General features: G+C 40.8%; 8 protein-coding genes across 21 annotated transcripts in view; 3 read left to right on the top strand and 5 right to left on the bottom strand.

Moving 5' to 3' along the window:
- LOC138196427 (nucleolar and coiled-body phosphoprotein 1) overlaps nt 1-10,111 on the bottom strand; it is a 15,490-nt gene extending 5,379 nt beyond the window's left edge. Inside the window, exons 1-7 of one of the 3 annotated variants that reach the window (XM_069146446.1) lie at nt 10,024-10,111; nt 8,659-9,197; nt 5,657-5,801; nt 4,888-4,990; nt 3,945-3,983; nt 3,805-3,846; nt 2,090-2,381 (exon numbers count right to left, since the gene is read on the bottom strand). In XM_069146446.1, coding sequence (XP_069002547.1) covers nt 2,090-2,381; nt 3,805-3,846; nt 3,945-3,983; nt 4,888-4,990; nt 5,657-5,801; nt 8,659-8,845 — 808 coding nt within the window. In that variant the 5' untranslated portion in view covers nt 8,846-9,197; nt 10,024-10,111. The remainder of the gene's footprint in view (nt 1-2,089; nt 2,382-3,804; nt 3,847-3,944; nt 3,984-4,887; nt 4,991-5,656; nt 5,802-8,658; nt 9,198-10,023) is intronic. The other 2 variants (XM_069146448.1, XM_069146449.1) reach the window with 2 other exon arrangements.
- Nucleotides 10,112-13,020: 2,909 nt separating this feature from the next.
- puraa (purine-rich element binding protein Aa) lies at nt 13,021-21,902 on the bottom strand. 2 transcript variants are annotated; one of them, XM_069146444.1, is made up of 2 exons: nt 21,721-21,902; nt 13,021-16,559 (listed from the first exon to the last, which is right to left on the bottom strand). In XM_069146444.1, the coding sequence occupies exon 2, from the start codon at nt 16,472-16,474 to the stop codon at nt 15,617-15,619; it is 858 nt and encodes a 285-aa protein (XP_069002545.1). In that variant the 5' UTR covers nt 16,475-16,559; nt 21,721-21,902; the 3' UTR covers nt 13,021-15,616. The 2 variants fall into 2 exon arrangements, with proteins under 2 accessions (XP_069002545.1, XP_069002546.1); XM_069146445.1 differs by having other exon boundaries at nt 21,716-21,814.
- Nucleotides 21,903-23,839: 1,937 nt separating this feature from the next.
- Nucleotides 23,840-94,103, top strand: nrg2a (neuregulin 2a). Of its 3 annotated transcripts, none has more exons than XM_069146443.1 (11): nt 23,840-24,494; nt 54,106-54,271; nt 55,911-56,029; nt 75,794-75,914; nt 79,192-79,268; nt 82,939-82,962; nt 84,679-84,781; nt 85,008-85,131; nt 85,269-85,396; nt 86,360-86,581; nt 90,886-94,103. In XM_069146443.1, exons 1-11 carry the CDS (start codon nt 24,086-24,088, stop codon nt 91,538-91,540), a joined length of 2,148 nt encoding a protein of 715 aa, XP_069002544.1. In that variant the 5' UTR covers nt 23,840-24,085; the 3' UTR covers nt 91,541-94,103. The 3 variants fall into 3 exon arrangements, with proteins under 3 accessions (XP_069002544.1, XP_069002542.1, XP_069002543.1); XM_069146441.1 differs by lacking the exon at nt 79,192-79,268 and adding an exon at nt 79,740-79,798 and having other exon boundaries at nt 23,991-24,494; XM_069146442.1 differs by lacking the exons at nt 23,840-24,494; nt 79,192-79,268 and adding exons at nt 45,435-45,607; nt 79,740-79,798.
- Nucleotides 94,104-96,670: 2,567 nt separating this feature from the next.
- slc22a6l (solute carrier family 22 member 6, like) lies at nt 96,671-101,847 on the bottom strand. Of its 2 annotated transcripts, XM_069145591.1 has the most exons (11): nt 101,449-101,847; nt 100,858-101,348; nt 100,639-100,742; nt 99,954-100,108; nt 99,657-99,825; nt 99,434-99,557; nt 99,222-99,337; nt 98,910-99,124; nt 98,725-98,833; nt 97,363-97,566; nt 96,671-97,137 (listed from the first exon to the last, which is right to left on the bottom strand). In XM_069145591.1, exons 2-11 carry the CDS (start codon nt 101,260-101,262, stop codon nt 97,050-97,052), a joined length of 1,689 nt encoding a protein of 562 aa, XP_069001692.1. In that variant the 5' UTR covers nt 101,263-101,348; nt 101,449-101,847; the 3' UTR covers nt 96,671-97,049. The 2 variants fall into 2 exon arrangements, with proteins under 2 accessions (XP_069001692.1, XP_069001693.1); XM_069145592.1 differs by lacking the exon at nt 100,858-101,348.
- Nucleotides 101,848-109,300: 7,453 nt separating this feature from the next.
- Nucleotides 109,301-120,394, bottom strand: pygma (phosphorylase, glycogen, muscle A). Its single transcript, XM_069146440.1, has 20 exons — nt 120,055-120,394; nt 117,594-117,695; nt 117,398-117,476; nt 117,149-117,252; nt 116,797-116,928; nt 116,592-116,703; nt 116,416-116,498; nt 115,155-115,298; nt 114,838-114,930; nt 114,387-114,533; nt 113,447-113,610; nt 113,161-113,275; nt 112,940-113,041; nt 111,730-111,877; nt 111,535-111,593; nt 111,315-111,456; nt 111,021-111,228; nt 110,261-110,395; nt 109,954-110,020; nt 109,301-109,827 (listed from the first exon to the last, which is right to left on the bottom strand). The coding sequence occupies exons 1-20, from the start codon at nt 120,295-120,297 to the stop codon at nt 109,681-109,683; spliced, it is 2,526 nt and encodes an 841-aa protein (XP_069002541.1). The 5' UTR covers nt 120,298-120,394; the 3' UTR covers nt 109,301-109,680.
- A 10,001-nt stretch (nt 120,395-130,395) lies between these two features.
- nrxn2a (neurexin 2a) lies at nt 130,396-246,709 on the top strand. Of its 7 annotated transcripts, none has more exons than XM_069146432.1 (22): nt 130,396-130,702; nt 153,026-154,169; nt 156,029-156,049; nt 161,624-161,653; nt 161,893-161,904; nt 166,270-166,571; nt 170,859-171,020; nt 175,984-176,413; nt 177,020-177,403; nt 178,216-178,419; nt 181,237-181,263; nt 186,695-186,814; nt 186,901-187,282; nt 188,206-188,396; nt 189,332-189,505; nt 190,109-190,228; nt 230,353-230,534; nt 236,750-236,921; nt 239,600-239,689; nt 240,974-241,302; nt 242,892-242,976; nt 244,164-246,709. In XM_069146432.1, exons 2-22 carry the CDS (start codon nt 153,467-153,469, stop codon nt 244,964-244,966), a joined length of 4,923 nt encoding a protein of 1,640 aa, XP_069002533.1. In that variant the 5' UTR covers nt 130,396-130,702; nt 153,026-153,466; the 3' UTR covers nt 244,967-246,709. The 7 variants fall into 7 exon arrangements, with proteins under 7 accessions (XP_069002533.1, XP_069002536.1, XP_069002538.1 ...); XM_069146434.1 differs by lacking the exon at nt 130,396-130,702 and adding an exon at nt 143,305-143,325; XM_069146435.1 differs by lacking the exon at nt 181,237-181,263.
- A 3,572-nt stretch (nt 246,710-250,281) lies between these two features.
- LOC138196421 (pecanex-like protein 3) lies at nt 250,282-274,440 on the top strand. 2 transcript variants are annotated; one of them, XM_069146430.1, is made up of 36 exons: nt 250,282-250,699; nt 251,931-252,418; nt 253,091-253,299; nt 253,390-253,495; nt 253,712-253,751; nt 253,904-253,999; nt 254,196-255,944; nt 258,437-258,566; nt 258,844-259,013; nt 259,436-259,493; nt 259,628-259,769; nt 259,901-260,058; nt 260,289-260,442; nt 262,172-262,204; nt 262,303-262,474; nt 262,597-262,707; nt 263,186-263,277; nt 263,393-263,502; nt 264,051-264,156; nt 264,252-264,344; nt 264,442-264,592; nt 265,176-265,320; nt 266,124-266,301; nt 266,472-266,580; nt 266,821-266,950; nt 267,057-267,115; nt 267,213-267,428; nt 267,945-268,198; nt 268,485-268,715; nt 269,170-269,273; nt 269,367-269,514; nt 269,600-269,830; nt 270,043-270,317; nt 270,402-270,571; nt 270,824-271,230; nt 271,366-274,440. In XM_069146430.1, exons 2-36 carry the CDS (start codon nt 252,266-252,268, stop codon nt 271,516-271,518), a joined length of 6,843 nt encoding a protein of 2,280 aa, XP_069002531.1. In that variant the 5' UTR covers nt 250,282-250,699; nt 251,931-252,265; the 3' UTR covers nt 271,519-274,440. The 2 variants fall into 2 exon arrangements, with proteins under 2 accessions (XP_069002531.1, XP_069002532.1); XM_069146431.1 differs by having other exon boundaries at nt 250,282-250,757.
- Nucleotides 274,441-276,457: 2,017 nt separating this feature from the next.
- On the bottom strand, nt 276,458-280,037 carry LOC138195939 (immunoglobulin superfamily member 11). Its single transcript, XM_069145589.1, has 7 exons — nt 279,708-280,037; nt 278,644-278,798; nt 278,416-278,482; nt 278,154-278,285; nt 277,639-277,794; nt 276,904-277,026; nt 276,458-276,773 (listed from the first exon to the last, which is right to left on the bottom strand). The coding sequence occupies exons 1-7, from the start codon at nt 279,778-279,780 to the stop codon at nt 276,571-276,573; spliced, it is 909 nt and encodes a 302-aa protein (XP_069001690.1). The 5' UTR covers nt 279,781-280,037; the 3' UTR covers nt 276,458-276,570.
- Nucleotides 280,038-281,318: the final 1,281 nt, after the last annotated feature.

Raw genomic sequence — 281,318 nt, 5'->3', positions numbered from 1 at the left:
CCTCTTTTAACTCATCATTTTATTTAAAACTACACAAGACAAACTTGGAACAGGCAACCTATCAAAATCAGTGTTCAAAGGAGAGGGGGAAAAAAATTAAATACATTTTCTTTATTCATATTTAAGCTTCTTTGATGCTTCCTAACTGTGACAACCTGAGCAAAGTAACCTCCAGGAACTGTTGCAGCATGTTTGTAGTGACGATGTGTTGTAGGATGAGTGTTTTTCCAGCAGAGGGACCTTTTTGAGATGAGATTTTCCGTCCCAACTGGACTTTTTTTTTCTACTGTATCATTGGTTTCCACTGGATGGTGCTAACTTCACCCCTTACACAACCCATTTTTATGGATAACTGGGTCATTGTGTGGGGATTGAGCATTTGGTCAATTAATGAAATTGGTTGTTGGGTTTAAAGTCTGGGAATTGCAAGTTTAATTAGAACAAAATTGCATATGGTAAGACCTTGTGACAACAGGGAAGAAAAAAATTCAAATCCTGAAAAACTTCCCAATATCTACTCAATAAATATCTGCACAGGAATAAGTACAGATCCACAAATACATAACTCATAACAGACACTAAGAGAGACATAGCATCTCACTTTTTGGGGAATATTGAGATACATGTGAAAACTAGTTTCAATGCTTGTAAGGGATGCAGTGATTGGCTTGTGGTGCCGCCACTCTCCTCTCCTTATTGCCTTTTAGTTTACGAAGTTACCTGTTTGTTCTGGTTTAATGACTGCAAAAACAGCCATAATAACAAACATATAACATTATTTTGTATTACTTCTGAATGCCAGTTTTTTAAGGATGAAGTGGTGTTACTGCAAAATTTCGGTTCAATTATCGGCTGAACAGCCATTTACTACTGTGTGAATTTGGAATATGGTGCATAGTAATTAACTGATAGAAAAGTTACATTTTTTTCATTCACTAAAATATACTGACTGCTGGAAATACTGAAATTTTGGTTGCTGTCATCTCTCATTAAATCAAAATTCATCTACTACTGCTCTGAATAACCAGGGATTTGTATGTCAGTCTGTCCTCTCACATCAAATTCAATCTGATTAAATGACCAGTCATCTCAACATATCCGGACTACATATCAATAATTTCACTGTTGACACCAAAGACAATGGAGAAGCTCCATAATGAGCAGGTGTGCAGGAGCGATGTGGTACGACGGGACAAATCCTAGTCACATAAGCTTTTTTTTTCCCCTCTAGGCCTCTTTTACTCTGCCAGTCCATAAAGATTCCAGGCGGCTGAGGCACTATTTGGCGAGCGCATTGGGTTCGGGGGAAATAAATCCTTCTTTCTTGCCGCAGCGCTGAGAAACCTATCTAGTGTGAACTTCGTTCAGACGGGTTCTGCTCAGCTCTCCACAGCCATTATTGCTCTGCAGTGGAAGGGGGATTCTCTTGTTGGCTCAGCGACTGGTGGTGATTGGCATGTAAGCTAGTTGCAATACTGTGAACTCAATTTTCGATCCACAGCAGCGTCCAGTCTGTCTCCGAGATGAGACATCTAGGGCTGGTCACCGAACTGAGATACGTTTATGGCACGGACTCAGTTGCTTTGGTACTATCTAGTAGGAAAAGTGCTTTGTCATTCAGTACCAAATTTCGATATGGCTCCATCGAGACTTTTTCGTTGTGAAACGCTTAACTTTTTGCTATGTTATTGCGGGAGTAATATTCATCAGCTTTGGTGAGCCAATGCAGCGTTTAGCGTAAATAGGCTGTACGTGGGCGGCCCGCCCACTCGGTTTCAACCGAGGTCAATTTTACATTAGAATGGCTCATTTGAATCTTTTCAAACTAATTTTTGGCAACACACCTGTCTGAGTAACGTTCGGCTCATCTGTTTCTACTGATAGCATGTAAAGCATTAGGGTGCCCTAAGGCTTCCACGTGAGACCTTTAGGGGAACGCCAGTAAATTGTGCCGTCTAGCGAGAGCTTAGGTGACGTCTATAAAGTAGCTCCAAAAGAACCTGGAACGGGACTAGCTTTTTTTTTTAATTTATTTATTTTGACATCAGACCCAACATGTACCCTTGTCCTTGACGGTATGCTCACTCACCTTTCCCTCCCTGTGGATCCTGGGGCTTCTGAGGCTCTTGTGAGCGTGGGCTACCTTTGGCCGGTGACGTCGTCCCAGAGTCTATTTTGACAGTGCTGCCGGGGGATGAGGACGGCGCGGCGGTCGCCAGCCTCAGATTTGTGAGGCCGGGTCTCGTGTTGACATAGCCCGGTGCCGCATTTGCAGAAGCTGGTCTCACGTTGACAGGGCTGACTCTCGTGGGAGGCCTGGAGCAGATGGAGGGCTGGGGAACCGACTTCTCCTCAGTTGCACTGGCTGACTTCAACTCGGGCTGCAGAGCGAAGAGTGACAAAAGAGGACGGAAGAGCGCGATCAGTGTTGACAGCTAATTCACATACAGTGGAATTACTGTCGTGTTTGATTAAATCACTGGATAAATGATTCACCAAATTGCAGTTCTCAAATGACAACACTGCGCCGTGATGGAACACACAAGAGCTATGACCACTGATTAAGAGTTCAAGGATGTGTGGAGAGAAAATTATAAGGTGACTTGAAAATCAAGCTGCTGCGCTAATCTTCCTTCCTGATCTTACGCCTTCTTAATCAACAATCTCCCTCTCCCCTCCTCTCACAGGATGACTCCTTCCCTCTCTATCAACTGGAGAAAACCTGCAGCAGCGTTAGCAACAGCCACAGCACCAATCCAACCGTGTCCTGTTTCCAGGAAGAAAAAAAAAAAAAAAAATCACTCCATCTACAAACAAGACATTCAACAAAATAATGAATCTTGCGAGGGGAGACTTTAAGCTTTGAATTCTTGGCTGTCAGACTGGCCAAACCTCCTAAGGTGTGGATGCTCATCGCCACAGCAGCACGGGTGGGCCAGAGATGTGTTGGGGCCTGTAATACGGGAAGGCTGGTATAGATAGAAGATGCGAGGGAGAGACATTTCCTTCTGTGGCGAAGAGGAGGGGAAAAACAGAGAACAGAGGACAGCTCACGCGCCCAAACCTCAGGAGACGGTCCCACAATCCCATCCATCTGCGACTGACGCATTCTCTATCTCTGGCGTTTTAATTCCCTGATCAAGTTCATCAACCATCTGTTCTAGGGCAGTCCAGAAATCCTGCCTTGCCTTTGTGATTCAGCTGTTCTTGCAGAGTGTGTCACCTGCACGCACGCACGCACACGCACACGCACACACACACACACACACATTTGCATGCACATAAACACTGAAAGAAAGCAAGGGGAGCTGGAGAACACACTCCCCAGATAACGTAAGGCTGGAGCGATGATGGAGCCAGTGGGAGGACAGTTCGGTTCAGCTGTTCCCCGGAGAGAGCTGAGAGGGGTGCGGCAGCTCAGACAAGCCGGAGCGCAAGAAACGGAGAATGCTGGGGAAAGATGATCTGCAGAGAGGCTGGGAGCGAGGGGACAGCTGGCCCTAACCACCATTTCCCGTTACTCACAGAGGGTGGGACCGCCACGAAAAGACACACAGCCACTCTGAGGCCCCATTGTAAAGAGCTGAAGACTGGATCACTCTATTGTTAATCCCACCTTGCCCGAATATGTGAGGCTGTGATTTAAAATGGGCTGTTTAGTCCAAACGACGCTCGTAACGTAACTGTTCTTTTCTTTGAAAAAAAAAAAAAACCATCTAGAACGACAGCAAAATATTGTAAAAGTTGAAATGGGATTGCAAAAAGAAAAAAAAAAACAGACAGTTTGCTTTAATTCATAGATACCTTCTCTGCTGCTGGATGTGGTGAATGCTCACTCACTGACACCTGTGGGTTTAACAAAGACATTACATGAGTGGTCCAGGCCATGATGCAACCTGAGAGCTCGCACAGCTCAGTCACAGCATGCAGTTGCTTGAACTCACCGGCAGAGGGAGTAAAGTGCTCGTCTCCTCGCATTTCCCCTGTTGGGAGAGACAGTGCCATGTTAGTTGATACTGGAGGCGACACGTCAGCCTCCTTAACTTTGACTCAGTTCAGTACTTGGAATGAACAGGGGGGGGAAGAAAAGGCAAGAGTTTATGAGTTAGTTTAAGAGGTGGAATAGTTAATCCTATAAATGTATTGCAAATGATACGTATTTTAAAAAAATAATAATAAATAAAAAAAAATAATAATAAAAAAAATAAAAATATATATATATATCTGCAGTGAGTCTGGGGGTAACGTGTCTAAAGGAAAGACGGCGAGCAGCTGAGTGAGCAGCGCGCAGCTTTAGCTCAGATAGCCGTCGTGGTTCAGCCCAGATGAGACCATCCGCCCCGGCTCGCTCCTGCTTAGTGCGTGCAGGGTTGCCATGACAACACAGCAAATCTCTTTTTGAGATAGCGTGAAAAAAAAAAAAAAAAAAAAAGGAGGCACCCCCTCACACACGCACGCACACACGCGCGCGCGCACACACACACACACACACGCACGCACACACGCTCTAAAACCAGCACGCTTGTGCACACGAATGCACAGCCCAGAAATCATCTGCACTTTATTTTGACACAAAAGAGATACCCCGATTTGATAGTTTTTAACAAACTGCTCCAGTGATGGAAACGTTGGGTTTGAAATGGAAATATTGATTTGATAAAAGGGATATTATGGGATGTGGTCAGCAATCCAGTGATTCTTAATCTCAATCTTGTTATGTCACATTTTAACCTTTCGATATGAAAAAAAAAACAGAAACTAAACCGTGAAATCTGATTTTTTTTTTTTTTTTTCCCCCCCATATCCCCTGAATTATCTTTGTTCTCCAGCTTGAGAATCACCAAAACTGATTTGATTTCTGAGGGCCACAAACAAACAGCTACACACCTTTAAATTCAGTGAGATGCCAGGTTGTGCTTTAGGAGGGAGGTTCTCTCTCTCACTTCTGACAGGCTCTGTGATTTTTCTGCTCTTCAGGATTGTTTGATGGCTGCAAAACATAATTAGACCATGTTAGCAGAATCATAATTGGATTTATTGACAAGTAAGTTTTTACATATGAATTTATCTCTGTCTAGTGGTGCGTAACAGTCAAAATTGAAAAAAAAAAGAAAGAAATAGGAAGAAAAAAACAAGCTTTTATATAATAATATTTTACAATACACAATAAGTACAAGAATATGCACTAGAGTAAACATGCACAGGAAACAGTATGTGTAATGGGCAAGTGTAATAATACAAAGAATACTAATAATTCTGTAAATGTAACGCACCATGTTGGATGTGATGAGTTTACAGATGTGCAAAATAAGATTATAGCCCTCATGTTATCCTATGTGAGGTGTATAGATAGATAGATAGCTAGATAGCTAGATAGATAGCTAGATAGATAGATAGATAGATAGATAGATAGATAGATAGATAGATAGATAGATAGATACTTTATTAATCCCACAAGGGAAGATTTTTGCACTACAGCAGCATTATAGGTACAAACGTGTATGATGTGACCTTGTCGATACGGCCAGCTTCATCTTCCTTTATACAACAGAAACCCACTTTAATCCCCTCGAATTACAGTCTGTAAGCAACATTAATGGATTTCTCAATGTTACATGTTGTTTACTGTCTGTTTTATATTCCAAATGTTTATTACCATGTGTTGTTCTGAAGACTCGGCACCTTCTTTTCTCCAAATCCTGAGCAGATGAACTTTGCGCTCAGCTCATCCACCTCCCCGATGACAATGACCGCCACGTCTCCATCTCGGCCGAGCAGCCAGCTCACACTCTTACTATTTGCTGTTAAAAACACAAGCACGCACACAACATAAACTAACTTGAAACACCATGTCAAAGTTTGGAAGTGATTGTGAATTACCAAAGAGTCTATAATCAGAGAAATGCGGAAGAAACAAAACTAGAATACGGCAAAATATTTTATAGAAAGATATCAAACTCATTAATAATAACAAAATAATGTTTTCAGATATTTTGATGTAAAATGTGTTCTTTACAATCCTTTTCAAGTTGCTGACTTGTAAAGTTTATATCTAAACTTTTCAGGATTTTGAAACCCCAATCAAACAACTCATTTGAAATGCTGTATTGATAACTGTCCTAATCTCTGAGATAACGACTTGTTACTTCGGTCATTCTGAAATAAAACCGTCAACTTATCAGCAGTGTGTCTGACAAGTTCGGTCTGCTCTTTTGGCTTCTTTGACAGGATGAACAGCTGGTGGGGCCCAAGAAGTGCGACTCAAATGTACGAGAGAAGTGCGCTCGTGCTCCTTTGGACAACATAAACAGAGCTGAAAGTTACGAAAATCCCTAGTTGTGTTGCTCCAGCCCCCCTCTCCCCACCCCTGATTGTGACGCGACAGCGTTGCTTAATTCCCACCCAAAACCCAATGCCAATTTCTAACCCCAAAAATATCAGTAAATGCGATCTCGTGTTCAACGCTCACTTGGCTGTGGCTTCTCCTTATTTGTCTTTGTCTTTGCGAGGACGCTGCGTCATCGTGAGTTTACAGGCAAAAGCGGCGCACGCACTCTCGCGGGTTTAGTCTCTGCCCTCCGACAGCGTTTGGGAGCACAGAGAAGTTACTTTATAGAGATAACCCGGCTGACGCAGGCTTCGGAGAGGAGGGCTCCTCGCTTGAAAACATACTTTCTGGTTTTGAACTGGTTTTGCCAGCCTGCCCTGTGGATCGCATTCCAGCGGGACATGCCACGGGTGCTATGAAAACACAGCAGTCAGAACAAGCTCAGGAAACAAGCGAACAGCCCCAAACTGACAGCAGCTGCAACCACAACACGGTTGTCAGGTGCACAGAAGGTGAATCCGGTCAATTTAGCCCGTGACCCTGCTTTAGTAGATAGACAAGTTCCAATGCAGTCTACAATAATGCAGTGCGCATCAAAGGGGACATAATGTTTGTAAAATGATAGAAGATCAATTTCTACATGTGAGGATCAAAATCAAAGTTACTAATCTGTGAAAAAGTTCAGTCAAAGCTGCTGTTTTTCTGCCTTCGTTACTGTCACCAGTCTGCCTCCAACATAAACACACGCATACAGTTCCAGTCAGCACTTAAACACTGATTACCATAAAGTCATCTTAACCACAGAAAAAGTCCCCATGATCTGAGAGGGCTAACGGCTAAATGTGAACTCTTTAACCACAGCCGTGTGGGACGACGGCTTCGTTCCGTGCTCATGAAACAAACTTCTCTTTCCCGCGAGGCCATCTAGATAAAAATCTCAAGTTTCTCTTTGTTTTTCGAACACATACATTTCCTGCAAACTTCCTGTTTCTACCCCTGCCAATTGTTCAACAGATTGAGCCGTGACTCACTTCCTATTTTTACACGGAAACACCAACACTATTTCCTCTGCACAAATGGCAGAAAAAGAAGGAGCCTGTGTAGAGAAGAGTTGTGATGTCGGCCTGCAGCCGCCATGCAGCCCGCTCAGGACAACTGCGTTGGTCATTGGGAGATAGACGGAGCACTGTTCTCTCACTCTGCACCGCAGTTGATAGTCAGCACTTTGTGATCAGCTAAGACAAGACAGATCCTGTTAGGATGTCAATCAGAGTTAATGCAGTGAGCTGCTAACTGGCTTTAAGTCATACTGTGATATTATGAAGCTGCAGCATCCTTCCAAACCTCTGCGGTTCGCTTCGCCATGTAGGAGTGCTTCTTCAGAATGTATAAATAGTGCAGTTTGTTATGTCAGAGTCATTACGCAACGCGTTTCTCGTACTGGTACTCCCTACTAAACCGTATGAGGGAAAATGCGGACAGGCGAGATTTCTTCGTGTGCGTCAGACCAGTTTCAGGATCGACTTCCTGACTTTCTGGTTGTCATTTTTTTTGTTTGTTCGTTTGTTTCACGCATGCTGTTAACTCCAACTGTTGCCTTTTTTTTTTTTTTAAACCGGAGCCGGCACCTGATAAACAAATTTACTATTCACGTTGCACGAAAGCAAAATATGTGCATGTGAAGACTATTATGTCAGGATGTATCACAATAGCACCTCTCAACACACTGTTATTACTTTGCCCTCGTAAAACGTTAACTACAGGGTGAATATTATTTTACCGTGACATCTAATTTACTTTGCTTTTGTGAATGTTAACATTCTCTGAGTGTGATGTCAACATGAGTTCATCAGCATCGTCACTCAGCTGTAATTGTTTAAGACTTGAGATCTAAATCAATGCTAGTGAAGGATAAATAGCCTTTACTTTCTGTCTCTAAATCTTACAGCATGTTCCCATTGGTTCTCCCCCCCGCCCCCCAAGTCTCAGTTTTTTCAGGAGACTTCAAACCAGCCGAATGGACTCGAGGTAAAATTCTCTGTACGGGCTTGCAGACAGCTGTTGGGATGGCGGGGAACCTCAGCGACAGCAGCTTAGGATGTCTGTCCCAACTGATGAACACCTGCTTCGAGCAGTCCAGTTCTCTACGCTTCTCTATCAGGTAATTCGCAGGTCAGTCAATGCACAAATGTTCACTGAGAGGAGTCAGAGTGTCAGAATCTTTGTTGAAATTGTGACTGTGAGTAGGCTTGAAAAACTTGAAGCTGCACTCCGTCCCTCCAGATAAACAGGAAGTCAAGTTAACAGAGGTGATAGGTCGGCATGGTTACCTTTTCTTGGCTTTGTTCGCTTGGACTCGGCGTCCCCCCCTTCTCGCTCCAGTTTCTCCTCCCGCTCCTTCCAGCGCCGCACCTGTTCCTGGCGCATTTTCAGGAACAGAGTCTTTTTCTGGTCCTCGTTAAGGGCGTCCAGCACATCAGGGTCGATGTACATGTCCTTTAAAATCTGCTGCAGCATGTTGGCAGCTGAGCGGCGGGTTAACTTGGTACCACCTGGCCAGGGAGTCGGAGGGAAGGAGGTGCTGTCCTTTGGCCAGCAACTTCTTGAGGTGGACGGTTTGTAGAGGTGGTTTATAGTCTCATGTTGTCAGGAGAAGACCTTCACAGCTTCTTTTATCATCAAATCACTCTTAAACTCTCTTCATGAGTCAAGGAGCAAGCCCATTCTCACACTGCCCTTGTACATACTGCACAATCTCACGCACACTCACTCAAACACACACTCAAAATCCGGTTTCCTCTCTGTTGTGCTCCCCACCCTTGCTTAGATGTCAGTTTTCCTTGACTTTGGAGGTCATCCTCGGGAAAATCTACAAGAAAACCACACGGAGAACGTTTGGAGGATTATGTTTTGACCTTTTCAAAGCTGCAGTGACACATATGTGTGTGTGTATATATATATATATATTTATTTATGTGTGTATATATACATATACATATACATATATATATATATGTATATATACACATATACATATACATACATATACATATGTGTATATGTCTTGATCCCACTTTTTCTCAGAAACATCTTTTTTTTTGGAATAATTCCTTGGGAGATTCTGTTTCAGCCGGGTATCTTGTCCCTCCCTTCATGAATACGGAAGAGCCCAAAGACAGTTTCTCCACTGACAGAGGGACTGTAGCCTAGAATGGGAGGAGATTCCACAGGAATGGGACTGTTTCTGTCATCAGTGGCCCACCTCGCTCCTTCCCCTCCCCTCCACACATCCCTTCCCAAACCCATGTTCCTTTCTCTCCCCCCCCCAAAAAAAACCTCCCACAAGATAGCGGCTCCATTTTAACATGGTCACTGCCTGGTTGTAAAAAAAACACCAAAATAACTGGGTCACAGCAGAGGATAGCGTGAACCGGGTTCTTTAAGAAGGGGACTGAAATGGACCCCCTCCAATCACAGTGGGTAGTTAAACAATGGTTACCACCCTACTGCAGCACTTGGAGGGAAAGAAAGCTTGTCTGAGACTGAGAACTATCAGACTGGTAGAACACAGATTGGTGTGTGCTAAACACACTGTAGGGTGCACTGACGGAAACCCCAGAGAAGAGGGGGGAAAGTGAGTGACACAAAACAAAAGGGAGTTGTAAGAGAAGGGTAGAATTTGGTGAAGTACTCACAGTGGGATGTAGGCAGCCGCTCCACAGCAGAGTATGCTAACTAAGCTGAGAGAGTCAGAGTGCCTGTGGGTCCTCCTCGTCTTTGTGTATGACTGGGCTGATGACATCACAGCATTCCATAATCTCTTTCCCTCCCTCTCTCTCTCGCTCTCTGAGACACTCTCGCCCGCTTTCACACACACATTTTGATTTAAAAAAAAAATTAAAAAATGGGAAGAGAACAATTCAATAGGTCGACACCTCACACATTCAATCATTCAATAAGTTGTAAAAGGACTGAAAATCCTAAACCTAAACTTTCGAGTTCCTTTCCCACATGCAAACCTGAATACACTGAATACACACAACACATTTAAATACAAATACAAAAAATGTTTACATCAACATGGTAATAACAACTAATTTGAGACATAACTCACAGATGTTCTTTTTATTTCGTAAAAAAACGTACATGTAAGTTTATACATGCTGTGCTTAATTGAATTATACTTTGAATGTCATGTCTTATTTTCTTCCTATAAACAAGGACTTTTTGCCTTTGAAATGTGAATCACAGATGTCTAGATATAATGACAGGCACTGTGACTAAAAACATGAGCTTTACAGTTTAGCACCGTGGTGGGAATGTTTGTTCTATTACTTTTTAGTTTAACATAAAAACCTCATTTAAAACAATAAAACCTAAACAGACCCATTAATATACAGAGGCTCTTATAGCATTAAGTGGCTGATTACTTTACCTTGTCTGTTGTTAGCTCAGATTTTGAAGGGAAAACCAAATTTCTCAGTTGGTACTCTTTTCCTTTCTCCTCAGTTTCTGAGGCATTTGTTGGTAAAGAGCAGCCTCTAGTGGCTAAAATCAGAGAAACCTGCAATGAATTACGTCACCACCGAAGCCAGTGCCCAACTGCTCAGGACTGGAGCACAATATTAAAGTTGAATAAAAATTGGAAGCAATATTAAATCGAATAGAGCATTTTCAAGCATATGCTGCCACCATATGGCTCTTATAGAGCTAAGCACCAGTTAAACACGCATGCAGGCACTTGTACACAAAGGGTAAAAAGAAAAAAAAAAAAAACAGCAGGATGTTGTGCGTTGTAGCGAGCCATTTGTAATATTTAGTGCAGTCAGAGAGATTTCAGGTGATGATGTTTCAGCAGAAATCGGGTATGAATTTGACACATTTTCTTAGATTACACTGTGGCAGCAAGACCCCATTAGACATGTTGAATGGCATTAAAATATATTTTGCTTTCACAAGGATAGACCTTGGTTTGAGTAAATACAATTCATCACTCGTTCTGATGCCCTGTTCGTGCCTCTGCAGCTGTGATGACCTCAACCAATCTGGGTTCTTGGATGCGGAGCAAAGTCGGAGTCAGAGTCGGCATCTGGGCTGAGGTCCATCTCAATTTAGCACATCCCCTTCAGTTTTTTTCACCCTCCTTCTTAGCCAGCAGACGGACACCATCAATTTAATAGCAGAGCCTAAACATACAAATGTCCAGCAGAAAATGTCTTTCTGAGCATGTCCAGAGCACTGTGACATCTGCACCCTGACCTCCCTGAGGAAAAATTAGACAAACTCATATTTCTCTACTGTGCTTTTTTGTGGTTGAAGAGAAGGGAAAGGATTGCTTAAAGTCGTAAAACATCCTCTAAATGTTGACAGTCCCGGCAACATAACTCTACGTCGGCTAATGACTTTAATAATAATAAGCATCTTCTATATCGTACCATTTTATTAACGGGCAATAAACCAGAAATTTAACTTGTGACAAGAAATCCATCGCATAAATAGCCATAAACTTAAAACAAATTATTAAGAAGTAACCCCAAAACATGTGGAAGCTGTTTTTTTCTTTGGCTGTGCCTTGTTTGTGTTAATCACTGCATGGCAAACCCCAAAACTCACGTCGGGAAAAAAAAAAAGAAAAAAAGAAAAATACTTACAACTTAAAAGACAAACAGGTTCTGTTGGGTCATGATCAATAAGCTCTCCTTTCCTTTTGTCGTATATGAACAGTAAACACTCATAAGTGTTATCTTTGCATACAGATAACCACAAATTGCATAGTCGAGATGATTAGAGAACAGAGTAGTGCTTTATTTTACAGCCCGGTACTACACATACAGTACTTGCGCAGAAACCTCTAAGAAGACATGAGTCGTCGGGTACTCGTCATTGCGAAGTTTGCATTTTGGAGGCTGTAAAATGAAGCTTTGACAAGAACATTGCAAATGTCGAGTCAGACATTGTGGACAACACAACATCAAAGTTAAACATACTTCTCATCAGTGAATTGTAGACATTTTCTTTTCTTCTTTCACCCCCTCCCCCTCCCGCCCTCCCGCCCTCCCACCCAACAAGAAATGAAACAGGAAAAACACGTACATTTTGATTTGTAGATTTTCCCTTATTGGGTAAATTAAATTTATTTTTTAAAATTTGTCAAATGTACATAAATTATATTTAATGCATCAAAACCAAATGAGAAAATCAAATACCCTCTTTAAAAAAAAGAGGCAACATAATAGAGAACAACATTCTTTGTTGAGATCATTTTAAACAAGTATTGGTCAGGCAATTCATTAACCTGGGAAAAGCAAAGTGCTACACACAACAACCACTGAAGACAGTTCACCATACACTTTAATGAGGATTGGACTGAAGCACCTTTTCTTAGCTTAAAGCTAAAATGGAGATTTCACTGGTTTTTTTTGTTTTGTTTTTAAGTTTTTCTTTTCACAAAAACTCCATTGTATGTTTAGTCAACCTTCAACAAACCATGAGCCAAGTCTACCCTTTTCCTTGAGAGGGGCACACTTGCAGTGACAATGTTCTGTTTCAAGTTAAAGTACATATGTGAACTGCTTGACCCAACAGGCTGCTAAGACCTTGGTTTTCTATATTTTCCTGCAGGGTGGAGCTTTGAGTGCAAATAAAGGCGTACAACTCTCCTTCATGAGAAATAAACATGGAATTCAGCCACATGCTTTCAAATAGTAATCATATATTTAATTGATATACATATATTGCCACCATTGGCACATACGATATTGCACACAGTGATGAAATGTTGCACAGAAAAAAATAGATATATTTTTTGTGGGCGAAAACATTCCAAAATTACAAATAATGTGGAATAACGCTGAAAAGGTAAAACTACATAAAACAAAACAAGACATGCTTGCTACTCCCCATTAATTGAGCGACTTACAACTTACACATATACCCAAGCCTTAGAACAAGCATTTCAAGGGGGGGAGGGGGGGGCCTTGCCCACAACATGTTCTATCATTTCAGGCCACTTCCTGATGTTCCCAATCAGCCCCTGCTCTCCCTGCTAATGCGCTTGGCTAGCGAAGAGCCAACTCTTCTGCATCATCTTGCATCTAGGTGACCACCCCCTTCCATGTTTACATGTAGGCCGATACCTGGATGGCTGGGGGAATGGGGATGGCAATGAGGTTAAGGGAAGAAGGAAGGCAGCAGAAAAAAGTTAAGAATTCTGCTCCTATTGTTGTTTTTTTTAATTATTATTATTATTTTTTTAAAGGGTTTGTAACAAACCCTTTTAGCACCACGAGTCGTGCGCTAGCACACAAGGGGGCTGAGACACAAAAATGGAAGAAAAGAAAGAGGAAACGATAACAAAAAAAAAAGAAGAAGCCAAACTGCGATCCAAAGCACCAGGCCAGCGTGTAAGCATGCGGAGTGTGTAAGGCACCAGGTTGTTTTATATGCTGAAGAGGATGCTCCCAATCAGGTATCATTTAGGCTATACCAGAGGCTCCAAAAATAGGTGGTCAAGGACAGTCTAGTTTGCTGGTTTCCAGTCAATCTAAACATGGGAGCAATCATTTAATTCAATGCTGAGGTAAATCTGGCACGATCTGATTGTTGCCAGTTTCTCTGGAGTTTACTGACAGAGTTTATAAAACTGCTATCACACATCTATGAGATGCGACTGAACTGGATTAGAACCAGTTGTTTTCCGTGTGGCAGCCCAAATATTTACAATTCGACCGGAACAGAATCTCATCACCCCCAGGTAGATGTTTGGGTCTACAAATCTAAAGTAGAGCTACGAGTACGTACCCAAAGTAGCCCCGCTGTAGTTCACACCCTCAGATCTTAAACTAGGGCACATCTGTCGACACGCCAGAGATTCACCAGCAGCTGGACGCTCTTCACCTCAGCTAAGCCGGGCGTGCTCCTCAGTGGCCCTCCTCATAGTGTGACGGTGATATTTTTGATTACTGTTCACAAGTTCGCTCCTTTTACAATCACGCTTTGAAACAACTTCCACTATAACTACACCAAGCTTTTGGATGGAAATCACTCAGTACTCAAACTTGAGATCCGTACAATATCGGCAGATAAAGATACATATGGAAGGGTCCTTGAGCCAATATTTTGGGAGACCAACGAAATCTATCTTAGTGCAGGTTAACATGCAGCAACAGCACTCCTTGGCACCATTTAGACTTTTAGGACTAAACGAGATCACAGAATGTTTCTGCAACCAACAATGCTCTTCTGAATTTCACGATGCCAATCAACACAGTACGTGTAGGGTGTTTGTCTCGTTAATTAATCTGCGATTCAGGCCATTTGCTACATGTTGTCACTGCATTTCCTCTATCAAATACACATTTAGTACCTTTAAAATGAACACATTGCATTAACAACGAGACACAAAGGTAGTTTATAATATATCCATCTGCATGGCAACAATTTCAACTGAAACAAAAATTACAATATTAATATTTCTTTGAATGCCTCTGGCAAATGTCATCATGTCAAGATCCATTGACCAGTTCAATATATTTGAAATTTCTTTTTTTTTTTTTTTATATGCAATGCATATTGCACAACAAATAGAGCACTTATTTCATTTCATGAAAATGCCTATATGTTTCCTTTTTTTATATACTGCATGACATCTAACCAGTTTTCCAAAGCAGGCCTAGCCCTCATATGATTTATGTGTAAACACATCTCTACTCACAGGTAAAGGTAAATAGGATGGCAAGTACATGTGACAACCTTTTACAAAGTTTTTGAGTTTTGGTTTAAAAATTAAAATATCTGATTTGTGCTGAAGTCATTAGCTCACATGAAAAGGAAAACCTTGTGTTTCCTCTGAAATGCAATAATTCCATTTGAACATTGCAAACACTTTTTTTTTTTTCTTTTTTTACAATAGCTTTAACTGGTACAAAAGTTTTCTGTTAATAAGGGAAATAAACACTCAGTTCAATATTGTTTGTCAAGTAGGAAACAATGTTCAAATATAATGTTATTACTTTGTTTAGCAGCCTGTTACTGTATTAATGGTGGATAAGTGGGGCAACATCCAGCGATGAGTGACAACATGTCATAACTGTCAGGTTGTGGAGGTTTCTTATATTGTGGGTGATGCTCCCTTGGAGTTAAACCATTACAGTTAAATCTTTAGATTTCTTTCTTTATACAGTAGAGTTTTTAATTATAATTCTCTTGTTATTTTCATTACTCTTGCATGTTTTTTTTTGCTCTCTCTCTCTCTATATATATATTTATGTATATATATATTTATATATATCAATCCTCGTCTCCATCGTCCGCCTGCATCTCCTCTTGTTGCTGCAGCTCGCATGCCCTTTTCTCCCGCTGTTTCTCCTGGATCTTCTTCATCTCCTCGGCATATTTACAGAACGTATTCCCAAATTTGGACCACACTTTGTAGGGCACCGTAATTGAGTTGCGGTACGTTGGCTTCACCTCGCTTACCCTCATAAACACACCGTACTTATTGGATCCGACGTCGAAGAAGAACCGCTTGTTGTCCACAGTCAATGAGGACCCTTCGGGTAACTCTGCAGGTTCGTCCTCTACACCATAATCGTCAATAAGTTTAGCCAAAGCGTCACGAAACTCAATAAGTCCCTGGGCAGGCAGAGCAATCGTCTGGCCTTGCGTGGATCCCAACCCGGGTCCCCGGTTGACGGTCTGTCGGATCCTCAGAAACCGTCCCCTCTGGTTCTCTTTCAGATCCATGTAGTATTTCCGATTCTCTCGGACCAAGAACTCGCTTTTGAGTGCTCGCCTGGGCTCATCCTGTACCAGCCCCGGGTTGCTCGGACCCAGCTGGGCATAATGTTCGATGAAGTCCCCCAAGTAGTCACGGAACTCGACCGCCACGGACATGGAGAGCGTGAGGCGGCTCTTGTTTCCACCGGCCCCGACTTCTGCTATCTTTAAGAAGCGGCCTTTGGCGTTCTGCTTAACGTCCAAATAGAAGCGTTTGTTTTGGATGTCAACCCTCTTGGACGCCAGCTCTTGCGTCTCATGCTGTAGCCCGGAAGCCGAGCCCGCCCCTCCGGCCGCTTGGTGCATGGAACCGAAGCCTGGGCCCGTGGCTGCTCCTCCCTGCTCACTTCCACTGTCTCTGTCCGCCATGATGCTGCCTGCCTGCCTGCCTTCTCCCTCTGTCTGCTGCAAAGCCACTGCCAGCCACAAGCGAACGCCGGAGCTCTCGCGAGATCTACACAGAGAGGTATAAAACAGCGAGGGGGGGGGGGGGGGGGGGACGTTAATGCAGAACATTGCGCTGCTTTGCTCTCTCCCACACAGTGCATCGTTAAACTCATGAGCTGTCATTTCACACGGAAATATAACCTACTGCTGTTTCTTAAGAAATGTATCACCTGCATTTTGTCTAAGTTTCGATTTGTCACCACAGCCTGTGAGCACTGCAGTGCTTCTGCTCCCTGGAAAAAAAAAAAAAATCCTGCTTGCCCTCAGTCTTTAAGAGCGGGAAATACTCATTCCCTAAATTATCACAGGTGCACACAGATTTTACAACCAATTAACTGCTTGCGGTAAGGAGACCTTAACATCACACCCTGATGGATTAAAAATTGGGACAAATGATTTGCAGTCATGAGAAAATCCTGCCATGGCAATCAGTCCCTTTAGTCTAATTCTTCTTTTCTTTTTATAAATTTTTTTGTGGTTTTTAATTCAAGCCCAAAGAAAGTCATTAGGCCTCTATCACCAAATTATATAGGCCCTGTATTTTGTTATTTTTTAACAGAGCTTTATTCCTTATTAGGCTACTTATTATTACTATTACTAAGTAAGAAAATCATTTTCAGACTGATAAACCTAATTGTATTTTTTGAACACTACCAGCCCTGTACAGTCAGTCCCACAGAATCCATGACACAAACAACTTTATAACCTACATTAATCTTTATAAATAACTATTATGAATCAACCCTTATAAAGCTATAACCATGGGCTAACTTACATCGAAATGACACATCATTATAATTCATCCATTTATTTTAAAACGTACTTGTCATGAGAATTAGGGAACATGTCCTATTTTTTTTTTTTTATTATTTTTATTTATTTATTTTTTTTACTATAACATGAGAATTAGTTCTCTGGCAATTCAAACTGAAATGTTGTTTCCTGGCTTGGCAATTAAATGCAGTATTATTAAAGCACGTGTTAAAAGGGGCAGAGAGAGACCATTCAGCCAATATTAATAAACCGTACAACAATCTGATCACAAGTGGTCACTCTTGAAACATTTGGAGACACATCAAATGCCAGGTGGGAACAGACGGCTTAAAGCTGGCCACTCGTGATCCGATCACGCAGGACGCATGAGGCCGGATTGATCATGCCAGGTGAAAACAGCCTCAATGAGGCTTTGGGTCAGCTGGTGTGATGTAAGGTTTACCTATTCAGTGGGCTTGATTAACAGCCATCTTGTTAACCCTCTCATACCTGGGTCCTTCCTTAGGGAACCGTGACCAGCCTTAAGTCATTTTAGAGCCAAACATCTTCTCAAAGGTAAAAATGTATGAAAATAGCAGGACAGGAAGGTCGAAAATAACTATCAATATTCTCAGTATGCGTGGTGCAAACGCACAGTTCCGCCTATAACACTAAAACTATTGCATTGTGGAGCCCACAGTAGGACAAGCCTAACCATATCCTACAAACACCTTTATGAAATAATGGCATTATTTCCCGTCTTTGACCACGAGGGGAGAGTGAAGTTATGTTTCTTCGACTATTATCTCTAAAGTCGTCTTAATTATGACTCGTTCACACTTTTGTTCGGCTAAACGTATCCTTATATAGCACATAGGCCTGACTCCTCTTTGGCCACTGTCCATCAAGCCAACTGTTAATGGTCTCAAAGCTCTTTTTTTTTCTACTGAAGGTTATAGGCTATAATAGAATAGTAGCCTAAATATTGTATAAATGTGCGTTGGGTATAGGCTTACAGATACCGCTAAGGTGCTGTCCTTTTTTTTTTTTTTAAATGCCGTCACTGAATGAAAATACCAGGGTTACCCCAAGTTTAAATGTATAGGCCTACACGTATAGGCTATTGGCTTTGGCCTACTCATTCAGAGGTTCTTAGAGCAGCTCAAATTCAAATAAATGTATAACATCTCATTCGGAATTCTGAGAAATTAACAATTTTCTAATTGGTTTTAGATTCATTTTTACTCGGAAAATCCCCCCCCCCAAAAAACAACAGCCTATCTGTAATTGGTCTAAAAAAACTGTTTACATGCTGACCACTATATCTCCCCGGTCATTAGTCTTCCTCCTGGTTCACCTGGAAACAAATTTGATTGCGCAGACTTTCCACCCCGTGCATCGTCAGCCTGCATAGGCTTAGGTTATTTTATTCATTCATTTAGCCTAAATTCGCGTCGGAATACGCAATTTCTGAGCATTTTAATATGTCCCTCAAGCAACTTTGGCATTAAATCATATACTACATGAACAGGGTCAAGAAGGTCATTGTTCTTTTTTGAAAATTACCGAAATAATGATTACAGCTGTTCCGTGAGTCGTTTAATGCATGTGAATGCTGAGACTATTTTTCTCTGCCAATATGTCGAATTAAAATAAATTTTAGAGAATTAAAATGAATGTAAAATGCTTACCAGCATTGTGAAATGTTCTGTGTGTTTCAGGTCACACCCTTATGGTTATCCGCACAGCCTGGATGCCTTATCTTTATTTCGCAATTTTTAGGTCGTTATAGCTCGTATTTTCGTGCGTAAATGCTGCACTGCGCTCTCCTCCTCAAATTCTAAATAAAAGAGATGGTCGGGAGCCTCACTGTTTATATTTGCAGTCAATATTCGTTATGCAATTCACAAATATTTATCTGAAAAGGATGAAAATGTATCCTGGAGCTTTTATTTAGTTTTAAAAACAAGTCTATTATTCGAATAGTCCCAAATGGTTCTGCGAGGCTCTCAACCAGGTCAAGTAGAATGACTCACATCACCCGCATTGTATTCTCCTTTTCACTTCCAGTTCAGAATCCTTGTTGTTACTTATAGAGCCCTCCATGGTCAGGCCCCGCAATATATAATTGACCTGCTCCAACATTATACCACCAATAGGTCACTTGAGTCTTCTGATCAGGTTTTACTGGCTGTCCCGCGCACCCGTTTGAAAATTTAAGTGATCGCGCTTTTTGAAACGGTTGCTCCAACTCTGTGGTCCGCTCTTCCCCTCGATGCAGGTTAGGCAGTGTCTGTTGACGCCTTCAAAAGACGTTTTCGGTCTTATCTTCAGATTGGCTTTTGTCTCACCTCTTGATATCGAGTGCTTTTATTTCAGTGGTCTGTTGTTGTGTACTGTGATTGCAGGTTGCTTTTAATATTGTTGTATTCTGCTGTTAATTTCTGTTGTAAAGCACTTTGTGACTTCGTCTGTGAAAGGTGCGATAAACGTACGTACTTACCTACTTACTCATGAGATGGGCCATTTTGGTCTGTGATATATTTTCAGGTTGTGTGATCATGTTGCGCATTCTTTCGTTCTTTTTCTTTTTTTTTTCATAAAAAATAAAAAATATTTGGACATTGTTGTAAAGAAACCTTTCAACACGAACTGTTCTTCACTGCAAGTTTCCAAAAGTCGGTTTGAAGGCCCGATTTCAGTCAAACAAAGTGGATCCAAACCAGAAACTTAAAATATGTTTACATCAATGGATGTCTTATTATTTTACATAAAGATATTTATAATTCTTGATTTTTGTCACACAATGGAACATGACACTTATATTAGTTAAAAGGTTTTACATCTCAAATGTTGCATTGCTTTGCAAATGTTTAAATACTGCAGGAACTTCCACTTAATGCTGGTAATTATTAGGCCAAAGAAATAAAAAATCACAGGCTATTAAAAGGATAAAATATGAATTTATAATAAGCCAATCGAGGCTATAAATGGTGTAATGTCCTGAAATGCTAAGAGATAAGTGGAGTTCATGGAGCCTACTGAAAATCAGTAGTTTAAAATAACGTCTGGCTCCACTTATTTAGAATAAAACAAAATGTAGCTTCTCTTTTCCTCCATGTGAGGCGAGATGAAGATGGCGGCCTAACGAGGTTCGAATAGTTTGGCTAATTTTTCTCTTTTTTTTTCAATTTTATTTTTTTTACTTTAAATGTTTAGATTTGTATATACACGGATTAAAATGGTCCCTGTACTCTTCTTGTCTTAAAGTTGATCAGTTTTTGTTTCACAAAATCAAATTATGTTTGGGGAAGTAAAATGTAAATTGTTGGTCTTAATGATAAAAAAAAAACAAACAACCAAAAAACAATATTCATTGTGTAAAAATGAAAAAAAAAAAAAAAAAAAAAGAATTAAAATAAGAATGTAAACAGACCCATTTGAGGTTCAGCCTGATGTAGATTTACATTTACAGAGACTTGCCGTTTAGGTTTCATTCTTAAAATAGTGAAACTTGCACTCAATGGCATGTCTCGTCAAAGTAATTTGAGTCCAAGCCTTTAATTCTTTACATTCATTCATGTCTATACTGTCTATTACTGTCTATACTACTGCTACTGTGTCGCTCTTTGTGATTTTCTTTCTTTTTTTCCTTCCTCAACCAGATAGATGATTGTGATCAGCGCAAGGCCGGATGCATGCAAAATGTCAAATAAAAGGCAAGTCATTTCTATAGAACTTAATATACTGAATCCACGTGGGGTTTGTGGATATTGTGTCAAATTCCCTTTTGCGCCTCCAATGTCCATAAAAATATTCCAGTTTAGAATTGTATTCGAATTTTTAATCGAAAATGTTCCCATACGACATGTTGCATTTTTTTTTTTTTTTTTTTTTTTCAAATTTACTTCAGGCTTAACAGGCTCTACAGACTCTCTGAAGGTATCTGCTGCTCCGACAGACAAAAATCAACCTTTGAATTTAATTAATCTGTCATCAGGCAGTCGCCTGCTTGGCCTATTTTTTTTTTTTTCAGACCATTTTTTTTTTCACCATGACTATGAATTAATAAATGCGGTTCTGTTTGGATCCCGAGGCCACGTCCAACGCCGATTTCAGCGTTAAAAGGTGCTGTCGCAGTTTGCAAAAGGCAGCAGCTGTGATCACCTCACAAAGTTTTGCCCTACATCCCAACACAGGAATGCTGTGGCGTCGCTCCGAATGCAGCTCCATTATTATTACAGATCAGACGCACGGCCGTGTGTTGTCGTATAGGCTATCATGCTTCTGCAAACTCTGCGAAGCAATGTCACATGCTTGGCTGCACGTCAGGACACTTACAGCACAGTGACAATCCGAATGACATGTAAATAAAGCGTCCCTCCACCGAGCGAGATCCCCATAACCTACCTTACCCCGCTCAGTCTGCAGCCGGAGCGCCCTACAGCCTCGACGGCGTGTCGCAGAAGATGAGGTGCGGCAAAAGACACATGAGAATACGGTCGAGGCCTTTATGAAAAGCACGGCGGATTGCTTCTGCTTGCTTCACAAGATGGACAAGAAACGGCGAGTCGTGGCAAAAGGAACAACACGCACAAGTTCAGCGCCGCACGTTTCAGCTCTGATGTCAACACGCAAAAGTGGGAACTCAGTGAAGGCGCGCCTCCCCTTGGTCGTATTGAGGAATTGCAGCTTTGCCTTCAGATGGTAACAGGTAGGGCAACATTTGGGCAACTGTAATGGAAGGTGTTGTCTGAAAGAGTCAGTGATCCGGGCACGTTTTTGAGTTGATTTTATGACCTTTGTCGTACTTTGCATCATTTTCAGAGAATGACAGTTGCACTCATATACATATCATGAACCTCTGCCCTGCTGAGCTGGTGTGAAGAGTGTTGCTTAAACAGCACATTGACACTCCATGTCGCAGACAAGAGGACTTAAGTTCACAGACAGCCTGTGCTCTGATTGTGTCTGATCTCAGCACCCTCTCTAATTGACAGGGTTTGCTGAATTTCAGCACCACGGAGAGCAGCCAGGTCGGTGTCAGGGCTGCAGAACATGCACGTAAATTAAAACATCAGTAAATGTCTGCGTTTAGGTGTATCTGATCAATTTACAATATAAAGGCGTTTCTTCTGAGGCTCTCTGACGATCTGAAGTGGAATATAATATAAACATGTATGGCCCATATACACTTTGTGTATGATGGCCACTTATAGTGCAATTATTTCAGTCCATGTTGTGCATAATTTATTGAATAGAATCCAAATTTGTTACCCTGCTTTATAAGTTAGTAGCGTCCGTTTCATTAACAAAGGTATTTACATTAAGTCCGTGTTGCTCAGCTACACACTCTGGTCAGCAGATGTCGCTCTTCGTGAATACTGTCACTCCAACATTCTGTATCCGCATTCTATTTGGCATAAACCAAACCATTACAGTTATAACTTGAGCTGCATTGTCAATGATGATAATCAAATATATGCATGTGTTAATTTGAGCTTTTTTTTTTTAAATATATATACAGGGTTGTTCTTTGCCAAAGTGCTCAGTGCTGCATGTGAACACATTAAATTATAATTGTAAAAACAGAACGAGGCATACTTTTTCTGAATTTTCTCCTTCCTAAGTGATATAAAATAGTTTTTTCTTTGCTTTGGACCCCTAATGTTGCAGCTATAGCTGTATAGATTTAATGCGGTTCTTCAACATCAGTTTTTTTTAGAGGCAGAGCAGCGAATGTGACCTGAATGCAGGGCATGACTTAATGGGATGAGACGCAAAACTCATTCAAAACAGTCTCTTGAAGACTCTGAAATGCTTTCGCAGCCTTAGTCATCGCAGCCATATGATTTCTCTGGGCTCATCGGACTATATGCGGCTGAATTTTCAATGTGAACCCCTTTCATTTTTTTTTCTTCTTTGGAGTAATGCCTTGGCTACAGTAGGATGCGATTTTGAGGAGGGACAGTCATGGATTTAGGATTTCGTTTGTTTCATTATAACGTGAGATCACCGCCGACAAAACACCATGGAGTGATTGACATACAGTAACTCGGTTTCGGGAGTGAGGAGATCGACCCTTTGGTCCGTCGGTTGCCTGTATCCGAGCGCTCCAATCCTGCGTTTTTGTAGACGGAGCCCCTTGGCAATCGGCATTATTTTCTCGCGGTCTGTGGCTCGTAGGGGAGGCGGAGAGAGAGCCGCGGTGGAAGGCGGCGTATTAGCGTTGTAGCTGCCGACCAGAAATAATTGTTTTATTTTTTGGAATGAAACGTGGATTTTTGTTTTGCGAGGGGACTACCAAACTTGTGGTTCACTGCAGCATTTTGCGTCTTTTTCCTCCGCTGCAGATGATACAGAGAACCATCATCGCGGTACCCCACCACTGCAATTTTTGGGCAAAGATAAGAGTGGCGTCGTCTTGCAGTTAAGGCTACTATGGCAGCATAGGGGGCATCTTCTGGAGAGGAGAATCCGCCAATTCCTTGCTTAACCTATCTACGATGCCTTATTATTAGCCGAAAGCAGTGACTGGATTTGAAACCCGGCGTCACCCCGCGGTTTCCCCGTTTCAAAGCTGCTGTTTACCCATTGAAAATCACTCGAAAAAGCAGCGGATCCCGATGGCATGGACACTTATGCAAGGTCTGCCGCGCTGCCGTGCTACTGGAGCCTACTTGCTGTCTCTTCATTCAACCCAGCTCCATCGCCATCGCCCCGCAGCCGAGAGAGCCCTGCCGCAACGCGACCAGCGACCACCGAGCCAAAGCAGGCGGCATGAGGCTTGATTCAGTACATTTATCCATGCTGGTCATCGGGGTCTCATTCGCCTGCTACTCCCCGAGTTTGAATTCCCTGCAGGACCAGGCTTACAAATCCGCCGTGGTGATCGAGGGCAAGGTGCAGTCTACGCCTGTGAACGTCTCTGCGGAGCCGTACCGTGTGAATGTCAAAGTGCTGGATGTTTGGCCCCTAAACAGCGGGGGTCTGGAGCGAGAACAGCTCGTCACCGTGGGGGAATTTGGATCTGAGGCTCCGTGCACCAAAGTGAAGAAGAACCACAAGTACATTTTTTTCATGGACCCCACTGACGAGCCCTTGGTTTTCAAGGCATCGTTTGCGCCTCTTGACACGAGTGGAAAGAACCTAAAAAAGGATGTTGGGAAGATCTTGTGTGAGGACTGCGGTAAGTTAATGTAGCCTATTGTGGATTACCGGTGAAGTCCAACCCGGAAGAATGCACGGTCTGATAACAGCCCCTGTATTGAGGCTTTTGGTAACAGGCATCCTGGTGAATTGTGGTTATTGTGGCCACAGCATGGCTTGGAGTCACTGGGTATCAGATAGGTGCCTAAGGGGCGTCTATGCAGCAATTTTCGACAACTCTCGCAGGCTCCCATAGCCCACATGATCAATCAAACTCTCTTTCTCTCTCATTCTCTCTCCCTGAACTGCATTAGACATGCGCCTCGCACTGTTGCTTGTGAGGAATTGCAGTTTATGTGTATCGAACTATCTGCATACAGCCAGCCTGCAATACGATTTAAACATTTTAGGCACCTTACAATGAACCTTTTACTTCCTACAGGATTCATTAATGATTTCTGTTGTCCAGAATCATTGTTGCTTGTTCTATAAACACCAAATATAACATTTAATGGACCGGGTACAATTTCAGGACCAGGGACAGCGGCCTGTATCACCGGTATCACGTGTAGAAAACCACGCTGCCCTAAGCAAATTGGTTCCGAGGCTATATTTAGGCTCACGCCCTGCTTTAATGCTTTAATACTTCGGCATAATATATTTAAATCTAAGTCCTTATTGCCCACATCTTCAAATACAGGGGGCTTGTATTTCTAACCTGGAATTGATGGAGTTGTGGCTGATAATATAAAATTATCAACTTTACATTCCTTACTCGAGAGTTTTCTCTTGTAATCATGCTGAAGTAGTTCAGGCATGGACTTTGATCAGTAGATGTCTCCCTTAGGGAGTCCTTTTAAAACCCTGTTACAAATAATCTGTTTTTAAATAAGGCATGTGTTTATTTGTTTGTATATTCATAATCACTGATGATATTCACATGCATTTGTATTGTTTCAATGCAAAGTGATCTCATTATCCCCCCCTCTCCCCACACACACACACATGGATTGTAGAAAGATTTCACAACTGAAATTCAAGCCTGATCGCTTTGTTTATGGAAGTTACTGATTAGGAACAATGCAGTATTGTGCACTGGTGTTGATGCAGCAGGCTCCACTCAGATCCATTCATTAGTGTGGATTGTTTCACAGGCACACATTTTTGTTTCATATTTCTGCATTGTTTCCTGACAGAATTCATGGAGCATTCTGTAACTATTTTTTCATGAACCTTGCACTTCTCAGTGCTCGTCACTGAGCCAGCCCCTTCCTTGTGTCTCTAACTAATGTCCCATGCAACACAACTTCAAAATGTGATGCAACTCGTCTTTGATGCTTTTTTTGAGTCAATCAGAGCGCATACACAAAAATCTCCATTGTATAAAATGCACACATTTGCACTTCCACCAAAGTGTTGTGGCTTAGAACATGATGTGTGCCCTGTACTTTACCCCTGTACCTTCTTAAATCCTCTTAGCCTGTACTCATGTGACATAAATTCTCCCCTCTCCTCTTGATTTTGCCACACTCACTCCGGCTTTTAAACTCATCATCCCATTAGAGAAATTACGCAAAATGGACCTTATTTTTGGGTCCCTTCAAAAACCCAAACATCCCCTGTCAAACTTTTTGACACTTAACAAAGCTTGTCAGTGATTTGATCAAACTGGCATGGTCACTGAGAGTCGCCACACCCGGCTCCTGGGCCTTTTATTTAGTTCAAAGTAACCAGCGAAGTAGCTGATGTTGCACTGGTGGGTCGTTGTAGATGGGTTGATTCTTATTCAGAGTAATATCCAGTATCTAATCACAGTTTATTTTTGTAACCCCCGTCCTTCTCAGTCAGACCATTCGTACAGACACACAGTAACAACGTCCTGTTGACCCTTTGAGCTCCTTCCTTCACTCAGATCAACAATGTTCTGTCGACCGCTTATTTCACTCATATTAACAACATATTAATGCTTGATGATATTATGTCTGTGCCCAGACATTGATTCCAGGCCCACCTAACACACATCCCAAACTTACCTTGAATCCCTCTCACGCAGAGGCTTACATTGGGACTGTACAAACATACTGTACAACTCTCAGAATTGTACAGTATTTAACTGCACATTTTGTCCAGCTATTGTCTTCCGCTTCCTAAGCTCTGCCTGAAACTCAGGCCTCCTACAGCGCTTACCACCTGCACCACTTCCTCTGGACTCAGTCAGCTGGGAGCTCTGGGTATCTGCCAGACAAGAAAAGAAAACTACAACAAATACTGTTCTTCTGATACAGATTACAGCGAACACACAGGTTCATGTTAGGCCATCAAATCTGGCCCGCACACTGGCTGCCTGTGGCTCAAGCAGGTCATACGGGTTCTGACTGAAACAGCAACCCTGTGTCTGACATAAGTGTACTGTAAAAAACAGAGCAGACTGTAAACATCTCAATCAGCTACTGTATCGTAGCGTTAATGAATGACAGTGAGAATGTCTTTGAAGGCCGGTGCTGTTTGCGACAAGTAACTGATGATGACAAAACGCTGTCACCTTTAAGAGGAAGTTTGCGTACAGTGGGCCACATTCAATTAAACTGCAGACACCTGAAATGAGATAAGAACCTGTGACCTGCTCCTCAGTTCCCTTTGTCCGTTGTTTACTCCTCTTTTTAGCTTGTTGAGTATGTGTCAGTAGGCCTGGCATGGAAGTACTGAACCACGAGGCCAAGACCTCCACACACATATTTTCATGTCATAAGTGGAATCTAGTTTCTTCAGCCACTAAACTTTTTCTATGATAGACAAAGACCATCAAAGATAGCAGATCATGAGTATAGCCAAGCGTTGTTGATCATTTGTTATTTACTATGTATACTCCTTTTTTAATCAACTGAATATGCAACAACAGAAAATAAAAATGCCATCCACCTTTGTGAGTGTGGCTCTTTTTCAATTGTAATGGAGTGTGACATTGCTGTACTTGTAACTGTAATTTCAATTGTGTCACATCTGCCTTTTTTTTATATTGTTATTTAGCACAACAATAGTGTTTTTATCTCTCATGGCTCAGCCTAAATCAAAAGCCTGTGTAATGAAACAATTGTGGTAGGTGAGGCCAGGCCCCTAGCTTTTTGTCTATCCATAGACTCCATGGAGGAGACCTACATAATTGCATTTTGTGCGTGCATGTGTGTGGGTGTATTCAGACTGGTGGGAGCACTGTATCAGCAAAAGACAGTACAAATCGGTGCAACACTTCTGCACAGAAAAAGGCACTCTGAGTTGAGGAGTAACACGTTGTCCTACAGCCGCCTTCATGCTTGTAATTCTCACTTATTCATTGCTCATTTAGCCCATTTATTTCCCAATGTAATGATGTTGTCGTGGATGCACTCTCTGTCACTAATCTGTCACCATGAAGTCCCACTGCATGCAGGTCGCAGCTGTTGCATTGAGGTGGTAGACAGGCAGAATTTTGCCTCGAGCTGTAACGCATGTTTCTGTGAATTGAGTTCCTTAGAAGAGCCAGACATAGAACATGAACAGCAGCTGATGGTTCACGGTTTCTGATCTGCCTCCACATGTTGGTCTGACGGCGGTATCAGTGAACATGCACCTACTGGTTGGCCATTATACCCTAGTAGCACACTTAAGGGCCATTTAGCAAACAGTTGTGACACGCGCGCTTGTTTACTGTATTTCACCACCAAATTTATTGTCATGTGCAGAATGATCGGAGTCTCTTCAGCGGTCACTGCGGGAGTGTTTCCAGCTGGAAGCATAGGTTTGTTTCAGCTGAAGTTGTATGTTTTGGGGGATTGTTGTCCATGTTCGCTGGGTCATTTATTTTCTATTTTTGCCCTGCTGAATCTATGCTGACAGGAAAGCTTGATGTATATGTGTGAAAAAAGGGCATGGCTGCATTCAGTAATTGGCTGCTCATTTTCCCGTCCATTAGGCACTTTCTCACTATCAGAGTTGTACTCCACATTTCTCAATACACATGACAGTGGAAGTGTGTTGGGTCTCTATTGGTTGTGTCTGCAAAAGTTACAGTCGAGCAGACACAGCCCAGCTGTCATGGTAGAGTTGGTGTTTACTGATTCAGGTCATGGTTGGTACCTGTTTGCACAGCACAGCTGTTACAGAGTGAATGTGAGGTGAGAGTAAGTTGTGTGTTTAAAACCCTCCATTCACTGGACTTTAATTCCCCTAAAAAATATAAAATCAGGGGGATTTCATCAGGTAGTGTTTGTGATTGTTACTGCCTGGTGTTATGTCCAGTCCACCTTTTCACAGTCTTGAGCTGAGTGTGTTGAATGGCAACAAATATGCAAAATATCAGCTGTCTTTACCTGAGATAGAAGAAATTTCATAGCAGAATTAATTTGTTCTTTCCTGAGACATAGTTTACTGAATGAATGAATCAACTGACACTGAAGTGAACGAGACAAAGTACTTTCTTCCACAATATACTACTAAACACACAGTGTGAAGCTCTTAAGAATGATACATGCTTGTCGAGGTTATATGACTAATGCAGGAGTGAAGAATTTAAATTCCTGCTCTGCTCCAACTTTAGTCCCCTCAGCATTTATTTTGAACTGCTTTACATTCAGCAGCCTTCTCAAATTGCATCAGTCTGGGCTTCATAATCAATAACCATAAAAAATATCCCATTGTTTTTATCATATTTTATTATATGGACTTAAGGCCCGTCAGTAAAATTGATTATCTTCACATTTCATCATCAAAGTTTTGGTGTTATAGTGTTCTAATATTACACTAAAGTATTAGAAGGGTATTTTATATATTATGAGTGTGATTTTGTGTGTATATGTTAGCAGATACATAGACAAGTACAGATGCTGCGTTTAGGTGTGCAGCATGCATGCTGTATAGCTGAAACTAATATGCATTAATCAGGTTAAGGACACGTGTGTACTGTTAAGGAGAAAGTTTACTGTATAGAGCTGTACAGTTAAACTGACAAAATATACTAAACTGAAATTAATTTCTAGGCTCTCATGCAAAAATACCATTGATAGTTGAGAACTTTGCTTTAGATAACATATTTTGTAAGCATAGCATTAACCATTTTAGTTTAAGTTTTTGTTTTGGTAGCTATTGGGATGTATGTTCCTCCACGCTTTTCCTAATTTCCTAATACTACATGATGTCCGATTAACTTCACTCCTTCGTTTCAATTCATAGAACTTTGGAATGTGGTTAAACACGAGTATTAACGCTTTGGCATATACAAGTCTTCATAAAATCGGATAAATTTACACCTAAATTATTTTTAAACAGTTGTAAATGCAGTAAGTATTAGATTTGCAAAAACATTAATTTGGACGGGGTAGCCTACAATACAATGTCTTGCTAGATGATTTAAATTCAAATAATTTGGATCCATTGTTGCAGAAGAACATCACAACAAGCTGCAACACACAGACCTGGCATATTCTCTGCTACAAAATAGTTTTTAGCTTATATGTTAGCAAACAGTATGTGTGTTGAAGATTCTGAGTCATCCAGGTCACCAGTTAGTCAGACCAGAAGAGGCCCTATTGGATGACAAAATGTCTTAACATCCATCTTACAGAAAGCAAAATTAGAAGTCATTTAATTTAAAGTGGTGTTTCTGGCCTCTGTATGCTCACCATTCTCTTTTCTTGTATGTTTGTTTTGATTTCCACCAACTACTGCAAAACGTTGAGCTTTTGGATTCTTTCTGGTATGACAGCTAACGTAGAGTAATGTCATGTGGAATTAAGACATTATTAACGTTTTTAGTTACACAAAATGTCTGCCTTGAGAGAGGTCTAAGGAGCTTATGTTGCACGTGAGCAGACGCCTGACAAAAATACCCAGAATGTGATAATGTCACAGATGATGTCACACCTGTGGGTGTCAAGCTCCCGTAATAATTCTTCCAGTGGCCATCTGAAAGACAATGTCGTGAAAAGTAAGTAAAAATGTAAATTTATCAATGTTTTCTCCTAATAGGTTTGGAAAAGGGACTGAAATTTGAATGTTTTCTTTTTATGTTTTGATTCATTCTCATTTTGAAATTAGTTGCAATGCTCCCCACTTCATATTGTGGTTAAGGAATTCCAAGAATGGGGATTGTGTGCATGGAGATTTTGAGGATTACACTCCTAAAAGACTTACAAAATACAGAAAGTGAAAAAAAAAGTTGTGTTTTGATGGAGTACACTGGGTCGAAAACCTTGGGGTTAACTGTACATATAAAAACATTAAAAATTTCCCACTGATGAAAAAAGACACTGCATTTGTTGAGCTAAAGCGATCTTTGGGGTACAAGTCCCCAAACAAATCACAACATTTTTTGGGAATCACCTCCTAATTCGGGTCTAATCTGCTGCACCACAGAACTAAAATGCCACCAGTTTAGCTCTACGTGAGCGGTCCAACCACTCCACTGTGACAGATATTTTCCAGAGTTTTGAATGTCGGTTTAACATACCCTTTGATTTCACACACACCAAAGCAATGCTTTGGATGATTATAAATTTCCATGCTGTAATACAGAATTATGTCTGGGCTCATGAAGAATAATGGGCTTACTCTAAGTTCAGCTAGATAAGAACTAGGAGAACAAGTCTGCAATACCACGCAGTTTAAGGCTTGTAATTTTATATCAAAATAATTGTATGCTCCTCATAACTGCAAAGTGCGACAGTGAAATTGTCAAAGAATTTAAAAAGATTTGTTAGATGTTGAGACTTGGGTGTTAGAGGAAAAAACAATGTGCAAAACAGTCTGCCAGCAGACGTGAATAAAGTATCAGATTGTGCGCTTGTTTGTTTTCTTAATTAAAAGCAGATTAGTGAAATTATGCACGAGATATAAGTATAAAAATACTGTAAGCATTGTGCATTTAAAACAAATATTAAAAAAAAAAAAAAATCTCCTGACAGTATTGACGTATTGTATAAATAAACAATAAAAACAATTTTGGTATCTAGGTCTTGTTAGTAATGTTTAAAAAAAAAAAAAAAAAAAAAAAAAATCTTAAAGGTAAAGTTGTTTCTGAAACCATTGATCACTACTGTTACACTGCAGCTTTTGAACAGCTGGCTGAAATCTGCCATCAGACAGGGAGGCAGGATTGGGTCGGCTGGTGGTGTGAATGCAGATTAGTTTCACAGTTGGTACCTAATCTCACAACAAATAATCTCCATTAATCTCTGGTTTGGTTGAATTTAAATACTGGGATAAAAGCTGCCCTTGAAACAGCAAAACTATTTCCAGTAGAATTTTGCTATTTCCATACTATTGTCTTCTGCTGTCAGTATACAGCCATGAGATCAGAATTTAGCGTGATTCCACCGTCCACAACAGGTCTGAATAAAGAAGATGCCTTATATCAAAGTAATGAATAGGCGGCCCATAATTAGTGAGCAGTCAGTGGCTATTTTTATGAGGACTTTGAGAGATAATGTGATATGATTACAAAAGCACTTTGATGAAGTCATTGGAAATGTAAACATTTTAAAGTAATTATATTACCATGTTGCTAAGATTGTAGTTATTAGTGAGTTATATTGAGAGTGTCTCTTTGGATAGGCTACAGTTACTGTCCAGCAGTTCAGTAACAACATACTGTACTGCTTATGCCACTTTTATACTTACTATTACTGTAATCTCACATTTACAAAAAAATATACTAATTGTAGAAAATAGAACAGCAGTCTTACAAAAAAAAAAAAGAAAAAAAAAAGAGTATTTTAGCTGTAGCCTCTGGGAATACAGTTTACACTCTTCCTCTGTGCTTTTTTACTTCAGGACTCCAACCTATTGAAGAATGTTGCCTTCACCACAATGAGGCAGTATATGATCAGGATCAGGAAGCAGGAGAAACACAGAAAAGTTGAAAGGGATGAGTCCGTTGGGAATGTCACAGCAGTTGTTAGACTCCCTGCCCCTGCAGCTGGAGCAGTGTCAAAAACACTCAAAAGCCCACAGTGACAGCACAGTCCGGAAGATATGTACAGGGTAACAACTGTGAAAGTCACTGCCATTTGGATGTCACTTTGATCACACAAGGAAGCTATCTCTCTAGTGTTGGACCTGCGCTGTTAACTCTGCAGTCAGCTATAAGCAGATGCGCTCTTTTGACTAAACTAATCATAATGGTGTCCCTTGGGTGAGAGTCAGTTATGAACAGTGTTCGACTATGGACAAAAACATTTAGTAGTAACTCTGTGCTAACAGTTGTACAGACAAACACATCCATTGCTGACACCAGTGAAGGATATTCCCTAAACACAAAGAATCAGTCACTTTTAAATACAACAGGAATTCTTTATGGTTAGCATTGAAAAATAAAATGCAAATGGAAAGATTATAATAGCACTAAAACACAAAATCTCTAATGAAATGAGAAACACAAAACACAGGATATGCATCAGCTTTGTAAAACCTTTTCATGTTTCTCTGACCTGATCCCACTATTTAATGTGTTTATACTGGTATTTATGACTCATATCCCACTGCTTTGTGAAGACAGTTTAAGTTTACCCAGCCTTTTGAATCATTCAGTAATTTGCAGCTATCTTGGGCTGCAATACTCTTCCTTCACAGGCTGCAGCCAGTGCATGTAATTAAATATTTAAAACTTTTTCTCTGTGCACAGCATGAAAGGTTGTTGACAAAATTAACCCGTTAGAGTAAAATAAACCCCACACATATCCATAATAGGCAATGGGGAAATCTTAACCATTTACTGTACAACACATACATGTCAGGAAAATGTGTCTCTTTGTCTTTTAGCATCAGAAAGATTAGACCATGGACAGAAAACAAATCAACTATTCACCGCCATTACTAAAACACTGTTGTCTGTCTGTCTTAGCATGGTGTGGAATGTCTTAATGTTAAAAGAATAATGTAGTTTTGTGCCCTAAATGTATATACAGATTAAATACCAGATTGACTAATATTTGAGAGAAAGGAACTCCCAATTTATATCTGAGCTATTAACCTTATTTTATATGCTTTTGGCATTGTTTATAGTAATCAGTAACTACAAGATTAATCCTGTTGAGTGAGGGAGCTAGGTAATTAACTCTGGATCAATGCATGTAAATATCATAACTGAAAACCCTGGCAAAGTTTTTTTTTCTGTAATCTAAAACTTTGTTAAGCTGCTTGGCTTGCGTCAATATTAAAGTGGTTACTATGGCATGTAAAAGACGAGTCAACTCATCATGGAAATACGCTACCATTAAGAAGTTCAGCAAGACAGAAAGACCATTGAAGGATAACTCACACAGCCAGTCCACTACAACATACTGTGTCTGTCTCAAGTATTGCCTCGCCTAAGATTGAAAAACCTTGTGATTCGATTTTGGAAAACAAAACCACATGGTTAGGTTTAGGTACAAAAGGACTTAGTTAGGGTTAGGAAAATATTTCTTCCACGTTGCTTTCACAGAGACTGGAACCGTAGTCTCATGGGTGAAAGTCCTGGTTTTATCCACTCCCCCCTACCCCCCACATGGCATAGAGAATGTTTGTGCTTCATCAAATAACCTCCGTCACGACCCTGGTCATACGTGCGTGCACTTTTCATGCTGAGGCAAAAGATGACACGGACAGAGTATCCTCCAGAGGACTGACGGGCCTTTCACATGCTTTGGCGTGATACTGGGCTGCTCACAAATGCCTTTTAAGTGCAAACAGGAGTGGGACAAGGATGTTAGCTTTGCCTGTACTGCTTTTGTTGGCTTATTGAGTCATGAAGACATCCACAGCCCCAAAGAGAAACAGGATCTCTTGGACACCTTGGTCATAGCCGGAGGATTTGGACTTTGCAGACGATCTTGCCCTTCTGTCCCACACACAGTAACAGATACAGGACAAGATCTGTAATGTTGCATAAATCTCAGCACGCCTAGGTCTAAACATCTACAAGGACCAAAACAAGATCTGTAACTCAATGCCACTATCAACAAAAGCCCCAACACACTGAAGGACAAAAAGCTAGAGAAAGAAGAGAACTTTGGTATCATCGTCAATAAAAAAAAGAAGATATAACTAAGATTTATGGAACAACAAGGCCAGGGTAGCTTTCCTTCCCCTGAAGAATGTCTGAACATCATGATAGTGTTGAAGATATTGAGCTTAGTGTTGATGTTCAGACATTCTTCAGGGGAAGGAAGAGCCTGGCTTACTTCATGCTGCGAGGACCTGGAAAACCACTGGCACAAGCATGAAGAGAATCCAGACTTTCATCAACAGCAGCCTCAAAAAGGATTCTCCGGATTTGCTGGCCCAAGATCATTAGCAAATAAGACATACCGCAGCCAGTGGAAGACGAAATACGCTAAAGACGTTGGAGGTGGATCGGCCACACCCTCCGCAAACCTGCTTTCAGCATCACACTGCAAGCCCTCACCTGGAACCCACAAAGGAAGATAAATCGAGGGAGACCAAAAAGCAGCTGGTGCCGTGACCTGGAGGCAGACATGAAGAGGACGGGTTACACCTGGGGACAGCTAGAGAAACTGGCCCAGGACAGCAATGCCTGGAAACAGCCAATGTCCCAGGCAAGGCCAAAGGCAAGAAATGAACTGAACTGAACTGTGGCATGTAAAATCTTTTTTTTTTTTTTTTTTTTTACCTTCTTGTGGTTCTTGTTGTCTCTGCAGACTGACACAGGGTCAGATTAACATTTGATAAATATTTTTTTGGAACATTATAATTGACTGTAACCCGAGGCTTGTGGTTGGGATCACACAAATTCATGTTGAGATCAATATTGTTTTGGCATGCTGTTGAAATAATCTTGTATTGCTTTGTCTGAGGAGGGAAAGTAAAGCTGGCAGGGACATATTTCCATGTTCTTTCGACTGTAGATCTTGTAAGCTGAGGGCATACCCAGACCCAGCCTGTGGCATAGGCAGTACAGGAAAATGCTAGGGACCCCATCCATTCATTGTTTGCTCCAAATAAGGTAAAGAACCGACACTATTTTAATACTATGATTTCAGAATATAAAAAAAAAATCTACACCACCCATTATTAAGGCCCTATTTTCTGAGTGTCCTGTAGCATTATCCCGGTGAATCAGGTGGTTTCAGGGTTCCTCAATCACAAGGTATCAAAGGTAGGTGTCAGTAGTTTAAGGTCATCAATGCCACTTGGTGCAATGGTGAACAGTCTGTTTTAAAGAGCATATCAATAAAAATGTTGAATATACAGCGTGGAGAATAGATTTTTTTTTTTTTTTTTTTACAGCATTTTGTAACTGAAAGCTGCTTGTCAGCTCTCCATTTGTAGCTCTGGGTGCTTCTTCATTGCAGCGTCTCCTCACTGAGGTGTCAGGTAGATTCACAGGAAGCAACATGACACTGAAGGACAGTGCAGGAGATAACCTTTTACTGCAGGCTCTCTCTGGCATTCATTTACGATAGGCCCCAGGCCACTGCTTTGCCCTCATCAAGCACCGGTTTCTCATCCTCTCCCGGCTTTATCTGTTGATTTGAGCACGTTATGTTACATCATGATTTGACGGCAGGGACAACAGTGTTTTGGAAAGTTTTTAAGATTATTTCATGATAATAAAATGTGTTGCTCTAACACCGGAAACTGAACGGTTCCTGGTATATATATATATATTCAATTATGAGACTATGTTTACTCAAATTCTCTCAAAGTAGTGCCTTTACTACCTTCTGAAGACATAAATTATACATACACAAATCAAGTTGAGTCTTTTCCAAATTTAGTCGTCTCCGTCAACTTGACTAAGTTTATCTCCGGATAGTGTCAAAAGGAATGCAAGCAATTTAACGACATTATTTCCCGGGTCTGTGTGGATGCTTGCCAGTGCCTGTGCATGTTATTCTTTGGATAATTGTCAGAATTTCTGTAAAATGCATTTGCTATAATTCTGTGTGCAAGCATATGCATGTTTTCCTCTGTCGGTTGGTTGTTAAATGGCTAGTGTCAGAAGCTTGCCTACATTTGTGGAGTTATTCAAGCATGATCAGTGCCATGTATTTCTGATAAAATATCATACATTGAAGCGTGCGTTTGTCCAAAAGTGTAATATAGCTGTCAGTTATAAATGTCCACAGAGCTGACAGTGGCCATGACAGGAACTTCAACAAAACGATAGGGAACAAAAGGACCATGGGAAGGGCAACTGTGTTTGTGTGCAACGTGCCAAAGTGTTGAAAAGAGGGGCTGCCGGCACTCCTGCTGGGCGCCTCCCGGTGTGTTTAAGGGACGTGTCCGGCCATGTTCACCCCACACACACAGTACATATCCAGAGAGAAGGTTTGTTTCCTCAGGTATGTTGTAGGTGTGGATTGATGTGTGTCTTAACATGAAAAGACTTTACACAGAATGGAATGGCTTGTTAGCAGTGTTTGGAAGTGGACCAAGCGAAAATCATGGCTCCCTCAAACAGGGGTCTCCTGCTCCGAGATGAGAGGTTTACTTCAACAGAGTTAGAGAAAACATACATTCACAGAAGAGCGGAGATGAATTGCCTAATTCTGTGGTCTGTGATTGAACGTAGCACAGAGGAGGAGCTGATAAAAGATTATGACACTGCTGACTCACAGAAGAATAACTTGTCAACAACTCAGCATACGCATTCCTCAGTATTTACAGGATGTATGTGGATATTTAGATACATTTAAGTTCACCATCATCCCACTATGAGATGACTGGATACTTGACACCCACACTTCCACTCATCCGGGCTGTCTGTGTTTCTACAAACTGTGACGCCATCATATCGTAAATCCTGGAGCCTCTCCAGAGTGAATAATTTGGGAAAGATAGCAAATGATTGGAAATCCTCACAGGGGTTTTCATCCATATTTAGAAAGGACATACTTGAACTCGACAAATAACACACGCATAGTTAAATTGATGTGCAAAATAAGTACAAGGTACAAAATATTGTTGTAAATTTAGATGATTATCAAGCAGTAAATTCTGTAGTTGGAAAGATTAAAGCGTGCACGCATGTCTGTCTGTGATTACTCCCACACGTATGATGTGCGCAGGGGTGTGTGTTTTGGTTGTAGGCTGTTCCTCTGTCCTTTACCCTTGCTTTCTTCTGACCTTCCACTGGTGCTCCTGCTCATTATTGTGTTGCTCTAATCTGGAGGGGACAGGACTGGGTGCAGAAGTGTATTTATCTTCCTGCACAAATAGGACCTCTTTCCGTCTGGTCCCTGCTCAGCTTGTTGTTGAAAGATAGTGAGCAGCGTAGAGCAAGCCTCAGTGTGTGCGCGCGTTCGTGTTTGTGTGTGGGTGCGTGCGTGCGTGTGTGCGCGTGTGTGTGTGTGTGTGTGTGTGTGTGTGTGTGAATGTGAACTAAGATGTGTCCCAGCTGGCCCACAGACCAGCACACTAACCATCCCCTCACTGCAGCAAATTCAGACAAAAGAGGAATATATCTCCCTGGTGATATTGATACCCCTTAACTCCGGGGGTGTTTTACCCTAAATGAGAAAGCAACATTCCTCACAGAGGTCTGTTGTACTTGTAAAAGTCAGTAAGATCAGTGTTACAGAAAAGTCCCTGTAGTGTGAGCTCTTCAGCTACGTTTCCGCTTTTCTCCATCACATCTGTTGGGATGTGTACTTTTGCGACGCATTGTCTAGGCATGTTTCCTTTCATTCTCTTGTTGTCTCCATGACATTAGGCCTAGAAGCAGGCAGTCATCATACTGCAAATGGCCATGAGCCAGGATACCACTGTAGGCAAGCCAGCATTACAAAACAACACAAAATGTACCATGAAAAAAAAAAAAGACTGCCTTTCTTTTTGCCCTGTTAAAACTTATTAATGTCACTTTATGCTGGTCAACCGTTTGACCTCGATTTTTTGCTTTCGTCAACAAGATACCAACCCATGCTCCTATGCCTTAGTACTTTGTCTTTATCCATACAAACATGCTTTGGTATGATATTATTTCTGTCTTTTTGAGCAACAATTAATACTGTCTTGGCTTAAACTCAACTATTAGATTTTAGGCTAAAGCTTAGGCACAGGACCTCCATCACTAAGCTGCTCAAACTGGTGGTGGCTGCCTATTTAGAACTATTACAGCTTTAGCTAGCTTTGACCTCCTTCTTAGTATTGGGCTTGTCAGTTACCGGTGCGCTTGGCGATGGATTTAACAGCCTCTACGAGGTTGGAGAAGGGTTTTGTCTGCCTGTGCAGTCGTCTTGTCACTCTGAGATGACCCAAACGCAGCCCTGGCTTCCTGTCAGCTACGTCTGGCGTGCCAGAGCACAGTGTGAGGCCACCCTGGCACTGTCAACCGGAGCCACTCTCTTTGCCCACTTATCAAGCTCACTCAATTTGAGACCGCCTTGATCTGGGTTTATGCCACCAAGGCATGATCTAAACCTACACATGCGTAGTAGCCTGTTTTCCAGGAAAAGCCTACATTGGTGAAAAACAAACAAAGAGATAAGAAAGACCCTTGATAAGCCCGAGCTCAGCCATGAGAGGCAACAGCAGAAATGCAAATGATTTGACCACGAAGCTGGTTTCAGTCTGTGTGAAACACAGTGTCCTCATTGTGACATGTTTGTGCTGCCCTAAAAACACATTCTGGAGATAAAGGACATGTGCTGAGCGCAAAAGGAATTTGATTTCATGCGAAGAATGCAAAGCAGAGAGCGGATGCGTGTGTTTTTGAAGGGGGGTTGCTGCTGATAAGAGTACAACCATCCCATGTTTTTCCTCATTTAAATTTAAATTTCTGTCGTTTAAACCATGTCTGAAAACTTAGTTGATAGATTCAGATACACCGAAGTGACATTTATTATTGATTTATTTAATTCACAGTTTTAATGCTTATTTAGTATTACAGACACAAGTTTGCTCCAAAAAAACTTTAAAGGTTAGAGAATATTTTTGAGGTCAGTATTGTGAATAATGACCTAATGTGCATTTATTACTAACTTTTTATGTCGAACAGTTTTGTCAGTTGGTTTGATTGTGTGAAAATGTGTGCGCAATAGGAAAAAAAAAACTTGCAACAGCCCTGGTGTTATCCGGTGAGTCAGATGTGGTGTCGTAAATGAAGTTTGCTTTTATACAGGCAAATAGTTTGTATTTGCCTCACTATGAGTGGAAAAAAAAAAAAAAAAATCCCATTTTGAACGCATCAACGACCCATGTGCGTCTTCTATTTACATGTGGATGCACCTGTGTGTTTGTATGCGTATGCGTATGTGCGTGTTTGAGGGGGTATGTTTGTATTTGAGTGTGACAGTGTATACTTTGTTAGCCTGAGGACACTTAGATTGAGTGTGTGTTGTTCTCTCGGGTGAGAGCGCACATATGTGTTTGCGTGAAGACCTGGTTCTATGTGGGTGTGTGTTTGATAAACTGTGAGAGCATGTGGGAGACTGTTTGTCTATTCATCTGGGTGAGAGCAGGAGAGAAAGAGCAGAATGAGGAGGTGGAAGAGATCTGCTTCCAGCCTCTATCTCCAAGTCAATCTGCTCACAGTCACACAAACCTCTTTATCTCTCCCGGAGACAGAAGGGGAGGGAGACAGGCCGAGAGAGACAGACAGAAAGACAGAGACTCAGGGAATAAGTACGTTTAAAAGGAGAGAAAAGTACATAAGGAAGGACAGATAGAGGGATTCAATCAGGCAGTCTTAAGAAGATAGAGCGGATTGTTGTTTAAGAGGATCAAAGTCATGCTCAGACAGCATCTGTCATTCAAAATATTTGTGCTATTTCAATATCATAGCATTGAGCTATTATTGTCCAATCAAGAGGCCCCTTGTTGTCAGTGAAGGGAAAAAAATTAAAATACATATATATAAATATATATAAACACACACAAACACAATAGAGAGTGAACATGAGATGTAATACATCGACTTTGATACAGACTTTTTTTTTTTTTTTTTATCACCAGTGTTATCAGTGAGCAGAAAGTTGTTTTATAGTGTTTGCCACTTTAGCCACAGTGGAAGTTGAGTGGTAATTGACATCCTCTTCTGCTTCTTTTGCACTTCGCTGTTTACTCTCCTGCATGCACAATACAATTACCGCAACGTGTGTGTGTGTGTGTGTGTGTGTGTGTTTATGTGTATGTCTGCCTGCAGAACACAAAAGTGCCAAAAAATTAAATAAGATAAATCAACATCGGCTTAATTGTAAGTCACACTCTCATAGCTGTCGTTCGTCGTTCAGCTCAAGCAACTGTCCAGATAAGGAAGACGGTCAGTCAGAGTTTGGAGGCACAGAGATCACATCTGGTAGCAGGACTGTGTGTGTGTATGTGTGTGTGTGTGTGTGTGTGTGTGTGTGTGTGTGTGTGTGTGCGTGTGTGAGAGAGGCTGCCGTGGTGCGGGCCTGTTATTGCAGTATCATGCCCCATTGGTTGATGAGTTGCTATGCTCAACTCTTGTTCCTCTCAGCCCCAATCAAACCTGTCACAATCTGAGTCAGCGTGGCCATAAGTGGGGGATAGATGCCTCCTACCATTAGACCGATCGGTTATCAGGCACATCAATCAAATTTGATCCGGTGTGGAACCACGTCTGAAGCAGAGGGAGGCACTGGTGGTGTCATGTGCTTATCAAAGCTAGCTCGTGACAGATGGAGAGTGGAATAGAGCTGGAGAACTAAATGAACTGAGAGGCTAAAGAGCTGAAATCTCCTTTTCCTGGTGGCCTTGAGAGTGGAGCATGCTCAGTGCTGATGTTTGTCATCTCTCCCTCTCTGAGATGCTACTGCAGTGTTTCCCAGCAGGCTTGGCACAGGCTTACTCATGGACATCTCTCTTATGGCGCGATACAGTGGCCAGGCTGCAGCTGCTCAGTAGATACCGCTCTCTGCGTTTCTTTGTTTCTCTCTCTCGTCTCGCTCACCTTTCTTCTTATTCCTGCCTCTCCCGCTCATCCTCGCATTGTGTTTATTGCACGTTATCTCCTACTTTCTCGCTTGCATCCTCTCTTGTTTCTCTCATCCTCACTCCGCCCTTCCACATCTCTCTCTCTCTCTCTCTCACATACTCTAGTTGCTACCCTTAAGACTGTGGTTACCATGGTGACAGCTATGTGCTGCGGAAACGTCAAAGAGATGAATCCACACAGGATCACTTCCTTGTTTAACACTTAAATTATTTCTTGCTGTTTCTCTTTGATTTCCAGCAGCTCCCTGTAAATAACAAATAACCCTGCTTGACATGAATTCATCCATCTATTTGCTATGTTGTAAATGAGGCAGTGAATGTAATTTCTGCTCTCAGCCTGGGATCCTGATCCCAGCTGTTGCTGAGCAGAGTCATTAGTAACACTCAGATTTGGAAGCTCAGTTGACCTTCGCACAGCTGACCTTGAGAAAATAGCCCCTTCCTCAGGCCTCCACATGTCACTGACATTGATTTGTGTCATGTCTCTCCTTCAGGGGGCTTCATCAGCCCGCCCAGTGACAAAAGTCTTCGGCATCTCGTCACATGATTTTCATCTTTTCATTCATGCACTTCCACTTAAACACTCACACAACATGCATTTAAACACACATGGAAAGCAGCCAGACTGTCAGCTTCAACCAGATTATAGCTAATCCGGTGTCCTTGGTCACTACTACGACAGACACTACGGCCAGATGAGCAGGGTAGACCGCCTGCGTTGTTCCGACAACTTACCTCAGTGCGTGGTCAGCTGAGGAAGCAAATGCCTCGTTAGAGGGGAATATCAAGCAGGTAGGGCTGTTTTCTGTCATCTGATGAAAGGGACATTATTTTCACTCCTTAATCCATATTCTTTTAACCTCTGTCCTCTCTTTCTCTCCCCCCCCCATTCCTCCTCTCTTTTTTCAATATATTTTCTATTAATCCTCTTCTTCATTTCTGTCCCACCCCCCCCTGCCCTCGCCTCACCTCTGAGAATCAAAACTTCAGATGTGTGTTAAAAGCAGGCACTATACTATACCCTCTACTTTAACCCCCCCCCCCCACACACACACACACCTCACACACACCCATATACACTTTGTTGGCCAAAAAAGCAGACAGATGTAAACAACATAACCTAATGGCTGTTTAAAGCCATTATGTCTGAAAAGATAAATCCCCGTGCCTGTAAAAGTGCAGGAGTGCTGTTGAGCAGTGTGATGATGTGCAGGTATGCTGTTGTCAGGAGGGAGCTGCTCAGCTCCATCACACAGGGAAGCTGTCTCCCCTTTTCTGGGAGCAGCAAGGAGGAATTAGGAGGCAGGCAGAGATGGGGTCTGTGAAGCATTTATGAGCAGGACATACAAAAGATCCATGTAAGAATTTTAGGGGTTGGCTCCTCTTTTTTTCTTGGATCTGCTCTTAGAGTATGCTCCTCCCACACTGCCCCGTTGTGCCCCTCCACCTCCAGACCCTGATCCAAGCACGGCCCACGCCTGTTGAAAAACAGCAGATGCTTTCAAGTAGTGTAGAAATAAAAAAAATGAGAAAGAGATTTAGATGCACATGTTCATGACCATATTTGTGTCTGGGTGTGAAAAATAGAGTTCATTTCAGACTCTTGCTGTACACCACAAGCTCATATACAAAAGGGCCACCTCGTTCAGAACTCATCCCACAGTCTTGCGGATAAAACAATTCCAGTATGATTTTCTTACAGTATGCAGTCTAATTTGAGTCTTTTTCTTTCGTCCTTTCTTGTGTATCTTCTGCAGTTTTTGCATGTTTTTTGTAATTGTGGGACAAGTGGCACACAGTTGTGGCGAGCAGTGATCGTTAAACTTGTATATTTTTACATCCATGCTGCTATACGCTGCACATTTTAGAGTTTGTTTGCAGTTCAGGTCAGTTTAGCAAGTTTGCAGAAAACCTGACACAAGAGCCAAATATTGCTGCCCAAGGTTAATGTTCTCCAAATGCTCCTACAATTATGTACAGTACACCCTCATAATTCATGTCAGCTAATGTTACTCTCCCCTAATTTGCATGTTGTGTGACTCCGCTTGGAGATAGTTGTGGGATCTGAAAGCAGCAGGATCTGGAAATGTTGTAAGAGGCAAAACTTGTTCCAATTCTACATCCCATCAAAGTCACATTTCTTTTGTCTTGACGTCACTAATACTCCCATTTCTGACACATCCATAAACTGCATGCCCACCCACAGAAACACACTGAGGCCTGGGAACGAGTCTCATCTTGTTGAATAGTGGTGGAAGAAGTGAATGTTGAGATTGGGGGGAGATAGGATGACAGGGGCAGCTCTCTGTCACACTGAAACTCCTGCCAGTCCTCAGTTACCTCTGCTGACAGATTAGATCATCGAGAGCAACTGCTGAGAGGAGAGGAGCGAAGAGGAAAGAGGAAAGAGCAATTTTTTTTTTGAAGTAGTAAAAGCAGCACATCGGACCCGGTTAGCGCGTCAAACCTCGGCCTCGATCTGACCTCTCCAGGTTTCTAGCCCTCAGATGAGGGACGCTTATGCTATTGAACGTACTGACCTGTCAAGACATGACCCTTCTGCTGCCCCTTTCAATTCCTGCTGCTGCCGCCTACTCCCAGGATACGTCAAGAATCCTCCGAGGGCTTGACTGAAACAAACCCCAGGATGGCCCCACAGATGACTCATCTACAGATTTTTTTTTTTTTTAAACAAGAGTTTCATTGAGAGTTACTCTGCTGTTGTTTCAATGTCTTTTTTTTTTTTTTCATTTGTTTGTTTTTGCCACTTAGCAGTTCAGTCACCATGAAATTAGAAAACCTTGCTCTGATATACGAGCTTAAAATGAGACTGTGATGATCATGTAGCCACATTTTGGGCTTTGTCAAATGAAGATGAACAGGTTCGTTGCAGCGTTGTTGTTGAAGTTATGTTTGGATTACATATCGTTTCAAAAATATATTTTTGTCATATTAAAGTCAGGAAGGAAGTTGATTTTTCTCTGCCACCTCTGGAGCCACATTGGCCTTCAACTTGGTATTGTCCTACATTTATCTAATGTGTCTCCCCTTGCTCAATATTCCTTTATACTGTTTATATACATCAAAAATATTGAAGGTGAAAGGCCGACTAACCATTCAGAATAGATTTTATTGACAGAAATATCACAGAGTCCGTATAAAGCTTGCTTAATGGCTCTAAATCCTGATTGCTGCGTGGACATCGATGGCACCTGGCAAACAGCGAATGTGAAAGAGTGATCTACAACCATAGGCGTGCCGAAACTCGCGTGTAGTACAGAGAGAGGCACTGACAAACAGGAGAGGTGAGGAAGGGGAGCAGCCCGGTAGAGCCAAAGATGACTTTGTGTAATTTTGAAAGAAGCAGTCTAATCACAGATTGTGATCTAACATTCGGCACCTCACACAGCGTTCCTCTCCTCGCACATATCCGCGGAATCTGTTCGGCAAATGTGAACCAGATGTGAAAGTGATTTGGGACTCCGGCATCAACCTGGCAAAGGCAGGTCTCCGCCTGAATTATCTGGGTGCGGTCAGCAGTGCAAAGGGGGCAGCTGAACTGGTCTCACTTCACTTTTGCACGGGTCATTACAAAGGAGAAGATGCCGCCGGGGTGGGTGAAACAGAGTTGGTCACAAGCCAGGATCATTGTAGCTTGAACAGGCCAGCTTCAGATTTTTTGTGTGGACTCCTTAGGACTGGTATCTCTCTGTCCTCAGTTGTGGCTGCAAGTCTGGAAGAGCCACTGCTTATCTGATAGATCAAGTAAGGAGCAGTTGATTGCCTTAAAGCAATAAAGCAATGGGAAATGCCTTGCTTGCTCCCTCCCTCGTCCCTCACTCCCTCCATATTCTCTCCCTTTTCCCCTCTTTCCTCCTCTCTCTACCTTTCTGTCTTTGCTCCCTCCCTCTCCTTCCCTCCCTCCCTCCTTCCCTCCCTCTCCCTCCTTCTGCCCTGCTGTGAGTAGGTGGTTCCTTGCTGTACTTGATTGGTGTGAGTCTATATAGGAGGAGAGACACTCTAACAGGCTCACAGTCTGGTGGTGCACACTTGCCACACGTTCCCCAAAAAGGACTACCTGTGTTTTTTTTCCCCGTGTCTTTTCCTGAGAGGATTTACTTTCTTCTGACAGCATGACGGAGACCAAGAAGAAAGATAAGAAAGGGAGAAAGAAGGGGGGTAAGAAAGGGCAAAAGGAGAAAGAGGGCGATCCCACTAAAGGTAAAATTAAATCAGAGGTGGTTTCTGTGTAACATGTGTTTACTTGTGTGTGTTTGTGTGTGTGTGTGTGTGTGTGTGTGTGTGTGTGTGTGTGTGTGTGTGTGTGTGTGTGTGTGTGAGCGAGAGAGAGAGAGAGAGAAAGAGGGAGAAAGCGTGACAGCAGAGTGAGACAGACTGAGATTAACTTTGTGTTACTGTACCACGGAAGTGTGGGACAAAGTAAATATCCCCTTGGATTATCAAAGCTTGCCGCCGGGTTGTCACATGGACTGTTCTCCTAATGTGGTCAGCGTGAAAGAGGCACATCTGTTTTTTGGCAGCACTTTGAAATTGGATGGAAGTCAAATGATAGAATTTGTGTACTAAATCAGATAAACTTTTAAAGCAAGCTCCGGACCTCTCAGAGCTAAAGCACAGCTGTATTAAGAGCTCCCTGAAAACTAGTGATCGGCTCTAACTATGATTCACAGGGGTTTTCTGTTAATTCTCTGTCACATATCACAAGCTTGAAAAACCATGTTCATTATGAAAGTGATGTTTCCATAGCAGAAAGCCATATTACACCACATACTCGTTAACAGGGTTAATAATTCAAGGGCTGCTTCAGTGTTTTCAGTGCTCATCTTAATTCTGAGTCTGCGGTGAGTCACCCAGCATAAAAGTCTGTCTGTATTTTTGATAGGAGATACTTTGACATTTGAATAGCATGGCAGCTGTTTGTCTATCGGAGTTACAAAGGTAATAATGTGCTTCCTCAGTAGTACATCCTACAAGCCGCAGCATGTCACCGTAGTTTGACCTCAGGTCATGGGGAAGCCCAACCCCCATTTCAGTGACACTTTTAAGGACAATACTAGTATTATTACTGTAGTTACAATGTGTCCTTCTGTGTTTGATCTAATATTGTATCTTAGGCAGCATCTTGTCTCATCCTATACCTGCTGATGTCACTCCTGTCAGTTTCCACCAGATTTCTCTCAAGATTGCGTTCAGGATTTTCAATAAATGTGATTTTTCTTTAGTTCTTTTAGATTTTTAGCTCCTAAATACGCTACTGTAGTTGTTTCCAGCATCTGTAGTTAATATTATTGTTTTATTACACATGCAAAGTTGACTACATAAATAATTATTGGTCCTCATTCCAAGTTTGATTGTGATCTATAAACATGTAAGATATACAACTCCCAGAAGAACACTGAATGCAGAGTACTTGCAGAATATTTGTTTGGCGTCTTTGTTAATCAGCAGCACAGCTGCCATACACAGAGAACAGCTGCGTGGAATGTGCATATTCTGGTTTATTTTCTCTACTTTCCCCCAAAAGTGAAAATAAACTGTGCCCGCCTATTGTTGTATATTAGTGATGTGCATTTAATGTTGTTCCTGTAAATGTATTTGCAGTTGTCATCCATTGATACATGTCAGTTTTAAATGGATCCTCCAGAGCTGGATAATTAGATTTGGAATCATGATTTTCTTTGCAAAAATTAGATTAACTGGGTAAACGGGTAACCTGTGAGGAACTATGTGCTCTAAAATGGAGCTGTTAAAGTAGGTCAAAATGAAGACATGCTTGTGGGTGATGCTTGTTGTGTCTGCAGTACGGGTGCACCCACCACATCAGGTGTGTTTTAGGCCTAAGGCACCAAAATGGGTCATCCAAAATGAAAAAGCAGGAAACAGGCACCCTTTTTAGAGATGAATGTGCTATGCAGTCTGATTTGGATCTTTAACACATGTTGACATCTTTTAATTACCAATCAGTGACATCATTTTGTCAAGGATGTGGTTTATCAATGATACAAATGAGTAGTAATGTATAAAGCATCAGAACAGTACGAAAGCTTCCTGTTTACCTTTGTTGTCTATCTTAAAAGATGATCCCGGATCTTTGAGCTATAGCTAATTTCTTTTGCTGGTGTTGAAACTGAGCAGCATATTTGTAATGTATTGAAATGTGCTCAAACAGACAAACCTCAAACCTATCCATTCACCAAAATATGGGTTTGTAATAGTTTATTTGTACCGACTATTTTTCCATCATGCAACAGTTTGGTGGGAATCCGCAGTTGTTCTCAGAACAACTTCTACGATATGTTATTTCAACTTAACGTTTTGCGTCGACACAACTGTATAACGCGATACAATGTACCGTGTGTGCTTGCATGTGTACACGTGCTTGCGTGTATGAGGTGTGTCAAACTATAATTTAGTGTAATCCAATATGAGCGTTTCGGTCAACCATCACAGAAATCAACGGAGAACAAAACAGTGTTGTCTTGTGTTCCTCGGGTTGCCTGAAAATTCAGTTTTGCTCATTTATTTAAGGAGATTATCTCACAGCAGGTAGTTCTCAGCCCTAATTGCCCTTTCGCTGGCTATGATGTGTTCAGCCTTTGGACCAGAGAGTTGTTTCAAAGTGTCAATTCAGGGCATGCTGCTGCTGCTATGTTACATGATGATTTCCTTTCACGTGTTTTTTCTCTTGGAGCTGTGTGTATTGTGGCTGTAAATTGACACTCTTTAGAGAAAGTTGAATGGTTTTTCTAATGAAACAGCCCAAGGGTTAGAGAGGGAAAACGTCCACAGACCGTAGCAAAGACATTTCTGCAAGTATTGGTGCTCATTGGAAAAAAAAGTCACCCAAGGAAAGGAGAAACTGTGCAACAACTTTCTAATCAATTTAATGCAACTTGACTATATATGTGTATATCTATATATATATTGTTTAAGTAGTAATTACATATCTGTGTACAGTCTACCTGACCTAGATACAGTATGTTTTGATGATGTTATAACGCTTAACCTCTACCTTATTCCTACCTAATGCCAAGACAAAACACAACAAGTTCCTTTCTGTGCGGCTGGGTTTGCGTGCGTACCCAAGGTGGTAATAATTAGTTATGGAAGTGAAGAGTTGGCTCCTTCATTTTGTGCCAGATGCTTTTTTTTTAATCATGTACTAACATCTACCACACCTTCATAATTGAAACAGAGCTGCTTGAATTATTCAGCAACAAAATGTTACCTGGAGACCAGGAGTCAGAGGAGGCAGTGGCGAAGCCTCAGACAGCCTCAACTCCCAATTCAGGTGTGATCTGCTTTTTTTTTTTTTTTATAATTGCTGTTACAAAATAGCCTTTTGATGTGCTGGTGCAAACAGCTGCTGGAAACAGGGAAATTGATCAGAAAGGCGGTTTTGCTCTTCATTCAGCTTATATATAAGTACAGCTTTATAAAAACTATACAAATTTACACATAGAAATGCCTGTGTTAGCTGCAGAGTGAGTGATAGTCTCAAAACATGACTAATCAAAATCAAAAATTGGTAATCAAACAAAAGTCTTTTCTTGGATGGTTCTCAAAGAAAATTCCAAGAGACAAATTAAAATAAACTTTAATTTGAAATCTTCAGATGAAACATTTGAAATTGTGAAAGTAGCTAAAAAAAACTTATAGAGGTAGATATTGGGGTGATTCTCAATGGAATCAGTAGTATTAACACTTTCATTCACTGTTAATATGGTGATACTACTCGGTAGAACAAACTAATCTCAATATTTTATTGCAAAAATTTACAGTTTGTACCATAATCTTTTCCTCTGTCCATCATGTGTCTTCCACTGAGAGGTAACTGTCAAGGAAATGATGATATTTAGACAGTATACATGCAGCCTTTTGTAGCACAGTTTGGACACTCAGTGACTACAAGTTTCTACTGTGTGGGTTTCACATAAGGAATCTTTGGGGAAGTGAAATACTTGGATGTTAAAATGATGATGATTTTAAGGAAGGGATTTAAAGCGAAGTCTGCTTAATGTCTGATAATTTATGAAGAGATGGCTCTGGACTGGCTCAGCATGTTGATGGTTTTAGCAATACCATATGGACATGGTGGTCACAGACTGACGTTTATGAGCAAAGATGTTGATCTAGTCAAGAAGTCTAGTTACCTTTCACATGAACCACAGAAGTTTGCGTAGACTACTACCAACAGAAAAAATATCTTACTTCAGAGCTGTTGCAAATAGTTTGCAATTAATTCTGCAACACCGGATCGCTTAACATCGAAACAAATGTAGACACAGTTTTGCAATAACTCACTGTGTATTAAAACTAAAATGCCAGCAGGGGTGGAGAGAAATATGGGGAAACATGGATTGGTAAAGTTTTGGCTTCACTGTGCTAATCAAACTGTAACTGGAGGCCAGTTCTGCTACTTTTATGCAAATATAAATGATTGGTCTTTTGATGTACTTTATTTGATGTAAAAAAAAATTCCCCTCGGGGATTAATAAAGTAACTACCTAACCTAACCTAACCTAATAGCAGTTATGATGGATTTTTGGCTTTTTATTTGGTTCTCAGGTGATTGTTAATCATCTCTTTTGGAGACAGTAATTGTTTACGGTCCGCTATTTACTCGTGTCCCTTGATCTTTTCTAGAAATTACATAATTGAATCTATTGAAACAAAGGTTCTGCTGTGATTTCGTACCTTTGACTGTGCAACCAAACAAAGTCTAAATACAAATGGAGTTAGATAACATTTTATCCATTCACAATTGTATTTACTTTGTTTATTCTACTTAAGTGCCTGAAGACTAAAGAAACCCTAACTACTAAATTTACATAAAGTGTCAGTGATTGATTATTAGGACAATTACTAGAAACGAAGTGATAAAACTAAAAATTCTGTTATTAATTCTGTAGTATTGATTGCCATTTAATCATGGACTTGCTTTTGATTTGTGTCAATAAAAGTAGAACAAAACTATTTGGTTATCTGGATGCTAGGTAAAATCACAAACAATACAATTTGACATGCAGTGTCTTGAGTCACATATAAGCAATGTGCCAGCTAATTATTTGGTGAAAGTGTATTGGTTGTGGTGGGAGGCTGTTGAAATGATCTCTTTGAACAGATGTTGTGTTACAGTGACTAGTGTGTAGTGTCTGATGACCATTCCCACATGCAAAACCCATTTCTCTGGCTGCCTCACCATGTAATTTGCCTTTTGAAGACATGCAGTGAAGTGACATAACACCGGAGTAATCAGGGATACTTTGTCTAGAAGGGGAAACACAAAGGCATGCCTCGGATTCCTTCTCTAAGCTCCTGGAAGTAAAACAGAAATGTTAACTCAATGATATGAGCAATGCATTGTTAATTCATCAAGTAACTTTGTTTTTGAACAACCTTCTGGGCTGAAGTCTCCAACTGTTGCCCAAAGCATGAGCTGTTGACACGCTGGATAGGCTTCTATTCTCAAATTTGTTTTTTATAGTCCATGTCTGCAGCTGCCCCTGCACTTCAAAAAGAGAGAATCAGGCTGTTGTTGAGGCAGGGGTTTATCACTGCTGCCTGACTGCTGGAATGGAAAATGAGACAACCATTTGTCTCCAGGAAATTATTTTGTTTTCAATGATATTCACTGTTTGCTTTCTAGTTGGAAAATATTATTTGCAATTTTTGAAATTACCATTCTTTATGTCAAGTATGCTCAACTTGATTGTATTGTACTTAAGTTCTTCCAATCAAACTATCTACTGTATAATTCTGTTTTTCACATGTTATTCCAAAGGTGACTGACAAAGTTTATGAATTTTAGAAGTGTTCATTTTGTTCATATATTCTGTGTTTGGGGGATCAAAGAGCTGGACAGACAGACATTATTTATTATGGACATAAAGCCTTATCTATACATGATTTATTATGTACATCTCAGAGTCTGATGGATCCCTGTGTCTTCATTAGGACTGCATGTCGCAGATGGAACAGAGCCTCTCACACATCTGGCTCACCGGCTGATGAGAAGTGCAGCCCTGTGTTTCTGTAACTTCTCCAGTCAAGGACAAAGCTTGTTTAATTTGCTTGGCAAGGACAGACTTGTGTCCAGACGAAGCACTAAACATTTTTCTATATGGTGCAGCCTCATTCCTCCTGCTCTCCGATTATGACTGACAAGCCTTTCCCCGGGCAGTTTACTGAGCAGAGTCTGCCAGAGTTGAGTTTGTATATGGAAATAATGTACAGTGGTGCAATTATACAGTGTTGGGACCGTGGGCTCAATGAAGCTCTTGTAAGTTTTGTACTGCTCTGGAAGTTTTGTAAGTCATTAGAAATGTAGAAGACATCAAATTCATGACAATGTGTGAGGAAGCTGCTTATCAAATATGACACGTGTTCTTCTATTTATCAATATGCCATGTAGATTACTTACAGTACAACTGATACAGTGCTTCTTGTAGCTAGTGTCATGTGAAAATGAAGATGAATACAGGACATCATACAGTCTGATCTTCATTTAACATCAAGCCCTATATACGTTGTACATGTAGTACATTACATTTGTTAAATAACAGTACATGTCTAATAAAGCACATCTGGAGCTCAGTATATGGTGCTGCTGCAGACCACCGAACAATTACTTGCAGAGTTGATTATAAATGACAATAAACAGTAAATGTTCAGCCTATATAATTTTATGACTTTCAGCAAAACAGCATTCATGCCTCACAGCATAATAAATGAGGGCTTTATTGTCCTAAACTCTCGGGACCTTGAAGTCTTAAACTAAGATCCATCCCGAGACAATTCGCTCATTAAAGTTACTAAGCAGCACGTTACAGCGACACATCTGCCTTTCCCTGCCATGTTAGAATCTTTCTAGTCTTTACTTTCCAAATGTCGTGAATATCATCAATCACAATTTCCAACAGGATTCTCTCTTCAGATAAAAGTCCTCTGTTTTACATATACACAGTAATTTTAGTAACAAATTACTGCTATTGAACTAAAATAGTTGCCTTTTCATTGATCTGTGTTGGTTGACCCATTTTTAATTTGGCATATCTCTGATTCCACAGGAAATAAATGAGTTCGCCAGACAGACAGATAGAAAGTGTAGGTGTTACATGTGCAGTGCAAAACTTTGGTATAATCATGCTTGCCTTTGTTAAAAATTGAAAAAGTGAAAAGCGGCCGAAAATGTCAAAGGTCTTCAGCACTGCAGATGATCACTCATAGATTACTGTACAAATTGAAGTAATTACATGAATAGAAAATATTTCTAAAATATGTGTAATAGTTGATTTTATCTACCCTGCGCAATTTTCACTAACTTGCAGTACCCGATACCAAAGCGGTCCATGGCTGGCACTGAGAGCTGTGACCTCTGGCTCCTATCAGGAGTACCAGTGCCATGTGACCAGAGGAGGCAGAGTAGAGCTTCGGAGTCAGGAGGTAGACTGTAGGATTCACTGCCAGACATTGGACATACTCACAAAACTTGGTTGCCAATGGCATGGCCCCTTTATAACCACATTTTATAGTTGCAAACCAACTACCTCATATCTATCCCAACTGTGCACTTAAATTTACAAAGAGAATGAAAACTGCAGCATCATTAGGGTTTCTCTTTCTGTGCAGACATGTCGCCTATATCAGGTCAATGAAGTAGGACAGTCTCTCAAAAAAGAGGACCATGGGGGATAATTCTGGTGCACCGCTATTTCAGTGTTTAATTGAAGTCATTACCTGTATGTTCTTCATTTTGCTTGTCATGCTTTTGTTTGTCTTCATTCAGCTGTCGTCCCTCGGAGGTGATGCACAGCAAACAGCTGTAATTTGTAGGACGACTCAGTTCAGCCTATGCATGAAATTGTAAATGTTACACATGGATAAAGAGAGTGTGTGTATGTGTGTATGTGTGTGTGTGTGTGTGTGTGTTTGGGGGGGGTTATCTTGGCCAGCCTCTGGCTGACCCTTGTTCACCCCTTCTCTCTCGCTCCGCCCTGGATGAGTCTTCTCCTAAACATGTGTGCAGCTGTCAGCTGGCAAGTGTTTGGGTGAGTGTGTGTTGTGTTTGCATGTATGTGTGTATTTGGATACGGTTCCTTTTCATATTCAAATTAGTTTTTTTCTTCTGGGAAAAAGAAAGTTGAAAAAAATGAAAGAACATACTGAAACCGAATCTGAAAGATGCAAAAAGTCACTGAATATTTAGACTTTGCGATTGAATTTAACAGGTCTGTGCTTTTGCAAAGTGTTGTAGCAAACAAAAGACTTGTGATGAAATCTTTTTCTTTTTGTTCTCATCATAACAACAAGCTAGTTGTCATGATATTATAATGGTGTTGGCTTTTTTTTTGTTTACAGTTTGCTTTTAATTGCGCATGAGATTATGGTTACAGATTTTCTTCATTGGCTGCTGCATGTTTGCTAAATACCGCTTCAGGTGTTTTTATAGCAGCAGAGCCAGAGTGAAAATCAGCCTGTTTATTAGTCTGAGGCAAAGTTGATAATGTCTCTAGTGACAACATCTGGAGGTCACATGAGAGAGCTGTTGGCTGAGTCCATAGAGATAATGATTGGCTCTGCTGCTGTCTCTCTGTTCTTCATTGTCTTCTCCTAAAACACAGTTACACATAAACAAAACCAGAATCAAGTCTATGTCTCTGTATTAATGCTGAGTTTCTCTCTTTTTCTCTTCTTAGCTGCAGCTCCAAAGCTAAAACCGATGAAGAATCCAATAATAGTGGACGAGGGAAGCAAGCTCACAGTTAAGTGTGAGGCCACGGGAAACCCTGTACCCACCTACAAATGGTTCAAAGATGGCAACGAGCTGAAGAAAAGCAAAAAAGTCAAGATACGGAACAGCCAGTGAGTACGATTCACACATGACCTGTCAGTCTAACGCAAGCAGTCCAAACTGAAAGAGATACACTGAAGGTGAAGCCTTGTTGTTATTATCTGCAGACTGGGCTAATGCAGTTTTTATCTTTTTACATTTAGTAATTGAAATCTATAATAAAGGATTATTCCTTAATTGAAATGTAGAGTAATGTTTCATTGATCAAGTCAGTTTATCGCCCCACTTTACGTCTATGTAACTTTGTCATCCAAATAAAAAGTTACATTTAGAAGCAATACATCATCCACATCAGCATTCAGTTCAGTGACCCGGTTTGACTGTTATCAGACTATTGAACAGGTGTTCACAACCAAATGACTACCTAAATATATACTAAATATATGGGCTATAAGGTCCTGTGAAGTAGGGCCATTAGGTCATTATCAATATGAAAGTTGGAGACTAAGAGCGACAGGCTTACTGGACCTCTGTCGTCTTGGCAAAAATGCTAAATACATGGTTAATGTTGTAAAACATTCACAGTTTTTAGGTTAAAATAAGTATGTCGCTTACATAAGTTACATTCGGTGACGTTTGTAACTTAAATTAAAAGCTTTAAGTTAACTTATGTACATAACTTAGAATATGTCCAAGTTGACTTTTGTTTTAATGGGATACAAGCAGCCATTTCCTGCGTGAAAGACATATCCTTTATACTCCGTCACCCAACTTCCTCCTTTCGCTCCTCTCATAATTACTACAGTAATTACAGGTCACAATAATTGTAACCCTCTGGCCTACTAGTTAGCTGTAGTTTGTCCATTCTGAGTATTGAATCAATAAAATGATTTGGTAACAACAGCTTCCCCAACCAACGAGTAAGTTTAGTAGACCCTGTACCAGGCTATGCGTTTGGGACAGGTGTGTGATGATAACCACCTATTCAAGTCTGGTTACAGTCAAATCGGATGATTCAGCACAATTGCAAGTCACCACTGGTCAAGTTTATTTATTTGAATACAACCTGTGACTAATCATTATTGTATATCACCTTACATTGGGATTTTCTCCCTCTCAGCGTGCTACTGTTGCATTACATTTTAGCATGTTGTACTCAGAGATTTCAGTGATTACATCGCAGGAGGAACACTAGACAAACACTAGGAAACTAATTATTACATAATTAAGGCAGCTGATTCCTACAAATATCTGAAACATAAAAAATTTAAAAAGAAAGAAAGAAAACTTTTCAGCATGCTTCCATCCTGTTCCATCCATTTGTGGCCACAGTGGCTGCTGTTGAGCAAAAGTTACATAGGCTTGCTTTTGAGGACAAAATATCCAAAATTATATTACAGTTTTAGCAGACAATATATACACTAAAACCTCCTATTGATATAAAGACATCAAAAAAGTGGAGCTGGAAAACAATACACAAGGTAGTTGTAAGTTGTAACACCTTGTCCCATGTTTTCTAATCATAAGCAGTCCCCCCAGCCTGCAGAGTAAGTGATCATGTATCCCTATCAGAGCACAGTTTGTGCCATTCTGCTGCTCGCCCTGTTGTGTACCTCTCTGTCCCCCATGCTTCCACTTGTTGCGTTTCCATGCTGTTTCCTCCCTGCCCCGATTCCCCTGACTCAGCTTTGCAAGTGTTGTCACCCACAGGAAAAACTCCAGAGTCCAGATCAACAGAGCGAAACTGGAGGATTCTGGGAATTACACATGTGTGGTGGAGAACCTGCTGGGAAAGGACAACTCCACTGGCACTGTTAACGTCCAAAGCAGTGAGTACTGACTCCTAAGCAACAAGCGAGGTGGCACAGATGTACCGGCATTGTTGTTGTTATGACTGTTCTCTTGCCAATTGAGAGATCCAAAGGAGCCATCGCAAACAGGCATGTAACTATGGTAACATGCATGAAGATCAACTATCTGCACATGTGGCTCTGACCCGTTAATCAGTGGAACAGTGCATTGTACTTGGAGGTGAATGGAATTTAAATGCAATGTATGGTGTGTTATCTCCGTTTATCATTCAGTTTGCTGGAAATCCCACAAGGCTACGCTGCGCAGCGCCTTTGACCGTCAGCAGCAGACTATAGATCTGAATCTAAAACATAGCTTGACAGAGTATGAAAGTTGTAAAAAGTGTCTTCAGAGTGTGCGATAGAATCTAACACACTTGTTCAGTAGTGGTGTGTGCATTGCAGATTTTTTTTTGCAAAGCACTGTAGCAGATGAAAGAGTTTTGATAACAGCTGCTTCCATTTGGTGGGGTGGTGAGTTTGTGTTTGTTCCAAGCAGTGCGGGTATAGTGAGTCTGTGGCTGCTGTTGTTTTGAGTGGATGGAGCGGGTGTAAAAAAAAAAAAAAAAAAAAAAAAAAAAAAGTTTTAAGGACCTTACAGAGCTGATAGAATTTATGTAGCTTTGCTTCTGCCTTTTTTTCAAGAAAGGACTCGATGGTATCTGGTAGTGGACTGTCAAAGAACTGTACAGCAGGATGTCTGGCACGCAAGAGTCACAAACTGCTTGATGTGCTGGAGGAAATGCAACTTCCTGCTGCTGCATTGAGTTCACCTGGCTGCTCTGTCTGTAGACCGTTGAATAAATGTTCAAGACTTTGATACTGTGCAGACAAGGGGACGTGATGTTAAAAAGAAAAGCTTTTTAATTAGACTTTTTGTGCATGATGATATATTTGTGTTCACGCTTTTGCAGTTTGCCAAGATTCATATATTCACTCACTTTTTTTGGAGAATGAGTGAGTTAAAATAAATGTAACACCAAGGAGATATTCTCTTTCTTAATGCTGACCTTGACAGCCGGGTGATTTCTGCAGGCATCCCACACTGGAAGAGGTGTAGCCTGTGAGGAAAAGGGAGGCACCGGAGTTTACCCATCACTCAGTGTCCTTGTGTTCACATTCAGGCACAAGAATCACTCCCCCTTCTCTCTTTACATTTGTCAAGGCCACCTTTTAGAGCTATTGTTTACAGTTAGCAAACTTAAGCTGAGCTACATTGTTAGAGTAGCAGCTCTTTCAGATAAAGAAAGGGCCCATTGTGTTTGGAAACACAGAGATTCTCAGGGGTTCCAACATGCAAGTTTGATTTCCAGCAAACAATAGAGCAGAAAAGAAGTCATCCATCTTGTATTTAAATGGTGCTCCACATTGGCACTTTTATTTTTTGACATCTAAAAAGCTCCAGTTGAGTTTTATAGCTGGATCGTGTGACTCTTACTGTATGCTTGTTATGACACTTGGCTGTATTCCAGTGCAATGACATATTTCTTTTTTACTCTAGAGCATGCAATATTTAAAGACTTAGTGAAGCAGGAGCCAAAGACAAACTGTGCTAACATTTATGAAAAATGTATCTGTGAAACGGTAATCACTAAGTAACAATCATGTTTAATGGCAATTAAATAAAACAGGTTAAATCGGGCGAGACACCCCGCAGAGGTCGGGGGAATCCTTGGTGGTAGCACCTGTTTGCCTGAGTGTTTAATGAAAGCTTATGAACATGTGACCGGTGGCCCATGAAACTGTATATGATGATCTCAGCAGGCCAAAGTGCTGGTAATTCAACAATATCAAAGAAAATATAATGTTACAAAGCAATGGACAAGTGGACTGAGACGCACAGTAGCCATAATGAATAAAACATGAATGAGCAATGATACGGTAGTGTTTTCACTTTGATTATTTAAAACAAGTAAAACATTATACTTCTACATCTGGTGCAAAATATGGGGTATATTTGATGAAAACTGTACCAACTGTTGAAGCTTATGTTGAAGAACATTTATGCATGTTCGTGCCCACTGCCTCGAATCTGTATGTTTTTGTGTAGATGCACCTCTGTATGTTCTTTGTGTTGTTGTCTGTCAGCGCCGACATTTCCTTAAATCACCCCTGGATATTTTCACAATGGTATCACTGTATGTCCTTTCATGTGCCACGATCACTAGATGTCTGTCTCTGTGTGTTTGTATTTGTGTGTGTGTGTGTGTGTGTGTGGATGTGTTTGTTTGCCGTTTCAATGAAAAAGTCCCATTGTGTTACAGCAGCACGCCTAGTTCTGTCATGCTTCAGGGGAGAAGGCAAGACAGGGCGAATCAGGGGTGATATGTCCATAGGCAGGGGGAGTGCTTCTCTGAAAATACATACGTCATTAAAAAGATTTGGCAGCACACAGTGCATGTTGCTGTGGTTATCGTGTGCTGGTGAAAGGCTGAAATCAGCAGATGTTGAGAAAAAAGATATATTGCATTCGCAGGGGATGTGGCAATAATGGGCTTCCTCTGTCTATGAAACATATTTTACTTATAAAACATCTGTTTGAACCAAACGTACTATTTGCTTGATTCAGATGCAGAGGACGTATAATTCATTGAGACCAAGAGCTGCCTTTAATCTTAAGGTCATAAGAGAAATGGCTATTGTGTTAAAAGGCTGCAGTGGAGTATGCTTGCCTGCTGCAGTATGTTGCCGAAGCAGCATGTAGCCGCAGTATTATCTGTGTATGTGTGCCTTCTAGGGAGGGAAAGCGAGGGGAGGGGTGCAGATGTAGATGGACAGAGGGAGCAAAAGAAGAAGAGAGCGTGGATAAAGGGGAGGTGGCGGGTCGGGGGGGGGGGGATAAAAAAAATGAGGGAATGCATAACAGAAAGCAGACAAAGACATCATGGGGGAGCGAGAGGAAGATACAGCGAGTGGAAAGAGAGACAGACAGTGAGGGAGGGAGAAAAGTATGAAGAGGAGGAAGACATGAGCCCACTGTGTTGCAGAGGAGAGTTTCACACCCATTTTAGAATGCAGTTAGTGCTTGCTGGCTTTGTCCGAGGCACTACTGTATCTGATGACTACATTCAGGTGGCTTCTTCTGCCCGAGTCGTGCCATTGACAGCATCTGGAATGCGAGCATGCTAACACTGCTTGAACCGGCTCGATCAAGGTGAAATCTCTGAGGAAAAGGCAATCATTAGAAATCAGCTTACATGCTGACATGCACAGACACAAAGTGAAATCCTGGAAGATCACAAATGATAAAGTAAAATACCACAGAAGCATCGTTGCCTGCCTGCTGCTTTGGTGAACACAAGACTTTGGGAAACCGGCGCTCAGCTCCACCACATGGTGAATGCAGGCCACCACAACCCCAGCTCAAAAGCTCACACAGCCCCCTGCACTGTGCAAGGCAATGATTTGAATCACTATTGTGCTTGTGTGAGGTGGAGGGTTGGGGTAGCCCTTAAATAATATATATATTTTTTTTAATTATTTATTCATTTGTTTATTTTGTTTATGATGGGTGAGAAGTGGGGTCTTGCTGCATGACTTTTAAAAAAAAAGAAGCAGAAAACTTGTGGTTTTGTTACAAAGCTGTGCTGTACCAAACATAGCAAAACATTTAATCAACAAGTCTGTGGAGATAAATTGAGTTGATATGCATAGCATCAATTACACAAGGAGTGCCAGACATAGCTGACACGTAGCCCCTGAGGTGTGATTAAAAAGGAGTTGCCTAAACAGTCCTTAAATTAAAACTGATAGCTCAATTTCGTGCAAATTGATTGTGGGAAGAATCGCCAGGGCTTTGCCACAAAAAACATATAAAGCCCTTCTTATTGATACTACACACAGCAGCTGGTCATTACTCAGTCCTAACCTGCATCAATATTTGTGTAGCAAGACAAATGCAACAGCCATGTAACTGTGAGTGGAGATGTTGACTACAGCAGGAAAAAATAGACAAGAGTGAATACCCTTTATACATTCGAAAACATGCAGTACATCATGGCTTCATGCCAGCCATGCAAGTTTGCCAATAATATTGATTGATTGGACTTGTGTGGAGATTCTACTCATGTCTTTTATTTGGACCAGTGGAAGAGAAACACACACTGATTAAGTGCCAGTTACTGTATAATTATGCAGCACAGATGGTTGGATGTTCTGCTGAGTTGAATGTTTAAGTTGCTTGTTATCAAAGTTTCGGCCCGAGGACCCATTTAATACCCTCTCTCCTCTTTTTGGCTGCCTTGGCTCTATTTTAGCTGCTTGGGAGTTTTGAAACATGAGATCAATCAGTGGAGCGACTTTTTACATTAGTCTCCGAGTCCACAAGACTTTCCCTCATGTTTTACTGTTTGTTTATTGCCAAACTTCGGCATTGGGACAAAATGCATAACAGGATACAACATGTGTGTGACTGTGTGTTTCCTTGTGATTTGAAATATCATATGTCCCTTAAGCAGTCTCTGTAACAATTGCTCCCTTTTCGAGAGTGGTGTTTTCAGCTTCGTGCCCAACCCCCAGTGTAGAGGGCCGGGGACCATTTGTTGTCCATGTGGTCTGACCCCTACCCTGTAATCAGTCTGGCATGGTGAGACCTGCTGGCCTTCTGCAGAATGGTGTAGTATATCATCGACTGTTTTCTATAAGGCCAGCGTGCAGGAGCAACACTAGTCAAAGTTTGCTTGGCTCCACGTGGCTTCAGATTAAGGCCTCCCATTATCCTACAGGCTGCTGTGTTGTGATAAGCGCTTGCGAGGCAGCCATGTGTCTGCAGGCTGCAGGTCACATCCTTGGGGGGTGCTGTGCACAGTTCCACTGAGAGAGTGTGTGAGCGTCCAGGAATGTGTTGATGGAAATCACAGCTGAACATATGATTGCTCCAACCTCAGCAGTCATGCTGAGGCCCACCAGCAACAATTTCGCACATGCACGCACGCACGCCACCCCTCTCCTACCCCAACCCTGCATGCACACATACACACGCATAAATGTGCCTATACCTTTACATGTTTTCACTGCCTGTCCTGAAGTCAAACACAGTCCTGCTGTCAAAAAACTAGTGCTTAAGAACTACTCATAACTTTTACAATTGAGTGGACAAAAAAAGCAGCATCCTCTCAATGACATGGTAGCTCAATTTGTTGAGTCATTACAAGGTGCTGCATCCTTGTCACTGTTGACCCATATTCCTTGAAGTAGTCTGTTCATCCCATACATCCTGAATCTGACTTCAGGCCCCTGCATGAAGATGAACGTCATGTTCAATGTATTGTACATCCTTCAGCTGGAGGAAATATATGAATCTGTTGATGCACATCTTCAAAAAAACTGAAGGATGGTGCTGATTAGTTGTGACTTACATCAGACAGCAAGACCAACAGCAGGAAAACATCTGAAACTAATAAGTAATCCGAATTTGTTTTTAGTTTTACCAAACAGTGAACTCAACAGTTGATTATCACCCAAATTGCTTTAAACAAAAAGTCCATAATCCTCTGTTTTCTGCTTCTGTATTAAGTCATTTTGAATGCCTCATACTTGCTGATGATAGCTACGCACATACAAGTGCAACATTTCATTTCCCAGCTTTTAAATTATGTTAACTGTTACTGCAAGCACGATTTTCACAAATAAATAAACACCAGACCAAAAAACTCCTCAGAATTTTCTTTTTTCTTCCAGTAACTCTTCATATCTTTGCTACGTAAGTGGAACATGACAGTAAGTGCTACTTTGCACAAGATAAACAACAACTTCCTTCGCTCCTTCTATGTCTCTCTTTAGTGCGCATAGTAAAAACAAAACGTACTCACTCCTACTACGCAAGCGACAAGATAAACTTGTCTCTAATGATGCTAAAGGATGTTAGTTGTGGCCTCGGCTTAATGTGGAGTATGTGTAAGCCGGTCAATTCTATTGATTGCTGTGGGTAAGCAGCAGCAGCCATGTCTGAGAGGAACAGGCCTTCACATCTGCCAAGCGTTCTGTATTTACAGGCCACTGGAGAGCAGCTTGTCAGGTTCTGTGGATCGAGCCGCTGTGCTATTAGTCATGCCCACTTTTTTTTTTTAAATTATCCCGCAGTCCTGGGGTCTGGACAGGCATTCCTCTGAGGTGGCCATCTGATTGTGCCAGAATCCCAGGTCTCGTCAGTCAGTGAGTTTGACTGCAGAATCAGGATCAAGTCCAGATTCTGTACCGCAAATAGGATGTTGTAACACAGCTACAAACAAAGGTGTGGTTTTGAAATGCCGCTGACTCTGTGCCTTTTCAAATCGTGTCTCAAAATGTAAGGAAGTGATCCTGGTCTTGGCTTTTGAAAGCAAAACAGCCAACTTTCTAAACTTGCGGTTGCCTTAAAAGTCTTTGGTTCTCCCTGGTATTCATAATAGCCTGCAGGCAAATTTTAAAAGATGGTATCTCAGACATATAAAAGAGATATAAAGATCACGATTGCCTCTCTTGGAAAAGCTAAACAAATCTATTTATCAGCTAAAGTGAGATTGTTTCTCAGTCCGACATGATGTCTTGACCTGTGACATGGTCTGAGCTTGTCAGCGTTTGGACCTTGTTTTCTTGAGACAGTCTTAAAATCGTCATTTAACCCACGCTGCAGCTTGTTTTTGTTTATTGTCCAGGCCTTTCTGTATTTGTGGGCAGCATCCGGTACTGTGGGAAGATCCAAAGTAAATGGAGGAGTTTATGTGATGAGCGGATGAACATCCACAGCAGTGTAAGCACACATCACATACAGGTGCAGCATCACAGAGCCATCAGGACACGGCATGCTATAAATTGAGTCAGTGTATACATAGAGTGGAGCACTTATGTTTCAAATTTCATCCAAAGGAATTTCAAATCAAAGAATATAATAAAATACTAATTAATGATAAATGTCAATGAACTTGGGATGCTGCAACAATATTTTCTTCAATAAATTCCTGAGAAATTCTAGCAAAGACAGCCACCAGGTCCCTGTAAGTAAAAGAAAACCCTCTGTGTCATGGCTGCTCTTTTGGCATCAAGCTGTACATATTTTCATAAGCATTTAAACATGGGCATGTGTGTTTTGATTGTACATGTCATAATCATATTTATTAACACTTTATATGAATATTTGAATGACACCACTCTGCAACCCCTACGAGACATATTAGCAATCGCTTACTCAAATCTTAGAAATGATAAATTTGCAGTTGTTTATGCGCTTTTTCCTTCAACTCCAGCAACCTCGAGTTAAATTGACAGAAGACATGCAATGTTTGTCTCGTAAAACGTAAATCATCTCGCTAATATGTCAGTAATTCATTGCTTTTTGACAAGACCACGCATGATACGAGCTATTGGATTTTGTACATACTGTATGTGCTAATGTGTTAGAGAAGAGGCAGCTGTTGAATCGCATCACTGTCAGAATCAGATAAAAAACAGTAAAAGATTTTAAATAAAACAACTTCTGAAATCTTTCTCCATGGATCATTTGCTCTCTTAATTCATTTTAATCCCGCCGATCCAGTGCGATAAGTGGGCGTCCTGAATCAAAAACAGCAAAGTTATTAAGAATCAAAACACATCTCACTTCTATCCAGTAATCTGACTGTGTTATGCAGGACAGTTAAGCCGTCAGTGTGAATGAGTGAGGATATTGCTATGTGTGAGGAAGGAAGCAGCTGTTACACTTGAAAAGCTGAGTGATGTGAGCAGGAGGTGACATGAGGTTCTGCTGTGTGCAGGGCTTTGTTAACTCTTCCATTACCCCGGGACAAAAAAAAAAAATCTAAAAAATCTGAGATTCATTTAATAGCATAATAAAAGAATCCCTCTCTCGCCCCCCTCAGCTGTCCCGGTGGTCTTTCCCCGATGGCGACCCAAACTACGGGTGACTGTGCAGGGTTCTGTTTGAACTGGCCAAACAACTCTGCTGTGTTTGTGAACACTTCCAAAGAGGAAAGTTTCCTAAAAAGTATTCATTGAATCATGAAAGCTTGCTTGCACTGAGTCAGTAATAATTTTCAGTTGCTTAGAAGTCTAGCAAGCAGAGTCAGAACTCTGAAAAGGGCATCTGTGAGTAAACCATTATTCACTCACATCAAACAGAATCCCTGCTCCTCCTCTAACCTTGCATTTTTCAGAAGAGGGCATGACTAATTCTGGGTGTTTTCCTCCTTTTTTGTTTTTTTTTGTTTTCTTTGAGCACAAGAGGAACATGTACTTACCATTCCATTGCTTAAAGCTCAGGAGCACAGTACTGTAGTTTGGTTGCCACAGCTGTCTCTCATCCCAAACCCTCCCATTACTCCATCACGCTGCTTCCTTTTGTTGGCAATGAGGCAACTGTATTCATCACATCATGTCTGTTGGGCGAGAGTAAGTTCTTTCCCGGATGAGTAGTGGGTACAAAGTGGCTGTCAGCAGCGTTGGAGCCATTTCCTTTTGAGTGTGTAGGTGTGAACTGTGGATGGAAAAGGCCTCCCTTTTAGTCAACGATACACTCAGTGAACTCATCTTTTAGTATACAGAGGGCCGGTAAGTCCAACAAAACACCCTTACTCCGTTGCCCGTTTTCAGGACACACAGTGAGCGTGGGTGGTGTGTTTATGAGTGAAAGAGTGCTGCAGCACACATAGAAGGCTGTGTGCTTTCTGGCTTTCACAGATTGGCGGGGGGGGGGGGGGGGGGGGGGTGTTAGTCCGAGCAGCTGGCCACTACTGTAGCTGTGTGAGCACAAGATCCAAATATGGAGCTGTGGTATATGTCTTCTGTATCTGGTACAAGGTTGTAAAGTCTACCCTTCCTCAGAAATGAGGGCCAGCTGCTGAAGATGAAGGGCGAGGAGCACATGTGGATACCTCACATTTTGTCCTTTTTATTACATTACATTTCATTTAGCTGACGCTTTTATCCAAAGCGACTTATAATAAGTACATTTCAACCATGAGGGTACAAATTCAGAACAACAACAATCAAGAAAGTACAATTTTCTTCACGATAGCCAAACTTCAAAGTGCTATCAGTAAGTGCCATTTTAAGTGCTACTATTCAAGGTAAAGTCTGAAGAGGTGTGTTTTTGGTTTGCGGTGGAAGATGTATAGACTTCCTGCTGTCCTAATGTCGTTGGGGAGCTCATTCCACCATTTTGGAGCCAGGACAGCAAACAGCCGTGATTTTGTAGAGTGTTTAGCTCAGTGAGGGAGCGACCAGCCGATTGGCAGATGCAGAGCGGAGTGAACGGGCTGGGATGTAAGGCTGGACCATGTCCTGGATGTAGACTGGACCCGATCTGTTCACAGCACGGTACGCAAGTACCAATGTTTTGAAACGGATGCGGGTGGCTACTGGTAACCAGTGAAGGGAGCGGAGGAGCGGAGTAGTGTGAGTGAATTTAAGAGGTTAAAGACCAGTCGAGCTGCGGCATTCTGGATGAGCTGCAGAGGTCAGATGGTACTAACAGGTAGACCTGCCAGGAGGGAGTTACAGTAGTCTAGATGTGAGATGACCAGAGCCTGTGCCGCCTTCTGAGTGAGAAGAGGACGTATTCTCCTGATGTTGTGCAGCATGTATCTACAGGAACGTGTTGTTGCAGTGATGTTGGCAGTAAGGGAGAGTTGACTGTCGAGTGTCTCTGAGGTTCTTAGCAGTCAGGGTCGGGGATAACAGAGTTGTTGAAGGTAATAGTCAGGTCGAGGGTGGGAGAGTCTTTCCCTGGAAGGAAGAGCAGTTCAGTCTTGTCGAGGTTGATTTTCAGGTGGTGTGAGGACATCCACTGAGAGATGTCAGTCAGACAGGCAGAGATTCGTGCTGCTACCTGTGTTTCAGATCGGGGAGTCATCAGCATAGCTATGGTAGGAAAAGCCATGTGAGTGAATGACAGAGCCGAGAAAGTTGGTGTACAGAGAGAAGAGGAGGGGACTCAAGATGGAGCCTTGAGGGACACCAGTAGTGAGAGGACAAGGTTCAGACACAGATCCTCTCCAAGTTACCCGGTAAGTGTGGTCGTTGAGGTAGGATGAGAACAGGGAGAGAGCAGAGCCTGAGACACCGAGGTCCTGAAGGGAGGAAAGAAGGATCTGGTGGTTCACTGTGTCAAATGCAGCAGAACAGAGGAGAGAGAGGCTGCTCTCGCAGTGTGAAGTTGCTCAGAGACAGCAAGGAGGACCGTCTCTGTTGAGTGGCCTGCCTTGAAGCCAGAATGATGAGGGTCAAGAAGGTTATTATGGTGAAGATAGGAGGAGAGTTGATTAAAGGTAGCTCGCTCCAGAGTTTTGGAAAGAAAGGGAAGAAGAGAGACAGGTCTGTAGTTAAAGTGATGAAATGATCTACATTATTACTGTCTGATAGATTGTTTACATTTAGGCCAGATAGTCATTGACTAACCTTTTGCGTTGTTTGTATGGGCATGTATGGGACATTTTACAAACTTTATGGTGTTCATTTGTGTTATTGTAAATAGTTTGATGCTTTCTCTTTTATATACTGTAGATAACATTTTGCACCATACCACTTGTTATTACTAAAAATTTCTCCACATGGCATTTTCTTTGGAAACGCCTGGACTTTTGGACAATAAATTATCTGTGGCAATGTTATCAAATTTGAATCTGGACTAGATCAGACTTTCTACCGTGGTTTCATTCTGGTTCCCAGCTAATAGGTCCCAGCTACAGTCATCGACAGGTATTTGTTCGCAAAACAAATTCATGTGGGAATTAAATAAAAAAAACTTCTACTTTAGTGTGTTAAAACTTGTATAACTCAGTGCCAGTAGCACTTACAGGGATTTTGTGGATTTAAGATAAACCTTCAGTGTTGCCTTTCAAAAGAGACCAAACTCAGGCTTGTACAACAAATGGTTTGAGAACATCTTTCAGTTTACTTTAGGCATGTCTTAATGAGGCGTTTCAGGCCAATTTAAATTTTTTTTTTTTTTTTTAATCTCTCCCTGGTGTCACTCACTGGTCACTAAAACTTTTCCAAACTGGCTACTCAATTCGTATGTTGTCCTAATTTTTATATCCCATAATAAACAGTTTCTCGTGATGCTATATATTTAATGAAGTTGATGTGACTGATCAGGTTTTTTTTTAAGTAACTTTGATTTTTTTGTGTGGATTGTTGTCGTTAAATCAGTCCAGCTTCATGAAAATAAAATAATGTATCTATTTTTATATCGGTCAATAAAAGGAAGTTGTCAGACAGGTGTGAAACATCTTCTGCTGTTAGTCACCATGCTGCTGTTTAAATATCTCGCTGAATGGTAATTCATTGGCTGATGAGATTTACAGATCGTGCCACTTTGCCCTCCAGGTTCAAATGTGTCACCTTCAAAGTCACAGATATGCTACTCTGACCTTCACATAACTATCAGAGCTGCTGCCTGTCACATGGGTTTAGACCAGAGATGTCACCATGCAGGTTTAGTGGCTCCAAAGTGGATGACCATATGTTCCCGGCCCGTGGTGCATTTTCATTTTTCACCAGTGATTCAGTTGAATGTTGTGAGTCCCAGTCGGACTAAATTGACAGTGACAGTGAGAGTTTTCTGAGGGAGGTGTCCTCTTGTTTCTCATCACCCTCTGCGGCTCATCTGTGACGGTATGGGGCTACCAGCCTGAAAAGACTCAAACTCAAGGATGTAGTGAACAAAAGTTTACTTAGTCAGAGCGGGAAAAGGAAAGCAACAGGCGTCCTCACGATAAATACGTGGAGGCCACGCAGAGATGGAGCTGCTTCTGAAAATACGGCCGCAGAGAACAGCCCTGTCTGGAACAGCGCCACAGAAAAACACCATGTGTCGCTTTGTTGCCAACTGCACACGCACTGGTCCTGCCAGCGGGCACACCAGCACTCGCCACTACACCCGCACTGTACCCTGCGCCTTCTAAGCGCCCTTTGCTTCTGTGCATCGCACGAACAGCTGTTGTGCAATCACATACTAGGTTGCTCTTTGATTTCACTTCAGTGCGGAGACGATTGAAGCAGGCAAGACCAGGCATATCAGCTATGTGACTGAAAAATGGTAATAAGAGACAAGAATATAAAAGAAGCCACACTGGTTGTGGTGGTGGCAGTCTGACTGAAGAGTGGGTGGTAGATTAATGTTCCTGGCAGGCTCCATTTTGTTCATTTCTAAACATTCCTGTTTCATACTGAAGGTGTTTGAATTGTGGATAATTTTCTATTGAAGAAAAGCTTTAAGTGCACTCTCATTCATAATGGGGTTTTGTGCATCATACCTACAGCAAATAGTAATTAATTCCTCTTTGGCTATTTGACATGAAATCTCCCATGCTCATTTTAAACTCTATACAAAATGCTTGCAGGCACAGATGCTGTATATTGCCATTGATTGGGTGTGGCTATACTGTATGTGTGAAAGTAGCAGGCTTGGGTTTTTGTTGGCTTTGGCAAGCAGAAGTATTTTCCAAGTTATAATCCTGTCAACAAACCCTCTTTTCTTTGCCCTCCTCTTCCCTGCATTACTCTTGGATCCATCCTTTTTTTTTTTTTTTTTTTTTTTTTTTAAAGCCTCTGTTCCCATTTGTTTCTGTTTCTTTCTTTCTTTCTTTCTTTCTTTCTTTCTTTCTTTCTTTCTTTCTTTCTTTCTTTCTTTCTTTCTTTCTTTCTTTCTTTCTTTCTTCTTTCTTTTATTGCCGCTGAATTTGTCTGGACTTGAGCTCTTGTCAAAATATGCTGTGGGTCTAAATCTGAAAATGAAAACAGGGATCATATGACTTTTATTATTTAATTAGCAAAGTTAAAAAAATGAAGTATCAATCTTTCATAAAAATAACAGCTAATGTGTACATGTTGATCCCCCTTGTAGCATTTGTCCAGACATTTCTATTGCTTTGTAACTTGTGTAATTTGTCTCTGGTGACACTCTTTATTGAATTGTAATACCACTATTCAATAGCTCCTGCAATATATATAGCTAAACCCCTCGCATAAAGTCTTTTTTTCACTTTTATGTCATGACTGCATTATCTTAAACCTTACTTCACAATTTTCACCACATCAGAACCGTCTATCAACAACTTTGTATTGAACCAAAACCACACTTCACAATTTGGTCTTTTGTTCTTGTACTTATCTGTTTATCTTATTTATTCATTCCATCTCAAATAGATTTCTGAAAAACAGAGAGGACCATAATGCAGTGCACACAAGTGTTGCAACGCTTGCAACATGTACTGGCCATTCATTTTGAGATAAAAGATCTCGGTCCCAGCTGTAACAGGAGATATGTCAGACATTCCCTACCAAGAGTCGGAAGGTGAGGGGGGGAGTAGGAGGAGGAGGAGGAGGGCACTTAGAGCTTTTTCTTTCTGGTACATAAAACTGACTTGTGGAAAAGCATGTCTGGGTGGCAGAGCTATTACAGATACCACTACATCTTTATGTGTCTGCTGAAGAGTCTCTACTTAAGACGTTAATCACTTTCCCATCGGATTTTTATGGCCTGACCAGAAATATTTCTCCTTGTTTGAATTGTGATAAAGATTTACATGATGTGATAAAACAGAGTTGCTTCTGTGTTGTTATGCAGTAGGATGCCACGTAAATAAAGGAGGGAGGGGGAATTTACACACCATTGTAAATTTGTTAGTGTATGACAGAATATCTAAACATAATGTAATACATTTACATGTTTATTTTTGGGTGAGAATTTTAGTTTTTCGAACCGTCTTTGCTTCACTGCAGAGATGTCTGACTGTCAGAGATGAATGTCTCAGTGTAGGTCTGCACACTGTTCTCACTCAGTGACATGCTCCCAAAGAGGCTGCATAATTTATACTTTTTATCCTGATAACATTGCTTTTAAGAGTGAAAACAAAAAAAAAAAGCCATAACAAAGTCCAGATGGATCTGCTCCACCACTGGTTGAATAACTGCCTTGGCTTCCTCCCTGCACAGAATCTGACTCTGCCTCGTGTTTTCAGATGCCTTTCTGTTCAATTACAAGTGCAGAAGTGAAAAAGATCAAGCCAGGCTGAAGTAAATTATCAACATTTGTCATAAATTAGAGCGACATGTATTTGGACTGGCCATTTGAAAATGTATTTCATTTCACAATTCAGTGTTCGGGGCTGGGCTGTGAGGTGCAGGGCTAAGATTCAGTACGAGCACTTTTCTGTTTGCTGCATATGCACGGGGTGCCTCAAGAGGAAAAAACTGTGCAAAAGGGACCTCTCTTTTCATTTTTACGATTTTCCTAGAATCCTTTGGAGAGCGTGGAAAGACAGGCATGTTTATGAAGGTTTCCAGATGGTCCTGCTTGCACCCCCAGCTTTTTTCAGTTCTTGGGCCATGAAGGATTAATCAAAGTCAGTGGCAAGGGCTGATGGCTAAACACTGTGGCTTTCACTAACCCAGAGGAAACCTCTCCTCAACTTCCTTCAACTCAGATTCAGCCCCTGGGCTACAGTACCGAGGAAAGTCGAAACCTGAGGTTAAAAAACCAAGCAAACTTAACGAAACCTCGCCTTATAAGTGCACACAAACAAACTCGGCCCCCTCCAACTCTGTTTAGCAGAGCAGCTGATCTCCTCCGTAGATGAAAGGAATTTGTTTCCAACATCCAGCCAGGAGTTAACAAATGCACCTGAACTCTGGTCCCCTTTGTGATGTGGGCGGCGTGACCAGAGACAGACAGCACCTCATGGCAAAACAATGCACTAGAGCAAATTAATGGAAGTTGAGTCATTTAGATTTAGGTATTCATGGATTCTCTGTTACAGTTTTGCAATTTCTTTTTTGAGTCCTTCTGTCTGAAATATGCTCTTAGAGATTAAATTACATCTGTAATGCAAGAGGAGTTGAAAAGATTTCAGATTGCTATGATCAGGCAAAAGTCTCTCTTTTAGAAACCATTTTTAGCCGCACTATTACTGTCCTTCCTCTTGGGGATAGATGCAGGTGAAAGCGCTGTCTCCGGAAAGAAGATGACAAGTAATAAAAAAGCACAACAGAGGAGTTTGAACAAAACTGTTAATTTCTAAAAAAGACAAAGCTATTTTGGTTAATAGCGCTGCCCACTGTTGTCCTTCCCTTAATTATCACTTCAGACACGATATAGAGGAAACAAGCCTTCAGCTGACAGGTCTAACTTGAGCAGGTGGAACAGAGGAGCTCTCACTGAACGAATGTGGTTCGTGAAACAGATTGTTTGAATAACACTGTGGTTTTCTGGAGGTTTGCTATGCGCCCCAAAATCAACACGACTTACTGTTACAAATTTTCTTTATTTGACACATGCAAAAATGCTGCCACTCGAACTCGGCCGAGCAGCTGCTCTACATGGCAATGATGAACACGTACAGCATTCACGACACATGTTATTGTACCAACTGTCAGCAAGAACGACTGTGGTCTGTTCACAGCAGCCTCACTGGATAATTAGATACGAGCACCTCAGATCAGTTTTTCTCATTTAGTCATACAATAACGTGCTCGGATGAATTAGTAACATACAGAATACATCTCATCACCTCATTCATCTTCCCATTGCTGTACATGTTTGTAAGGAGAATTTAGTCCATGCAGAAAGAAATGAATCCTCCTCAGGCAACTGGTGTCCATTACACATTAAACTCTTAAAAAATAAAACCACCAGACACTGAGATTCATAAAGCATCTTAGTCAATTTAAACCTCATGCAGACAAATGCAGACTGAAATAAACATCTGCTATATTCCAATTGGTGTACTTACGTACTAACACTCACTATTTTGAATGGACAAGTGCATTCACACTGTCAAGTATGGACACTACAAGTACCCAAGTGGTGCACTCAAAGTAATCCAAAAATTGAGTGTGAAACGCTGGACAATTTCCACACTCAGTGGTCGCCATCATGGCTACATAGTGAAAAAAGAAGGGACCACCGATGTGAAGTATTTTCAAAGTCAGGCGTCTGAAGAAGCTGCAGCTGTTGCAGAACACTGCACAAAAGTGTTTATTTTTCACTCAGTACTACCATACTGCTGTTGGACGAAAAAGCCATCAGTATGTTTATTGTGTGCATTAAACAGAGGACACGAAAACACGATCATTTTCTGGAACAATAATAAAAGCCAGCAGATATGTTGGCAGATGATCCATTTAAATGCGACAGTTATTTCCAGTCAGTGCAGAACGGCAGTGGGCGATTTGAGACAACACTACCCTGTCGAAATTATCCTAACATGTAAGAGTACTATTTGTTAGTGTACTAAGGGAAGTATATCATTTGGAACACAGCCATACAGTATACATTGTCATCGTATCGCAGTCAGTTGTTATGTGTGTAGCCCAATTAATTAATTGTTTCCTCAGTATGTAAATGTGAACTTTTACACAGGTGCATCACATTTCTTTCAAAAACGTATATCATGTTAGAAGAAGGCCAGCCAACACTGAAAAATAATGATAAAAAGCATCGTTATCTAATGATGTAACTGATCAGTTCATTTTTGTAACACGTTGTCAATTACAGTATTTAGCCTGACACTAGCGCAGCTGCAGATGTCCACTCCATGAGAAGCAGTAACAGACTCCAGCGTTCAAAAGCCAGCGGCAACATGGGGCCCTGCACCAATATTTTACTGATGCGCAGCAGGTTCTTACATACTTTTTGTCAACTTTTACAAGTTTATTGTAAAACCTAAAGTGGGTGCACATGTATGATTTATAGGTGCTGCGTGCATCAGTTTCGGTGCAGTTCCCTTGTGTTGGCCCCTAGCTGTTTGAATCGAAGAAGACTTTAAATTTGACCTAATAATCTGAAATGCTGGATCTCTTTTAATCCACAGTTACTGAATATTTGATATAGATATGGAATTACAGATTTATGTAGTGTCCACGCCAGAATTTTTATCATATGAATTTGTTGACAATGTTTGCATGGTCTATACGGATTTCTAAACTCTCAGTTCAAGATGTGCTGAAACCAGAACGTTTCTTTCCCTCGTCTGTTACAGCAGACCTTGTGGTCTGGAGGAGGATCGGGGGGACACCAGGGAGAAAAGGGAGGAGAGCAGAGAAAAGGGGGAGAGGAAGAGAAAACTGGGACACTCACTGTGCGTTGTCATAGATTAGATGTCAGTTGATGACTGCAGGCCAATAAATGTTCCCAAACGGATTGTTTTTGTTAGTATTGGGATACACGCCTTGTTTGAAGCCACTGAAAGCAGCAGTGTTTGCTTCAATGCTGCTAAACTGTGGAAAAAAATATTTTTTTTAAATCTCTATTTAGATCTTTATTACCTTGTGATCATTCATCAAAGTTATAAATATAAATGTTCCAACATACATTTATATTAAATACTGTAGCATTTATCTAAAATTGATGTACATCTATTAAATGCAAACAGTATTTAACTTTCTGTAGGACCCTTCAGGGATGAAACTCTTTGCCAGTCTGTGAGGCGGTTATGCAAAAGCTCCATTGTTTTTCATATAGTTTGTAGTACCACTAAAACTTTTCAGAGATGTGTACGATCTCATTTTAAACCTAGATTTCATGAAGGTTTCACAAAGGGAGTGGAGCTGGTGGCCTGCTGAATATTTAAGGAATCACAGGCATTTTAATATAAAGGTCAGTGCCCATTGAGACGTAATGTAAAAAAGAATCTGTACCTTAAAAAAAAAAAAAAAAAAAGCAGTATTAGTTCAGAACATGTAAGCATAATTTCAGAGCCTCTAAAGCTAACAGAGAATTGTCATTATGACATTGTGCAATAATCTATCTGGACAACGATCGACTAAACTAAAACCCAGAAAAGGACCGAATGTTCTTTTCTGACTGACCACGGTGAGAAAGAGGAAAGACGTGTCAACAGGGAGACAGATTTGGTATGGCCAGTAGTTAAATAAACTTAGACAGCAGAACTTGTCCATGGTTCAAATATCCGCCTTGATCCTTTCTGTGTGAAGTTTACATGTTCTTCACCTCCCTGTACGCCTATTTCTCCAGGTTGTCTGTTTTCCGCCCACAGTCGAGCCACATGTAAGCCAGGTGGACTGGAGATGATGTGTGAGTGTGATTTTCGGTCGGTGTGTTTGCCCGCCCTGCGCAGGACTGATCATCTGTCCAGGACGTTCCCCTCCCTTCTGGGATGGGGTGCTGCCCTACATAAAGATTTATACAGATTGTATTGCCGCTTTCTGTTTGGCATGCTTTACATTTCAAGTCCGCACAAGGTTTCTATTTTCTAGAAGGTTCCCTTCTTCCTGACAGTTTTGTCTGATCTTTTTATGAGGTGTTTTACATCCCAGCAGGCCAGGCGAGAGGCCAGGTGACAATGAAGCATTTATGATTAACTCGTAGACCTGGAAATGTTTTGGAAAATTTGGAGGTGACAATGGATAGGTTCTGTGTGCTTTCGGTAACATTAACTCATTTTAGAAAACTGGCTGAACAACAACATGAGAGATTAGCATTTAAACCCAAATGCAAACCCTTTTTAACTCTGAAAATACAACATCAAATCACAGCTCGTATCAACCCACTTTATCAAATTAATCCAGTTGTAGATTTATACCTGGGTTTGTTGTTTGCATAATTAAAGTAAACCGTTATGTCCTCCACAGTTGTTTGGACTTTATTTTTTAAGTTGGAGTGCTCTTTTACGCAGTGATGAGATGACGTCCTATTTTGGGAGATTATTACTTTTACTAAAACATAATATAACATTTCCAGTTTTTCTTTTGATATCGTGTTTGGATTTTGCAAAGCGCTGACATTTCTGTTCTTCACAAACTCGTGCTGGCGAGTGAAGCGCAGACTGATGTCATCTGTTTGCTTTGTCATGCTAACTAGCACGGGAATTAACCTCTGTTGTCTTAGCCAAACCAGAAGTGTGCTTCTGAACAAAAGCAGCACACTTCTCCGACCTGGGTGGGAGAGCTTCCTTTGCAACTGTTGCAGTGTAACAAATGGGAGTTGTGAAATCTTGTTGTGGTGGCAAACAGCCTACTATATGTCGGAGCCAGTGGCCCGGCTGAATACAAATCCTGGTGCAATTTCTCGTCACAACGTTCTCCATGACACGAGTATCAGGCTGCTGAAATTGATGTATTGTGGCTGTAAAGGTCTTCCATTTGGAAACATATGGATCCCAACGAACAGCCACTTTCTGCCAAGGTGCTAACAGCGTCTGACAGCAGGTACACTGTTGCAATCACATGTCAACATCTGACACGTGAAGCGCATTCCTCCCTTCTCAAGCCAATCCTGCCACGGTGCGCCTCTCTCAACAGCCCTCTCCCTCCTGATGTCCCTACCTTCGTCCTGATAAGCAGACTTCATCCCAAACATATTATATCTATTCAGTCCGGGGGGATTAAGTGCAGATACACGACATTTTGGGCCATTCCAAGGACCTGAGTCAATGCATAAACAACTCCTACGCTGTGTCAGGGAAATATTTATCTTTGCTCATAGAACTTCTTGAGATAGTGTCAACACTGCTTCAAGACACAATTACATTTGTGGCTGGAGAACTAAGAGTCCTTGGGGGAAATACAAGTGTATAATATGAGTAAAGCTCAGAATACTTGTAGAGAACAGAACTATCATGCTGATTAAAAATGACAGTCACGTTCATATTAAATGAAAATAATTTATCCTGATGTTTCCTCATTTTGACTTCAAATCATCATTTATTCATCTTACTGGGTGCTGTTACTAGAGGGAAATTGACATTAAAGAAGATCATCTGGGTGGTAATGTGTGTTTTTTTTTCTCTTTCTCTGTTTTTTTCTCAGTAACCACAACACTATCTCCAGGCTCAGGCCACGCCAGAAAATGCAACGACACAGAGAAGGCCTACTGTGTGAATGGCGGCGACTGTTACTTCATCCATGGTATAAATCAGCTTTCCTGCAAGTGAGTTCTCGCCTCTGTTTTTAGATCCTCCTTGAAATCTTGTTTATTTGTCTACCTTTGTTCCTTTAAGATGTTTCGTCCCACAGTCTAAATGGAAACTTTCTTCATGACGCTGTTACTTCACTGATATTTAAAGTTCAAATTTTTATCTTGCTGTTTGTCTCCATGATGTCCCTTGATTCCCCTTCTCATGTCTTTCAGCAGCAGCAGCAGCAACACATCACAGGAAAATGCTGCCAGTTTGCCTAACTACCCACCTGTTGTGTATTTTAACACTAATAATGAAGTGAGGCGGCAGTGTGCTCATCCTTTTAAGTCGTGTTTAGTGTACAGGAGGGCTGCACATTAAAAGCCTTTTCAAAATGTCATGAGTCACTGGTTTAGTAGCGAGCAAATATTTATGCCTGTTAGAGGCCCCCAATGAGGTAAATAGAATCATTGCTTACATTTGGCAGAGGGGATCAAGACCCATGAGTTAAAGTGCGCCGGAGGAGCCACGTATCTCTGCTTTCCAGGAAGAAAACAGGTTGACATTATCACAGAAACAACCTTTTTTTTTTATCTTTGACATTTACATTCTAGTTTGTATTAGACTCAAGTTCAAGAAACATCATTTGGGATGATGTTCAGCAGAAGTTAACAGTCGTTTTCTTTGTTGTTTGTTTCTGTATTTCAAAGGACTAACAGGTTTTTTGTTATTATTTCTGATGCAACATCGAGTCAATTACTGACTCAGTTGATTATTAGAAAATTAAACCCCAACTATTTTCATGATCCATTGTTACCTTTCAAGCAAAAATGCCAAATATTCTCTGGTTTCAGCTTCTTGTGTGAATAGTGGCTGGTTGTCTTCTGTGATATCAAACTAAATGGGTTTTGGACTGTAGGTCACACAAAACAAGGCATATGAAAGTGTCAAGTTTTTGACAGGTTTGAAAATATTTTCTGACACTAAATAGACCAAAAGATTTATGAATTAATTTAGAAAGTTATAATCAGATTAAGTGGTAATAAAAAAAAAATCATCAATAGCTGCATGAACTGTAAACCTCGTCGTACAATACAAAATTCATGCAAGCCCATCATACCTTGTCAAGATTGTCAGATATTATGTTGCCTGTTCTGTTGGACCATATGTCAACATAGCATAAGTCCTTTGGCCAGATTGATATAGAGCTGAAACACTGGCGAGGTGTCTGTGCCCAGTTGGCCAGAGGAAGAACGCTCGACAAGCAACAAGGACATGGCTGCAACAGCCGTTCAATACGCTGTGTACAAATTAGAGGCAGCAATAACTCAATTGCTGCAGCTAATTCACTCACGGCCGGGGCATGGGTCCAGAAAAGTTGGATAATGCAGTGAAGGCCTGCAGGGATTTGTTGCCCCACAGCCATCTCATTCAATATAGGCCAGACTTCAGTGGGTATTACTCACTGGCTAAACAAGTCCTGCAGACAGCTAGCCCTACTTTTATGCCCATGCTCCTTCACTTTGAGGTACAAACTTTGTTTTAGGGAGAGCAGAGGTTAATGAATGACCTAAAGTAACTGACTAAAGTAAATATATTTCTCAACACAGACATTTATTTATATATGTAATTTACTTTATTGGTCTTAAATAATAGCAGACAGTTTATATCTATTGTCATTTTTACGTAAAGCATAAACAACGATGTTGTTTTTTTTTCAAGCAGAATGTAAAATTATAGTATTTATCTATTATAATTGTTGTTGTAAATAGGTCGACACAACACGGAAAAAAATTGCTTAAAATTGGAGTTAGATGGTTTTATCTTATGCAGGACATATACAGTAATCTGCATGTCATCTGCTAGTGATACAGCTATCTTGAGTAATGCTTGTAACCATTGTTCTATAAGGTGATGTATTCAAAATTGCCTAATTTTGTCTGACCAACAGCTCAAAGCCCAAACACATTCAGTTTACCAAAATGTAAAACACATTAAAGCAGCAGCTTTAGCAGCTTTAAGCAAATTGGTAAACTGGCTGATTGTTTCAGTCATATAAAGCTTAATTAATGCACATTAGTAGTCTTTATGAAACAGGAAAAAAAAAAAGAATGCATTCCAAAACAAAGAAAATCTAAAATATCCCTTCTCTCTGGGACTTATAGGGACTTATACAGATTCTGCTCCACGTCTTCTAATACATGGTAAAATGCTTTTTTTCCTCCCAAATGCCACATGTTTACTTTCTGCACCACTGTGGATATTTTCCCATTCTTCAGATTTTTTTAAGATTATGTGATGACAGTTTATTTCTTTCATCTTCCAGCCAAGTTTCCTTGTCTGGGTAGTGCTATCCCCTGTTACTCACCATCACTCAGGATGAGTAATTTAATGCTGAATGTTATGGTGCTCCTGGGAGGCGTTGTGTGAAACCAGTAAATCACCAGCAATGACCTTTGTTGGATTGGTGGTCTAGTTGTGGCTGAGTGGAATGTTGGTGGCCCTCAAAGACCAACTGCTCATCCTAATGGGATTATAATGAGGAAATATGGTTAGGCCCAGCACATTTGATGGCGGTGATAGTCTGTCTTCAGTCAGGAAAATATAAAGATACCCATTAGAGACCTTGGTCCTGACTCTATCTTATGTTTCAAAGCACAAGTAAACAAATTGTCAAGTCATGTTTTTCCACTGAGAAACAACTTCAGTTTTTCTTCCTTTACAAACTAAGAATAGAATAATTTTTTTTCTCCTGATTTGACTATTTTACTTCACTGTCCTTTGATATTGGTCATACAAATATCTGAATTGCAGGTTATATACGTACCATCTTTTCAAGAAGCGCCAAGAGGAGAAGCCACATTACCCCATTTTCAGCTTTGTTGCACATCCTAGCATTGATTTATTGATCACCTATAAAGTTGTAGAGTAGTAGTAGCGGTAGAGTTACAAGCCACATGCACTCTTTGGTCAGGAAGAGACAGGGATTCTCTGTATTTATTACCTTTAATAACATAATTTGAGCTCTGTTTTTCTTAAACAGTAGCCTCATACTTTACTATTATATATAATTGAATTTTTTTGTCCCCTCTTTCTTCTTCTTTTATTTTCTATCATAATATACTGCCACTTTTGGTATCAGTTTTTCCTTTTCCTTTTCACTCCTTGTGTGATATTCAGTGTATTCGTATGTATGTGACTCATGACGTTGCACAGCAGTACATGCGAAGGGATTTAAGTCCATGAGATTTACAATGCACCTCACTTCCTGTGTTTTCCTTTTCATAACACTTATGTGCTCCTTCCCAGATGTCCGGACGGATACTTCGGCCCTCGATGCTTACAGACCGAGCCTCTGCGGTTGTACATGCCCAATCCTTTCAAAAGTATGTTCACTTGATATGAGCAGCTGAGAACAGAGACACAGTTGTCACTGGATTACCTCTCTGGACTCCTGCTGCCCCCCACCGCTCCCCCTCACCCCCCACCCCCAGTTCTCTTGCTCTTTCTCCTCCTCTTTCTCCTTCTCAGGTCAACACGCAATGAGCTGTGCACTACACCATGCACACGGTGGTGTCATCCATGGGAACACTCTGCTTCTGCTGTCTGTAGTTGTGCTGTTGTTCTAATTCTGTGTCTCTCTGCCTCTCTCTCTCTCTCTCTCTCCCTCTCCCTCTCTCCCTCCCGCCCTCTCTCCCTCCTTTCTCACTTTTTCTTACACATACTCTTCTGTTCACTCCCCCTCTCCTTCTGTTTTCTTTCTTCTTCTCACTCCTCCACCACCCTCCTCCTTCTCCTCCTCCTCCTCCTCCTCCTCCTCCTCCCTCTTCTTCTGTGGCTTTGTTTCTTTCCATCAGGTGTCCAAATGACTTTACTGGTGATCGCTGTCAAACCTACGTTATGGCCAGTTTCTACCGTATGTCAATTTCCTCTTCTGTCACTGTCAGACTGTCCTCGTGTCATGCGTGCATGCTGGGCATAGAGAGACTGCATTCATTTCCTGTTATTACCTAATAGCTGTGTCTGTGTCTCCTCTGATGACTCATTCACAAACTGGCATAGATCAGTCTAGTCTGTTACTGTGTTTGGTCTGCATGTGATACCGTGTGCCCTTTTAACTTGCAATGTGCATGTGCATTTTCAGAATAAGAGCTCGTAGTAAGTTTTGATAGTAGCAAGTGGTTGTCTGAGTTCAGATGTTTTCGTGCAGGTTGATTTGCACACTTAACAGCTGCATGTAACAACATTCTAATGGCAGAACAATTACTAAAGCACCATGGTTAGCTCACTTACTAATGATGCCTGTTTATGCAATCAGCTGCAAACATGCAAGCACGTGTGATCCAACTAGAGCCGGTCTACCGATGCAAAGCCAGGCATGAACAGTTAGCAGCAACTAATATAAATGACAAATGACTGAATCTGTTACTTGCTGCACCAGCTTAACTGAAGATGTTTTTGTTGAGGTCTAATCAATAAAACTGAAAATTTAGTGTCTCTTTTATTTTTTCCTTAAGGGCTCTTAATATATATTTTTTTATAGATTCTACATCTAGAATTGATCCTTAAAGGTATAGTGGGAAATTGTGACCATTTTTAATTGCAGTATCATCAGTATGGAGGTAAAACATGAGCCAACATGACAAAATTCCACTGAACACACATTTATTTTTGACCAATTCGATTTAATATTGACGATATTAAGGGATTTCTCAAAGGTCCAATCACTTACTGCAAATATTTTAAATGTTACTGTTCTCACTTCGTTGATCACAGTTGCTTTAGCTAGAATATGCATGTACATACAGGCTAGGCTTCACATCACTTCAAGATACCCCAAGATGTTAAATGATAGGCACCGTTTTCTTTCCATTTCAGACGAGCTAAAGACTAGAAAGCTAAAGTTACAGCCAGTCGCTGGAAAACACCGAACATTGTTAAGGCCACACTAGAACATTATGCAAATTGCATTTGTTTCCAACACACACGTCTTCAAAAGAAGCAACAAAATGGTGTTTTTCCGGCAGATGTCCTCAGTGTAGAGTTCATGCATTACACTCGAGTTCCTTGTCAAACAGCTTTGCCAGCTTGGGGTAAGGAGTCAACCCTGCACCACTCCACACAGCAACATCCGCAAACACATCCATCAACTACAGAATTATACCGAGATTAGAGGAAGGTTTGTGGAGGATTTCGGCTTGATAGATCTTGCCCTTAAGGTTTTTTACTTTGAAAACTATCCACATGGTGTGGAATTATGCTTCTTTAGATCAACAACTCACTCATGCGGTCTTTATTGTTTACACATCAACGTTACCTGTTGGTTTATTACTTGTAAAGTATCTCAAGTTATACTGAAAGTAGTGAGTGACCTGACGTTAATGAAAACATAAACAACCAAGATTGCTAGGACTGGATTTCATGAGGAAAAAACTGTATATACAAAGATAAATGTAGTGTATAGTAATAATATATCATTAAATACAAAGCCTATAATTTATGTTCTATAATAGCAAAAAATCTCCTGCTATCTTTCTGCATATTTGTCAGCGTCATGTCTTTACACGTCCATCTGGTTGCAACATTGCAGTCAGAAAATAACAGTGCATCTGCTTTGTGGAGTTTCCTTGTGCTCCTCACAGAGTCTCATCCTGACTTGTAGAGCTTCCACATACTGTTTGTTGTATGTTGGCACAGAATACAATGCAAAAAAACCCCGTCTTAACTACGAGTAATTTCATCTCACATTAAGTCGTAATGCACTGTGCTGAAATTACTTGTTCTTTTGGCAGAGTCGACAGTGGTGTGTGGGAGCTCCTTTTTCTCCTGCACTCGCTCACTTTTTTCACTGCTTTCTGTTTAACTTCGGTGCAGCTGTGCATCTGCATCAAGGAAAGCATTTATTTCCTGTTTTTATCCAGCTACATGAACTCAGACATGCCTTCGATTACATGGTTATATGTATGTCCAAGCAGTAATTTGTAGTCCTGAAAGAAGATGGATAAAGAAAAAAGAGTAAAAACAATGAGAGTTAATAAAAAAAATTGTTACAAAAAAAAAAAAAAATCGAACATCCAAAAAACATAGAAATATCAAATAGGTGCTCTCTGCCCATGAAAGCACTACCATGGGAAGAATATTACTCTCAATTAAGGGGAATAAATCAAAAAGTTTTGAAGAGCAGGCCCTCGCACACACACATCCATTCCACATTTAAAGATCCGCCTCCTGGAGGGGCGCCTCCCATCCCCAGGAGATTCCAAAAGAAAAGGAGGATTGCTTCTGCTCCTCAGCTATGAGAGCTTGGATTAATAAGAGCATGTTGTCATAAGAACAGCTGGGACTTGCTTTAGCCCAAGTAAAGCAAGCAAGTTGCCAAAGATTTGGACTCAGTTCGTGGGTACAACCTCCCTGTGGCCACCCTCTGCCATATGATATAAAGTCTGGCTATAACTTTTCTCATTCAGCACGATTATCCCAAAACAGTGCAAATACACTCCTTTTAACTTGCCTGTTCATGTGATGGGTGTGTCCAGGAAAAGACAGTGTCGCGTTTTTAGAACGCAGAAAACTGAAAGCACAGGTAATCTCAGCAGATACGTATATTTTCCCCAAACAGTCGTAATGAGGGTGGCAGTGTGGCTAACAACCTATTCCCACTATAGGAGATTGTGTTTGGTTATGTCATGAAATGGCTCTTTCTGAAAGCTCTGACAAGAACCACTATGAAAGCAACAAAAACACAGTAAATAGAAAATACACAAATAGAAAGTGTTGGAGTTTGGTTAGAAAATCTTGGTTAAAAATGAACATGAAATTAAATGTATTAGACTTGTAGCTGTGTGGTCCTGTACAGTAGTTTTGTGTGGTTTTGTGTAGTGTGGTTTGGAGTGTCTGTTGCATGCTGGTGTCTCGTGACAATTACTGACACGTGTTTGTTGTCTCAGATGCAAATTTGTGTTTTACTCCACTATGCTAGAAGGTGCCACTCTCTTAATCTGGTTTCTCTTTTTGTTTTTGTTTTTTCTTCCAACTGTCAACCCTCTGCACTGGCAGAGCATCTTGGGATTGAATTTATGGGTATGGAACAATCCATTTTGATTCTCAGTCCTAGCATAGTTTACCGCCATGTCCTTCATTTTGACATGCTCCTGTTCCGTCTGTGATGTGACCTGTGAATCATATCGTCCCTCGATTAACTGATCGATCCCTCGACCAATCATACCATAACTTATTAGAATGACAAACTCTCAGTCAATGCAACTGATCCTCCATCAAACATCATTAACATGGATGTAATCACCTGTCAAACATGTGCAATGGAAATTTCCTTTTAACTGAGTTTCTATTTTCCCTTTTGGTCCTTGGTTCCTCATTCCATCTCTAACAAGCATGATGTGTCATGTTTGTAGCTACCAGATATCTTTTCTTAGTGTTTCTTTCTTTCTTTCCAACCTTGTTGGTCTCATCCCTTTAGTGTGTCTGTCTTTTTCCTTTGATATGCCATCTCGTTCTTTTTATTTACATGTGATCTTGCCCATGCTTCTTCCATCACCCCGTCGTTAGAATAGCTGAAATGTAACATTGAAGTATGTTAAAGTGTGTTACTAGTTTTAATTTTGCTTTAAGGAGTAAATGCTGTGATGTGAGCATGCAATGCTACATTAAGAACATACAGTTTGTCTTCTATCTGCCACCATTTCCATCCTCTTTCATTGTTAGCTCTTGTTTTCAGCCACCTTTTCCAGAAAAGTGCTTTAGTGGTTGAGAGTATAGAATAAAAGATGGAGGCATCTCTTCAGTGGTTCATACAATTACACAAATACATTAATTTGCTGGACCATGCACCAATATAATTTCCTTTGTTTAAAGTTATCAGTAGATAATCAGCAATATTACCTGTTTACTGCTGTATATAAACAAACTTCAGTGAATTATGCTTGGTGTCAGACACTTGACAGAAATTGGTACGCTAATGGTAAATGGCCTCTGGTGAATGAAAGGAGAAAACCACAGATTGAAGGAGTTGCACAAATGCAATTCATTTTTATTACATTATTTATCAGGGGCCACACTGCCTCTTTGCTCCATCATTTTCCTCAGGGAAAACAAACAATCTACCTCAACCTCATGTAAGCTATTCTCTGGAAAGAAAGAGCATTGATCATATTTATCATATTAATGATATTTCGTTCTGAAATTCAGTTGTTTTATCAATTATTATTAATAAAATAAGATCTCATTGTTGTACTTACTAAATACCTGAATAGATGAACACTTCTATAATTGAGAGAGTCAGGGCCCATTAAGGACTTATCAAAAATGTTAAACATTGCACAGGGCTCATTCCCATGTGCACTAATGCAATAATGCACAGTTTATAGGTTCTACTGGTCATTAATGTAAGGCCTGGACCTTTATAGTATCATATAATTTGAAATCACTTTGATTTTTAGGAAACACAGTTGCTTAATATATTAGTCTATATATCCTACCCCAACCTACGCTACCTTACTGCAGCGCAAGATCAGCAGCATCTGTTGTATTTGTGATTATATGAGAGGAGAGGGTTGAGCGTGAAGTGAGTTGTCAGGGAACTGAGGATGACGCTTCATACTGTTCAGGATTTAGTCACACACAAAAAATAAAGACGTGTAGATGCACAGTGGAAAAGTGGGAACCACGGCCACATTGAAGACGCTAATTTGTCTTTCCTGTCATTTCTCTCTGTGTGTGTGTGTTTGTGTGTGTGTGTGTGCGTGTGTGTGTGGGTGTGTGTGGGTGTGATGTTGACAGAGGCAGAGGAACTCTACCAGAAAAGAGTCCTGACAATCACGGGTATTTGTGTGGCGCTGTTGGTGGTGGGCATCGTGTGTGTGGTTGCCTACTGCAAAACCAAGTAAGTTCTGCTGAGAAATGGATTAGCTCATGATTTTAGCACATGCAGTCATTTTACCCTGGTACTTCATAAAAAAAAAAAAATAGCAGTTTACTGTATACTGTGTTCCTGTAACATTATAGGTGGAAATAATAGATTACAGTATTTACTGTCTTAAAATGTGCTTGTTTTAATAGTGTTTTATATTAAGTAAAAAGCTTAAAAAGAAAGGGAATTTTCTCAACAGGAAACAAAGAAAGAAGATGCACAATCATCTGCGACAAAACATGTGTCCAGAACATCCCAATCGTAGCCTAGCTAATGGACCCAATCACCCAGGACCTGGCCCAGAGGAAATCCCGATGGTAGATGTATGTTTCTGAGAGGATTACTGGCATTATTACACAGCACACACATACTCATGTACACCAAATAGATTTACGTTTGCCTGTATTTTTTTTTCCACATACCTTCATCTGTCAAATCATTTTTTTTTCTCCCAAAACAGTACATATCAAAGAATGTCCCTGCAACTGAACGAGTCATACGGCCTGCAACAGAGGGATCGTTCCCTTCCAGTCATGCCTCTTCCAGATCTCACAACTCTTCCACGCGAGTCCATTCATCAACTCACAGGTAAGTCTGCACCATTGTACGTAAAAACACATAGACACACACCAAATGATAGAGTCACTGGGTTAGTCAAGTCAGTTTATTTATTTACAGAGCACATTTAAAAAACATGAATTTCTACCGGAGCCCTTTACACAGAGGGTATTATGTGATTATTTTATGTATTGATTACAATGTGATATAAGGATATGTTTAGAATAAAGAAGTCTAGAATATATGAATAAATTCACAGCACTAGGAATCTCGCTGCTACAGTTTGAATGGTTTTAATTTCCCCAAGTGAGCTAAACTGTAAAAAAAAATGCTGACAACAGAGTTACAATTAATAATTTCACCAATGTTTCTTGCATGAGATTTTTACATTCAGTAACAGAGGACTTAAGATTGTTGATTGTGGTGTTGGAGTAGTCTGCTCAGTTGAAGATATGGACCTCAGTTTTCTTCCAGTATTGGAAGTGCTGTTGTGTAACCTAAAGCCTGACTGAAAACTGTGTCCAGGATTCTAAATTACATTGAGAGAAACTTTTTCTTGAAAACTCATCCAAGAATCTTGGCTAAAAACAAGAGACTGGCCAGTAATTAATACAAACAGACAGATACAAGTTGGGGTTTTGATTAAAGGATGTATGACAGCATGTTGAAAGCAAGGTGGAGCATATCCATTGATCAGGGAGCTATAAATTGTTGACGAAATACAAGGTTCCTTAATTTGATGTTTAAGTATGAGAACAAGTTTTCATAGGTGAGATAATATGTGTCAAAAGAGGAGGGATTAGATAAAAGCTGATGAAGAGTGTGATTTTAACGGATCGTATTCTAGTTGGTTAAATGCTCTGCCTCTATAAGAAGCGGATTGTACAGCTTCTTTTAGGCGTTCTTCTTTTTGACAAAAGGATGGGAAAAAAAGAATCACTGGGACACACTGCGGGACGTGTGCGTATTAACACCTTTTTTTTTATTTGTCAGACATGAGGAACGGACATGGAGCCTGGAACACTCTGACAGTATCCTCTCGGACTCGCCGGGAATGATGTCATCATCCGTGGGGACCAGTAAATGCAGCAGTCCTGCTTGCATGGAGGCACGGGCACGGCGCGCTGCTCACTGTGGTTACTCTGACCCCCATCGGCCGGGGCTGCAGTACGGGGACTCCTTCGACTCACTGGGAGACTCTCCGCACAGCGACAGGTGGGAAGCAGGCCGGTGCGGCTGATGTAGCGCTGGGTTTGTCATGAACATTTTGAGAAGTTTCCTCTCTCTGCTGATTCTCTCTCAGCCTCGAGAGGCCAGTCAGGGCACTCTGAGAGACTCAGTGGAAACTGACACACAGCAGGCATGATGATGAAATACGCTCAGGTAGGCAAGAGTGAGAAGCAGTGCTTATTTCAATGGGAATTGTGAGAACAGCAACTGTAACATTATTCCCTGACCAGTATGTCATTCTAACTGGCCAGTTTGCCCTTTGACTTTATTTGATTTTATTCACGGAACCGTGCGGTATCTTGTGAAGTACACTTGTTTGCCATTGTGCCCACAGTCCCATAAAAATATATATATATAAATTTCAACAATGTCACAGAAATAGGTCAATCAATCAAACAAAAAGTATTCATATAGCACTTTTCATACAGGTTAGTCCAGTTCAATGTGATTAACCGGTTTTTGCTGAGGTTAACAAAAGCAAGAGGAGAAGCAGAAAGAAGCAATCTGTCAGATGTGAAGAAATAGAGCTATCATCAACTCTGCTGAAGTCTATATTTATCCTCCACATATATATTTACTGGAGACAGAGACATAAATCTTCTAATGTGACTTGGGGCAAGACAGCATACAGCCTTATTTCCCAAAATGTTGGACTGTTCCTTTACCACGAACTAAAACATGACGGCTCAAACTGAATAATGTGCTTCCACATGCTCTTTATTCAAGAGGTGTATTTCAGTAGTACTCAGTGTCATCCATGACCTAAATTTGAGCTTGTTTTTTTAAATACCTAAGATAAACTCCCTGATTTTGTTTTCGAGCCCGATAGTGACCCCCCTCAAAATTCCCCCATGACCTCCCTGCTCGCTGCTGATGTTTTGAATTCCAATACAATTCACCACTGAGGATCCATCACTCAACAAGCCCACATTAGCAGTGAAAGGAGGAAATTTGGGAGCATGATTGGTCTCTACTGTATCAACACAACTCCTATAAAAACAAATGGTTAGGTATGGTTGCTAATAGACCACATATTATTTTTCTAAGGAGGGAAATTATGGCTTAGTTAGATGAATGAAGATTCAAGACTCCGCTTTTAAACTTTGAAGCAATGTGTTAAAGGTTTTTCTACATGAAAATGTCCTGCTTTCTTATGGCTTCACATTTGTTTCAAGTCTTCAGAATCACTTATTAACTCGGTTACTATTAGAAATGTACTTTACATGTACATGGTGATACATGTAGATGAATGGAACTTGTCTAGTGGACGGTCTGATATCTGATATCTCACTGATATTACATTTAATAACAAAGAAAAGTGGTCACATTGTCACATGAAATTTTCAGTGTTGCAAAAAACAAGTGTTTTCTTTGTAAATTTGTAAAATGCACACAGGTCACAAGCATGAAGCCTCCTATATTTTCACTATATATATATTTTTTAAGTTGTGCACTCCAGAAGCATCTAATGGATCGGTAAGCATATTGACCTGCGATAATGTCAAGCAAAGATGAACACACTGCTGCCTGCCTTTTAGCTGAACAAGGGTCTATTAACTGTACTTAACATTCAGGCTTATCAAATATAAACTGTGAACAGTTGTAGACTTTTTAACATATTAACTAAATCTAAAACTAAAGTTCTGTGCGGTGATATATGGCCTGCAACTGCTGCAAGATGCATACCGGACGTGTTGTCCAGATTCAGTCATGCTTTAACCACTGAGCCAAAATGAAAGTAATGTAGCAAGAAGGCTCCTAAAGAGGCTGAAACTCCCTTCTAAAGCAAATGGCAAGCAAATCCAAGTAAAAATGGTTGAAAACTAATCAGACATGATCGATTTTTTTTTTATTTTTTTTTTTTTTTTAATGTGCTTGAGTTCTTAAGATACAGCATGCATGTAGGCATGAATAGGCATGAATAGGCCCATAGCCACTGTGTTGTTATGCAGAGGCAGATTGCCTAACCAACATCCCCTCAGAGTCATTCCAGGTAACAAGTACCTCTTCCATCATGGAGACAGCTTCTGCATCAGCTGAATCAGCAGTGTTGTGGGAATATCTCGGGCTTGTGTCTCACATGGCCTGTTTTCTAGTTCCCTCAAGGCAATAAACAGACACTCCATACACTCTGGTCAAAAATGTTCAGCGCCAGGCATAAACCCTGAGTTGATCTTCAAATGTATTGACGTGAATGTTTTAATTGGTTTTTGATTATCACATTATAAATGTAGGAACAACACCTACAGATTTGTTTTATGTTTCGGCAATCCAGACGATCCAAATTTGGGTTTTTGGGAGTTTAAGCTTTAAAGCTTGATATTGACATTGTACTTTAAGAACCAGATTTTCAGAGCTAGTATCTAACAGTCGTTCGTGGTTTTGCATCTTTAAGATCCTCCAAACTGGCTTCAGCATTCACCCATGGTGCTCACATGACTATAGGACATGACTGAGCAGAACTACCTAAGATGACAACGATGATAACTTTTAAGTTGTGCTATACATTAACATGCTAATGCCTGAAGCCAGTCATCTGTGACAAACAATACTTAATAAATGAGTAAATCTTACTTTAATTATTTGTCTAACTTAAAGTTGGCTGTTGGGCAGATTGGTCCAGAGCCTAGTGGTACTAAGGAGGACAGTTAAGTCCTCATCCAGTTAACTCCTGGCTGCAATTCCATCAGACGTTCAGATAAAGCCAAGTGATCATCAAAGAACTGATGCAAATGTTATCAATAAAATTAATATCTGTCAGAGTTTGCTATGTAGAACAGTGAATGAGAGAGTTTAAATAATGCTTCCAGAAGCCTACAGCAATGAAGCAATGAGCTTTGCGAGGTTATTTGAGTGACATTCACATTTCAAGAGTGGCCGAACATCATTGTCCGAAACCAAAAAAGGCACATCAGGTCAGGCACACAACCAGGTGGTTTTTCTTTGACATTTGCAAAGTTGTGACTGTGAATTTGTCCCCCGGGGTGACTGTCCACACCGAGTTGTACTGTGATGTTCTGAGGTGTCTGAAGGAAAACATTCGGTGCAAACGATCCGAACTGTGGCGAGATAGCACGTGGGTTGACAACACGCCTGTTCACGGCACCTTGAAAACTAAAAAAAAATGTTTTTTGCCCACAACATCACAATCGTCGCTCCCCACCAGGCTTACTCGCCTGATTTTGCTCCCTGCTGCTTCTCTTTGTTCCCCAATAATTTGGTGCAAACTTTGATGTGTGCTCTCTGCTCAAGTTTCAGGTGCGTAAAAAAAAAAAATCACAAATGGACCTGGACCACTGCTCACAAAAGCATGTGTCCCTCAGGTGCTGATTTTGATCAAGTGACGAAACTTAAGAGTATTCGCTCACGAAGGTTATATCTTCTCAGTGCACGTCATGATGCTGTGCTCCGTCCGCGCACAAAATGAGCAGTCTCGGAACTTATTGATCCACCCTCGGCTATTGTACAAATCGACAACATTAACAAAAATAGGGGATCCAGAATAGATCCGTGGGGGACGCCCATGGTTGCATTAATCTACCATGAGAGACATTTCTGTTCTTACCTTGCTAAGCAACTGAATTTGCGAGATCGCAAGAATCCATTTTGTCAGGCTTTGAGTTTTGTACTTGTGGTAAAACCACTGTGGTTTGGACGAATCAGTGTTCTATGAGAAATTACTGTCAGCTGTGGGTGTGGTTTAGGTGTAATGACAGTCCTTGTTCATTTGAAAACAAAAATGACCTGATTGGTGTAAGTTAGCCTGTGATAGATGGTGACAGACATATGGTTCATCCAATTACTTATCCAAGTATTTTTTTTTGGTGAAAGTGCCTACCATCTTTCAAACAGTTTCCAGGGACGACTTCTCGATGTAACAAACCATCTGGTGCGTCAGGTTGTTTCAGTTCTGCAGACATAAGGAAAAGCAATCTGAGCCGTACTTGAGTATCAAATGTACTAACACAAAATGATTAACTACAGTATATTAAATACTGGTCTGCAGAGGATCGCTGGAACCAAGATACACTCTTTCCAAGTAATTTGGGAAAAATTTCTATTTATGAAGATTATGCCCAGTATGGAAATCTATATGACAATCTCAGCCAAATATATCTATGGAAAAATCATTATTTCCATGAAACATTAAATGTAAATTCCGATACAACTCTGTTTATTCACGTAACAAAATGCCTATGAAACATCCAGTCTGCTTTTTGTACACCTTATTTCTCAGCTTATTCTTTGTTCTCTAATTAACTATAACCTCCCCTCTGTATTTACCACAGATACGTGTCAGCCCTGACAACACCAGCCCGCCTCTCCCCAGTGGATTTCCATTACTCATTGCCCCCGCAGGTGCCTACCTTCCAGATCACATCCCCCAATGCCAGCCATGCCATGTCGCTCCCTCCTGCTGTCCACAATCCCTACCCTCTGGAGGATGACCAGCCTCTGCTGCGCCGCTACCAAGTGCCCCTACACGATGCCCAGTGTCAGGAGCCATACCGGCAGCAACGTCGTACCTATCTAAATGACAGCAGGGGCAGCCTGCCCTCCAGCCCCTACCGGCTGGCTGAGGACGAAGACTATGAGACCACCCAGGAGTATCTCTCCTCTCGGGAGCAACCAAAGAGAAGTGGGTCCAGTGGAACCGGTAGCCGGCGCTGGCGGAGATCCAGACTGAACGGCCATGTGGCCCCACGGGGATATGAGGCATCTCGGGACTATGGGTCTCGAAGCTGCCTAACAGATAGTGAGTCAGAGGAGGACGGTGAGAGCACGCCCTTCCTCAGTATGCAGAACATGAACGCCGAGCCTTCCACCATCTACAGGCCGGTGGACAGTCGGACTTCTCACTCGTCAGGGCGGCACAGTGGGCATGGGAACATGCATACGAGACTCACACACTCACGCTCCAAACCGGACAATACACCCCATTAAAGAGTGATAATGAACCAACAAAAATCAATATAGTATAGACCTGCATCTATAAGAAATATTTTTATTTTATATAACTGACAGATATTCTAAACAAATGAAATATTTATTTTCATTTTAGCAAAAGTTGTCTACTAGTTAACAGCAAAGACTTTTTTATAGGGAAAACTCTATTTATATGTACATTTTGATTTACAGCATAAAAAGACGTGCCAGTTTTTTCACAACGTAAAAAATAGAGTAATATTGTGGTGCCTTTTGCTGTATGCCGATGCCGGAGGGCCAGTGGAGGTTTTTGTAGCCTTTCTTATATGGACGCCTCATTTTTTATACACATTTATGTTTGTTATTTCCTCTCTGGTTTCCTGTTTCACTTTCTTTCCAATTTGCATTCTTTGAGAAGTCTAGCCCCACTGGAGTATAACCCCTTCCATATCACGCAATATAAACCACTTCAACATAAAGTGTATGTTTACATTAATATGATTCGCCTGTAGGGTTTATGATTTGGGATCTAGTAGGACGCCTGATAAACACAGTGTGGATTCTTTTTGCCCTCTGCCCAGGAGAAAGAGAGAGAGAAAGAGCGTGAGAGATTGTGTTGGCTGTGTGTGTGCGTAAATGCCTCTATGTGTGTGTGTGCGCGCATGTTAGTTTGCTTGCATGCATTTGTGATTGTTAGATGAATTTCATTGTTTGTTGTAGTAACATCAGATGTGTGGTTCTACTGGTGTCTCAGGAGAGCTGACAGTAGAGTGTCTCAGAGGTTCCCACGATAGGGTTATATCAGAACAGTGACCCGGAGTGTAGGCGGACAGGTGAGGCTGCTGTCGGGTTGTATGTTATGCAGGTCATTGCTTGATGTGTTTACAGCTATTCTGCCCCTTTCCCAGCCTGCCCCATTTACCCTTTTTATTTCCCAGCAGGTTTCCCCTCATGTTCGCCTGGTATGAGGCCAACAAACACTGAGCCGCTTGTCACAGGGTGACCCCTGCCATCAGAGGCGGTGGCAAAACAAAAAAGATTGCATCTGTTTTCACTCAAATCCGCCCCCTACTCCCACGCCTCATCATCCTTCTGTGTCCATTCTGTTTTTGTGGCTCGTGTTAAAGGCCACACAGTGTCTCAGGATTTACACATGCTCCCCCTCCACCTTAAACCCCTGTTCACCCTCTCCCTCAACTTTAAGGTCTGCCTAAGACTAAGGTTCTCAAATGTTGAGGACCTACATGTAAACATACAGTCTACCAGTTCCCTGAACACTCCCGTACAGAGAAAAAGAAGGAAGCAGCTCAGTGGAGAAGAGTGCAGGACATACTAGACAATATAAATGAAATAGCTGTGAAACTTTGGAGGATCATACAATGCAAAAATATGCAAACTTTCTATTTTGCTGTTTGATTACATCATTTTCTAAGAGGTGACTGTAGTGTGTTGTGTGTTTAAAAAAAAAACTATGTGATGCCTATAGTGTAGAATGAAATAACATGATACAAATGCATATTTACCTGAATTATTTTTTAAAGCCATTATGCAGCCATGTATCAAGTTGTCAGCCTTTCTTGTTCACTTGCTCATGTCCATTGAATGACTGTGTCCATGGATTATTTTATCACTTGGTTTGGACCACTTCACTTTTACATGCACACTTCCAAGTAATGTCAGATAGCTCCAAATAGTGTCTCCTCCAATAGAACTGTGTACTGCTTTGTCTTGTTGACAGATCTAGTCTGTAAATGATAATGATTTTCAAAGGTGAACCAAATCATTTAAGCCCTTTGTCCTCCACTGAAGGAAATATTTAAAAGATATTTCAAGAAATGTCACAACTATTAAAAGTGACTCGCTGAGAAGGGACAGCTGATGATGTCTCATCACTGTTGGTATGTTTCTACTCCTTGTCAAAAAAAAAAAAAAAAAAAAACAGAATGCTGAATAATAATCAGATGATTATTGATTTTAAAAATGTCTTAAAAAGATTGATCTGCAATTCTAACTGCTCTATGGTAAATGCACAGTGGTATTGTTATAGAGAATGGTAGCTGGTCACACCTCAGTCACACGTTGCAGATGTTTCATTGAGTTTCTCACCTCTGAGTCTAATTTTGTATGTCTGGAAAATGCAAAAGAAGACACTGCACCTCTAGTTTAAATGTGATACTCCCTTCACTTTGCCAGTCCTCTCACCCAATTGAAATGCTACCAGGCACATCCTGCCAGTTTCTTCTGTTTAATTTTATGACACCCTCCCCCCCCCCTGCCTCCCCTCCCCAACCCCACCTGACCCCACCCTCGCTTGAAATGTTTGAACACCTCTCCTCTGCATGTCCTTGTGGTCAAGGTTAGATGGGTGCATGGTAAAAAAAAAAGCAGCAGACAATTCTTTTCCAGTCAGTGAAAGTGTATTTCATTTAACATTCAGCAATAAAAAATAACCTTTTCCCCCCATGTCATTCCTGAAATATGCTAGAAAAAAAAAAAAAATGCGAGATTGTCATAGATTGTAAAATAAAATGAAAAATGAATCCACCTGTTCATATGAGAAAATAAATCTTTATTCATATCATTTTACGTTGTAGTTATTTCTGAAGAAAGCTCCGCTCTGCATTTTGATTCATCTTTTATCTTGGCTTACGGCTGGACTCGCCTGGCAAGCATATGATACACAAAGTGTCTCAGGAGTGCACTCATAAAATCTGATGGTGAAATAAAACCTGTTTAATATGGTGATTGGGGGGTTATAAATTATAACAAAACTGTTTTTAGATGGTAGTTCTCCTCTCTAAAGTGATAGTTCAGAGAGTCAGTGCCAGACACACAAATCTTGCGTGAGACCTAAACATAGTAAAACGTATGTAACTATTTCAAAGGGAAAAAATATGGGGCTGTCTCAAATTACTAATAATTTTTTTTTATATGACTGTAACTAAAATTGTGATTTAATTCTTGATTGGTTTTGATGAATGTAATTATGCAGAAGGATCTTTTAAATGATGGTGTGTCTTAAACATTAAAGCATATTTGTATTAAAATACAGTCTATTATATATACTTTTTTTTTAATCGTGAACGACAAATTGACAAATATACATATCATTTGACCATAACCTCAATAAATCAACTTCAGTTCAATTTAGCTCAAAGAAGCTTGTGGTCAATCTGATCAAGATGTTTATGTCACATTGTAGTTTATAACTTTCAAGGGTTTTTTCCCCTTTTTATCACATACAGAAAAGTCCCACTGACTTGTGAAGTTTATCTGATGCAGTAGCACATGTACACCACTAGATGGTGTCATAACAGAAAGATTTCGAAGTCTTGAAGGACCCATATTGTAACTTTCTAGTGCTTTACTTATAGTCCTGACATTCTTATTAGTATATTTTTCTAGTTTTCAGTGTCAAAAGCCATTTCAACAGTCCTCTCAGTGGGGCTCTTCTGAGAACAAACTGTTTTTAGTGGGTGTTCAAAAGGCTCATTCATATTAATGAGCATTTACTCTGATTGGATAACTATTTTCTGAATGATGACTGACCAGGCCAATCACAAGTGATGGGCTGTGGATCCCCAAACTTGCAAACATTACTTTATCAGCAGAGAAGTAATGGCAGCGCTATCAGACTCATTTGAACTGGATTCAGACCCCGATTCGGAGACGGCAGACGACAACCAACCATCTTGTCAACCACGCTTGCAAATGAATGTTACAGAATGGTAAATAAAGTTTTTATCAACTTCCATCATGGGCATAACCATGGCCTTCTTGGGGTCCCAATACTGAGAAAATACCAATCTGGGAAAATGGGTATGTAGCCTAACAGCCATAGTACAGACATATTGCTATATTTAGGTTTGTAGGTTTCCCAAGTGGAAAGGATAACGAATGTGAAGTTTATCCTGATGAGGATGGTCAATAGGAGACCATATTATTGTATTTTCCAAAAATTGCCATACTATTGCATGCTGTCCGAATTTTGACAAAAAAAGTCATACCGTCCAAAATGTAAAAAAAAATATCATACTAGAGTATGTTGTCCAAAATGTCGAAAATAGTTCATACTCGAGTACGTTGTCCAAAATGTCATAAAAATTTCACTATATTATGTCATACAATAGTCTATCGTCCAAAATTACATAAAAATGTCATACCCTACCTAACATCCATTATGGTAAATATGTAATATCAATTCTGGTAAAAGAAAAGACCTAAAAGTACAGTAGAAATGTAATGTTTCCATTATATTAATTTTGAAATTCTTTGACTAAATGGGACAAAGTCTAATCTTGATCATGGCACTTATTATAGGTACAATGAAAAAAAAAAAAAAAAAGAGACACTCATCATCCGTTAAGATTCTTGCAGACATTAGGTGGACTGTATGTGAGACTGAGTTTAATATTTAAAGACCTTTTTCACTTGCCAAGTGAAGGCAAAGTTAACAAGTAAAGCAAAATCAAAAATGGAGTCGGACTTGTACCGTGAAGTAATACCATACCATCTATTTCTTCATGAGCTTGAAATATACAAACATGAACTTAGTTTGCTCATCATGACCAAGTAAGTGTGAATGTACGTTTTATCATAGACCCTGAAACACTTTATTGAGGGAAATTCTTGTGGGTTGATAACGAGGTATGTATTTGTATATATTCTGGAACTATTTATTTTCAATGTAAATTTGTAAATAATACAGATGGTTCTACCTCTATTAAGTTTGTGTAAATAAATAGACTACCAGACTATTTTAAGAGCAATGTAGTGCTTTCAGTTATATTGTAATTGAACAAAGGGCATCAGTTTCTAAAACTGGCCATTATATATTTTTGTATTATTATTATTTGTTGTTGTTGTTGTTGTAAAATATTATTTCAATGAGAAGCAGAGGATCAGGTCCAGGCAACGAACCTCAGTTACCATCTACAGCTGTTGCTGTAGTTTTTCTGCATTCTGTTGGGTGGCACTGTGTTTTTTTTCTTGTGTTTAAACTTAAATCCTTGATTTCTTGTTCCGACTTGTTTCAGATCATTTAGCTGACACTGACTAAGCTCAGTTAAATGAGACTTGAAAAAAATCATGCTGTGTTGGTGTTTGGGTTCAGAAGACCATAAAAAAAGAAGATTCACACAACATAAATAGGAATGGGTATTGATTTTAATCAATATATATATATCATTTACAAATATAGAGGTGTATATAAACTCACAAGAAGTTATAAAAAAGAGTAAAATAAAGAAATGATTCTACACAGAAATGTATAATATAAAACATAATTGGTGCAAAGTAAGACTTAAGTCCTTAAAACTAGTGTATCTGAAATAAACACAGGTCTGATTATCTGCAGCATTCATTTTATTGTATTGACCTGTCCAAAAATAACACTGCAACTCCATTTGTCCAGCAGCCATAAGACAAAATAAACTCTTTATGGAAATCAAATAAACAGGCTGGAGAAAAAGCAGTACCGACTCTAATTTCATTGACGTGTCAGCAGAAACATCAGGAGTACATGCCCTCAGGCAGTCTGCTTCAGGAGATTCGCCTGGGTGTCTTGCAAGATTATCGTTTCCTTTGGTGACTTTTTGGAGCTCTTCCCAGATCCCCTGTGTTCAAAATGGGAAATGCAAATAAGGATAAATAATTTTGTTCTCCCTTTCTCCTAAACTGTATGTGCTTTTTCCTTTAGTAAAACACAATGATGGTCAGGTTGCCGTTTTGTTTTCTTGCTGTATACAGTATATCTCACAACTGGAATTATCATGTGTGCTGTTACTAATGTTGTGATAGAAATAAAATAACACGTGTCGTGTCCTGCAGCTTGACCTTACCGCTCCTCCACATCTTGTATTGTGTCAGGAAGGGCTAAGCCAAGTGTCTCTGGTAGAAATATCGCAGCCACCCCACTGAGGATTGGAGCTCCTCCATAGATCAAGCCTGGTAGCCAAGGAAAGTATTCCCCCGTGAGGAGCACCATGGGGGCCACCATCGCCCCTACACGAGCCATCATGGACACCCATCCCATGCCATTCTGACTGAGACAGAAAAAAGAAAACAATAAACAGCCATGAATACACATTAAATCACCGATTGTGGTGCTGCTGATTAAACTTCAGTGTATGTGTGAACTGTTATATTAAAAGACAATTATAAAACATTGCTGGAAGTGCACAGTAGACACCACAGCTGTAACATTAAAACCTTGAAGATAAATTAATCTAAAATATGCACTAAAAACTATTCATTTAAGGTCTTATTTTTCAGTAATACAAGCAGCTGTATTTTTAATGGTTTCAAGCACATATATAGGTTCAGAAGGTTGTATGTTGCCCTTTGACTAACTTTTTCTTATTTCTTGGTACATATTTTTACATGTGGTTTATTTGTTTGTTGGTGTCGCAACTCGGAAAAAAGAAGAACCAATATCAAAGGATTTCTGGGAAATATGAGGCGTTTCCAGGAAGGGGTATGATGAAAAAAGAACCCATACAGTCAGCATCTCCTCTGCTGGGAAACATGTTGGCAGAGTTGTGAAAACACACTGCAAGTGTGCAAACAACAACAACAGTGACAGTAACGCCAATCACAAAGTGGATATCCCGGAACAAAACAGTTTGTGTCAGACTGTGGTGATGTTACGGCAGCTGAAGCTAATTTCCTGCAGCTGATAGCGGAGACCAAGGCAGTGAGCAAAACCTCACAGATGTTACCAACATCATGCTGAGTCCATATTGCGTAGGTTTTAGGGAATATTGGCAGAAATGCATCTACTTGTTACAAAATAAGCTGATGCAATGAAGTGTTGACATGATCTGTCACTGTTAAGCCTTCATGTCATGTGAGTTGAAGTGAACTCTGTGTGGCAGAATTAAGGTCGGAGGGCAGATTAGGCAGAACAAGTGTCAAACAAAGTCTCTGTATAATAAACTGCATGGTAACAAAATGCACACCACACGGACTGTTTCTTCTGTAGTTTGCAGTGGGCTACTACTTTTGTAGATGTTATTGTTTGTATCTGAGTCATCTGGTTGCAGACTTCTGGAGGATTCCCAGTTTGTGATGTTCAGGCGAACTTAAGTCAATACAGATGGGTTATTTCCTCAGTAAAAAGTAGAACGTGACACTAGAACATGAATAAATTGTCCCAGCAAACCAAACTGAGAGTCACATGTTTGCTGCCGGATTAGACTCACCGGATAATGGTTGGGTACAGCTCTCCAGAATAAAGGTAACAGCAGTTGAAGGATGCAGCGAGGCAACCTTTACCCATCACAGCCAGACAGGTGCGTATGGTCTGTTTATCTGCACAGAAGTGGAACATCCATCAGATCACTTACTTGTTTCTGCAGCAGTGGGGGAGATAATGTTGTAAACATACCATAAGGTACCAGAAGGTTGATCAAAATAGTGACTCCAGCAATGATGAGAGCGCCGCACTGCGATTGCCGGCGTCCTATAAAACTCATAGACACAGTTATGACGACTTTGGCAGGGATGTCGACTGCTCCGAAGATCACTTGTATCAGGTAGATGTCCACCCCAAACTTTTGCAGATCCATAGCAAGACCATAATAGGCGAAGCTGGTCGCTAACCTAAGTATGAAAAAACATGCAAAGAGTCATTGTAGTTTTTAAAAAGGTGATTAAAACATGCTTCTGAGTTTTTCTATAACAAGAGCAGGACATGCACCAGACAGCACTGAGGCAGATTGTCATGATCCTCATTTTGGGTGTGCGGAAGAGATCCAGGACAGAGTAGGAGCCCTGAGAGCAGGACATCTCTTTCTTCATGGACTCCTGAAGCATCTGTACACAAGAGAAAGGTGTTCTTCAATTCACAATTTGTTTCGACAGAACACGCATAGACGGCGCGAACAACACAAACACACAACAGTCTCTTACTTTAATGTCAATTTTTTCTCCTTCTTCATGCCGCCCATTAAATTTAGCCACACTTTTAAGTGTCTTGATGGCTTGTTCGGACTTATTATTTAAAGCTAACCATCTTGAAGATTCATGAAACCACCTGGAAGAAATATTTGTTTAGTTTGTTAGTGCGATAACTATATATTTGATCACAGAATCTTCAAGTTGCATGTCTTTAGTTCAACACTTAGCATCTCACCATGAGATGAGGAAGAAGACATAGAAGGGTAAGGACACAGCCAGAGTCAGCCATCTCCAGTCTCGGAGGAAGTAGGCTATGACTGCCAGGATCAGCTGTCCCACCGTGTAACAGTAGCCTGTTATTGTCCCCACCACAGTTCGCACGCGAGTGGGGATCCACTCTACGACTAGACATGAGAGAATCGCAGAAGGAGAGATATTTTTAGTTTGATTGGCACCCTGTTGTTATCAGCATGCCTTCAGCCCTTTCACAAATTACAATGATTTGTTCTTGATCCAGATAAATTTATCTTACTGAGTGAGAAGGTGTTGAGCCCCAGGCCAGACAGAGCCATGCCACAACCGAAGCGGAACAGGCAGAAGAGGGAGAAGGAGGACGAGAAGGCAGCACATGTTCCTGACACGGCCATCAGCAGGTTCGAAATGAGTAGAAGGATGCGGCGGCCATATCTAGGAGTGAAGAGGAAAGACAGTCGAACATTTTTTTTTTTTTTTTTTTTTATTTTTTTTTTTTAGGTGTTTAGTAGATGGACAGACAGACAGACAGACAGGCAGGCAGGCAGGCAGGCAGGCAGGCAGTTAGATAGATAGATAGATAGATAGATAGATAGATAGATAGATAGATAGATAGATAGATAGATAGATAGATAGATAGATAGATAGATAGATAGGTAGGTAGGTAGGTAGGTAGGTAGGTAGGTAGGTAGGTAGGCAGGCAGGCAGGCAGGCAGGCAGGCAGGCAGGCAGGCAGGCAGGCAGGCAGGCAGGCAGACAGACAGACAGACAGACAGACAGACAGACAGACAGACAGACAGACAGACAGATAGATAGATAGATAGATAGATAGATAGATAGATAGATAGATAGATAGATAGATAGATAGATAGATAGATAGATAGATAGATAGATAGATATTTTAAAAGATGAATGAACAAATGCAGCAGAAATGTTGGCTATAACTGTACACAGTTAAATGTTACCTGTCGGAAAGGCCTCCGAAGACGAGAGCTCCCACAAGCACTCCTCCCATGTAGGTGGTTTGTCCCATTTGCTTTAAGGAGCGCAGGTCGCACACCAAATCCCACTAAGAAAAATAAACACAAGTCAACATACATGACAAGACAACCTGTAAACATCTTCACGTGTCATCTTCCTTTGTGACATCTGCGAAGATGTCACAAAAAAAAATGCAGTCGTACGTCAGATATGATTGTGGAGCTCCTCTCAGTCATGTTATAGGACCATCCATCGGTGCATTCCTGCAGGTCAACATCCAAACCTTCCTCAATCTCTCCCCACCCTCCTGAACTGGAGCTTCCATTCTTCGCCAGGAGGTGCCACTGTGGAGCACTGTAACGCTGGCACTTATGTGGTCTCCCCGTTTGGTCTAGTGGCACTGTGATCAGCAGCGTTTCCTCTGGGCTCAGTTGGGACTGAGAAAGGTTTGAGTGAGCGCTGCAGAAGTGTGGAGGCACCGCAGCCACAAAGTTCTGCAGCAGGTTGTGACTGGCCATCATCAGGACGGGTATGCAGAGGAGTGTCACATGCAGGATCTGGAAGCGCCCTGTGCTGCCCACCTGCTCCAGGAGGTCACCAAAAGCCATACTTTTGTACAACTAAAGCACCACAGGGTGAATTAATGTTAATGGAACTTTGTTGTTAATCCCAGATTCCTATAAAATACTTGAATCTGCAAAAAAAAAAAAAAGAGTGTGTTGTTCCAGCACATGTGACATATTGTGTATGTTTGTCTTAGAAGTGTTAAACAATAAGACATTTAATAGACTTACCTGTTGAATTAGTTTTCTCTCATCACATAAAATACATAATATAGTGAATATGTTGGTTCTGAAAGTGTAGCACTTTCTTTAAAACAACATGATACCATCCGGTCAAATAAAATCCTGACAAAGAGTTCCAGTGAGAATCCTCCAAAAAAAGATCTAGAAAATCAAAAAGAAGTAAAAGTCGTCTTGTTGCTGCTGCAAGTTAAAATGAATAATCGGCTCTTAAATTCCAACAGATTTTCTGTACTTTGGATTATTTAAAGTGCAGTGTAACCTCTTGAGGTATTAGCAGCTTGTTCCGTGAATGCTGAGGTATAATGCGGAGTCCTTGCTGTACAGGAACAATGTCTCGTTGAAATATTTCAGTGCAAGTGAGCTGCAGCATCAGGAGTGGGCACATAACTATGCTCGGCTTGTTCCCCTCTTTGCACTGAGACACACTCATTGCCCTTTGCTGGTTACTTAATAGGAATGACAGTCTGTGTGTGTGTGTGTGTGTGTGTGTGTGTGTGTGTGTGTGTGTGTGTGTGTGTGTGTGTGTGTCATGTGCGTGCACATGTGAGGTAAACTCGATAATTTTGATTTAATGAAAAAAAAATGTCCTTTAGCATTTTCTGTAATGTTTTCTGCAATTGTTTTCTTTTGATTAGTTCACAGATAAAGCATAGAATTGTTGGATTAAAGAGAAGAAAAAAAGGTGTTCAGATAATAAGAAAATCAATCAGTGAGTGTTTGACATAAATTGCAAAAGATGCAGACAAATATTCAACGATTGAAATGCACTTTACACCGTGACCTTGTCTTCCTCCATGTCGCCCCTTGTTTGAAAACAGAATTTGCCATCAATAAGTGACTATACATGAGAACTAAATCAGTAATGTCAGGATGTCAGAAGCGGGTGGTGTGACAGTCACATAATGCTGACTGAGAGTTATTGGTAAGAACCAGTCATTTCTATATAAACTTTCATATGTGTGTTGTGCTTTTGAATACATGGAGATAAAATCTGAGTCGTTTTTGCCTGGTTCGTGTCCTGGTGATTAGTTATGAGGAATGTGTGCACTTGTGTAAGGATCAGCATGAGATGTCAAGCTGAATGAAGTTGCAGGTGCACCAAAGCAAAACAATAAACTTCCAGTTTTTTCAGCTGCGAGACTGTTCTAGGAAAAATGTGTCCTTTTAGATTCCTCCTTCTTCAGGGTATTTTATAAGTTGAGCCGTAAAAGTTCAGCTTTTAGACAGAAAGCATGAAAAACTGCAGAAATATAAAATAACAACGTCTGATGCTGACTCCCTGGGGTGCTTGTGGAATTCAGAAACAGTAAAGTGGAGGGTGAGAGCTCAAACAGATTGAAAGGGTACGTCAGCTAAACAGGTTACAGAGAGTAAAATCAGCTCAGTTCAGCCTTAATATTTTACAAAAACAATTTTCAAACAGCGGGGATGATTTTATAGTTTTGTACATTCTGGGTTTGAATGACTAATCACAAACATGAGAATAGAAAAGATAAATGGTGTCATGGGATCCAGGGGTCAAGATCCTGTTGCAAAGTGTGCTGCTGCGGAGTATTTATTGATATTCTGCTACACAGTGAAAAGGAAGGAGGGTCTGACACTGTAAGACAACCCAGAACATGGGCAGGTAACACAGATGATCTAAGGGTAGGGAGGGGACTGTATGTAAACACTGGAATGATCAACGGATGGGATATAGTTTGCATGTGTATTAAAATGTCTGGGCACAATTTGGCATAATCATTTACTTGTTCCCAAGAATGAAATGCATAGATTTTAGGGTCAAAGGTGAAAGATCAAGGTAAGTGTGCCTTCACACGTGTCCCATTCTTTTGAAAACAATATCTCAGGAATGCTTTGAGCGTTCTTAAAATTTGGTACGAACATTCACTCCGACTCAGGAATGAAGTGAATAGATTCTAGTGGTCAAAGCTCAAAGGTCAAGGGTCAAAGGTCAGTGTGACTTCACATCTGTCTCGTTCTTTTGAACACCAAATCTCAGGAATGCCTTGAGATCATTTCTTTAAATTTGGCACAAATTGTCACTTGCACTCAAGGGTGAACTGATAGATTACGATGTGACCTCACAAAGCACATTTGTGGTCATAACTCAGGAACTCGTACAATAAATATAACAACATTTCACAAAAATATCCAATAGGACAAAATTAAGTGATGGCATTTTCGATTCAAAATGGTTGTTAGAGGTTTCTTCCTGTTAAGAGGGAGTTTTTCTCCCCTAAAGAGGGTTTTTTCCCTCCTGGATTATGTGGGAATTGTTGAATTGTTGGGTTTCTCTGTATAATGTTGTAATGTTCTGTTGTAAGGACTTTAATGTGTTAAGTGCCATGAAATAACCCATGTTGTGATTTGGCGCTATATAAATAAAATAAAATTGAACTGAATTGAAAAGGTCAAATGTCAACTAAAATGTGATATCAAAAAGGGAAACTAACCTATTTCACATGTGGTCAGATGAATTGCTGAATGTGTTACACTAATCTTGTCAGTCCACCTTGAAACTGGGTTGATTATAAAGTACTTCTGTGCTGTCAGGTTAAAGATGTGTGTGAAGCATTGATCGCTCTTTTTGCAGCAACATCTCACCCTATGTTTGAAGCATTGTCTGCTGCCAATCAGTTTTTTGGCCAAATATGTCTGCTCCGACATGCACTGTGAGCTGTAAGGTCTTATATAGACAGGTGTGTGCCTTTCCTAATCAAGTCCAATCAGTTGAATTAAACACAGCTGGACTCCAATGAAGGAGTAGAACCATCTCAAGGAGGATCAGAAGAAATGGACAACATGTGAGTTAAATATGAGTGTCACAGCAAAGGGTCTGAATACTTATGACCATGTGATATTTCAGTTTTTCTTTTTTAATAAATTTGCACAAATTTCTACATTTCTGTTTTTTTCTGTCAAGATGGGGTGCTGAGTGTACATTAATGAGAAATAAAATGAACTTTTTTGATTTTAGCAAATGGCTGCAATGAAACAAAGAGTGAAAAATGTAAAGGGGTCTGAATACTTTCCGTACCCACTGTATATTATTCCTTCAAAGTCATCACTACAAATACAACTTACTATATGAGACTGGGCAGATATGAATGTAAACTGCAACGTGACTGGATGGTGGCGGCGTGAATTCATTCATACATTCTTCTATTTCAAAGTATGGCAAACAACAGAAGTCATGCAGCCTTGCTAGCTGCTCTGAAGCTTTTGGTACTTTGAGTTCAATTCTAATGTCAGGTTAGTATGCTAACATTTTCTGATTTGCATGATGTGCTAAGGCTGATGGAAATGTTACTCTAGTTTTGAATTTGGTTAAAAACAATAGCATGGGACAAATAACAAATTGGACCTGATGTCACAACAAAATATGAAGGGATCACCAGAGTGATTACAATTCATCAAGAGTCGAATAATAAGCATGTATCTCCATCGAACAGACACAAGGGTTGACCAACAACTGATCACCACACCTGCACCCACATTTTCCTTCCTTAATTCTGTTGAATCCGAATGTATCTAATAAGCAGCAGAAAAGCGGAAGCAGCCATATCATTTTAAACTCCAAACAAGGGCCCGTCACCTTTAACCCTCCTGACTCTGCTGCCCAAGACATGTTGTCTGTTTATAAAAATGGATATGTTTTTCTACAGCCACGAAGTGAAAAACATATCCTGTGCAAACCAGTCTTTGTCACAAAATTACAGCTCTGAAGGGACCAAATACCAGAAGTTATTCTTCGAGAAACCCATTTACAGATATGCAAATCATGTATGTATGGCATTTAGAACAATTAAAACGGTTTGCTGTATTTCTGTGGTTATCTATAGCTGTGACAAGCCCTGAAAAAAAAAGCATTTATTACAGAAGAAAACAGTCAGTCAAATACTGCAATCATGTTGACAAAAGTAACATACCACACGAATCCTCTCACTCCATGCCTGCTGCTCTGTTAATAGGTGTTCAAACACAAGATGACTCATAACAGTTTGACCATTTGTCACTCATTTTGTCAATATTTATCCCAGAGTTATGCTTTCTTTCTTTCTTTCTTAGGAATACAACAATTCATAGTGAAAAAACCATGTAGCATAACTCAAGTGTCTTATTTCCTGCAGTTAAGGAAGCATTCAATACAGCGATGTAAAAATACTTCATTAGAAGGAAAAGTCCTGCAGGAAAAATGTGACTTAAGTAAAATTACATAATTATTAACAGCAAAATGTAGCTTTCTGACTTATTTATTATTCATATGACATCATTAGATTATTAATAGTAAAGCCTGTTTGTGTCAACAGCATGTTACTGTTGTAGCTGCCGGTGGAGCCAGTTTGAACTACCTTATATCCAGTTTGATATCCAGGGACAGCAGATACATTTGAGGGGTTGTCAGATGATTAATGGGAGAGGAAAGAAGAAAAAACAAAGTTGTTCTTTTTCTCTAAATCTTTGACTTTTGCTTCAAAAAACAACACTTCCCTCTGAAATATGGTGGAGAATAAAGAAGCATCATATAGAAATACACAAAGAACAAGTACCTCAAAAAAAATGTTTTAAGTACAGTACTTGACTAATTGTGCTTTATCACTTTCATGGCTTTTTTTATATTTAAAATGGTTTATTCAATACAAGATTTATTTGATGAACAAATAATTCCCAGCTGTGCTGGATGGCTTCATTTGAATTGTATGATCAGTTGATTTGTCAGGATCCCCATTGGACACACACAGTTGATAATGATCACTTAATATAATATCTAATATGAAGTATATGGGAATAGCTCTCACACATTTGAACATCATAAAAACACACTAGAATTTATATTATCCCACCATCTATATAATTCAAATTTCTATATTCTATTTTTTATTCTTTTAATTCTTTTATTTACTTTTTCACTCTCACCCACATTAATACAATGGATTAATTGTTTGCACTTTACTGTGCTGTATAATTAATTTTAAAGGACAAAATTGCAATTTCAATGTACACTCAATAACCCATGATGACAACATAAAAATATATATTTATTTTCAAAATTATAAAAACTAAAAAAAAATAAAAAAATCTAAGATTGAAATCTCTAATATACAAAACCATCCAGACCTTCAGGCACTTAATAAACTGCACCCTGTTTGCTTTAACCAGGGGATATCATGCATGCCAGAACGCCATGACAATCAGCCTTGTTTTATTGTCACCAGAGGGACTGTTAAAGAGTAACATGAGTCACAGGTGTTCACTTGGTTGCAGCATGGGGAAAACTGTGTCTCACCTGCTCCACTCAGTTTAAGTCTTTCCTCTCCCACATCTGGGAACAGCAACGCCTCCAACAGGCGACTCAAAGAACTTTTTAATCCAAAACTCTGACTGACACATTTCCATTGGTTTCCACTCCAGCAGGCACTTGTTTTACAAATTTTAAAATGAATTTAAATAACCAGGAACTACAAGCTTCAGTGGGGGGGCTAATATGCAGGTTGCACAACAATTTGGGGGTTTGGCTTTGAAAAATTTTACAATCTTGTTAAACATTTCTGCCAACAGAACATTAGTATGTAATTAAATGCAATTTACATAAGTGATAGATTTTGATTTTTCTGGAAGCATGTTATAACAGGAGGAATATAGACTGCAACACACTCCCAGTATCTATTTGCATGTAAATGCTGCAAGGAATCTCATGAAGAAGCCAGACAGTTTCCCAGACAGTAATTATGTAATTTTTAAACACGCTTTTTTTTTTTTTTTAATTTCATGCATCCCTGTTTTTGTTTTTTGTGATGTTGTGATTCATTGTTTTGGTGTAAAGTTTCTGGGTCTGCACTACAACAAATGTTATCAGGAGTGACCCGCAATAACAGCCAGCATTAAGATTTACTGCCTCTGGCTGCATCCGATCAGCAGAGCGCTGCCCTCACTGACACGGAGCCAAAGTCCTGTCTGCTACTAAGCTGGGTCTCATGCTTGTGTTGTCACTCATGAGGCAGTGTGGGCTTGGCTTCATCAAACACTCTTATCCCTCTTATTTGTTTTTGTTTTTGTGATGCCCCACTTACCTATGGATCACATCATCCCCATACGTGTTTTATTTTAAAGCTGCACCCACTAACCTACTGGACTTTCATCCAGCAAAAGCCCATGTTGAACATATTCACATAATGGGTGATTCAGTATTTTAAGCATTTCATAAATAAACTTGACAGGTTTAATATTTTACAAATAATTGCTTACTGATGTGCAAGATCAACACCAATAGTGACTCTTCTCTCAACTCAACAGAAAGCAGTGTCAGGAATATGGTGACAGGTTTATTTTTCTTCAGGTTCGAAGTAAATGCAACTGCAACCCACACATCAGACTAAACACATAAAATATGAGTCTACTTGCACTGACGTTAATGTTTCCTTCAAATTACAGATTTGACTTTTAGGCCGAGCAGAAAATGTAAAGTTTTTAACAAGTATTTAATTATACTTTTGTCCCCTCTGTTTTTCCACCCAACCGTTGATGTCATTATTAGCCAAGCCTTTTCTTCCCCTCATACTATCTTATAAGTACAATTATACTCCCTTTTTCTTTTAGCAGCTTAAAGAGCACAATCACATCTGTCACATCCATCAAAGCTAAGGCTGTAGATTGGACAGAGCCTTGTATGAGCACAGTCTCAGCAGGAGGCAATAAAATCAGTCATATATAGTACATATTAAAACTGACCCATATACACCACAAATTGCAGGTTATTAAACAGTGAAGAATGATTTTTTTTTTATTTTTTTTTTTAATTTAAAACGTGTCGTGTAGGGCAAACACTTTGAGTAAAACTATGAAACAGTTGCTGTACAAGTACTTCAAGTTTTAAGGTTTCTGTTTTTCTTTAGTCTTATTTTTTTGGTCAAAATAGGAGGATTGTTTACTTTGCAAAACATTTGCCAAAATCTGTCATTAAGACCAAATCAAATGTTCAACTATCAACTATTATATTACATTAACTTGGTTTTTGGATTATAAATCAAATTGCCATTGCATATAATGTTTTAAAACACAACTATCCTTGCTCCAAAATGCATTATGTGTACAGAGGCCAAGAACGCCATGGTTGCAATTATTTATATTGTATCAATTAACCCATTACTATGTGAAAAGAAAAGGTTGTTTCCTCTTATTATCTATTGTAATGTTTATAAGATGTCAGGAGGGCCATGCCAGCATGTAAAGATGCACCTTGAAAACAGTAGCGACTGATTTAAGCAGAAAATATCAGATTAAGGAGCAGCTGCTATTGAATTGGAAGAAACTGAATTGTGTCTTTCTGTTTAGAGATAATATTCAGATCAGTCCTTGTCATTTAAGGGGAAGACCATCCCAGTTGCAACCTCACAGTTGTCCCATATTTCTGTATCGTAACTTGCATCATTAATCTTTAGCATATTTCAGCTGCTTAGAAATAAATCTTTCATCTCTTCAGCTGGTGTGGGTGTGATCCATCTTCATTTGAGTGCACATGACATCCTGCCAAATTAGGTACTCCATAAATTCTTTCTCAAAAGTTTGGGGTCAACAGGTGTCTGCAGGCAATGTGGGGGTCAGTACGCACAGCGGGAGGGGCTTGAATCGATCACAGCAAACGAGATATTGACTTTGTGTTTTCTCGTGATAATGAAATATCACAAGTTACAGTGTCACAAGAAGACAATGTTTGTTTATCGGTACGGTAACAAAATAATTAACTTGTGATCTTGAGTATTAAGTAAATCATTGCAAGCACGGCCATAAAATGATTATATTTTGCAATACTTAAATAAATCAAACCTGAAAACAGCTGTTATGGTATTTAACACAAATTTTTATTCAGAATGGGTCTGAGTGGAAATACAAGAGTTTATATTTTTGAATAAAAAAAATACCACCAATACATTTACAAAGCCTACCACAGAGCTCGTTTATCCACTTTTACGACAGATAAAATGTCTGTATCCTTGATGATAAAAACTACAGTTTTCTCACACCAGCCTGAAACCTGTTGATATTGTGAACATGCACATGTGAAAAATGTAAACTTTCCAAACGTTTGTGTGTGATGCGGTGTAACGGCTGTGGACGCAGGTTTGTGGGGGCTTTCACGAGACATACAGTATCTACCATGTAGATTGTAGAGGCACTTGAGGGGAAGTTGGGATGTTTGGCTGTCTCTGGGACACTTTATTACATGTCATCGGGGGCAGGGAGTTTCTCAAGCGTGGGCTCCATTCCCCAGATCTCACGAGCATACTGGGCAATGGTGCGATCACTAGAGAACTTGCCACATCCAGCAATGTTGTTGATCACCATCTTGGTCCATTCCTTGGGTTTCTGATGTGAGGATAACAATTATTTGTGAGAGAGCAATAAGTATTTCAATCTTATTGTCCTTCTATTAGTAGTGATACACTAAATATAACTGTGAATGCATGCGAGGTTTGTTTTGATTGCACATACCTTGTAAAGAGCATTGACCTTCTCCTGGCATTTAATGTAGTCTTCATAGTCAGCAAAGACCTTAAACCTGTGCAGAAAATGATGCTAATAACTCAATGATAAAAGACATACACAACTCATAAACAATACAATTTAAATGCATGTGTGTATGAGTGCTGCATATTTGTGTGCATGACCAAGACTTGGAAATGTTTTTGTTTTGTTTTCTCCACTTTTTTGCACCAGCATGCAAGTTTATACACATCCTTATTTGTATGTGCGTATGCATGTCTGCGCCTCAGGCTGCTAATGTGAGATGTGTCTCTACCTGTCATGATGCATCAGCATGTTGACAATTTCTTTAAACAGGTCAGGCTGCTTTGGGCTAAAGAAGCCTCCAGCAATCTGGTCAATAGCCTGTTTCAGCTCAGGCAGACGGTTGTAGTACTCTTCAGCATGGTATCTAAGCAGGACGGAAAACAAATAACAAACACGTTCAGAAAACCGGAAGCACAGGCTCGTCGCTGTAGTAACTGGGCCATTCATGAGGGAGACAGTGTCTATGGAGAGACATCAGCAGGTTCCCCGAGGCAACACGTTTCAGTGTGGAAAACCTCAGCTTGTGCGAACAGAACAATTGAGTCTGGGTGCACCGACTAGCTGAGAGCCAGAAGGAGATCGTTACCAAAACTTGTGCAAGACTGCCGAGCTGGACTGTCTGAGCGCATGCAGCTCATTGCGTTCATATTAAAAAGTCTTGACAGATGGCCTATCTTGGAGGTATTTCCCCAAATGGATCAGATAACTAGTAACACATTGTGATCTCATACGCAAAGATATTAAATACTGTAGTGGCACAAATAAAAACACAAGGATGAACCTTGTTCCTGGCTCTGCTCCCTCATATATCCCCCTGTGGGAATAAGTCATAGTCAAATTATTTTTGAGCGAGAAGGAAAATATTTTAGCACTTACAGCTGTATGTCAACTGAGTTGAATATGTGTGGAGAAAAGATTTGATTGGTTGCAGAACAAAATATGTTAGAGGCAGACAAAAATACGACAATGGGAGAGACTTCCTTCTTTACCCTTTCACGTCAAGTGCGTCAACGTCATCCACCCTCATGCCAAAGATGAAGAAGTTATCTTCACCGGCCTCCTCGGCCATCTCAACGTTGGCTCCGTCCATGGTGCCAATGGTCAGAGAGCCGTTCAACATGAACTTCATGTTGCCTGTGCCAGAGGCCTCAGTGCCAGCTGTGGAAATCTGCTCTGACAGATCAGCTGCGGGGACGACTGGAAAATGACAGAAGTAGAGGGTTGATGACTCTAATATGCATTTTGTGTTTGTGTGTTATGCAAAGCAATGATTTAATAATTACCTTTCTCTGCCAGTGTGACTCTGTAGTTCTCCAAAAAGATTACTTTGAGACGGTCTCCGACCACAGGGTCGTTGTTGACCACCTCACCGATCGCCGTGATCAGACGGATGATCATCTTGGCCGTGTGGTATCCAGGGGCAGCCTGCAAGAAAGGCGCAATTAGACACAAAATGTGACATTAAATGCATTTAAGCTCCACTTATTCTAGTAAAATACCAACCTTTCCTCCAATCATGATAGTTCTGGGAGTCCACTGCTTGTTGGGCTCCTTCTTGATGCCTGGCATAGATGTCAAAAGATTAAAAAATTGAGGTGTAAAGCTAAATCCTGTCCACGCTCTGACACCCAATCTGTGAAGACCTGACTGTATTTCAACTTGAGAAAATGTCTGGAGGCATTTTAAATGGGTACTTACGGTTGTAATAGGTGATGATGTGCAGACAGTTGAGCAGCTGTCTCTTGTATTCATGGATCCTCTTCACTTGGATGTCAAACATTGAATTGGGGTTGATCTTCACTTTGTAGTGCTCCTCCAAGTGCACAGAAAACTTCATTTTGTTTTCCTGCGTGATCGAAACATTAATTTCATTCAGTTCCAATTTAACATGTCTGGATATTTGTATGTGCTGTACACACATTCTGGATTTTACTAAGTCAATGCCACAGTAGTATTACTGTGGCATTGACTTAGTCAGATACAAGAAAAAGGTCTGCCAAATGTAAAAAAGAAATCTGGTGCCAAAACTTTCATGTTATTCCAGGACACCTCTCCACATTGATAACTGTCTGTCAAGCTTGAGGAGGGGAGTGGGCCAAAGATGTATTTATTGTCATTGCTCGTCAATTACCGAGAGAACCAGGCGTAATAAAACAGCATCGTGATTGTGACATAGAGAGAAGAGATGCCCAGGTGGATCCCGAAATGTCTTTCAGTCAGTGTTTGCATCCCAGAACTCCTCTCCCCTTTGTACGACTGTTCGCTTTAGATGACTGTCTCTATCATACAACTAAATGAACTGAGATGTTAGTGATGTGAGCTGACCAGGTGGCAACAGGGGAACTGACGTCGAGAGGGAGCGCGCCGGGTGCTGAACTTTGCGTGGGTCTGAAGTCGCGGAGCTTCAGTGCCTCAGGCCTTGAAGTAAGTCCACTCTTTAACAGCAGGCTGACAACCAGATGGTGCCCACATCACCAGGCTCTGGGTGCCCCCGGGAGAAGGGCCATGCAAGGTTGGGTGTATTCATGAAAAGATTTTTCCCAGAGTTGAGAAGTAACCCTGACAACATGTTGACTTCTGCTGCAGAGGCTGTAAACGTTGTTTATGGAGGCTTTGACACCGACCACAGAGGAACAAACAGCTCTTCAGGTTGGATATTCGAAAAGGGTCTCTCCATTAGGTATATCATGGAGCAATCTGTGTGTATGAACCGTAAGAAGCAAGGAGTACTTTATGTGGAATATGTGCCACTTCTCTCCAGGGCCTTCTGCTATTGAGCAGAGGCTGGATTTTCATGTCCAGCGATGATAAAGCACCATCATATACTCAAGAGTATGTGCTTATCTTCCTAAGCAGAACGGTGTTAATACACCACCTTCTCATTTGAGATCAAATAATACAGATTTACCTGTTTCACTTTGGCAACATCACGAATGAAAGCCTCATCGTTGATGTACTTGCGGAGACCCTGGAGCTTGTCAAGGTCACGGATGAAGTCCTCGCCGATTCTCTGACGAGCAAAAAAAAACAAACAAGACAAATTGAAGAACGAAAATATCATCGTCCTCTTATGAAGTACAACTAGACAGTGGAGCTTTGTGTTGTTTGTGTGCTTGAAACACAGCTAACCTCTGCGATGGCCTCAGCCAGCCCCGGGTTGCACATCACTAGCCAGCGGCGCGGAGTGATGCCGTTGGTCTTGTTCTGGAACTTGTGTGGCTCCATTTCATAGAAGTCCTTGAAACTGCAGGCAGAGGGAGATGTCACGAATCACAACACAGATTATATGATTTGGGATTAAATAAAACATATACTACAACATAGACTATATACTTGTATATATACTGTATTTTGGTGTGAGGATTTCCCACTATAAAGTATTGCAGGCAAATTAGGGTTCATTTTAGAGACATACACAGTAGCTTTGAGGATGTCAGAGTGTATCTGGGCCACGCCGTTGACAGCATGGGAGCCCACGATGCACAAATGGGCCATGTTGATCCTCTTCTGTCCACCTTCCTCAATGAGAGACATACGGCTCAGACGATCATTATCTCCTGGGTACTTGGCAGCAACTTTCTGCAAAATTTAAAGGAGCATGGGATTTATTTACTGGTTATACTTCTTTATTTTGCTGAATCAGATTTCAAATGTCACACATGTCAGATTAAGTTAACACAGCTACTCTAAAGCAATATATACAATCAGCAACAGGACAATTTCCATCAGTGTGCATGTAGAAGAAATTCAGTGCATTATTGTGCTGCTGCTCATAAAACCTGCCCACCGCTCTGTCAGAAATATTTCCCTCTCTCTTCAGTAGGAACGTGGGAGTCCAGCTCTGACAGATGTTACAATTAAAAGCCAATCAGCACCATTTTGTTCTTTGACTTTTACATTGCAGCATTTAGGTCCTCATGCCAATCTTAAATAAAGTAATTTCTTGTATTTGAATAGGTTTTTTTTCCGCTTGTCTCTTTCTACCATGGCAAAGCTGTTCACGATTAAAGAAATACATCAAGTGCTGGAATTTTGCATGATGTGCTTTTTGTTTTTTTAGCATTTCAAACTGTCTTGAATTTTAATATCATTTTTTATTTAATTTTTAGCCTGTGAAGGTCCCACTTTAATCTTAATCCTTTTTCAGATTTATTTCCTGCAGCAAGCTTTATCAATATGTATCATCCTTAACTTGTATCAGTAGCAGTACAGTACATATTAAACATACTATATGCCAATACTTAACCACAGATAATATTGGCAGTGAGTTCTTCCTCGTATGTATCGTAAACACTAAACCCATTGTATTCAGCACATTTCATAGATTGTGATATGTTGTAATGTGCAGCACTAACCTCCAGGTGGCGGCGGTTGATCTCATAGACTATCTCCAGGTGACGGGGCAGCAGATGAGCAAACAGGTCGACTGGCCAGCGCTCCAGAGCTTCAGGAAGGACTGTGTGGTTGGTGTAGGCACAGGTGCGCACACAGATGTCCCAGGCCTGAACAGCAGCAGGAGAAAATAGGTTCAGGAAGTAAGACAGTAAATCTCTGGACTTATTTCCTTAATTGTCCCTGGCAGTACACAAAAATCAACAAGGCGGCAGCAAATATTCAGTGTCAGACAATATTAGAAAATAAGGCGAAAGAAAAGAAAGTCCTAAACACTAAAACACTACAAATCAACGTGCAGTAAAAAAAAAGAAAAAAGGAAAAGAAACATTTTTTACGATTAAATGATTAGGTCCTCATATCAAATTGCTAAATGCTAAAATTTACAGTTTAAACCTTATTGCTCTTCCTCACCTTATCCCATCCAAGCTTCTCTTCATCAACCAGAACCCTCATCAGCTCAGGAATAGCCATGGCTGGGTGAGTGTCATTCAGCTGGATGGCAACCTGAATATGCAGAAGATTATTAAATGTCAATACAGAATTAGAATGTGTCATAAAGTGCCTTGTAGACACTGTTCATTTCAACTATTCTCCTAAGGTACAATAAAATCCAGCTACAACCTGTTCAACACGCTGACAGAGGCAATTAAATGAAGACCCAGAGAGAACATCAGGGGAAAATCTTTTCATTTCTGACAGAAACTGTTTTGTTGAGTTTTTCACTTCACCTTGTCAGGCAGTTTGCTGAAGTCTGTGCGAGCGATCTCCCTGGAGCCAAACTTAGAGACCTTGAAACGACGGATGATGTCTTGCAGGGTGGCAGACACCACAAAGTATTCCTGCTTCAGACGGAGCTCCTTTCCTTCAAAGAACTGAGGGTAAAGACACATATTTGTCTTTTTTTGTTCTGCAGGCAAACATGAATGGCTTTTTAATATTCATTAAACATAGCCTTATGCATGTGAGTGGCTGACATTAATCAATGGATAATGGATGGCATCTATTTTAACAACATAATTACTCCTGCCTTATGTGAAAAGAAAGAACAGTAGCACAGCTGCAAAGTCTCAATTTCTGATACCTGTAGTATAAATATTGTGCAAAAACTCCTCTATAATATACTTTTATACAAATGAAATAGAATTACATATGTAAATGTACACCTCCTTTAAATAATTAGATTATGGAAGCTGTCCACTGTTCAGTGAATCAGCGTTTGAACCAGATCATCCTTGAACATTCTTATATTATTACATTTTTTTCTTCTGGCATTAACATTTAATTTCACTATTATTAAGCCACAAGTAGATGTAACCACTGATGTGTTTAAGGCAGTGTTTCTGTTATGAATTATGAATATTATGAATATAACAGAGAGCTAAAAAGGTATTTAGTTTACAGTTATATGAAACTGAGAAAAGGAGTCTCATTAGAAAAACCGGAACCTTTTTAATAGCAATAAATACAATTTTCATTCAAAACAACTTAAGAAATAATTAACGTATTGTTTTAGCACCCTTATCTCATTGATAGAAACACACAGTATAAAAGGGCAGCAATGTAACACTGATTTCACTACGAGGTCCACCACAGCATCTGCTCCCACATGCGCAGACATAAATTACCAGACCTGACATGAGTTGCAGCTCTAGATGTTTATCTCCTAAATCCTCCTCCTTCAGCCTTCAGGGAGTCAGCACATGTTGGTCAGAGCTTATGTCAGATTTAAAGGACAGCTTCAGAGGAAGCAGAAAGAGCACGCAGCGACTCCAGCTAAACACAAAGGACTTTAGTAGGGGTCCAAATTATGGAAGTCTGTCTCTCGGCTGAGTTAAGATTAACCCTATATAGTCACACAGAGCCATACAGTCCACAGCTCCCTGATCTACGACACTCATCTGTTTCCTCTAATCCAAGTTAACATATGGATGGTTGGCCTATGAGTGCGCTTCTAGTGGATTAAAAGATAATATACTCATATTTTCTTACATTGTCATTGGGATACAGCACACGGGAGATGTTCTCAGCCAAGTTTCTGTCCAAAACGGCCTGAATGTAGCCGCCAACGTTGACTATAAGGAAAAGAACACAGAATTAGTCAAAGTTACTTCACATTTAACGGCCGTTGCATGATTGAAAACATGTGATCTCTGCCAGACACATACAGTCTTTGAGGTTAAAATCGCAGGGTGCCTTCGCAGACCACAGCCTCATGGTGTTGACATAGTTGTTTCTGTAGCCTGGAATAGGGGTGTCATATGGCAGGGCCAACACTACCTGCCAATACAAATACATGGAGAGAAAAAACTGAAATATATAATTGTATCATCTCAGAGAACATTTTTCATTTACTTGTAATCATATTTTCACCTGAGTGTCAACCAATTTGACACCATCGGGGTGATGCTCAGTCCTGCCATAAAAGTGCACCGGCCGCATGTACTCAGGACGTGCTTTCTCCCAGGGGTTGCCATAGCGCAGCCAATCATCAGCCTCCTCAACCTGGATAATGACATGCATTTATATTGAGGGAGAAAAGCACTCATTAGGAGAGAGGCTTCTGAGTTGAGCCAGACAGAAAATGACAAGGAACATCAGGTCACGCTAATGATAAAGGAAACTTATGCAGCAGGTGATTCAAGGTGAAAGTAGAAGCAGCTCGTTTCACTCGTTGCAACAAGAATACAAGGTCAAACAAAACCGGAAGCTGAACATTTCTAACCTGCCAGCCATTGATGATTTTCTGATTGAAGATACCGAATTCATAGCGAATACCGTAACCGTAGGCAGCCAAACCCAGAGAGGCCATTGAGTCCAGGAAACAGGCTGAAAACCAGAGACAGCACATGAAAAAAAAGCTGATACATTTTATAGTTCTTATAAAAAAAACAATACAATATTTTTGTCAGTCAAAGGGGTAAAAAAAAAAATCTTTGAATTTATAAAATGGAATGGATGAAAAGATGCTCACCAGCAAGGCGACCCAGGCCACCATTACCCAACCCAGCGTCTTCCTCCATGTCCTCCAACTCCTCCATGTCCAGACCCAACTACAGAGGTCAACAGAGCACAGTATGGACTAATGATTTTAGGTTGCTGCCCCCTTTTTTTTTTTATATACAATAGCTAAAAGGAGAAATTTCCCAGATTAAACCTCTTTGTCTCACCTGGTACATGGCCTCGTCACAGGCGTTCTCCAGTGCGAGGTTCACCATGGTGTTCTGGAGGGTGCGGCCCATGTAGAACTCAAGCGAGATGTAGTACACGCGCTACAGTTTGAGAAGAAGGGGATAAATAATCTGAGTCAAACTGCACAAATAAATACCCAAACCCGTTTTATGAACTCAGGCAGAGAGATTTTAGTGACACTATATGATCAAGGTGACAGAAAGGTCCCCACAGAAGCCTGATGGGTACAAATTTGACATTGAAACCAAAAACCTGTGAAATCATATGCCAAATGTCACAATAACACCCACCTCCAGAATGTCAAGGAAATCTTCAGGTTTCATGATTTAGCTTCATGGTTGGGAGTGCATAGAAATGTGCCACCTGAGCCTGTGTTTAGCCTTTGCCATTTAGTTGGGTGTCCGTGTCCCCGTGTCCCCGTGTCCCCCCCCCCCCCCTCTCCCTCTTCCCCCCCCGAGATGGAAGGGCAAACACAGGCTGAGGAGGAGGCAGAGGAAAGGAGGGAAGAGAAGGGACTCGGGGACAGATTGCTTTGGGTGTTACATAACACCAACATTTTGGCCCGGATAAAAATAGCTTCTGTAGAGGTCGCTGTAAAGGTCAGCCCGAGCCCGATACCCTTTCATTGTTGAGTTAATGTCTGGAGTGATCGGAGGGGTGCTTCCGAGAGATGTGTAAAATAATCATGAATACAACTGACAGAGTCGTATCACTGACTAGCTAACAGAATCTCCTGAATTATATATGACTGAATGTTCCAAATCTTATCTGACTTCAGTCCATTTTTCATCTCGTTATGCTGATTGGCCTATTTTCCCAAAAAATATATATTACCAATAAGGAAAAATCTATCTTGTTGCTGTAACATTAACTTTGCAATACATGATCTTTGCACAGAGCTGTGGGCCGAGCTCTGACATACTCCCTCCTTCTGCTTTCTGGTGGACCTTTAAGCGACTTGTCTTTGACCTTTTGGTCTCAAGGCCCAGAACACAGTGTCAGATGGTCTCTGCGTATCGAGGTTGCAGCTAAACAACATCTGATTAAAAAAACAAGCTTATTGTGAGAAGTAAATGCCTCCCAACTGAGATTAATACTTTGCCACTTAAGTTATGGAACTCTAACCATGCAAAAGAAGCCAAGGCGGGCTGGGGAATTTTCTTCTGCTGTTCAGAAAAAAACAAATTATTCCCTTTATTCGGGGTAGTAGGGTTATTAATGATTTTGGAGGGCCATTTTTCCCCCCACTAAGTAAATGGAATTGAGTTTTACTCTGCTTCTCAACCCCTATGGTATTTACATGTGGTTTTGCATGACATTTTTGAGCAATCATGTCATGTGGTTCACAGTTCTGCTGCTTTATTCCAGTGATGCCAGCCTCCTATTGTTCTTCCAAGGATCTTTCTGCTGGTTAACGACACAGGAGTTGCTGAGATAGCCTACAGCTTCTATGTAACTCCGATGCTCTCAGAGGCATGTGCTCACATGACACAAGTAAGGGTTATGTGCACATAATGTTATGGCACAGGAAGGGAGCTGAAGGTCTTCGGAGGGTTTAATGTTTCAACACAGTATAAGCTCAGCAGCATACCAGCAGAGTGCTAAGAACCCTCAGTAAAGTTTAAATGTCATGACTTGGCATTATGCTGACAAGAGGCTGCTGAAAGTACAGTTAAAGAATATAAAGCCCGGGCACTCAGTGCTGGAAGAAAAATTCACTTCCCTAAAAGCAACAATACAGTGATGGGAAAATATTGATAGCCCTGCATTTAATATCTCAGCTAAACTACAAAATGTTATCAATATGTTGACAAGTATTCAAAGAAAGGTGCTCCTCATATAGAAAAATGGTCCCGGTTACTGATATATGATTTGACACTAGAGCGTTGATACTAATGCATCAACAGCACTTCAGTGTTATAGCAGATAATGGTGGAGTTTCTTTTCACTACATACAATAGCAGCAGTTTGGGCCAGATGTTGAGCCCCCTAAAGGGTCATAAGATACATTTTACGGGGTCATGAGATGACTAATAGGAGCAGAGAATAAAAAGCCTGCAGTACAAATCTATATTTATTCATTATGTTTTTTTTTGTGAAATATTGGATAATATTACCACTTTGAGCCTTGAACAGGTATTCAAATTAAATTCATTAAGTCACGTTACATCACTGTTTGCTTTAAAATGTACAAAAAGTGCAGAAGAGTTATTCCCTGAAACAGTTTAAGATTCAGACCTGTAACACATCGTGACGGTGTGACGCACCTTTTACTTTGATAACCATAAAAGCATTATAATTTTCTCACAAATTACAAGATGATAATGTTTTAGCCATTACAATAAGCAGCTTTAAATGAGTTTGTATTTTGTCAGTTGTTTTTAATTGATGTTCGTGGCAGTTCGTATTTCTGTACATGTTGTTATGAGTGAAACTTACTTTGGGATCTTTCTCATAGTAGTGCTGCTGGGTTCTGATCCACCTGCCAATCAAATGTTCCCGTACTGTGTTGGCAAGAGCAAAGTAGTAATCCCTTCTGGTCGCCACATTTCTGTCCTTGACCAGTGTAAAATGGAGATGTCTGTTGAAGTTCTGCTTCAGCTCTGCGACGTTTTCAACTCCAGCGAGGCCTCGCACTGAAATTTGTTTCTTTCTATCATGGTCAGACAAGGGTTTGGACATGGTGGCACGAGTTGTAGCAGCTCGGGGCTCTGACTAGGGGAAGAATGTAAACAGTAGGACAGCAGGTACGCACCACCAGGCACACAGCAAGAGTGGTACCCACACTACAGCATAAGCTTCAGCTTTTTAAAGACATAGCTATAAATATTCAGCAGAGGGTGGAGCAGATTGGATATTTTAGTTGAAGGGAGGGGCATATGGTGAGGACAGAGAACATTTCAATTATGTCATCGTGAATATCTGAAGGGCCCACTATGTAGGACTGGTAGCAGAAAACAGCATCTTAGAGGATGATGACATCCATGTATACATGTATATGTACAGTACATATATACATATATATACACACACATACATATATATATATATATATATTCTTAATAAAGACAATTTATGTTTTCTAGCTATTAAACCAAAATTTAACCAGAAAAAAAAATCAGTAAAAAAAATAAATCCAATTCTTCCAATTTTGAAAAGAGAAGATAACTTATATTCTCTGGGATTCTGATATTTCACTGTTTAATAAAGGATCCATGTGACATTTACAAAGATGAAAAGGTACAAAGATTTGAATGATCCGGTGATCATTCAAAGGTGATAAATTTAGAATATTATCTTTTTTAGTTATATTTTTCAAGATGTAATTACTTCACTGCTCTTTGTAAAATACTGTCTCATAATGTGGAAGAAATATGGTAATAATATCAAACAGTTTCAGTGGCTAACTTGTTGTTTTTCCCTTATATTTGTCAGGATTGCTTGGCTAGCAGAGGATACTGTTTATGATTTTTTTCTAATACAGGTGTTTTGGTGCACCTAAAAAGCAAAGCCTTCCAAAGTCTGCTAATAATCGAAGGCTGACATTATATTTCTAAGTTGTTGCATTAGAGGGCAGTTACTCGATGTATTTTGTTTTTGCTTCTCACTCTGCTGTCTCTGGATCAGCTCTCACTTGTACTTTGGTCTTGCTCTGAAACCCAAACACTTACGTTGTAATTTTTAACATTCTCGAGCTATTGTATCAGTTCACAACCACTGTGGTACTGTAGTAGTTATGAACCAGTAATCCTGTGTAGATCACATCTGTCCAAGAGCCTGGGGCAATAACAGCCACAAACTCAGCTGCATTGAAGCAACTAAAACCCACTCTATTTTCAGTTATCACTCTAGCAAGCCAAACTATCATTAAGTCTTGACCTTCTATAAATAGCAACTGTGACCCAGTCCCAAAGGCCATGATATTTGAAAGGCATATCTTGTTAATGTCAGCAAGAGCCGGCAGACAACGCTAGTGTATTACTATCAGTCGGTATACAGCATAAGGAGGAAAGCGGTGTTGTCTGAGCTGTTCTCAGTGGGCTGCAGTACTGTATGATTATCATTATCTTGTTAAAAGAGAAATTCTGCCTTTGGACTGAAATTGGTTAAAAGCTGGATGAGAGAGTGACTCTTACTTAAGTGTCTCGATGCACTGAATTGCACTGCACTTTGAATACATGTTGACAGGAAAAGTATTGGGAATAAAATTATCTTGTCTTTCTCACCGTTCCCCGCTCTGTCGTATGATTGGACAAGATACAAAAAGAAAGGGGGGGGGGGGGAGAAAGATGTTGCTGTCAAGCGCCACAACAGTTGGACAGCAGCTAAATAGAAATCAAATTGCATTGGTGGTAGTTGAAGTGCTTGGCAGCGCTTTGTGGCCGTTTCTGGATCATTTGAAGAATTTTTAGAATTTAAACAGTATATAAATGCCATCAACACCATTTCCTGTTATGTTTCTTTTAATGTTCCCGCATGCCAAATGACCCCCAGAACAGAGGAACCATCACATAACAGATGACAGAGATTGAAGCTGGCGTGCCCCTGATTTGTCCATTATGATGAGCAAATTATGTTCTTACATGTCTACTGGCTGTTCTGTCAAATGGTACATCAAGCATTTCAAGACCAGGCTGAATGAATGCACTGCCTGGTGTAGACTGAGGGAAAAAAAACATTATTGTTGATGTGGAGGCGGATTTTCAACAAATGAATTTGTTATGACAATCTAGCCACTGAACTAAGGTGCATGTGCCAGCATGTTACCATTTTGTATAATAAAAAAAAAAAAAAAAAGGAATTCATTTTGCATGTACAGAATCTGACAGTTTGTCCTGACAGTTTTTCTCTGCTGTTAGTGAGGATCTCTCAATCATATAATATCTGAGACACATGCAAGTTTAATTAGATCTCATTTTTACTCCATAGGAAATATTAAGTCGGTTAACTCTGATGTTAATGAAGGCTGTGATTGGCCAACAGTAACTACAGCTATTAAAGTGCTTGTGATGCTTGACAGATGCGAGAGTGAAGAGGCAACTAATGGGCAGTGACTGCTGAGAGCAACTCGCACTTTTGCATACTGGAATTTATGTGGTGACATCAAAACGTTATGTGGCAATTGGATTTATGTAAATTATTTTTAAAAAGGCATTTTAAATTCCATTTCGTGAGCATTATCCACAGATCAGGTCTGTTTTTTCTGAGTTGGCACAAAGTTCTGAACTACTGTGGAGATTTTTTTTTTCTTTTTTCTTTCAGTTATACTCTTCAAAACATAAAGCTGACACTGCAACAAAACCTCTCTTCACACAGTCGTAAACATATCTGAAAGCTGTCACATAGAATGACGTGCTACATTTGCAGGTGCAATCTATGTCTCGCACCTCCATGTCCTAAACACCATGTTGCTCTGCAGCCTTTCAAAACCATTCAAGGTTTTCATTCAGGCTTTTTTTCTTCCCTCCTCTTTTCCTCTCCTTTAGATCAGCTGTTTCCAGGTGAAGGAAGGAGTTATGTTTTCTTATATCAACATCAGAGTTGTGTGATTGGTTCCACCAAATACAAAGGATTTAATAGAAAGTGGGCTTTACCATAATAAATCCTATTTATATTTAATTACCCAGCTGTTATCCTTTTTGGGGGTGAGATTGCATTAGTTCAATGCAATGATATGAGTATATATAACTAAAGGCATATCAGTCTCCTAGTCAAATTACCTATTTTTTTTGTTATTTTAATGGTTTTTGCACTTCTCTACATTCAACAACACACTAGTACCGCTCAAATATACTATACAACAGTTGATCATCCAAATAATTAGATTTCAAAAGCTCAAATTGGCTGTGATTCTCTTTTATTCTCGATTCATTCACACATCGACATTTCTACACAGTCTGTCAGTGCAAAAGCTGTTTCCTCTTCTTTGCTTGAAGAGAACGAGCATCTTTGTTTACATCTCACCAAAAGTTATGGACTTAAAGTAATTACACCTACCACTTGGCACGCAGTCATTTCTGCACACAAAGCTGTGACCAGCTATTGTAACGAGGCCTCTCAGTTTTCTTATCGAATTTGATGAAGTTACATAGTCTTAAAAATGTGTTCTGCTTAACTGTAAAATCTGAACTAGCTCAATTGATTTTCACTCACCATGAAATGATTTATCTCCAGTTTCCCTGCAATGATTTCTAATAGTGACAGACAAGATAAGTATTATTGGGTTTTGTGTGTGTGTGTCTCATGCAGTTTTATCTGTGATGATTGAAAAAGGCATTTAATTGCATCCATTCTGAGCATTTCTGTTGTGGTGTTGTGTTTGCCAAATACCAATTATCTGCTTTGCATTGAAAGTCTGGCTGGCAATGAATCACAGGAGATTCGGTTCATAGGGATGCTGCTTAGGAGCAGCTTGTCCTACTCTGGTCAGGCTTTATTTTGTCTGCCTGTGAACTTGTCAACATGGGGGCGACACAGAACAGAAGGAATACTGTCACCTGGTGGTGGTAATGTCACAATGAAAAACACCGGTTTTGTTCTGCAGTCAATGGAGTGGAGAACACCAAGCAGCTGAGGAGTGAGCATTATCAGCTAATTAAATAGATTTACTAATTAACACAAGGTGATATATTGACTAATTAAAGGGGCACTCCACCAATTTCACACATGTGGTTCAGTCTACTCATTACAAGGAGTAGCGTGTGAAAACAAATGTCTGACGTCTTCTGTGGCTTCATTGACCTATATTATTGAAGGTGTAAGATCCAGCGGCTCTGGTTTGTTTATTTAGAATAGATTAACCTTGAGTCTACTGGGGACTAAAAATCAGAATCTCTCTTCCTCTGCTGCTTTGATTTCCAGCATTCTTTTTCGAATCTTTTTCTTTTATGTATCCACACTGTTATAAAAATCCAATACTAAAGTGTTGGAATATGCATAGGCAACACAAGGAGAAGTTATCAGTGTGTTATTGGTATCAGAGTATTTCATAAGGCTGGCAATCATTAGCGGTTGTTGTTTTCTGTAACATTTGCAAGGAAAAAGAACATTTCAATAAACATGGCAATACAAGGATTGTCTGACACATTTCGTGATCAAACAACTTCTGGAACCCATTGGTTCGTGAATGGCCGTTACTAAACCTCAGATTTTGGCCACCAACATCTTGCTAGTTTGGAGCGGTTTGGAGCCAGAATGACCATATTTGGACGAGCTGGGAGGGAGCAAGTGGTGGCTCTGAATTGATCCGATGGGAAACCCGACAACATTACATCCCGCCCAGCAATAGATGAAACCTGACCAAAAATACAGCTTTTTGCAGATTAATTTTTAATTGATAGACTGCCAGAAAATGGATAAAGAAGTTCTTATAGTGTTAAAGTCCTTAACACTATAAGAACTTGTGGAAAAAATGTATTGACTTTGTGTTTCATGAGAGCCAACACCTAGCAGCCCTCAGTGGTATTGCACCACTTTTTTCTACAGTCAATGTCAGTAACAGGGTTTGTTGGATTTGGTGTGAACAGACAAGGAAAGCTTAAAAATGTCTTGTTGTTTAAGGGGGAAAAAAAAAATCAAAAAAAAATCACAGCCACCGTTCATTACGATACTGTGCTCTGATTGGCCACTTACCCACTATATAGTGTACTATATAATAGACAACTGGCCAATCCAAATACATAACGAAAGTGATTAAAGCTGATTAGAGCCCTTCCTTCCTGGGGGCGTGTTCAGACTGCTCAATTGACAGCTCCCTCACTCACTCCCTGTGAAGGCAACAGATAAAACCTACACATTTATCACCAAAATCCCAGCAAAGCTCCGCCCATCAAACAAACAGAAAAACCTCAAAAACCTGTGTGGATATGCAGAAATGCTTAATACAAGTCTTTCAGTAGCACATTTCAATGTGAGTTACAACATCAATTCTAACACCTTTTATTCAGCTTTAATTTCATGTATTTTTTTCGATTATTTTGTAATCCTGTGAGGGATTTCTTTTGTTCTGCAAAATTGTGATACCCTTTTTTACAGCTGACACGTTGACGTGTTGCAGAAGCCCAGATGTTATTAATAAATGAATGACGGCTTGGACAGTGAGTCATGGCCACAGAGCCAGCACGCACGACGGCAGGACCCTGAAAATGAAGCTGCCAGACAGAATTCAGCCATCATTCATTATATTATTCATACCTGTGATTTTCCAACTGTGACATGTCAAAATGTCTTCTGTAAAAATGCCCATTGATTTTTTGTCTTTGTCTATGTCCTATTATCACAAATATTCCAATGCAAGGAGTGGATTAAGTCATAATACTGTAATTAAAATATAATCATAGTATGAATGATAGTGTATAGTATTACTACTCTGAAACACAAATCTAACATTAACAAAAAAACTGATTACTCATCAACATGTCATCCATGCACACTATGGCAATGCAATTTAGATTACAGCGTAGCTTTTAGAGTCTTAGCTACTTTCAGACTTTCTGAGACCTTGTTTACTTGCACTGCGCTTCTCCTGTCTGTAGGTCATATGGTTTGTTTTGAATATTAACTGCATAATTGTACTGAGCAAACTGCTTGAGCTGCATGTCAGACTGCATGAAAAGCGCTGCACAAGCCGTAGGAGGGCTGTGAGCCGCAGCATATGAGTTTCTTCGCCTCCAAAGAAGAATAACGTGGTTGGCAGATGAATCCCAGGAAAGCAAGTTCAATAATGTGCGTGCTTTACCCTAAGTCCTGAGGGGGATGTTGCTCAATATTTTATTGCAATTGTAGCTCTCTCTGCACAACAGATGAGCACCTCTACTTCCTTATTGAGGCCGCAGAGCTACACTCTGCCATGGACCACAACAAAAATCAATAATTGCCCGAGCCGTGTCACTAAAACACACACACACACACACACACACACACACACACACACACACACACACACACACACAATTGTTTGGTGAGGTGTTGTTGGGGTAGAAATACCACAGATGTTCACAATAAAAGCCTGTATTGGTCAGAGAATGATTATGTTTCAAAGATATGGGAGAAAAGGATAACAGCTGGGTAATCAAATATAACTATGATTTATTATAGTAAAGCCCACTTTCTGTTTGATTTGTATTATGTTTGCATTGATTAATGCTTCATTCTACAATCGCTCTGCTTCGCTTAAAATTACATCATGTTTCCAACTGTGAAAAGCCTCATATGACACAACAAGATGAAGAGTTTGCAGCCAAGTCTGTGATGTCAAACTAACAATTCAAGGTAACGGCATAACAAAGTCTCCTTTGGTCCAATCTGCACTCTACACTGCCAAATAGCAATAACATTGCAGCTCAATTATTGCAGAGATATTGAAATGCAAAGAGCTGTGAAAATAGGCTGAAGGTAAGATAAGGTGATTCAAGACATGAAATTCATCACCACTCGACCTCTGCGCTAAATAGAAGCAGCAAACCGTCCACAGACATCTAACCTCTGAAGTGTGTGTGAACTTTGTTCTTCAAAGGAAGGTTTGAAACAATCAGACCTCTGATGAGGACGTTGTTTGGGTTTCAGTGCAACATCTCTGCAATGTGACTGGCAGGCAGATGTTTTGAGGTGATTTGTGGACATGTTTTAAATTCAGATTAAGACTTTCTGTCATTATAATAAATAATTTTGAAGAAGACAGATATGCAAGTAATAATTGACTATATTTTGGGGGGGATTTCCATAAAAGCAGTTTTTTTGTTATTCAGACATTTTGCTCATATACATGTGCTACAAACTACTGCTCTTTGATTTGGCACACTTATACAAAAAGCCACTCCAAGGTGCCTTTTCTATCATATTGAAATGAAAATGCATTACAAAATTCCCATAGGTGTTAAATTATAAACACTCATATAGGACTTTGAAATGTAGCTGTAAAAGTATTCAACCGCACTCCCTCACTCAGGCTGAATTGTTTCGCAGGCAAAAACATTTCAGTACATTCATTATTCATTTGTCATCCTCAGATTCAAGATTGCTTTGATTTTATCTGTCGCACAAGGAAGGCTTAGACCCATGCCAGCTCACCTTAACAGGCTTTTAGAGGTTTGTATGGGTGAGTCAGCCGTCACTGATAAGTCAAATATTCTACGCTGACTTCACAGCATGCTGCATAGACGTTGTGTATGGACGTTGAATATGAGATCAGAGTTTTTAAAAGATAAGATAGTTTAAGATGTTTCCAGAAGATCTCCCTGCCTTTTACTACACAAATGCTTTTAGAGTCATCCAAGGTCGTAAAGATCATGAAGTACATATCGCAGAATCCAAATTCAACATGGAAAAGCATCTCAGACAGCAGGAAGAATCGCACAGCAAATGTATGTTTGCTCCAACATGATGAAGTTCAATATTTACAGTGGTGTGAAAAAGTGTTTGCCCCCTTCTTGATTTCCAATAACTGAGTAATTGAGATCTATCAGTCTGGAAAAAGTTATAAAGCCATTTCTAAAGCTTTGGGACTCCAGCGAACCACAGTGAGAGCCATTATCCACAAATGGAGAAAACATGGAACAGTGGTGAACTTTCCCAGGAGTGGCCGGCCGACCAAAATTACCCCAAGAGCGCAGCAACGACTCATTCAAGAGGTCACAAAAGACCCCACAACAACATCCAAAGAACTGCAGGCCTCACTTGCCTCAGTTAAGGGCAGTGTTCATGACTCCACCATAAGAAAGAGACTGGGCAAAAATGGCCTGCATGGCAGAGTTCCAAGACGAAAACTACCGCTGAGCAAAAAGAACATTAAGGCTCGTCTCATTTTTGCCAGAAAACATCTTGATGATCCCCAAGACTTTTGGGAAAATACTCTGTGGACTGACGAGACAAAAGATGAACTTTTTGGAAGGTGTGTGTCCCATTACATCTGGCATAAAAGTAACACCGCATTTTAGAAAAAGAACATCATACCAACAGTAAAATATGGTGGTGGTAGTGTGATGGTCTGGGGCTGGTTTGCTGCTTCAGGACCTGGAAGACTTGCTGTGATAAATGGAACCATGAATTCTACTGTCTACCAACAAATCCTGAAGGAGAATGTCCGGCCATCTGTTCGTGACCTCAAGCTGAAGCCAACTTGGGTTCTGCAGCAGGACAATGATCCAAAACACACCAGCAAGTCCACCTCTGAATGGCTGAAGAAAAACAAAATGAAGACTTTGGAGTGGCCTAGTCAAAGTCCTGACCTGAATCCTATTGAGATGCTGTGGCATGACTTTAAAAAGGCGGTTCATGCTGGAAAACCCTCCAATGTGGCTGAATTACAACAATTCTGCAAAAATGAGTCGGCCAAAATTCCTCCACAGCTGTAAAAGACTCATTGCAAGTTATCGCAAACGCTTGATTGCAGTTGTTGCTGCTAAGGGTGGCCCAACCAGTTATTAGGTTTAGGGGGCAAACACTTTTTCACACCACTGTATGTTCTCTAGCAACAGACTTGTATCAAACTCAGCTTAACAACTCTTTCCTAATTATTTCTGGGTTTTTCCACTTTCAATTCTCTTTTTTTCTATTTGTTTAGTTCCTTTCTTCTAACTTGTGTTTTGAATGTCTCATTTCTTGCCATACGTTGCTGTGGCTTTTGAGTGTGAAATGTAGTAGATACAGTAAATAATCTTTATTTTATGTATGTATAACTTAGAGTTGAAGAATAAATGAAAGATTAATGTGAGAGTGCCTTTACATTTACTATCAAACTGATATTGCTATTTTACCACTTTATATTCCCACCCTATTTGTAAAAGTTTCAACTAAAATCCACTGCAAAAATTAAATCAATGTTTTAACTGTTGCTATTTTTAATCTCAGAATCCCCCTGTCCCCTCTTGGCTGCACAGGGGAGACCTAGGGGCAGCTGCAGCACTTAAGGTTTCTGCACTTGTAACTCTAGAGGCCATTATGAAGAACAAAGCTCACAATTACAGTTTAAACGATGCTCTAGCAAATCAAAATTCTCCCATCACCTAGTTGCTATTGTGATGATGGCAGCTGCAGTGATGCTTGTAGTTTCCCTGAAAATATTCTAACAGTTTATGGAGAGTTTACAACAAAATAATGTGATTTTCTTTTCTTTTTTTTTTAACTTTAAACTAAACACAAAATTCGAAATCTACAAATACATTTCCGCAAAGCCTTAAAAGTTTTCCTGAATGAAATTATCGGTTAGACATGCTACTGTTGTGGCACTGACATGAGTTTTGTTACATGATGACACAAAGATGGCAACTGGATGAGTAAGCAGCTCTGCATTATGAAGACACATGAAACTGATTAAAATCTCACTACACTCCTCAGAGGGGAAGGGAAAATTATTCATTTTAGTGGCAATATGAGTCATCAAGGACTAAAGGCTTTGTCTGCAAAAACGGGGATGAGGGTTCAGAGCAGAATTCCAGCAACTGGTGCATCCTGCCAGCAAGGTGCCTTGCTCAAGGGCAGTTGGCAGCACTAAGAGAGAGGGCAGGATGGGGTCGATGACTTGAGAGCCTCCTTTATATATAATGCCACTCCTATGTTGAGATACTCTTTCTGATATGATACTTGAAATGTGGAAAATGAATACCTGCCCTACTATCACACGATTCTGTGGTTAAACGCCGTTTAATCCTTCATGGCAACGCCGCTGTTAGTTTGGTGGGGAGCAGGATTGGTCAACAGCAGCTGACCGCGCCCTCAACCCATATAAGCTACCTACCAAACTATTACCATCAAGTGTCGGGGGAATGACGGCTCTGCTGCTGCTTCTGCTGCCCTCGGTGCGGCGGAGGAGAGAAAGCATCTTTGTCTGTACGGAGGGGCTCTGGGCTTCCCTGCCTGCCCGCCTCCATCGACACAGCAGCATCTAAAGATAAGAAGACTATCCTCTCTGAAGACAGAGGTCGCAGATTCATCTGCCGCATTCATCTCTGCTCAATTTAGGATTTTCCTCCTCTCTCTTGCTCCCCTCTCTTTTGTGCTCGCTGTTTTTTGTGTGTTTTTTTTTTTTTGCCTGGCTGGAATAATCAAGCCCTCCCTGTATCCATGTGTCGGATCGCTGGATGATGCACAGGTAAATGACACCGCACACCTCCCACACAGAAACGACCTTATGGACGGCGATAATTAGCTTTAAAAGCATGCTGCAGTGGAAAGCTGCGAGATAAGCCGCGCTGTTTATCGGTGTCTTCTTTTTTTTTTTTTTCAATGTCAGTGGTCCGGAATTGTTTGTGTTTCATTTCGGGAGATGTGGGGCTGCTGCTGCTCACCAATTAGGCTATTGCCACTTCTCTTGAGGTGCTTTTTTTTTTTTTTTCCATGAAGATTTCACTTCTTGCCGCCAAAGATAAACCCCTCTTCTTGTTAAAATCACAGTTTACAGTCAGTTGAGGTGGGTGGAGGAGCGGTATGGTTTCCAAATTCAACACGGTTGCAGATGAGGTCGCTTAATTGCGTGCCGGAAGACATGCCCTGTGGTTGGGCTTCAGCATATGCAGTGGGGGCTTTTCCTTTGAATAAAACCGCTGCTGCTCCGGTGAAAATATGGGACCGAGTAACACGAACCTATTGTTGGAATTCGCCAGGTGCCACACGCCAGGGTTTGGAGGTATTTTTTTTTTTATTTTTTTTATATATATATATATATATATATATAAAAGTGAAGTTAAGGTGGTGTTTGAGTCATGCAGCACGCAGGGCCCTTGTCTCTGATATGCTTGAGGTAGCCTATTTATTATTGAGAGGGATTTCATGTTCTGTGCCAGAGGACTGGGCAGTTTAAAGATAAGAGAGGGAGAGAGACAGGGAGGGGGTGGAGGGGGGCACAGTAAGCAGCTGCCACATCATTTGCAACCACAAAGGCAGCTTCACTGTCAGCTCGAAATATTATCCCCCAAAAAAATCCGTCAAAGTTGTAAACTGGAAATCTTGTTGTTTTTTCAACCTGTGTGATAAGACAGTGTCTCCTAAAACCTGCAGTATCTGTGCCCCCACAGGAAGCTGCTGCCTGCATACAGCAGATTATGTAGCAACAATTAAGGAGGTTGGACCACTGAAGATGGTGATTTGGTTCAAATTACAGCTCGTGCTCAAAAATATTTGTAAAAAGACACGTAATTTCTTTAAGCCCTTCACTCTATTACAACACTGCATATTATAAATGGATGACTGTGAATGAACAGGGAGAGACAGTTTTCTTAATCATCATCAATTGTTCATTGAGTTGCGTCAATTGGTGTTGTGTGGAATTTTAATATTACGGGTCTATTCCTGGATCTGTGTGTCTTGGTTTTATTTTAGCGTCTTCAGTGCTGCCACTTAAAAAGGAAATGAGTCTAGGTCACAGCTTGATGTTTCCCCCCCAATAATTAGATTAATTTATCAAAAAGAAGAGGGGAGGTGCCCAAGATTCAGAGCCACAGTGCTGCACATCTCACAGGAGTGCTGCTGCCCTTCCTGGTCCTCCTCCAAACCTATTTGCTTTGCAAATCCTACTCCAACTGTAAGCCGACACATTTTGTTACCGAGTTCTCCGAGTAGAGAATTTCAGGTGCTCACAGGGCAGGTGAGAAAGAGTATAGCTCAGATTTCCTGTTCACCTGAATTGGGTGACCACCTCTGTTAGACTGCTGTTGCATGCAATCTTCCAGCAGCTCACAAGTGGACAGCACACAAGTGTTGCGTCTGAGATTGCACACTTTTCAATTCCTGCTGCTTGTGCTGACAGATTCATTTATTGGCTATTTCATTCTGTAGCAAACCACTCGGCTACTTAAATGAGATCCACATTGACAGCAAAGAAGTCTTGGCTTGTAATGCACCAAACATGAACAATGAACTTATGCAATGCTGAGCATGACTTTTTGTGCATATTTTGTTATGATGATATTTTCAGGCAGCAGTACAACAGCAGGGTGTGTCACAGTCTTGGCTTTTTGTTTTTTGTTTGTTATACCGCATTTCAGCTCCCCTTGGACATGCTTCTTTTACATTTGCGGCTCTCACAGTAGAATTCACATGTTTATTTTTACTTATCAGCTCTATTTTGACACGAGATGTGTCGTTGCCAAGATTTTGCTCATCATTTTGTGTTTTTGGTGCCTTCAGTGTCTTCTTTACCACACTCGTGTTGCTATGATCTGACTCACAAGACATCTGTCTCCATTGCGGCTTCCAATGAGATTTAGAGGATTGGGCAGAGTTAGCATTTTAAAAAAAGAAAATGGTGTCACTGCTGCTACAACAACAACAACAAACATAATACTACCAGTAAGGATTCTGAAAATATCAGAAATTATTTTACAGCTCTTGATAGTATTTAGCTGCATGCTGCCTCACATCCTGCTAAATATTTGAATTTATTTCAGCCATTATCTCTTAAAGCTGCACTTTTGTGACTTTTACATTAGCATTAAAGCTGCTACATATGAACAAGAAATGTAGAAATAAGACATCGCGCACAAAACACCAGGCAATATGCAAAGAGAGATGGATGATTGGATGGCGTGAAGTAGGAGACTGCTTGAAATAACAACAGGGCAGAGTTGACATGGTGTGTGTGTGTGTGTGTGTGTCACAGCTCAATAGCTTCAGCGTGCATATGGGGAAGTGGAAGGTTACAGATATTGTGTGGCATTGTGAATCGTGTCGCTTCCTCTCTATCATACCCCATCAAGGTCATATCCACAGACTGAAAGTGGTGGCCCTGGCCTTTTCCACTCCTGGCTCTGGCAGAGGAACGGGGCCCGCGGACCACTGCTGCTTCTAATCAGGGCTGATGCGTGACTCAGTTGCATGCCAGCTGCACAGCCAAACAGGGATTATGTCCCTGGATGGTGAAGACAAAAAAAGGTCACTGTTGAGATCTTTGTCTCTCTACACCTTTGGCGGGTTGGTGTTATTTAATTATTTGTGCATTACTCCAAATGAACTTTACTCAAATCACTGAAACAAAATACTTAAATAACTGAAATCCTGCACACAATACAAAGTCATACAGCCAGGAGCCGTATAGTCAGAGCTGTGACACCAGCAGTCCACTGTTGGTTAAGTTACAATCTGGGTCATTGTGCCACTTGCTCTTAAGAGTAGCTACGAGGCTGTAAAACAGTATTAAGGTCCAGATATGGACACGGAAATACCTGAAAGCCCCCCCTCCCCCCAACAAATCTACACATCAGTGGCAACTGATTTGAAAAGCTTGATTGGTCTTGTTATATATCTGTGAAATAATAGGCAGTGGAATTGCCAGTTATTTTCACCACAGGTGGTACAGTAGGTGGAATGGAACAGAAGGTGGTCTGTAATTTTCTGTAAGCAGAATGCTACTAAGGATTCAGAAAAGGTTGGTACATTGGAGCCTGTCATGCTGGAGGACGCTGTGACAAAAATGTTTTTTGAAAGGCTCCGCTGTAATTCATTAAATATGTGCATGACAAAAATGTAACAAACCAAATTTTAGCAGGAGGCATTGCAGCCGAACAAATGACATTTTGTTGTGTTTATTTCCGTTATTTTACATTGATGAAATGTGGTGAGATTTAAATTCGATTTTAGGCAATGCATTATTAAGGAAAGAAACAACTTCAAATGTATCTTTTGGTGTTTCAGAGCAAAGACAGCTCAGAAAATTGAGTGAAGAGAAGAGAGAGGAAAACTCAAACTTAAGATGGTATCAGTTATGAAGTTGAGATCTGGCTCAAGAGATAGCGGCGCGTTTTGGGCCTTTTTTTGAGAATATTCGCACATGTTTTGCTGCTTAACTGACAGTTACTGTAGCAAAGTATTTCTTCCCACTCCAGCAGGAGCAGACAACTTTTGTGATTGATGGGAAGGTTAACACCACAATCTCCAATCAGCCTCTGGTCTTGATTAAGCGGTTATTATAGACCACTAATAGCAAAAGAGTTCTGTTGTAACTTAAAATGGCGTAAAGAATAATGAGTTCTTGGAGTGCAGATAAAAGCCCCTGAAGGTGATACTTGCGTATAATAAGCATTCCCTGTTTAATTTGGAAATACCGGTTTGTCTTTCTGCTGCATTCAGGTGTCTGCTACACGTTCAGAAGTGTTGCATTACATTGCAAATGGAAGTATTCTGGCTCATTCATCGTCGCTGCACAGTGTGACAGCTTGAGAAAAAGGAGGCTGAAACTGCACTGTTAACCAAAATGTGCCCAGGCAGCATAATCAGCGCCCTTAGAGATATAAAACACAATATCACCGTGTCAGGATATACATTATGCAGTTACAGTGCATAAAAGACGGCAATGCAACAAGGACCAAACCTACTACAGAGTACTGATGGGGGAAATCTAGGTGAGAAAAGTCAGAAAACTACTCGGTATGCTCTAGTTACTGTATCATTTTGAATCAGCACTTTTTTAGTCTGGAGACATTTTAGAAGTCATAGTTATTTCATGATAAACGTTGTGTGTTTTTCTAATCCTAACAGCTAAATTACATTTAAATTTCCCACGTTGGGGAGATTAATTGACTGTAAAAAGTCGGTCAGTCCTAAAATATTCTTCAACTTCTGTGTATAGATATGTTGTACAACAATGTGGTCTTTGAGCTTCTCTTACAGTACATCAGTGCCATCTTTAAAGAAATGTGTGCTGAAGTCGGTTTCTTCCACTAAAAAACAACAATGACATGAGGAAGGTCAGACATTCACTTTGGCTGACTGTCAGCCTGATAATATGTATTATCTACACGATCACCTCAGCAGCCAGTAACTTTGAATTTTTTTTTTTTTTTTTTAAACATCCCGACCACAGTTTGTGGCCAGTTGAAATGTTTTGATTGAACTTGCATCAGATGTGTTGCCAGAGACTTCTGACAGGGCTGCCGAGGTCTTTCACTATCTTAGTTGCATATCGCTCAATGAATCTTTCTCTTTCATACCAGACATTACTCTCTCCGGCGCGGGCATTCATCTTTTCAAGGTAGTATCCACAGGACTCTCACATTGGAGTCATGTGAGAGTTCACAATGAAAGATACGGGGGGAAAAAATAAGAAGCGGAAAACTGTCTGGCCATTGTAAATTGCACATAAGAGTTGAGGTTAAAAGGGCAAGAGTCCTGCAAGCTTTTCATTTCTCCTCCCTTATCATGTCACATTAAGGTGGATGGCAGATTTACGTGGCTGCAATTGATCAGTGAGTGGCAGGCTCGGTGCGAATCAAAAGATTTTTAACAGCTGCCTGACCGTCCATCCATCACGCTGATCTGTGCTGTGCCTAACCCGTGCCTGTCACACTTTGATGGCCAACGGACTGCGGCATGGGGGATGGTGTGGTAAACACTAGGACCGTCATTTATTTCAATTCAATCTGTGTCTTCAGGCGTCTCTCACGGGGAACAGATTCATGCTAATTTGTTATAGTATGCATCGAAAATCTCATCTAATGCTGCATTGCAAAATCAATCATATCCTTGCCCGAGTCTGCTTCATCTATAAAGGTGTTTGTCTCATGTGCGCTACCTGTGTGAGGAGGCTCCGTGGCGTATCAATGTCAGCTTTCATTGTGTCTTACTTGAGCTTTCTGATCCTGGCCAAGGAGCTGTTACCCAAGATTAACCCAGACGGTTGTGTTTCATAGCTACTGAAGAGGAGAGGAGTGTCTGTGCGTGTTCGTGTACGCGTGTGAGAAGAAAAGAATCGGCGAGTAGGATCCTTGCTTGCTCCCACTCTGCGTTTTGTCTGGTGGCATCCTCCTCAGGATGAGATGTGACAGCGCTGGATGATCTAATCATGGATGTCATAGCATAGCTGCTTATTAACTGAGATTTCAAGGGCAAACATTTCCATCATTAGTAATGTACTATATAAAAGAGCGAGCTCCACAAGCAAGTGCAGTGCTGTATGATGGCTCCTGGTAATGTCACCGAAGCACAGAAGGGACTAGTTGTGCCATTACATTTTTTTGGGCACATATTTTAGGAAGTGTCTTCATGAGGAGCTAATTTATAGAGCATGTATCAATAGGGAGTGTTCCACTAGAAGACGAAACCTCAACGGTAATTTAAGTCTTCCCTGAGACTTGAGAGGGAAGGTCTGTGATTTCTAATAAAAATCACTTGGGTTGCTTTCATGATGGTTGAGTTTTAGATCATTTGCATATCCAGAGTCCTGAAGAGGGAGGCAGCCTGAAAGATGTGCAAATTTATGAAGTTTCACAGTAACACAGGGGCTTCATTGATCTTTGATATCTGTATTTTCTCTTCATTGCTTTTGAATCAGTGTATATTTTTGACAGACTGAACTTTAAAAAAAGAAGTCTGAGCCACACAGTTTTTAAAGAGTAGCTTGAATTTAACTTTTAGAAGCGTCAGGTATCTACAAATGAAATGTCCTCCCACGTTACCTGTCTGTGAGCTACAGGTGACAACTGACTGAATAAGCCGTGTCAATATTTTGATTTTATTTCATTGAATTTTATATTGAATTGTTTTTGTTTGTTTGTTTCTTTTCATTGTTAAACTCATCTACATGTCAGCTGAGTGGGTGAGCATACGCGTGATAACATTAATCAAGAAGAGACTTGTTTATTTTTTATCATCTGTGTCAATAGAAATTCAGTGTGCTGTCCTCTGTCAGCAATACTGATATGATTATAGAATTAGAATAAGATTAGATTACAGAGTTTTGAGTCAGTCTGTGTTACTCCAACTCCTCTTTTGCCCACAAAGAAAAAATTCAATCAAAAATGCTCAGGTCAGCAGATGGATTACTTTGTAATGTAACAACATTTCTGCATTTTACCCTGAAATTATTTCAACAACTGTGAAGTAGGGTTGAATTGTATTAATTATTGTTATGATGCATTTTGGCATCGGAGCCTTTAAACTCATAGATCTGTTACTCGAACTTGCTAAATTGTATTTCAAACCTAATTGTTATCAGAATCAACCAGTGACGGGTATTTCAAGCAAAAATACTATTTGTTAATCACTGGGAAATATTACTTAAAGACACTTCAGCTTACTCACTGTAAATCGAATTTGGAAAACGATCGTCTTTGCATAAATCTGATGTAAAGCGTCCATTTAACTTTAATTTTTGAGATGAGGGTCATTGTTTGCTCTGCACATCTAACATCAAACGTCTTCGTCTGTTGACAAAATCATTGTTTTGTCATTGTTTGTTGACTATGGATGGACCATCTGTTCAGTGCTTCACTCTCAAATTACTGTGCATAGCTGTGGTAGTCTTATGATACACTTTACTTGGCAGGATTTGCATTGTAAGGAGTTCCACACAAAACGTTTTGAGGGCTGAAGTTGTCTTTGTACGTTTCTCCTGTTTGTACTGTAGCATCTCGTCTCGCACAGCCACACTGTTTTACTGGAGTCTGGTAGTAATGTGTTCCTATCCTGCTATTGTTGTTAAATGGTGTTTGGCAAAACGCTTTTCGGCGCATTACCGCCACCTTCTGGCGGTAGTAAAACATTACTGCAAGGCGACGGTAAAACCAAATAATACAAGACAATAGTCGCATGAACTATTTTAATTTTTATGTATTAATAACTATTCAAAAATCATGACTGCTAAGAAGCAACACACCATCACCATGGAAGCTTGTTTGAATGCAGTGCTGAATTTGGTCTGAACACTCACTTGTACAAGAAGCATTTTCCTGAAACAGTGAGGTTACACTGTATCCTCAGAAAATCAAATGCATTCATAAGGCTCAACTAAAATATTATCCCACTCATTCCTACATTAGCTTACCTGCGTGAGATTGACGGCGTCGGACTAAATGGCGCTCCACGCCATCCCCTGCTCGTCCACACACATCACTCGTGTCATTATGTGCTGTAACAGAGTGGAGTGGGTGGCAAAGCGAGAATTTCAGTCTTTAAAAAGGAAAAAAACAAAACATGGCTTGAAACAAGTATTTCTGTTCAGTGATAATCATGTTCTCGGTGCAGTCTTTTTTTTATTTTTTTTTTTACTGAACACGGAAAAGTGAGTGAAAGAATTCAATGTTGACAGACAAAAATCTATCTAATGATGTTTGGGAGTCTTTGTGTCTGTGCTGAGCTTCTGATTGCCACAACACAACCTTCACCTCAGCGTGTGATAAGGGTGGTGCTCTGATCCTGCTGCTTTGGACAGAGACAGTGATGCAGGCTCATTTGCAGCATGCAAGCGAATAAGCTGGATGATGCCTGACGACTTGTCATTTAAATCTTTTTTTTTGCTGTGGGAACCCGACCAAATGGCAACTATGAGGAAAGCATTTCAAACGCTGTTACAGTAATAGCTAGGTAGCAAGCAGATGTGCATGCATTTTATCCTTGATACGCCTGCAGTACATTTACTTTTACTTAATGAGGGTACTGTGCACCATGTTTATGCTTGTAGCCAGTGTTATGTAGTTAGTTACCTAATTACCTGGCTTGCTGGTTTGTGAAAATGTCAGCTGTTACAGTGCCCTGTTCCACTGAGAAAATGGAAACTCCTGTTCTGTTGACATACACTCAGTATGTACGGCCCACGTTGCGTTCCAGCATGTAGGTAGATACTTTAAATTGGTTGTTCTGCCTGGGTGCAGTTCAAGCCATAGGATCATATCTGATCATATTTATCACATTTAAATCTACAGGTGCAGTAGAGACACAATTTCTCGTGTTGTGTCTGTATCTGTGAGAGGTCTCCCAGCAAGACAAATTGGCAGTTTGTGAAGGAAAAAAAAAAGGCACACCAACAGCATGACTACTGTTGTTACAGAAGTGATTTGCTTTGGTTACTGAATATATTTACAATTAAAATCAATATTTTCATAAGGCTACTTTCATGTCTGATAAAAGCAGCGTGTGCAGATCTCAGTGTGAAGAGACTCCAGCTGCAAATGTCTCATTTTTAGCACTACAGATATTGGTAGGGTTATACGTCTCTTTAAATTATGCAACACATAAATCATCAGGATAACAGCTGATGCAGAGATGTGAGTTAACAGTCAAGAAGAGGATCAAGTGGATGATGAAGATGAGGATAATGATGGCTTTGTTGATGATGAAGACTATATGCCTGATGGCAAGGGTGATGATGGTGCTGATGCACATGCTTATGAGAGTGGTGATTATGTCTCTTAAGTTTGCAGCTGAAGTAAAAACCATTCCACAAATGCGAACAATGCAAAAACGGAGAGACGCACAATTAAAAGCAAATGTTTCTCGCCGGGTATGGTTTGGAAACTTCACTACAGGTGCCAGTATGATACTTCAGTTTGTTACCAAACCTGCATGTTCGCCGGTCCATTTGTTTTAGGAATATAAAAAAGATTTTCTTAAAAAACATTCTTATTTAACAGAATAGGTCAAAGTCCTGATGCAGCAACATTAAAGCAAATGTTCCGTAGGTTTGGAAAGGCTTTGCTTATTTGCTGTCTTGCAAGAATTTAGATGAGAAGATTGACAGCACTCTCATGTCTGTACACTAAATACGAAGCTACTGCCAGCAGCCAGGTAACTTATCTTACCTGCAAAGACTGGAAACAGGGGGACCCAGCTGCCCTGTCTCCATCCACAGGTGACAATATCTGCCTTTCAATGCCTCTAAATCCCACATAATGAGATTTTAGTACTTAATCAGTATGAAAACATCAAGTGTAAAAACATCATCATTTTAGAGGGGTTTATGTAGCAGATCATTTTTTGGTCTGGACCAGTTGCCTGTCAACCAGTGAACACTCCAGGGAACTACTGGTGGGGCGAGGTATAGCTTTACATCTGTAATGGAGATATGAGAGTTGTGTCAATCCGGAAGGCAAGTGAGCACATTACATCCCAAAATGGCAGGCTTTTCTTTTAATGGTATGTTAACTAACTCAGCCATGCAAGAGCTTTAAAAGGTTGAAATACCCTAATTGGCACTCAGGAAATATCTGATTAACCAAGTTGCAATACTCAACAGTTTTTGATACACAGATTGTTTAGCCCTTAAAAGTATTGAAGTTTCATATCAAGACCACGTTGTTCATTTATTCATGTTTTGTTCAACAGATGCTGAAGCAGCCACTGACATTGTGAGATCCCACCAGGGTAGCATCAGATCTTTTCTTTTCTGTTCAACCATTGCGATGGCCAATTGAAAAAAAAAACTATACTCTGGTATGAACACCACTTAAGATTAACGCACAATTTAACAAACCCCTCATTGCTGATAAAACAACTCAGTTCAGTCTCTCAAAGCAAACTCCAAAAGAAGATGCATTCTCAGCAAAAAGATAAATACTAGATCCTATGTATGAGAATTAAAGTTTCAAGTGACACCAGCCGCTATGGATGAGTGCATGGCCATCATAAAAGATTGAGTTATTCCAATGAAGTTGCCTCCAAAAAAAGACTGAGCACTAAGGAAAAAGTAGAAGAAATAAAATGTAAGATTCATAAAGCTGGGAAAAGAAGAGAGTGTTGTTCGCAACATGACATACATTTGAAGTCAGGACACTGTCATGCACTGTGGAAAATATGGATCCACTGCTAGCCTTGAGAGTCTTGAACGGCAACACAGATGTCCACAAAAAGCAGGAAACTGCATTAGTATGTTCCGATTACAACTCGTACCACATAATCAGGGTTGCTGACATGTTGGGTGCAAACACTACCCGTGTTTACAGAGTGAATCACAGCATATGACAGAAGCTCCGTGACAAAACGTGGCACTTGTGACAGGAAACCATCACTGGGCCTGATAATTGGATGACACCAAATTAAAAGCTTGGAGTGTTTACAGACTCTTACATTGAATAAATGAAGAATAAGCACCCCTTGAGCATTAAACCATCAAATACATGGGTAAATATGCTTGTTAGCTTTCTCGTGAATAGTTGGATGAGAGGACTGATGTTACTGATATGATGTATATGAAGCTAACGCCATTAGAGAGTTATCTATAAGGACTGGAAGCAAGGGGGGAAACAGTTGCTCTGTCTGAAGATAAAAAACCTGCCATCAAGGGACGGAAATGCAAATAATTTATGATGTAGTCTAACTCAGGAGGGTGGAAGAGGTAAACACAATGGCTGAAGACATCCTCAAATGTCAACCACAAAGCATGACTTAATAAAGCTACAGCATTCATATTTACTGTCCAAAACTGCCACAAATTATTGTCATTTTATATTATATGAAATTGCACCTCAGTCCTCCCATGCTCCTTTCTTTCAAACATTAAACAGAGTTCCCATTATGTTTAGGATGTATGCTGTGCTTCAAAGTGGCAAATTATCATACAAATATATTCAGACAGCTTGACTTTTACTGGTAAAAATGTGGACTTCTCTAAGTTCGAGTAAAAAAAAAAAAGAGAAGAAATGGGTAAACAAAAAATACCCATGTAAAATTACTCCTTGGCACACCACAAATAACCTGAACTGACTGCACAAATTGCTAATTATTTCTAACTGACCGGAAAGGAAATAGACCTGCTACTAATCGAGGGTGATTCCAGTCAAAAGCAGTGATGTATTAACACACTTGAAATTCATGAGACATTTGCTCTGCTTTTATCTAAAGAGCTGCAATAAAACTCATACAGTAAAATTAAGTGAATTAAAGTGTCTGTAATGAAACAATTGTAAATCAAAATAAAAAGACAGGAATTTCTCAACAACTATTGAATGGATTGCCTTGAAATTTTGTCCATTTGACATTCCTGGTTCCCAGAGGATGATTGATACTGACTTTGTGATTTTTTTTGTGATTTTTTTTTTTTTTACTTTTCCTGTGGTGCCACAAGGAGGTGTATATTTGTTGTTCATTTAGTGCAACATTTAATCCCGGAACTTTTCATTTACCTCCATCATCAGGTAAAACATTTAATTTATCCAATACCCTACCTTAGGCCTCAGCTATACTTTGAGTTAAGTTATATTATATATTAGCACGCTAACACTTTAAACTAAAAGTGTTCATGTAAGAAACCCATACATATAAAACAGTAATAGATATTCAGACTTCATAACATGCCAGCAACAGGCCATTCAGGAAGACAAGTGGACGTGATCATACAGTGGTTAGTACTCTGCGTTGTGGCTGCAGCAACCCTGGTTCAAATCTGGGTCATGGCAAGCCCTTTCGAGCCTCTATTAGGTAACTTCTTCACTTTAAATGGTTTCAGACTGAGAAACCTTATTTTCCAACTCAACTAGTCATTTGATGACGTTCTCCACAGTTGTTAACAGATTACAAGACCAACAGTTACGGTGCAGTGCTGCAAGATGAAAATTCCACAGCGTTACAAAGCACTAGCACAATTGTAGACCGTTACGTCATGATATGGAAGTACTCATCATTGACCTAATAAGTCAATGTAAAGGAATAGCTCCCCTAAAATTCTCATTTTGATTTTGTCATTGGTCTTTTGCATTTAGCTTGTTGCTTGCCATACAACACCCAATATATTCTAGATTTTCAGTTTTCAGAATTCAGTTGTTTACAGACAGTATTATTGACTTAAGGAGTTTATTTAATGCCAGTGCATAAAAACTGTGATGCTATGGGTCGTTTTTGGCATGAACTGTCTTTTATAGCATTGCCATTTTATTCATAGCAGACCTCCATTTCTGATGATGGAGTGACAAATAATCTGTCCCACATGGTCTCACTTTCTCTCACCACCTTTCTTCTTCTCCTTTTATCTCCTTTAAGCTACCTTCAGGTAGGAGCAGAGTCCCACTGAGGGAGGTGAGGAAAGCAGCAGTAGTACATCTTTGATATGCATCCTTTGTTGCATTCACATTCAACATTATTGAAATCTACTGTTCAGCCTGATGAAAAGCAAATAAAGTCCATCATATTTAATAGCTTTGTATATATTGTGCTCATAATCTTTCAGCTACACAACTGTGTTGCATGTTGTGCTCAGTTAATATAATCTAAATTCAGACACCAAATAGTGAGAACATACTATAAATACCAGATGGAACTTCAAACAGTACAACTTCTCTGGATTTTGAGTATCATGCAAATAGTTAAGTATCACACAAGGAAAACGGCCCAACAAAATTTTCTGCAGAGTAAACTGGCAACCGATGTTGTGTCCTATTACGATTTATTCTGCCTTGGAATATGAAAAGAATATGGGGCTCATCTGGTACTACAGACAGACCAGTAAAACGAGATTTTCTTGTTTTGGTATTGTGTGGATGAGCCCACTAAACTTTATTAGAACAAATCAGCAATGTGCAAAGGGCGGTGGGAAATAATTACTTTGTTTCATGATGGTGTGATCATATACAGTGGTGTGCAAAGGTTTTAAGCAAAAAAAGTTATTCAGGTTGCTTTCGAAAGTATCAATATTTGGTCACACAAAATTCAGTTAACTGCACTTCATTCTGTATACAGTAATATATCTGCCATATGGTGATACATATTGATAGACTCTAAATGGTAAAAAAGGAAATAAGAGGTTGGATGTCTCACCATTTTTTAAGTTAAAGAAAATGCCTCCTCCTGGCTGGGGAGGATTCACTGAGGAGTTGCTGGCACGTGAAAACACAGGAAAAATGTATTTCAACCCATGCAGCCACAACAGCTCACTGAGGCCGCTTTTATAGGTGCCTAGTAAACAGAGTAAAAAGCTTCAGCTGGGCCAGACTGAGGTAGCAGCTTGTTAGAGAGATCCCGCACAGCTGAGCAACCTTCTGTGGCATCGTCCTGGGTGCTGTAGGGTGGAGGGCGGGTGCTGTCCTTGTAACTGTGCTGTAGGCCCCCAGGCAATATCAGCGCCTGACTGACAACCCCCCGTTTCCTCGTGCTCGCTTATATTTGCATGCATATCCTATTTATATACTTTAATTTCAGTGCAGCAGATTCCATGCTAAAATGTTTCTTTCAACTGATCACAACCTCTTTGAATTTATTTAAGAAAGATTTATTATTATTCATTATTACCTCTGCCAAGAAAGTTATCTTTTCTGTGTTGTTTGTTTGCGTGTGTTTTCCTGTTTGTTAGCAGGATTGGAGCAAAACTGGAGGCGTGATTTTCATGAAACTTGTTGAAAGGGTGAAGCAATGGCCTTGGAAGAACCCATTGAATTTTGGAGCGGATATGAATAGCAGGGCAGATCCAAAAATTATTTTTGATTGTCATTAACATTGCGAGATAGGCTATTTAAATGTTGATGTTGCAGTTAGAGTATTGTTTCACTTCCTGCTGCTATTGCTCTGTGCGCTGATGCCGTTCATGGATTTTTAAATCTTTGCTCGGCAACACTATATCACTCAATAAAGATGCAAATTTTGATTCGTAACATACAGTTGCGTTTTCAAATGTTATACTTCACATAATTTTCAGTCTACTAACTTAGCAATAAGCAATGGAATCGCGGCTCCGCTCCCTGGACAACAACCTAGCTAATCAGGCCCCAGTAGACAGAGCAGGCTGACTTCATGTGCACCGAGCAGTTGGGAAGCCAGGCTGTCTTGGTGACACTACAGAGGAAGCATAGCCTTAAACAGAAGCCTGTGGTGACAGTCGAGACTGAACAATGCTTTCCTCCGAGTCTGGTTCTGTCTGGTTTTTTTTCTGTTAAAAGAGAGATTTGAACTGAAAAATCCAGGTGATGGTAGGTAAGTCAAATAGTGACAAAACAGGCAATTCTAGAAATACTACATTTCACAGTGTATATTCAGGAGTGCCAGTAATCCTCTGGGATACACATGTACCTATTCAAACAGCAAGCAGTCATGATGGAGCAGTTGAGGACAGTGGTTTCCTGAGGGAGATCCGGAGGGGGACATCTGCTGAGATGTGAAGCTCCACCTCGGCACAAGCATATTTTCACATCATGCTAATAGTTTTGTAAAGATATCTAGACTTATATGGTGGTTCAGGTTGCAGATTTGCATATCAGAGAGGAGTGGATATTTGGCCTTGGTGGAGGTCTGCACCCTCCGAGCACTCTTCTAGGTTTTTAATGGTATTGTCTATCCTCATAAATTTGCATGAATGTGCATACATTTGTTAAAGCAGTTTTTAAGATATTCCATTTAATATCATATAAGGCAATGACTTGCATAGAAAATCAGATGAATATTTTCCAATCAGTTACAAAGATCAATCAACGTAATGTTGTAGCGCCAACGTATTTGTGTCTTAGGCTCGGTTCTCTTTTTCACTATCAGAGTACTTTAGTTTAAGTTGTTCTAGAGACTTATTTTTAACTCAGTCAGAGTGCTATGCTCCTCCTGATCCCTTTACTAATAGAAGAAATATTATATGCAAACCACTGCTGGCTATGTGACTTGGTGTAATGGCTGAATAAGGCGGTGTAAGGGGAACAAGAAGGTAAAGAAGAGTGCAGCACTCAAGCAAGATGAATCGGGCATATTCTTTGAGGCCCATAAACTGTGACCTGCTAGTGAGCTAGTTGATGATTCAGGTCACATTTACAGCAACAAACTGCTTCATTCTGATTTTATCTCCGTGTTGATGGTTTTAAAAGCCTTAATCGGGCTCATGTCTATTTATCTATGTGTCTGTCTGTGCTAAATTTATCGACTCTGGGTGTGAACAGTTGTCCTGGCAGAGATTTGATTCAGCAGTTGGATGCATTAGCATTTCATATAAACTGTACATTCATAAGATAAACACGTACCATACCTTCACTTTGAAATATTGTTGGAATCGTTTTTTTCCATTCTAACTGTGCTAATCTTAACTTCTGCAAAGTCTGAACTATCCTTAAAGAACTGACACTTTTTCTTTTGAGAGGAAGAATGCTGACATGTTGTGGACCTAAGGTTTGTTAGAGCATAAAAATCTCTGGTCACTCTCTTTTGTCTGCTATGCAGCAGTGCTTCCCAAGGTGCTGACCTAAACAGTCTCCAGCTGTCTGAGTTATTCAACTCAAGTATTTTTATGATAAATATTGAGGTATTTTTTGAACTCTCTTTGTACACTATGTTTCTCCGTTGAGAAGAAAATGTTCATACAGTTTGGGGAAACTGAGATTTTCTCCAAGTTAAACATGGAGAAATTAATACATTTTGAACTGCTATGGGAGAATTTTTAACAGCCAAACTTTATTCTGAGTAATCAGCAGGACTCTGAACTCTTACATGTCCAAACATCCTGTCTGAAAAGAAGCATCCATCTGTGTCCTGGGGTTATTTGAAGAAATCGATTTACTGTTACACTCTTTGATTGTAAAACATGCGACTGGACAGATACATAAATGATTCCTTGAGACAACAAACAAAGCACAACATTTTTGTTTATCATCAGCTCTCCCAATAATGAAAGCCGATGCTAAAAATGATAGCGCAGCATATAAAATGTAATTAACAAAAATTTGATTTAAGACAAATGTGTGAGCTCGGAGACGAAGTGCCAAGGCAGCAAACGTTACGGGTGATGTCTTCAATCTCTAATCCAAAGTTTCCATCAAAGAAAATGTCTCGGCGTATGTAGGTCAAACCCATCTTTGTTCCATATACCAGGCTAGATTAGATTTCATTTCCAAATTGGTTAATTAAAAGGGGGTATCATTATTTCAGTCATTGTTTCCTTCAATGAGTAGCAGTAATAATTCTTACAGATACTTTCTTGTTTGACTTGAAATACTATACAGTGATTCAACAGACCGTTCAATTTGTCTGTGGTCTCCCACTCTGAGGATACTCCTGTTCTGTATTTAACTCAAGCTAACGGCTGTGAACTTGAGAAGCATAAATCAGACACCGAGTTATGTGACAGCTTTTCTCCAATCATTAAATGATTCGATATCATTCAGCATTTGCCTCTACAGTGTGGCGTGGGCCGCAAATTTAGACATTCAACCACTGCCCAGATCTGAGCTTTCACAACAGGAGCTGAGCTGGGATGAATCTTCCTGTGAGCTTACTGTAAACATCAGCAGCTATGACATTGAATCTAACACGATGTAGTTCTTGAAAACATCCAAGCTTTGGACAAACACAAAGTTGTGTCTCACCATCAGCATATTGCCCAAATAGAGGGTATTTCTGGAACATTCGCTCATAGTGGAATTATCGTGACACACTCAGGGAATTTTATGCCCAAATGCTATGAATACTTTATCACATATTTGTAATTCAACTTGGTAATTAATATCCAAAGTTCTGCCCTGTTTTGCTCCCAGCATCACTCCGACTGTGAGCCCTAAGATTGAGGGGATTACAGAGGTGTGGTGAGAAGCCATTATTTCCGGCACGACTGTTTTTTTTACCAGGGGCACAGACCCATGACACACCCATACCTCAAGAACACTGAGCGTGCATACTGAATGCAGGTTTCCTTACGTTCGCTCTAATAGACCCATTGGAATTGCTTTCATAGTCTTGCAGGCTCCATTCAGAGAATGACTGGATATCCGACCTCCACTGGTCCCCCAATAGAAAAACTGATGGATAAAAAGAATAAAGCTAAACAGCTGGAGACAAATAACCACGTGGTACATTGGGTACAAATGCCGCACTCCTCTCTATTGCAACCTGCAACCTGACTGGATAAACTGTCGAAAAGAGGGACAGTTTCAGATCGCTTGCAGTTCATTGAAGCACGAAAAGGAAAACCAATGCATGCAACAGAGGCATGCTGCAAGACGACAAGACCTTGAGCTGTGTCTCCTGTATAGAATCAAATGGCATACTATGAAGTGTCTCTGTGACAAGCAACCGCAGCTCACATATATGATTAAATCAAACATGCCTATGCATTTTAAACAGTGTTAGATACACACAGTGAGCACGGCAGCAGCGCATGGAAATATTATTGTGATCCTCTCATCCACAGCAAAGCAAGGCGCATAGAATTGCACAGGCATGCATCTATTGTAGCAGTTCTCTATGGGTAAAATCTGCTAGATTTGTCAAGCGTATTTTCAGCAGTATAGAGTAAACTGGTTTCTTTTAATTTTTTTTTGGGGGGGGGGTTACAGTCCACCTCCTGTTTTTGCTTTCACCTGCTTATCCAGTTGATTCAACAGAGCAATGCTTTAAGCTCACCGCTGTGTTCACTGACACGTTACCGAGTATCATACTACGATCCCTATTGTTTGGTGTCAGCCATGGATTCCAAAAAAAAAAAAATTCAGTCTTACTCCCTGCAACATTGAGTCAGTGTGATATCGGCACATGAACTTTCAGTAATTGCTGAACCTCCAGGCCCTCTGCCTGCCCCTTCGTCCTTCCCCAGGGAAGCAGGTTGACTCTTAATAACAGCAAATCATTCATGCTGAATCTCTTCAGCGGTGCAATGCTCACTCTGAACATGTATATCCTGGCCTGTCCTTAAATGTTCCATATGAGAGACTATATATTGATTAATTGGATAAAGTTGGATGGGCAAAATAGTATTAGGTGGCAATCCCAACAATCTTATGTTATTAGAGAGCCTGAATAAAAGTGAAGGAGAGCAGCTGTTATAGCATCCGAGTCCTTTAAAGGTATCTAATCCTCATTATTTCCTGCCCCCAGCTGTATCGTATGAATGCATGCACACAACTGTCGAATATTAATTTGAGATCCTTACTATGATATTTGCAACTTGTCCAGAAACATTTTTTCAAAAACATAAACCACAGTGACAAACAAGACTGAGTAAAACATTCTGCACATGCAACGCGACTTATCCACTCCCCCAACGCTACGATTGGCCAGCTGTGTGCAGCTGTGTGGAGAAAGGAGCCAGGGTTTGAAGTTCTTTCTCAAACTGCATTTTACTCTGACATTTTTTACTCGACTATTTCTGGTAATTTTTCTGTTAACTATTTCATATTTTGTTTAGCCCTTCTGCCACTGAGAATAATCACAAGTATCCGACACATGATTACACGTATAAACGGTGGATAAATAAAATAAAAGGCATTACAACCCCCATAGATTAACTAGTTTCACTGAGAAATTTTTCCTTTTCATTCCAATAACTTTTGGAAAGTCTAGGAGAGCTGCACAATTACATATTTTTATATCCAGGCTAAATTCCTAATCTTAGGTACCAGTCTTTCTTAGTGTTGGAGGAAAGAAGTTTGTATCCGTTTGTGCTGGCGGGGTCGCTCCGGCCCCCACTGAAATGAGATGAATTGAGCACCTGTGGTGGCCCCCAGTCCAGATCCTGATCATGATGGGTAATTGGCTTGTTACTTCTAATGAAGTAAGCACATGCTACCGAGTGAGATAAGCCATTAAATGTAGAGCTTAACTGTAAACACCCTACTTACAAAGTGAGACCTAATTTATGTGTGATCAATAGTGAGTCCTATGTGGACAGGGGAGAGCAGACCCGGGTCCAAACACACCAATGGCACCAAGGAGTCATCACTAAACCAGTGCTATCGATTCTAGGCTGAACAATGTTGCCATGAAACATCCAAAACGGGTCCCTCTTTGGTCAGTTCAGTAAAGCTACTTTAATAACGTTTTAACAAACTGAAATTCTTCAGAGTATTACTGAGACTTCACTTTAAAAAAAAATGTCAACGTGAGTAGGAATTCAAAATACACTGAATTCCTTCCAAAGATCCATGACAAGACCCACTTATGTTCAAGATGTGTGCTGAATCAGCTTCTTATAGGCGCAGAGGAATGCCATTACCCGACGAGCATCTCAAAGCCCTGCTGGGAAATAGGCCCCTGCATGTTTCATCTACCCTGTCTGTGTTAGCCAAGCAGCACCTTTTGAGTGTTGGTAAAATTGTTGTGAGGAAAGGCAGTGTGTGTGATCAAGATAGGAAACACAGGAGAAGTAAGAGATATATAAATACATATAAAGGCAGTATGTGGTTTGTTTAACAATTAACATTTACATCTCACATTTAAATGTCTGCTCATCGTGTCTTTAACCTTTCAAAGTAGGAAGTCATACTGTGCAGTTGTTACATGCGGTATATACAAGTATTCTTAGCAGAGAACGCATCCTAAAAGCTTCCACATTATGCTGCATTTATATGTCTGACAATGATGTCTTGGTGAACAATTTGCTTTTAATGAGTGTAAATGGGAGATGCTGCAAAACAATTGGCATGCAGTGAGACCATGAAGCTGAAAGCACCAGATACCTCCCTGTCTCTTAAGGTTTAAAATTACTAATGTACTGTTTTTGAAAATAAAAAACAAGCTGAAATTGACCACATATATACAGCTACGACAGATTCTGAGAAGCGTTCCAAACAGCATAAACCTGACCCTAGCCAATTGCAATTCATCCTGTGGAGGAGGGTGTCCGTTTTTATGACCTTCCAGGATACAGCTATTCCCATGATAAACCCGTCTATCAGAAGGGTTTTCTTCCAGCCGGGAGCCTTCTGATACTTTGGGGAAAAACTTTGATTTATTTGCTGCGATGCAGTCTTTCTTGCGACATCTACCTTTAGCAAATAAACCCAACTGTGGCAGTCCCTCATCAGCAGGAAACCCAGCAGAGGTTGTAATTCCCTGCAGACTCAGACACATATTTCTCTCTGTGACAGAGATGAAATTGGGACAAACTCCCATGAAATGTCTCTGCTCCTTGTTGAGAAACATCTATAAATGAGAAAGAACTCAGTTTGACATTACAAAGATTATTCCTTCCTTTTAAACAAATTAGATCTTTTTCTGTTAAATTATAAACCCGGAAGCTTTAAAAGTCTGCATTTATTGGAGACTGATTGTACCTTGTATGTAAAGTGCTACAATGTCTGGATTCCTTTCTCTTTGAGGAGACAGGGTGACTTTGGTACAGTTTATGAATGTTAAGAGCAGAAATCTCAACATTCATTGTACAACCTGCTGTTTAAATCAAACATATTTTGAGTTTCATCAGATGTGTGATATATGCCAAGCAGTAAGCCTCTTCAAAATCTTGTTGCAGTCTTTTGTGCAAACTGGATGTAATTGATTGTAGCTGCTTATTTTGGTTTTGATCACTTAATTGAATCACACAGTGGTATTGCTCTTTTATGTGTTTTTAATAGGTTGCGGGCTGCATCAGAGTTCTTTGGCAAAGAGACATACAGTAAGCTGTATCAGGCAACACAGACACTAGAATAAATTCATTTATTGGCTTTGTTCTCTGCAGGGTAATGAAAAGATAAATAAACATTGACCTTCTTCAATTAATGTCAATGTAGTTTCCCGGGAAATAATTTGACAGGATGACCTAACACCCTTTTGACATCAGTCTTTTAGTCTGAATGGTATCAATGGGTTAGTACAGGCTCTCAGTTCAACCATAAACTGGTGCACAATATGTTATATCCTCAGGCCTGTGAGGCACAACCTCTTCTGTTATTACAAAGCCAAAGTGTGTGATACAACCGTCCACTAGACACTATTGTGCCTGTGTCATGCTTTGCCTCGCCTCAGGGTGAAAAGTAAACGCATGTGGTTTTGCCAACCAAAAGTACTTGGTTAGATTCAGGAAAATATCATGGTTTCATTCAAATGTGACACAGTTGCAATTTGGTTCGGGTTTAATGAAAGACTGTACTTTGTGTTAAAATAAGTAATTTTGGTTTGAGAAATACTAAGTACGTCACATAATTTACTTAGCGTATGTTATATAAGTTAAATATGTTACGTGTGGAACTTGCTTACGTTACTTAAAATAAATCAAATGTTGACTTTCCCACACATCAGACCCCTGGTCGTCTCTGTGAAAGTTCTGTGTTTGTATTATCGAAGCCACCTGACCTCCTCCTCACTAGGACTTTGTCACATGACCTCCTTTTTTAACCCTATTTGTACACATTTATACATTTCATGGCGAGGCGAAACGCAACACTGACATGTTATTCTCTGGTGAACTGACGGATGTATTACACGATTTGGAAAGATACTGCGCTGCACAAAGAATTGAATCTCTTGTTTGCTTGTTTGCTTCCAACATTCTTCCTTTCTATCACCCCCAGCCTCCGGTCTGCATGTGTTGTTTCGCTGTAGCGTCTTAGCTTGAGTCCAGGGAGCACAGAGAGCTTAAGGGGTTCAACATCACTGAAGTTAGGGAGGCCATGGATTGTGCCAGAACATCTGTGGGGTGCTTACAAGACAGGCTTTTCCCACCAGCTTCTTGGAAATCAGCACAGGTCTCCGCAAACTATAGTGAGACCCTCTGTTTCTCTTTCTGCCTGACAGCTAAGACATGAGGTGGGGTGCCAGGATGGAGATCTTACTTTGCCAAAGAATTGTGTTAAGGGCCTGTTGCGGAAATCTCTTTCTTCAGTTGTTCTTTGAAAGTGACCTGTAACGATGTGAATCACAGCTGAATGCTTAAAAATTCTCCAGCGCTCTCATTTCCATATTTCCCTCCTTAATGATTTGTTACATTTTCTAAATAATTTGCCATATTACTCACAGTGACGAGATTATTTACCTTTTTTGTACAATTAGTAGTTTGTAATGTTTCCAGATATTCATTACACATTCTTCTTTTATGTCTCAGATGTTGGAATGCTGAGGAGAGCGGAGGCTGTACTTAGGCTGCGTGCCTAGCTAACCCATGGAGAACTGACAGGAACAGTGCTGGATGGAGGCCAAGACACTGGATGGCGAAGACGAGGAAGCACACAGTATTGTGGATCACTTTATGTTGTTTGTTCTCTTTCTCAGCCGATCCAAAGTAGATGCAAAGTACTCTGCAATGTGCCTCAGTTGTTCACTCTGTCACGTGTCACCCATGGAGAGATGGCAAAAAGAGTCAGGATAGACAGTCAAGGCTAGACAAAAACTCCTTTTCTGTACGGAGGAGTTGCAGTATTACTTCTGCAAATTGTAGGGTGACAACAAAAATATAGACACTAGATATCACTTCCTTACCCCTGTTTAGGATTCATATGAATTAGATACCACAGGAGCCAGCAGTAGATAGTAGTTAGTAACCATCATGGGCAGGTGTAAAGGCGAGGCGTCCTGGTTATTGTTGTTAGCTGGATTGGTGCTAACAGGAATAGCTTTGGAATATGAGGGGGTTCCTGGTCAGTGGACTCGCTACGGCCAGTGGGATGCCAAGACAACAGGTGAGCTCAGCTTTATTCTGAAAACCAACATCAGCAAAGCTCTGGTGCTCTACCTCGACGACGGGGGGAACTGCGACTTCCTGGAGCTGCTAATTGCCGACGGGAGGCTCCACATGCGCTTTACCATCCACTGTGCGGAACCGGCCTCTCTGCACACCGAGACCAACATCAACGACCACCGCTGGCACCGAGTCTTTGTCGCCCGTAATTACAGGGAGACCAGGATGGTGGTGGATAATGAGGAGAAAGTGGCTGAGGTGAAGTCCAAGAGGAAAGAGATGGTCGTGGCCAGCGACCTTTACGTTGGGGGGATCTCACCTGATGTGCGCCTCTCTGCACTCACTTCAAGCACTGTTAAATACGAGCCACCATACCAGGGCCTTATAGCCAATTTGAAACTGGGGGAGGCACTGCCAATACTGTTGGATGGCCAAGCTGTCCACAATGATTTGGAGTACATATGTGAAGTACACTCTCCATGCAGCAACAAAGGCCTGTGCTCCGTCAGCCAAGGAGAGGTCCTCTGCGACTGTATCAATACCAGCTACAGGGGAAGGTACTGCCATGAAGGTAAGGTCATCTTTCTGTGAGCAGCTTAATGTATTTTTAGCAGTAATATGTGTGTATTTTTACGCTATGAGGTGAGGACGGACAGTGTTTACCTCAATAATTAATTATTTTGCTTATGAAATAAAAGGTAGGGTTGGACTTGGTATGAAGACATGTTGTTGTTATTATTCTTTTCCTAAAGTGAGGCAGCCACCGGCTACTAGTACATGATGAATGTTAAAATGCAGTGGAACAATTCCACATGTAGGAGAGTTATAAAGTTGACGGTCAAGAGTAGTTAAGTAAGAAAACAGACTGAGTATTGTGAGTTTTGAAGCAGGGCATGAAGCAAAAATACTGCGGAACTATTTGACTGTTTTACTCAGGCTCAACAAATGCCTTCGAACGGCGAAAACTCTCGCCCCTGACAAAGCTGATGAGAAGCATGTCTTTAGCTATTATCTTTGAGATGACGGCCGTTGTTTGCTCTGCACATCAAACTTACTTCATCTGGTGAAAAAGCTTGCCGTTGATTGTTGATCTGCAGATGGACCATCTGCTTGGTGCTTTGCTGTCAAATGACTGCCTAGCCGTGGTAGACTTATGATTTGCTAGCTTCACCTGGCAGAGTTTGCAGTGCATCTCATTTTTGTTAATTGTTCCACGCAGAGCTTTTTGACAGTTGTCGTAGTTTTTGCTGTCTGTACCGTTGACTCTAACCTCACAGGACCACACGTGTTTTACCGCCGCATGGTAGTAATGTGTTCTTCTCCTTTTGTTGCTCAGTAGTGACTGTTGGGAAATGGCTTTTATGCGCATTACCGCCACTAATAACATATTAAAACCAAGAGACATAAGACGTGATGATTGTCACTTGAAAAATATGAATTTAAAATGTTTTAATGACTGTAACAAAATTAATTATGAAGCACTCCCATTTTAAAGAAATGTACATCTAAGATTTGCTAACATTAGCCACTATGAGCTAAAGGTGAGATCAAACAATTGTCTTAGCCTAATTATTTCACTTTTGCTTTGGTCAACAGAAGCAATTGAATGCCACTTAGGTTTAAGTAGCTTATTAATTTCCCATTCTAAATATATATTCCATACCCTCATTGAGCTCCAGAGGATAATCAATAAAGCCTACTTAAGAGCAATCTTGGGCAAAGTATACTACAGCAGTACTTCCAGGCTGCTCTGGTGTGTGAGTCCAATCTCTCAGCAGTTGTCTTCACAAGTCGGACGACAACAGATTTCCAATGCGATAGCTGTTTGCAAGTTTGTCAACACTGAGACATCTAACAGGCCACCAAATACATGTAATTTTCTTATTCTGGAAAATCAGAAAAACAGCAAGAGGAGAATTTTGCATTTTAAAGTGAGCTTTGAAACTCCTTATTACCTACAGAACAGAACAGAAAGTGGAAGTGATTAAGATTGTTTTCACTTGGCAAAACACTTCAGGTTTCCCTCGTATAAATGTTAGTCATGAATACACAGTGTGGTTGGCTTTGAAACTCGTCAGCCTTCCTCCGCAAGGAAAACTAAACACAATCCTGGCAGGGGCACTTAACAGTGGACTACATTACTGTATATCTGTGATTATATGTATGTCATTAGATGTCACAGATGTGATGCAATGCCACAAATATTGTCAACAGCTTTAATGCTACAGAACAAATGATCAACCTGCCAGCCTCCGGCTAAATCATGTAGGTCAGCATGCGTGGTGCGACACAGAAAGCAGCAGAAAGGTTGAGCAAAGCATGATATATTTGTCTACGTTAGATGAGCTGCAGATCGTAAACTGGTAGCAAATTAATAATTAATATTCTGCTGTTGACATTAAATATGTCTTTGTCTTTATTCTCCTGCAGCTGTCCAGAAAGAAGTAGAAGGTAAGACGATGCATTATATAATGAACATGAATGATGAGCATAATTTTTTTTCTCCGTGATGCTCTTATTTGCAAAGGCTATTACCAGAGAATCGGTGTGTGTGAGTGTGTTTGGTTATTATCAGGTTGTTATTGTCAGTTTGGACTGCAGTTCTGACATCCAACAAATTAAGCTGAACGGAGATATACTATCACCGGTCACGAGGTCACTGATGAAAAAGCGGCTAATGTGCTGAATGCTCATTGTATATATAATCAGTGTGCTCAAGGTGACTAGAGAGGTCTGCAGAGTACGTGGGTGTCACACAATATGGGTTGCATTCATATACTGCATCAGAGAAAAGGACTGTACAGAGATGCTTTGTTTCATTATTTATAAATTCTGTTTTTCCTCTCTCTTCAGTGCACATTTTTCTCATCTAAACTACTGTTATAAAGTTTACCAAGTTCTATATACCATTATGCTCCAAGGTCGATATGTGGATTAAACTCATCATGACGGTATAAATCCTCAGGCACATCATGGCTGATTGCTGAGGCCCTAACATTCATCAAAATGTAATAACATGTTTTTTTCATAGTTGCATTTCACACTATTTTCTGAAGAGGAACAAATTCCCCTGAGCGGGAAAAAATATATTTCTCTCGTTAGCAACACTTTAACTGACCACAATTAAGCAGGATTGGTCCTTAATGAGGTGCACGTACTGAACTGAAATGAAGATTGAAAGTGAGGAGGGAGATTTGTTTATTCGGCATCAGAGCGTGAACATCCATCTCCCCCCAGTAAGGACTGCTGGTTCTGGTGAAAGAGCAGCCAACAGGCTCAGGAGACCGGCGCAAGGTGCGCTGAACCGCTGCACATTATAAATCACTGTTACTGACTCGATATACGCAGACCTATGCACACCTGCTCTCTGAAGTCCTGCGTTTGACACTTAGATTTGGCATATGACAGCAAAATAGACTGGGGACTGCAAAACACTGTTGTCTTCATGTATAGTCTCTTCACTTGGTTGTGCAGAATACAAATACATGACTGGATTTAAGGACAGCAAACATTTGGTGCGTATTGGTATACTTATCATTAGATGTAATATTTTCTTAAATATGACATGTTTTGGTGTAAACTCCGTGCTGCATTCAAAACAGCACAGATGGATAACTTAGTGACTGTTTTATATGCTTGTACTTTTCAGTAACAGTTAATAGGTTTCATCTCTGCACACATTTCCAAAAGCGAGCATTAATCATTCTTAATATGAGCAAAGATGGCATGGCTCTGCTCACAGCAAAGAGGCAGGCAGTATTAGATGACATGCTGCAAAGAGAGCACATCAGAACGTTTATTGGATTAAAGCTTGACATGGAGACAATCCCCTAATGCAGAATGCATGAAAACAACAGACAACAGAAAAATCACACTCAGCAGATGCCTTTTTTTTCCCCCTGTCCTTCACACCACTCCATATGCTATTCGGCAGCAAGTCTCCTCTCTGTTGTCCTTGCATCAACAGAAATAGACTAATCTATGCGTTACCTAAATCGCCTCCCCCCCCCCCAGAGATGACAAAGATGGTAACCCAAATGCTATATTTGCTCTTGGTTGTGTGTATTAAGTGGTGCAGGAATTATCTTTATTTGTCTGAGGAACTGCTTTAAGGCAGTGAAAACCTTTTGGCACAGCAGGTGAGTAGTTGGAGTTGTTCATCTACAGTATGCAGCATGTGGGCTTCCATCGATCGGTGCGGACAAAGGCCATGGTGGGGCATGCTCAGATCCCAAAAGAGTGCAGCATCCTCTGATGTTTTGTGCGCAAAATAATAATAATAATTTAAAAAAAAAGGTCTGTGAACAAGAGATAAGGATAGCCACCTCACAAGGCCGATACAGAACAGAGAGAAATCACTCAAACATATAGGAAAACCTGACATGACACACACACGACAACTGCAAGTGCACCATCATTGTTTTGCTTTTTTTTTTCCCCCCTTCAGATTTTCATGTGTAAGCACACAGAAAAAACACACGAAGAAATAGAGGGATGATAAAGCAAGCATAGAAATCTTCGAGAGAAAGGACACAGCTGGTCCTGGTGGGCTCGCATCTTTCAGCAGCAGTGACCTTGGTCTAATCCCTCATTACAACAGCCTCCATAATACTGTACTTTTCACGGAAAAACAAATTTGGCAAATCCTAATCCTCATGCAATGGCTCTTTCTTCTTGGATGCGCGCTAATTAATGTCACAATAATGACTGAGAGGTCCTTCAACATCTGCATTTGTTTCTTCATTATATTTGTTTAATTAAACCAACAAAGATAGTAGTGTTCATCTTGTGTAGAAGTCTTTCAAAAGTTAACACTGTCATTAACAGTCAGGAAAAATAAAATCAATATGTATTTTTGCGTTGTTTAGCAACATAAATTATCTTAATTAGTTACATTTATGGAAAAAAAGTCATACCCTAACATGTTTATAAATCATGCTAGAGTCTTTCAGTGACTTTGCCACAAAAATTCAAGATGTTTGTAAGTTTGTTTTTTTTATCTTTTTTTTTTACACGGATTAAATCATTAAAAAATAAGAAAGGCGGAAGGAGGAGGTTTAGAGGCTAAAGGTCAGCAGCTCATGATGAGGAAACCCTGTCTGTTCATACAACGTTTTTGAAGTGACAGGCGTCCTCTCTGAAGCAATGTTTGTTTACCAAAAAACGTTTTTTGCTGGTGAACAAACACGGGTGATTCTACATTAAGAAGCAGCTGCTCTGGTCTCTGGATTTAAGTATTCATTATTCAGTGTGAAAACTGTCATTTCCAACCAGCTCGAACGTGAATTATGATCGGGCCAAAGGTGCAACATACTTGATGATGTCGTACGTTTTTCATGGTTATGGATCTACTCAAGGTCAGCAGACGCTCATGAGTTAAGGCGTGTATAAGCACAGCAAGCACATTGCTAATAGCTGGAAATTGCATAACCCCTCAAGGAGTGTCATGATGCAGTGATCAGTAACATCCCATCTACAAGGTAAATCTACCAATTCACAGATTGCACACAGACCCGAGTAGAACAGTTGGCTTTAGCAGGGTTTCTTTTGATCTGTTATACAAAAATAATATAACACATTGTTATATAATGAGGCAGAGTCAATAGGATCCTAAAAGTCACATGCCAACATTTGAATAAAATGAGCTTCCATAGCCTGCTTATTAATTTTTTGTTTGCCCTGCAACTCTTATTTAAAAATAGCTGGTAGATTACTGGTGGGAAGGACAGTTTATTTCCATACAGGCTTTCTTTTCCCCTCTAATGGGACTCCACAGGTCTTAGCCTGTTATCTCTGCATTTCCACACACTGAGATTTGGATGTGAGGCGCAGCCAAGGATAGGATGCACATATTCAATGGGTGGCTGCCTCTATACAAGGGCAGCGACGACACCACTCCTAATCCACTTTTCGTCAACTCCTCGGAAATACATGCATTGTAAGGGATTAATATGTTGGCGCCTCCAATCATAAGTGCCTGCTATGACCTGCCGTGGTCGACAGCATCCGTCTTTACTAGTCAGTGCTACGGGTAAGATTTCCTCTCCTGAGTGCAGAAGTCTGATGTGTGGAGTCATCATAGCTGCAAATTGTTTGGGTCAAAGATCCTTTCTGTAGCTTCACAGAAATAACCAGTTATAACATTTGGAGTTTACCCCATTTGGTGAAGCAATAGCTTGTGGCTGTGGACTGCTTCTGCATATTAGTTAGGTAATAGGAAACGTGCACCTCTTCCTCTCAAAGGCAAAGAGATGGGGGGAAATTTTACTAGATATTCCTCCTGCTATCTCGGTCAGCGGTGGCTGACAACAACGGTGTCTTTGTTACTGTTAATGACAGTGTATATAATCCTCGTTTGTCGCCCCGTGTTGCTGATGCTCTGCTTATAGCACAAAGATGGGCAGAGGATGCAAACAGACATGATCTTAATCCAATCACATCTGGATAGAGGGGTGATGAGGGGAAGACGAGGAGGCATAATTTACGTCGTGTGCATACGTACATGTGGAACACACAGCCGCAGTGAGGGTGCACTCAGCAGCTCTTTGTCTGCTATGCAGACAGGGTTGTGGGTGAATCGTGTCTAAGCGGAGGCTCAGTCACTGGCTTTGCAATGGCACACTGTATGAAAAGCCTACGTGTTGGCAAGCAAGGACCCTCCCAGGGGTAATCATGTCCATTCCACACCGAGTCGCAGCAGTAAGAGCCTTTTTTTTTTTTTTTTTTTTTTTTTTTCAGGAGATGTGACCTGCCTCTTCATAAGGTTTTTACCTAATGACTGAAGTGGGACTGGAATTGTGAGTAACTGACTGGCTGTACAGGGGTCTTAAAGTGCCGATGCACTGATGAGAGCTGTTTATGTTGGCTGGCACAGTGGGGCTCATGTGCTCAGCAGAAGTGTTGTATTATGTCAGCCCGAGCTCCTCTTTGGCAGGAGGAGCAGGTGAGCTGTGCAATTTCTTGTTGACCCACTGAGATATTCATCCACATTTCACCCTGTCTGTGCTTAGCAGGGGACAGAGGAGTGAGGGGTTTAAGCTGGTGGTGTAAACCTATGAAACTTGGCTTTGATCACCACGGTGTGCACAAGTGAACCTGCAGGGCTTTAATACAGCGTCACCTTCAACTAGTGATATCCTGCAATTGACAGTGACAATGATAAGAGTATTGCAGTGCTGCACTTATCAGAATTACAATAATGTCCTGTGTTACACAGTATAGAGAATACTGTGTACTGACTAAACCTTCGGCCTTCTACTTGACAGAATTTGGAGGCACCGTTGGGGTACAGCTGCCTTCTGCTTTCTGTCAGAATTAAAAGGTTTGACGTGGCATATCATTGCAGCCTGAGCTGTTACATGATGGTTATTATCCGTGTTATGAGAGGGGCGCAGTGCTCAGGCTCCACCCCTTAAAAGCCTCTGAATTAGATTGGAAATCCTCTCAGGAAGTGTGAGAGATAGACGCCAAAGATTTAAAGGATAAGGAATGGTGTCACTTCTGCCCTTTGAACAAACGCTGCCATATACAAGGTCACGTAGGCTCTTCTGGATTGGCTGGGCACTTACATGCAAAACACTCGTGTGGAGATGTGTAGATGAGTTGCGAAACATCCAGAGATCATAGGAATCGCTGACCTAGCTTTACCGTGTGGGAAGTTCTTTACATTAGGTGTCTGCAATATGAAAGCAGGTTTTATGTATTCCTGATACATCTCAAACGCTGTCTGCATCAAGTAAACATACAATATGTGTTCCATTAGAAAAAAGCATCTGTGTGAGCAACTGAGGGTTGCACCAGTCAAGATGTTTTTTTCTTTCCTTGCTTTCCCTCTCCTCCCTTGAGATGTTTGTCTGTTTTGAGTTTGATTTCCCCTTTATATTTTAGTTGGAACTTTGACATCCGTACCTACCCCAGGATGTCTGTCACAAACTGCAGTCCAACATTGTGACAATGCTTTTGTTCTCCCGAACCTCTTTATGAACTTCTTGTTTTCGTATCCTTTTTTCTGTTCTTTCCCTCAAGGTCTGGCGCACCTGATGTTAAACCGCCAAGGTATGGGGTCTATTGGTTTGCTTTTCCTTCCCAGCCACCTGAACACATTTCCCCTTCCCCTGAAATCATTTCAGTTGACTGTGCTGCACTAATATTTCCTCTCCTCTTTTTTCATATACTTGCCTATTCGTTTTTTGCTTCCTCTCATGTTATGCTCACTATTCACTCAATTTGTGTCCGTCAAACCCTTGTCCTGACCACTGACTGAGCTACTGGAACATCACCTTTGACCTCTGCAGTTTTTCGCCAAGGTAATGCATCTATGCTCATAGCATCTCTTCGGTTTGGTTTCATGGTGTTTTCAAAGGAAACAGGTGTCAGTCAAAAAGAATAAAGGTATCTCATCCTAAAAAAATGTCTCTTAGGTCCGCACAGGAAGCAGATTATTTTCTTTGCTGCGAAAATAATCAGTATTGACAGACATTATCAGAGAAATTGAATTTCCTTTTTTTGTTTGTTTTTTATTCTGAAGGTTGTTGTATATATAATTAAGATTTTCTTACAGTTTCAAGGTAGCACTGATTTCTCAAGTGTTATCACGGAGTTGCTTATGATCATTGATCTGTGGTAGATCTCAACATTCGAATTAAAGGAAAGCTTTAGTACTGTGATGGGAAATCTTGGAAGAAAAAACATGTATCCGCTGCCATGTTAGGCAAAGCATTTGGACAACACAGGGCAAAACTGTCATTTTCACTGAATACCATGGGTGGCAATGACCTAGATGAAGTCTGCTGTATTTAGGCTTTGTGTCTTCCACCATGTACTGCGAGATTCAGACAAAAGTCATCATCCTGTCTCCATGGCAATCAGTGTTGTCTCTAAACATACTTGAGACTAGGCTTTGATGGTCCACTCTCGGACAGTATAATTCATTGGTCCAAGTTGTCTGGAAAATTACTTGTCTGACCAGAAAAGCATGGGTGTTGGGTTGTCATTACAGCTCCTGTATTCTTGCTTTTTTTTTCCCAGATCTATTCAATGTTTTTCAACCAAATCAATCTTGAGACATGATTATGAATAATCTGCAGCTGTAAACTGAGACCACTTTGTACGTCACCTTGTGTTATTCACATTCACAGTACACACTGAAGATGGAAAAAAAAAAAAAAAAGGAGGGTGTGGCAGTATTCTGAGTGTTTTATTCTACATTTCCTTGTGTTAAACTGATAACATTAATATCAAGGTCATTTACAGTAGATTAAAAAGCTTAAGCAAATACTTCACAGAATGATTGCACCATAATGCAGCCTGAGGCTGTACATGACTGTGACATCATTTATATGGATTTGTTGGTTACCCTCTGTGGGACAAACTTGATCATATTTAGAAGACGTAATTAGTCTTCATAAGGCCAAAAATAATGTCACATTTAAGCCCTTACTTTAATTGAGGGTTGTGCTGATTTATAACAATACACTTACTTTATGCCACAACTGCCTCAATCAAACAAAGATTAATATTGTCTGATGTATTCGAATAATGCTGCAGTATAAAATATGTAGTATGTCTTGCTGTAAGTGTGTCCTAAAGCCAACCACAATGTTATTTGTCATGAAATTAGGCCTAAATGTATTGGCTCAATTTCTTACCAAGAAGTTGGTAATTGATTGTGAAATGAAGATTTACAGAAATAACCCTCCAAGCAATACACGGGCGTAGCACAGCTACAATTAGTAACAAAGTACTGTGCCTCTGACCTCATGGGATATACATGAGACATCAAAGTTTTATCCAGCCACTTAATGTTATAACAAACATTTGTTATTAACAATGTTCCAGCTGTAGCCTGGGGGGGATATTCGAGAGAGGGTTTTGATTTCATCTCTATTTATACTGCCACAGTTAGACTTCAAGAAAATTCAGCAGCGCCCACTTGTGCACGTGTTTCAGCCCCACGATTCTTTGCTAGTGTGTACACGCAGATGCACTGTAAATGGTGAGATTATTCAGGCTCAAGTGTAGCCTACAGTGTCCCTGCTCCAGACCAATGGTCAGCTGCTGCCCCACCATCGACATGCACACTGCCCGACTCAGGTCTGGGTGCATCCAGCAGACAGTCCCCGAAGCAGTAGATGATGTTCATAACTGCATCTGTGCCCCAGGCTTTTTGGAAATTACTCTGCTGTAAAGCTTAACATTATTATTAACATTAGATCCGACTCGATCTGCTTGGAAACCCGGCGATACTACGTCCCACCCACCGATAGCCACAACCTGACTGCACCACAGGCCTGTCAATCAAACGGACACGGCCCCATAAACACGGCTTTTTAAAGCTTTTTTTATGATAATGGCATGATTATTTTCAGATGGACGGCCAGAAAACGAATAAGAAGGAGCGACTTTAGCTAGCAAAACCGAGATAACTCCTGGAGAGACTGAGAATTTTATGAGACTAGTTGAATGGTAGTCTATGGAGCCGGAGGCTTTTTGGAGCCAACTTTAGTGGCACTAGGTGGTTTTACAGCTTAAGGCACTTCTGTATCGCCTCATTTTTCAGAGCCAGAAGCTACATCCACTTTTATATACAGTCTATGATAGCAACACACGAACAGAGAGAGGGCTGTTGGCACAAAAAGGTAAGATATGGCCACGGGAAGAGAAGCAGCAGAGGCATGTAGAGATTGTTGGTGCTGCCATTATTTTCTGCTGAGCCTTCTTCCTGTATCAATATGTCCCATTTGCATCAAGCGATCCTCCCTCAGTCAGCTACAACATACTTGAAGTGCTAAACTGTTCCAGCAGCATGTTCAAGCTGGCATACTCACTGCAGCCGGCGTCTTTGAAGGTATTTTCTTGGAGTTAGTGCCAAAGTCTATCTGGTGTCAGGGAAAACAAAGACAGCATTTCCTTTTCCACAAACTAGCAAACATTGTTGCTGCAGACAATAGGCAACCATCTTGGTAACAAGGAAAGCAGAGAAATGACCCACTGCCTTTCTATCTACCCACACACTTCCACTGACCCTTCAGAGACTTTCAAAAGGGCTTTAGGGTCATCTGTGACTGTGACATCTTATTTATTGGAAGCCTGGAATGACAGAAAGATGAATAGACAGATTGTACAGGATGTGCAGGGGTTATGGTGCAAATCCTCTCCTTATAATGGCTGATCTCTCATGAGGTAACCTTTTCGAGATATCAGGTTAAATGGATACTGACTTCTAGTGTTCCCTATTCATGTTTTACAATCATTTTCTCAACCACTATAAATTCCCTTCAATGTTCCCTTCTGCACCTGCACTTTGGGTTAACGTTTCACCTAAAATGTGACTCACATGAGGAACGTTTACAACAACAGCTTAACGGATGCTCAACAGTTGAGCAACTACACAGCTCAAACAATAGAGACTAATGGCACCATTGATCTTGCAGCCTTAAATTTAGCCCCGCAGTTCAGAAGCAGACACTTACTGTACAAACAAACGTGAGGCTTAAGGGACAGCTCATCCTTCCAGCTTGAAACAAATCACTCAATAGCTGGGAAGCTGCATCTTATCAACAAGCAAAGGAAGCAGCCCACTCATGTTATACAACAGTTAACATCGGGTCAGTGTAGAACAGTGGTTTAATGTCAGGAGGAACCAATGTGAAATTTTACTGTGGAGTTCAATTTTGTTCGAATTAAGAGTGGGTGTGAGAAGGAATTGTACGTGTGTGGAAGGCCTTTGAAGCAAAATAGAATACAATGTGTTTTATAATTTAGTGTACAGTAGGTCTATCTATTTCTTTATCTATCTAGCTACCTACTCATCTATCCTTCATTGTAATGTCTAGAATAACTTTGTATTATATGCTGTCTGCCACCAAAGGTACACTGATAGCACTGCTTGTGAAGAGCTAACATGGGGAATTCTCCGAGACAATGGCAAAGACAAAAACCAACATCTTTAATGAAGCTCCGTCTGCTTCCCTCTGAACAGTTGGGAAATTCTTTTCTTTGCATTTTACTGTGCATTTACATTACCCAGTGGACGTTCCTTTGACTGCGGGTGTAAATTAGATGTTTAGCCAAGCCTGACGCATTCATGCTGGCATTTTTAAAACGTCACCGTGGAATAAAGGATAAAGCTGGTGTTCTTCTATAGTTTTTTCAAGAAAATGTTTTACTGGAATAGGGGTAAATAGGACTATTTTAAGATGTGATGTAATAGTGTGAGTCTGGTGTGTTTTTGAGGAGGTCTATGGAACAGAGGAATAAGCTTTGTTGTGCTTCATCTGCAGAGACTATACTTGTCAGAAGAATCACTTTATTGTTGGTCTTTTGACATGATTTGTTAACAATATGAAATATATATAATATCACCAGCGTTATCCTTTAATGTGCAAATGACACACACAATCATGTTTTCTTTCACTGGCAGTACATTCATCAGAATGTACAGTGTTTTTGTAGCATATGTGAAAAGCTCCATAACTACAAACATGGTCTTTTCAAGTTAGTGACAGAGAAAGATTTGTCAAACAATGCTGAACTGTGTGTTTTCCACTCATTTTAGTCACCAAACCTACTCTATTTCAACATGCTCAATTAGTGAATATACCCAGTAGATAATTTAAAGTTAAGCCTAATGACAGGAAGAATTATCTAAGACGTTCTTCTTCCCCTTTCAGGGCAGGAGGAGTCAGTGGCCACCTTCAAAGGAAATGAGTTCTTCAGCTACAACCTGTCCCAGACTCCCATTCAGAGTAGTTTGGATGAGATCACGCTGTCCTTCCGCACCCTGCAGAGGAACGGCCTGCTGCTGCACACGGGAAAGTCAGCTGACTATGTCAACCTGTCCCTGAGGAACGGAGCTCTGTGGCTCGTCATCAACCTGGGCTCCGGTGCTTTTGAAGCTCTGGTGGAACCGGCCAGCGGGAAGTTTAATGACAATGTCTGGCATGATGTGCGAGTGACACGCAACCTCCGTCAGGTGTGTATACGTCCATAACCTCTGATTTTGAAGCTTGTTGCCGACAGGACTAAGAAACTCTTTTATTTATGTCAGAAAATGACACATAGGATGTAAGAGAAACCAGTTGCTGTGTACAGTATTGGCACGCACAGTGAGTGTATCTTAAAGGTATATATAATAATAATAATAATAATAATAAATATTAAAATGTCTTTGCCGTTTGGACCAGATTCTTACGAGGTCCAGGTAATACTAGTTACATGAAAATAGGCTCTTTTGGGGACTATTGTCCACTGTAAGTAAAGAAACGCTGTGTAGGATTCTGTTGAATTTTTTTTATATTTCTGCTCCTGTTTTTCCACATTTTGATATTACAAACTCATATCAGGTCACTGCCTGCTTGCTCGTGAAGAAGATTGCATTGGTGAAAATCACAGAGTCTTTCTATAATTCAGCAACTTGATTTTGTATTTATTTATTTATTGCACCCAAAAGATTGCTGGAATGTTTTTAAAAGGAAGACTCAACTTATTCCCTGTTATCCATCATATTCATTTTCCCTGCAGTACTGATGATATCCCAGTGTGTTCGTTTTTCTAGTTATATTGAACAAAAGTGATCACCCAGAATTTCTGTTTTTGATAAACTCTGCTTAAACAACAACAAACATTTTTTTATTTTTTATTTTTTGGTGGGGGGGATTAGCCCACTGATGCAACGTTGCAGCAGAATCAGGGAGGTCATGCAAGAAAAAGCAAGAGCTTATATAGTGAATACAGCCACTGCATGTGTCCGACATTACACTGCTGTACCTACCTACTGTACTCCAGCTAAGTACAACTCGGCCCTAAGGTTTCACATCATTACCATTGTCTGGACAAGGTCCTGAATTCCCAAACTAATTTACTGCCAGGGTGTGTCTGTTACATTATATGTTACCCTGCTGGCATTCGGACTGCAGTCCTTCTACAATTAGTCCCATCATGCACTGCCTTACAGCTCCAAAAAATGTTTATATTAAAACTGGATAAATGTCATGTGAAGTGTATGCTTGCGGTTCAAAACCCACGCATAATTAGTGCCTATCTGAAGGTTTATTGAATGTTTTGGCCCACAGATTTACAGTCTGGTTCAGTGTCATCTATTTATTTTCATCAGCTAAAACTGCAGAAATACTAATATCACCTGGTGAGGAAAGCTAGATAAGATTCTCAGGAGGTGGTAGAGACTATAAAGAGTGTAAACACAGGACTTTAAACTTTTTAGATGACCAACTGACGAATGTAGACTTCACTCTGGATGCTTATCTTGCTCTTTTTTCTGGTGTCTAAACTGGTTTTTTGCAACATTTTCAATCAGTCAGCTTGTGGCGAAGTTTGGTCCCTTACATGTATATATATATATATATATATATATATATATATATATATATATATATATATATATATAAAATTAAAAATCATACAGCTTTCTTTAAGCCTGCACTATTTTTGCTCCGTGCGTGCAGCTGAAACAGGTTTTTAACATCACATTGACAAATAATCACCTCGTGATAAACAGCTGCTTATTTACACAACTAACAGTTAACTATAGTAAATATTCACTCTATTTTATCTCTGCTTAGGGCTCTTTAACTGCCAGTTATGTTGTTCTCCAGCTAATCTGGTACAGCAGAAGTCGTCTCTGCTCCTCAAAACAGAAAACAGAATCCTAGACTCTAATTTCAGAGCTATAGAAAAATGTGCTCCAGCGCTACATCAGCGCTCTCAGAATCTGTATTTTAAGCACGGCTAATTTGCTGTGTCTTATTCCGTTCACACCTGATACACCTGATGATGGTGTTAAAGTATCTTCATTTGGGGCATTAACTGTCGACATGTTTTTTTAGCCAGCTTTTCACATTTTGGGAAAGTGTCTACTGGATTTGTTGAGGATCACAAATTACAACATTACCAGGTCAAGCACAGATCCTTTGTACTAATGTTCCTTACAGAAAAAAACACAAGCATGTTCACATGGGACACATATGATCACATGTATGACAACCACATGTGATCATTAGTTTTTGCACGTGAAATGCATGTGTTTTTTCTGTAAAGGGTGCAATGTAATATTGCTACTTTACAAATCCCTTTAAATCAGCAGAAGACAAATCAGGAGTCCAACAGCATACATTTCTAGTACAAAAATGAAACGTTTAGCTTTTTTGCGCCACATGAAGTGATCACTTTGTGAGTTTACTCAAACCATAACTAAACTGAATATATTCTCTATTTGGGCACATGCGATGCATGTAAATGTAAAATTTCCCTGCTAAAGCAGAGCTTGTTTTGTATCTAAGCATCTCATCATCACCAATATGTTCTGAACCTGTCACACTAACCTGCATATAAACTTGCATCCTCCTTCACGTCTATTTCCTTACCCGAGCTTCCAAAAGAGCGGCAATTCAATGCTCACACCGTCACTTATGCTTTCAGGCATGCATTTGATCCCTGTGTAAATTGCTTTCCCCTCAGATAACTTACCTCACTGACATGTAGATAGGGGGAACTGTAACTCCCAAGAGAGTGCTGGTGGAAACATTTTATTAGATCCGGTGGTGCTTTTCAGGCTAGAATTCCTCCCATTACTATCTCCATCGCCATCTGCTTTTTCTGTCACTGTTGTGGGCAAACGAGTTGGTGCTCATTCACTCTCCTTTTCTGACCCTTGTTAATGATGCATTCACCTTTTTTTTTTTTGGTCTGCCTGGTACACACAGCACGTTAACATGCACACACATCATCTGTTGTTGTTCCTCCTAAACACTGAAATTCTCTGGAGTTACATTAACAACCATGAATATATACGTTTCCCTTTAATGACCTCAGTATAACACTGGCTGTGGAGAAATTATAGAGACATTATAATGAAAGTCTGCCACAAATTGTATAGTCCATGACTGCAGCCTGAATATAGATCCTCTCGAGTGCTTCTAATTAACAATGACCTAATTCAGAAATTACCTTTGCATTGATCCCTCGCTTTCATAGATTCAAATGCCTGTAAATCAACCTTCTGGCTGTCAAGATATGGTGTAATACCATAGGAGACATTGCACGTGCTTTTGCAGACATTGTCGAGTGAAAGGAAAAAGCAACATCATTCTGCTCCAGACATAAAAGCGTGTTTTTCTGAAGTTTTCTTGATGTGCAGTGTCATCAACCCACAGTCAAGCCTTCTCATTGTCCAGTGTCCAAGTCAAAGATACCGAAAGCTACATTTCTAGATGGACAGAAATCAATAGCTGCCAGTAGCAGCAAACGGTGAGGCAGGACTTTGTTTTATAGACCTGACACCTGAACATACCGTGTCAGGTCATCCTTTTGTCTCTTGTCCTTTTGCTTTAAAATGTATTGACAAAATAGGAACGACAGATTGTACAAAGTCGACCCATTCTCGAGCACAAAATCATCAGCTTTTACTCAGATTGCCCAAGAGTCCCATATTTTAAATGAATTGTTTTCTATATGTTTATTTTTTATCTCTTTAAATGAAGCTCTGCTGGATCCCTCTCCTTCATCCTTCTGTCTAAATAGAAATGATCCCATTTTCATCAGCAATGTTTTCTCTGAATATGTTATGCAGTGCATAAAATTTATATTTTTGTGTATTTCATGAGACATCATAACAATTAGCAGAATTTTTGAACATGTGTGCTGTCAATTTACAAAAGAATATTAGCTTTTCACAGCAGATTTTCCTGAAAATTGAAAAATGTTCCCCTCACAAAGAAATGGTAATTGTTTTTGCTTATTACTCCTAAGTGGGAGCTGTTACATTTGTGCAGGAATACGTGTTAACTGTAGGCTTATTGTCATGGCAACAAGCATATCATTTTTACCTCTATAGCCCTGTTCAGTCATTAATTTCCTTCTCTGTGTTGTTGACACTGATATGAGAACAATCTTGTTTTGGTGCTGCCAGCATACGAGTCATGTAGCTTGCCGTCCTGATATCTTTACTGTCGACTTAATTGTAGCTTTCATTTTGCTGTGGAGCCAAACTATCAGCGGAAGGAATATTTATGGTATATTGACTCCTCTTCTATCCTGCTAATATATCAGAAACAGGGATCAGCTGAGATTAGTGAACCCTTCAAAGCTGTTCTTGTAATTGCCTTCAAGATCCAACATTAAGGCAAGCTCAACTGGAATCAAGAAATGAAGCATGAAATAATTAGGCCAGTTCTTTCTGTTTGGCTTAAAATCTCTCCATGTCTTCTAATTTATTTCCCTCACACTCTCTTAATGGTTCCTCTAGGTGACGATTTTGGTGGACGGGATTCTCACCACCACCGGCTACACGCAGGATGACTACACCATGCTGGGCTCCGATGATCTCTTTTACATAGGGGGCAGCCTAAACACAGCTGACCTGCCGGGCTCCCCGGTCAGCAACAACTTCATAGGCTGTCTGAAAGATGTGAGTACAGCTTGACCTCGGTCTCAGCAGAGCACTAGAAATACTATCCAGCCTTTCTTAGATAGCACTCCCCCCTTCATATAAGCAGAGCATGTTCTGCGTATAGAAAATCACCCCTCACATTTATATTGATTCTGCTACTGTAGGGTGTTTGAAGGAGAAACCTTTAGCCAAGAAGTTGTGCAGAGCATATGCATTTATAGATTCCTTTGGGAATCCCTTTGAGAATGGAGCATTAATATACATAAGAAACAGATATATCTCATGTTCATTCCTGAAACACCAGCCTGAGACCAGTTTTCATTCCTCCTTCCTCATTTCTGAAGCGTTTTAACTCTAGCCTGCACCTGTCACATTGATTATTTTGAGCAAGCAAGTTAAGATCATGTACTTGGCATTAGAAGTAGTATAGACAAAGCAGTGAATTGTGGGTTAATGCCCAATTTCAGCACAGTCTCACATTTTTTTATGAACTGTACCCTCTCATAAAAAGCAAATGATGTGCCATGTGCATTAAAAGTAAGAGAAATACCTTCCCTTAGCCAAGATGTATTAGGAGGTGACATGATTAAACAGGCAGTAGTTTGATATTAAAAAGTGGCATCGACGTCAGGGTGGCCGATTTTCTTAAGGTCATACCGGAACTCATAGAACGGAGTACACTTCCGTCAGAGACATTTACGTCACCCAATATAAGACCATTTATTCCATAATTGCTTATAAACCGTTATTAGGCTCTGCTCCTGATCCCCATTAAATCCAGCTGTATGGGATTCAGCAGGGAGTATAATGCACCAAGGAAAGAACAGACACATCACTTGAGATATGGATGACACAAAATGCACGAAGTAAATAGAGTGGAAATAACCTGACTAAGCTAGCGACGGCAGCGGCAGGTTGGAGCGAAGCATAACGAGCAGCAGCTTCAGTATGTGTGAGAGTCGGTGATTGGCGGACGGTCTTGTTAAAAGTAGATTAATGACTGATTGGAGTCGGAGACTGTGTGCTTCCTCTCAGTGCTCTGCAAGAACAAACATGAAACGATTTCTTCTTCTTTTGGTTTCACATTTTCTTTTTAAGACCCAGCGGATTAACTTGCCAAGTCCAAGCCACAAAGCATCCAGTTTGTGCAATCAGAGATGGTGGAACAAAATCATCAGACACATTTTTGATTTGTGTACACAACAAGTTAGATGGTTAAAGAAAGCACAGACTTCTATTGTTTTTAGCTGTGCTGGGATCTAGGAATGGCATTGTTGGTAATCAATTCCAGAAAAATATGTTTTAGCATCTATCACATGCATTGCCATGAAACTGGAGAGACGTTTGTGGTTTCCCAAAGGATGACCCATATAGAGCTTGATCTTCTAGGGCAAAACAGCACCAAGCGAAACACCAGTGTCTTTGCTAGTTTCAGACCGATGCATTTGTTATTTTCCTGTTGAGCCCCCACATTGTTTAAATAGCAAATATACTTGCACGCATCTGATCGCCCATGGGTGTGTAGGTCTTGAAATGAGATGTACTTAGGAGCATTGTTGGCTCATTTCTATCTTGAGGCTGCGGAAAGCAATTGCGCAATTGACCAACAAAATCCTGGTTTTAAGTCCGTGCCGCAGGATTTCACTGTTATTTTGAGGGTGAATTATTAAGATAGTAATGTGCCTCTATAGACGGGTGCACAACACAAATACACTCTGTTGTTACACACACGGCCACATGCAACAGCGCACAAACATCCAAAAGATTAAAAATAAACATATTATAATGAGAAAAAGATTATTATTGTGTACATCAGTCTGGTTCATTTGACCAATGGAGTCGATCCGTGTCCTCTGCAGAGAAATGCTCTTTCCTGCTATTTAGCAAATCAGCCGGCAATCCACCAAGGTGCAAGTGCACCTGGCTTTTAAAGGGAATGGGAGACCATTAACAAGGGCACTATAAGTACCATCCCTTTAAACCATGTGCCTTACTTTGCACTCAGATTATCAACCGTTAAACTTGCAAAAGTGGATTTGGACACGCCCTAAATGCGCTTTAGACCGTGCGTTTAGATCATTGCACTTTGATCCCTGGACGTTGTCTATTGTGCCACAATGAGGTCTGTGGTCTTAAGCTAATTGTCTTAACAAATGTGAATTTTGCTTCAGGTAATCAAGATCCCTGAGGGATAAATTCTAATGTCTGTCTTATCATTAAGAGGTCAAAATCTCAATTTGACTACTACTTTGGTTTATGATCAGACACATGCACAACTAATGACATATCCATCAGCCTGAGCTTTAATTTTTGTTGAGCGATATTTTATAAATGTTAGCATTTTAATAGGCTTAAATAAGATGTTGAACATGGCAAATATTACCTGCTAAACATATAGCATGCTGATGTCAGCATTTTGCTCAGTGCAGCCCAGTGCCGACATACAGCCTCACAGAGCCTCCAGCAAGTTGTTTAAATATGTTTTAGGTTATTGCTTTTCATTTTGAATCTTTAAGTCAGCACAATCTATGGATATGGAATGTTTTCCATTAAACTCAATACTCTACATAAACTTGGAAAATGAATTAGTAGTTGTTTTAGTATTGGCAGTATTTGTTCATAAAGCACTCAGGCTTTACTGAATGATTTTAAATGGACTGTTGACATATTTAACATGCAGTCGGCATCCACTGAAATTAAAATGAGATGTTATTTATGGACAGGTTATTGTCCCAGTACCGCTGCCACTGCTACAACCTCCGCTCTGTGGGCGGTGTGACTGCCGATGGTGTTCAGACCTACTACCGCTGTGCGTAGTCACACAGATGCACTGTAGGCATGCAGAGAGAGTATGACGGGATAAGGAGTCATGAGGATACGTTGACAAACCCAAAAAGTCCTGGTAATAAGCTCGAGCGGTGACAGAGGCAGAGCTCATCAAATGGCATCAGCCTGCGAGGAAATCCGGCCGCCAGGTTCAGAGACGTGTCAGTCGAGGACAGAGCTCCTGAGTCTGGTGATAAACTAGAGGAACAAAGCTATGAGGTGAACAGAAAGTTCACACATCATTTTAATCCATGTGGGAAAGAAAAGTGAGGGGAGAGTAAAATATTTATCGTATAAGGAGTGGCTCTATTTAAGGTGATATCTCGTTTTATGTTACTGAATGTAGTGAGTCGGGGCCATGATTAGTCGCTGTAGACTTTACGTGGTAATAGATGTGAGTGCTGCTGTGTCTGTCCATTCAAGTTCATCAGGTGCAGGAAAAATAATGTCCACTTTAAGACAAATGTCATGACTACAACAACTCGCGGGGAGAGACGAGTTTGTCTTTGAAGTCACCAGTTTATTGGTCTTGCAGTATGTGTGCCTACAGGATATCCCACACCACATCAGTAGGTTCCTGTGCTTTAATGCTTCAAAGACAGTAGCCAATTTGGTTATGAAGAATGTGTTCACAGCTGTTAGCAGCGGAGAAGGTCTTCATTCTCAGACTGTTGTTATTCTTCACTGCTTGAGCATCAAAGACATGGCGACTTGAACTGGAGGAGCTTTATTTGTGTGTTTTGGGACACTATGTAATCCATGTCATGAACAACAGGCGCCTGAACCGGTGGAGCAGGATTCCACTTCCTGTATTGTCCTTTGGCATATTAGAGCCCTGCAGAGGCCACTAATGCACTGTTCCCTCTTTGTGCGAGCAGCTGCCTTGATTGACTAAAAATTGCCTGTTACACTCATTTCTCAATGGTCAGTTTCACCATCTGATTTCACTGCTTAATTAGTCACACTGAGGCAGTGTGAAGTGTGATATTGGTTCAAATTGCCTCTCAGCTCTGCTGTAGTCCTCTGTGCAGTGTGGTGTGTCACCTCAGGCACTGACTGGTTGCAGAGTGATGTGGCAGATAACAGTGGGCTCGGGGTGACTTACAACTGATACAAAGTGAGACAAGGATGGTTGTCTCCTGCTGTGCATATTGATGAATCCAGACTTAGAAAAACAATATAAAGATGCCCGGGCAGATATTCTATCAAAGTATGCTTTCACTTTAAACAGGATATTGTATTTAAAATTTCAAATCAATAGCAAGATATCCCTCAAAGGCAAGTGGAGGCTCTACTGTGTATCCCCTCCTGCCAGAGTGCAGTTTTTTAGCACTGTTCATGAGTCCATGTTTTCTAAATTTACCTCTTTAAATAATAAATTGTGTGTTGAGCTTGTAAGGAATCCGGTCCACCTTTCTCCCACCCACCTTCTCTGCCTGGACTTTATCTTCCTCAGTTTACTGTAGTATAAACACATTGTTTGTCACTGTGTAGGTGAGACGGTTGTGATTCCTCCGCTCTGAATTTAAAATTTTTCTGTGTGACCCATTGTACATTTCAAACTCAGTTAGTTTAATATCAAAAAGGTAAAAATTTAAATCTAAATGCATTATCCCAGTTTCACGCATGTTTAAACTCTTACTGGCATCTTGTTTTCTTGTGATAATCTCATTACAGTTTTGTAAATAATGAAGACATGAAAACAGACAAATAAAAAAAATAAGATCTTGGTGTGTTGAAAAAAAACAGTCTGGTCACACAAATAATTTAATACAGTCCGCATTTGAGTTTGAGCACCATTAAAAGACAATGTGTTCAGTTCTATGTGCCTCCTCTGTCTGCATGGATGCACAGCAGGAGAAATAAACAACCTCTTAGGCTAAACGTGGTTTTTTTTGTAGTATTAATGCATTAAATGCTCCTACACCCATTTAATAAAAAGGTGCCAATGTATTTGACACATCTCTTGAAATGAATTAAACACAAAATCATCAGGGCATTTTCTTTGAGCTCAAGGATGATTCAACGTGTCTTTGTGAACGCTGAGCCGCTTATATTGATTCTACTATTTATGATGACTAATATTCAACCTTTGCACAAAATGTATTGCTCTTTTCAGCTGTCATCTCACTGTGACATCTCTCTCATTTATTAGGTGGTCTACAAGAATAATGAGTTTAGACTGGAACTGTCACAGCTGGCTGAACAGCGAGACCCTAAGATCAGTCTCCATGGTGACCTGATATTCAGCTGCGAGAATGTGGAAGCCCTGGAGCCGGTCACCTTCGACATGCCGTCTGCATACTTGACATTGCCCAGGTGGAACACAAAGAAGACGGGCGCCATATCTTTTGACTTCCGCACCACAGAGCCCAGTGGCCTGCTGCTGTTCAGCCACGGCAGCCTCCAGGGCGAGCAGCCCGACAGGAAGCCCCGCGCCGACTTCTTCGCCATAGAGCTGCTGGACGGATTTCTCTACTTGGTCATGGATATGGGCTCCGGCAGCATCAAGATGAAAGCCAGTAACAAGAGGCTGGATGATGGCGAGTGGTGCCATGTGGACTTCCAAAGGAAAGGGCGCAATGGTGAGATAATGCTGTGAGTTTGTGTGAAAGCAGGGGAGGCCTTCTGTTGCTTCTGTTACCGTGCCGCTCCAGTTTTAGCTGTGGACTATAAAGGGCTCCAAGCTGTGAAATCGCCATATGCCAGCATGGATACAGTCACATCGGCACGCTTTTTATTCACTCCAGTGAAACACGCATGCATTTTAGGTTTTAATTACAATTATATTTTTAGTGGCTGTAATCTATGACATTTTGAGATCTGTGTTAACCTATTTCACAAGTGGCCAATTACAGTCACCCAACTCAAATAAGGAAGTGTCTGCCTTATTAGTACAATACAAATGTCTACCTCATTAGTCGAAGCCAAAACATACACACCGTTTCACTTTTCAAGAACAACTTTTAGCTTCTGCTAAAGAAAAATCAAGTTTCAAGTACTTCTGAGCTAGTGCAGATTCTTTGTCTACACTTTTGAAAACAAGCACACCTGGTCCCCACTTCCTCAATCTCAGTTTGCTCTTGCTTCTCACTTAGCACAACCCACACACACACACCTGTCTTATCTTTTCTGCAACAAAAAACATTCTGTAAGCACAAGTTGACTCACTGTCAATATCTGCCCCACAGGCTTTATCTCCGTGAACAGCCAGAGCATCCCCTTTTCTGCTAACGAAGGCAGCGAGATCCTTGACCTAGACGGGGACATGTATCTTGGAGGTTTACCCGAGGACCGCCAAGCCCTCGTGCTCCCCCCTGAGGTCTGGACAGCTTCCCTCGGCCTTGGCTACGTGGGCTGTGTGAGGGACCTCTTCATTGACGGGCAGAGCCGGAACCTGTGGCGGCTGGCAGAGGTTCAGAGCGCCACGGGTGTCAGCAGCTTCTGCACCAGGGAGACTCATGTCCGGTGTACCAGAGACACGTGTGCCAACGGCGGACACTGCAGAGAAGGCTGGAACCGCCATATTTGTGACTGCAACAGCACCGGCTACCTCGGTCCCAGCTGTGAGAAGGGTAAGGGTTTCTTAGAAGGATGGTTGCGGTCAGAGAGGATGAGGGATCTTAGAAATCCTGCTGCAAAGCTTTTAACACACTTGGGCTGGTGTTTTATTTATCAACTTAGGTGTGTGGAGTCTAAAAAGAGCCGGCACACATAGAACCAATGTAGATACAGAGGAAATTCATTACCCGGACTCTATACTCAATGCCTCCTATAATAATATAATTTGCAATTGCAGCATGATGATACTGTATAATATCTATTCAACTGAGAGCTATGCTCTCAACTCAAAATGACTCTCCATGTTTACAATGATGGGACAAAGGAAAATGATGTTTTATCATTTTAAGATGCTGTTTTTCGTTGACTCAAATTGCAGTGTTTTCCTACAGTGGAGCGATTCATTAATGAATTGTCAGTATCATGAGGTTGCCACTGCTATGAGTGTTTCATTAGAAATGCAGTGGTGCTTCACCAGAGACATTTACCATGCAGATGGTTTTCCTCACAGAGGGGCCAAATTACCCAGCTCCATTGGCAGCTAATAGTATGAGGGATGTATGAAAATCCCCTTTGTATTGCACTATGATGAGTATAAATCCTTCCGAAATTTGATTGCTGCTGCAATCTCGCCGCCTTCTTTGTGTGCTCCAGGCTTTTTCTGCCATCTGCTGCGACTGATGGAAACTGCAATCTAAAATTATATCATGCAGCACCCAAGATAACGTCAGACAGGATCCAGGTTTCATACCATAAATGCCACTTTGTCTTTTTTAATGTATTGTTGTGATTCCCTGCTAACACTTCCTGTCCCTGAAATCCACAGAGGCCACCATGGTGAGCTACGACGGCAGCATGTACCTGAAGGTGGTGCTGCCGAGGACGCTGCACACAGAGGCCGAGGACGTGTCTCTGCGCTTCATGTCCCAGAGGGCCTTTGGGCTGCTGATGGCCACCACCTCTCAGCAATCTGCGGACACCCTCCGTTTGGAGCTGGACGGAGGCAGAGTGAAGCTCACTGTGAACCTGGGTAATGCTGCTGCGGCAAATCCGAGCAGATAATAACACTTGACCTTTTAGAACACGTCACCTAGGCAGATATCTCAATGTAATTGTTTTGTCTGAGGCTCTCCCATAACCCATCCACATACACTATCACTACAGTTGCCTAAAAACAAAGAAAATCCTCTGCTGTAATTAGTTAGTATTTTTTTCTGATACCTGCAATGGTGGTGTCAAGTCTATCCAGTGCAGCTGGAATTAGGTGGAAAAAAAAATTGAATCAAAAGATTAACAATTAATTAAAGAAAAGTGATAACAACAGTCTACTTTTTGAGAAAGATCATTTGGAGTTTAAAAGTTTTTCATCTATGGGTGCAATTTATAGGAATAGTTGTGATATTTAGGAAATACTGTAATTGACTGTGCCGGAGAGATAGATAAGAAGATTACTACGAATCTGATTTAAGCGAACAAAATGAGCATATTTACCAACAGTAATTTTTGGTTTACAACAATGAAATTAAAACGATTTCCTTAGCCCTATTTGATTTTTAGATAAGGAGAGAAAAGGAAAGAACCACTGAGAGAGAAAACTGAGAAATGATACGTAATCAAAATCCTATTGTGTTTACATGGTAATCTAGAAAGCACACTTTTAGCCTGATTATATTTCAAACTCTCTTTGAAGTAGAATGGAAAACTAAACTCAATAAAATGTGTGCGATTTAAATTATGCGTTCAGGCGGCAGCGGAGTAGGACCATCTGACTTCCGAGTTGGGAGCGTTCACAAACAAGCAACATGACCGAACCCACATAATGCTCTCTTGTTTCTCCTGTCAGCACACGATAAAGTGTCAAACATCGTCAGCTTCCATATAAACCAACACGGAGAAGAAATGGAGCTCAGTATTATTTCTACACGTTTTGATGTACTGCTGTTTTTAACAGCTAGCAAACTGGGTAGGATGGCTAACCGTCTGGCCATTTTCAAAGCAAGTAGCTTACATTTACTCCTTTAACCACAAACGCTGCCTTTGTCAAGTGGTGTCAAGCACACCCCTCAGAGCTCTCACCCATTCAAAATCTTACAGGCAAATAGGAAACATGGGAAGAAAGAGAGGGGTCTAATTATATATGGTATGCTCCATACATAATTAGAGACACCTCAAAATGTGTATTTTTATGCATTAGTGAGAGAATTACCACTTTATATTCAATGGATTAAACATAAAACGGAGTACAAAACGGAGTTATCAAGTGAACCATATCAAGAACGTCGTTCGTAAATCTAAAATTAATCTTTCAAAGCACTTGGAAGAGGTCATTTTTGAATACAAAAAGATTTGAAACAGGAGTTTAGTGCTTTTTTTTAAGCAACTGTATGTGTGTATGTATATTCTACCTTATCTTTATCTCTCTCTGTCTCTCTCTCTCAGTTCATCCTGTGGTCAGGTCCCACCTGACCGTCTCAGCTCTTTCAGCCCTTCAATGGCTTGTCTGCAGTTCAAGGAGAAGGCAGTCAGAGACCTGATCCTTCATTCCCCTGAAATATTACCACTTTAACTTCTCACTCCGTAGATGTGACCATTGTCGTTCCCTCCCCTCACATTTACTGGCCTGTCCAGTTTAGAGTCACTTCACTGAACAGAGAGTGTCAGTGATGGGCACGCACGCGCACACACACACACACACACACACACACACACACACACACACACACACACACACACACACACACACACGCACACCTGCAAAAGACTGGTCTCTGGCTGTCTGTATCCACTGCTCTGTGATGGTTGACAGCTTGAGAGCACTCCTCAGCCACATGACTTACAGCGATGTACTCGTGTCCAGTACCTTAACTCGCTTTTTGTTTTTCAGAACATGCAAATGATGAGTGGGCGAACTCATTTTGTGGCCAAAAATGTGAATATTTCAGCCAGATTTAAAAAACATTAGGTCTTGTAGATGTAACAAAATCTTGCCAAATCATCACATTTGTCTTGATGCCATGTTTTGTATTTTTGTTTTTTTCACGGTGTAAGTATCCGTGTGGCTGCAGGTTGTGCAAATCGCCGCTTTTCCTCTGTATTTGACTTGGAAAGTATCTTACCATCCAGCCTGCCGAACAAGCAGGAGACTGAAGCATTTCACTTAACAGCAATTTGAGCAGAAGATGGATCGAGGTTGGGGCTTTTGAGTCGAGGTGCATCAGTCAAGTGTGATACCCATAACATTTCAAAATAAAACATTCATGATGTTCTCAGTAAAATTTTAAGTTACTCACGTTAATACCTGCATCACTTATGAATGCACGGAGGCTATCCTTATTACAGAATATGATGTGCACTAAACTGATTTTATAGACTTTACAGGATTTTATTGTATAGTAGCAGGACAGTGCTTCTTGTTTGAGATATTTTATTATGTTTCACATGTTGAAATCGTCATTATTATCTCCACATTAGAAACGTAAATAGCCATAGCACAGCTCACGTTGAGATATATATATATATATATATATATATATATATATATATATAAAATACTGGTGCACCTCTACTTTTATGGTCAATAAAACTTATCGATCCCAACTGCTCGATTGTGCTTTCAGCAGTGCCAGACACATGCTGAGGTTTTCCCCTTTCACTCACTTTCCTAACGTCACGTACACTGCAGGGAGGAAAGTGGCGGTTTAGACTCTCGAGGCTGTCCCCGGATGGTGGGCTCTGAAAAGCACTGAACTGTCTGCAGAATGTACCTTGAAGGATGTGAAATATTCTCCTTTTTTGTGCTGCTCTTTTTTTTCTTTTAATCTCACCATCTCACTCTCTCTCTCACCAGATTGTATCAGGATAGACTGTAATCTCAGTAAGTGTCTCCTATGATTATTTACTGTACCATGATTTAGAGAACATGCTCTGTGGTATATTCGTGTGCCTCTTCATCTGTTCCCTTATGAGACAGAGAGCATAATTCATTTATTCTGCCCCACAATTCTCCTTGTTTACTGTTGCCGTTATCTTTTTCCCAAGCATCATTATAAAGATAAGAACAAGAATGAGACGTCACTATAGCAAGCAGCTGTGCAGTTGAATATAATTGGATTCTCTTGCGTCGCACTCATGAAATCCAACAATTTAAATTACACATTTTCTCATTATTTCAGTGTAATAATGTTGTAATCAAATGTAGCTAAAACTGAGGTACAGTAGTCGGCTGTTGTGCTGCGGATGAGTCTGTCATTCATTTGTGACTAATTTGCACGCTCAGCTGATAATTGGGTACAGTTCAAGTACAACCAGTAACTGTCCCCAGTGAAAACAAAGCAGTTCTCAGTCTCAGTTTAGAGAGAAAAAAAAAATTGTTTGTCAGTGAGTAATTAGACTGCGTAACAGAGCTGAGATTAACTTAATGGTTAGCTGGATACGTAAGCAAAAGATAAGTATGAGACAAGACTGTCGGCTACCAAAAAGGCTCGTTTTGCCTGAGCGTTGAAAGGTATGAAAGAGATTACAGTTTGTTGCAAACAATTCTTCCTGTCTCAGGGACATGATGCAGCAGATTGTGTTTTAGGACGTTTTCACACCTTCGGACCAAGGTTCATGTTTTTGTTACATGTTTAACATCTGTTCCGATTAGTTTTGGTTTTATGTTTCAGTTTTGCAAGTGTACTAAAGAACGTTGCATGACGTACCTTCATCCTGTTGTCATCACCTACGTAGTCTGCATCTCCCCACATTGATTGGTTTGTAGATGGTGTGATCTCACAGCGGTGTTGCCAGTTCACCATGTAGTCCTTTCCGTTTCAATGGAAATGAATGAAAATAAGTTCACATTAATATTGATGCCTTTATACTTTTAATATTTTTGCATTATTACTTGGCCTTTTGTGTCTTTTGTGTGTGAGGCACCTTTCACACCAGCTATTTTGGTTCAGACCAAACTGAAAAGTCCAAAGGTAAGAACCAAACAAGGAAGATGTGAAAGCACCCTCAGTAACTCTAATCATCTGATGACAATCTTATATGATAAATGCTTTGAATACAACAAGTGTCTGAATCTAACTGTTCGTTATACACCGACAGTGTTAACCACTGCACCGGCCTGTATAATATATAAAACATCTAAATAGTTTAGCATGAAAACCGACCTAATACAAACAGTCAGGCTGAAAAATATGCAAAAGCATCCATCAAATACGTTCCAATGGTGCATGGGGTATTTAAATAATTGCACAGATTCAAAGGCAGATGAATACAAATGGAAGATCTTCTGGATTAACAGAATAGATTTTCTGGTTGTCCATACTCTTGTGAAATGGAGTCGCAATGATGGTGGAATTTATGATGCAGATTGTTGAGAGACAGGCAATTTAAGTTTTGGTTCAGACAACAGCAGTGTGAGAAACAGATAAAAGCCACTAGCAGTGAAGAGGTGAACAACTCTCCGAGTTAGATCGTCCTAAACAGAGGAGGCTTATGAATGCTTATAAAAGTTATCACTATAAACGAGTGCTGGCTGAAAGCTTGTTTCCACCCCTCGTGTATGAATAATTCCTGAGCTCCCTAGAATAAAAGGTTTAAATGTTCAATTTCTCAATGATTTGCAGAGTAGGCTCAGCACTTGTTATTATACTGTATTTATTGTGATCACCTGAGACGAAAGGATCCCATTGCAACAACTGTTTACGTCCTCTCTAACATATCTGGACATTTAATCGTGTATAACTGAATAATCAATAATCCGCAGTCTGTAACTCTGTCTCATGTTGATCTATTGATCTGAGGTGCTGCACAGCAAAAAAAACAGATACGTTTGCTTCTACAACAGATTTACTGAACATGCCTAATCAAACGTCCATTATATTGAATGGATTGCGATGTCTCTCTCTGATGAAGGTAAGTAGAGTGTGTGCCTTTATGTGAGGGATTGTGTGCTTCTTGTTTGAGATGTGTGTGTGTGTCTGCCTCTTGAAACGAGTTCAGTGACCCATCAGCAGGAGAGCAATTTATAGCCATTTCAAATGATTCGTTGCCCTAAATGGTAAACATTATAATTATGCAAATAGGAAAGGAAAAATACTAAAAATGGCTGCATATCTATTATCTTCACCGGGCATCTGCCCTAGAAGTTGCCCTCTTTACCAGCAGATGGCATCGTACTATCATGCACTGTTCACAGAAAATATGCACTGTATGTTCCTGCCTCTGTGTGCAAAATCAAGCATCTGTCTCATCCATTACACTGTATGTGTGCTACACCAGTGGCCTCTGAAAAAGCTGCAGATGTGACAATGCATGCCGTGTTAATGGATTTTATGATTGCTAAAAGAAATTCGTGCCAAATTTTAAATTGCAGAATTATCTAAATGATTCAGGTTCTTCGGCAGTTTCCACGGGCTGATCATGAATTTTAAATATATCTGTTTGGACGCCTGCCTTAACAACTTGATTACAGGATCAAGAATTCAATTTTTTTTTTCGCCGAGGTATCTTGCAAGTTATTTTTGAGGGAGTCGTAGAGACAGCCCATCTGCAGCAGCTGCTTGGAAGCTGTCCACCACTGGATACACAGTGGGAGGATGATAGTTGTAAGAACAAATGTTGCTGCAGTGCTCTTGATTAATTATCTGGAATCTGGGCAATAATGGTACGCTGCACACTTTTGAAACGAGGCATTTGTTCTATAAATTTACAGAATTACCATGACATGCTTTGATTAACATGCACATACTGCGTTCAAAGTCTCAGCAGCCTCATAATGCTGACCTGTATAGCCGCAGCAGGCCTTTGAAGTTATCCTTGTTTGAAAGTATTCATCAAATTCAATTTTAACCGAGGATCAAACTGGACAAAATAGATGCTTTACGTGTGCGGCTTGCTCTCGAGCCTCTGGAAGCCGATCCTGTGAAGTGAAGGTGCTTTAAAAGGAGGCCACATTTCAAAGGGTTTACAGTCAGATGTCTGTGGGAATACACAATTATATTCCACCATTTTAATACCCTCTGCAATGTTAGAGATAGGTTACTTTCCCAAATATGAAAGGCAGTTTTATTATGTGTACTTCCATTTATAGATGAGATAGAGATTTATATTAACTGAGAGACGCAATTCGTGAACTCGCTCTCAACAATAATTAGGACTAATAGTTGAGCAAATAGTTATGAGATGTTTTTATTTTATTTTTTGCACCGCACCTCGATAACATAAGTATATGGTTCAATAGGTAAGGCAGCAGTCATTTCAGGGTATTGGATCAGGACATTATTATGGAGATGCAGATTGCGTGTCGGGGTTTCAGGGCTGTTTATCGTTCTCAGAGGGGAACACAAAAGGTGTGGTTATCTTTATAATCATACACTAAAAGAAATGTTCATCGGACATCATCGTTATACAAGGTGCCATTATCCGCCTGCCTCACTGCTGTGTTTACAGGCCCCACAGACCCAAGCACAGGAAATATATGATGGAACTTGTGCACAGTGAGATGTTTTTTGTTTTTTAAAGACTCACAATGGACAGTTCCTAAACAAAAAAAAACTATCAAATGCCTACTGTAGTAGCTGCAGATGTGTCTGTGAGCCAAAAGTAGAGACCATGAGCAGGCTACAGAAGTCTGATGAGCTTCTCTCAAACTGATTTTATTCATTTTCAAACTTGTAGTCTTCTTACCAAACCGATGCCGACTCAAGTGGCAACACTTCGGGCAGTTTATCAGACTCTCTCTGGAGCCATAATAGGCTCGATACATGCGGCAGGCAATAAATACCAGGGCCATGCTCACCTACATCAGTACCAATATAGATGCTTTTTATTATTAAAAGCAACTAATGTACCATCATATAAAAGAAATATGGCATGATTAATTAGGTGAATGTCTTTTTAATAGGCTACTTCTTAATATACATTTTATTGAGGACCTAATAATTTGCCAAACATGATGCTTTCTCGCCACTATTCTCTGTTCAATACTTAATCGCATGCATTTTTAATAAATGTTCTTAAAGTGAATAACAAGATGATCACTGCGTGCATGCACACAACAGCTACAGATCTGAAAATACTGCAGCACTATAAGAATACGCCCAGAACGTGATCTAATATAGTAGCTCCTTTTTTCTTCCAGACTGAAGCTAGTAAACAAACAAGGCTGCATTAGTAGTATCAAAACATTTTATACATAAGCAGCAGTCCTCTTCATGACATACAAACAGGTTCTGATGTTTAAAATCGTTGGAATCTCCGCTTTTAAGCAATCTTGACTGTGTTTTTCTATTTAGCTACAAGTATGTTTGGGTTTATATGCTGACATTAGACAGCAAAGACGCTCCCCTCTGACAAGCACAGATAAGATGAATATTCCCTCCTATCTAGCCTTCCGCTATCTCTTTCATTTCAGCAAATCTTGTCCGTACCTCTGATTTCATGTCATTTGCAAGGTAAACATTTCTGTTTTTGTGTTGGACATGATGATTGGACGTGGTTTGTTTTTCATTATCTAAGTAAATCCATCAAATGCAGAGGGGTCAGGGTTTGATGTGATTGATCTGTCTGGTGTGCGTAGTCGATATTCAGCAGGTGGATGGTGGCATCATGCGGTGTGCTGCGAAGACACTTGATATGCAGCCCTGGACAAAGTCTCCAGTCACAGTTTTATTTCCCCGAGGATGCAACAGTGAAGTGTTCGGAAACCAGTTGATGTTTTCCATTTATTGCCCTCTGTACGTCCCCTGTAATTCTCCTGCACCCTGAGCTCAATTAGACAGACAAACCCCTAAAGGCGCAGTCAGCTTAGGCATGGCCAATTAGTTTCCCAAGCGATGTCAGAACTCCTTTGAACTGCCGTGTCGGCCTGTTGCATAGGCACTGATTCGGGATGACGGTGCTGCAGTGGCAAGCCTCTGCACTGTGACCTATTTTGAAACCAGTGAAAAAGGCAGATGATGGCACGGAAATTCTGAAACTTATAGCTATATATCTGAGCCAGGCCCCTAAAATTACCTTACATTCTTCCTCCAAAAGACATCCCTCAAATGACCCTACAAAGAGAATTATGCCATGCTATGTCAGTACATTTCAAACATTCAGCGTAGAATAGGCTCTATCTCATTTCTCATTTTACTGTGTATTCAATGAATGCAAATGATGTCTTGCTGGCCGATGTTTGTGGCTGTGTGCGTGAGTGATAAGTAAATGAATATATGCACTGAGAGTGGCTCTCATGTCAAGAGCTGTGTGTGGAGAGAGTGTATACTGAGCTCATGCGGTATGATTGTCACTTGACGCTTTCCTCCACTTAGGCAAGGGACCAGAGATACTCCTGGTAGGCGAGAAGCTGAATGACAATGAGTGGCACACGGTGAAGGTGGTGCGGCGTGGGAAGAACTTGCAGCTGTCTGTAGACAATGGCACTGTGGAAGGTACAGTGGGGACAAAGGAGCCGTGGTAACAAAGCTGCAGATATTAAAAGGCATTTGTGGCTTAAGCAGAGTGTTTTGTTCCTCAGGCCACATGACGGGCCTCCACACCCGCCTGGAATTCAACAACATCGAGACGGGCATCATGACGGAGCGGCGTTTCATCTCAGTGATGCCTTCCAATTTCATCGGCCATCTGCAGGCTCTCTCCTTCAATGGGGTGCTCTATCTGGACCAGTGCAAGAACGGAGACATATCCTACTGCGAGCTGAACGCTCGATTCGGCATGAGGCACATCGTTGCCAATCCTGTAACTTTCCTAACGCAAGCCAGCTACTTGGCCTTCTCCACTTTGCAAGCCTACGCTTCCATGCACCTTTTTTTCCAATTCAAGACCACTAGTCCTGACGGCTTGATACTTTACAACTCCGGAGATGGTAGTGACTTCATCGTGGTGGAGCTCGTTAAAGGGTAAGTGCTTCTTCTTTCAGTGTGTCTGTCTTAAAAAACGGAAGCCAAGTGAGCAGGAGCTCTTCTTCTTTCCTGGGCTCAAAATTATCAAATCATGAGTCATGTTTTGAATCCATCAGCCTGCAGCAATGTAGAGACACCAAATGGCTTTGAAATCATTTGTTCATCATAAATAATTTTGTTAAGGGGAGACAAGACAGCATGAGTTCAGAGTCATCCCAAACACATTTGGCATTTTGACACCTCCACGAATATGTTGCGGATGTTTTATTCATCGTAAATCATTGTGGTTGCAGTGAGAATGGTAGAGAAGGGTTGTTGGAACAGAGCAAGCGATGCAACAATTGTACCTTCCCACTGTCAGACCTTGCACAGACTTTCTCCCAGTAAGCAATTAGTCAGCAGGAGGCCTTGTTCAGCTCTGGAGCCTGCAGCAGAAGCTTACACAGACAACAGACAAAAAGATGGCTTCCAACACTTCTGTCATAGATTTCCGGCTGCTCGGTGTTATGTGTGAAGTGTGGCAGCTTATTCATGGATGCTGCTTCACTTTGATTCCAACAGGATTTTGTTTTTTTTTGTTTTTAAGTGCACTGCTTGATGATTAAATTTAAAGTCAACATTTGTATGCCCAAACACTCACTGGTGTGTTTACATATATTCACAGTTTTTTTATTTGAACGTCTACACAATACTTTAACATTACAGACATTGAGCTTTTACCATGGTAGTATCAAAAACCTGACAGTATACAGTAATGCACACAACAGCACGCTCATGCATGCATTCAGAATAATTTAAAGCAAGCTTCAATCATATATCACCTGCACACATAACTGGTGAGGTTAATTTGTAAATGGCCCACATGGAGGTGTAATTATAGATAAGAAATACTGAGTGTAAACATCTGTGTTGTCCTGTAGGTACATCCATTATGTTTTTGACTTGGGAAATGGGCCGTCACTAATGAAGGGAAACTCTGACAAGCCGCTCAATGACAACCAGTGGCACAATGTGGTGATCTCCCGCGACAACAACAACGTGCACATCCTTAAGATTGATTTCCGCACCGTCACGCAACACGCCAATGGAGCCCGCAACCTGGATTTAAAAGGTAATTTATCTGAACAATTGGAAGCATTTAAACAGAAGAAAAAGGGAACCATTGCTGCAATTAGTAACACAGGACAGTCAAGGCTCTATTTCAACGAGCTAAACACATGGCATGACACAAGAGCATTCATCTTTGTGTCCAAAAACACTTTTCCAAATTTTATGGGAGATAATCTGAACACAAAGTAAGGCTCATGGTTGAAAGGGGTTGTGGTTAGGCTTTTCATTATTCATAGGTGTGTTTTGGACCTAACATGAAATAAACCAATCACCTCACATTCACTTAAAAATACAGGGGCGCTTGAACCTCGTCTGACTATCATCATAACAACAGATTTGCCAAGAAGTAGGAAAGAAAGCTTTCTGCAGAGGAAACGTATCTACTCCATTACTATTTATATAAATAACCATAATCTTTGTATCTTTGTATTGTGTACTGCTGCGTGTCTGAAATACTGCACCACTAAATTAAGATCAGATTTTTGTAAATAAATCAAACCTCAAGATAGCAATACATCAACAATGTGCCTGACCACGACTCATTTCAAGACCAACATTACCATGACTGCTCAGATGGGCGCAGATATATTTGCTATTTAAACAACATGGACACTGGATAAAAAAAATGACAACTGCATCGGTCTGAATCTAGGAAAGAAAATTGGCTCCTCTTTGGTGTAAGATGAAATCTTCTGTTTTCCTGTTTGACTTGACAGATTTTAAATAAAAAATAAATTTAAAAAAAAAACAACATTCAACCATTCATACATTCATTCTAAAATTTGCATTATCTTGTACAGTTTTGTGTAAAGAATGTTATTTTTTGGAAGCGGTGAACACAATACTATGCTTTAATGTGTGCACTGTGCCCAGATGTGGCAAAATAACTGAATTTGGTTGAGAGATTTTCTCTTAATCAACTCTTGTGTCTTACAGGGGAGCTGTACATTGGAGGTGTTGGTAAGAGCATGTACAGCAGCCTGCCCAGGTTGATAGCATCCCGGGAAGGATACAAGGGTTGCCTGGCATCTGTGGACTTGAATGGAAGACTCCCTGACCTGCTGGCAGACGCCCTCCACAAGGTGGGGGAGGTGGAGCGCGGATGTGGAGGTGAGGATTTATGAAAAACCTGTCAATCTTTCCTATAATCTGATTTCCTTTTATTTCAGCATTTGTCAAAGCGTACTGTTGATGACACCTAAAGAACTGTGACTGCTGACTGAAAATTATTTCCACTATATTTGTTCTGGTATTAACCATCTTTGTTGAATGCTCCATTGTGATTGGCCAGTGAGCACTTTCTGTGGTTTCATTATTTCTGATTACACATGCTAACGCGTAATATCACTGTGCAGTGAAGGCGTCCAGCTGCTTTCACTCAGCAGTGAAGAGTTCTGCCAAGGTTTAATAATCTCCAATAATCTCCCCAGGTAGCCATGACTTTAACAAGAAACGCTGCTCTGGTTCGAAAGGACAGTTATACAAGTGTACCTAAAGTTTGCCATTGCACGTGGGTTGAGGTCAGGGAGTTTAAGACATATTTTTCTTTGTAGCATTTATTCGTTTTTAGTGAGGAGATTCAATCATTGGAAAACAATTGGAGCCCAGTGGTAAAAATGAATTTAAAGTCACTGGAATAAATACAAAATTATCAAGATGTATAAATAGAGTACAGAGGAGGCGCCTAGTAAATGTGGTGGAAACACCCCGCAGGTCCCAGCACCACCTGCACAGAGGACTCCTGCCACCACCAAGGAGTGTGTCTGCAGCTGTGGGAGGGCTTCTCCTGTGACTGCACCATGACCACCTACGGAGGCCCGTTCTGCAGTGACCGTAAGTGCAGGTTTATTATGCTCGACTGGGTAGAACGTTGGGAAAAGTCAAATTGAGATGATCCTGAATTGGTCAATAATTCATAAAATAGGATTTATCTTAAAATTAACATTTAGCCAAGAGTCATTTAGAGTCAGATAATTTTAGAGCTTTAAGGAGGTGGCAATATGCTGTATTACTCAAAATTACATTTTCTATGGAGAAAATAAATGAAGCAAATTGCTGTCTCGAAGGTCGGAAATCAATCTGAAGACTCATGATATGCTTTGGAAAATGAATCATAGTGGTCAAGCATGAAAACACTACTAAATTAGTTGTTTAAAAAAAAGGGGCAAAAATCATGTAGTGCATTAATGATAACCCTTCAGGTGTGTATGATGACTTTTTTTATTCCAATAATAATCATTTAGGTAGTCTGAGTTTTACCATAGTTTTTCTCTAAAACATGGCAGAGATTGTTAGTTTGAGTGTCATCTGGTACTCACAAAAATTAAACAATTTTTTTTAAAGTATTGTGCCTGCCCTTGAATGCATGATAATGTAATGTATTTGTAACCTAACAAATCGATTCTGCTCGAATACATAACATATAACAATGAGATAGCCCCACATTTCAAAAACATATAGTCTGATTCCTGCTTCTGCTCTAAAGAGCTCCCGATGTCCAATATGACAGATCTGACTTTTACCAGCAGCCTTTCATTCTTATAATAGCAGATTAACATTAGCCTTATTGGTCCAGTCATGGTGAGTTAAGCTTCATTTGCTGCAAAGTCATTTAGAATAAAGACAAGAATCGTGCCTTTGTGGTAATCATTATTGAAATGTGCTGCTATGCAAGATTGTTTTAAGAGAGAAAAGGACATTAGACTCTAAAAACTCTGCAGGGGGGCTATTGGAGGGTAATTTACTGATGGCAGTGAGTGGAAGAAAGTCATGCTTGCAGGAAAAAGATGTTGGTAAACACGCCTCATCATTGATGATAGTCTGTTACTCAAAACTGCAATCAATGTACCAGTCAAAGTAAATACTTCAGCAAGTTAATACACTAAGTCAACTTTGTCGAGTAGATGTTCTGCTTTTCCTTGATTTGGAAAAGCTGCTCTCCTCCTCCACTAGTTTCAACAAGTCGTCTCATTAATCAGCTTGTTTCCAGTGTTACAAACTAACACGCGGCCAAATGTGCTTGCTGGCATAACCTATTGATCTAACCTGAAAATCCATAGTTGGTCCTCTGTAGTCTTTAGCCATTACATCCCCTTTTCGTTCCAAGACTGCACTAGAGGAAAATGTATGTTTTGGTGTTCATGCGACTTTTTACTTTCTGCATCACAAATAGGAAAAATTACTGGATGAAGCAGGAGAGCTGACCTGGTTGTGAATTACTAAATTCAGGTCATAAATTAAGGACTTCATTTCAAATAATACAATTTAGTCCATGTAAATAACTGCCAAAGCGCATTTAATTGTTGGGACTTTAAATTTACAACTAAACATGTTGGTCTTTCTTAATTTGCCAGTAGAAACTGGGCATTTCATTTGAACAGGCTTCAATAATTCCTTTTTTTAAACAAAAATTGTGAATTGGAACTTCATCATATGACGTAGGAAGGCACATTTTATGTATTTTCCAATGTATATAGCTTCAGTGCGTTGATTTCTAAATCACTTCAATGTCTTTTAAAACTGACCCTTTTGTGTTCACTTTTGATCACTGAGAATAGTAGAGCTGTTATTTTGTTTTTGTTCCTGTCTTCTCCACACAGTTAATAGTCATGGCCAGCTGTGTTTTGTCAAAGCAAACAGATTTCCAGCAGCTTGTCCTCTTATATAAGCAACAAAAAAAAATGCTGTTGTTCTTTATTAACCTTGAAAGGGATTCCAGTCATGTGAGATTACATGTTTGTATGCAGTTGTTTAGCTCCAATCACAAGTTCAAAGGACGCACCATAAAACTCCTCCCAATATCTTAAAGAAACATCTCTAGTTGAATTTCTATATTTTTTGTAATTGCAGTTAGTCATGCACATCACATCATCTAAGCTGGAATGGCTGCCTACGGCTAAACCTTCACACCGCTCACAAAGTGTTGCATATGGAGGCCGGGAACAGCCATGCTTCCAATCACCAGATAACAAGTTAATGATTTTGCTATCAGAAGAAAACAAAGGTCACTTTCCAGTGATGACAGGTTAATTTATCTTGATATCATGAGAAAACAAAAGTCAGATTTCTCAAGATAATTTATGTTTACATATCAACAGTGATGGAGGAAGTATTTAGGCTCTCTGAGATTAAAATAATGTTGTTGTTACTGACAATCAGCAAAATGTGCCCTGGTGTCATCAGACTTAAATGCACTCTCAACCAGGAATCTTTTGTAGTCATTGCATCTGACTGGGTGTAGAGATCTATTGGAGAAGCCTTTGACCAATCAGCACTGACCGACCACCACATGAAATATACCATTGCTGCAGCGTTATGTTGAAAAAAAATGCTTGACTTTAATTTCATCATAGTAAGCCTCCCTTCACTGGTCACCTATTGGCCCCGCTTCAGAGTGGCAGTGTAAACATGAATTCAAACGGGGTTCCCAGACTGATCACAGCAAATAAAACTGATGCTATGAGCAATAGCATAAGGAAGCCAAACTAAGCTAAATGTACTTAAAAGTGTCAAAAGTTGAAGCACTTAATGCAGAAAAATGACCTTTACTCGTGATATTCTATAATACAATCTGTACGATAATTGTAGCTGCTGCATGTGTAAGCAGCATGTTAGTGTACACTGTTAACAGTGAATCACACTTTATCTCAAACGTTTTGTGTCGATCCTGAATTTGTAAAGGGACACTTCTAAGTAGGCTACAATAGTTCCCTCTGAAATAGTGAAGTAGAACTAATTTGATTGAAATGGATATACAAAAAAGAAAAGTAAACTTTGTCAAAAGTGTACTTAATTTCAGGACTCAACCTCTACAAATCAAGCAGATATTAGCTTTTCGTTTTCTCGTGATAGCAAGATGAATTCACGAGACAATGAGCTAAATACTTAGTTTGTTATGTCGAGATCATGGCATTAAAAAAATATTAGCAAAAACAGCCATTGTCGGTTTCCGCAGTTGCAGGCAAGAATATACTTACAGCAATATATATGGTTTGCCTGGGACTGAGGCAAGATCTGGCTGTGAATTATATTGAATACAGTCATTTGTTGATCTTAATGATGCATCAATATGGTTCAGTCAGAGTGTTTTGATATTTGGAAAAGAGTTAGTAAATACTTCAAAATTCTATACAACACAAATGTGCTGTGTTCAAGCACTATTTCCACCAGAAATGTATTCCTATATGGCCCTGAGAGAGACACGTCTAAGATTACAGCAAAATAACATTTTCAACAAACAAACAATTTCATTGTATTCTTTTTGGTTTTCATCTAGCGGTGTTCAGAAAGGACGCTCAATCATGCGGGTGGTAAATGGCATGTCTGGCCAATATCAAAGGTCAAACCAATACATCAGTCCAACTCGGAGAAAATAACAAGCCTCCAGCGTCACATTGAGCCATCATCGAAGTCATTAACACAAATGGAAATGTGACTGTAATGTGAAAACACAAACAAATACGTAGGCCGGACAATATTTTGCAACCATCAGTATTAGTTGGTGAAGCCCGTCTCATCCGAGCCACAATATCTGCTGCTTGGTTTATCTCGCCAACATTAAAGCCGAACAAATCTACTTCTCCCCACCTTTGACTTCTTCTGCATCTGTGCAGCAGCCCAGAAGGTCAGCAAGAAACCAGCATTAATAAGAAAGGAGCGCTTTGCTGATCGGATTGTTTTCATTATTTGACAGAAAACAGTCCCAGAAGAAGAAGAGCAGAAACTTGTCAAACCACTAATATTCCTCAGTCGGTTTGTGCCTCAGTACATTGATATTGATATACAGAAAGCAATTTACCAAGTCTGCTATAAACATCTGTGCTAATTACCTCCAGGTCATTGTTTCATCACCAAAATAACCCAGAATGATGTTCTGTGCTCAATTAACATATGGAGTGTGTAATTATTGGTTAACCTCTGCAGTTACAGATGATTGTTTTGGCATATTCATTACAGGCTTGTGTGTGTGTGTGTGTGTGTGTGTGTGTGTGTGTGTGTGTGACAAGAGACAGAGTGTGTGTGTGAGAGAGAGAGAGAGCACGAGACAGCTTGAAAAAGTGCAATCTGTTTGACCATGTGCATATTTCTAACTAATCATAAGCAAATACCACCATTATTTTTGTCATAGCAAGCGCAGAGAAATCATTTCAATTAAGTGACAACCGTCGTGACAAATATTCGACTTCCTATGACATGGCGTTAACAATACGCTCTTAAAAGCCACAATGGGCAACCGCTGATTTTTAACTATATGTGGCATGACGTTTCTTCCTTCAATCGTCATCGATGTCGTCCCACCCCATCCCAGACGTGTCATTTGACACACAATAAGCTCCGCACACGGAACAAACACATGAAATTCCACCTGACTAAACTTTACGTGACCGCAGGGCTCGCACACGTCAACTCTATCTGCAGAGTGGAACCCTCTTTCGACGTTCACTCGTAAGTCCATGTTTCCTTTGTATTCTTTAATTCCCATGGAAGTAAGGCAGACTGTAAATTGAGCCTGTAGCCCACAGGCGTGCAGGCAAGGTACAGTAGCACTGCACTACACAGCAGCTGTCTTTCTTTTTATATTGCATACGCCAGCTAGCAAGTACTACAGTATATCTAGCTTTCATTTTATTTGTGTCAAAAATATAGTGGTTTTCTATTTCCTCAAAAGAGATGGGTGAAGTTGTATTCATAGGAAAAATTAAAAACTGGTAGACGCAACATTGGAGCTTTCTGTCGACTGAATTCAGACTGTATGTACAGCTGCAAGATGAAGCAAACTGTAGTTTATAAGAAACCATTAAAGCTAATTTACCTGTTGTACATTTTTGGAAATAATCTTTCTGTAGATTTATCTCTAAAACACTCGTGTATGTGTGAAGTGTAGAAAAAAAAAAAAAAAAAAAGGGAATGTACTCCGTTGTACTGGACGATAAAGTGTCACAAAACTGGAAGTTGAAGTGCTCAATCAAATCCTATTTTCCCTTTGACCTTCATTTCAGGTGGAGTCATTCACGATTATGAGTGTGTCCCAAAGGCCACAAGGATAATCCAGGATAGAGGTTCAGACTTAATCTCGCGCCCCGGGACAGAGGCTCAAGAAAACATACTGCTGTTCATGACACGGTGACCTACCAGGCACAGACTTGTGAGATACTACCGATTCTGGACCATTTTAAGTCTTATGACCAAGCATACGTGTCTATAAGAAACTTGACCTCTGAGCCTTTTCGTCTACTCTGCGAGAAGCGTTTTAAGACCGACACATTCAGCAGACTGCGCAAGTCCAGTACAGCTTGTGCAAGTCAAAATTAATGGTTATATTACATGTTGGAGAAGATAGGCATTGTCTATTTGACTCCAGTGCTTGAATGCAGGAGTTCATGAAAGAAGGTCTTTCAGTCATTCATTAGTCAGTCGAGCCCGAATCGAGTTCACCCTACTGCTATCTTATTATTAGATAATGATACCTTACAACATCCTTCACTTACCCACCACATATAGAAATAAATAATACCTAAGCTCTCAACCACTTAACACAGTCTATAAAGAGGTATTATTACTATGAAAAGGCTGTATCTTCTGTAGGGCAGAGTTCTGCTTGTACAAGGTTTTCCTGTTGGCTGCTTACTTCACCTTATGAACACATGGATGACTGCAGAGTGTGACCATCTGCATTAGCTGGTTCTGCTTTTAGCTTTGCAAACCAAAACATGCAAGGACTCTTCCTCCTGCGGAAGCGACGAACAACCTCAGACTCAGTGAAAATTGCACTCGCGAAGTTTTTTTTTAACAGCAATATGTCTTCAGACTGGTTGGTGTAGCAGACTCCATCAATTACTTTCCAAATCTTTGGAGCCCGCACACACACACACACACACACACACACACACACACACACACACACACACACACACACACGCGTGCGCGCGCGCACACAAAGGAAGTGAGACACACTCACAATGTAAACTCGGGCTAAAGTAATGCTATCAAACTTTGAAACCTTTGCATTTGACAAAGCTGATGCGAGGCATCATTTTTGAGATGCGGGCTGTTGTTTACGCTACACATTGACCATGTGATTTACTTCATCGAATAAGAAAAATTGCCATTGATTGTTGGTCTGTGGATGGACCGTCTGCACGGCGCTTTACTCTCAAATGGCCCTGCATAGCTGAGGTAGGCTAACGATATACGAGCTCTACCTGGCAGCTCCACACAGAACTTTTCGACAGTTCTTGTCATCTCTACATGTTTCCACTGTAGTATCTCATCTCACATTTTACCGGAGCCTGGTAGTAACATGTTCTTCTTCTCCTCCTTTTGATGTTTAATGGTGGTTGGCAAAAAGCTTTAAGGTACATTACTGCCACACTCTGGCAGTAGTAATTCATTGCTGTCATGTTGCCAGGGAAACGAGGGAAATAGGACGAGGCGGTTGTTACACAAACTATTCAAATTTTTTTTTTTATGACTATTCAAATGCATGTCCTACCCATAATGTACACTAGGATTTTAGAATCATCGACTAAATTAATTAAAAATAATAAAATGTGTCGTCATTATGTAGATTTAAACTTAAATTGTAAATTCTGGAGTCATCCATCGATAAGAATAAATTAATGGATTTCATGAGATTTACTGCACAGTGCATGTCGGGATCAGGCTTCAGATGGATGGATGGATCGAATGGAGTGAATGGAAATTTAGGAACACCTCATTTTCTCATAAATTGATTTAATTAATTTATCCATATAAAAATGTTGAATTCTCAAGTACCGTTTTGCAGATGTCGGCTCTTTGGTTTTTTTCATCACCAGCCACCTGGTTTTTGTCAGCTTTGTTAAACTTAGACGCAGAGTATCCCATAAATGATCATCTCTGCCAAATCTCCACTCTGTGTGAGTCATATGGAAACCCTGAGCCCAAGACTGCTGGCACAGCTCCCCACAGCTACATCATGGAGTTAGAAAAGCTTGAACATAGTGTAATTGACTGCCAGCTCTTACAGGGCCATAAAAGTTAACCTGTGATTTACAAAAAGCATTTGCTTAAATCGTCGCAAATCTTTGCCAAAATAAAAACTGTGCAAATTCGTCCTCCAGTGAAATACATCACAGGTCAATGTCTTACCACTCACAGCATTTTTACAGCTTTTCAGCTTCTTAGGCACCAGTGAAAAACTTTTGACATTTACATAGATGTGAAAAGAAGTCAAGGACCTGAGGGAAGAATGCCCCCTTTGACTTTTTTTGGCTTCTCTCCTTGTAGTTTCTCACATTAAAGAGCATCTTTGTTGTCTTGTGCGTTGTACTTCAAAGGTTTTTCTCTCAAGGGCAGCATTATGTCATTGAAATTATTATGCAGCGACCAAAAGCACGTAAGAATGATTAATAGCCAATCTGTCATTTCCAATTCACCACAAAGTGAGCAGTTTTCAGGAAGGCTATCAGTGATCAGACCCGATTACATTTTTACTTCTTTCAGCAACATTTGAAAGGACACCATTTTGAAACTCACAGTGACACAATGACTCATGCTGTTTAATAAGCTTGCATGCGTAAAGAAAACTGGTGATACTGTTCCACCAACTGAGCACATACGAATTTGAGTAGACACAATAGGAGATTTTAGCTCATATGACCCAATTATTTTTGAAGAATAGCTTTGGTAGGGCACAAAATAAGAGTTAGGGATTACTGAAATAGCTCGCTTCCACCAATCTACTCAAATGAAACCATCGAATTTACTAGTATTTGTGGTTGGTACGTAACAGAATGCCAAACGGGCACAATGTCAACAAATTAGTTCTCATCCATTTGAGAATTTGTCTCCTTCAAAAGTCAGTTGAAATGTAAAATGACTAATTAATCCAAGTCACATTCTAAAACAGGCATTACATTTACATCATGTCACCTGACATCTGTTCATTTCCTAAATAAATTAACAACCAGGGAAATGTTTCTTAAAGTTGTCCTAAAATCATTTTTCTTCCTTCCCGTTTATGAATTTATTAAATGAGTTTTACTCCTGCTTGGCAAGTGTAAATTCAGTAGCTAGTTAATTAATGGTATGATGTGGTAATCACTATAAAGAACATTAAACAAGAAATTATAAACAGAAATCAATTGTTTCATTTAAATATTTGGCTTCTTTGAGTACTAATAGTTATAATAATAGTCAAGGTTTTATTTGTATTTTTTGAAAGATGTCACTTTACCTATAAAAGGCAAATTTTCCACCAGCTCATTCAGTGTCATTGGAACCATTCTCTCTCTCTGTCCACGCATGTATTAGCTTTCTCTCTGCGGCAGCTCGGAACGTTTGTGGTGAGATTTAAAACACTGCCACTAACTGTGTCAATGGGACGCCGCAGTCATCAAGTTTCTGTTTCTACTTTTAGCCCCATTAACATCACACAATGTTACGACAGGAGGAAATACACAATTCTCCTTCTAAAAACCTTTGTGAAACTATTAGAGATACAAATAAAGCCTTTTCTCGCCATTACTAATAGAGCACTCACAAAATCGCTCTTGCTGTGAACACCACTGTGTGATTGCAGTCTTCACACTTCCCAGTGTTGTTTGTTGTTCAGAGGGCAATATTCTCAACTACTGCTGCCCATCAATTATTCTAAACAGGAAACTGAGTGGATTTCTGTTAAGCTGGGAATACTTGAAATACTCATGTTGTGTGCATTTTAGAACATTAGTATTCCTCTTGAGTAACTTGAGGAATGTTTCATGTTACATTAAAATACTTTTATTGTGTTTTTTCCCACCATGCTTTCATACTTTACTTATACTTTTAAGGCAATGTTAAACGGCAGCAAGGCACTACAGTAGAGTCCTATCCAAGATTTCAGCCACTGTATTATTGTAAGTGGATTTTTATTTTTTTCCTTCCTAGGGGGTAAAAGCTTTATTTAGTGATATTTGATGCTTTGCAGAGCTGCTAAAAGCAGGTGATGGCTGCGTAAAGCTGCAAAAAGAGGTGTTGATTCATAGTGGGATCCATAGTACTAGTAACTCTTTCATGTAACAATGAGTCATTTGATTCAAGGGTGCATAATTTGTAAACATTAGATATCCAGCTTTATCCCGAGAAACAAATGTTTTATCACTAGCCAGAAGGGAAACCAGCTTTAGTATTTTTGGTTTGTATTTGCTGAACTGTTTTTCAGCCAGTTAGCTTTTGGAAAAAAAAAAACAAAAAAAAAAAACCTTTTTATATTTCAATGAACTTCAGACAATTTATTTCAAATGCCTCTAACAATCTGTCCAAAATAGGTGCATCAACAACACATTTATTGAGACCAAACGGCAGTTACCAACAAAGATTTATGTGTCTTCCCACATGATGTCTACATTTCCTATTTAGGAATTATTCTATTCCTCAAAAGTAATACAATGCCATATTATTATCCTCAATGTATAATTACTCTTATGTCACAAGATTTTTAAACCGTAATTAAAAGAAGTTTACCTTCTGCATCCCCTTTTTTGGTAAGTACATGTAGCACGTGTTTTTCAGCCACTTTAGTGTTGTGACTAATGGGATAGGAATATCTGCGTGTTGGCCAGCTGACCCAGTACTTCAGTGTAGTCTGAAATATCTTAACAACAATTTGCGTTCATGGTGAAATTTGGGGATTTCCCGACTTTTTTTTTTATCTAGTGCCATCATATAGACTATGTAAGAGCAAAGAAGTGGGACTTTAATAGTTCGGTCTTCATTATAATGAGATTACACATAACAGCCTGTGTGCCCATAGTCTTTGTGTTATTATTTTCAGAGTGAAGTGCATTAAAACACTCCACTGTTTGCAGTGTTAAGTACCCAGTGTCTTAATGCTCTCATTAACCTCAAGAATCCACATCATCAACAATCAGTAATTCTTTCTTCACAAATAAAACTGCTCATTACTTAAAGTGAGACAAGCTAGACATTGCCTCCCTGACCTCCTGCAACCTTTGAGTAAAGTGTCACGGATCAGGATAATTTAATGCAAGCTGATAGCTCATTAGAATGCAAACAGACAGAGGATGTGCTAAGCTATGTTTAACAGATTGGAAAATACAAGCCACACTGCCAGTTTCACTCAGATATGCGACAGGTTATTTCATGATTAGTCATGGTCTCTTATGACTCACCCTGCAAACACTGACTGCCGGAGAGGGAGTTCAATCTTCTGCCAATGTCACACTGACTAACACAGTTAGGAGAAATATCTAAACCGCTATAATACACACTTTACTCACTCTGTCCACCAAGGACTTCAAACCACACTTACAGTGTCTGAGATTGGAAGTTGCAGGAGGCAATCTAGCATCACTCTGCAGCCATTGTTTGAGTTCCACAACATCGGAGGCCATTCTTCTACAGTGTGCGAGTTGTACTGTCATACCTTTTATGAGTTATGATGGCTTTTGCCGGCATCCTTTTCTAGTGCGTGTGTGATATTAACTCTCTGGACATTTTTACAGTATGGTATATCTAAACTCTGTCTGTGTAGGCCAAACACATGTAATACAGTAAATAGTACATCTTCTGCATCCGACTCGGTCGCCGAGGACATTACGCACACCTACTTACAGCAGAAACCCGACTGCACATCAGGCGTGTCAATCAAAACAGACACACCCCCAACATAGTTTTTTTAGGCCTAATTTCTAATTATTGCCGAGATTATTTTCAGATTGATCGACAGAAAAACTAATAAGAAGAAGTAACTATTATCCACACTGGATAATCCTGACCACCCTCTCCACCACCTGCTGCAGGGACAGCGGAGCACTTTCTCCAAAAGATTCCTCCAGCTCCGCTGTCACAAGGACAGATACAGGAGATCATTCCTGCCCACTGCAATAAGACTGTACAATAACTCACCTCACACAACAATAACACTGTTGTCTGTGTTTCTTGGTTGTTTATATATAAAAAAAATATGTACTGTATATACTGTGCATTATATATATATATTTATTTTTTTCACTGTTATTTTATTGCTTTTTATTATTATTTTATTGCTTTCCTGTATGCTGCTATAACGAAAAAATGTCCCCTTGGGGATTAATAAAGTAACTACCTGACCTAACTTAACCTAACTTAAGTGAATAACAGCATTTTTATTTTTGGAAAAAAATTATTGACTTTGTATTTCATGAGAGATGTTGAATGGGAGTCTATGGAGCCAGGGCCTTTTTGGAGCCAACCCCTAGCGGCCCTCGTTTCAATTCGCACTTTGAGGCACTTCCGCTTTGGCCTCACTTTTATATACAATCTATGTTATTACCTAATATACCCTGTCACTACAAGCAATTAGTCTGTCCTCAAATGATTAAAAAATAATATAGGATTCTTATTATTATTATTATTATAGACGTGTAGACTCTCAAAATCCGGTAGAAACATTCAACCTGGGCAGTCATTGGGATAACCTAATTGCAGTATTAGTGTGCAGCCTGTAAATCAAATATAAACTTGATTGCTAGAGTAAATCAATCCTCTGCCTGGTATCATTTGCCTTACATAAAGTTTATTCAATAACAGTAAAATTATTCACCTTAGGGAATTCATTTTTACCAGGCAGATGTTTTATTGCCATGAAACCGACACACATTGAGTGAATGCACTCACTAAAGGCTTATTTTGTGCCTGTGATTTGAGTATCATCTTCACACACTATTAAATGCCTGCTTTGTTAGAAGTAACTGACTCTATTCTGTTGTGGAAACTGACTTATTGTCAACATCCTCAACAGCTCCTTCAAGCAGAAAAGACTTATTTTATGATAGAGCTTTGCCAATTACCTGGTAGCGCTTGTGCACTGAAACACAGGGAGCTGCTCCCTCACTGTCCCTCCCCCCCCAAATGGATTAAAACATGTAAAACCACCAGTACTGTGATTTTAAATGGGTTGCAGGGAACAGCGCTCTGCAATTGTGGAAGTGAAAGCAATGATCATAATCAAATTATGATATAAAAGTATAATTGACCTTCTCTACAAAGTCTGATAATATTTGTGAAACATTCTAAGTGATTGTAAGTATGTATTAAATTGAAAAGAAACTATGTTAAATTTGCAGAAGCGACAGAAATGTAACTGGAGTGCAGTTCAGAAAATAAAGTGAAGGAGCTTGCCGCCTTGAAGATTAATTTTGTAATTTATATAATAAAAAATATGCAAGCAAAACCAAGTTCATAACCAGGCTTCACAATTTAGGCTATCATCTGAGAGATGCCTCAGAAAATATGTCCTTGTGGTTGAAAAGCAATATTTACCATTTCCTAGCAGAGATTATGCAAATCAATAATGTAAAACTTGATTACTCAGTTACAGTAAGTCTTGGTGAGACTGCTTGGTCTGCTGAGCACGTGCTCTTTTTAGCACTGGTCATAAATGTTGCATTATAGGTATCTATGTCAGTCTCTCTATCTCTTTCAATTTGTCCGATAATGCATTCATGCGTAATATTTTGGTCGGGCAAAAGTCTTAAATAATAGGGAACTGCTTTTCCTCAACAAACAGAAATGCGTACATTCTCCCAGCTGCATGTCAGAGGTAGACTGAGGCCAAAGCCTCTATTGTAGTATTATAACCAAACAATAAAGCTGAAAGATTCACTTTAAAGAGCCGTCAGGAACGCTGTATATCTGCCTGAAAAAGCCTTGGTGTGATGACCGATTTAAAAAGCCAAAGGCAGTTTTAGACTCCACAATAACAAGATAAGAGCCGGGCAGAAGGCTGCATCTGCAGCTCCAACAGACAGACAAATCCAAGAGGATCCATTTGCATTAGAGAGGAGAGTTTATTTTTATAATAACAGGCAATTTGTTAAAGAGGCTATTTTGAAATAATATTCATATAAAGGCAATTTTTTAAAAGAATGCTATTTCAAAATTGCTTTGTCACTAACCAAAGAAGTAACAGCAATCATAATAAGCCAGCAGGTGAAGTAACCAAGGGCACATATAATTATGGCAATAAACAGTGTAAAAGTGGAGTGAGAGGCTCAGCAAGAGGTTTGGTACTTCTGCGCACAATGAGTGCAGTGGGTGTGTAGAGATACAACGTAAAGTATAAATTGTTCCACTGGCAGCTCGTGCCTCTGTTCACACTCCCATTCTCCAGCATGATATTCAGCATAGTGTCTCTAAAGCACGATCCAATTTTGGGACTAACATTATGCAAGACTTGATTACCAAGTGGTCAGTCCCCACCCTGCTCTGACAGTCCCTCTGTGCCCTGCTCTCCATGGGAATATGGTGGGTTTCACTTGACACCCAGACCACGCAGCAGCTGAGACTCAGATGAATGCTAGTCTATGCCGGCTCCCAGGGGGAGGCCGGGGCTTCCTAGTCCCTAATGCAGGGGCTGTGTGAGAGGAGAAAGGTTACATTCAGTTTACATCATAAAGGCGAGACACACACACACACACACACACACACACACACACACACAGAGGCCTTCAGAGGCAGAGTTTGCCTCTCTCTGGCTTCGTTTCTGTTTTTCTGTCACTCTCTCTAACACTCAGACACACTCACTTATACATCATTCACTAGCTGTTCCTCTCGCAAAGTCAAGCTCGCACTCTGCGTGATGCTCGATAAAATTATAACCCGCTGTAATGAAGAATTTAGGAGGAGAGTGCCTGTCATGCGGCCACGCCGTTGTGGTTGTCTGCGCCACCGTTTGGCAAGACTGAGTCTACACTTTGGTTTGAGAATCCACTACATCAAATAATTTCAAACTCCTCGGTGACAACTGGGTACAAATTAACATCCTCGTCGTTTAGATCAGATTATGTTGTACTTCGGTCTTCACCTCAACAATAACCAGCGCTGGTCGAGGCGTGATCGTCAGATTAAATGCCATTTATCATAACAGGAGGTAGAAAACATTCACATTTGCAGAGCTTTAAAGCAACACGAGAGGATTTGAAGGTCTTTAAAATCACACTACGTGTGCTCAGTTTACAGATGCATTGAAACTGCAAAATTATGTAATGTTATCAGGAAGAAGTCAACTTACACAAAACTACAAAATTAACAAGGATCAAGTTGAATCTAACAGAAACCAGCATGCATATGGGGTTGTATATATGAATATTCAGCAAATAGCAGTTTGTAGCTATGTTTGTAGTGGACAAATATATTATAGCAGTATTACAGTCCCTTTTATCTACTGCTTGGCAGTACGAACACATTTTTTTTATCACTATGTTTTCAAGATGTAGGCGATTTCATGTTATGGTACATTTTTTCCATGTCTGGGCCTTTGCAAAGATTTCCAGTGGCTTATTCTACCAGCACATGAATATGATAATATATCAATGTCATCATGTATATATCACACACTTGAATAAACACTGTCAATCGTTATTTTCTTCCTCGACATTCTGCAAAAGACCCAGACATTGCAACACATCCAGCCTTTCACTTAGCTCCACTATATGTGCCTTTATGTTCACCTTAAAGATGTGCTTACTTAATAGTAAACTCCCTCTTGTGGCATAAAAGTGTAACATAGCTTGTCTTTATATGGAACGAACTGGAGCTCAGTGACTGCTAACTACACAGTACATATCTCTTGAGTGTTTTAATCAATGGCCTGAACTTATTTTTTTAACTGTCTGTAGTGGGACCATGTTCTTGTACAGGGTGATTTTTATCGCGTTCTTTACGTCGCTCCACCTCTTGCTTTTCCTGGCATATATAGTGCCTCGAGAAATCCTCCTTAAAGCAATGTCCAAGCTTCATTGTTTCATTGGCGCTACTGGATAACTGCCTCGAATCCAACGACCATAATCGCTCTTGCTATTCCAACACAGACTAACATTACTAGTGTCACCATCGCTTGTAACAACAGTGGCTCTATAAAAAGTGTAAAGTCTTTTGGACTTTTTTAAAACCCAAAACCCTCCAAACCGCAGAAGGAGCTCCCCTCTTGGGCACAGGTTCTTCTAGTGGATCTCTCTTTCTTCATTTTCCAGAAGTCTTTTCTATGTACTGTAGCACTGAGGCCTCTCGCAGCGGTTAACAGACTGCTATGCTCCCTGGGCTAGTTAGTGTACCCAGCATGCCGTTCGGCAGTGTCATTTTGTAAGTGCACAAGTACTAGTGCAACAAATGGTGTATGTGCCACAAGGTGTTGTGTGTCATAGTGTTTTGCCCAGTTGAAAAGTGTTAGTTGTGTCATAAACGTATAACCATAAACTCAGAACCATTAATGAGAAGAGTATGGAGTTAATAGAGGGTCTCTGCTATGTGGCACTCAGCTCTGAGATATGATAGTATCCTGGATATAAATGTAGTTCTATGAGTTCACATACTTCGCTGGTTAATGTAAAATTCATACTTAAATTCTAAAATACTGGATGAGATGGTTAAACAGTATAACACTTCTCTCCATTGCCCTGTAGTTATGCCACTTGTACTATGAAAAATGTCATTATAACTACACACCGACGGTATATTTATATATTATAAAAGGTGTTTATCCTGGTGTGTCACCTTGGATCAACACATATCGGCTCGAGCAAAAAAACCTGCCTCACATGCCAGTTGATGCAAAGGGACTGTGCTTGGCACACTACGAACAGCAGACCATACGTCACTCTTGATATACTTCCATGCAAGATGGATTTCTGTACTTGAGGTCACAACTGTCGTCTTCTCCCCTCAGCCAGAGCAGCTGGCTACTGTGTTCAGCTGCTGGAGCTGCCTCAGTCGCCTGATAAAAGCTCATGTACAAATCCCTCACTTGCCCCAGCCCACTTGTGTAACCTATTAAAACTCACGAGCCATTTCAAATTGGCATTCAGCAGATTAGTTTATGGAAACGGGGTATAAGAAGGCACTCAGACAGCTTTAACGTTCTGTCTAACAGTGATAGTCATAGCCGATGTCACGAATGCAGTGATTTTTGACGTGCATGTCAAGTTTTGTGGCTTCACTTTGACTAACAAGGTAACAACCACCTTCGAGATTCCTTAAAAATTATAGTTTCAAAAGTGATGCTGTTTGTAAGTATACAGTATTGTCTTTACACACTATACACTTACATGCCAATTGATTTAAAAATGAATTTCTTATTTCAAATTACAATACGTTTTCAAGTAATTATATTTATGTAAACGAATCCAAACATACTGTGAGACAATTTGGCCTAGAATAAGTATTTATTGTAATTTCTTCTCACTATTACTGCAACAAAAAGACCAAAAAGAATACGTGGTCACACCCTTCATAGTATAGTAGAAAATATAGTATAGTATAGTAGAAAATCTGTTTCCTGTTAGTTAGTGTTTGTCCGTCATCTACAATCAGTTTGTACTGCAGCATGAAATGTGCATTAGTGCAAACCTACCAACTGTGTCTGCAAGTCACAAGTTAGTTAACTTTTAACAGAGTAATACTGCATGTGAGCTGGATGAAATGTGGTCTCAGAAACCAGGCTTTGCAGCCGAGATCCTGTATATACCTTGCAAATGAATGATCTCTCTGTACCTGCATCTCTTTCTCACACTCTAACAAACTCTCCATTCTCTGCCTCTTTATTTCCCCCTATCTGCCCCTTCTCTTTGTCACCTCCTCTCTATTCCTGGCTCACAGGCCGGTCATTGTACAACAAAGCACCACTCTCTGCATGCTCAGCACTTACTTTTTTTTTTTTTTTTTTGCTCCCAATTCATTTTGATAGATTGTTCACTCACTTTCTTCTATGTTCAATGAATAATAAAAAGATCTGCTAAGATTTCTTCCTGTAGCCAAGTAAGCTGCTCTCCCTTACACATTCCTCCTCAGATGTGATTGTAATGCAGATAGAGATGTATTCAAGACACATGGATGTATTCATTTCTCACCTGATTTGATTGTCAGTACAATATGTTTTCAATACACAGTAAGCACCATCGCTGTTTGGGCAGTGATACAATATTTAACATTTAGAATTTAAAATAGACTTTTGCTAGGTCAGGTGATAAAAAGATTAGCTTGTGTTTGATTATAACTTCAGCCACATCCAACGCTTATTTTTCAGTAAGATGCATATATATTTTTGCATGTTCACCCATTGTAGGGTCCACAATTAGGGAATCTATTCAATAAATGCACTTGATGCCTGTTTAACAAGGTAGGAGGGGCTGTTTGGATAACAAGCGTTTAGACATCTGGGTGAAAGAATGTCCTTTGAAATTCCATCATTAATAACAAAGCACATGGTGATGCTGCTGTTTGATGCCTGAAGGATTGTCGTGTATCTTTTATCTACCTAATGTAGTAATAGAACTTGCAAAAAGACGTTTTGACGTAAAACGCGTCTGATTTTACTTTAAAGTGGCCAATCACATTATAAAGTAAATATATAACCATGCTAGATGCTTTCTGTATTATGTGCTTTGAAAACAAACAAAATCATGCCTATGACATGAATTCTTCAACGCCTGAAATACTTTTGATGACTTGTTTGGAGAGTTGGTTCATCAGGGATGAGGATTAAGCTCACACGCTCCCCATCCAAAATAAACAGACATTGTTTTTCAATCAGCAAATGACCAGGGCAGGACAGGAATACAGGTTAAACATGCAGTACATACATGTACCTCTGCCAAGGCTGCACAATCCTATGACATTGTTTTTAATATTACAATGTTTGGTTTGCATCAAAGCTTCCTTCGAGATTTTTGCCAGGTGTTTGGTAGGTTATGGTAAGAGGGCTACCTACCAATCATTAATGTTGTAAGGGATTATTATTAGAGAGATTTATTGTTCACATTTCCTCACCACCAACAGGTTGGGGATAACCCTTATTTTTGGTAAACCCTACTTGCAAAATATCAGGGATTTATTTAATCGTGGATACAAGAGCAATGATATTTTCACCGTGGTGATTTCGGTTGAGCTTCTGCAGCAAAGCCCTCCAGTGGGGAGCAAATGTTGTTTTGGTCCTCGCAGCGAGAGGAAAAAGGCAGTTCTGTGATGATGTGGTGAAAGCCCTTCACAATGTCAGTGGTTTAGGCTCGACAGTTAATTACAGTATTTTATTCTAGTGTCAACGTCATGGTGCTTGTCTAATAACTGGTCTCTAAAAAAAAAAACCTACATGGAGTTGGAACTGGAATCAATAAAATGCTGTCGAACTCCAGTCCCAGACTGATGCGAAGGCAGATTGGCTTTCGAAGTTTTAGCACCATGGAGAGAGACACACGGAGACACTAGAGGTGCGTTTCATTAGTGGTTTAACAAGCCTTTGTTCACATCCCCTCCACACTTCCTCTTCACACTTCCTCTTGGGGGAGTGCTGACCGTCATGGAGTCACAGACAAATGTTTTTTTTTCATAGGTTCCCATTGAAAAGTAGTTGTGTAGTCAAAAACTTTTGACAGAATGGCTGCATCTGCTTCACCACTATGTATTAAATACCGATGAATATATCCATATTAAATAAACCGGGATGACCGCCAACTCATTCGAATGTCACTCAACAGCCATAGGATGACATCAAGTGACCTCCAAAAAGAACGGCAAACGGCAGCTGGGGTGAAGTGCACGGCGAGGACGGTTAGAAACAGGCTCCTCGGGGCTGAAGTCGTGCAAAACTAGAAAAAAGCCCTTCATCAACGAGAAGCAAAGAAGAGCCAGGCTGAGGTTTGCAAAAGAACATAAAGATTGGACCATAGAGGACTGGAGTAAGGTCATCTTCTCTGATGAGTCCAATTTTCAGCTTTGCCCAACACCTGGTCGTCTAATGGTTAGACGGAGACCTGGAGAGGCCTACATGCCGCAGTGTCTCGCATCTACTGTGAAATTTGGCGGAGGATCGGTGATGATCTGGGGGTGCTTCAGCAAGGCTGGAATCGGGCAGATTTGTCTTTGTGAAGGACACATGAATCAAGCAAAGTGCAAAGTTGTCCTGGAAGACAGCTTGCTTCCTTCTGCTCTGACAATGTTCCCCAACTCTGAGGAGTGTTTTTCCCAGCAGGACAATGCTCCATGCCACACAGCCAGGTCAGTGAAGGTGTGGATGAAGGACCACCAGATCATAACCCTGTCATGGCCAGCCCAATCTCCAGACCTGAATCCCATTGAAAACCTCTGGAATGTGATCAAGAGGAAGATGGATGGTCGCTAGCCATCAAACAAAGGCGAGCTGCTTGAATTTTTGCGCCAGGAGTGGCATAAAGTCACCCAACAGCAATGTGAAAGAGGTGGAGAGCACGCCAAGACACATGAAAGCCGTGATTGTAAATCAAGGTTATTACACCAAATATTGATTTCTGAACTCTTCCTAAGTTAAAACATTAGTATTGTGTTGTTTAAAAATGAATATGAACTTGTTTTCTTTGCACTATTCGAGATCTGAAAACACTACATCATTCTTGTTATTTTGACGAGTTGTCATTGTCTGCAAATAAATGCTCTAAATGACAATATTTGTATTTAAAATTTGGGAGAAATGTTGTCAGTAGTTTATAGAATAAAACAAAATTTCATTTTACTCACACATACCAATAAATAGTAAAACCAGAGAAACTGATCATTTTGAAGTGCTCTCTTAATTATTTTTTTTTAGAGCTGTGTATATATATATATATATATATATATTATTATTATTATTACAGCTCTAAAAAAAATTAAGATATATACACACATCTGTAAGCTACAGAACAACAATGCAAATAGGCTATTTAGGCATAGGCTGTAATCAGAGTTTTATGGTTCTGTTGTGTTAGTATTGTTTGTGCAAAAAAACATCAATCTCTTGCTTAGAGTAAGAACTGTGATCGGCCCAGATGCATATATTTTTCTTAGGCCCCTCCCCTCACATTTCCTAGTATGCCCTCTTCCTTTATACTTATTGAGAATAAAGCAACCTAATTAAATAGGTGTAAGTGATTGGTAGAAATTATATTCATTCTTAATTAAACATGCAGGTTTAAAACATTTAAGAATCAAATCAAGATACATAAGATAGCTGCAAATCAAAACCGTAAGGCGTGAAGGAGGTATACATACCCATCACAATCATTAGTGTGTGTGAAGCATAGCTAAACAGACATTATTGATCTTAATTGGTTTGAATAATGAAATACCCATGCTGACATCATATATGAGTTTCTGGCTGCTTTGGCTCTGGTTGCCAAAGCAACAGACGGGCAAATTCTTGTGCTTGCTATGAAATACATGTAACCTTCTAGGCTACTGGTAAGTGCAGTCTGCCCAGTCTGAACATTGGATCAACGAACTAGATGGGTGATAACAGCCAAGTTTGCATTCGTCGTTTTGTTGCAAAAAGAAAAAAAGAAAAAAAACTCAAAATCAGGAGCTTTGCCTCGTCACAGACGTTGTAAACAACTTGCAGAAACATTTGTTACCAGCCGAGTCTTTACGAAGGTGGGCCTTGTGGGCAACCTTCCCCCAACCTTGTGGGGGTGTTGTAGGCCCGGCGGGCCCTTGTTGTGGGAAGTGCAAGACTCTCTCTCTGGTGCCAATTTTTAAGAAACAATATTACCAAATCTTAGCTACAGCTAGTGTGAAACGCATGCCCACAGTGGTGATTACGTTTCTGTATTCAAAGGTGTCCAGATAAGTCCAAGTAAAACAATTAACCAAAGGTTGTGCACCGAGTTTGCTGCCCGCGAAAAGGCAATAAAGGACCAAGTCATGCAATGGCACGATAATGTCTCTCCTCATCACTGCAGAGTGGCTCAGAATAGTAAAGGCTAGTTACCAGCTATGAGCCAGGATAGAGTAAAGGCAGTATCTCACTCGCTCACACGCACACACACGCACACACACAAACAGGAGAGAGCAAGTCCTCTTATGCCCTGACTGTCAATAATCTATTAGCAGCCTAGACCCAGACATCAGACTGAGAGACAATGTACTGTGATGAAATATAATAAGTACATTTTCGGTGTCCCTACTGATGTCCCAACACACTCCGAATCATTACTGCTTCGCCATTAGCATTGTCACTACTAGGCATGTGCTCGTAATATTAAATTCTAAAGGTTAATTATTATGGTTCTGTACAATACTTTTATTTAAAAAATCAAATTAATATCATAAACGTGCAAGGATTAGTCGTCTATAAGGTAATTTCTTATGACTCTCAGTAGCTTCTTTATAAAGATGAGAGCACAGATCTTGACAATGATGGCTGATTTACTGATATCTAAAATCTCTAGTCTGAGAGAGTCACAATCATTAATGAAGGGAATCATTAATGTATGAAGTGCTGTATCATTGTAAAGTAAGAAGGACACTCGATAGACATGAAAAGGCAAGACCTCTGTGTCCAGTTTTATACCAAATGAAATGAAAATGGAGTCACGATTCTGAATAGAGTGGATAGTTTTCAGTAAAAGGGCATTCAAAAAAGAGAAAAATTCACAGTGCATCCAATTAACAAAGCTCTCAGTCGGTTTAAAACATGGTATTTAAGGCCATTCAGAGGGCCTAATTGTAAAATATATTACGTAAAGTTGCTTATTGTAGTCCATCCATACAATACAATCATTTCCTAAAGGGGTTAAATTGTTGGACAGTTAACAAGCTACAGTCATAGCAGCCGCATAGTTCTTCAAGCTCTCCTGCTGGTGCTCTCTTTAATGTTTGTATAATAAGCAAGAGGGAAGATCAACACAAACCAATAAAGACAGGGACTCCTCCATGGCCAGCTACTGTGCTGATGCTTTCTCAGGGGCATCACCCAAATTACATATTTAGCAGGAAAACCACCTCAGCCAAGCAAAAATTGTACGGCAATTTTGGTGTTTTCTTGTGTGTGGTTTTGTTGTTGTTGTTTTTTGCCTTTGAAGGCCACATCTAGACCGTGGATAGAGCGTTGCAGACGGTACTCTTTCACTCTTTTGATTGCTCAAATTTAAGAAATTGTTGCTCTTTTCCTCTCATTGAGGAGGGGGATTTCTCCACATTGTAAGCGTCTCTACTACTCTTCCTTTCCAAGAGACATGCTGAGACTAGTAAGTGCGGCTAAACAAGCAAATGGAATCTATTTTTTGCCAGCGCCATGTGCAGCCAGCAATATGCAACCTACTGTCACATGCGGTGTCTTTTCAGAGGAGTGCATGGCGTCTGCCAAGGCAGCAAACTTGTTAAAAAAAAAAAAAAAATTATAATAATAATAATAAAAAGGTGAAAAATCCTGTTTAATCAAGGTGTGAATTCAGAGCTAAAAAAAAGGCTTTGTGCGTCAATCTGTGCATCCAAAAGCCGTCCTGAGACTCTGTCTTTTGTGTAGCTACTATAGATGTAACTAACCTCCATGACATATCAGTCAACAGTAGGCAACTAACGTATTAAGAATGTGAGCGGCTCTGGTTCTGCGAGGTCGGCATCTATCTATTCTGCTGGTTATTTCGTATCTGTTGGTGGAACCATTGTGCGTTGCAGCCCCTTGATATTTTTTTACTCTTCCTCCTTTCCTTGCGCTGTCGAAGCCAGGCTTATTTTAGGTGTTGTCGCTTTGAGCCTAATGAAATCAACCAAACATCACAACTGCAGGCCATGCCTTTCAGAGGATGCTCGCATTATGAGTAATTAATCTGAAAGTGCTATGATTAATCCTGCTACTTTACCCCCTGAGGCGAGACTGGATGTCTGTGAAAAATCGTCTCGCACAAATCTTCCTGAGAACAAACATGCACATTTAGGTTTCTTAAGTATTTAAAACGTTGTACACGTCTTCTCACATCTTGTCATTTGCAAGTTTGCAAAAAAAAACCTTTTGACTTGTGCTTTTCCTATAAGGAAATGTAAACACTATCTGTCCTTAGTTCACTATATGGTATCGTATATATATATGTAAGGTGATTATGTAAATATATATAGAGATCTGCCAAAGCTCTACATGTGCAGAAAAGGGTTTTGAAATTGCCTGCGGGAAAATGCAGATTTATTGGTCTGGAATTGCAGGAATCGCAGATATACGAAAGTCACTCCATTTTTTTTAAATCCAAGAAAGGTCAGTCGAAATGCATTCAAGAATAAAACTCATCACTAAATACTGTATTTGATCCGATCCGATCCTCCGAGGTGTGTCTAGTTGTGTGTTAATACGGTGGGCTGCGTGGGAGGCCAACTTATTAAATCACCAAGGACAACACAAGGTTACAGCCACCAACCTTCTCCTTCTCGCTGTCCTGATAACATTTCTTTCATCATGTTGAGCAACCCCGAAGCACGTAAACTGATTAATGCAAGCCTTTCGTTGTTGACAGCTCTCACCAAGATATCATCGCTGCCTAGAAAGATGCTCGTATGCTGGAGAGCCTGACAGTCCGAGTCACCGGCTATAAATCATCCCACTTCAACTTCTTGTACACAGTTGAAAACGCTGGTTTTACGTGGATATGGTGTGTGCAAGTTGGACAAAATTTCAAGCCGAAATGTTTTGTCATGACTGCCCTGGTGTTAGCTGTATAAAACAGAAAATGGCTGAAGCTTTGACAGCAGAAATAAAACTGACTTTCCTTGTTGGCGTCATCAGGGGATTATTCTCTATGCTTGTCAGTGTTCCTCCACACCAAATAGTCATTACTGTAATTGTGTCTACATGTTACAGGCAGGCAGTGCGCGGCATCGTCACTATTGTCTGTTTGATTAAGCCGCCGTGCACTTCCCAGCTTTAAGATTTTCTGAGACACATACGGAAGAGGACACGCATAAAGGATTTACATTTCGCTGTGACTCAGATTGGACAGATGTGGGGAGAAAAAAAACAGGAAAAAAAACCTCTTCTTTCAATTTATTTATGTTCATAACGCCGATGAATGTCTACATGCTGTTAGGGCACTTGCCATTCCAGGGTGTTATGCACTCATCCCTCCTCTGTTCTTTTTGTTCAATCAGCCTCGCTCCCCCACACGCCCCACCCTCCCTCCCCTGCTTGAGTAATGGCCTGCGTCGACTTCTTGTCACTATGAGAGGTGGTGCTGCATGGCTCGCCTCTGTCCTCCTGTTTCCATGCGTGTCCTTTCAACCGACTCGGCAATCCCAGCTGATATCTCTATCGACCGTGATTTAGCTGATATAGCTGCAGTCTCCCTTTGCTTTCCCCCCTGCAATCTCTTCCCCTCTGTTTTCTGCTATTTGGCTCCCGTCTCCACTGCCTCCCCAATCCCTTACCCACTTTGTCTCTCCTATACTGTCACATTTCTACCCCCCACCCTGAAAAGAAAAAAAAAAAACCTGAGCGGCTCAGAAACGGCCGGAATACCTCTGAACTCAGATCAGTCGTGGCTTGGAATAAGTTCTGCATGGTTAAGCAGCATGAGAGCAGAGAGCGACTGAGCTCCCTAACAGAGGGGTGACTTGTATACAGATGTGAGGTGAACACATCAGGCGGCGGGATTAAAGCAAATTGATTTGGAGAGTAAGACCAGCAGAGGTATGGCAATGCAATGATGGGGAAGAGAGAGGTCTGAGATTTAATTTTGATTCAAGCTCTTGATTTCTTGGAGGGGGGGGGGTATTCCATACCACCGCCTATAACTTACCTCAGCCTGAGGTAGCGAGCTGTATTATATCATTTTGACAGGTAGTTCTGTTTCTATCATTCATGCTTGATGTAGCTCTCAAGTCTTTATGTTAGAAGCACGTCCATACCAATACCCTTGTGTTCATTCTGTAACAGCTCTGACAGCTCACCTAAATCAGGCTCCTCCTCTGCAGTATGATTCCTACGTGTTACTGCCAGATCCTGCAAGCCAGTGTGCTGTGAATCTGTAGCATGTATTTATTCACACAACCCATTTACTTGCTTTCACTATTTCCCTGTGTGTTTGCGCCGTGGCTGTCTTCTTTTTTCTCTCTCTCTCTCTCTGCTCTCTCTCTTTCGCTGTCTCTTCCTGTCTCCCGCCCTCCTGCTATTGCTCACCCCCCCCCCCCCTCTCATCCCCCATACCCCCAACTCACCCCCCTTTCCTCCTCACTCATTTGCTCACAGACTCTCTTTCTCAGATGCACACGCACACACAGACACACACACAGACACACACAGAGGCACACAGAGGCACATGCTGTGCCTCACTGGATCAGAGCCTCTGACTACAGTATGTCTTCAGACGAGCTCCTTTATCTCGCATTCGTTAGACCACAACTCCGAGGCGAGGTTATTTTCGCTCGGGGTCCGGGCTGTCCTGGAATTCCGCCCATCCCGGATTCATTATGATACGACGGTGCTTTTTAATTAGCATAATTTTTTGCTGCAGCAGTCCAAGGCTACATCTCAGTCTCTGCCGTCCGAGTCATCTGATCTGAGGAGAATCACCTGCCCTCCTCCAGAGGACAGACACATGCTGCTGTCACGTTAACCGTCCTCCGTCGGAGGCAGCGCAGCAGAGCTGGACAAGGTAACGGGAGAGGATAAAGGGAGAAAAAAAAAAAAAAAAAAAAGGAGCAGCGGTGAGGGGGAATGCAGCAGTAGTCACTGCTGCATGAGACTGAGCAGGTGGAGCGTGAGGGGAGGATCATATGTTCATTTGAAATAGAAACACTCGGCTGCATTCTGGCGGATCTCTGCCACACCAGACGTTCCCGTTCGCTGGATTTGCTGCGCCTGCGAGAGACTGAATGAGGAGCCGCTGAGAAATTATTTATTTATTTCCTGGATTTTCTTCTTTACCGTGCTGCTGCAGAGATACTGCTCCCTCTCTCCCCCTCTCTCTCACCCCCCCCCCCACCACCCTCACCCCTCCTCCCTATCTCTGTTCTCTTCCCATTCCCTGGCTAAAGGGGAACAAAAGCGCTGGTTCCTGCATCGCCCTTCATCGCTGCATCTTCGCCTGCACGTATTTTTACCTCCTTGTGATTTTTCGTTGAATGAAATGATCCAGTTTCCCACGGAAGCGCGTTACGTCTTCTGCTGCGGTGGAGGGGCACTTTTCTTAGTGGGCAGGCTCAGCTGCCCTCGAGCTCTACCTGTAGGCGATGGAGACTCCTATCAGAATTTGTATCGCATCAATCTCTGTCCTGCCACTTTTCACGCCTAAATATTATGGTTGAGCAACATGCCTGTTTGAAATTGCAGCTGGATTCATCTCCCTCCCTTATTTGGATGTTTATCGTCTCTGCATTTTGGATACTTTTGGAAGAATGTGCTTCGGAAAGGTTCTCAATGAGCTTTTAAAACTGGCCTTTGTGTGCAGTAGACATCTTGTTGTGGCAAAATGTTAACCAAGAACAGATAAGTTGGTTGCTCTTCAGTTTCATCCACAAGAACACCTGGGATTTTGACTGCCTCTTTGAAATCTTATTTGGCTGTTATTATTTTCCCACAAGTTGAAAGGATATTTTTCCATCATCTCGTACCTTCCGGCCCAAACTAAGGGAATAGGAAAGAAATGGGCCCAGTTTGTCAGTGAGATGCCCTGTTGTCTTCAAGTTGAACTGCCAGAGGCCACATCTTGGCCAAGTTGTCTGTCCTGGGCCCATGTCGACCTGATATACATGGGGAGACTCTTTGCGGCCACCTCTGCGCTCGGACAGCGGAGCAGCTGCTTTAGCATAGGCATGGGCCTGAGTTATTGCTCCAGACTAACCTTCTGGTTCGCCTTGCTTACTGTACTCCCCATCCAGACTGGAACAGCACGCGTGTCTTCAAGTCTCAGTACCACACACCATGTCCACCACTTCCACAATAAGCATGGTACTGTTCCTATTGCAATCAACAGGATGCCTTTTCTCACCAGAGGGGGCCATGGTAAGACATTTCCCTCCAGGATTCTCAGCTTGCTGTTTGCTGCATCATTTTGTTCTGATAGCAACGAGTGTCTCAGGAATGATCCAAATTAGGTATCGCATAGCATGTTTTTGCTGTCTTCCCATTTTTGTATTGGTAACATTTTAGAGGTAAAAGGCTTCCTGCTGTATATATTGGTGGTGCTATTGGGGGCTCTCTTCTAATACAGAGTGGGATGATGTATCCTTCACCAGCTATGGATGTGCTGCAGCCTCTGTGCATCAATTAAACCCCTTTATCTGTCCATCAGTTACAGTCATAGGTGTCCTTTCCCCGTGTTGCGGCTCAAGATGCTACGGCGCCAGTGGAGCGTTGTTTGTTATACTACAAACGTACAGCAACAGCGAGATGAATCATCGTTGCAAATCTCTTTATTTTCCTCACTGAGGTTTGTGTTTGTTTGAGTAGTGTGATGCTCTCCTTGTGATGTCACTTGCTTTGTGGTAAAGGTGACTGCTCCAGCACACTGTAATTAGTATCACGTCACATCATGGTTAGTGACTGTACTGTGTGTACGTACTATCAGGATTTATAGCAGCATTTTTTTCTAACTTCATATAAAATCTGTCCTGATAATCTCTTCTACCTTTGCCATTTCGTAAGGTAGAATCTAACCTGCATTGAGTGTCGGGATATAAAGTATTGATCTATCCTCAACAATCTACATCAAACTGGCTACGCTATTTAAACAGGCTCCTTCAAAGCGCTGACACCAGAGTCATTGCTCCCTTTTATATCTCACTTTGAAATTTCAGTCCTAAGACTCACTTTTATGTCCCATAAAAAGAGACCCAATGGATTTGTAGTGTCTTTTTCACAGCGGCAGTTTTGTCAGTTGCAAAAGGGCTAAAAATGTGATGAATTACATCTGCGCTATAATAGCCGTATCATTCTGGACCAGGATTTTTTTTTTACAGGCACGGCACAGCCTGTGATCAAACAAGCCTATAAAAAAAAAGAAAAACCACTTCAAAGAACTCACTGATAAATTTTCAATTACCTCTATTGTAGATTTTGTACTGTGGGTTGTTATGAAGTATGTGCTTCAGAGCAAGGAATTCAATTTACTGCAACATAAATGATGCAGACAGCACTTATGATTTACAAGTCATGTCCACAATACCGTAATGCGCTATGCACAATGCATTTTGGTTAACATGAATTGGTACAAGGGTCACGATAGTAACTCATGTAACCAGCATCTCAAAACCATCTAAAAAGCAAAACCAACTTTGAATTTAACAGTCACAAATTTCACCTTAATTATAATTTTTTTTTGGAAACTTGCCTTACCATAACAGCTGTGTGTGCGTGCGTGTGTGTGTGTGTGTGCGTGTGTGTGTGTGTGTGTGTGTGTGTGTGTGTGCGTGTCAAGGCTACCCAAAGACTTCTGGATGCCCCTGAGCTATTTACTATTTATAGGCTAACTACCCTGCTGCAATGCCTCACATTCCTCATCCAAAACACAGGTTATTGGATGTATCATCACAATATTCTGGTTACAGTATGTGGCGCCTGTTTACATACAGGCACGTTCAAATAATGAGCACAAAGTGATCTGAGTACATCTACTAGGATTCGTCGAGGTGACAGAAGAGATTCAAGTACCAAGCAAATAAAGAGGGATCAGCCACTGAATCAGTACTTCAGTAGAGGCATCAAGTTATGCAAGATTTTTTTTTTTTTTTTTACAGGCTTTTATTTGGCCTTGCAATGATCAGCCGGGAAATCAATTGGTTGATATTTTTGCAACAATATGACCCGATTGAAGGGATTTTTAAATCATCTTAAGAAAAATGCCAAACATGCTCTAACTCATGAACTCACAAAAATGCATTTCTTCAATTCTCCCATAGACGTGGGAACATCACAGACAATATAGGCCCATGAAAGAAGGCTCATTGGAAAGCCAAATTTACACAATAAACTTTAATGATAAAACTGCAACCACAGATGGTGTTATTTACTCACAAAGCAGACGATGCAGGCACACAGTAAATACAAACGTGATACAACAGCAGCTTCGCACTGGCAGTTCTGAAAGCCAGATTTACAAAATATCTTGATCATAAGAGCATCAACCACTGACACAGTTAGTATTCACAAGCAAAGCAACAACATCGAGTCACCAGATTAACAGTTAACTGCAGGCTAATGTGCATATTTTACCTTCTTGGTTTTCCATCTAATTTCTATTGGTATTTTTACAGGCTTTAATCCTGAGAGACACATTATTGATTAATTGCTGTCAAGGCAAGGACGGAGGATCTTTAGGGGGAGATAGCAGATCAACAGTATCAGCCTCATAAAAGTGGTAAACAACATTTTGAAAGCTGGAAGCTGAAGATTATTTGAAATGCAGCTCAGCTTTGTGTCTCAAGTTATGTGGCTGGAATGGCCTGATTGGTTGGCCTTTCGTTTCACGCCAGCATCTTCAATCTGGCTTTAAAACTGAGCAGCTAACAGCTGAAAGACAGTAATGTAGCAATTGTCTACGACATGTGCTGCAAAAAATAAACTTGACTTACCTTGATAGCTTCTTGCCATCCCCGCTGTTCCTGAGCGCTGCTAACTGCGAGCTTCCGGTTCTCTTACTGGGAACAAAAAGTTCGCCGAGGTGCTCGTCTGTCATCGCGTCTGCGGGCGGTCCTGGTGTCGATTCCGGTCCGCTTGGTTTTGCTCTTGTTTGGTGTCTTCATTAGGAAATCTGAATTTTGCCTCAGTCCACTCGTGAGTGCTGTAGTGACGTCAGCACAGACCTTTGACCCGTCAGTTTGATCTCAGACGTCATTTCCGGCCAGACTGAAAGCTTGGATACGAAGACTTACTGAATTAAACATATCGCTAGAGCATGAAAATAACCAACACAAATGAAAATTGCAACTTTTTTTTATTGAATTGAATTTTATTTTTTTTTATTTTATTTTTGGACTATCAGGTCCTCTACCATCTCCCAGAGTCTGTATTTATAACAGACCATCAAATGAAAAAGCTGCCAGTCTGCATTCATTGTAGCTCCAAATGTGTTTACATCAAGATAATTACCTCAAACTTCAATACAAATGTCATTTCAAATTAGACATTTCATTTCATATGCTTTGTCTAGATTAGGGGTCTTCAACGTTTTTCAGGCCAAGGATCCCCAAACTGATAGAGAGATGGAGCAGGGACCCCCTACTATATATATTGTATAAAATTGTCTGGAGGAGTGCAGGAGGCTTGGAGGGACAAGTCCAGGCTAGTCTCGCGCTTTGAGTTAACCAGTGCCCAGTTTGAGAGAGCTCCTATGTGTTAATGTGTATTTAAAGACATTTAAATTTGTGGGGAAAAAATTGTGAGAAAAATATATTTTAAAAAAATATGAAAAATTGTCTAATCAACCAAAAATTTCACGACCTCCAGCAGTATCTCCGCGGACCCCCTAGGGGTCGCGGACCCCCTGTTGAACTCTAGATCCTTTTGTTCAAACAAACCGCAGATGAAACCCTGAACTACCCACTTGAACCTCCTGTGGTACTGACATTAGCAGTGAGTTTACCCTCCTCACAATGTAGGCATTGTCTCTGGGTGGTCCTGAATAAGATGTTTCCACCTGCTGAACAAAATACCCTAAATGGGTACATTACATATTAAAAAGAACATTATTAAGGATGTTAACACCATGTTAACTGAAGTATTTGTCATACCAGGGGAAGTCAAATCCCAACTTGAAGCTTATTATGTAACTAACATGCTCACAGTCTTCCACAGTTGTGGTTCCAACCCTGCACTGCTACAATAACTGAGAGGTTTTTTTTTATTCACGCTCAACTAGTTGTGGACATGGTCCTTAAATACATTGTTGTTTCAAAGCAGGTTTAATACTGTGTTTTGTTGAAATCACCATGTAACTACAACACTGTGAGAGCAAGTCGATACTATGGCCTTCAGTGTCAGAGACCTTGTATGCTCTCAACTGGGATGCAGGAAAGATTGCACTGTGGCTGACCTCTCATCGTGCTCCCAACACACCCGCATGTTCAACACACTCAGTAAAAATCTGCTGCACTTCATTCTCCAGGGCCCCCATGTTAGTGTAAGAACTGTCTGGCTGTGGCAAAGCAAAGAGCAACGTAATGCTTCCAGAGAGATGTCTCAAGTGGAGGAAATGGTTTACGGGGCTTGATATCTTTGAGCACAATTCAAAATTCAAAGATTGAATATAACAGGAAGCAGGTTTATCCTTAGATCAATGCATTAGTGTAAAATATTTTTTTGTCTGGACGCTCCCTGCAGTCAGATATGGGTTGTTGTTTTTTTGCGACAAGAGCTGCAGAAAGGGGAAACAAAGAGACAGGGGCATCAGTGTGTCTGTTGGAGAGGGCTCAATTTCCTTCGGGTCACATATTACATTACCCTCAAGGCTGATAGTGAGGCGGGCCTGCATACACATACATCCACTCAAACACATCCAATAAAAATAAACTAAAACAACAAAAGTCATGTCCCCCAGCCTTTTGATTTTATTCAAATTCTGCCAACAAATTGTATAACTGATTATGAGATGATCGTCACCATTGCTGTAGCTGAGAACAAATATTGTGATTGCACTTGTCATTTTGAGGTTTTGCTGTCACTGAGAGCGAAACGAGTGGATGAGGCAAAGGAGGGCATATAATGGCCGAACGAAGTGACCAAGGTAACTGCTGCTGTGCTCTAGATCTGCAGCAAAGCAGAACAAACAGGAAAATGAAAATGGGAACAGAAGAGAAGAGAAAAACTGAGACACAGAAGAAGTGAAAGCGCTGCATTCTTAGTCAAACAGCAATGTCAGGTTGCATTTATACATTATATGATTTGGTACATATCTCAGTGCTATTGCATACTGCAGATTTCTTTTATGAGCAGATATTATGTGAATGGTAATGACAGAGGCAAAGATATTGGAGTAAAGCAAACTCAATCTGGAGACAATGTCTGAAATCCAACAAGGTCAAAGGAAACATAAAAAGAGGCTTTAACAATCACTTATATGCTCACCACTACTGGTTAAACTCTGAAGGTTATGATTGCTTCACTCGGAGCAGCTATTCTACCTTGAAGCTGTTAGCCTTAAGCAAAGATGAGGAGCAAGCTGTAGAGCTTCGTCTTTCTAACTCCACACCCCCAGATTTGTATTCATTTTCAAACTCATAGTCTTCTGCTCCAACCGACATTTATCAGATTTAATGTGGCTCCCCGTGGAGCCACTAAAGTCTTCATATAACTCCCCAAGACCCGTAAACAGACTTTGATGTGTAAAAGTGATGAAGTCTCTCTTTAATACAGCTCTGATGTGGCCTGAAGAGAGTGAACAGTTAATAGGCTAATATCAGGGAGTACAAATTATGCTGCATTACATGCTGCATTATCCTGTGAATGCTACGGCAATTTGAGTGGCTATTGCAGAAACAATTTGAACCATGAGTCGCATCAAAAACGGGGTTTGATGTCATGAAAATCTGAAGGATGGGAATGCAATAAATGTTCAATATACGACTGGTTTGAGATCATACACTTACAAAGGCAATACAATCACTTAATTTCAACAACGACGGTGATGCTACTTCGCACATACTCTTGTCATAATGTTATAAAAACAGACTCTTTTTTTTTTTTTTACTCCAATTTTGGAAAATGTAAAAGTGAAAATGAAGGCCACGAGTATAATGGAAAAGAAAAACTTGAACATTAATATTCTTGTCATAAAAGCTATTCTGTGACATTGATGGGAAATGTCTTTGTGACTTTTGCAATATGAGGAAGCTTTACTGCAGTATTCAAGAATTGCACTTGAGTCAAAACTGTTTTTCCACATCCCAAGTCACCTGAAATTTGAGTAGGAGAAATCCCCCTCGCATTGATATAGAAGCAGGGGTTGTTCGAGGTGCTCTGAGCCGCAGACATTCAATTTCTGAACTGACAGTCTGGATACATCTTGCTGATCGGAGCAGAAACAATAATTCAACCATAATACAGCTCAAGTCTGCGTGTGCCAGCTGCATGCGGGGTTATTTAAGATTCATACGATTTTCAGTCTGCCTTTTGCTTGATCAAATTTAATTGATTAGATTGATTCTATTCCTCAAGTCTGTGTTCACTGTACTAAGTATATGATGCCACTTTCTAACTTGAACGCCATATTTCAAACTTGAGAGCCATATGTCCTCTCTGTCAGGCTTTAGGCTGCACTATTCATTTTCATCATTTCACTGAGCTGTATTTAATAGACCATGGAAGAAGTGTGCCTCAGATGCCATAAGTCAGACGACAAATTCTTAACTTAATATTTCACAATAACCCTCCCTTTCTGCAAAACGGCTCGCAGCTGAGAGATTTATGTTAGTTTTTTTTCTTAATCGACCAGCTTTGTTTTCACAATAAAATGCCCTCCTTGCCCTTCACAAACTGCCTTTGCCTGATGCCTCCACAGCATACTGTACACTCTACCACACTTAGACACTTTAATCCAGCTGGAGGCTGGCGGGCCATTCACTAATGTTTACTAACTGCGAAAAGACCTTGTCCATATACAACCACAGGAGCGCTTCGGTATAAAAACCCTGGTTGAAATGGCTACGAGAGCATGGGTCATTTTCTCTTTACTCCACTGCTTTGTATTTATAATGATGCAGCTGATACAAGTTGCCATTTGTGAGATTCATGATTATTTTAAAACCTCCTAAAATTCATGATTGGAAGCATTATGAGAGCTAATACTCACTCACTCAGGCCACAGGAATTCTCTGTGACAGCAAGCTCAGGGGGTGTTTTTAAACTATTTCACATCTAAACTGTTACATGTGATGCAAATTGGCGTCAGCATCTCGGTGTATTTTGCAAGTCCTATGAGCACTCTGCCTCGTCTCTTGCGTATTCAGCTGGCTGGGAGCACAAATGAAAAGGACAGGATGTTTGAGTGGGTTGCATGCGTCTTGGCACAAACAAGCAATCCATACTGTTACATTTGTTGTGTAAAGATCCATTAAGACATGACAGCCACTCATTGTGGCTTTATATAAATTTGGGGGCTTAGTGACACCATTGCGATGCATTTCAAAAAGCAAACAAATCTGTAATATAACTATGATTTTGTTGACCTCTAAACCAACAAAAGAGCTCCAATATGCTTACAATTTAGTTTGTACAGTGAATATGCCACCGCTTCACATAATATTCATACATAACATGGCAGGCTCCGGGAGTATCTCAATGCCTGTGCATTACAGTATAATTAATGATCAAGGTTCCCAACTAATAATGATGTGATATACAGCGCACATTTTTGCCATTGAGAATCTTCAAGGGAGCCTTATTATTGGAGCACAGATGCATTGTACAGCCACGAGGGAAGAGCAAAGCGCTCCCATGAGATAGTCGGCTGAGAGGCAGCAGAGAGCTGTTCCAGGGGAGAAAACTGTGATGTTTATAGTAATAATCTTAACAAGACTGATTTACCACCTGCTTCATTTGATGCTGGTCTACCCCAGAACAGAAGAGACAGGAGGAGGCACAACAGTGAGGCAGAAAAGTGCTGTGACTAATGCAGGAGTTTCTGCTGTCCACAGACTCATGTTTTCCTGCAGGTGCATTAATATTCCATATTTCAGGATGCATGTGACAGAGGGGCATGTTACCAGTATGCACTTTTCCACTTCCTCTCTCTCTGCTAATGTTGCCACAACACAACACAGAGCTCCACATGTTCAGTAGCTGTTTTTAGTGACGGGTGGGCTGGAAATAAGAAATACATTTACTTTGAGCTGAGGTTTACATTTTATCAAGACTTAAAACAATCCTGACATGCTTTAATGTATATTGAGACAGATTTTGGTTGTTGAATTTTTTTTTCCTCAATTGTATTCTGGCCCCAATGAAGTCCCTTCCTATTATCAAGGATCTTTTTTGTTGAAGATGTAAGTCCATTTAAAACAGTATACTGATATACTTGTATAAACAAACATACAGTATATTGATATACTTGTGTATACACATATACAGTATATTGATACTTCTTAATCACACCTTATTTTTCACACATGACTTGAACCACATACTAAAGTTCCTGGTTCCAAACAATTTGGTTCATGAGCGCAAATTTATCATGTTATCTAGAGAATCGGTATGAACAAGCGACTGCTAAAATTACCTGCCACCAACATTATTTTTGCCTGGTGAAAGTGGTGGCAGCACCGGCTAAACAGGAGAAGCAGCTAACTCAAGGTTTTATACAATGCTCCTTGTTGATTAGCATCATAACCCAGATAATCTGGCTGGGGACATCTAATGTCAGGGTAGGTGATTGGGGACAAAATTCAGTCCTCACTGTAAGAGACCAAGTTAAAAGGCTCAAGGACAAAGGAGCACAATGGATAGTTCTGATTTTTAACTAGCTTCAGAAAAGTTGTAACAAATAGAAAACGTTTCAACAAATCCAAATTTACCAAAAGAATCTAGAAACAAAGTAGCAAAAAATTAGGGTTCAACTCAAAATGAAGTAAACAGACTAAACAGATCCAACCTGCTAAATGACACAGAGGCAGGTATATATTCAGAGGAAGGCTTCAGACAGATACTGAAGTGGAGTGTTTCCACAGACAATAATACACTTAACTTTGAACAAACCCTAAAAAGTTTCCTAAAATAAAAACTATCACAATAACAAGGAAAACAAATAAGGATTAACTTTAATTTAAGGAATTAACCAACATAATCACAAGGACAGAAAAAAAAAAAACTTTTACCTTGCACTGTTGGCCTCTTTCATTTCCTGTTTACTGTATTAAAGAAGCCATATTTCCCTACAGCCAGGTTCTCTGTTAGGACCTGAGCTAGAATACATAAGGTATGTAAACTGAAAAATAAAGAAACATTAGATGGAACGTAAAAAAAAAAAAATGCTGCCAAATTAGAAACCAAACTGCCGTGAAAATAGTAAACAAAAGGCTGTGAGACTAACTACAAAAAGACATGCTAACATTATGGATAGCAGCTTATGGGGCCTCCACACTCACTTCAAACATGATGTGTAAAGTATAGATAAAGGTAATAATGAGGTTTCAGCAGTCTGAGTTAGACAAATCAAAAATCAATCTACCATCAGTTAAATTCCCATTTTGTATTCATCTACTGCAACTCAACAAGCAAACACTGTTAGGTAAAACACAAAGAGGGGATTTCATACTAAAAGCGATGTAACCTCAGAAGATATCCTCTTGAGTAAGCCAGACTGAAGGAGCCACGTGGTTGCTGCATCTGTGCTTTCCCACAGAAGGATTGCCGATTTTGTCCCTCACATCACTTGCACTAACATCGATTCGGGAAGGGCTTTCTCTGCAGCCAGTATGGGAAGGTGGAGTATGTACATTGAACGAGTAACTCAATGTACATGTGGGCGTTTCCGTTTTTTTTAGATGTAGTTAGAAAAAATGTGAACCTACCGTTTCATTTAACGGTGGAAATGTCACAATATGTGGTGAGAGTGGACCCAAATGCAGCACGGACAACACCAGGATTATAGGTAAGAAGATTTATTTCCAAACAACAGGTTATCTAGTAGGTTGACTGAATGGTTCCCTTGGAATAATTCAGCACGTCAGGGAAGGTCGACTGTGTGGCGCCCGTGGCCCGACACAGGACAATAGGCTGGATCGACGGTGTGGCACCCGTGGCCCGACACAGGACAATAGGGTGGATCGACTGTGTGGCACCCGTGGTCTGACATAGGACAGCAACAGGATCACAGACAGGCAGGCATGCTGGTATAAACTGCAGCAGGCGGAAGACAGACAGGATGGTCAGAACCAGAATTGCCACCTTAACTTACAGAACCTCAGCGTAGAAGCAGGTGAGGTTATTGTAGAGACTGACGCAGGTGGAGTGCAGGACCGGGGTTCATATACTGCCAGGTGGTGATTACTGGAATGAGAGACAGCTGTGCCGCCCTGATCACGTGATAATGGCAGGCGTCTGCAGGCGGCAGGGGATGAGTCCACACCCTCCAGACACAGATCAAAACAAGAACATATGACAGACCATAACTAACAGGGGAGAGAGACAGGAACATGAGGGAGAGGAGATAGGGGAGAACAAAGGGACAGTCAGGCATCCTGACAGGAAAATATAATTTTCTAACGTCTCAATGTTTTAGAGATATACTGAAGGTGACATTCATGGGGAAATATATTTCATACCAGGTCCAAAACCAAATGGGCCGACTTGTGAATGTAAATATGTAAAGGGTATATTGAATGTGGTTGTACACTTTATTTTCACATCAGATGATTTCACATGTCATGTGTGAAATACCTGAAAAGCACGTGACAAAAATGAAATGATGTGTCATTATGTGAATCAGACTTTTTTTCTTCATAGATTTACATGTTTTGTTGCCTGTTGTTGAAATACAGTCAAAGTCATGCTATTTTTTTCCACACTGTTAAATGTAATGGGTGTGATGAGCTACCAAGGTTGGTTTTTAGGCCTCTGAAATTGAGTACAAGACGTTCATGAGGTTTGAGGAAGCATCCTTTTAAAGTGGTGACCAAGGCTACAGTATATCGCACAGAGACATCTGAAATGAGACCTGATGTGGAATTAGATCTGAGGACATGATTGACCTCATCATTATCATTATCTTCTTCTTTTTTTTTTTTTTTTTGGTTTAAAAAAAAATAAACCCAGGTAAAAATCAAGAGGGGCTGTATGAATAATCAAAAGCAGAACTACAGCCCCTCAATAAATCCTACCAATGTGAAGCTTTATGTTTTATTTAGGCTAAGCTTGCCGTGTAATGCTACGCTGGAACAAGTAAAACAATGCTGTTGTTCGTTTACTGTGTTTTTCTCACTCCAGTAGCTTACTGGTTTGGTCATTTAAAACTTCCTTGGCACAAACAAAGAGTTCCTTGGAACTCATATTATCAGCAAGGCTGTAAGAATGTATTAGGTTGTCCTTGGCTTCATGATGTATCTATTCCTGACATTATGTTTAAGATACAGACCATTAAACAAAAAAAGCCACTGTACACCAGTGTAAAAAGCAGAGGTCTATAATAATTCTGTAAAGAAAAGTGATTTCATTTTCAATTTCACTGAGAAGGAAAGAGGCCAGACAAAGATAACATTCAATGAAAGGCAGAAACCAATAAAACCAGTCTGTGAGACTTTTTGAGGTCACGACTGCAAATCCCAGACGTTAATTGAGATTACCTCGGTAAGAAATGATTGTGTTTGAAACCATCACTGCCACAGAACCTGCCCTTTCAATTCAATTCAAAGTTAGTACAAGGTGTGGTTGAGCCTTTGGATTGAGTGTTTAATGTTAAGATAACATCCAAACAGCAGTTGAGTTCCTGTCAATTGGAAACCTCTGTGCCGAGTGCCCATTACACTGATCACACTGACGGTTGAAATGAAGACTTCAGTTTTGTGTCAAGTGTTTTTCTGTGCTTCAATACCCAAATTTCAAGAGATTTGTAAAAATACTACAATCACTTTGTGTTTGTGTCCCATAATAACATGAATTTGTGGTGCACTATCAAAGGAAATTGCTGTTTCTGCGGTGCCCCGTATCATGATGACTGCTCATCTATCCAGTACCTCTCCGAGAGGTTTTCATCTGCGGACAGCACTTTATCTCCCTGCAGTCAGCACCTACAATCCCAGCTCTGAGAAAGCTAACTTTGATTTGACATGGTTTAAATTTGCATGGATTATATAAAATGGATTAAAGCTCTGGGTTTGATGTCCTCACACAAATGAAAGAATTTTGCAAATTTATGTTTAATTAACAATCTAAGGTGTCTGGGAGGTTAGGAATATATCATCTCATTGCAAGAAGAGGTGTCTGATTTACAAGCTGATCAGCGAATGGATTTCTTTTTCAGGTATTTCTGCTATTCGAGCAAGACTTGGAAATGACAAATTAACATCAGTGTGACTCATTTATCTCAAGGACACAGGCATCTTTCTGAGCGCAGAGTATCTTGCATGATAAAAGTTTAAGCAGACACTACTGCTGTGCTGTGCACTTGGTAGATACTGTATGAGCAGATGGGTACATTTTAATTGGGTTAAAATGAATACCTTTTTTTTAAAACAGCATGAATCACTTTCTTTTTTATATTCCATAAAGTGAATTAGATTGTAAATGTAAACATTAAGTGCTCCTGATATCTGCTTGTTTGGCTAAATCAGAACATCTGTAAGGAAATATTTATTAAGTGAATACAGAATAGCAGGACAAGTATCTGTGCAGCAACAAAGAAGGTACAGGGTCAAAACATGTCAGACAATTCAGAGCGCACTAAAGTGCAGACTCAAAGTAGATTGATAAGTGCTCCAACTAGTGGATGATGTTTGACGTAGAGATTCAGGAAGTCAGATGAGAACAGGTGAATGATAATAACAGTAAATGATATTTGTTTCTATGCTCAGAAAACATAATCTGGAGAGCACTCTTGAGGAAGAAAGCATTGTGTAAAATCCTGTCTAAAATAAACAAACAAAAAAAAAGAAAAACCATGCAAATGTAGATTTCATCTATTTGTCTCATCTTAGATTATCGGCTGTTTTTTCTTAATTCTGTGAAATCAGTGCAGGGCACAGCTATGCCCCCATTTTTGGATTTCCACAGTGTTGGACACAGACTCACATAGACTCATGTTGTCTATCTGATGCAGAATCATTTTCTATAAAAGATATGACTGTGGCACTCATCTGTTGATTCCAGTTTACATCTGAGAATGTAAAGCTTTGTCATATTTAATAAATTAGACTAATTAGCTGTGATTTAAGATCAAAGCAGGCTGTTTTAATAAATCTCCCCTCCTTCCTCCTCTGCCTGCTGCATGATTTTTATTTTTTTTAAATGAAAGATTGTGTGTGTGTGTGTGTGTGTGTGTGTGTGTGTGTGTGGAGCAGTGGAGGGGGCTGGGTTGGCTATTCATTGATGACAGAATGAATCCAAATCTCATCTTCATTCTGGGGACGGTAAAACTAAAAATAATGACTTACGTTGTACAGTTGTCCTTGACGACAGAGATATCTCCAGCTGAATTTTAGTCAGAGGAGGCCAAGGCAGCTAATAAAGAAATACTACTAATACTGTAAATACTACCCCTTTACTCTTTATTAACCCTGATTCCTCCTTTTTCTCTGTCTGTCTCCAGCTGGGACCACATATATCTTCGGGAAAGGAGGGGCTCTCATCACATTCACTTGGGCTCCCAACGAGCGGCCGAGCACCCGAGCTGACCGGTTAGCTGTGGGCTTCAGCTCGCAGCAGAAGGAAGCCATCTTGGTGCGAGTGGAGAGCACCCATGGGCTCGGAGACTATCTTCAGCTGCACATAGTAAGGACGGCGAATCTTTGGGACTTAAAATCTTAATGTCAGAAAAAAGTTTCCCTTTAAGGAGATTAAAGATTAAACATGTCATTCATACAGTATACAGCACATCGTTTTCCAATCTTACACTTCCACCTTAATGGGAAGGTGACATTAAATGTAAAGCATAATTGCACAGAGATGTTTTTAGATATTTTTGCTACATATTGTAGTTTCTTCTACAAGTTACTGGACTCTTTGCAGCTGCACTCTGCATGCACAAACTTAAAATCATGTTCTGAGTATTTGAGGGCCAACACCATTCTCTGTAAAGTAACATACACAATACTATTAATGGCATTTCTAATCATTCATCTTGGACTATTTGATGTAATACTCTGTGAATATGGAAGCATTATATTTGTGATTACAGTTGCTGTGTCAAAAAAGGGACAAAATTCTCTGATCTCGTGAAAATCAGGGCAGCTAACCAGAACAGTGTAAATTAGTCCACTCTGTCTGCAAACACAAGATAACAAACATTTAAGATTATTTTCAACCACAGTCTTTATAATGCCCAAGGAAATCAGTAAGCAACATAAATGAGTAAGTAGCTGGTGACTAACATTGTCAGTTCGTTGGTTGTGAAAAGAGGACAAACTAGTGCAACTGAAACTCTAGGATTATACAAGCATTTCCAGAAGCAATTACTTAAATTTTATAACCACGAAAATGGGGGAAGAGATGTCCAATTTTAGCTTATTTTTTATCCAAAAGGAGAAAAAAAAATACCATTTCTCTCCAGATATGTTGATGAAGATGCCGATCCCACATTTGCATAAAAAAAAAAAAGCTTTCTGGTAAAGAACTGATGCTCCCATCTTAATGAAATGAAATGAATATGACTAAATCTCTCTTGGTCTATTTTTAAAATTACATTTTAACTCGACTGCCATTATTCTAACTTGGCACAAAAACATTACAGCTTGCATGATTCACTGATTAACAGCATCTGAGTCCAAACATTCAGACAAAATGAAAATTAATAAATTACGACCACAAGAAGGAGATAAAGCACAAGTCAGTAGGCTAAGAGATGTTTTCTGGTGATAAACACGTTCGCATTGGTTGAAACCAAGTGACTCCTGAGCAGCTGCCGGCAGCAACGGTGTCTTTTCTGGAGGGAAATCAGCCTTTTTAGCATGTAGCCACAGGACAGGTGTGCCATGATGAAAACCAGAGGGGAGAGCTGTCAAACGTCTGTGAGTGGTGTAATAATTAAAATCACATCTGTTGTCAAAGCCCAGGACAAAAATCATAACCGGAGTCACACCCTTATTAGCAGACACTTTGTTGTGACCACCTAAAAAATGTTTCTTAAAATCACCAATCCTGGCTTCAAAAGCAAAGCATTTTTATAAACAAGTGGAAAGGTGTTTGTTTTCATCTATGATTTTTCTGATTCACCAGGTCTGATCTTGAATTATTTTGTGCAGAGAAGATGCAAATAAGCATGTAAAAGAAAAGGAAAAACATTAATCCTATTGATCATCACCCTCCTTATTTTCCATTGCTTGTTTTATAGTCACTGAGTTCAGAGGCATTATTCCCTTATCTATGGTGTAAGACAAGAGGTCATTTTACCAGCTCAAAAGTGACAACACACTCTTCCAGGCACATTTAACTAATGTTTTGCTTTATATTTTACTTGTGGTCTTCAACCAAGAAAGGGTAAGATTTGGACATAATATTAAAAACAATTTTTTTTTTAAACTGAAATATAGTTGTATTGTGCAACATTGGTCTGCTGCTCCTCAAAGACACCAGACATGTTTGATCCAAAAATCCTCCTCTGGCTGTTTTTCAAACTGTCTCATTTAAATTGTGTTTCTAGGATTAAAAGTGTGAAACTGGCCTCGCCAGCCTTGGACTGTTGCTAGTAAACTCAAAGAAGGCTGCCTGCGTGCAAAGCCAGCTGAAAATATTTTTTCTTCCTTCCAGCATCTGCCAAGAGCTTGCACCCAGACAGATTGCTTAGTTTGACACCTTATTACTGCTCAGCGGAGGGGAATCCAAAAGAGTTCAGAGGGTGTTAAGGTTGTCTTTTTTAGTTTCACAACTAAGCGTCATGATATCACACCTTGTGTTTGTCGAGAGCTAAGGTGTCATTTTTTGCATTTTATTTCATGTTTATTATTAATCCCACATTTGATCACATTCTGTTTTTTCCTTCTGATCGCCCTCTGAAGATGAGGAACACTGTGAAAACTAGGTGAAGACAAAGAGAAGCGGTACACTGGTCAAAATAATACTGGCCACAAGGGAGAGTTGAAAATAGTCGAGGAAACAAATGATATATGACTTTAATGTGCTACGAGGATTTAGGCGTTTTAGAAAAGGTGCCTCAGAATAGAATTCTCTTCTTATAATCTTCCTCAGTTATCACGCCTTTTATTCAAAACTAGAATGAATCATCACAGAGGAACTTCAGAACTACAGAAAATTGCTGCATTAAAATGGTCACGTGGTTGACTAAAACTTTGAACATGGTACATACACCAGCTTCAAAGACCAATTATTCTGCACAAAAGAAACAAACCATCACCATATTCACTGGAGAGCATATTAGTGGGACTAATGCTAGTTTCAAATGGTCATGTTTCCAATGAATGACTAAAAGATAAAACAAAAACAGAACATTCATTTCTCAAAATGGTGACAATTAAAACTGTTGAGGAAGCAGCGCTGCACAGCTCCACAGAATGACGGGAGATGGACTTACTCAAATTAGCGATTCCATAAATTGGTTTCTTATGCATTTTGATCATGCATCACTTAGCCAATGGCTCAACTAAGCTGGATCCCCATAATTATATTTTGAATAGTAATGTCTTTATAAATATTCTGCTTCATTCTATGTGTGAATGGAAACGCTTCACACAAAATTCAAGGATGTGTATATTCCAGGAGGGCACTTTGGACGGCAGAGCTAAACCAGCCTTTAAAGTTTAAAGGCTGGTGGCCTTAAACTGTGCTTCTGCATGTGCACCATATGTATTTGATGGCTTCATTTCACTTATATTAGGTCCAAATCTGATAATGTATGTACATGTGGTCTCTAACTATAAATTTATGGCAGATTAGTTGGGTACAAATCTGGTGATACATGTGCATGTGGTCTTATGTAAAAGCTAACTTAAGTAGTTGTATCAAGATGTAAATGTTAATTTCTGTTTTGCTCAGATATTCTCACTAAATATTTTCAAATAGACAAAATAGATGCCTTTGATCATGTGTAAGAGTTCAAAGGATTACAGAGTATAAAGCAGTTAGAGGGGTTTCCATCTAGTATTCTCTTTTATAAGGAAAGGAATATAAGATGATATCTTCCCCAACCACAAATCCCTGTTATGTTATAGCCATACACACTTTATCATCTCGATGGGAATAAGAAAGAGAGGGAGTTTGTGAATTCCCTGCAGCACTGTTGCAAGCTTCCCACCTGCCTCTGAGGAGAAGTCTCGAGTAAAGAGTCTAGTAAACCAAGCCAATACAGAGAGGGACAGTTGGCTGGTGACAAACTGAGGCAGACAGATATGCTGGTCCTCTTAAAAGAATCATGATCTGTCCACTCTATGCTCTGTTTAAAAATGTATAAGGTGGCAGTGATGTCTCTTTAAAGGAGAATTGTCAGTGCCGTAGTCCTTTAGGGTTTTCTTTTCCATCTGATAAAATATAAATCCTTATAATGATACATCCTTAGAATAATCAATCCTTTCCCCTAATAATGAATGAGAGTAGGCTGCAGCTCAGATGAGAACTGAGATTCCACATTAAGGACTCAGGGAGGAGCAGCAGGGAATACTCCATCAGAGCTGATGTCAAAACATTGAGACTGTGCAGCTTTTCATGAAGATAGGCTTTTAATGCATAAGCAAATAAGGAAAAGTGACCTGAAATGGCCGAGCTTTTGTTTACTAAAACTGGGGTGTTGTTGTGTTGCTGTGCCAGCTGTCAGACGGTGCTTTGGGGCTTTTTTGCAATCACGCTCTTAGACTGCGTAAGCAAAGTAGAAACAACTCTTTTGTTGCAGCTATATAAGCCCCGGGTTCAATGCTCCGGCCCTGGAGAGTTTGATTGTCGTCCAGAGGACATGAGTTGAATATGACTTCGGGTCGCTCTAACCTGTTACTGCCCAATGACCACTCATCAGTTTGCTTCATCGGGAGAGTAATTAAACCAACCTTGCAAACAAGGAATATATAGTCAATAAAAAATAATGCATGTAAACTGGGTGATAATGATTTGTCAGCATACTTTTGTATTATAAATGGTGACTGGGAGTTTTAAAACAGTGTAAATTTGTTTGATACAGTCTCCTCTTGTTGGGTTCATGACAGCTTTTCTGTGGTGTGAAAAGCCACAGACCTCATGCTTACCTTCTATATGAAAACTTGTTCCTTTATTTGAAATAGCTAAATTTCTCTGGCTTAAATTTTTTGTATTAACAGGACATTCAGGTCTTTGAGGACACTTAACACTTCTGTGCCGAACACCAACTCTGTCAGCAAGAATAATTATTTCAAATTCAAAAGGTTTCTCGAGTGATTTTACGTATGATTAGGGGGTAAGACCAAAGCACCAAGACAGGTTTTTATATCACACAATAGCGGCCACCATCAAGGCAAGACAATAACTATTTCTGTCTACATATTTGAATATCGTTTTTGAGTGAAGTAATACAGAGTTGGAAGAAGGAGAAAAAAGGAACAGTCACTGATATTAAATGGTGCATGTCAAGGAATAAGCTGCGGAGCTCAGTTCTGACAGGGAAATCAGAGATTCCAATTGTAATGCGAGGCCCAGAGTTGAAGATGTTACATAACGGCTGGGAGGCCAGCAGATATTGAGCTCATCATGTGCCATGATTTGCAGGATTTTTGTTTCAACGGAGCACTACAGCAGCTTGTTTCCTTGTTTACTTCCCCTCTCTTCTATGATTGAAGGTGTGATATCAGACCATCCAGCTGCTGGGGTCAAAATTATTAGAATAAGAACCCGCAAACTCTTTAATAGTGCAGGGGGTTGTTTTTTTTGTAATTACTGCCACACCTACACTTCAGGCTACCAAAATGTTTCTCGTTGTATTCAGTAATTACAGATTTTTAATGTTATTTGTAATTTCATCGTAGTTGAAAGATTATTTCAGCCCAACAGTCAATGTAAAGTGCTCGCATTGTGCTGTTTGTTCTGTTTCTCACAATCACTCTTAAAACCACTTCAGCACTTTGACCTTGCATTGCATTTGGAATGACTGCGAGGCAATGAATGCACCAAGGCAAGACAGTCGCAGAGACCCCCACGCAGCTTGTTCCAATGTTTCTTATTAATGCCACCCAAAGGCAAGCTTGAGAAGCAGCTTTGACCTTTGAGGAAGGTTGGCGGGAGTAGCGAGAGGCTGACAGGGAGAGAAGTTGGTCAAGCAAAAGAGAAACAGCAGGATTCTGTCAAGGGTGATCCCGTCAAGAAACCTGAGCTGGTTGTTGAGGGGAATCTTGCTGAACACTACAGAAAGAATTAAACACACTGTCCGTGTCACAAACGATATGCTTTTCTGGTTAAAAACGTTTTTTGGCTTGACAGATGGAAACTCTATAGAATCCAAATTTTGTTTGAACTTTTTTTTTTATTTATGTGACAAAAGTAAAAAAAATAATATGAAAAGAAAAATTGAAGAACAAATACAAAAAAAAAAATTGTTGACTTCAAGAGAAAACAGTCGTGATTTGCAAAGTCAATTAAATATTTACTATTACATACTGTATATCCTATTACAGACAGGAAAGACTGGGTTTTGTGTCTGGATATGCCTGCGTGCTCAAAAAACAAAACATGTTGGGTGTGTTGATATCCAAATATGTCATTATGGCAATGACAATGTGACAGCTGAGCTGTAAAATAAATAATTATCATCAATGATCACTATTACCATGATCATTGCCACTGTTGTACGTCTCTATTATGAATAGAGACTAATACAACTAACAGAATCCAGCAGCAGTATGAATTGGGGCAGACGAGCCCCAGGGTAGTGGCCTGAAGGCCCTCAGTCTCAGCCCTGACTACCTGAGGAAAGCCTCTAAGCAGGGTTGGTCCTGACATTTATTTATTTTTTTTGTCCCCAAACCCATGAGAGGACGCTTTCTTTGCCTTCAACTTCTGTCATTTGTTTTTACCTGCAGGACCAAGGAAAGATCGGTGTCATCTTCAATGTGGGGACAGATGACATCACTATCGATGAGCCTGCTGTCATAGTAAATGATGGCAAGTACCATGTTGTACGCTTCACACGCAGCGGTGGCAATGCCACTCTCCAGGTGGACAACCATCCAGTCATTGAGCGTTATCCGCCAGGTAAGGCTAATGAGACAAACCGTGTGACTATCTGATTCATAGAGAGACAGCATGGACCATCAGGGTTAGCGAGAGAGGATGCATGTCTGCCTATCACATATTAATCTCTGAAGGAGCAGTTATGAAATATACTGTTTGGCAAAAAACAAAAACTGATTGGCAATTTGCCCAGTAGCTTATTTCAATTCAGCTTTCCCATCTAGTTATTTCATGAGTCTCTAAGCTATCTATTAATATGCCACTCTCATACAACTGAACACGCCATATTATATAAACATATAATGATCTGAAATTAATACATTCACCTTAAGCTTAATGTCCAGCAATGAATGAATTTTCATCAGCTGCTGTTGTTGCAGACAGTTTGGCAGAAAGGTGCATTTGAGGCCATAGCGGAATTTTCTCAACCATTTCAGAAGACACAACACTTACGTGGTTTAAGTACGATATCTATTTAACAAAACATTTATTGATCGTTAATATACAAACCTCTGGACAAAAGTCTAAAGTCAACACTTGTCTGAGAAAGGGTGAAAATGTTGCAGTGGAGAAATTCTTGTTGACATTCACAACTTGATCATCCTCAATCTGCCCTCTAACATTTAAACCACAGTGTGTTTGATATACACATATTATGTTATGTTGTAGTCTGTCGGTTATTAAGGACAGTATTTAAGTAATACATGTGTTTTACTTTAAAAATTTTGTGTTATGTTGGGTGTCCAGGTCACTGTTATAATTATGTTTATAATATTTATCGTCTGGTTCATAGCTTGAAGGAAAATTACGGTACATTCATGGCATTAGAAATCAAATGTTGTTAAGACTGGCACTGGCACAAAGGCAATCAAGCAAAAATAATAGACATGGAGAAAAAAGGTGCACAATTTGCTAATCTGTGTGTAGACGTAGCTACTTAATATACACATAGACCCCAAAAATGAAAAAATATATTTATAATGCGATCACAAACGGCTGTGCTTTAACCTATTCTGAACCAATCACCCAATTAACCTCATTCAGAACAGGTGCACCAGCTGGCGTAGCGGGAGGAAACCAAGTCCCGTCTCTGCCTCCAGCTGCTGCTTAGCAAACACACGTATCCCACAGTCATGCATAAATCAGAACTGTATAATGGAGATGGTCGTGCCTTTATTTTTTTGTCAGCACCCACTCGGTAATCAGGGATTTTGAAACATTTCAAATAGCAAATGACTGAAGTGCACGGCAGCAATCATAAATAATGGTACTTTAGCTGTAAGGAGAGTGTACATAGTTGGCAATTACAGGCATAATGAACATTATTGATCATTTTTGGCTTTAAATGGACATCAAACAGCAGGAAGTAGTTTTTTTTATACAACGTTCCTTTAACATTTGTGTTATAAATGCCAGTGCACCTCCTGTGGCTCTAGGCTCAAAGCATGCTGAGCTTCACTTATTTTCAAATCTGCTCTATATTAAATCTTACAGTAAAAAACAAGTGTAGGTAAACTTCACTTTAACTGTCATGTACTCTGCCTCCTTCTCCATATTACACTATAATCCTCATCCTTTTTATCCATTCATTACTATCCGATGTCCAACAACATGATTGAGTTTATTTTTATTTTTTTAATTAATTTCTGTCTGTTTTATTCATATTCTATTATTAATTACATTTTAGTTGAACATGTTACAATTTTTCTTAATAGATTAAATATGGAACAAGGTATCTTACACATGATTTATAAATGTCAACAAGAATTTACTAGATGTAAAGTCAGAGCCTTGTGGAAACCTTGTGGCCTATGATTGATGGAAACTCTTCAGTGCTAGACCAACATTAGGCTGAAAAAAGAATATTCATCACAATACTTTTAGACGGGCTCTCCTATTGTCCAGAAACAACTCACATACTGCCATACTTATATCTTCTTGTAGTTTTGATTTTATTTTATTACTCTTTTGTGTTTGCATGTGATAAATAGAGAGCTGAAGTCCCACTTGAGAGCAGCTTCTGTTCTGTTAACCCTGTTCCAAAAACGGACATGTCATTTTGGTGTCAGAGCTACATATTTGCTTACAACCAGACTGCAGAAAAGTCTGGAAATCAAACAAATAACAGCCATTTGTTTTTCCAGAACTAAACAATTACAATTCCCATGAGTCTTAAATATTGACATGCTGTTAATATCTCAAACTTTGCATATACTTTGTGAGCTGAAGTGGGGTGAGACTTCAGCTCTCTATAATGAGTCCAGTCAAATTCAAAGGCTAGTATCTGTTCTTGCTCTAACTATAAACTGAATATCACTGTCTAACTACAACTGTTTTCCTGATTGTCATTGATTTTTCATGTGTTTCTCATGTTTGACTGAATTAACCTTTATACATAAAACTATTCTGCTGTAATTGGTATTTACAGAAGATTATGCTTTGCTTAAAAAAAAATAGCTAAATAACACTAACTAGAGTAGCACATTATAAATAGCCTAAACATGACTCTAATTAGCATTAAAGCTGTGACTCGTAATAACTAGATAACACCGAGTAAAGCACAAGTTTCTTTTAACTCACTGCTGGGTTAAAATTGATAACTTGTTAAACCTGTTAGCCATTATAACGTTGTTTCTAACCATGTGATCTTTCAGCTTGCAGACTTTAACCTTTAATCTGTCTCTCCAAATTCTTTGAAGGACACTATGATAATGAACGACTGGCTATTGCTAGACAAAGAATCCCATACAGACTTGGTCGGGTAGTTGACGAGTGGCTACTCGATAAAGGTAAAAATTAATTAATTAATCAATTAATCCTTGAAATAACTAGTAAATAATCCTGTCCCCCATGAGAGGTGCAGTGCCAGAAGACAAGGGTGACAAGGATCAAATTACCCAGATGTATATTTCCATTTTAATTGGACCTTTTATTGGCTATGAATTTTGATGGCCACTAAGAAAAAATAAGGGTGAAAGCGAAGGGTAGAGCATACTTTCCATTTATTTTTGTCATCCTTACACCTTGTGGAGACGCTGCACCTTAACAAAGATTTTAAACTAAATGAACTAAAAACACATAACCCTTGTCTAACCCTCTACCATCCCTCCTAACCACTGTGTGTAATTAGATACTGTGTAATTACTCCACATAAAAACAAAAATCATTAAAATGCTGTGTAACTTTTTCATTAACACCACAGAAACTAACATGTGACAGAAGATGACCAGGTCTCATCCCCAATAATCTGAACATTTTAAACCCCAACTCCTTCCGTGATCACACCAGTGAACTTCTTCTCCGTTGTCTTGTTCCCCTGAACCTTGTCTTGCTTGTACTACAACGACCACGTCAGACTCCCAAGTTTTTTTGTGGCAACAAAACAGCCCTGACAGGTTGTTAAAGCAGATCACTGTTTGCAGCCATTAACTTTGTTAATAAGTATTCTCCTGAGATGGGCCCATTACTGCAGTCCTCCTCCTCTGATGTAACACTGCTTATCAGCGAAGCTGCTGACAATGGTGCTGTTGGATATCACTGGCCCTTTCAGGAGCTGAAACAATTGGACAAGGGGGAATCCAGAGCAAAGCATGTTTTAATGGCCTAATGGCTGCTGAAGTCAGTGGGAGGAGGGAGTTTAACTTTTATTGTCATTTAGCTTTGCACAGTCTGAAGTATAGCTAGACTGCCATTGTAATAATTCTCTGTAAAAAGAAGCCATCCTCTCAGCATCTATTATAGAGATAAGGGATAAATGTTCTTCTCCCCACAGACAGTTTGCTAACTTATTCAGTGATAACTTCAAAATGACTAATTCTTTCTCATTAAAACACTTAAATAGACACCTAAATAGGCTTTAAGCCTCCTGTTGCATGTGTAAAGTCAAAATGATAAACGTGCTGCTAACTAACGTTCCCCTTTTAACATATAAATCAACTTTTAAACACATGACTATTACTGTCTATAATCACTAAAGCCCACCTGGTTCAAATGACGTTCCTGTGCAAAATCTCCCGTGTGACTTCTCTCTGTCTGCCACCTTTTTCTTTCTCTATGCCTCTGTCTGACTTTAGGGAGACAGTTGACCATCTTTAACAGCCAGGCAGCCATTAAAATTGGTGGCCAGGACAAGGGTCGGCCCTTCCAGGGTCAGATTTCAGGGCTCTACTATAACGGTCTCCAGGTGCTCAAGTTGGCAGCAGAAAACGATCCCAGTGTCCAGGTGGAGGGAAACCTGCGCCTGGTGGGAGACTCGCTCTCTGTGCTGACCACCGACACCACCTCGGCCACACCACTGGCAGTGTCTGATATGTCGACCACAATCATGGAAACCACCACCACTATGGCTACGACCACCACCCGCAGGCAGCGGTCACCCAGCTTGAGGGAGAGCATCTCAAAGGTCAGAGTCTAAAGGAATATCTGAGGAGGGCTGAGTTTTATTTGCCAACAACTGGGAGTTAATTGGCTTATGACTGAGATGAAGGTTGTCGTTGTTCCCAGTGACTTTAAGGATGTTTTGTGTCTTTTTTTAATTGTTTCTCAAATTTTGATTTACATTTCTGACTATTTATAGTCACATTTCCTTTAAGTATTGAAAATGGCTCTGGGAATTGTGTAGACCCAAATACTAGTGATAATAAATGCATGGTAATGTATTAATGTCAAGAAACATGTGCCACTTATATTTAGTGACATTTGATCACCTTATTAATTTAGATTTTATAAGTTGTAGAACGATGTCTACAGCCATGTTTGTAATATAATTGAGAGGATTCCTAATGGTTTCAAACAATATTCCCCTTTTATATCAAGTCAGCATTCCCTTCAAAAGTACACAATTCTGATTTGTACAAAACCAAATGTGTAAATTGCCACAACAAATTTAACCCTCAGACTGACCAGAAAAAAGGGCTAAAGGTGGTATGATTTTCTCTTCTATAAATCTTCCTGTAAAATAACTCACCTGGCTCCTTCATGTCTATTCAGTCCCAAACTTGCTTGTCACATTCTGCTCCAAGTTGGACTTTGTTTCTGTTCATCTTGTATCATTGTGCAGTTTGAAGTTTACCAGGGCAGTCTGTGAAAATAAGAGAACATGATCATATAACCAAGGATAATCAGGTACACCTGAGTCTTCTGTCTCTCTCGACACTACAATGGCACTTAACTTTAGAAAAATTAGCCCTAGTTCCGTCATTAAAATGTAAAACTTTTTAATGAAAGTAAAATAAGTAAAACATTTATATTGGCTTCTTTTTCTGACTGTGAGAGCTGAGTCTCTGAGGAGGATGAACTTGCTGAACTCTTTCTGAGAATGAGCGCTATTTTGAGAGAGGTTTTTTTGTTTGTTTGTTTGGTAATCAACACAGACATTGCTGTTAAAGTCTGAAATACATCCCCTAAACATAACAGTCACACACAGTAACTTTAGAAATGTAGCAAAAATATGTACGCCACATCGACTGTATATATTTCCAAGTGTGACATCTGCTATCACTGTACAATAAAGTACTTTAAAACAGTTAAATCATTATAATCAATCAAAATCTAAATTGTCAAATTCATTGTGCATATATAAAATCTTGTATGCAATGAAAATGAGAATAAAATGCAACATAACTCCAAAAAATGACAGTTTCAGTACAAAGTAGCTGACCTTGAATTCACCATGATTATGATAATGATAATATTCATGCTTCAGTATATTGTAAATATGAGCCAATGCAGCAGCATTTAGTGACAACCTCCATCAGTATTGCTTTTACTTTGTTTGTACATCAAGTCAGCCACAGGGGTGAAGGATGAAAAATAACTGCATATGGGCTCATTTTGAGCTCGAAGTCTCACTGGTGTTGCTCAAAGCAAAAACACCAAAGTGGTACAGTGCTGCGTTCGGCAGATTTTCTCCAAATAGGACAACACTAGATGATGGGGGTGTTTTAATTGTATATTTGTTGAAACTGACACGTTTTCTCCATTTAATTTCAGCCGCAGAATTCTGATGATATTTTGGTTGCATCAGCTGAGTGTCCGAGTGATGATGAGGACCTGGAAGAGTGTGAACCAGGAACAGGTGGGTCCGCCGTGGCAAAAAGATGGGACGAGAGCACTTATCTAACTACTAGTGATGTTGTTTTTACCCAGGATTGTAGAAAAAAGGCACATTGTTTAAAACAAATTTAATTCTCTCTTCCTGCATCCATGTTTCTGCATCTATTTTAGACTCGTTTATTCAGGGATTCTGTCTGGTTGTTCCGAACTCAAATAGCATCAATTCACGACGCATATATCCGTAACTCACTAAATTGGGTCGAAGAAACTCTTTGTAGAGTATTCTGCAGTCATTAACAGTGGATGACAGCATATCAGGCTTGTGACAGAAACAAGCTGTGGAACTTAAGAATGAGTCTGCCCTTATTATTGGTGCCTCAATTATTAATATAACCTTTTCAGAATTGTTTGTTGTTGGCTGGCCCTGCAAAGTGCAACACAAATAATGATGAAAGAGAGCCAGGATGCCATAAATCTGTGCAACTCTGCAGACCGAAATATTCTAATAGAAAAATATATGCTGTATGTACATATAAATTCTTTGAAAACACATTAGATACTGCATGTAAAGATAAATGCTTTGAGGGTTTAAGTGGTGAGTATTCTAGATCCAAAAAGTAATTAAAGACATTCATTAGACACTGGCTGCTTTCAGCAAGCAACAATATTTTGTGTGTGATTCTTCCATACAATAACCTGTCTGCTCTCTTGTCACCCTTTAACCTCTGCCTACAGATGTGCATACAGCAGCATGGCAATTTAATTTACTGATCTTTTGTTTATTATGTGCTCTTCATTCAGCTGCCGCCTTTCATGGGTCATCTTGTATGTTTGTGTCTGCATGTGAGCTCTTTTACGTTTTTGCTGCATTATATTTCCATAATGTTAAACTCTGCATACCCATACACTGACTGCATTTAAGCATCAAAGACTGCAGTTATTCAAGACAGCATCATGACGGGTTTAATTTGTTTCTCTCGACATGTGCCAAATGTTGTGAATAACCTTGCATTTTAGAAATCAGCGTATGTGTCATCACTATAAATAATATCACTGATAAGCCAGCTAATATTAGTTTAATTCCTCAGCAATAATCTACATAATGAGTAGATTGTGCCTCCACCTTAATGAGCACAAATGTTCAGCCAAAATTTAATTTTTAATGCTGTTCTAATTTAGGATCCCCCACCTTTTCTGTTTCCTTTCTAGGAGGTGAATTAGTGTTGCCTATTATAACAGTGGATTCCCTTGAGCCCCCATCCATCGCCACCCGTTACCCCGTCCTCCCTCCTCCTCCTACCCTCCTATCCCCACTTGAAACCACCAAAGAATCCCTGATACTCCCTCCTCACCCTTCCTGCCCCCCGGACCAGGAGGACTGTGGTGACCCTGTGGAGGTCTCGGCCTTCGGCTCTGGGGAGATGACGGAATCCGATGACGAGGACTTTTACAATAAAAACTCCCCCATGGTCACCGACAGGACAGTCCTTCCTCCACCACCCGCCGCCGGTGAGGGTGGTGTCCAGAAACCCCGCCCCCTACCTCCTTTTGTTCCCACCACAAACCCTGACCAGCTCCACATTCCCGCAGGCAAAATGAACACCCGTGACCAGGTGCTTCTGCCCCCTGCTCCTCCATCCTCCCGAAACACTCCAGGACTAACTTACCCCCCCAATTTTCCCCATGTGCCCACAGCCAACCCCACAGCCTCTGATGAAAAGAGCCAGCCCGGTGCCGTGGAGGTGATAAGGGAGTCCAGTAGCACCACAGGGATGGTGGTTGGTATCGTGGCTGCTGCTGCTCTCTGCATTCTTATCCTCCTCTATGCCATGTACAAGTACCGGAACCGGGATGAGGGCTCCTACCAGACAGACCAGAGCCACAATTTTGCCAACAATTCCACTGTGGAGGGCAACGGAGCAGTGGTCAAAGACAAAAGCACAGCTACGGCTTCAGTGGCAAAGGCCATCACAAAGGGCAAAAAAAACAAAGACAAAGAATACTACGTCTGAATACGGAGAAGGGGAGATGGCAAGTGTGGACTGAGACGAGAGGATGAGCGAGAGGAGGCTTTCGTTTTGCCCCTCCCATTTTGTCAGGTCGACTATCAGAAATATTTCACGAGCCACTAAAAACAACTGCACAAAGCAATTGTATCTTGCTTTTACATTCTTCTCAAAAGTCAAGGTTGCTCAGCTCCTATTAGTGATAAATTCCTATCTCCGGCACAAGATCTGACTCATCCTCTGTGTCACAACGTGCACTCAGTCTGCATTCACCGATTCTTTGTTAGTGTATGATTTTTTTTTTTATATGTTTCTAACAAGCTAGAAAGAAGCATATCCACTTTGGCTTTGTATATAGCATGGATATGGTACAGTGAAGAAAGTGCTGAGAACATCTGGCTTCTTTGTACTTCTTTGTAATGCTCTATCTCAAGTCTCAATGTCCCCATTATGATATATGAGGCAGAACAGGCCAGTTATTGAATTTTCATGGTAGATGAGCAGAAAACACCCCAGTCGTTCAAGCTACACTCAAAAAGAAAGCCTTTATTTGGATAGGACATCATCTCTGCAGCCTCGATGTTATGTGGTTTTAAATCTCCCCAGTCACTCTGCCTCCATCCACAGGAGATGGTGTTATGTTGCTGATGGAACATCATAAATGGAGCAAGATACTTAGCTCTCCTGGTGAAAAATACAGCGTTTCAAAGGGATAATTAAATCACTCGACGTACTCTGGTATGTGAACTTTATAGTATGATGGATTATTTATGTGAGATATCACAGTCGATGTGCCATGCCATTCCAAGTAGGGATAATTGTGAACAAGTCAGTCTACACCAGTGAAAGTATTTCTCTGTAAACACTGCTTGTATGTACATATAGAGGCTATCAGATTGAAAAGGCATTGTGTAAGCTGGGACGGTATGAAGAAGAATAAACATCAGCGATGCCTGGCCCGACCCCTCCACACCCTCAGCTTTCATGACTACACCAAAACTGTTGCAACCCGAACTCTACAGGAATTTTCGGGAACACAGATCCACAGTCGAGGAAGTCTTTTTTTTCTGGTTGCTTCTTGGGAAAAACAGAACCGATGCACCTCACCAGAGGCTGGCTCACTCATGATCTTTTCTTTCCTCTGAACCATCATGGGATAATTCAAAAGCACACAGAAAATGTAAACATATCTTTGAGACATAGATATTCCTTGTAAAGCAGCCAAACATGTATTGTTTTTTCTATCAGTTATTAAAAGACTATTCTATGAGATAAATAATTGAAGATTTGTGAATTGTATTGATATTTCTCTGATATTTCGATGTATCTTGTTACCACTCCTCTTAACACATTACATTTTAGATGGCCTTTTACTTAAATCCGGACAAAGAGAACACTCTCTTCTGATAGCTGCCAATATCTCTTGTTTTTTTTGGATTATTTACAGTTCAGATTATGCAGAGAAAAACACCAGGATGAAACAAACAAATGTTTAGTTTTGTTGCATTGTGCATTTTATATGTGCTGAATCTGTTACTCTGATAATATAAAGCCATTTTCTCTGCTGAGTTATTTATTCATGCTCTGTGATTTCCTGTTCTTTTTTTAAGAAAGTGCCATTCAACGTGAGCTGCTCAGCGCTCAGAAAATATACCATTCCTCACTCATTGCTATTGTATAGTGTTCATGTGAAATGGATCTCAATATGTGTACAGAACGTGGATAAAGATGAAAATACACTTGATTATATACTTTGTACACACCTGTGTTGTGTGTTGCTTCTTCTAGTTTCACAAAGAAAACGCACCTTATTTGATATTTATTCTTTGATATGAACATTGTAGACATCTACACTAAAAATAATGTAGTTTCTAGGTCAGGACAATTTAGAGTGAACTAAGACTGACACAAATTAGGATTCCAGATAATAGTTATGGTATACTATACATCAGGGTGTATGATGTGAAACACAAGATAGGCTAATTATTAAATATTAGTGTAATGATCGCCTAAATCTATAGTGATTCAGTGTTGGGAATTTGGAATCTTTTGGGATAAGAGATGCACAATACACTCACAATGATGTAATTCTACAAAGGCCATTCTTTGCTAACAAGATAAGTTAACATGTTTAACATGAAGAAACAGCATTTCACACAAATTGCACGTCTTAAAATGTGTTAAAAATGTGTCTTACACTTGAGTTTCATCATCATGTTCTCTCTCTTCCCCCTCTCTTGCTCACTCTCTGTCTCACTCTCTTTTAGAGGCTGTTTGGTTCGGGTGTGTAAACGCTGCCTGAATGTCCATTATTTATTTTCTGTACCATGCACTACAGCTGTTGCTGTCTAGTTCAGGTCTCAATCAAATTAGAGTGCCTTGATTTCAGTGAGGTTTCAGTCCCATCTCACACCACAGTATGAAATAGGATCAGGTGTCACTCATGGCCTTTGCTGCAAGTCTCATGACTTGGGTAACTCTGCTTGACATGTTAAGTAGTGGTGCAGTTTGAAAAATTTGGACATCTAACAGGGAGTGTTTTAACAAAAGATACTACCACAATGAATTATGAGACGTGAAGAAGCCTGTGTTTTGGGAGCTTGACCCACATTGAGGGACTTAAAGTCAGTTTATCTCTGCGTCTGCAATGCTTTTGGTCCTTTATTTCAAGTCCCCCAAATCTATGTATGTAAGTCCACATACGGTACCACATACTGGTACCATATTGAACAACGGCTGTTGTAGTGACATACCGCTCTAAAAATGACATCGACATGTATTTTATAACTCCAGTTTATGTTACATTATTACAATTATTTTCTGTAGATGTACAATATTCAATTATCCAAAAAGGATTGATGTGATTTTATCAGTTCTGACTTGATGAATACTTCTGGTAAAAAGAAAAAACATTCTCCATTGCCTCCTCAACCATCCCATAAGATCTGTAATGTGTTGTATGCTTGAAAGCAGCACCATGTTTTGTGTTGTTTGACTACCCCCTGCTGAGAACACAAGGAACTGTAAGATGGAGTCACTGATGTGATGTGATGGGATGGAAGGTCATAGTTGCCATACATTTTTCTTGAGATTTATCTCTGAAGACAAGAATTTAGTTGGACTGTATCTCAAGTCAGCAGGGTCACCTGTCTTGTTAGCCTCTTTGTGCTGAGACTGATGGGAATCATCCTGTGGGCTGAGGGAGGTGGTGTCAGTATTTGTCTGGAGCAGGTAAAGTCTGATTTGTGCTGACATTGGGGATGAAAGAGGGTGGTTATGGGATACAAAGAGTCCCTCCTGAGCATTGCTGAGATCTCACAAGGTTAATTCAACAAAACAGCTATGACAAGTGAAGCAGACAACAACTGATATCACATATTGACCGACCAACTGCTGTTCACGCAAGCCAGGTTTTCCTGCTGTAGGTAATTTATCCTGATTTCTGATCTTATTGCTTAAAACTTCTATTTGTAAAACATACTTAAGGTCCAAGCTTATTACACTTTAAAATACATTGTTGAACCAGCTGAAAATGTGTAAGTGTGTAAAAAGCTTTCTTTCACTTTAAATCACATTTACATTGCCTGCAAATTCAGCAACAACCTCCCAGAACCATGAAACCTGTATTGTCGGATTACAGGTGTTTTCTGTCAACTTTATAAGAACAGCGTTTTTTTTTATGTTCCATGGCTTCTCTTCAGATCCTGACTCTTACCCTTCACCCCCACTTGTTTAGGCCAAGGGTAACATTGCCAACTTCCCACAACCTTAGCTCAGGCACTACGTTCCGTCATTGTCCACACACCTCTTTACACAAATATAAGAAAAATGGTTAGAAGTCTACAGACCTTCCAACCATTTACTTATACTTGCTTTATCCTGAACAGGGTCCTGGGGGGCTGGATGGATGGATGGAGCATATCCCAGCTGACTTGTGGGGGAAGGCCCCTAGGCGGGTCGCCAGTCCGTCGCTGACAGAAGACAGAAAACTATTCATAGCTACAAGCAATTTAGAGTCATGAGTTAACCTAACATGCCTGAACGGTTGGGAGAAATACAGGGTATCCTGAAAAAACCTAATCAGACACAAGGAAAACACGCAAACTCCAGACAGAAAGGCCTCAGCAAAGGTCCGACAGTGCTAAACACTGCACCACTACACTGTGCCATAGCAGACCAGAGTGAAGGAATTTTAACTTGCTGACACAGGAATGATGTTTTACATACCCTCAAAAATTTTGTTAGACAGTGACAAAAAGCAGAGCAACAAAAAAAAAGGCGAATTTACTAATTTTATAATCAATTCTTCCCCTGTGAAAAACACCACAAGCAAACGTCAAAGCCATGACAACAGAAGAGCAGTATGATGACGGCAGTGTGCAAGGCAACTGTTAAAAAGCAACAAAAACAAGCACAAAAAAATGACCAGAAATCCAATAATGGCACAACACACTGCTGAGCAGGTTAGGGATTACTATCTTTTTTTTTTTTTTAAATTAGACTTCAACCTCCACTAGCAGTGATTTTCAGGTAGGCCTAAACAAAACAAAAAAACTAATGCTGCTGGATATGTGTATTGTACAGGATTTTACTAACTTTTTTTGTATTTTAGGTTAATTTTTTTTCTTGTAAAAGGAAATAGTAAAGAAGAAAGATAATCTTTTATTGTTGCTGAATGATACCTTGCATAGGGCCTTGTTGGTAGGTAGGTAGGTAGGTAGGTATTTACTTTATTAATCCCCGAGGGGAATTTTTTTTTTCGCTACAGCAGCATACAGAAGCAATAAGATAATAATAGAAATAATAGAATAAAATACTAGAATATAATAATAGAAAAGCAATAAAATAGCAGTAAATAGCAGTAAGAAATATAAATATAAAATATAAAATATAAAATGCACAGTTTATACAGTACATTATATATCTATATATATTATATACACACAAACCAAGAAACACAGTCAACAGTGTTATTGTACTGTGATGGATTTTGCCAGAGGTGAGTTATTGGTGCTGCAAGACACTTTACCTCACGTATTTTTGTTTACAATGTATTTACTGTTTTCAGCAGCTTTAAAAATCCTAATATTCTTTTAATCACATATTCAATAAAAAAAATAAAAAAAATAAATAAAAAAAAAAAGTATTTGCGATTATGATAGTTTGACAATTTTGAAATAAGAGAAGAAAAAAAAAATGCCTTCCCCATGACGTCAGTGCTAACACCCAATCAGCGCCATGGGAATCTCTCTCTCTCTCTCTCTCGCTCGACCGCAGTGTGCCGTCCGTGCGCGCACGCGTGCACGTGTCAACTAGTTGTTAGCCGCAGCTAGCTGCCCGGTGAGCCAGCTCGCTTGAAACACTTAAAACACGGGCTCCGTTTCTGCCCAAGAAACAGCTGTCGTTCACCATGAGACGGGACCTCCGCTTCCGCTCCACGTCGGTGACCCTTTAATGCCAAAAGAGGATGAAGGACTTTAAGAAAACGAGGATAAGTTAGCCAACAAAAGTGAAGCTACAGTTTTTTTTTTGTTGTTGTTGTTGTTTTTTTGTTTTTTTTCTCTCTCTCTCTCTTTAGCATCCCGAGGAGGAAAGCTCTGAGATTTTTTTTTTTTTTTTTTTTTAAATTTCTTTTTTTGGCGAGAGGACTTGGATGCGGAAGGAGGATACGAGGCAGGCTGGACAGCTAAGGCTAGCTGGAAGCTACGCTGCGACCCAAAATCGGGAAATCATTTCACCGTGAGCACGAGTATTAACATCTGTCGAGCTATCCGGGGGCGAAATACGAGCTGACGACGTGAGCGGCTCCGTCGGGGTTTGTTTCAGGGGGAGAGAGGAGAGAGGAGGGGGGCTGTGACGGGACGTTTCTCCGGGTTGAAAACAAAAAAAAAATGCTCGTTATAACGCGGCCTAGCATTAGCCGGTTAGCGTCCTGCAAATTACCGATATTTTCACGTCCGTCTGCCGCTTCAGACGACTTCTTCACCGTCGGGCGTGTTTTCGTTTTCTCGGAGGACGTCGACGTCGATTTGAACAGAAAGCGATTAAGAAAATGTTCGCAAGCTATGCTAAAAATAAAAAAAATGTTTGTTAGCTTGCTCTTGTCAATCAGAAAACTTTAATCTATTTGTGGCCCTGGACACGAAAATAGGGAGTTTTAACCTCCTTGACGTGCTGTCTGAAATCTGTATATCTGCTGTGTTATGTGGCTCTCCTGTTGCTTTGATGTGGCTTACTGGCAAACGTTAAGACTTTCATTTCATTTAGCTGCTGCCACTGTGAGCTTCATGTCATCCTCACTTTGCTTTTTAGCGATCGGTGGAAAACTGTTCCTCTGCAGTCATAGTTAAGTAATTCAAGGTGTTATTACCGTTTTCCTTTCCCGAGTAAATCAATTTAATCAACGCCAGCCTGAAGGCAGGAGGGGAACTGTACACGTTCATAGTCGTAATGAGCAATTTAAAGTAAAACAAACTACAAAGACATTTTAATGTGGTTTTCTTCTCGACTGAAATGTGCACCGGGTTTGTTGTATTGGCAAGGATCTCTTGAATTGAATACAAACTATAAAACGGGGGTTGTGACTCACTATATTGAAATTTGTTGTGATATTGGAAAGGAGGTGCTATATTAATATTCAATATTATTTACCTGTTCTCGACATTGTTTATGCTGTTTCACCTGAGTGAAAGATTCAAATGGCTGAAAACAGATTGCAGTGCTGCTATTTATTGGTTTGTGGTTTAATCAACACAAAATAAACCACCGTCGGCCACAAATCTGTACATGTCGACTCCTCATTAAAAAGGATAAAGTGTTTTTGAGACTGCTACAATAATTAAACTTGTTGAGAAGATTATTAGTGTAGTTTGGATTAGATCAGATTGTTGCCTAGCTTTCATGTTTTCCACTGAAACGTAAAACGTAAGCCTTGTGTAAGGAAACTGACTAATTTCTTTCTTTCTTCCAGATGAATGTTTTTTCATGCATTCAGTGGGTTGCCAATGTGCCAAAAAGTCACTCTCCTGATTACCCAACAAGGATTACGCTAGAGTGTGGCAGCGTCGGTGCAAGGAGAGACCACATACTGGCACAAGAATATGCAAGGACTCTTAACCTCAACTGAAATATATATACCCAAGACACAGAACTATTGTCCTTGATGAAACAGTCTTGGTCAACCTGCCATCCTCAATGGAAGTGCCATCGTAGACACAAGATACCGTGGCTCAAACTGATGCACAGTTTTTTGAGCTACAGTCTTGGAGGAAGTGTTCCGGCTTTTGCTTGAACCAGAAGGTGGAGATGGGTTCCCAGGCTCTTCAGATATTGCGACAGGGTGTGTGGGCTTCACTTACCGGAGGCTGGTATGTGGACCCCCATCAGAGCACCTTCTCCAACTGCTTCCACCTCTACCTTTGGATATTTCTCCTGACCTTCCCCTTTCTTCTGTTCATGGTGAGCACAGTTTTGCAGCAGCTGCAAATAAACAAAAGAACTGCTAAATTCTGGGCATAGATTCTTTTAAGCCATTTTTCAAATTTTGTCCACGACAGTTGCTTTTATTTTCCCGATGTGACGGCTTCACAAGGAATTAATACATGGTCAATCTTATTTGTAGCCCAATATCACAAATCACAAATGTGCCTCAAGAGGCTTTTCAATCTGAGGAGTACACCAAACTCTGTCCTTAAGCTATAGACTGAATCTTAGACACATATTCACAATAGCATTATCTCATAGTTGGTTGTCTAAAATGCAAACTGTAGGAGATACTAAACAAACATAACAACAGAATGGATAAAAACTTGGACATTTGTCCACTGGTGTTTGAAACAATATGGGAAAACTGGAATCTCTACCTGCACATGTGTGGTTAAATAAGATGCTACAACAACCTTTGAAATTGTACTGATACACAGAGTAGTCTAATGTTTGAATGTATTAAACAACTCAATTCTACTGTTATCAGTGATAAATTATTTTAAGGGACAGCAATACGTTTCCTTGTTGAAATGAGCCCTGAGAATTTGTCAGCTGTCATCAAGTGATTTCTGGCTCTTGTGTCTTGAAGTGGCTGCATTTTCTCATTTTTGTAATTCCTCTCATGATCCTTTTGCTCCCTCTCAGGCTCTTCCTCCTAGCTTGGTGGTGGCAGGCGTATACTCTGCTGTGGTGGCCATCTTTTTCACAGCCATCAAGGTGGTGAACTACCGGCTTCATGCTATGTTCGACCTCGGCGAGATTGTGGAGAAGAAGCAGGCCTCGCTCACCGCTGAAGCCCCAAGGACAGAGGAAGGAGATGAAGGGTCAGGTGCTCATGATGGGAATCAGCACAGGCAAGAGAAGATGTATTTGAAGTAAAGCAATACAGCCTCAGTGCTGTGAAATGAAATCGCTTCATTTATTTAAATGTAACTTTGTCGCAGGAATAGTCATGTTGGTGTGGAGATGACTGTGTTTCGGAAGGTCAACTCAACCCCTCCGGTGCGCTGCAGCTCCCAGCACTCTCTGTTTGGCTTGAACCAGGTGTCGGTGAGGATTACTTTATTCAATAACCAGTCTTGACCCTTCTCCCTTCATCATTTCTCCAGTTCTACTCGGAAAATGTTGAATGTCCTGCATCAAACTGCCTCCAACAGTAGTTTACTATAGATTTGGATTTCCTTGCCAATCCGGCAAACATTTTAATTATATCCCAATGTTGTCATGGACATGCACTGACTGCCTATTTGTGTCTTTACTCTTCAGGAGTTTTTGCCCCAGCTAGAAGACACAGGAGGCACAAAGGGTAAAGTATCTGAGTTCTGTGTTTTTTTTATTCTGCATGCCAGAGTTTTATGTTAAACCGTGGTATATAATGGATAATCTTAAATCTTTGCCTGAACTGATCTTGCATCAGAACTGTCTGCATTTTAAGTGTCTTCTTTCCTTTTACCTCAGATATCAAAGAGATAATGCGGGAGCAGGGAAGCAATAATGTGATTGTTACATCAGCCCACCGTCAGATCCTTCGTCAGAGTTCCCAGGACGTCATCAGTAAGTCTGCTGGTACTCTGATCAGAAATCAGCATTATATACACTGAGTCACCTTCTAATCATGCCTGTAGGAAATCAAGCCGGGCTATAGGCATACCAGTACTTGCATACAAATCTATCCAATGAAAAGAATATAAAGTAAAAAAAAAAAAAAGAAAAGCATTTCAGTCTGATTTTGTTCTGTGTTACTGCACAGGAGCTCCCAGTGTGGTCCAGTCCTGCTTTGCTGCTGCTCTGGGTGGAGATTTCCCAGGTCTCATGGGAGTATCCGGAGTGTCAGCTGGATTCGAAGAACCTGGAGAGTGCTTGTCCATCCCCCCTTCACCCTCAAGTCAAGAAGATGGCGGCGAGAAAGAACAGTTAGAGGATTTACCAGAGTCTCATCAGAGTCCTGAGGACAATGGGTTAGGGGCTTATTCTCCTCTTGGCCCCTCTGCCGAGTCTGAGAGCCTGGGGGATACTCCTCTCAGTCCCCTTATTAAGAGCAGCTTAAGTGAGGAGCTGAGTGAAAATCTCCTGGGTTTAGGCCTGGACCCTGTGGCGTTTGCACCTGGGACTGAGCACCCAGGCAGCCGCAGTGGGGTAGCACTAGCTGCTGGATCCACGGACAGTTGTTTCAGCGCAGGTGGAGCGACCACAGACCGTGAGACGCTAAGCACCGTCAGCAGTTACCGTAGTGAAAAGACTGATTCCACTCAGCTGGAAAGTCCTTCGTTCAGCCAGCCACGGCCTGCAGATGGACAGACGTCTGCCTCCGCACCAGCGATAGGATCCAACATCCTCAAGCTCACAGAGGATCCAGCAGGACAGGGTGGCAGTGATACTGACAATCTGTCAGACAGTGTGCTACTGCGCTCCCCTTCCAAAGAATTCTCCCTCAGCCAGGGGCTGGACCGGACACTTGTTGAAGGAGAGGATTTGCCCCCCGTACACTGTGACATTGCACAGCCCCTTCCTCTCCACAACTCCTCCCCTTCAAGTAGTGGCCGCTCAGAGGTTTATGATTTAGACAGAAATGTCCCAGTTCCTCCTCTACCCCCACCTCGGCAGGCCAATTCAGTGCCCTCAGGGCTGGCCCTGGGTTTAGTGTGTTCTGAGCCTGCTTTGCCCATATCCTCCACCCCCTTCTTACTGTCCGATCAGCCGGCTCTGCAGTCCCAGCAGGTTGTGCGCCCTAAAGACTTGAAGCTGCTGCGGGCCAGCGGCAGTAGCATGGGGCACAGGCCGGGCCGGAGGAAAGCGCCAAGAAGGCGAGCTGGAGCGGGCAGCAGTAGTTTTGACTGTGGCTCTTACAGGCGTCAGCACAATCATCGACAACACAGAGATTACATCCCGGTGCGCAACCGACTGGGTACCAAGGCTTACAGTGAAAGTTTGTTTGAGGATTCCAGCGACGAGGACGATGGCAGCGACATGAGCGCCGGTTCCAGTCTGGGGTCTCAGCGCCGATACAGCTCGGACGACGACGACGACGACGATGACGACGACGACGACGACGACTCGAGTTCCTCTACCTCCTGCTACTCCCCAGACCTCGCTAACACTGGCATTATATCCCCTCTCCCCTCTGCTGCTCAACTGCCCACTCCAAGGGACGGGGATTTACCTGAAACTGCTGGCCCCTCTCATTCTCGTGCTGCTCAGCGCTCTTCTAGCACGGCTAGTGCAAAGACTCATGCGAGAGTGCTAAGTATGGACGGGGCAGGAGGAGGCCAGAGCAACGCAGCTGCTCTGCCCTCTACTCTGCTCACGATGCCCTCCACCTCCACCCCCGCACCTCGCACTCTCACCATCTCCAAGTCTGATCTGGAAGCCCGCACTGTACACACAGATGGCTTCCCTGGAACTCATCACCATCGGCTGGATTCGCTTGGAGGCTCTTGGACTGGCAACCAGATGGGTTGGAGGGCAGCAGAGCTGGTTGAAGAGGGAGCTGTAGGAGGAGGTGAGTTCATAATCTGTGGGCCAGCATGTGTGCTTTAGAAATACTTCCTGTCCTGGGATGGAGCAGTGTTTTCAATGTGTTTTGCAATATTCAACGGACTAAGAAAAGCCGCCAACGCCAGGTACCCAGGGAGTCCCTGAGGCCAAATTATAAAACAGAATAAGATAAGAAATTTCTGCTTGATATTATTTACTTTAAATAATTTATTCACCACAACTGAAGAATTTTATCTTGTACTCTATTTAGTCTAAACAATTTGAGAGCACAGACAGTAGTTCCCTTAGTTCATCAATCTCTTAACATATTATGAACAGCCAAAAATGGTTGACGACGGCCTCTTCAGCTTGTAGTTGAGCACTCTCTGTACACCGCATCTATGATTCTAATACCCTCGTAGAACCATTTTAATTATTGCAAAACAAAATAAAAGGTTGGTGATTATAAATCGAGGGAAAACCAGCCTTTTTTTTTTTTTTTACTCAATTATCTGAAATAAATGTGGAAGTGAAAAACATGTTATTTTTAAACTTTTTTTTTTTATTATTTATTTTTTTTTATTTAACAAGACTTACGAAATTACAAGAGCTTTATTTATGTGGTAGCAACTAAAAAAAGATAAATATTTACTCAAGCTGTAAATAGTGTTGACACGTGCAATCGCTGTGTACGAAATTTGCTGCGTGACTCAGACCTCGACTCGGAAGAAATTTAGTTATTTGGACGTGCGAGTTATAGTCACAATCCTCTCGAGGTTAATTTAGGTCATGAATGTGAAAGTAAACATCTCATTTACTGATTTAAGAGCAGTGCTATTTTGTGACTCATCTTCGGAAGTTTACAAACCTCCAAATAAATGTCTGGCAGATTACAAGATGATGAAAAAGAGCTGCCCTGCCACTTCAAGTTTTGGTCATATTTTTGTTATGTTTTGGCAGCAGAGAGAAATGTTTCCTGTGACATCAGGACGGGTCTGGAGAGACCTTTTGAATTTTAGAACGAACAAAGAAACAACAGGCCATGTCCTTATGATCAGCGATGAGGTGATAATAATGTCTCGCTGTATAAACAATGGAAATTGAACCTCGAGAGTTGTGCCGTCCTCGGCAGACTGAAGCCCTGAAGACGGGTTCTGGGCTGTAAGCTTTGCTATGTTCGTACAGAGCATTCAAAGAGCGCTATATTTAACGTACAAAAGGAAATCTCAGTTCTTTTCTCAATCGTTTCCTGAACTTACCACTGATCTGGAGGCAGGAGAAACGCAACCAGCTGAAGGTTCACTGTGTCCCCAACACAGAACAGGTCACATTTTTTTCCAGGACCAACTATTATAATTTAACGTGGAGGGAGATTGTACCAGCAGCTTGAATTAATCTGGGCAGCATCGTCTTTGACCTTCTTGGACACCTACAAAGTAGTGAAAGCACCAAATAGCTATCCATGAACTTTGACCTCTTGCGAGCAGTGTCCCTTCAAATACATCTAATCTAATGATTCATGGTTCAAGATTTTTTTGTAAATTTGTTTTAGTCTCTTCTGTCCAATCTGCTTGTTTTTTCGGAGTAACACAAGATTATTAAGTGTTTTTAAAGATGAAGACGAGAGTACATTCAAGCCTGACCTGAAACTAAAAGAAGTTTCTCAGATCGAGTGCGCTGGAGGAGGGTTGAGTCATTCAGTACTAAGAAATTAATGAATAAAATCCTCACATAGTTAAGTTCTAAAATAAACATGCAGCCAGCACAACATTTACATTTTAGCGGTCCTTCAAGGGCAAAGTTGAAATATTGCTATTTATGAAGTTATAGAAGTGACTTTATTCTAATATCTATTTAGCCGACAGAAACCAGATTAAACAACACTAGACATTTTTCAGAATCAAACTGCTCTGAATTAAATCAAACAAATAAATTATGAATAAACTGAAAAAGTTAATAAATGGCAATTTCATCCCAACCCCTAAAATATAAGCATTAGTATGAACCAAATCACCCTTTACTAAAACTGCGGCAATTTTATTTGTGTGATCAAAAGTATATATTGATGTCAGGTTTGTTCCACTGTGTATTGTAGCATAGATGCCTTTGTTAAAGTCAGAGAAAATGAATACATCTTAATCAAAGATCATCTTAAAGGGCAGCATCACTTAATGCCTCCGCAGACCTGTTTCCAAAGGGAAATCATGAATGTATTAATGCAAATCTTTGGCTATTGTACTTTAATCTCTATTTATTTGAAGTAATCAGTAACATAACTTATTACGCTACAGTTGACGATCAACATTAATGCCTCGTTTAAGCCTTATTAATACAGCTAGCATGTACTTACCGTGGGATTTCTCATCATTTCCTTCAGGCAACGTGTTTGTTAATGTTTTGTTTGAATTTGAAATAACAGTCAGAGGCACTTTTAGGCTAATGGTGGATATCTGTGTTCATTTTTGGTGCCTTGTAATGTAAACCGTTGCACTGATGTAACCGATGATCCGTCTCCAGCCATGGCTCCAGAGGATGGGGGCAAACATGAATCGGTCAGCAGTGTAAAGAGGACCCAGGCCATACGCAGGAGACACAATGCCGGCAGCAACCCGACACCGCCCCCGTCAACCATGGGATCCCCTCCCAGGTCAGTCCGCTCGGCAGCCGGGAGTTGAAGCCCTGCCTACAACTCTTTCTATTATTTGTCTCGCCAAGCAGTCGAAGCAAGTTTAAAGTGTGATGTATTGGAAGAATCAGCTATCCAAATGAAAACTGATGCCATGTAAAGTAATATTCTCAGCAACGTTTAGAGAAATTGATAAAACGTTGATGAATTGAAAGTACCACTCGTGCAACCAGCTTGGCAGATAAAACTACACTTTTGGAGCCAATTTTGTGTTTGTTGTTTTTTTTTTGTTCTGTAGCCTCCAGGACCTTCAGCGTGCTCGGACCTCGTCCCATTCACGCACTCGCACACTTCCGTCAGCCTTACAGTTCGCCTCTTCGCTCCTGCTGCCCCGCAGTGGCATCCACGAGGCCTCCACGTTCGACGACACATCCGAGGGGGCGGTGCACTACTTCTACGACGAGAGTGGTGAGTTGGTGGCTTTAAAGGAATAGCTAAAAAATTTTGGTGACGTGAATATTAGTTTTCATGCGTAGAGTTATATAATATGGTTGATACCACCTATGTCTTAGCTTGGCAGCCATGTGGTTGCCAGGCAACCAGTGGAGACCAGTGGAACTACAATTAGTACAAACTTCAAAATACGAGTGAAGGCATGACACTCGCTAGCTGCACCAAACCTACTTTCTTTGTCCGGTTTCGGTCCATATTGCCTCTTCCTTCTGTGCTTTGTCGGTCTGTTGTACTGTTGTGTCGAAATGTATGCAATGTTGACAAAATTGGAGGAACATTACACACAAATGTATCATCTGTTAGTTCTTGTGTTTTAGTCGCAGATTATTCCCTATTGAAAGTTTTCCATCTTTGGTTTTCTTTCTGTTGTGTAACAGGAGTGAAGAGGTCCTACACATTTGGACCTGCTGGAGGCGGTTATGAGGACCCAGTGCAGTAAGTTAATTAAGTTGTTATTGTCTCTCCCCCCTCCACCCCCCACCCAAAAAAAAAAAGACTACAGGAGTTAGTTTGCTGTTTGGGAACATGGTGAATAGTGACAAGAAGGCCATGAAATGTTCCTCTTGCAGGGAAAGGGAGAGACAGTCCCAGTCCTCGAGCTTCACCTCCACTGAGGTCCAGGAAGGGGCACCAGTCTTGTCCATGCTGCAGCCCAGACCAGTGGTTCTACAGGGCATGCAGGTGCGCAGAGTGCCTCTGGAAATGCCCGAGGTTAGCAGTTTTTCATGTTTGATGTGGCAGATTATTGCAGGTAGATTGTCAGAGAACAGAGCTGACTTTCACAGACGTTTCCTTGTTTTTCCGTCTTCTGAATTTATCGCAATTTCTCAACTCTTCTCTAGTTTGATCTGGATCATGAGTCTCTGCAAGAGTCCCAGGAAAACACTTTGATGATTGAGGAGAAAGCCAAACCCAAACAGTACTATCGCTTTTGGGTGCTACCTGGGAAGTGGCTGAGGGTTCGATACGATCGATTGGCTCTTCTGGCCTTGTTGGACAGGTAAAGGAGACTGTTGGAGCAGGACAGAGACCAGATTCTGTTTGGGTCCTTGTTCTCCAGGGCAAAGCATTTTGTGCTTGTCCCTAAAATCATCAATTAATAGATAACAAATCATGTTTCAGTACATTGGAGTTTTCCTGGTTTAACCCTTTCTGCATTAAAAGCAATGAAACAATGGCTTCCAAACATAATTGGTAAGTTGTCCATATTGCTCTGCATTCTGTTGCCAGGAACCGCCGTGTGGGAGAGAATGTGTTTGCTGTGGTGCTGGCCAGTCTGGTGGCCTTCCTCGGGTTCCACCTGCTGCTCCGGGGCTTTTTCAGGGACATCTGGGTCTTCCAGTTCTGCCTCGTCATCGCCAGCTGCCAGTACTCCTTACTGAAGGTACCTCACAACTGGATTTCATCAAAAATGGCTCCTGTATTTTTATCTTTCTTGGTGACAAATGTGTTATTCCAAAAAGATGGCTGTAAGATGTTAGAACGCATCGCAGCCCATTTTTCTGTGAATTTCAGTTTTATTTGTTTCCCAGCACAGCCGCTGTCAAGACTACAGGAGTCGTGCAATGTAGAATGCTCCTCCAGTGTTGTTAAATCCAACTCACTACATTTTATCAGTCTTTTTTATATTACATTACATTTAGCTGACGCTTTTGTCCAAAGCGACTTACAAAAAGTGCATTTCAACCATGAGGGTACAAAACCCAGAACAACAAGAATCAAGAAAATACAATTTCTTCAAGAAAGCCAAACCACAAAGTGCTATCAGTAAGTGTCATTTTAAGCGCTACTAAAGTTCTACTATTCAAGGTAAAGTCGGAAGAGGTGTGTTTTTAGTTTGCGGCGGAAGATGTTCAGAGTTTCTGCTGTCCTGATGTCGTTGGGGAGCTCATTCCACCATTTAGGAGCCAGGACAGCAAACAGTCGTGATTTTGTAGAGTGTTTAGCTCAGTGAGGGAGCAACAAGCCGATTGGTAGAAGCAGAGCGGAGTGAACGGGCTGAGATGTAAGGCTGGACCATGTCCTGGATGTACACTGGACCCGATCTGTTCACAGCACGGTACACAAGTACCAATGTTTTGAAACGGATGCGGGCAGCTACTGGTAACCAGTGAAGGGAGCGGCGGAGGAGGAAGAGGAGTGTGAGTGAATTTAGGAGGTTAAAGACCAGTCGAGCTGCGGCATTCTGGATGAGCTGCAGAGGTCGGATGGTACGAACAGGTAGACCTGCCAGGAAGGAGTTACAGTAGTCTACAAATGAGATGACCAGAGCCTGGACCAGAACCTGCGCCGCCTTGAGTGAGAAGAGGACATATTCTCCTGATGTTGTGCAGCATGTATCTACAAGAACGTGTTGTTGCAGTGATGTTGGCAGTAAGGGAGAGTTGACTGTCGAGTGTCTCCGAGGTTCTTAGCAGTCAGGGTCGGGGATAACAGAGTTGTTGAAGGTAATAGTCAGGTCGAGGGTGGGAGAGTCTTTCCCCGGAAGGAAGAGCAGTTCAGTCTTGTCGAGGTTGATTTTCAGGTTGTGTGAGGACATCCACTGAGAGATGTCAGTCAGACAGGCAGAGATTCGTGCTGCTACCTGTGTTTCAGATCGGGGAAAAGAGAGGATCAGTTGGGTGTCATCAGCATAGCTGTGGTAGGAAAAGCCATGAGAGTGAATGACAGAGCCGAGAGAGTTGGTGTACAGAGAGAAGAGGAGGGGACCCAGGACGGAGCCTTGAGGGACACCAGTAGTGAGAGGACAAGGTTCAGACACAGATCCTCTCCAAGTTACCCGGTAGGTGCGGTCGTTGAGGTAGGATGAGAACAGGGAGAGAGCAGCAGTCTTGTTGGAAATTTGAGTGCAGAACTGCTGAAAGTGCAAGACCAAAATTACAGACATGTCATAAATCTATCCAATCTGCATGGAATTTTTCAGTTCAATATTAGGATCAATCCAACGATGTCTGCCCACCTTTAAAGAATTATCTTTTCCATCCAATATATGTAATGCATACAGTGTAAAAGCATTAAATTCTTGTTTTCTTTGGGCATTCCTTCTTTCTGCACTGCTTTGGTCGTTGTCCGAAATGTACTTGAAACCTAAATTCCTCTCCTCTTTGTTGCAGAGTGTACAACCAGATGCAGCCTCTCCCATGCATGTGAGTCCTGGTTTTTCATCTTTTATTTTCTAAAATGTATTCAGAGCACAAACCTTTCACCTTGTTCCTGTGGTATAACTGTGCCTCTTGTTTAACAGGGCCATAACTGGATCATTGTGTACAGTCGGCCAGTCTACTTCTGCTTGTGCTGTGTGATGATCTGGATCTTTGACCTATCGGGTCACTCTGAGAGTCTGCAGCCCTTCTCCCTCTACGGTGTCACCTTCTTCTCCACACATTTCCTGCTCTGTGTCAGGGACATGCTCATTGGTTAGTTTGTGAACACCACGTTTTACATCAGATTGATATTGGAGTGGATTAGTGGTTTAATTTAGTCGAGCTGTTGTTTTCGAACAGACGTTTATAAAAAAAAAAATGTTTTCCTCTTTCAGTGTTTGCCTTGTGTTTCCCGGTGATTTTCCTGTTCGGGCTGCTACCTCAGGTCAATACCTTTGTGATGTGTCTGCTGGAGCAGATCGACATGCACATTTTTGGTGGAACTGGTAAGGACATGCAGGCAGGATGATGATGTAATACCCCGTCAGGAAGTGAGGGAAGTGCTATAGCATTTTAAGACGACCAGTTTAGAAACTGCCATTGTGTTCAGTCCTGCATTCAGACTGCACGATATATTTGTCTGATAAGATGGTCACTTGTTAGACGATCGCACAGTCCTGAATTCTTGCCATGACGTGGGAGAGTCACATGACACGTTGGGAGCTGAACCATCATGATTTGCTGTCCTTCACAACATCGGGATCGGCTTCTAGAAACAAGAATGTAAACACAGGCATCCATAGCAGTACTATTGATACTGACTGTGTTCAGAAAAGGCTAAAAAAAAGAAAGAAAAAATGAGCATGGACATCCACACCAGGAGAGCATATGGTCTTTTTTTTGTCTTTTTTTTGTCTCTTGGTCTGTGAATCTAGTCTGAACCCAGCAGAAGTTGATCTTGAACTCTGTCCTGTCTCTCCTCAGCCACTACCAGCCCCCTCTCATCTCTGTTCAGCCTCATACGCAGCGTGTTGGTGGCTGCTCTCCTGTATGGATTTTGCCTCGGTGCAATAAACGTAAGTGAAACAAAGGTTTTCCGTGCTAGTTAGAGGAGTTTGGGTGTGGTACTCTGATCGCTGTAGGAATTGATGTGGACAGGCACCGTTTTTAATCTGCTCCTTTTTCCTTTAGGCACCGTGGGGAGACGCCCATGTGCCAGTATTGTTCTCTGTGTTTTCTGGCCTCCTCCTGGCCTTGTCCTACCACCTCAGCCGCCAAAGCAGCGATCCCACCATTCTGTGGTCAGTATTTCCTGTTTCACATTGTCAACAGTGATTTTTAGATGTCATTCATGAATCTTTTTTTTTTTTTTTTTTTTTTTTCTGTGTACAAGAAAAAGAAGCAAGTCTAAACATTAAACGCAGTTTGTTATTGTCACACTGCAAAAAAAAAAAAAGTGATTAAAAGTCTAATATTTGATGTGAAACCTGTTTTTAGTGATTTTTTTTTTTTTAAGAGGTGTCTCGTGGCGTGTCTACAGAGGAGGCATCTCAGCCAAGTTTTTCAGTCATCCATCTGGCACAACATTTAGTTTTACTCACGCTTTCTGCATAAAATATTTAGCTCCAAGTTTATTTTCTTCTGCTTGACGTGGGAAACTGCAGGAATTGTGTAATTGGTTCTAAGTCTGCCAAAACTCGAGTGACCTACACACACAGGAGTGACGCTGATGTATGACAGACACTTCTGCTGCTGACATGCTTTCACAACACGGCATGAAAAGACTTTGATGTTACACCTCAGCTTTTCGTTCTAGTTCTCAAAATTCCTTTTCCCCCTTTTGCATCAGGTCACTGGTTCGGTCTAAGTTATTCCCAGAGCTGGAGAACCGAACACCAGAAGAGCCCCCTGTGGAGATCAAGGACCCTCTCCCGGAGAAGCTGCGTAACTCTGTGGTAAAGTTTGCTGCTCTGACTGCAGCCGGACAGTTTTTTTTTCTGTCTTGATTTCATTTTTTTGGGGAAGTTAAACTCTCACTGTCTCTTTGCAGAAGGAGATTCTTCATTCAGACCTGGTCATTTGTCCCCTCATGGCTGTGATCACCTTCGCCATCAGTGCCAGCACGGTTTTCATCGCTCTTCAGGTTAGTCGGAGCAGTGTTTATGATCCTCTTCTTGCAGTTCTCTGAAGATGTTAGATTTTTAACGCTTGTTTTCCTCTCTTTTGCTCTCGACCAACAGCCTGCTCTCAGCTTTGTCTTGTACATCCTGGCTGGAGTCGTAGGCTTCATTACACACTATCTGCTGCCTCAGCTACGCAAACAGCTGCCGTGGTTCTGCCTGGCTCACCCAGTGCTCCGCTCCAAAGAGTACAGTCAGTTTGAGGTCCGAGGTGTGTGTCTGACTGCTCTTTCATCTTCCCTCACATGCACAGGAAAATAGCGTTTGAAAATGTCTTCAAAGTATAAAAAGAAACAACTGCTAGAAGAACAGTGAGATCTCGAGTCAATGTGCTTTTGAGAAAAACACCCTTAACACCTCTTGATGGGTTGCTGCACAGAGTGCTTCAACCAGCTGTAATTATTATTTTTTTATTATTTGAAACCAAGCTGCATATTTCCAATATCACTGATAGTTTAAGAATGAATAAATAAACATTAGTACTTAAGGAGCAGTGTTGAAACTAAGGGCTCATTTGATCTCAAGAGGTTTTAGTCCGTGTGAAATAATCACACTTCATACGCTGCCTTCTCCTGTACAGCTTCCTCACAGGGATGATATGTTATCCTGAGTCGTATTTGCAGCTCGGGATTTCAGAAGTAGTACACGATACTATCCGTGGTGTAAACCTTCTTTTTTTTTTTCAACTGAAATCATTTTCTTTCAGATTTATTTCCCAGCTTTTAGAGGGAGAGCTCGAGTTTGGACGGTGGTACAGTTGTGTAAGACCGTTTTGCTTTCTGTTTGGTCCCCAGACGCTGCTCAGTTGATGTGGTTTGAGAAGCTGTATGCGTGGCTTCAGTGCGTGGAGAAATATTTCATCTACCCGGCCGTGGTGCTCAACTCCCTGACGACAGAGGCTCGCACAGTGGGGCAGAACCATAAAGAGCTGGACATCTAGTAAGCCTCTCGTCATTCTGTTTACCACCATTTCACATCCATACATGACGCCATTCTTCATCTCTGCTCCCTTTGGCCATGTGCTGACAGCTGTGTGTTGGAACTGAAGAACATCAAATGTAGATATGCTGAGTCTCCCCCAGGTGTATTTCTTTCTCCAGATTGTGCTCAGCAGCACAAAGTACATCAAATATACTCCTGCAGTTGTTTCCTCTTTGACCACACGAGCCTCTGTGAAGGGAAATCCGTTTGTTTTCTGCAGCTACAGTTTCTCCCTGACTTTTCATTCCCCTAATTAATTTTTAATAACTTTTCTTGTAATCATCATGAGAAAATTGAAAACATGTATTATTTAATTAAACCTTGTTCTGGTGCAAATTCAGGGTGAAAGCTTTTTTTGTTTTTATGATATTCAAAAAAAAATTTGCTGGTGAAGGGAAATATTCAGTGGGTATTAAGTGCTTTTAAATGAATGGTGCACTGAGTTTGAATAAAAATAGAAGGATCTTTGGAAGCTACTTTTTATTCATTACAAAACACATCTTCATAGTTAGAAGTTCCCAGTGATTTTGAGAGCTGCATTTGGATGATACAGACCTGAGTTTTGGTTGATGAGTGACTTTCACATGTGAATTGTCGACTCCGGCGTTGACACGCAGACAGGAGTTCAACTGTAGCTCACGCAGACAGCTGCTTGGTCTGGGTTTGGAGATGTCTTTTCTTAGTTTTGGGTTTTAGCCGTGATGTCAGGATGTGTCACTGATTTCCTTGGTGTCTCTCTCTATCTCTCTCAATACCTCCAGCAGCCGAGCTCTCTTCATCTCAGTCGCAGGCATGAAGCTGCTGCGTTCGTCCTTCTGCACCCCGTCGCAGCAGTACGTCACGCTGTGCTTCACCACGCTCTTCTTCCACTTTGACTATCCGCACTTTTCGGAGACCTTCCTGATTGACTACTACTTCATGTCCATTCTCTTCAGCAAGGTCAGATCACAGGAACAGATCTTCTTTGTATTATGTTCACAAATCATTCATTTGACTTTATTCTACTTGGGAAAACAGTTTGTTGTCCACAGAGGATATCTGCATCTCAATCTCTGTTACATCTACATACACTTTTTTGTGTGATCTTGATTTATCCTTTGACTTCTCAGATGTGGGACCTGCTGTACAAGCTGCGCTTTGTGTTGACTTACATCGCCCCCTGGCAGATCACTTGGGGCTCAGCCTTTCACGCTTTTGCTCAACCCTTTGCTGTGCCCCGTATCCTTCAGTTCCTATGAATACGTGGTAGTAAAAATACACAAGCTCTAACCTTAAAGTGTAATACATCAGCAAACTGTAGCTTCAAAATCTGACCCAGTCAACATAAACTGAACATTATAAGCTACTTTGTATTGCAGGGCTATTGTACTGATTTGCATTATGGCACTCTGTTTTTATTTTGATAGTATGGGAGATATTTACCAAATTGTTTATGGCCCTTAACTCTTGTTACTTCAGACTCTGCTGTGCTTTTTGTCCAGGCCATCTTTTCTGCCCTCTTTTCCACGCCTCTAAATCCTGTTCTAGGCAGCGCTGTGTTTGTCACCTCATACACCAGACCCGTAAAATTCTGGGAGCGAGACTACAAGTACGTGTTTGATATAATTCCCTGTGCAAGTGTGTAACTGAAGCTTATACAATCCAAACATAAAGTATTTCCATTCAGCTCTAATCCAAGTTTGTCACGTTCGCAGCACCAAGCGGGTCGATCATTCAAACACCAGACTTGCCACTCAGTTAGACCGCAACCCAGGTATACCGCAGTGTTTTCTCACCGTCTAATCGTGTCTATCAGGCTCCTGTTTGTTTTTGGTTTGTCGCTATGGTGATGGTCTGTTCTTTTCCTGAAGGTGCTGATGACAACAATCTGAACTCGATTTTCTACGAGCATCTGACGCGCTCTCTGCAGCACAGCCTGTGTGGAGACCTGCTGCTCGGCCGCTGGGGAAACTACAGCACGGGCGACTGCTTCATCCTGGCGTCGGACTACCTCAACGCTCTGGTGCACATCATCGAGATCGGCAACGGCCTGGTCACCTTCCAGCTTAGGGGGCTAGAGTTCAGAGGTCAGTGGCAGGGGATGATGGGGGCTGATGATAATTGGAGCGTCCAGCATGAGTGCACTTTTAGCTGTTTACCAGCTCTTTGCAGTTAAGTGTTGTGACAGAATGGCATTTATTTATAGAGATCAGATGGAGTATTCATGTAAAAAGAGGCATCTGATCAGGTCAGCTTCCTAACAGCATTTTGTTATTCCTAAAAAGATCAGTTTCATGGCCGTAGATTTATTTTAAGGTTGTTCAGGACTAAGAAGAATGCTGTACGTCACTCTCTAAAGATGTTGTCACTTTATCATCTCAATTTATAAAATCTCCTATGTTAAAATTAGTTTTCTTATGCACACAGAGAATGTTTATTTTTTTTTGTAGGGGCTTGTATTTAGGACAATAAATGAATGTAAAGTTAAGTTCTTTACATTAATTTAAGATTTTCTTCTTAATATGTCATGCTTTTCACAGGAAGTCTCATCTGTTGGAGCTCTTTGCTTGAGCAGCTTGTCCTCATGTTTCACCTCTATCCAGGTACCTACTGTCAGCAGAGGGAGGTGGAGGCAATCACAGAGGGGGTGGAAGAGGACGAGGGCTGCTGCTGCTGTGAACCGGGTCATCTGCCACACATGTTGTCTTTCAACGCTGCCTTTGGACAGCGCTGGCTCGCCTGGGAGGTGGCGGCCACCAAGTACGTGCTGGAAGGCTACAGCATCAGCGACAACAACGCAGCCTCCATGTTGCAAGTGTTTGACCTTCGTAAGATCCTCATCACATACTATGTCAAGGTGAGCCGTTCGCCAAGGGAGTTCTCTTTTTCTGTATGTTCTTGCTCGGCTTTAACTACTGAAGCTTCTTTTGTTCTACGGGAGATGTCGAGCCCGAAAAGGACTAAACAATTGGCTTTTGTTTTAAATACACGATAGTAATGTAATATATGCTCACACTTTTCGTCCAACCGTGTTAATGCACAGTCAGCCTGTTGTATTAAAATGATAACTGTAACCCTCGATCTTCAGTTTTAAATGCTTGAGGAGTGAATAAGGTGTAACGTGTGTTTGTTCCCTCCAACAGAGCATCATCTACTATGTGAGTCGATCCTCAAAGCTGGAAGAGTGGCTGACTAATGAGACGGTTCAGGAGGCTCTGCGGCCTTGTCTCGGGCCGAACTATGTCGACAGTGACCCCACCTTCAACCTGAACATCGATGAGGACTACGATCATCGAGCCTCCGGCATCACCCCCTCCTCATTCTGCATGGTTTACCTGGACTGGATCCAGTATTGCAACAGCAGGCGGCAAACGGTGAGAGTCTCCAGCTACACTAGAATCTCACATGAATCTGGGTTCTTTTTCCTGATTCAGATAATTGGCTAAAATATAACCAAATGCATCCTGCCCTCAGCCATTTAAACAATTGAACTGCAGCATTATTCTGCAAATCAAATTAATTCTAGCCTTTTAAAACTGAGTAAAGAAAAGTGGAACTAAGGGAAAAGCATTAAGAGATACTGAATAAAGAAATGTGGGGCTTTGCGTTTCTATCCTGTGATTAACCTTTTCTAAAAATCAAGCCAAGAGCTGCTTGCTTTGATTGATGGCCCTACAGATAACTAATCTGACTCGTACCATCCATTTCCATGCTTAGTCAGCTTATATTACTTCCAAAAGAAAAGATACTAAAAGAAATGGACAAAGAACAGCAATACTTTAAATATACAACATTGTACACCATCTAAATTTGACTTCTGTGTTGTAGCCGGTAACTTGTGAACGAGATTCTCCACTTGTCAACCTGTGTTTTGGCCTGTGTATCCTGGGAAGAAGAGCCTTAGGCACGGCCTCCCACAGCATGTCTGCAAGGTAAGACCACCCGACCGTGTCCATCACTGTTGCCGATTCCATCTGTATACGTCGGCAATGTGCAAGAGTCTCTGCTGTTTCTTCGTTGGACAGCTTGGAGCCGTTTCTCTACGGCCTCCACGCGCTCTTCAAGGGAGACTTCCGCATCACGTCCCCCAGGGATGAATGGGTGTTTGCAGACATGGACCTGCTGAACCGGGTCGTGGCACCGGGAGTACGGATGTCTCTCAAACTGCATCAGGTAGCATTTCCTACAAAAGAAGAAAACTGGTCCTGCGGCTACAGGAATGACGTGAGACCAACTCTGTAACCTGTATTTCTTCCAGGACCACTTTACGTCTCCAGATGAATATGAGGATCCCATGGTTCTGTATGACGCCATCACGGCCAACGAAGAGAAGATGTTGATATCACACGAGGGCGACCCCGTGTGGCGCAGTGCTATTCTAGCAAACATGCCTTCACTGCTCGCACTGCGCCACATCATGGATGACGGCAGCGACGAGTACAAGATCATCATGCTCAACAAGAGGTTCCTCAGCTTCAGAGTCATCAAGGTCACAGCTCCTCTCGTTTGTCACTTGTTGTCTCTGACATGGTTTACGTACGATCCGTTTCATTTATCATTGTTGTATCACTTTATTAGTTCTCATGTGCGGGAGGTTTTTTTTTGTTGTTTTTTTTTTACTTTGAGCCAGATAGATATTTTTAGATTCAGTCCGTCCTTCTCTGCTCCACCACTGATCTGCCTTTGTGCTGCCCCCTACAGGTCAACAGGGAATGTGTGCGTGGGCTGTGGGCGGGGCAACAGCAGGAGCTGGTTTTCCTGCGCAACCGTAACCCCGAGCGTGGAAGCATTCAGAACGCCAAACAGGCCCTGAGGAATATGATCAACTCATCGTGCGACCAGCCCATCGGCTACCCCATCTACGTGTCCCCCCTCACCACCTCGTACGCTGGGGGGCACAGCCAGCTCCGGTCTGTGTGGGGCGGACCGGTCAGCCCACACAACATTTATACCTGGCTCATCAGCAGCTGGGACAGGTACATGTTCACCACTTATTGCGATACATGTACACATGTGTTTCAGGGAAGGCGATGTAACCTGTGATAAATGTCTCCTTGCAGGTTACAGAAGGGCTGCGGTGCCGGCTGCAACAGCGGGGGAAACATTGAGGACTCGGACTGTGGAGGCGGCTCCACCTCCATCTCCACCAACCCAGCCATTCACACCACCCAGAGCACACCGGCCTCCAGCCTTCCCCAGCCACACATCACCACTGTCCAGCCCTCCATGGGTAAGACCTCGGCTGTCACGGACATAGTTTAGTTAGCATCGTGTGACCAAAGCAGGACATTTTGTCAGAGGACATGATGGCGGCTGTCAAGGATGGCCTGTCCTTTTTAGAAGATTAAAGTCACAAAACAGTACCAACATTATTGTGTGTCCCTAAAACCTCCAACCTGCTCCGTTCTGTTTTATCTTGATGTTATTACATCAAGTTGAAGATGAATTACTGACGTGTTTTTTTTTTGGTCTTGCATTTCAGGTACAGACAACCCTGTGGGTCCTACTCAGAGCTGGCCTCACCACCCTCAACCTCTCCCGTTAGCTCTGCTCAGCCAATCAGAGGGCAGAATGGAGGCAGGCCTGCTCACATCCCTGCAGCGTACATCATCCATCCAGGGCCTCCTGGGCCAGCAGCTGTCCAGCTCCCAGCTCTCCTTCAGCAGCGCTGTGGCTCCTCCAGCTCTGCCAGGCCCAGAGCGCTTCTGCCCAGTGAGTCTCCTGGAGAACTCGGGGCACAGAGCGGGCCAGCGGGCTGGCCTTGGCCAGGGCAGCGCACTACACTACGAGAGCCACTTTGGCAAGTGGAGTTTTTCAGGCAGGAAGGGTTTTAGTGGACCAGCGGCAGTGGAGGGGGAAGGAGGAACAGTACAGACCATACGCACACAGGTGAGGAGACTATCCTATCAAATATTGGCGTTTTCTATTCATCGGTGGTCTTTCCTTAAAATGGCCCATCCCCGCTTGCCACAGCATGCCGTGTGCTGTTTCACCCGTTTACCTTTGTTCCAATGTCTCTTCCAGCCTACTCCTCCTGCCCCACTACAAGAGGCCAGTCTGACACAAGATCCTTTGGGAGCCACTCAGTTGATGGATCCAGCCCTGCTGTCTTCAGGGGACCCCCTCACCCCCAGAGAGGAATCCACAGAGCTGCCTTTACTTGATCACTTGCGCTGAGTCTGCACTAATGACCCCAACTGACATTTTCTAGCGACGGAGACACCTGCGGTCGAATGTGAACCGGGCCTGGTCCGCCCAGCCCGGACTCATTCCATCGACTCTTGTTTAACTAACTCGGTGCAACCACAATTTGTCAATCGTCTAATGGCCGTCTGCAATACTGGATGGATCTGGGTAGTTCCACATCACCCCTCTGCTTCTCAGCCAGAGGAGTTACACATCGGTTAGCATGCTGAGCTGACGCACGTCAGACCATGAAATGATTTTAGCCAACCTGTTTATTCCAAAGTCAGCTTTCATCACGACTCAAAAAGGCCTGATGATGTGCTTATTCTTAACTGTTTTTCTGACAAAGGCACTCCGTGTCTCTATGGACAACCTTCTGGTTGGAACTGTAGTGACAGGCCACAAAGGCCAGTGCAATTATAAGGGATATTTTGTTTGAGGATTGTTTATTTTTCTATACTGGAGGATAGAGGATTGCCTCTGACTGTCTTCACTTGACATTTGCAGCAGCAGTTTCTCTTTTGCATAACCAATAAAAAAAAACAAAAACAAAGGCTCCGTATGTCGCTGTATGTGCAAGTGAAGGACATGTGGAAACCACGATAAGCCTTGTTTTGTTCTCCCCCATTTCACCACCCTCACTGGACCTACAGTTGGACATTTTGAACAATTTCAGGAGCCTCCACTTCTCCCCTGCACAATACAAATATTCAACAAGGAAAAAAAACATCCAACTAAAATGTCATCCTTGTCCTCTGGCCTGTTTCCCGCAGAGGTGCCTGACAACAGTTATTTTTGCAGGGATCAAAAAGCTCCCTCCCATCCCCGCCGACGTGGTGCTTTTACTGCTAGTTTACAGTGGATTCAGGCCTGGACACGAGAATCTGAATCTGACTGGCAACATAGAGATGTGGGATGACTTCGGGCATTGCTGGTTCCCAGTGATCAGGATCGTGCCGAGGACGAGTCCAATCTGTGAAAATTGTGTTGATCACAAATCAACAAACTAGGAGTGTTTAGAAACTTAAAGCCTTTTTTTTTTTTTCTGTTTTGATGAGTGGAATGTCCTTTTGTTGTTGTTGTTTTCTTTTACTTGAAGAAGTCCCTCGGTGTTCAAGATGCACTGAGTTTGTTTTCTTCGGATAACCAATCAATAACGCCCTCTCTGATCAGACCCGGTCGGCTCGTGGCTTTTCCAAATAGCAGGGTCCCAGGCTGCTGTGTCTTCTCTGCCTGCAGCACGGCCCCTCCTGTTACTATACTACTGCTTCTGCATCTCCTGCTACTACTAATATACCCACTACTACTGCTGTCGCTACAACAGTTACATCCAGCGTTTTAGTTGGACACAGAGCTGAAGAAATACTGAAAGCAAAAGGTGGAATATTTATTTGATTAATATTGTCTTACAGATATCTTTAACGGGGTTTGTCTTTATGGTGTGCTGATCTATTGAATTGGAAAATCTGCCTTCTGTCAACTGCACCCGCTCCCCTCCCCTCCCCTCCCCTCCCTCAGTTTGTTTGGTGTCATCACATTTGTATCATCTCACCAGTGGCTTTTTTTTTTTTTTTTAAATAAGAGTGTAATATAACTGGAAGTATTCCTGAGAAGACACTTTTAAATTGGTTTCTTTCCCACTCTTGCACTCGTTTTGTTCGACCAGTGAAAAGCAAAGTAAAATGCCGATCGGGAGTTCGAGTGAGTTTAAGTCCAACGTGAAACGCACGAGAGCGAAGACGCTGGCAGTCCCACCAAAACTAAGCGCTGAACGCTCCCCCAGCTCCGGTGGCTTTGTGGCCGTGGGGCCCGGCTGTGTTCACGGGAGTCTGAAATAACCTTTGTGCCATAGCATTATTCAGCGGATGCTAGTTTTCTTACCTGCAGGAAACTTGAGGAGGAGGCCAGCGTTCTCAGGGTCCACAACGGGAAAGAAATTGGCTTCTTCTGCGGGAAGGCTTTTTGTCCGAACTGAAAGGGGACTTAAAAAAAAAAAAAAAAAAGTGTCACAGTCCTGTGAGGCAGGTTGAATACTGGGTCACACTGATGTTACATAAAGAAGACCCTTTTTACTCTCTCTGGATCGGAGAGGCGTCCTGCTTGCTGTTAAAGCCACATCTCTTTCAAATCTGTCTTTGCAGCACTTGTATTTTCTTCCCACTTTAAGCTCCTTACATCCAAACAAGGGACATAAACAGTACAAAGCTTTTTTTTTTTTTTGTGCTTCTTTTTTTTTTAAACATTTCTGCCACTCTGCTGTGAAGAAGCTATGACCGGGGACAAAACATAGGTGTGTCAGCATCCCTCTCAAAAACACGTTAGTAACTCCCTCCGCTCAGGAAAAACAGACTTTCTGATCAGTGCTGTTTTCGGTTTTTCTTTTCTCCCCATTCATTTTGTATCCAAAGCAACGGGGAGTTTTGCTGTATATTTTCTTCGTCCTTTCTTCGCTGGGAGTCAAGAAAGCACAAGTTAACAGACAGACCTGGGTGTCAAAAAAGAAAAAGGGATTTCTCTAATCTCTGAAATTATGTACAGCATGTTTCGTATATAAATATATATTTAAAATATAAATCTATTTTATTATTGGATTTTGGGTTCTTTCACATCAAAGACACTATGCTGAGGTTTAGGGGAGGGACTCTCGTGTTTTCCCATCACAGGGGGAGCGCTGAGTGGAGAGAGGCACTCTTCACATTGAAATGTGCAGTTTGGGAAGAATCAATTAAAAACTTCTTTTGCACAAAATGTATCATACACCATCCCACTTTGTTATCGTTTTATTATTTTAGTTATTTTTGGGAGGGGGGGGGTCTTTTATTTAAGAACTTTAAGTCAATGTTCAATGTTCTGTACAGTTTTTTTTATGTGATTTTTTTTTTTTTTTTTTTTTTTTTTCTCCTCCTATTTAAATTAAAGGTTTTTGTGTCCTTGTTTGCAAATAGACTGCTGTGAGTGATTTCATGTTCCTCTGTTTGTCCTTTTTTTTTTGGTTCCAGAGTTTTGTTTTGTGTCTGGGGAATCTTTTAAACGTTTTTTCTTAATTTGCACTCATTTTGAATCGTCACATTTAACAGCCTTCAGTAGTACACTCTTTAGTTTAACGATCCACTCGTACAAAGTGTCTGAGGAGCAGATAAACGAGGGGAACGCTGGTTAAAAGCCTTCCACGTCTGGCAAGCAATTAGCCTTAAACTAAGTGACGTATCGGGCCGGCTCCCTCACCTGATCGATGGGAGCCGGCTTCGTGTCTTAATTTTTTCTTTCCAAGGAACACCAGGCAGAATAGACCTCTTATCACGGCAGACCGGTCACTGCCGCGATGACTGACGAGGATCGTACCATCAGCTTTAAAAAAAAAAAGGGGGGGGGGGGAGGTGTGACGTGAACAGCGGAAACCGGGATGAGTGACGGTTCTGCGGTTGTAAATTAAAGAGCATCCGGCGGAGTTTTAGTAACAAACAACACAAAGGGCAGAACTTGTTGGACAAGACTCGCATCAAGCCGGGTCTACTCACAACCTTCGGTTGACCTTGTTGTGGCGTCCGGCACCGCAGTTCTGAAGATAAAAGGCCAGAAAGCTTCACAACAGCGTTTATTTTTCTTATACCCAACATAATGTCAAAAAAATGGTATTCTAGAAATTATAAGGTCCAGTACATAATTGGAGTAATTAAAGCGATGTCCGTGAATAAATAGGTCAAAATATTGCTGAATAATAAAAAGCCAGAGATGGTAGCTGCTAAATGAACGGTTTGTGAGCTGGTTTGTGGTCCTATGGCCCGAGCTGAGCACGAAGAAGAAGAAATTCCCATCATTACTCTTGACATTCAGTTTATGGTAAATATTTTTTTTTTTAAAAAGGTTATAAATGCAGTTTTAGGTCCTTTTATTACAGTACCACATTGAGAATAATTTTAAGACCGCCAATCAATGTTATGTTTACATGTTTAGAGCAAAAAAAAAGTTGTAAAAACCCACACTGCCAAGAAATGGCAAAAGAAAAAGAAAAAAACTCGTTTTGCCAGAAGGAGCTGTGGAGCGTAGTATAACATCTGGCTGCCAAAGAGGAGGCTGAAATCAAGTGAATATTCAACTTACATCCGTCAGGGGACCAGAAACTCGACTCCAAATGAATGCTGGACGGATACAGGCGTTTGCAGTATTGGCTTCAGCGTTTCGCTCACAACGTCGTTTCCACTTAAGATGTAAATATTGAAAAGGCGGCAAACAGCGGAAGCACACTGAAGTGTTTTCACTTACGCCTTAATCAGGCCTCTTCTGCGGACTGTGGGCGTGTCCAGACCGGGTTTGACTGACAGCTCCGTCGCCTCTCCCGGCCGTGACGACTTCCTCAGCGTTATCAAAGACGGCACTCGGTCTTCCATCGTTACACTTCGATAGGAGGAACAGCACGGGCCAAAACAATCAAATCGACGAGGACGTGAACATAATTCGCGCGCTGCCGCAAGAGTGCGCTTCTCTCTGAATCCCGTATCCAACGCCGAAGCGGCCGAAAGCTGCCCGTAGTCGTTGGGACGCGCGCGTTGGCTGGGGCAGTTTTCTCTGCTTGTTCGAGGAACGATATCACGTTAGTCTTTGGTTTCTGGCCAAAAGAGAGAAAAAAAAAAAAAAGATCAATTGTACAAACACTGAAGATGTTTTTCAGTGTACTTTTTTTGTTGAAGTAAAAGGGGGTTAGGCTCTCCCACTGATGAGGGCAGTAAAGATGGTGGCCTGTCTTCCTGCGCATTTTTTTTTTTTTTTTTTTTAAAGGCAGATGTTGAGGAACGTGGAGAAACGCTTGAACGTGTGCCGCGAGCGGTACAGCCGTGGATCCTTCTTGTAAATTAAAAAAAAACAAAAAAAACACCACACCTTTCAGAATTTGGACATTTATTTCAAGAGTTGCGATGCTTTACAGCCCTGCGGTCGGATGCAGAGAGCGCCGAACAGATCTGAAATGTCCTGAAAGTCCCGTCTCCGATACCCGGGTCGGAGCGTTTCTTTTTTTCTCCCCCCTTTCCCCCCGACGCCGAGAAGTCAAACGAACGAGCGCTTCGTCAGAGACGGCGTGTACCGTATCTCGTTGTAACACGCCTCCTCTTCTCCTTTCCCTTCCCTCCACCTGCCGTCCTGCCCCGTGCGGTGGAGCCACAGGACGAGCGCCAGCAGGGCCAGCAGCACCGAGCCCATGGACAAGGTCAGCAGCGCGCCCTGCAGTACGCCCGACGGGTCGTCCGGGGCTGCGGAGAAACACCCAGACCCGTTATCGGCGCCGGAATTTGGACGCGGAGCGTCTCGGGGGCGGCTACCGCTTGAACGTGGTCAGGGGCGATCGTTGGGGGGGGGGGGGGGGACGAGAGAGGCACTCACCGCTGTAGACGGACAAGTTGACGTAGCAGTTTTCTGTTCCCAGGACGTTGGCGGCAGAGCAGCGGTACAGGCCCGACGTCTGCGATGACACGTTGACGATTTGGACGGAGGCTGACAGATCCCCTGAGGGGCAGGAGACACGTGGACGTCAATGACACCGAATTAAAGAAGAAGAGCGTGACGTGGTTTTAAATGCCTTCTTACAAAGTCGCACGTTGTTGTTTTTTTTTCACTTCGTTCAGCTTTGGAGGTCCGCTCAGCTTGAACAGCTGTATAATGTCGTCTGCATGTCAAACCCCGATCATCAGCTGATGCATGGTTTAAACCTGAACAGATTTGGGGGATTGAGCCCCCCCTGTGATTGGGTGTTTCCCAAAAAAATGCACCCCGGGAGTTGCAGTTAACTTCTCTACCTCAAAATGTCACGTGCACGAGCGCCTACCTTCGACTTTTTTTTTTTTTTTTTTATCAAATGAGGATGGAGCCGTGACGGTCACTTTGACGCAAGCTGTGAGTCACATAATATTTTAAATGGTTAAAATGAACGACACTTCCTGAACGCCTGAAATAGCTCCTCCTACGAAGTCTCTGTGTACGAAGTGTGTGGACTGTCTTCTAGATCTTAAGTAGACTTTAAAATATAAATGATGATCTCCACACAAAATTCTCACAGATTGAAATATTTCACAGGAGCGTGTGTGTGTGTGTGTGTGTGTGTGTGCGTGTGTCACTGACTCTCCATGTTGATGGGAAGTGAGATTTTCTCTGGATTGAGTTTATCCCAGCGGATCTCAGGAGTGGGGATGCCCTCCGCCACCGAGCAGGACAGTGTTACACTTCCTCCCGTATCAGCGTCTCCGTCCCACTGGCACACAGGCAGCGAAGGCGGCGCTACAAAACGAATCCCCGCGTGAGTTTCTTTAAGGATGTCACAAAAACCAAGACACCCGTCTTGAAACGCGTTTTTTTTTTTTTTTTTTTTTTTAGTTGATAGTATCTTGACAAAAAGCTGACTGGAAAGACGATCTGTAAAAGTTTGTAATGTTTCGCGATCCCAGATGAGGTCTGGATTAGCAACGGGCTCTGAGGAGGACCAAAAACTCACACTGGGACACATTACATTACTGTTACATTTGAAAAAAAAGTACATTTTCCCACTTGGACAATTGTATATTGCGTCGACACTTTCTTGGTTTCTAGTTGCTTCAGACGTGATTCTGCCAGCTTGTAGAAGAGGAGCGTGTTCTCACCCAGAACGCTGAGCACCAGCTCTCCTATCCCGGGATCCGCAGCCTCCGGTGGGTTGTTGACCATGCAGCGGTAAATGCCGGCGTCCGACACCCGCGTGTCATTCAGGATGATGTCTGCGCGCAGTGGAATACCTGCAGCCGGTTTACGCGAAATCAAGTTTTTACCTGCCGTCAGTTTAATATTATGTGCGTGGCTGAAAAGCGAAACATTAAGAAATGTCCATTTTTGAGAAGCAAAAAGGAGTTTCTCCGGTTTCAGTACCTGTGAAGGCCACCCTGCCGGTGAGGGAGAGATCTTCAATCACCTCTCCGTGGTCATACACAATCACCTGCAAGCGATAATAACATACAGAACAATAACTGCAGCAGGCTCAGTTTTCCAGGAAGCTCGTGTTGTACCGGCTCGTACGCGCGTGGAGGGTTAGGACAAAATAGCTTGTGTTTGCACGTCTGCGGACAGACACGGGTGTCCACGTGTGGGATTTCAGACCTGTATTGGGGATTCGGGACTGGAGGAGGGAGCCAGGGTCCAGATAACGTTGAGTCTGGAGAGGCGGGTGGAGGTGAAGAAGGAGCAGGGCAGGACGACAAAATCCCCTCGAACCACCTCCAAACTGGATTCCCTCATGCTGACTCGGAGTGCAGCTGTGTCCAAGAGCAAAGACGGGAGAGGACAAACAGAAAACGGTCAAGAGGACTTAACAGTTGAGGAGTCTGTTCATAAATTTCCTCATTTTTTTTTTTATTTTTTTACTGTTGTTATTCTGCTTTTAACTAGTTTGCCCGTTGACGTGCAGACTGCTCCGGTCCTCCCACTCCCCCTTCATTACTGCAATAATGACTCTCCACCTCCCCCTCCTCCCCGGGCCTCTTGTGTGCGTGTGAATTCATTGTGCATATTAGTTGTTAATTACACTTGACAGGTCTGAGGGTGAGCCAAACCGATCACAGAGCGAGTGGAACAACAGCCCACTTCACCGGGATGTGTTTGGGAAAACAAAACTGTCAATTCACAGCACCGTCCCCGTGGAGATCGCCCGGCTCGAAAATGCCAGCCCTTAACATGTTTTAACCTTTCAGATTAAGACTTAAAAATGTCAAACAGAAGCTGTATAGGATGTGTTTAAAACAAGATCAAAAAGTTGCTCTTGAGAGGCTTGTGAAAAAAAAAAATTACAGCATTAAATGTAAAATAAATCTCTTTGGCTTGACGAATTTTGCATTTAATCTTTCATTTCTGTCTGGAAAACATATGGAATTAAGTTTCCAGCTCGTCAGTGAGGATCATCAAACTTCTCCTCTTTGACACTAAACGACGGTTTGGGTTAAGTCATGACAGTCGGTCTCTTTTACCGCAATATATCAGAATAGAACAAACATATTATTATTATTTTTTTTTTCTTCTTCTTTCCCTAAACAAAGTCCACATAAAGACCTGTAGAAGAGAAGCAGCAGTTCTTGTAGCCCTGCGGATCACTCAGTCAAGCATCTGAAAGCTTTTCTGTTGTAACAACACGTCCTTTTCTCACCTCTCGTCTCAACAAGCCGACTCACCGTTCTCCCGAGCGGCCAAACACACGCAGAAGGTCCAGAAGGTCCAGAACATCCGTCTTCCAGGGGAGCCCATGGCTGATAGGGGAGACAGAGTAGGCAGCCCTCTGTCCCCTGCGTACAAGCTGGTGGCCAGAAAAACTAGGCATGCGTGATTAATCTATCGAGCGATGCGACCAACTCCGCCCTCCTTTATTTTCACCCTCCTTTTATTCTCTACATCTCGTTAGGTCTCATTGTCTGTCTGGGGGACAAAAAACAAACAACAACAACAAAAAAAGTCTGTAATTAGGTTGTCAGGTAACTGGTGACTGCTGGAGGATTTTTTTTTTTTTTTTTTTTTTTTTTTTTCACTATTTGTGTCCAAACTGACTGCAGTCGTACCTGCAGGGGGGGGGGGGGGGGCTTGTAGTCTAATTAGTGTTGCAGAAAGAGCTGCGGCTGCTCAATAGAAAACAGTTAGGTTTAAGACAAGAGCCCATATAGGTGCAGAATAACACGCAGAATATTGTTGTGCGTGTATGTACAGTATCGTGAAGTAGACATGGAGGTTTCAAAAGTTAGTTACCGGTTACATCATTCACCACAAGCTACAGGTCATGTCAGGTGAGGCTACGGCAATAAATCACGGGCACTGTATTCCTTTTGAATTTTTTTTCTAATTGTGTTGTTTCTTTTTTTTTTTTTTGAAACGTTAAGGGATGCAATTTATTTTTCACGATTTCTGGAGTGATAAATGGACTAATCCGCTGCTTCTAAAGTGGTCCGGCCTCAGGGCCCACATTTTTTTCCCTCTTTCATTAAGTTGTGACCCAAATTTTTTTGAAAGTTTTGAGCCACTGAAATGTTCCTCAGAAAATAGTGCAGCAATACCAAATGCCTTCATGCACTGTTTAAAAACACGCAATAAACAACAGGAGGAAAAGTGCAACAAAATGGAAAAGAGGGCATATACATATATGAAATAACAAGGCAGATATTTTCTCATTGTTAGTTTTGGTTGTTGCTGTCAGGACAGAGTTGGCAGCAAACAGCTACAGCACGGGACCCGCTCAACATGGCCCCGTGACCCACTTTTAGGTCACGACCCACCAGTTTAGAACCACCAGTGTAATCCAACTGACAACTGATCTACAGCAATTTCTATTTTAGATTCATTTGTTATTTATCAAGCAAAACCGCCAAACCCTTTTCAGTAACATCTCAAATGTGACGATTTGATCAATTTACCTTGTTTTTAAATGTTTTATATTTTTTTTTAATTTCAGTATCTTGAGATTTTTGAGGGTTGATTGGACAAACAAGCTAACTTTGGAAAACCAGGATAAGTATTTCTGACCATATTTCATGGACGATCAATACAAAAAAAAAAATGACAGATTAATCAATAATTGACAACGATTGCAAAGTTGAGAATTTGCAGCCTTTTGTTTAATGCAGTTTAGGCTTTTAAAGTTTCTGCTACAAACATGTTATCCTGTTTCGTGAATAATAAGCTCTCTCATCTTTCATGTTTTTTTTTTTTCCCCATTTGTAGCCCGTGACAACTAAAATATCTTTTACTCTGGAATTTATCAGGTTTAAGAGCTTACACTTAATTTAGCGTTTCTACAT

The sequence above is a fragment of the Embiotoca jacksoni genome, unplaced genomic scaffold (assembly GCF_022577435.1).
Source record: "Embiotoca jacksoni isolate LCO1_2020_lvr unplaced genomic scaffold, fEmbJac1.0.p SCAF_13, whole genome shotgun sequence".
In the NCBI taxonomy this organism is placed as follows: domain Eukaryota; kingdom Metazoa; phylum Chordata; class Actinopteri; family Embiotocidae; genus Embiotoca; species Embiotoca jacksoni.
This window is presented reverse-complemented; position numbering and strand designations above follow the sequence as displayed.

Bases quoted from the DNA above. Each gene is read 5' to 3' on its own strand.
- nrg2a (XM_069146443.1), top strand. From the start codon at position 24,086: ATGAGGCTTGATTCAGTACATTTATCCATGCTGGTCATCGGGGTCTCA. The intron at 82,963-84,678 runs GTATGGAACAAT...TGATGTTGACAG, and splicing joins TCTTGGGATTGAATTTATGG to AGGCAGAGGAACTCTACCAG. The intron at 85,397-86,359 runs GTAAGTCTGCAC...TTTATTTGTCAG, and splicing joins GTCCATTCATCAACTCACAG to ACATGAGGAACGGACATGGA.
- slc22a6l (XM_069145591.1), bottom strand. From the start codon at position 101,262: ATGGCTTTTGGTGACCTCCTGGAGCAGGTGGGCAGCACAGGGCGCTTC. The intron at 98,834-98,909 runs GTATGTTTACAA...ACTTCTGTGCAG, and splicing joins CAACCTTCTGGTACCTTATG to ATAAACAGACCATACGCACC. The intron at 97,567-98,724 runs GTGAGTCTAATC...TTTCTGTCTCAG, and splicing joins CTGTACCCAACCATTATCCG to TCAGAATGGCATGGGATGGG.
- pygma (XM_069146440.1), bottom strand. From the start codon at position 120,297: ATGTCCAAACCCTTGTCTGACCATGATAGAAAGAAACAAATTTCAGTG. The intron at 110,396-111,020 runs GTAAAGAAGGAA...CGTCCTGCTTAG, and splicing joins GACGCACTTGACGTGAAAGG to ATACCATGCTGAAGAGTACT. The intron at 110,021-110,260 runs GTAGAGACACAT...TTTTCTGCACAG, and splicing joins ATGCTGATGCATCATGACAG to GTTTAAGGTCTTTGCTGACT.
- LOC138196421 (XM_069146430.1), top strand. From the start codon at position 252,266: ATGGGTTCCCAGGCTCTTCAGATATTGCGACAGGGTGTGTGGGCTTCA. The intron at 263,503-264,050 runs GTCAGTATTTCC...CTTTTGCATCAG, and splicing joins AGCGATCCCACCATTCTGTG to GTCACTGGTTCGGTCTAAGT. The intron at 269,274-269,366 runs GTAAGACCACCC...TTCGTTGGACAG, and splicing joins TCCCACAGCATGTCTGCAAG to CTTGGAGCCGTTTCTCTACG.
- nrxn2a (XM_069146432.1), top strand. From the start codon at position 153,467: ATGGGCAGGTGTAAAGGCGAGGCGTCCTGGTTATTGTTGTTAGCTGGA. The intron at 190,229-230,352 runs GTAAGTGCAGGT...GTCTGTCTCCAG, and splicing joins AGGCCCGTTCTGCAGTGACC to CTGGGACCACATATATCTTC. The intron at 239,690-240,973 runs GTAAAAATTAAT...GTCTGACTTTAG, and splicing joins CGAGTGGCTACTCGATAAAG to GGAGACAGTTGACCATCTTT.
- LOC138195939 (XM_069145589.1), bottom strand. From the start codon at position 279,780: ATGGGCTCCCCTGGAAGACGGATGTTCTGGACCTTCTGGACCTTCTGC. The intron at 278,799-279,707 runs GTGAGTCGGCTT...TCTTGGACACAG, and splicing joins TTTGGCCGCTCGGGAGAACG to CTGCACTCCGAGTCAGCATG. The intron at 277,795-278,153 runs GTGAGAACACGC...TTCGTTTTGTAG, and splicing joins GCTGGTGCTCAGCGTTCTGG to CGCCGCCTTCGCTGCCTGTG.
- puraa (XM_069146444.1), bottom strand. From the start codon at position 16,474: ATGGCGGACAGAGACAGTGGAAGTGAGCAGGGAGGAGCAGCCACGGGC.